Raw genomic sequence first — 240,401 nt, forward strand, 5'->3', positions numbered from 1 at the left:
ATTTTCACAGCCTGGTACCCTGTGAATTTCCGATTGGTCGGTACATACGTCAGCAAGAATCAATGGGACTTCATCGATTACGGTGCTCTGAGATGTGACGACATCCGCTACCCTAACGGCTCCATGAAGTTTGTGTTTGAGTGTCGCAGACCTATAATCGGCCAATACGTGACCATTAGAAACTTCGATACCACTGACCCGGTGTATAATTACGGAAAGTACTTCATTCTATCCATCAACGAAATTCGAATTATTGGAAAACGTAAGATTTATCTTTTTACATTCATATTGATAAGAAGTGTTCTTGTACATTTTACAAATATTTCGTATTTGATATATAAAGTTGAAAAAATAAGCACCTGTTTATACATATTAAAGCCATGAATACAGTAAACATAAGGTTAAACCACCGGTTTACTAACCTACAGTATACATGTGGATATATGTTCACTTGTATACTTATTTTTTACGTAATTAGATGGACCGTGCTAATATGAAGTTGTATTTGTAAACGTTTATCGAAACCGGTGTACATTGATTCAGTTCTTTCACAAGTAATATGATTTTCTTACTAGATGCTTTTCTGAAAAGGAATATTTTCCTTGTAGATATTCCGTGCGGAAAACGTTTCGGAATGATGTCAGGTGATATATTTGACTACCAATTAGAGGTTTCCTCGAAAACGTCACTCAACACCCACGTAAATGACGGTCGAGTTGGACATCTAGGGAAAGGATGGTGTCCCCACACATCAGACATGGATCCCTGGTTCATGGTATGTATTACGGTTTAATTATTAACTTAGGTAAACGTTATTGTTGACTTAGTAAATAACTGAATTTGAAGCTAGCATAGTATTTTAAGTAATACGGTAAGGGTAATGGGATACTAACGTAATGATATTTATAATCTATATGAATATATTACCAAATGTAAGAAATGATATATTATTATCATAAAATTTATAAAAGTATACGATACTAGTATTCAGATAGATTTGATTTCTTCTTTAGCAGGTGGAAATAGTTTACATTTTCAGGTAGACTTGATTTGTTTACGTTAACAGGTAGACTTGATGCATTTACTGTAACAGGTAGACTTAATCTATGAAATGTTACAGGTAGGCTTTATTTGTCTACGTTAACAGGTAGACTTGATTTGTTTACTTTGACAGGTAGACTTGATCGTACCGACGATCGTACAAGGAATCCTGGTCCAGGGTTGGGACGACGGGGCCACACGAGTCCTGGTCAGCGAGTTTATTCTAGTATACGGCATCAGTCGACAGAACATGTCTATATACCAGGACCCTCCCAATGTTGTCAAGGTAAGGCATGTTTTAATGTACTGATTGATATTTCCATTGAAACGTTCTCAATAATTATCGTAAAGGTCAGAATGCTTTCAAAACTTTCAAAATATGCATGCATTTACAATTGTAATTCATGATATAAGAAAATATCTAAGTTTGAAATTTTTGTCATTGATATTATGTTAGAAATATATAAATGTATTTTTCATCTTTTACTATGTACTTCAGAAAGAGTCTGCCATGTTATTGACTAAACTGTTCTTTATTCATTGTGTTGTTTGCGAGCTTATTAAACGTTTTCATATCGTTTAAAGATGCGCTTGATAAGGTTGCCATTGATATTGTTTTCGTTGTGCATTTATTGATTAAAGACAAAACCTATTTATTGATATGTTGCTTTAACCGATAACACGTGTTTTTCATTATTAACGTGCATTTTTATTGGATATGAAAATATACTGCATTATGTAATATATAAAAATGTCTTTTATTGTATTATTAAGTAAAAGTTTTTTATTTGAAATTAATTGAACACATTTCCGGCAGGTTTTCAGAACATTGGAATATCTTAAAAGCACTGCAATTCAACGATTTATACTGAAAGATGATATTCTGGCTCGTTTTCTGAAGATAAAACCTACAAAAAGGGAATGGAATCATGCATGTCTTAAACTAGAGTTCATTGGCTGTCCGAAACGAAGTAAGCAGGGAGGAACCTCCAAAGTCTTTCGATGATTTTTATTAATCTATTCATTTTGAAGAAGCTACATACAAAGTATATTTAACAATTAAAAATAACGATGTTTAGCATATATCCGTCACTTAAGAGAAGAGTAAATTGTCTATCTTTTTTTTTATCAATTTGTTTAGATGTTTTCCCCTTCGATTCGACTTCAGAGACTTTTATACGTTGCCTCCGTGGAACATTCTTTCCTCTTTATTGATTTCGGTTTAAAATCACTTCGGTTGAATCTGTTTGCTTAGAATAAACACTTTTAAAATGACCACTTCGGGGAAAACTGTTTTCTTAAAATGACCACTTCGGGGGAAACTATTGACTTAAAAAGATCACTTTTAAAATGACCACTTCGGGGAACTATTTCTTAATGGAAAATGGTTATTTAAGCTGACACTTCAAAGAAACTGTTTACTTAAAATGACCACTTTTATAATGACCACTTTAGGGAAACTATTTAATGAAAATGATCACTTTGGGGGGTGGGGGACTATCGTTTTGTTACTTGTACAATTGTAATGAAGAGGTGACAGGTAGAAATGTTCCCCTCCTGTGAGATGCAGTTTGGATTTTTACTGTATATTTGGGAGAAATTGTTTTAAATTGACATTTATTTGTGTATAGCATGACTGTGTTATTTCAGCGACTGTCAATTCCAATATCACACAATTTATCATGAATTATCTATGTATACTATATTACCTAAGATAAAAAAAAAACTGTTCCTTTACGTTCCATTGCTTACATACAAAATTATATGATTGCTTTTTCGTTAAATCATTCGCATTCAAAACAATGTTTTTCATTTGAAGTAACCAGAGATATCCGATGTCGTTCTGGGAGTCTGGACTATGGTTTCGAGGAACAACAATATCATTCCTGGTGGCTGGATCAAACAGGGAGACTAGACAAGGTCTTTTTCAGAAATGTCACAGCGGAACAATGTAGACAGCTCGCGAAGGAAGGCGAGTACATCAGCTACAGCTCTACCCGTCAGGGCACTGCGCGTCAGGAGTGTATCATCCACGAAGGCCATCGCTACGAGACAGAATGGGCCGGAGCATGGCTCACTAATATGGTTGGTTTTTACTTTGCGGGACAGCGATTGTGTATTGAAGGTAAGTCATAGTATATCTTTTTATACAGATCTTAATGTTTGAAATGTAACTTCGAGGTTCGACAGCGTTTTAAAAGATTGAAGGAAATGAACTTCAACGTTTCTTTAGAAATCGATAACCAACTAGTGAAAGGTGTTTTACTCTATCGTTACTTTTGTGTTCTGTATCTATGAAGTTAAAGTATTTCATTTGTAAATGGATTAATTAAGTCATATCAATGTTATGAATTGTGTTGAAATTACGCAGAATGTTTTTATGGAACGGTTGTGAATGTTTTCATGTTGTCTGTTATTTGCCCAGGAATAAGGGGTTTAATCCTGCACATTTTGCAACATCACTGCTGTTTCTTCTGTAAAGAATGGGGCGATTTCTTTGCTGGATGATTTGTTAACCCATGTCCCCCTCTGGTTGAATTCATGAATATATACGTGGGGTTGTTTTTGTTTGTTTTTTTTTTTTTAGTTTTTTTTGTTATTGTTTTTTTTTGGTTTTTTTTTGTATTTTTGTTTGTTTGGTTGTTTTTTGGGTTGTTTTTTTTTAACAAATATGCGTTTGTGTTCGCTGCAAGTTCTGTCATGTCATGGGTATAATGACCATATTTGGTCTTGTAAGACTTAATATGTGCATTTACTCTGCCATCTTCATAATTTTCATTCTACTTTTAATTACTTCTGTATTTCTTGTTCTATGTTCTTTTGTGTGCAAGTTTTCATGCATATTTTCAGAAATTGGTGAGATGCAAAGTTGCGGCGGTGATGTGTGGATTGACGGAAACAAAGAAGTTGTTATCCGTTCGCCATCATTTCCCTTTAGCTACGGCCAGGGTGTCACATGTGTATGGACGCTGAGAAGCCAGTCACACATCCACTTGGAAATTGTGGAAACTAACTTTGCTCCTCCTGTGATGTGGAATGAAGTCATTTTATCAGAGGTGAGATACTAATTATTGTGTAGTATCATGTCTTAACTAATTATTTGCAATGGAAAATTAACCTGTTCTTAACGTTGATTAACCGAGAAAAAATACTTCGATTTTTTCTTTAAAACTCAATTATTCTTAGATGTTCTTCACCCCAATCATAATTCGGGATTAGATTATTAATGTGGTCAATCATGTAGAGTAACTTTATTGTGCTCATTTTACTTAATAGTAGATTGATGTGTATTTTGAATACATTTATAGGATAACTTTGCCAGCGAAGATATTGTCGTCTGCGAAGATGAACTGATAGTTTCGGGAGACAACAGAGAAAACACCCAAAATAAGTTGACATACACAACTGCTGATGTTTTCAGGGGCACCATAGTTATAAGCTCGTCTAACAAGCTGGTTGTACAATTCAAGTCATGCTTTCTTTATACCAAAAATACCTTTCGCTTCTTCGAACTTCGAGCCAAGGATATAGGTATGTTCATAATAATAATATTTGTCACATATCATCGATAACAATTTGTGAAAGGTTTCATATAAACGACAGTGAGAATATAGAATACTGATAGACAAATTCTGTTTTATTGTCAATGACGTCAGCAAATTAGGCATGAACCTTTCCTAAGCTCAGACAACCCAGTGGGGTTAAAATGACTGCTTTGCTGGTGGCAGAGACACGGTGCTCAAAGCGAACATAGAAGATGATCAACACAGTGGTGTCTATTTTTTTTTTATTAAAGACATCAATTTAAGTTTTGTTAAAGGTATTTTGATTTTCTTTGACTTTTCACTTGTGTAAGAAATTCGGCGACGTTGCATATTGAAGGATGGTTCGTTTTGCTAGGGGAAAGAAGCAGTTTTAGAGCCACTTAATCAAGGATTTGTTATTATTTCCCGTTGAAAATGGGCCATCCAATTTTACACATTATATAACATGACAATTGATAAGATTGGTGTCAAACACAGGAAACGCATATCTTTTTAAGCATTCAGGTGATGTGGGGTAATGCTCATCAGTTTCAGTTTTGCGAACAAACCTCATCTATAATGAATAATCTCTTTTATTTTATATCTTAATTTCAGCGCATGGAGGCTGTGGAATGGAAACAGGATCTTGTTTTCAGACATGCACGGCCATGACAGGTTATATTGCCACAGAACGATATCCAGCTAGTATATTTCAAACAGAGGCGTGTACTTGGAAGATCGAAGGAACATTTGGGCAATATGTTAGCCTGGAAATTTTACAGCTAGACATTTCACTGAATGGATCATGCGCGGGGACCTTTGTATCTGTCTACGACGTATCGCTAAGTAATCAACTCTCATTGATGGCGTCAATGTGCAAGTACAACAGAACCTACAAAACTTTCACATCCGGCTGGCATAAAATGCAAGTAGAATTCCGCACGTTTGGAGGAAGCGGAAATGGCTTTCTTGGTTTCTATCGTCTGCTTGAATTTACACAAGAATCTTCTCCGGAAATCAGCAGTGATGGTAGGTATTTTCATAATTTAGATATATTTTGTTTATGCGTAAGTAAACAATGGTATAACTATTGTTGACACAGTACATTTCATAAGCCGTGAATATTCTCTCCTAATGTTCAAAAGAATAATCTAAATGTTATACTTCAAAAGGACGAACTGGCATTGGCAGATCAATAAAAACATCCCAAAGGTTGTGCAGAATAATTCGGTTAAATTGTGAATGACACTAAGGCGTGTTTTTGTTATATTTTATAGTGTAGTATAATCCGTGTTCCTTGAGATGTGTTAACAGTTAAACCGTTTCTTCCATCGGCTTGTAAAATTGATGAAGTATCACAAAAAAATAATGTATGATTTTAGTTCATCTGGTTGTTTTAGTTTAGCGTCAATATATGTATTGCTCCACTAGTTTAACATAGACTTATGCTTCATTTCAGCTTGTGTATCTATGAAATCTTGCCAATTGAATTTCATTTCAAAGGTTGCCCAGATTCCGGCTGGCAGAAGTTCCAAGACAGCTGTTACAGATTTGAGAGGGGAACGAACAATGACACTGATGTTGTCACTACATGGCTAGATGCCCGTAAACGATGTCACCAGTACCCTGATGGCCATTTAGTGAGCATCAACAGTAAGGACGAGATGGCTTTCCTTCACTTCATGATGACCAAAGTGTGGACAGGGTCTTCGACAAGTGATGTATATATCGGCAAGTTTTTTTGTTTTTTGTTTTGCTTTGTTTTATTTTACAATTCGAATATTGTGTTCCATAGGTCATTAGGTTGTATAACTTGTTACTTTTGTTCTCTTTATTTCCTTTGTCAATAGAAACGTAGCATGGTTATACCTTCCTCTACAAGAACGGTAAGCAGTAAATCGTACGGCATGCCTTGCTTATAGGTTTATATGACGACATGTTTTTTCATCTTTACAGTAAATGTCTGATATATACAATACAATTACAGTACGAGAAAGAAACAGACTTTTAAAAACGTTTCTTTCTCTTGCTTAAAGTAGTTGTAGTATATGCTGTTCTCTTCGTAATTCGCTAGTTTTATATTCATAACTAGGTCTCCACAAAGTCGTCAGTGACGGCAGTGTCAAGGCATATGTTTGGGACGACGGGAGACCACTTACTTATACAGCGTGGTGAGTCAAATATATACATTGTTAGCCCCCAGTGCAAAACTACTAACATGCAGCTTTTGGTAACTCTCTCAATAACTAGACACTTCAGTAGCAAAACCTGTAGCTTAGCGTATGCATTATTATGTATCATCGTCCCATAGTTGCAGATTGACGGCGCTTAAGTCAAACATTTCCTATGACAACTACTAACGTCATAAGGTGGTAAAACATTTTCTGACATTGAACCGCTAATGATCACCATGGTCACTAACGTCAAGCGCCGACGCCTTGACCTCATGACATATCATGTTGACCAATGACTATACTGATCACAAGTCAGTTGATCATAGCAGAGTATAGGTAGATCAATCTGTCAACTTTGTTATAGCTCCAAGCATAAACAAAATTATATTCAAATCTTATAATTTAATCTACTGTGCAAATCCATTTGCAAATCTTCTTTAATTTATGGCCTTTTTCTCTCATACATCATTACGCCGCTGTATCCGCCAATCAAAAGCGACGTTACGAACGGCGTCATTTTTTATGTCATGGGGTTCACATTTAAAGCCAATAAAAGTACTAGTTACAAGCAAGATTAAATCATTTATGATTATTTTAATTCTGTTTAGATATATGTAAAAAGGGTATCTATAGTGACTGATTTTCATAAGTATATTTATTATTAGATGTTTGTCATTCCTTCTATTTATTTTTAGAAATTCATTTTCGCGTTTGAGAACTATGCCTACTTTTGCACAGGTACAAGGGTGAGAGGTCTCAGCCAGACGGCCTGATAGGGGAACAGTGTACAGCTATACGTCTATACAGCATACACACCATAGACAACTGGCATGACATCGCATGTGCTTATGACCAAATCTACAACTTCATTTGTGAGACGAACATGGCTGTCAATATTTCAGAAACTTTTCGTAATTCATCACATCATTCAAACGGTATGTCAACCTGTTGTAAGCTTTGGAGATTCAGTAACGTCAGCTTCATTGCACTGACTTGTATTTATATATACTGTTATTTTATTTAACGATCGAGTTCCATGTTCGATATAATATACCTGATATAACACATCAATTATGGATTCAATTAATGTATCCTCTTCTGGAGAATCACTGATTACTGATAACAATGCAACGTGATCATGTTTTGACAAAACACAATAGGAAAATTCGAATCTTGTATAGTTATATTCCCATTTTTCAAAACATAAATAGTGAAGAAATACTGTTCAGATTATTAAACCAATTTATTTTTAGCAGAACTGAGTTGCATATTGTGAACCCTTACAGTTTGTCTATGTAGAACAGATACAGAATATTATTGTGATAATTATAGAGAGTATGGCAAACTCCTCCCGAATGCAACCCGAGAGATTGGCAATCACCCATGAACAAAGTGAGACACTGTTTGTGTGTAGGAATGGGGAACTGATCGCGAAGGCCTATTTTTGTGACAAACGACAGGACTGCACGGACAACAGTGATGAAGACGCCGATTGTGGTGAATAAACTAGTTATTTACTTATCTAAATAACAAATTCTAGACATAAATCATTTGATTCAAGTAGTTGACAGCTGTCAGATGTTCTACCTATGGTCGATGACGGTACTTATTGGGGAGACTGGGGTTAGCTGTCACCTTAAGCCTATTTTCAAAACTGGAACTAGATAGCGTATTGTGTGTGATTTAATACTGCCTTTGTTTCTATGGATTTTTCAGCTTAGAAAAAAAATCTCGTGATGTTTTACTTATCCCACTCTCAGTTATATATCCCTGTTATATTACTGATTATAGGCCTACATAAACATAATGCATTTATTAGCCATGAATTGTTAAGACAAGCAAATATAAGCATTGTGTCAATGCAATAAGATATTATTATGTAATTTAAGCATGCGTACCAAATATAATCACAGTAATAATACAGTATCGGCTTGTCTATCCGTACCAGCTATAAACACAGTAATAATACAGTATCTGTATGTCTGTCTGTACCAGCTTTAATCACAGTAATAATAAAGTATATGTATGTCTGTCCGTACCAGCTATAATCACAGTAATAATACAGTATATGTATGTCTGTCCGTACTAGCTATAATCACAGTAATAATAAAGTAAATGTATGTCTGTACGTACCAGCTATAAACACAGTAATAATACAGTGTATGTCTATCCGTACTAGCTATAATCACAGTAATAATAAAGTATCTGTATGTCTGTCCGTACCAGCTATAAACACTGTAATAATACAGTATATGTATGTCTGCCCGTACCAGCTATAATCACAGTAATAATACATTATATGTATGTCTGTCCGTACCAGCTATAATCACAGTAATAATAAAGTATCTGTATGTCTGTCTGTACTAGCTATAATCACAGTAATAATAAAGTATCGGTCTGTCTGTCCGTATTAGCTATATTCACAGTAGTAATTATACATGCATGTCTGTCCGTACTAGCTATAATCACAGTAATAATACAGTATCGGTCTGTCTGTCCGTATTAGCTATAATCACAGTAGTAATACAGTATATGTATGTTTGTCCGTACTAGCTATAAACACAGTAATAATACAGTATCTGTATGTCTGTCCCTCAGATTACTGTTCATCCTCACAGTTTCGGTGTCACGACGGCATCACTTGTATATCACTAGACCGCTACTGCGACTTCAGAAAGGACTGTCCGGATAATTCAGACGAGGCACATTGTGGTATGTAAAATTAATTAATTTAAAAACCAATCTCATTTGACAACAGAACATTATCTAGGGAGCGTTCAATGCTGTTCTATACCAATAATGCAGGTAAGCGCATCGCGAATTGAATTAAAAACATTCAACAATGAAAATGAAATATATACACATGAACATATAAAATGTGTTGGAAAGAATTGTAAATTGTAATAATACTTTTTATCAAAGCAATACGTTAAATGTATCCGGAAGCGTATGCATGAATAGTCACAGTTGTTTCAGTGCCACCGGGGTTGCACAGGTCAACCTTCAAATCTTGAATTCCTAAGTTGACCAGTGATTTCGATATGGATGACAGTACAACAAAAGCTATCATATATGTGCCTTAAGACCTGGTCAGCCGATGGTTACCAAAAATCCACTCGTCAGCCTGGAGTTTGTGTATTTAGATTTCGAAGTTATCCAGTTTTATAAAGTTACAATGTGGGTCGCTATATTACAGTACGTCTCGAGTGTTCAGACCAACAGATGACGTGTAGAAACCAGCAGTGTATTGATACGGACTTCCGCTGTGACATGAAGATTGATTGTATAGATGGATCTGACGAGGAAAATTGTAGTATGTTAACCTCATTAACATCAAAATAATAAACGATCATAAGTAACATATTTGAATAAGAGTTGATATCAATTTCCACTGATCAATGTATTAAATTGAGTTTTCCTTTCCTATATTTACAGATAAATAATGCCATACAAAATATAGTGTTATAAGATAATGCATGTGAAAATATTGCTGTGTATTTTGAAATTTAAATTTACTTAATCCATTAGATTTATTACATTTATGTACTGAGTCCAAAGTATCTGGTGATAGATATAGGGATTTCATTACAGATGAATGTGGAGAAAAGCACTTCCAGTGTTACGACCAATCATGTATGAGGAGGAGTAGAGTCTGTGACGGCAAAATCGACTGTGGGGGATTATTTCACGAAGACGAGAACCAGGCTTGTGAGCAGAATACCCAACGATCTTGTGCAGAATGGTGGTATCTTGGAATGCGAGAAGATGGGGAATACCTCACAAACATGGGCACTGACCGTAAGGCCTGAATCTGATTATCCCGTGAAGATATCAGTTTTTCATAATTCAACTGCTGTAATTTAGAGAGTCATGAAACGGTATATTACGTAAATTAAATGTTTTTACTAATATAGGGTTATTTCATTTCAACAAATTTTATTTCTCAAAGAAAATAATTCTGAAAGAAAAAGGATTGAACAACAGGCATAGCCTATGTAAGTTCTCTCCATTTAGTAACAATGAGTATATACAAGTTAACATCATTCATATAATACATAATATAGTGAGATATCAGTTTAGTAGGGACAACTCTGAGTCGAGTATAATTAGTCGATTTTATTTAATGTATTTCATCCAGTTTATTTTTAGAAAATTTTAAAATCCTGTAACCAAAACAGGATTCCCTCCGCCTATGGGATACCGACCAGTAAAGTCCATTACAGCTAGGTAGCTGCTGGTCATCCACCCATAAGCTTTGGGGACCAGTCATGGATACAACATTCTGAGTTTTAATTTGATAATGACAGTTAAGAAAGGCAAAATTAGTTAGATAATATATTTAGTGGATTCCGTAAGGTTGCATAGTTGGAGAGTGATTACTTGAATTTGATAGAAGTATGATTGAGAAATGATTATAAGAAAAATAATTAATACAGGGCACGACTATGAGCAATAGAAATATGTAAGCAGTAAATATGCAAACAATTTTAATCCACTAATTAATAAGGTTGTCTATACTAAAGGATTAAATGTTATACCTTGTAACAAGTCTTTATGTTCCAGATGCATTTCCTGTTTCCTGCAAATTCCTCAAAAAGAATGGAAAAGACATGGTCCAAACAATCATCCACCACACCTACGAGGACCCAATCACAGTAACACAGGGGAAGACCCTCAATCAACATATTACATACACCTTACCCAAGTTTATGATTGAGAAAATCAAGGACGAAAACGTTTGTTATCAGACTATCAGCATGAAGTGTCACTTTACTATACTCCAGAGTACTTCCTGGCAAGGCGGATTCACAAATGAAACTAAACTGTTTTCGTTAAAGACAACCGACGACACATGTTCCTGTCCCATGTTCTTCAACTGTGATACGAATCAAACAAGGTTTGTATCATCGTTACATAAAAAATAAAGAATATAGAAAAATATATCACATCTTCTTGTTTTTCATCCGCCATGTTATACTTAGGGTTACTACCTTAAGACCTTCCAGCCATCATGCCTGTGTTCAGGCAATAACGTAATTTGACTTATCGTTTTAACAGTAGTTTTATGTCAGAAAGTGTAGTCTGATAATTATCTGACTTTGCAATGGTTTAATAAAATTGTACAAATTTTGAATTTTCAATAAGGTGTAATTGCTCTACGACAGCCCATGACTGGTACACCGCCTCAACTACGGAGGTACGACAGGATTCCGGAATTATCCATGATGAGCGCTACCTTCCTGTGTTACAAATAACAGCTTCAGTACAGGCAGGTCAACAGCGCAACCTCGTTCTTCATGTCGGCCCGCTGATCTGTGAGAATGGTAAACTGACTTACTTTAAAAAAAAGAAAAGGGTAGCATATATAAACATCATTTCGTGCTATGGATATTTTTATTTCTGATTTTTTATTCACTTTTACTAATGCTCAAATGTAATTTGTTATCAGATAACGAAGTGCGGAGCGAGCGATACCTGTGTCGAAGTAAGATCTCCATCAATTACACGCACAAGTGTTTGAGAGATTACGACGAGTACGGAGAACTGAAAGGTTGCCAGGACCTCTCTCATCTGGACGATTGTGGTAATAATTCGTGCCATCAGAGACCTAGGAAAATCTCCTTTTTTGCAGCATGTATTTCGTCATTAGGTTTAGTATAGACTTTAAGTAACGTTTCTGTTGCTCAGATTTACTTTCATCCTTTCTTTTTTATATAATGCGTCCTTGATAACAGGTTGACCGAGATAAGAAATAAGAATATATTTTCCCGACAAAATCTGCCTTACAAAATAATACATAACGGTATTTTAAAGATTTGAAGATCATTTTGTGTAGACAGAATTGTCTTCTAGAGATTACTATCATCCAGAGATATACACGAGCTAAAGAGTCCGTCTATCCAGAAGGCTGTCATTTACCAGATACCTACTTTATAAGATAAACATATGTGTTACTATCAAGTAATTCATATAAAAAAGTATACTATCTAAAACACTTCAAGATAATAAATTATATTAAAATACATTCAATACGTCGTTTAAAATATCTTACACGATATATCTATTGTTGCTATAACAGAACATTTCGTCTGTCCATCTGACTACGTGAAATGTCCAGGACGCTACTGTATCCCAGCCCGACTGGTGTGTGACGGTACTGACCATTGCCCAAGCGGTCAAGACGAAAAACACTGTGGTAAGACAGCAAGATAAACTATTTTTATCTGAAAATTGTCAAACTTTGTCGCATCTGCTGATGATCGTGGAATAACAAATGGTTTCGACACTTAGATGAGATATTCCTGTTGCAAATTTCACAATCATTTTCATGAAATGCTTATTTTTCATGCCCGAAAGTACTACTGCCGTTGTGATGTAAAGGCCATTTTCAATTGTTAGATCAATAACATATTTTTTATTTGATTAAGTTACATTATATTTTTTCCAGACGATAGCTGCCCGGGATTGTACCGATGCCATGCCAGCAACATGTGTATTCCTGTCAGTTCCGTATGTGACGAATTGCAAGAATGTCCGAATGGGGACGACGAGGAACATTGCTACAGCCGATGCCCCGACGCGTGTTTGTGCATTGGCTTTACAGTGATGTGTCGAGGTGTTTCATCTATGAATGATACCATCGATCTCCAAGCAACAACCCGAAAGTTAATATTTATCCAGTCTGATTTTTCTACATTTATACCCGCATTTAACTTCGGTTTACTAGGAGAACTTAACCTATCAAATTCAGGGATCACTGAGCTGCGGTCTAGAAACTTTTTCCTTCTTAAAAATCTGTATAGTTTGGATCTTAGCTATAACGGCATCAGTCGAATAATTGCCTCCGCGTTCGAAGGTTTGAACAATCTGAGATTTTTAAATCTTGAGGGTAACGTACAACTCCGGTATGTGTATGAGGATTCATTCTCAGGTTTGCTGAAATTGCCGGAAGTTGTTATAGCACATACAAGTATAACGAGTCTACCAAAGGGAACATTCAAAGGATTGGATTCGATACAGAGTTTACGTGTAACAGACAATGGCCTAACTAAAGTAGAGGACGATGCATTCGCATCGTTGTCCTCTCTAGCTGTATTAGATATGAGAGGTAATGAGATAATAGAGTTTTCGGACGGTATATTCAGAGGACTGTCTAATTTAACCAAATTATACACAGACACGTATATGTTTTGTTGTCTCAAGCCCGAGAATGTCACAGACGCCAACTGTTTTCCTTATCAAGACGAATTTTCTTCGTGCGACGACTTGATGCGAGAAGACATGTTAAGAGCGTTCCTTTGGATAATAGGACTCTGTGCGTTTTTTGGGAACATTTGTGTGGTTATGTATAAATGTACAGCCGACAAACGCACCTTGAAGAAGGCACATGGTATCTTGATCATTAACCTTGGCATATCAGACTTTTGTATGGGTGTATATATGCTCATCATTGCATCTGCCGATTCTGCATTCAGAGGAAGATACGTATGGAATGACATCGCGTGGCGTTATGGTAACACTTGCAAGCTAGCAGGCGTCCTTGCGACAGTTTCAAGTGAGGCATCAGTTATTTTTCTGCTGCTTATAACCATCGATCGTTTTGTGACAATTAAATTTCCATTAGGCCAGGTACAATTCGGTCCAAGAAAAGCCAAATGTGCATGTGGCATTGTATGGCTCTCTGCGATGTCGGTTGCTATTTTACCTCTTATGGCCACTGGTTATTTCAAGGGAAGTTTCTATTCCCGGTCAGCAGTTTGTCTCGCTCTCCCACTGACACGTGACAGACCACCTGGTTGGGAATTCGGTACGATCCTTTTCATTTTTCTCAACTTCTTTGTGTTCGTTGGAATTGCTATAGGCCAGATCTTCATTTACAAAGAAATTTCCTCCGACGATAAAATGCTGAAATCGCAGCGCCATTTTCAAGACGCAGCGATTGCTCGAAGCTTATTTTTGGTGGTGTTTTCTGACTTTCTCTGTTGGTTCCCAGTGGGTGTTATGGGTAAGTATTGACAAATTTCTCACAGACAAATGTTTTTTTTTATTATACATATCATAGGTTTACTAAATCACAAATCATTTACAAAAACAATAATGCCAGATGATTCAGTCAATGGTAGCACCATTTAGCTGTTTTTGTGTACAGGTTAATCTTTGTATAAAAAACTCAAATCTGCTCGATAAATAACCACATAACCTTACTTCTTATTTGACTATAAACAAAGCAATGTGTTCTCTTTGATTAGGTCTTATGGCTCTGTCAGGTGAGATGATCCCTGCCTCAACATATGCCTGGACAGCTGTTTTTATCCTGCCAATCAACTCTGCTCTCAACCCGGTCATATACACGTTTACGGGCATACTAAAGAAAAAGGTACCCCATGTAAACGCTGCCATACCACAGTTCTTTGCCACGTATGCAGAGTTGTTAAAAAAGTCTAAAATCTCATCGTATATATTGCGTTCTCTAGATCATTGAAGAACAATTAATACGATAAAAATCGGTCTTGTTCGGACAAAATGCCTGCCTTTTATCTGCCTTTTTAAGGCCGAAACAGCTGTATAGCGCAGTCCTATATCTCTCATTCGGCATTAAATGTACCGGTTTCTAAATAAATATTAAAAACAGTTAATATTGGTATGTATACAGCAGATACATTATGTTAACAGGAAAATATACATGAAAAGAATTTAGATGTTTCATGCATTGCATTATACCCTGTAGAAATACCCAGGACTGAATTTTGGCCGAAGTTTGAAGAAATCTGCCTGTAAGTACCGGTTTTCTTGATCCGTAATCAATCTTCCTGCATGGAAAATACGATATTTTATCCATATTTAAAAAATATGTTATTTTCCAGCATTTACACACTAAAGTTTAAGAATATAAATACAATGATTGGAGAGCAATTTGACAGTTTATATTAATTCCTCTTCTCTGTTACAAGTCGTGGCAGTTCACATTGACATATTTACAACTTGGGGTGATACAATTTGTCCTAATGTTGTAATTCAGTATTTTCATCGCTTACCACAAGCTTTTACATGAATTACTGTCTTTTATTATTAATAGACGATGCCAATACATGGAAAGTCTGGACGGCACTTAGTCAAAACCAACTATTTATGCTTGGGAACCATCCTACTACTTACACGCCACTGGAGGAGGTGATGACGAGAGATGAGCCGAGGGTCCGGGCGATGTACAAGGTCGTCCTTGAACTGATGCGTGGCCTGACACTTCTACACGGCAATGATATGGTGAATGGACCGCTGACGGACGATACGATCTTCCTGACCGTACAAAATAAGGTACGCTATGGACAGATAAGTTTATACACAGCAAAAGTCTAAAATGTACTTAAATCCCTCGCTTTCGTAATATAGGCATGCGCAGATCATAATTATATGGTGCTTGCCTATGAAATAGTGCATGGTTGGAATTTAGAATCTATTCCGTCAGCACGAAAAGTAAAAAGTTAATGGATTGATAATGATGTTCAAGCATTAAATTATCTTTTTTATTAAAAGGTTAAGAAAACAACAAATACTGTAATTCTAACACAGAATTAATGAAACAAGTGTCAGTACCAACAAACATAGATTTACATACAGACCATTGAAAAAGACAAGTAGAAAAACAATACTTATGAAAATAAGCAAATTATTGGACGAAACAGCTGTATGGTGCAGTTCTTTATTCATGATAGGTCATACACTGTCTGTTACTATATCTGTATGTAAAAATACACTATCTAACCGTGTGTATTGTGTCATTCCTTACAGAAAGTCACGAGGGTCGTCATTCGCCTAGATCTAGCAGTCCAGGATACGGAGAAATCAGAAAACATTTGCGACGTGGGAAAACTCACTATCACATTACTACGATGGTATCAGAAACATATCCGTAAAACAAAGAAAAAATTGTCGAGACTTGGTGCACAATAAGATCAGATCAGTGTCAACGTATGTTCACTGTGCAATGTCAAAGTGGAAAAGACTGATCATATCGTTGTTCATAGTAGCATCCTTAAATACGACTTCGTGAGTGCGAAAATTTGGAAATGGAGATACAGATTGATTAAATAGGTAAAATGTTAAAGAATAATGACATCAAAACGAAACCGTAATTCAAGGTCAAAATCGACAAATACGAACAAAAATAAAGTAGATTTACATGGAGATTGTTGAAATGTTCCGGAAGGGCAAGCGTCTTCTGTATTTCTTCTTCATACTTCATGCTTGTCACCGAGCCCTTCTGTTAGACTTCGGGAGCCTTTCTGAGCAATTGGTAGGCAATTCCCGCCACACTCTCTCTAATAATTGGGAAACTGAAATCATCACATTATCATACGGCTTCGTTGTAAGTAAACGTCGATGTAAGCGGATGCTGTTAATGAGTTTGTAGTATCCTTGAACTCGGCCACTTAGTATATCGATAGATATAGTCACCAAAATTCTTTTTTAAAGGTGCGGACTTACCCGGTCCGTGTTTTCACAAGGTTTGATAAAGTAACAAACATTCTATTCGAACATTTGGAAGCATGTATAACAAGATATCAAATACGGTTTGTCTTTTTGTTCATTACGTAAATCATTTCACGAATCCAGGGAACTGCAGTGGGAGCAAGACGATTCGGACAGTTATACCACTCCGTAAGGTCAACGATGAATCCGACATCAGAGGAGACTAACGTCATGACGTGCGTGTAACATTAGTTGGTGAATTTGGTTTTTATCATTGATATATTCTTCAGCGAAAAATATATTTCTGACAGTATATTGTGCTTTATGGGCGGCCTCTGTAACTGTGTATCTTTGTAAGCAATGCCATATAAAAAAGAACTACCTAGGTAAGTTTCTATTATCTTATTTAACTGTATCTGATAACAAATATTTAATAATCAAACAATACATACATGTACATAATTCACATCACGCCTTGATATTCTGCTACATATTGTAGATCAAATGTATAGGTTGTTTTTTTGTTTTTTTGTTTTACTTCAGATCAAAATTACTATGACGATATCACTATAATCATTATTCGGCAATTTTTAAAGTAAGATTATCTGACATTTAGTTACAACAGTAAGACATACAAGGTACATTTGTTATATTTCATGTTTATTATCAGTCATCAAAATACGCTGTCTCGTTGTTACATGTTGTGAATTAAATATTGTATTTCAACAAATATCAGCGTTCATTTTCTTATATCACAATTATCATTTCAGTAGGCGTAAATCAGTTACTTTATAATAACAGATAATTCATTAGTCGACACGTTTATCCAAATTACCACCAAATTTAAAAACGCGTATTGTATGTGTGCATTTCATTACAAAACGACATTTTATCAAGAACATTGTGTACAATTAGTATTGCTTATCTTTTGATTCTATTTATCCATGAAATCAATACGAGACAGCAGAGTTCCAGGAAAACATATAAAGCGATTTGAAATCGCAGCCAAACAACCCAGTTTTAATATTTACAGTGCCTGTAATATTGACCTCTATCACATAACTGGCATGCTATTAAGTGAATACAATAGGTCATACGTACATTTATCTTTTGTGTAAAAAGAAATTTTGTGACGTCTTCCAATGATTAGGGAATAAGTCATACACATAAAGATTACCATCGGCTGTCTTACCGAAACACTTGTACCGAATGCCATACTTGGTCATTTTCAGTAGAAGTTACAATCCGTAAACTGACTTCCCCAAACACGTGGACTGAAGGTCATTCTTAGCAATCGTCACTAGAAATAATAATTACATTGGCTTTCCTCAATTCGTTAGCATGCAAAATTATTTTGACATATTCCGGTTCTTAGATCATCTCATTTATTTGAGGTTGTCTTAAAAAAATATATGTTATCGATGAACAGTAGGAGAAAGTGTGTATGTAATACCTACAACTCAGGAACGGAAAATGATTCCTACAACATTTAGAAAACTGGATATAGCGTTCAAATTTAGAAGATAGAACAAACCGCTTGTAACGGTACGGATTGGGAGTCAATGTAATCAAAATTAGACATGTAATTTCTGCTCCTCCACGATACTCTATGACTCATTGAATTGTATCGTAGAGGACGGACATTACACGTCTAATTTGAATTAGATTTGGAGTATGACTACATATTTGCCACCTTCGCTAGCCAAGTGATTTCAATGTGTTCAATACGAGTATTTTGGCTAGCAAAGTTGGCAAATATGTATTCGCACATATTTTTCAACAATGTCTTCAAAATATCTTCAAACTAACTTCCCAAAATACATGAACAGGATCAAAGGAACTTTAGTTTTGATTTCTTTAAACGTGTTTTTGACATTCAAAATGGCAATGAACATGATTTCTTCACATTAACATATATACATGAAGATATATAAAACAGCGAAATAAGGGCGGAAATGATAAAGAAAAAGTTCTTTATAAAGGGTTAATAATATGTCAAAAAACTATTTCTTGTTAAAATGCAGATTGAAAATATAACGAGCTAAAAATGCATACTGAAGAGTATAAGTTGCCAAAAATATGGTTTGTCATACATCAAAGTACCAAAACGAATATCAAATTATTATCTTCCAAAATTTACATTAACTAGTAAAAGTGACTGACAATGTAATAATTTCTAGTAATATACCACATACAGTCAATCACTAAGTCAATACAGTTCCGCCTTAAGAACATGAAGAATGGTGCATTTTATGTGAGAAATCCATTACAATATATAGAGGATATCTAACAGTGTCTTCAGTAATACCAAATATATTTCACTCGTGTGGCTAATATTTTGATATTTTTCACTAGTGCTGCAGCACGCGTGAAAAATATCAAAATATTAGCCACACGAGTGAAATATATTTGGTATTACTGAAGACACTGTTAGATATTCTGTTTATTACATTTTTTATCAACGAAAAACCTACCCCGTATGCTAACTAGGCCTTCAGCGATAATTTGTAAACAATAAAAAGTAGCCCCCCCCCCCGCCCCCCCCCCCCCCCCCCCCCCCCCTGTCCAGGTGCTGACATATATATCGGGCTTTCTGATTGGTCAATTATTTTGGTATTTTCTAATCATTAATTTGATTGGTCAAATCAGCAAAAGTGATATTTTTCACTAGTGAAAAATATCACTTTTATAGAATGAAGAATTTTTGATATTTCACTGGTAAAAATGTAATAAAGTCGAGTTATTGTTGATATATAATGTAATTCTAAAAAATAACCTCCAAATCAGATACAAAACAATTAAAATAACTTCAGTAGCATAGTAGTACAGTCAATTTATAACCCAGGCTACCAAAGTCTACCAAAACCAACCTGTACGAAAATTAAATCAAATGCCATATTTTCAAAAATAAAATATAATAAATATATATAATATTAATAATATATAATGTTACTTTTTCATATTCATCATTACACAAAAGGTATTTCTACCATAATAGGTGGGTGTTATTCAACTCCCAAGACATGAACTAATCATTACAACTGCTGAATATCATTCAGTTTATACCATACGGGGAATAAACTCTAAATGCGTTTTGATTGGTTGAAACGGTGACCTTAGACCGGGACTATTTTTTTAATCACCTGATTCAATGCAATTTGATTGGCTAACACTTGAATACCGCTTCACGATGTCTTGGAAATGATAACGCATACGTAGATCGCAGTTGATTTGTTATATCCTTGAAAATATATATAGATTTTTATCAATTTATTGCTTAAAAGAATAACCCTACTTATTGTTTTGTTATGATTTGCAATAAATTGTAATATTTTCATACATTTCCTGAGAGTGAACCAAGCACACACATTAGTTTCAGTTTGTCAGTTTTGCATATTAATTAGCGGCATTTCAAACTAGGTCACATCTTTACACCATACCTGACATTGGGAAAAGAACACACGTTTACACAAAACAGGTCACTTCATTCTCAGAATAGCTTTTCTATTGTGGTAGAAACAGGTCACACAAACTCGTAGTTGGTGTATATGGTATTTCTTTCACTCTCGTTAGCTATTTTTAAAAGTTACAAAAAACAATCGCTAAAGCACCTGTTTTTGTAACTTTTGAAAAATAACTAACTCTAGTGAAAGAAATACCATATACAACAACCACTTGTTGTGTAACCTCTATATATTACGCTTATAAACGTGATTTTCTCTCTTTCTGTTTTAATTTCCTAGGTCTAAAAGACCTTTTCCCAAAGGTCGATTTTGGTAGACTTTTTTCCTGTTATAATATAGAGCCCACCATTCCAAAAGCAAAGAAATAAGATACATTTTTGTATGTTACAATCATGTCCGGCTTTGGGCCATAATTTGAGAAAATTGACTGGACTATAGCATACTGTTTGAAGCCTCAAAGATTGTACCAAAACCTACATAAGATATTAAAAGGTAGGGAATGAATTTAAGGATGTTCAATCTAGCTTTAATTTTTGTAAAATCTTATTCTTAAAGAAGGAAAATTTTGTACTAAATATGAAAATACCACAATAATACATTTAAATTGACTAAGACATCCTTTGAGTCAAGTACAACCAGGTCTCGATATATATATATATATAGCAGAACGGTCACCAGCTGAGTAGGCATGGAACCGAGTCAATCAACGCCACACTTTATCAAATGGGAATTACACATTAAAATTCCAATGAGCTCAACCTGTAAAGCAAGTCTAGGAAACTATGAATGTTTATATCTGCATATGTTCTTTATGAAATCCGAAGACTACTTACTGGCCAACATCTTAGATTTCTAGGGGGGAGATTGGGTCAAATTCAGAGCCTCAGAAATATGGGAAAATATATATATATATCACCACCTGACAAACTAACATCTTAAAAGAGCATATTTCGAACTGCTCATTCTGATTCATAAACTAGATTTTCAGCAAAATTGTAAACCATGAAAAATTTACTAATAATTTATAGCTCAATTTATAGCTCAATTTAGGGACAAAGATGGTGGGATTTCCTTCCATGGTAGGAAGGGTTACCTTCTGAATATGACAACATGGAAGGGTGTATGAATCACCTTGTAGATGATACAGGCCAACTAGATTAGAAACTCGATAAAGAAGACAGGTTATGTTTTACCTTTGGTATTTGACCTAACAACTGAATCTCAAAACACTGAAAATGAAATAAATCAGCTTCAATTTGTGCTTAGCCACGTTTCAATTTTCATCAAACACGTACCTCAATATTAGCCTTGTGATTTGAAGAGAAAGGAACAAATCTAACAATTACTGATGAGCATTCCATTTTTTGTCATTCTATATACCAAGGGTGCAAAGAGGATTTAAATATAAAAAATCATTTTTAGAACAAAAAGTGAATTTTGGAAATGCATATATCATAATACAGGACGTTATCTTATGTTTGACTGTGTTCCATGCATCTCCACAAACCTTATTAGGTTAATTGGTATTTCAAATCGGTAAGGAATGTTAAACTTGTTGATGACATTAGCTGCCAAGCATTGGAGTTTAGTATGCTTGACTTCATGCAGAGTGACATAATTCTGTTTGGCAACGTAAAGCGGGGTCTCACCCGCTTTGTTGGTCATGTCCACGTGGGCACCGTGCTCTAGGAGTATGTTTAAAATGTCCTTTTCATGCATAACGCCACATTTCCCAATGGCCTTGATGTGACAGTACAATGGTGAGTTGTAGTCTGTATCTACAGCGTTGATCTGAGCTCCACATTCAAGCAGAGTCCTAACCAAAGCAGTATCGTCTCTAAATTCTTCTAATCCTTCGGAACTATACAATCTCTTTGATACGGATGTGTCTACAGCCATATGGAGTAAGGTTTGTCTCTGTTGACCACGTGGGTCAAATTTCATAATCCTTTTTAGTTCAAAAATGACGCTTTCAATGATGTAGTCTTCTGGTACAATGTGAATCAACAACGCTACACAATCCAATAGCAGCAGCAGTAACTGCTGATAGTTCCGTCTGTCATCTCGGAGAGCGGTTTTCTCTTTAAGCAATGGCGTAGCTTTGAACACATGCTCTACTAGCTTATGGAGGAAATTTGACATGTTGGTAAAGTGTTCAACCGTCTTTAAATCTCTCTCGTCCTTAAGGATCAGAGCTGTCAGATTTAGCACTTGGGAAATGGCTATAAGACAGTTGTCCAGTAAATACCATCCCTTGGTTATGTACCCATCGTAACAAGAGGAGATAATCTCCAATGCTTTCTGTAACCTTCTACACCCGCGGAGTTCCCAGCCATACTGGATAGCAGCAAGAAGTGAATCCTGGTTCAAGGGGCCAAGTATCCTTTGCTTTACTAAAGCTGCTTGCAGATACATGTTCGTTGACGTGATTTGAAGATTAGCCAATTCTTCCAAAGTTTCTGGTTCCTTTGCATTCTCGTACATATCCCTGCAGTCTGGTAATTGCTTGGGTATCCCATGGAGCTCTCTCATCTTTATGCCTTCAGTCCACGATTCTTGAGCATCATCAAATGCATGATAGTCAACAGCTTTGGCGCCTAATAGTTCTATAGCATTGATTTTGTCGCCAGTGGGAATAGGAAGATCATCATTCTTGATGAAAAAGTATGTAATGTCTGTCAGATTAAGAAGAGCAGCCAACAGCACAGATGATATCCCATCAATAGTTTTCAAATTCACATCTGCGCCATGCTGCAGCAAAACCTTTATTGTATCAAGCTTTTGGTAATTTACAGCATAATGTAATGCAGTTAATTCATCTCTACCACTTTCTTGTGCATTTACTTTTGCACCAGACTGGATAATGAATTCACAAAGTTCTTTGCATTCTATTGCATTCATTAAACACGTTGCACCATTTTTGTTTGGAATGTTGACATCAGCCCCATGTTCAACAAGATACTTGACCATATCCACATTATTACTGTAACAAGCTGCTCGTACCGCTGTCGACTTGGTATCTGAACATCCATGCACATTTGCTCCATTTTCAATCAGAGCTTTAGCTATATCTAACTGATTTGAAATTGCAGCACTCCATATTGGTGGCACAATATGTTCAGAATGTTCATCCTCCTCTACAATGTGTGTGCCAGTGGCTTCCAGGTCTGGCTTACAGTTTTCAAGAAGGTAACGAACAATGTCAAGTCTACCATGAAAACAAGCATGGAAGAGGGCAGTATTGTTCTTAACTTTTTCATTAACAATTATTTGCCTTTCTTCCAAAGTTTTGCCCCCTAACAGCTTTCTAAGATTCTTCAAGTCTCCTTTTTCAACAAGATTATGGACTTTGTACACAATTTTGTTATAGCTTTGCTCGGAGGCCATGGCAAGAGGAAATCTTGTGTATATTAGGAAAACAGCCGCATCTGAAACATATAAAAAATTAACACTTGACTTTATTCAATGTAATACAAAGATACATGTGACTAGTTTCTACGGGATACCAGTATTACTGCAAAGTTTTTCTAAGATTGTTCCCTAATAATTACCTTCCTTGAAATGGTACATATATAGACTATGTATTTTACTATAATATACGATGTATTAACCAAGAAATATATGCCACTACTGTGTTGTCTGTATTGTGAACTGGTAACCATTTCTTTCACTATTACACCTGATGAGCTTCATTATTAAGTACATCAGCTATTCAAGTGCAAAGTGAAGTGTGCAGGGTAGACAAGGCTGGTGAGATGGCACAGGATCGTACAATCATGTTTTGACTCCAAGGACATCTACAGTAAATTTGATGTGACTTGTATATAAACATGTACATATATTTACAAGGAATCAATGAATGATACTAATCGGGAGATTTATTCATTGTCCAAAGAGTGTTTTGTCATTTTCCGTTATGGTGGCATTGGCATCTGATTTTTTACTGAAAAATAATTACGAGCAAGAATTCCAAATAAAAGTGAGTGTGTAAAGTTTCAGTCTGAATGGTCCACTTGAAAATGAACTTGGGCATTACTATACAGAAATGTTGATCAGAACAGACAGAACCATCCTAAGGAAATCAAACCACCAAGTAGAAACATATTTTAAATCATAGCAACAGTGACCTTGACCTTTGACATCAAAAAGCAGTCTAAAGTAACAAAGTATATTGTATCAGTAGGGAAACACTGTGTGAAGTCTGAGTTAGAAACTTTAATTAATTTTCTATCTGGTAACAGTGCCCTTGACCAGTACCAGTGCCCTTGACCAGTTGACACAAAAGAAATCCAATGCCAGAATTCCAATGAGGAAGCAGTGTGTAAAGTTTGAGTGTGATTAGTCCACTTGAATGTAAGTGATGTTCAGAAACAAAATCACTTTTTATACTTTTAGTAGTAACGGTCACATTGTCCTTAGCCCGAGTTTCGTCCGGCCCTGACACCATGTCTGGTGTAGGGCCACAGCGCACTACTATATGAAAATGTGGAATTCTCCGACACCATTTTGTGTCGCTAAGATTTTGGTGCAAAAGCAATAAAATCGTGACACAACACCTACCTTATGTATATATGGATTAATGAGAAATCTTTTTACCCCAAAACACCCATTTAGTCCAATATCAGTGTTAAATTCCATACGTATAGACCCTCGCTTAACGCTTACAATTAGTATTCGGAAACATATTTGTCACATCCGGATTCCTTTCTCTGGTTAGGAAACGCTTAAAGTGTACCCGGAACGATTTGCTATGTTAAGCTTAAAAAATGTGATTTAGGATGAAACTAAAAATGCTGAAAGTCCGACTTTCATAGCGACTTTAGTTTTAGAGTAATTGCGATTTTTCTCGAAAACACACCTGAAGCCCAAAGCCGTTGACCTCGTTTCGGTGACCTCTGACCTGTGACGTCAGAGGTTTAACGGGATCAGAGCCGCCATATAGGAAATACACTTGTATATAGAAACAAACGTGAACACGTGCCTACAGTTAATGCGAATTAGACAACAATAATGAAAGTGCTGAATAAACTCTTTGAGTTATATTTGTGAATTAGTTAATAACAAGTGCTTCCGAAACCAGGGACATATAATTTTCTATTATAACGGGCCATATATAACATGTAGCATCTCACTAATTTTCTCTCATAACTAGCCACATACAACATGTAACATCTTACTAATTTTCTATTATAACGGGCCAAATACAGCGTGTATCATCTTACTTATTTTCTATTATAACAGGTCGTATATAACATGTAAAATTTGAATAATTTTCTATTTTAACGGGTCGTTGTAACATGTATGACATTTGAATAACGGGCCGTTTATAACGACTTACATCATATAGCCTTTTATTATGAGGACATGACCGGTTTGTTACATACCAATATTGATTTCGGTTATAACACTTCTAGTAATATAAGTTTAAAATGCAAGTCATACACGATGTGAAATAAATGCTGAAAATTTTGAATTTTTATTAGCCAAAACAGCAATGGATACGTTGCAAATACACTTGAAGAATTGTCCGAAATTGATAAAACTTGTCCATGAAAGATTAGTAACTCCCCCAGACAAGATTCATAGAGTAAATTTTCAACATCGTAGGTATATGCATGAGGCAACTTAGGTTAATTATTCTATAGACAAACCTTTGAGATACGAATTTTTTCGCTTGTAAGGAAAACGAAACTCACTGAATTCCAAAAATAATGTGTTTGATTTCAACAACTTGAAAATGTATTTCCTATAGTATAAACGCAATTCTTAATAAGATTCAAGCTCAATTTACGTACAACCTGTAAAAGCATATCTTCGGAACTTTTTTGAAGTGCATAGAAACCAAACGCGTGAACTCACAAGCAATTATCGGCGTGTGCCGATTAGAACACCAGAAATCACAGACACATGTGGTGCAGTGACAGGTGTGACGAGCTTGTGGACCGTAATTTCACACCTGGTAATTGTTTAGCGGTATACTAACCCACTCAAACTTGAGAATTCGTAATTCTCCGAACATGTTTATACATCTTTTAAAGTCCTGTTTTAAGTGAAGATATGACTTGCGACACACGAATGGAAAGTAAAACCACAAGGATCTCGATCACTTCACGATAACGAAACAATTACAAAAATAAATAAATAATAATAATAATAACAAAAAATAAATAAATAAAATTTGAAAAAATCATACACGAAAATCATTGCAAGTTTATAAGTTTTAGTATTAATTATGATTAGTCACGATGAACTAAATTGTATGTTTTTTATCATAAAAAAAAGGAGCTAAAATGATGGTTTTAATACCAGTACATAAAGTATCAATTATATTATAATTGTTGCGAATCACTTTATATAATTTCACTGACAACGATCGTATATAAATTAAATCTTTCTCAAGCATTTAATCGTCCGTAATCCCTGACACCATGACATGTAAAATAAGGGATAAAATCTGTATATGTAAAAGTTTGTTGTAGGCTTCAACACTGGTTTTTATTCGGAAGAGATTTAGTCTATTGTAGATCATGATGATTATAATATATTACTTTCTGAATTAAGTGTCCTTCATGTAACGCATAAATTTACTGTACGTGTGTATCGTCTTTTCTCACAAACCAGAGTATCCAGAACTGTTGTATTGTTGGTATGTTTATTTGAATATTAATTTGCGAATAAAATGGCACATTATTTTATTAAAAAATGTTGATGCCGTGTTTCCTTTCTTTAGTAATGAGTAAGAAATGGTAAACACATAACTATTAAATATACATTTATTGGTGATTGACCGATTATTACACCAGTCTGTGTTAACCAAGCGGTCATTTTCAGAGTCAATTTCACTATTTTTTTTTTTTTTTAAAGCTCAAACTTATATTGTTGGATTCCGACTTCTTGTCGGCAATATTCGCCAAAGTCATCAACCTCAAATCTTATGTCCAGATCGTATTCAGACATGTTTGTGTTGCTACTGTTGACACTGTCCTCTATGCTAATGGCCACACCATATCAGTTTAATCCGTTAAACCTGTGACGTCATAGACTGAAGAGTTCAAAATCAGCGTGACTGACCGATACACTGATTAGCAATCGACCGACAGGTACAAATCGCGTATTTCGATGTGCGATATCTCGGCACTCGGCCAACCGATTTTGATGCGGTTTGCGACATTCTTCTTTGGTGGTTACAAAGAATAACATATTTGAATATCGTTTTTCGTTCCGGGTACTATTTAAGGATCCTTAAAATACAAACAAGGGAGGTAATTCAACATTCGGAGAAATAATAACATACATATTTATGCCCAAAATGATATTTCAAATACTATTTGAACTATGATAGAAAATGATAGTGATATAAGACAAATATCAAGTAAGTTTGTCAGCATCACAAAACTAGCGGCACCACCTTTGATAAAAGTGATAAAAGAACTCCAATAAATTGGCCTACTGGTGGCATGAGTATATATAACGTTAACGTTACTGGACATTTCAAGTACGTTTCTAAACAGAAATTAATTGTGTTACGTCCTTGTCAGTCATCAAAATAATTTCAATAATATGATTAACATACTGCTATCACTTACTTGTAGATTATCATTTACGTATCTTTTCAGCAAATTGTTGTTAAGGCCTTGTCATTTCTATTTGATCCTTGACGAGCTAGCTGTACAGTCACCAATCGGAGAACCTCGGGCCTTTCCTGAGAGCTCGTAATAAAAAGAATATCCGAGGAGTTCCGATTGTTCAGTCACCTTCCAGACTTAAAGATGCATTGTCCTTCATAAACAAATCTTAAGAATCTCTTTTTAATGTTTGCAAAATGTTGTGTTTTTGCGATGGTTTACCGAAACCGTTATGGAGGATGCTCACATTTTGATAAAAACACGTAACTTCCAAATTACTAATGAAAGTTCACACAAGCTGTTTGAAATCCGATTTCCGGAATTTTTTTCAGAGTTTAATTTTACGTTATTCTCCTGCATTTCCGGTTGTCAGACAAACGTCAACAAGAAAAGAAAATCGCAAGTGGATTTGCATGTATTATATAATTCCATGTACGTATGTTATCAGTTGTTATAGGTAATTATATTTCATTGTAAATACAAAGTTTGTGTTCTTTTTGAGGATAAGTTTTCGATAAAATGTCTTGGAATTTCCAAAATGAGAATCCCCATCATGGTTCGCTCAGCCTCATGCTGGTCTGAATGACTGTTGATCATCAACATACGGTTACATTTATTTGACAGTTTGAACGAAACAAAATAAGGTTTTATTAATATCAGAAATGTTAGCTTACGCATACAAAACTATATTTGCCATCCTGAATGACCGTGTCATGTCGATTTGTATCCTATATAAGACTAGACATATCCATCTTTAAGACGTATTGCCAAGTGCAATGGCCGCACCATTAGGTGAAAACAGGTTATTCAGAAAACATGAATAGAAACATTTTCACACAAAAATAGTTATTCACTGACGTTAATAGAGGATAACAAAATGGGAAAATGTTGGCAAAGTGAAATGTGTCGTTTTCATTATACCCCTAGCCTTGTCCCATAATCTTGTCTGTTAATCTGTCTGTATATACTCTAGTCAAAATCACCAAAGTATGAAAAATATTGATTCTTAATTAAGATACGTTTTTCCGCCGCCAGTGACACCTTCTTATTGTTCATAATCTTTAACTTAAGATCCAACAAAAAGAACAATGTAAGGTATATAATTATGTCATTTTTAAGTTGTTGTGATTGTATATTTCTGAAGGTCTATAATATATGTTCTTTTCTGAGATTAGGTCTTGAAATGTTTACATTTATGTATGGGTATATTGGCCAAATCTAGTGACACTAATTGATAAACCACCCCTGCATCAATTAAGAGAGCTGATCAACTGTGAAAAAGTCATTTTGACAATCTGCCTTTATAGTAGACTAAAAACAAATTAAACGCATGGATAATAGTGAAAATGTCTCGTTATTTTCTTGTCCTTGTGCTTTTATCACATATATTTCCCGTTGCCTGATATGTTTTCTTTTGTTTTACATTTTGTAGAAATGTTGGCATAAAAATAAAATGATTAACTGATAAATTGCTTAATCTCTCTTCCCCTAATGTTACTTTTTATTTTAGATTTTAAAGGACAGCTAGTTAGCACACAGAGAATGTGACAGCAAGAAGAATGAATTGGGCTGTGTCTGCCTCTGGGTACTTGTACTTGATATCAAACAACATCAAACAGAGAACCAGAATAAAAACAGACCCATACTAGGTAAAGTTTCTCCTTTTAAATCTTGTTCTGTAAGTAGGATGGACTTCCACAAAGACTGACAAAAGGAATTAATTACCTTAACCGATACTCATGATTACAGGGACAAATTTGTCAAAACTCTCCAATGGCTCCTTCTGATTAAATAAAAGATGTAAGACCTAGAATTTACATGACCAGTGGCCATGATGAGGGTGTCATCAGCATTAATTTGTACTTTTTAATTTGCATTTACATTGGTCCAATTTAACTGAATCACACCGTAAACATCTCAACATATCTAAAATTTGCATAATGTATATATATCATCAAGATTTTATGGTCCAGGGATTCTGTTGGAAACTGCACTTTATAGTTTTTGCATCAGATCATTTTCTTTGGAAGTAAGTTCCATCTTTAGCTCACCTGCTCGAAGGCCAAGTGAGCTTATGCCATGGTGCATTGTCAGACAAGTGTCATTATTTTCCTGTAAACAACTCTTTCTCAATAATCTTAATCAAGAGGCTTATAAAGACCCTGATATTGGGCCTGTAGCATGCTAGGATAAAGGACTATCAAGATTAAAATGAATGGCCTTGACTTACAATCAAGGTAACCTGGTCCAATGTGTTGCTTTTTTTGTTTTTTGATTTTTTTTTATGAAGGCCTCATATTGAAATGAAGAGGCATTCAACTTAGTATCCACATACATACATTTGAAGTTGCATCCAAAGATGCTATAGGTCTATTGATTCTCTTGTTTATGATTGTGTTCTTTTTCCTTCTTTTCAGGACAGCATTGTTTGTGGTAACATTTACCCGATCAACATGTTGGATAGACAGATCTTTACAGATAGTCATGCCAAGTCCATCCTCACAACCATGAACAACCTTCGCAAGGTTAACAAGTTATGTGATGTCATACTGCGTGTGGAGGGTCGAGACTTTCCCGGACATCGCATTGTGTTGGCAGCATGTAGTGATTACTTCTGTGCTATGTTCACCAATGAGGTTAATTAATTTTATACTAGCATTATTCTGAACTTTTTTTATAAAACGTACGCTTCTGAATATTTCATAATCATGCTGAATATTGAAAGAGTCAGAATTAACCTTTGTATAGATGAAGAGATCTATTTGTCAAAACATTAGAAAGAAAGCTTAGTGACCCGAGTAATGGTCAGTGAATTAAAGCCAAGACTCATCTGTCTTATTCCATATCATATTTACGTTAACTTCTGACATGAATATGTTTTGTTGATTAATTCTAGCTCAAGGCATGAATGTATTGATGTCATGCACACATTTTGACAAGGAGTCTTAAACAACTATCTAAAAATCACATTTCACTTTTAAGCAATTTCAGTTCAATAACATGTACTTGGATTGATACCAGAGTCTCTAGATCTACAACTAGTGTACATGTATCCGATCAGTACTTTTTATAATTGTGTAGATGTCGGAGAAGGACAAACAGATCATTGAGTTGCATGAGATCTCCAGCAGTGTGATGGAAGTGTTGTTGGACTTTGTTTACACTGAGACAGTCAACGTGAGTGTTGAGAATGTCCAGGAACTACTGCCAGCTGCCTGTCTCCTACAACTTACAGGTATGATTCCTACGGTTTACAGGTATGTCACCTATAATTTACAGGTATGATTCCTACGGTTTACAGGTATGTCACCTATAACTTTAGGTATCATTCCTACGGTTTACAAGTATGTCACCTACAACTTACAGGTATGATTCCTATGGTTTACAAGTATGTCACCTACAACTTACAGGTATGTCACCTACAACTTACAGGTATGATTCCTACAACTTACAGGTATGTCACCTACAACTTACAGGTATGATTCCTACAACTTACAGGTATGATTCCTACGGTTTACAGGTATGTCACCTACAACTTACAGGTATGATTCCTACGGTTTACAAGTATGTCACCTACAACTTACAGGTATGATTCCTACAACTTACAGGTATGATTTCTACAACTTACAGGTATGTCACCTACAACTTACAGGTATGATTCCTACAGTTTACAGGTATGTCACCTACAACTTACTGGTATGATTCCTACGGTTTACAAGTATGTCACCTACAACTTACAGGTATGATTCCTACAACTTACAGGTATGATTCCTACAACTTACAGGTATGATTCCTACGGTTTACAAGTATGTCACCTACAACTTACAGGTATGATTCCTACGGTTTACAAGTATGTCACCTACAACTTACAGGTATGATTCCTACAACTTACAGGTATGATTCCTACAACTTACAGGTATGATTCCTACGGTTTACAAGTATGTCACCTACAACTTACAGGTATGATTCCTACAACTTACAGGTATGTCATCACCTACAACTTACAGGTATGATTTCTACAACTTACAGGTATGTCATCACCTACAACTTACAGGTATGATTCCTACAGTTTACAGGTATGTCACCTACAACTTACTGGTATGTCTCTTACAACTTACTGGTTCGTCTCCTGCAACCTACAGGTATGATAGAGAAATGTTGGGATCATATTTATCATGCTTGATATAACTGTACCTCTCATTTCAGTTGAAGTTTGTTATCAATCTCGGGGCAGTTCGTGATGAATCTTTCTAAGATTTCGTAGGTTTCCTTTGGTCCCTACTTGTGCATGCTAGATTTTGAGACTGGTTAAGAAAACAAACAATGCTCAAAATGCAGCTATCTTGGATTTTTAGGTCATCTGACCCGAAGGGTCAGGATGACCTATAGTCATCATGTTTCGTCCGTCGTCGTGCGCCGTCCGCCGTGCGCCGTGCGTAAACTTTTCACATTTCAAACTTCTTCTCAAGTTCCACCAGTGGGATTGAGCTGAAACTTGCCTGAAATGATGCTGGGATGGTCCCAACCAAGTGTTGTTATTTTTCGGGTCAGTCTGAAATCCAAGATGGCCGCCACAGCCGCCATTTTGAAAACACATTTGAAACTTCTTCTCAAGTTCCACCAGTGCTATTGAGCTGAAACTTGCCTGAAATGATCCTGAGATGATCCCGACCAAGTGTTGTTATTTTTCAGGTCGGTCAGATATTCAAGATGGCCGCCATGGCAACCATCTTGAAAAACACATTTTAAACTTCTTCTCCAGTTCCACTGGTGCCATTGAGTTGGAAATTGTTGAGGATGTTAAGGAGGGAGAGCCAACAAAGTGTTATTATTTTTCGGCTTCGTAAAAACTTTGACATGGCAGCCATGTCGGCCATTTTGTAACATGATTGCGCAATCACGGTTCTTCTGAACAACACCTATTTGAAACTTCTTCTCAAATTCCACCAGTGGGATTCAGTTCTTACTTACCAAAAATGATCCTGAGATGGTCCTGACCAAGTGTTGTTATTTTTCAGGTCAGTCAGAAATCCAAGATGGCCGCCATGGCAACCATCTTGAAAAACACATTTTAAACTTCTTCTCCAGTTCCACTGGTGCGATTGAGCTGGAAGTTGGTGAGGATGTTAAGGAGGGAGAGTCAACAAAGTGTTGTTATTTTTTGGCTTTGTAAAAACTTTGACATGGCAGCCACGTCGGCCATTTTGTAACATGATTGCGCAATCATGGTTCTTCTGAACTACACCTATTTGAAACTTCTTCTCAAATTCCGCTGATGGGATTCAGTTCTTACTTACCAAAAATGATCCTGAGATGGTCCTGACCAAGAGTTGCTATTTTTCAGGTCAGTCAGTAATCCAAGATGGCCGCCATGGCAACCATCTAGAAAAACACATTTTAAACTTTTTCTCCAGTTCCAATGGTGCAATTGAGCTGGAAACTGGTGAGGATGTTAAGGAAAGATAGTCACCAAAGTGTTGTTATTTTTTGGCTTTGTAAAAACTTTGACATGGCAGCCACGTCGGCCATTTTGTAACATGATTGCGCAATCATAGTTCTTCTGAACAACACCTATTTGAAACTTCTCAAATTCCGCCGATGGGATTCAGTTCTTACTTACCAAAAATGATCCTGAGATGGTCCTGACCACGTGTTGTTATTTTTCAGGTCAGTCAGTAATCCAAGATGGCCACCATGGCAACCATCTTGAAAAACACATTTTAATTTTTTTCTCCAGTTTCAATGGTGCAATTGAGCTGGAAATTGGTGAGGATGTTAAGGAAAGATAGTCAACAAAGTGTTGTTATTTTTCGGCATCGTTAAAACTTTGACATGGCAGCTAAGGTGGCCATTTTGTAACATGATTACGCAATCATGGTTTTCCTGAACTATTTGAAACTTCTTCTCAAATTCCACCAGGGAGATTCAGCTCTAACATACCAAAAATGATCTTTAGATGATCCTGGCCAAGTGTTGTTATTTATGGGTCAGTCAGAAATCCAAGATGGCCGCCATGGCAACCATCTTGAAAAACACATTTTTAACTTCTTCTCCAGTTCCACTGGTGCGATTGAGCTTGAAATTGGTGAGGATGTTAAGGAAGCAGAGCCAACAAAGTGTTGTTATTTTTTCGGCCTTGTAAAAACTTTGACATGGCAGCAGCAATGGCGGCCATTTTGTAACATGATTGCGCAATCATGGTTTTCCTGAACAACACCTATTTCAAACTTCTTCTCAAATTCCACCGGTGGGATTCAGCTCTAACTTACCAGAAATTATCCTTAGATGGTCCAGACCAAGTGTTGTTATTTATTGGGTCGGTCAGAAATCCATGATGGCCACCATGGCCAACAGTGCCACTATATACTTGCTACAGAGAATACATACTACAATAATATAAGGGTTTTAATTTAGAGTCAGATGACCGTTAAGGCCCCTGGGCCTCTTGTTACACTTGAAATTTGTTTTTGCTATTTTTCAGGAAGTTCTTCTAGGATCTTTCTTGAGACTTTATAAACATAAAGGTTCATCTTGTTACAAAATGATTGATATGAGATAAAAAGAAAAGAAAGAAAAAGTAGAGATAAGATCAGTCTTATATGGAGCCAATAAAAATCACTCAATGGTGGGCAACAGGATCCCTATGAGATCAGTTGTTTTAAGGGCACTGGAAATAATTGTTTTGAATTTCAAATTTTAAGACAAGGTCTCATGCCTATAGACAGTAAAAGAGAACTGCCCAGTGTTTTAATTTCTCTATTTGTTTACTATATTGTATGTAGGAGTAAAACAAGCATGCTGCTCGTTCCTTGAGAAACAACTGGACTGTACAAATTGTCTGGGAATCAAAGTATTTGCCGAACAACATTCCTGTGAGTTGTTGCTTGCTGCTGCTGAGTCTTTTGGTCTCAAACATTTTGAAGAGGTTCTCATGCAGGAGGAGTACAGAAACCTTCCTCTGGAACAAGTAAAATCGCTCATCAAGAGTGATGAGCTACAGGTGAGTTGTCCATTTGTATATCAAATGTGAGTTGCAAAAGTGGCAATAAAAATCTATAAACTGGTATTATGGATATTGTTTCTTGTCATTAAAATAACACTTGATGTTTTTTTTGTGATCTGTGATGATTTCATGCAATTGTTTTACATGTAAGAAAATCCAAAAAGGAATTTCCCCAAATATTTTGGTTCCCAAATCTGGTTTGAAATAATAAAAGTTATGGTTTCACCTGCAAATCTATGTTTTTTCTCTGGATATGTTTGTTATCCTCCAAATCAACATCACTTTTATCAATTAAATTCAAAATTGTTGTATGATTAATTTTTAAAAAATGAGTTAGCTCAGATCTTTTAACTTGAAAATTGGCATTATAATAAAGGTGAACTCTGAAGAGCCAGTGTTCAGTGCAGTAATGACGTGGGTAAAATATGACTCAGAGAAGCGTAAGGAGTATCTGGCCCAGCTGCTGCAGCATGTCAGATTGGCCATGTTGTCAGCAAGGTTTATCACTGATGTTGTAGACGATGAGGTAGGTATAATCATAGGATGTGTATTGATGCCTCAGTAAAATAACTTGTTAGAAATATATACTATTGTACCATGCAGAAACCTTTGTATTATTGTTAGAGGATGTAAATTCAAGTAGATAAATTTGATAAGGGGCCATAACTCCTCAGACCTGAGGACTATAGCCACATTTATATTGTATTGTTTTGTATTACCAGTGAATCTGAAGCAGATCACTTATCTTTCTGCATTACAAATTAGAAATTGTTTTAATTGATGATTTTATCATGGAATTTTGATGCTTAAAAAGCATACTGGGTATTGCTAATGCAATACATGTCCCCTACCAGCCCCCGCTTAAAATCGTAACAATGAATGTCTGTCTTTAATTTTTTTTAGTAAGATTTTTAAAAGGCCTACTGTTCAGTCATGAATTCGGTTTAATTTTTAAATTTTTTGTATGTAGCTTTTTAAAGCTTAATTTTCTGGTTAACGGTTATTTTCTTCTTTTTTTTTCATTGAATTTTTATCTGTACCATGATTATTTATTTGTCTTCTACCAGTAAAACCGAGGGGACCATAGAGTTCCTGTCCATCCGTCTTGTACATGTGTACATAACACCAAACTTTGTCAAGTTCAAGGTCAAGTTTTTTATCAGTTCTCTAGTGGCTTCATTCTTTGAGGAATTTTTATCAAACATCACAAAATGATAAAGGACCATATATTTTGGAAAAGTTTGAGTTTCAGGGTTTTTGGGTAAAATTCACTGTTCCTATTTTAAGAGGGGCTGGTAAGGGACATGTATTGCATTTGCAATACCTGGTATGCTTTTTTTAGCATCAAAACTACCGATATGGTCTGTTTGGATTTTCAATTTACAATGTAGCTAGTTAAACGTTCAGACAGGCAAATCACGTAACTGTGATGCTCATTTGCTCTGATAATGGGGCATGATAAAGTATAAAGTAAGGTATCATTTTCAGTTTCGAAGTTCAGAATTAATTCATTTACCTGTTACATGTATGTTACTAATTGTACGAAATATGGTCATTAAATACTTTCAGCCACTGATAAAACGATGTCATGAATGCAGAGATCTATTGGATGAGGCTAAGAAGTTTCACCTACGACCTGACCTACGGTCTACGATGGTTGGGCCAAGAATGAAATCAAGAATTGGTGTGTTATAAATCTATGTTAGCCAGAGAGTATTTCAATGTAGAAATTAGATTAAGTTAAACTAACTTAAAAGATGCTTGGATGAATGGCTTCTTGGTTTTTACAAATAAATGACCTTGACTTACTTCCAAGGTCACAGAAGTCAAATGTGCTAAAATCATCAAATTATTTTGTCATGTACTTGATGTAAACAAAAAGAAAGTGATTAAGCTTGAGTCCACATTGTTGGCCTAAATCAGCTTTCAACATCACATGAATCAAACTTGATGAAGAGACAGGTGTACCCTAGATTTAATTGTTACAGGAACTGATGACATTCTGGTGGTGATGGGAGGGTTCGGGTCTCATCAGAACATGGTGGAGGTGGTGGAACAATACGACCCAAAGTGTGGCGAGTGGAAACGCCTCCCGGTAAGTCACCTCCTAAATCATGGACATCGGTGTAAGTTGGTGAATATTTGGATAGTGTGAAATTGTATGCTACAAAAATGCAAAGCTCTAGATTTGACTGACTTATGGATACATGATCATGGACATACATGCATATTGTATAATTTGTATATTGTATAGTCATATATTGATAGAATTTTTTTTTAATGCATGATTATTGATATCACCTTCGTAAATAAGCTTTCAGAAAACTGTTGTTTTTTATCTCACCAGGAAATCATTGCTTTTCATGTGTCACCTTTTTGTAGAATCTGACGAAGAGACGGCGATATGTTGCTGCTGCTTCTTTAGCAGGGAAGGTGTATGTCATTGGCGGGTACGATGGACAGTCACGCCTCAACACTGTTGAATGTTTAGACATATCAGCAGATGACCCGGTTTGGCAGACTATTGCCCCCATGTCACATAGGAGGGGACTGGCAGGGGTTTGTGTATACAAAGGTAAGTGATATTATCAATATAATAATTATTTATATATAATATGTACAGGACAGGGGTGGGGGTTACGTCAGATGGTTAATTATAACCATTAAAACTTGTAAGTAGCACATCTGTCAATTAATTGATGTTTTCTGTCTTCAGCCAATAAATAAATGTCAATATATTACATGTGCTTTCCTTGTCTGGACAGTGTGACTGCTGAATTAAACACGGTGTTTTAAAACAACAGTGGTTTGTATACCTTTTTTTTGAATCCTGAAGACAACTCAGCAGTATTTCCTGAGATACAGGATATAAGTTGATTGTACATTCCAATTTTTGCATTCCTCATAACATTTTATATCAGATCCATGAATCTAATCCCAGTCCTCTTAGTTTAAGGCGAGTACGTTACCACTGGGACATCCAACCAAAGTTTGATGTGAGAGAATGCATAACACTTCAGTTTTGGATGGGCAAACCTTTTTGGTTTAAACCTAGAAAAAAATATTGGATTGGGTTTGAATTAAAACTAATATGTTTTGAACATTACAGGTGAGATCTATGTGTGTGGTGGTTTTGATGGGTTTACACGCCACACAAGTATGGAGTGTTACAACCCCCACACCAACCAGTGGCACATCCTGAGTGGCATGGCTGTCGGACGGGAGGGGGCAGGGCTGGTGGTGGCTGGCGACAAGATCTATGGTATTGGTGGTTATGACGGAGTTAATCTACTGGACTCAGCAGAGGTCTATGATCCTGTAAAGGAGGAATGGTCTAACATAGCACCGATGTCCACCAGGCGATCAGGTCAGTCACACCTCACTGAAATACTTCATAGAAATAGAAGTGTAACGTAATACTCTATATCACAAGACTTTTATTAGGTCATCTGAGACTAAGTCTGAAGTGACCTATTTTTTAATTGACTTTTTCCATTGCTGTGCATCGTGCACTGTGCACCCATTTCCCACTTAAAATTTTCTACTTTTTCTCAGAAACACCTGAACCAATTTCAATAAAACTTTTGAAAAAACTTTTCATGGCCAAAGGTCAACCAAAATTGTGAATTAAATGGTCCCAACCCCCAAGGGACTGATCAGAGGGCGGGGCCAAAATGGGTCAAATTGAGTGAAATTTCAAAAATCTTCTTCTCAAGACCCAAATAAGGTAAAATAAAAATACTCTTCATTGATGAAAGGGTCTTAAGGTGCTTTACCAAATGGTGAGTTTCATGACTCTGGGGTCTCACATTTGCCCCTTGGGAGGGGGTAAACTTTACTATAGTTTATATGTTAGGGGAAATTACATTATTGACTATCATTTGTTGAATTTCTTATTGAATTAATTTTAGATTGCTTTGCATTAGCAGGTTGGGATGACAGTTTGATGGTATGCACATATATGCCTGACTGACCCCCAGGGCCTATGGGTGGGGTCAAAAATTGTCAGATTGAGTGAAATACTTCAAAATATCTCTTCATTGATGAAAAATAAATAGAAGAAAACTAGATCACCTGATAGTTGACGAAACTGACCTTGTGTTGTGTTACAGGAGCAGGGGTAGCAGTGGTCAATGACCTTGTGTATGTATGTGGTGGATATGATGGCACTGACCACCTGGCCAGTGTAGAGAGCTACAACATACACACTGGCCAATGGACAGCAGTCACACACATGATCGTCCCCCGGTGTTATGTGGGGGCATGTGTACTAAGGGGGAAGTTATTTGTTGTAGCAGGGTAAGTGGATTTCTCACTGCTCCAGCTGTCTGATAAAAATTGTTAAAGAAATACCTCTCTGAATGAAGAAATAATAGGCATGTTTGATAGATTAGATATAAATGTGAAGATTTTTTAGGATATCTTTTAATTTTCTAATTGAAATATGTTTTAAACCTTTTTAAGATAAGCTTGTTTCTGTTATTTGTCAGCTATGACGGTAACACCCTGTTTCTGTTTTTTGTCAGCTATGACGGTAACACCTTGTTTCTGTTTTTTGTCAGCTATGACGGTAACACCTTGTTGAATACTGTAGAGAGTTACGACCCAACCACTGGTAAGTGGGAACTATTAGACAGTGCCATGAAGACTCAGAGATGTGATGCCGGTGTGACAGTGGCTCGTAAGTTATGACACAGGTTTCCTGGCGGGTCCACGGTGATGTTGGAACAGCTGTCTCGTCACTCGCTGGATATACACTTGCCAGTAGACACAAACCTCGACACACTCGGTGCCCTGTAGACATTGTACTCGCCTGTTAAACTTCTATACACTCAACTCCTGGTTATGTCAGTCTAATTGAATGTAAGATCCACAGTATCAACTTTAAGACTAAAAGTATGCTACAAAACCAGTCAAGTCAAGTCTACATTCCCGACTATTGGACTACATGTATATATATACAAAAGTCACTCACTCTTGTCAAGTCAGCAGAATGTGCCCAGTCTGCAGAATTGATTTATGGACTATGAACATGTATGCCACACAACCAGTTATGACAAATCCACATGACTATGATCCGCTGAATCAACTGATGTACCCTTTATACGAGTGTCCTAAGTGTGAGAATAAAACAATGAAGCAGTTACAAGTAATATTGATAGGTCCACAAGTATAGAATCTGTGGAATCAACAGATAGAGCATGAACTAGGGGTGTCCAAGGAAAGCTTGTTAAAACATTGGAGTGCAAATGTTTCATTAAATGGCTTCCTGTTATAGATAATATTGGTTTAAATGTTTGAAATGACTCCATGATCCTTATGTTTGGCAATTTGATGATTACTTACCTATAACGTCAATGTATCTATTTTAAATGTCAGTCTTGCCTTTGGATTAAAATGTTACAGTGTGCTGGAGTAAGTTAGTGAGATGTTTGCTAACTAATTTATAGGTACCTTGATGTATGGTGTGCTAATTTTCAATTACTGTATATATATATACATGTCATATGCATACAAGTTTAGATAAGCAATATATTTATGGGGCATTATACAAGTTTAGATAGGGAATATACTTTTGGACATACATACAAGTTTAGATAGGGGAATATACTTATAGGGTATACATACAAGTTTAGATAGGGAATATACTTATAGGGCATACATACAAGTTTAGATAGGGGATAATATACTCATAGGGCCTACATACAAGTTTAGATAGGGGAATATACTTATAGGGCCTACATACAAGTTTAGATAGGGAATATACTTATAGGGCCTACATACAAGTTTAGATAGGGAATATACTTATAGGGCCTACATACAAGTTTAGATAGGGAATATACTTATAGGGCCTACATACAAGTTTAGATAGGGAATAGGGCCTACATAGATATATATTATAGGGCCTACATACAAGTTTAGATAGGGGAATATACTTATAGGGTATACATACAAGTTTAGATAGGGAATATACTTATAGGGTATACATACAAGTTTAGATAGGGAATATACTTATAGGGCCTACATACAAGTTTAGATAGGGAATATACTTATAGGGCCTACATACAAGTTTAGATAGGGGAATATACTTATAGGGCCTACATATAAGTTTAGATAGGGAATATACTTATAGGGCCTACATACAAGTTTAGATAGGGAATATACTTATAGAGCATACATACAAGTTTAGAAATGGGATAATATACTTATAGTCTAAGAGCTTACATACAAGTTTAGAAAGGGGATAATATACTTATAGGGCCTACATACAAGTTTAGAAATGGGATAATATACTTATAGAGCATACATACAAGTTTAGACAGGGGATGTACTTACAGGATGGGGAGCTGAAATTTTCAGAATGGGGAGCTGACTAAATATATGTGGCTTTGTACATGAAGCCAATAATTTACACACCTAGGTGTTTATTGGATTACGGTATCTGGAATCTTTAATGTACGTACACACAACTACCTGTAATGATTAGGTGGTGTATTAGCTCATCATGATCAGTACACTTAATTTTGTTGTAAGGACTGTTGTATCGGTGATGATGTCTTTCCATATTTATTTGACATTAAGCTCATGCCTTGTAATAAGCCCGCCGAAATCAACAGAAGGTTAGTTAATGAATATACTAACAAATGTTTTTCCATTGTCTTGCAATAAGCCGGACCCTATCTGTGACATAGAGTTTATGTATTGGTCACCTGGAATCATCAAACAATTAAACACTTGTTAGATTGTACTTATTGTCAATATAAATGCAATCTGGGTGACGTAGGAATAAATTGGTTTTCGTTAAGGTGCTATGAATATTGATCTGTCACCAACATTAAATTTATATTAACAATCAGTATGATCCAACAAGTGTTTAATGGCGGTATTAATTTTACATTTACTTATAATAACATGTTTAACTCTTTTCTTCCTTAGTAAATACATGTTTTATTTTCACCCATTTCCCCGTACAAATGTTCATATGAAAGAATAACATCTTTAAATCAGCTTAATTTCTGTGATTGATTCACAAGCAATCTGACACATAGTGAGTACATAGCGCCAAAATGATGTCATCTCAATCAGAATCCTTGCTGTGTTTGATTCATCTGTAGTGTACTGCACAGCTTTTCTGTGGCGTTTATCGAAATGATCATGACATCACAATCATATAATGTGACCTAGACTTCATCTATGTGTGCTGAGCTGCAGCCCAGATTAACATTAGGGAAATGGGAAAAAGGTCATTATAGCGGGATTAAAATGGTTGTCGCCAGTGATAACCTTTATTATAACAGACTAATATGTCTTTTAACTTTTGAAGATACTTTGAATGGGTTTCTCATGTACAATGACCTACTTTTGTTTATTTTGTGACCAGTTTTATCATGGAACATTTCCATTTACTCTTTATAAACAATTCCAAAATAAGAATCATACCATGGGAACAAGCTACATGTATTACAGATGTTTTATATATCTTCATGTGTGTATAGGTATTGTAATTATGAAGTACATTGGTGTAAAGTTAAAACATATGTACATGTATATAAAGTTGTTATAACCTTTGATTTCAGAAGTACATTTGTGTAAAATTGATTTAGAACTTTTGATTGAAGTATATGTGTGTTGAATATTACATTTTGAAGCACATAATTGTGGGTATAGTAAATGTTATAGCTTTTGATTTGAAGTACATTTAGTCATAATTTTTTAAGTACATGTTCATAAAGTTTTAACTTTTGAAGTACATGTTTCAAAGTTTTGTTATTTATGTTATTTGATTCATGAACTATTATTAGAATGAAGGTTGTATGATTAACGTAAATCTCTGTTGTTAGGTGTATTTAGCTGTTCAAGCTAAGGCAGGCATCTTGGCTTGAATACATTATATCTAATAAAGCATTCTAGTGCTAAATATGGTTTCTAAATATTAAAGGGGTACACCCTAGTCAGACCTAAGATTCAACATTATTCGTTTTGGTCTTAAGAAAGCTATTCAGAGAACCATGGGGTCACATGAAGATGTTATATGTAAATTCTCTAAAAATTAGATATAGTAATCAATTGTTGTTTATTAATCAAAATACATTTTTGCAGTATTATGGCATTGTTGGTAATTTTTATTATTTGATATCATCATGTCAAACCTTATTTATTTGTTTCCTATTATAGGGTTTTGTTATGTTAGTAGACAAGTTGTTTGATAGGACATTAATAAGAAACTTAGTAGAGAAAAACCTGCTTAGAAACCACATGTAGTTAAAGACGACCTGTAGTTAGAGACCACCTGTAGTTAGAGACGACCTGTAGTTAGAGACCACCTGTAGGTAGAGACCACCTGTAGGTAGAGACCACCTGTAGTTAGAGACCACCTGTAGGTAGAGACCACCTGTAGTTAGAGACCACCTGTAGTTAGAGACCACCTGTAGGTAGAGACCACCTGTAGTTAGAGACGACCTGTAGTTAGAGACCACCTGTAGGTAGAGACGACCTGTAGTTAGAGACCACCTGTAGTTAGAGACGACCTGTAGGTAGAGACCACCTGTAGTTAGAGACGACCTGTAGTTAGAGACCACCTGTAGTTAGAGACCACCTGTAGGTAGAGGCCACCTGTATTTAAAGACCACATGTAGTTAGAGACGACCTGTAGGTAGAGACCACCTGTAGTTAGAGACCACCTGTAGTTAGAGACCACCTGTAGTTAGAGACCACCTGTAGTTAGAGACCACCTGTAGTTAGAGACCATCTGTAGTTAGAGGCTGAATCATATAACACCTACTGTATTTCTATTTTAATTTATTTTCGATTAAGATTTTTGTTGGTACATTAGATGTTCTATTAAAATATGTTATACTGCCACCTTGCAGAGTGAAATCTCATGTAATGTGAGAAATCGTGGATATGCGCATTTCAGCTGCATAGTCCAATAGCATGTTTTTGTGGCTGTTATGATTGAGTGTCATGTGTATGTACTGATGTTCAGCAATGTCGAGCGTTGTCAGCACCTGGATGGGTGACCATTCCATTATACCCTGGTGCATGTTACATTTGATGGCAGTGAACTGATCTGGTATCCTGTAGGGTGCCCTCATGGATAGCATGGAGAAGCACAATGTTCCTGAGGCTAATTAGTGACAAGGGGTCTAGTCATCAGGTGGCAGAGCTATAACAACAAGAGAGATAGTTGTGTGTGCTGAGGATGCCAGGTTGGACCCATAAGAGCTTCGAGACAAAGCTCATCGTCAAAGGGGTTAATGTGACAATTCATAGATGTGTGCATTTCAGCTGCATCGTCCAATAGCTAGCTTTTGTTGAGTGTACCGAACCGATGTTAAGTAATGTTGAGTGAGGTCAGCAGTTTGATGGGCGACCATTCCGCTGTATTCCCGGTGTACTTTACAGTAAAGTAGCTTACATTATACAGAGGGATATACATACATGTATTAGGGATTAGTTTTTAAAGCAGAAAAATGAACATTCGAGAGATGATAGCAATGAGCATGATACAAACTATCTCTGGTATTACTATGATATACTTTGTATATTTACTGGGACTATGATATACTTTGTATATTTACTGGGACTATGATATACTTTGTATATTTACTGGTACTATGATATACTTTGTATATTTACTGGGACTATGATATACTTTGTATATTTACTTGGACTATGATATACTTTGTATATTTACTGGGACTATGATATACTTTGTATATATATTTACTGGGACTATGATATACTTTGTATATTTACTGGGACTATGATATACTTTGTATATTTACTGGGACTATGATATACTTTGTATATTTACTGGGACTATGATATACTTTGTATATTTACTGGGACTATGATATACTTTGTATATTTACTGGGTACCTTTACTTCTAAGGAATTAATACGATAGACTTATCGGGTGCTATCTATAGGAAAACACATGAGGAAGTTCTACCATGTAAATATACGTTATAGTCTCAACAGCTAGATTAGGCTAATACATTGTATATATAGACATTTCATACCGCGTTATCAACACTGCCAGTTCATCTTCACTTTCTGTATGGAGTAGAAATGTCATTAAATTGTTGTTAGGATGTTATATTAACTCGTACTTTCTGAATTAATTATCTTCATTTTCTTTTATTTTATTTTGATATAGAACTAAGTGTTCATTTTATTTTAACATTCTTTTCAGTGAAATGTGACATTATATATATAGTGTGTAATGTATACTATACTTCCATTCACAGAAGATTGTTTTCCGGAGGTTATAGTAATATTTTCTTTGTACAGAAAGTAATTCTTATTCATAAATTTACCTAGTTTTGCTAACATGCTTTGTAGTACATGTATTCTGCAATATGCGAAAGCTCATTATAGGTTGAGTAAAATGTATTTTTCTAAAGATTAAAGATTGAAAACCTTGACTGGAGTGGCATCAATTCACTGGTACCAAGATCTGTTTGATGTGCTGCTACATAGATCTGCTCGATAAACTGTAAACATACATGTTGTATATTTTGGCGGTAATCTTTTTGCACTGAAAGCATAAAGCTAAATCATGACAGCTGCCAAAAGCTCTTTTTATAGTCCATTTCCATAATGTGCTAATAGCTCTTTTCATAGTCCATTTCTATAATGTGCTAATAGCTCTTTTTATAGTCCATTTCTATAATGTGCTAACAGCTTTTTCTATTATATTCCATTTCTATAATGTGCTAATAGCTCTTCTATATTCCATTTTTATAATGTGATTTTCATTCTTTCTATATTCCGTTTCTATAATATGTGATTATCATTCTTTCTATATTCCATTTCTATAATGTACTAATAGCTCTCTCTATATTCCGTTTCTATAAGAGAAATAATTTGGGCACACTAAATTAGGTGAGCAAGTGTTGGAATGTTAAGTCTTGGAGATCTAGTTCTGATACTAGCTGGTCCAGTTGTTTGTTCATATGGGTTTAACTTCTAGAGGCCGTGTTCTTGTATAAGTGAGGGTGTGAAAATAGTTGTTGAATTTCTTCATAAGAAACATACCGGCTATATAGATGCACAATGTAGACCTGTTTATCATAAGTTTCATGAAAATATTTATTTCATATCATGTTTTGTTGAATATTGAAATAGAACTTTAAATGATGTGTTGGTTGTATTGAAATGAATATACCTCTCGTATATCAGAAATGAGTCTCATGATATTTTGTCTGTTAAATGAATGTCTTTAAAAATTTAGCTAGTTAATCCAGTTTTCTCAGCTTTTACTTATTGTGATGATGTAATGGTTGCATGAATTATGTTGTTAAAAAGTGAACAAATAATTACCAGGGGTAGCATACAATGCCTGTGTATGTAAATTACACTAGAATCTGTACTGAAATGTTTTGTTTTTTTTCAAACTGAATGAGAATTACTTTGAAATGCAAAGTGTCAGCCTTGATAAACGGACTAGGTGCAGTACTAATTGACCATTAAGTAAATTGTCTTGCTAGGCTTTTTTCCCCAATTTTTATTGTGATTTGTGGACTCTTTTGTGCTTGTTCCCATTGTCTTTGAAGATAAACTTGTGAGTTTGCTTTGTGGAACATGTACAATTAAGATATAAAAACATGTATGTTTCAGATTGAGAAAAGTTAATTGTTAATTGTTTTTACTACTTTTAATATATGATTATGAAATATTATTCCTTTTAGGACTCTTGTTCATTTTCACATTTAAATCCACTCTGTATAGGGCAACAGTTTTGTAAATATGGTCCGATATTATATAATTAGCTGATCTCCTTTGTAGCTTTTAATTACCATGGTTTAAGTGAGCAGTGGTACATACAAAGTCTGTTATACATGTCAACAGCACTTTGACTATATGGTCGGCAAGACAAGTCGTGTCTTGGTGGTATAAACCAGTAACTATATTTGAAGCTATGAAAATTCCAATGGTGAAGCTATTGTGTAAGTAAATAATTGTTTATATATACATGTATTGTATATTCCATGTATCTGTTATAAAAATGATGATAAAAAGACAACTGCATTGATGATTAGAGGTTTGTGTTTCGTTGACATCAGCTGCGAGACCTAGGTTAGATGCAGATTATTTTACCATTTGTATGTATGTGGTTTAGAACTTGTTATATTGGTGTAATATCTGGCTGGCTGGTTCTCAAAAACCTTTCTTGAACTATCAATTCCATATACGATCAGATTAGAGCGCAAGCCATTTAGTAACCTCAGGTAAAGATCCGAAATGTGTAGTGTATATGCGCCCGTCAGTTTGTGTTTCTGTGAAACTGAGTACGAGCCAGTCTTTGCTGTCATGGTTTTGTCCTTTGGCAAGACTCTTTACTCAATTGCTGTGAATGGCATTCAATGGGCCTCCTGATTTTTTTCCGCGAGGTAGGTTCCAGCAACTACAAGGAGACCCGCCTCAAAATGGCCCTGGCTGTTCAAGGGGCGTGATTATAGACCTTTATGTTTTATCCCACTCTCCCTAAATGTTTTGAGAACAAAATATGTATCAATGGATTTACGATTCTGTCTAACAGTTTAAGTAAACTTCATCCAGCTATTTGATGAATGAAGACCCTGGGACACTGAATGACAACAGAAGGCATGGAACTATAAGTGTAATTTGTCTTTATTCCAGATAGGGTAACAAAACCATCACCACCACTTACAACTGAACATTCCATCAGTAATGACTAGCAAATCAGAAAGCCAGGGTACAAACAACAAAATATGACATAAGTACTTCACCCTGGATAATACGGCTAAACAGTCTGTTAATAAAACTTCAGATAATTACACAGTTTACAGTTTTCTTCTGGAAGTTTCTAACAAGGCTATGAATTAAATCTTTTCACAGAAATCAATTTTCTGCCAATGTTACTGATAGCTATTTTATGTGAATGGGTATCAGCCTTTTTTTTTTGACAAGAAAGGCAAAAACTGCCTTTTTGGAATATTTCTATATATGTCAATGGGTTTTAAATTGCAGTGCTGATGTTATTGTTAACTAATTTCTATGCATTCGATTTAGAAAATTAAATGTTGTTCTCTCTTCCAGAAGACTGCAAAATGTCTTGATATAAGGGAAGTTTAATTATTTGTCATTAACATGTATTTAGATTAAGAATGAATGAAAATTGATCTCTGTACCAGGGAGAAGACCTCTGGCCTCTACCAGGGAGATGACCTCTGGCCTCTATACCAGATTCTAAAGCACATGGTTTTCTTCGGTGTACATTTTATCATAGCAGCGATAACTATTGTCAAAAAATAGATAAAAATGTCTTATGAACTAAGTAGCCATGCTACCAGCATTCTACAAAACAGTGTTAGTAAAATCTACGCTCTGAAAAATGAAACCTTATAAAAACATGGATAGCTACTCGTTTTAAAGAATCATTTTTACCTGTTAATATTAGGTATTTCTTATAAGAAATTCCACCATGCAACACTCGCATCACATGTTTGTACCATAATAACAGTAACTTTGGATGTTTCTTGGATGATTAACCCAGGGGGAAAAAAATTTGATTATAAAAGAAATACATCAACATGTCAACAAAATTTATCCATAAAACCCGACTTTATACAAAATGTTCGATCATCAGAACACTTGATAAAACATACTTTATACAAACTGTGTGTAATGATCAGAACTCTTCATAGACGGAAAATAGCTTTGAACCACCAGGTATACATAATTACATACACCAGGTATACATAATTACATACACCAGGTATAAATAATTACATACACCAGGTATACATAATTACATACGCCAGGTATACATAATTACATACACCAGGTATACATAATTGCAACCATCACTGTTAACCACAATGTATACAATAACATATAAGTATAAATAAATGTACAAATTTGTTCACATTTGATTTTATTATGCACTTAACTTTTCAAGTGTAAAGGGTTATTCTTTTAATATATATTACATACAAATGTCAATGAATAAAATCTTTAGAGGCTTAAAATAAATATCACAATAGAATTGCAAGTATATACAAAGTGAATAACATTTTTGACAGTTAACATAATATAAACTATTAATAGCTCCAATAAGTAGACATCCAGTTTTAGGCAATCTGCTTTGGTGTTTATAAAAATTTAAAGTAAATTAATTTGCCTGATCACCTCTTTCCTTTTCCATCTACCGTATTTAATTTACAAATTGCACCCTAATCAGACAGAAGAAGTAAGTTTTTGAAGAAAAAAAGTTGATAAAAGATAATGTACAACCACTAGGCATTAATCCTGTCCTGTTCTTGTGGAGAGTTAGAAGATGAATGATTGATAAGGATATAACGTTAAGGAAAGTCTCGACAAGGTGAGGATGGACATGGGAATGTAAGTTACACTCAAGTCACGTCTAGTACTGCTATCGCCGATAAAGTAACCACAGCAACAAAAATTACTTAAAAAATATTATAACACATAATTCATCATGCTTCCTGAATTTTTCTATGAAATCACAACAATGATCAAAGGAACTATAATTCTGCTCCTAGAGCAGTGCGAGTACACTGTAACAGTATGGCACACGTTAAACTGGAATCCCATGGACTATAATTATAGCTCTATACAAAGATTGCATAGACAAGCTGGTCACAGTCTCATCAACCAAGATTTTACTAATTTACCTGGTAACTTTTTTATTTTTTTATTTTTCCTTTTTAAAATTTTGTTCTAGTCTTTTATTTCCATTCCACACATATTACTTTTAGTACATAGAAAGTTTTTCACTTCAATTTTAATACTTTTAATGCAATATATTGCTTAAAACCTGAATCAGTAACCTTTTTTGTTGATGAGAGTATTTTGTATTTGTATTGTTGGCCTATGTCTAACTATATGTCACAAACTGACTTCTATTTTGGTTTCCACTTTTCGGTAATATAATATAATCAAATCAGTTTTATTTTGTTTATAAATCAATGAAAACTATTGAAAAACTATGTAGGCTCAAAAAGTACTGCATTAAAACCATACATATACTGTTACTCAACACATTTTAATGAAATGTGAAAACATTTACGTTACCACCACCGTTGGCAGAATTCCAGATGAAAACAAAATTGCAGTAAATGTATGATGATTTTGAGATTTTATATTTTATTATATAAGTCTCTGCTGTAGAATTGTTGCAAGAAAATCTGCATGAACTCCATATATGATATTCAATTATTACATTATAAAGTTTAACAATACATGCATCCCGTACATGGCTATTTTTCTATTGCCAGAGACATGTATATATGATACTGATTACATGTTATCATTGTTATGTACTAAACAGTCTGGTAAAGCCTTGTAATATTTGTGCCAGAGACGAATGAAATATTATACACAATCATTAATACAGTAAAGCCTCATTAAAAATAAAACAAATAGGATAAAAAAAAACTGTAGAAAATCACAATGAACAATATTTTAGTTATTTGTATGAAATAAAAAAGGAAAAAAATATGTTCATGTTGTAGAAATGAGAAAAGGTCTACTTTCTCATAAATACACTTTATTTCCAATGTAACACTAAATCTATTAGAAGCATGAGAGTCTTACAGTCAAAAAGTCAAAAAGTGGCGATGATCAATGTTTTAAAGCTACCTTGACTTAAACAATTTTGATGTAAAAGAAAATAATGCACATAGATTTTTATTTATTTTTTTCTTCAGAAAATACAAAAATTTCAATTGTTTAAAAATAGTTACAAACTTTGCTTTGAAAGAATAGAAAAATAGGACTGAAAAAGTCATTCATTCTTAATGCTTCCGAATAGTTATAAGAAAAAAATTCTACCTATTGTAGACTACATGATTAATTAGTGTTTCAAGTAAAATTGAGATGCATTCAAAAAGTGTAGAAAAATTCAGTAAATTTTATCAAAGTGTGTCTGACTAGGAAATTAATGTAGAGAAATGAAATAGCACCAAAACCAAATGTAAAAGTCTATTGTTATATTAGTAGTGTCACTGTGTGTTAAACTTGTGGCTAAAAACTAAGCAATGAATGGAGAAGTCCAAACTCTAACATCACAGAGACTACATAATGATCAAGCATGTGTTTGCAAACATCATAATGAAGGCTGTCACAGCTGACATATTAGGGTATATGGGTAATTGGTCCTAGTAATATCGGGAGAAACAAGTACAGGTAAAATAATTCTGAGATGGAAGGGTCGCCCATCACCACTTAAAAGTAAAACTCCATCACAGTAACACCACTTCCCACCACTAACAAATCCCATTCTCCTCTGATGTATAAGAGTGATTTTAACACACATTCAGACAAAAAGAAAAAAAATCCACCAGCCCAATCATTTGAAAATATTAGATTATGATTGTAAGATATATGTATCCTGGATTAAGTTAAGGCCTTGTAAAACAAGAGGCCCATGGGCCTTAACGGTCACCTGAGATTTGAAATATTTCAGTTAATTTAATTGACCCCTTTTGGCCCCACCCATCAGCCCCTAGGGGTCAGTCAGGGCCAACATGTGCATGCCATCAAAATGTCATCCAATGCTGATAATGTTAACCAAGTTAGAATGAATTCCAATCAAAATCAAACAAATTATAGTCAAAAATGTGATTTCCCTATATAAACTATTATTAGTAAAGTTTACCCCCTCCCCAGGGGCAAACGTGAGACCCCTGGGTCATGAAATTCACAATTTTGGTAAAGCACCTTAAGATCCTCCCATCTATGAAGAGTGTTTGATTCCACCATATCTGAGAGTAGAGAAGAAGATTTTTGAAGTTTTAGTCAATTTGACCCATTTAAGCCCCGCCCCTCAGGCCTCTGGGGGGTGGGGACCATATAATTCACAATTTTGGTTGACCTTTAGCCATAGAAGCTTCCAGCCAAATTTCATTGAATTTGGTTTAGGGTTTTGGAGAAGAAGTCGAAAATGTGAATTGTTTACGGACGCACGACAACGGACAAAAGGGGATTAGAATAGGTCACTTGAGACTTTGTCTCAGGTGACCTAAAAACCTCATCTATATCTAGAAATGTCAATGTATGCTATTTCCCCTCCTGGTAATATAATCAGCCCACATCCTTACTCATACTGGACGAGAAGTATGTGCTCGACTTACTGATATACGCAAGATTTCAAATGGAGTTTTTAAGTGTGATCCAGCTATTAAGGTAAAACCATTTGAATACAATTTGTAACTTCAAAATTGTTTAAATTTTCTTACTAAACACCACAGACGAAAATGTGAATGTAACATACAATATCATACGATAAACAAAACTTTTCATTTTGATAATTTTAGCATAGAAATAAATGCATGATCATGAGTATCCTCCATAGTCTTAATTTGAATTATCAAATTTTTCAATAATTTGATAATATCATCATATCAATTTAGGAACTCTCATATAGACATAATTATTATCATCAATCGTAACTCACAGAGGAGTAGATATATAATCAGGCTTTGTAGCAACTCACAAAACAAGAGAACCATACAGCAAGATCAATGAATTCCCAACACATAAAATGTTTAATAAGGACACATACAGTTACTATATATACCGTTTACTCTGTATACAATTCCTCTATATCCTTTGGATAGTATATAAATATGGCTTTATATCATAATTTACAAATAACTAGAACCATAAAATAAAAATTGGCAACTTCATCATTTATAACAAAACACACTCCACTCATATGCATACATAAATATTTTCAATGATATATAACATTTCAAACTTAAAGCCTTGTGTCAATACAACTATTAAAAAAACACTGAAATAATATCTAATATTCTTTGTTTATAAAATATGTTTTAAACTAACAAATAAACACATAACAATCACTCACATCTTACTGTACAAATGTTAAAATTACAAAACTTACATGAAATATTGAAATACACAACTATAGCTGTAACAGTTCTAGAGACCTGCAGCTACAGTTAGTTACCTTCATCATTACAAAACTTTTCAACAATATATTTTTTGGGAGGTATGAATAATAAAAAATACATGCATACACAAATTTTTTTTTTTTGGTGTTTGCTTTCTTGTAGCGGTGAAGCTCCTGGAAGTAAAAAACAATAAAAAATAATACAACTTTGTATCATTCATGCATAATCCTAACATTACACAGTCATATACAATGTATAGAAACTGTCTTTGATTTTCTATCCTAGATATTGAACTCAACACAACACAGAGGAGGCCTCACTTGGTCACAAAAACTACATACTGTAACTGATTTTATCTCCCATAAATAATCTAGATAAAATGTTGCTGGACTAATACATTTATGTGTTTATGAATGTTAATGAAGGCTGGTATCACTGATTATCTAACAATGAATGTAAGAAGGAGCCATTTAGCAACTTGGACTTCATTTTATTTGAGAAAGTGTGATGTTCTTTTGGAATGAGGCATTGGGAGTCCATCAGAAAGTAAGACATCCTTATGACTTTAATCCCATACAACATCTTTGGCTTACAGGAACTTGTACGAGGTTCACTGGAATGATAGGTTTTACACTCACATCACAACAGAGTCTATCACACTAACACACACCTCACACAAACACATATTCCTTATAACTTGAGGTTTAAGTCTCTCCAAAACACACATACCACCATTGTACGAGTGGTAAATCTGGCACGAAAATGATTCCATCTACAAACCATAGTCTGATTGTATACTGTGTAAACGCTTATCACAGGTACACTGTTTCCTCTGGAGAAGAATCACCACCGTTGTTTCATCATGTTATCTCTGTGTTATGTAGAATCTAGACACAAGTCTAACACCTGTATAATTACATGATTTAAACACAAGTGTTGTTAAATATGTTCACATCTCGATGTACATTTCTTGGTCTGAATTCATGGACAGGAGATCACTACAGGAAGTAGCTAGGACGCCATTGTACAGAGTCCCTAAAGACACCTGTTACGCTCCGTTTCAGTCATCCTGAACGGCTAGGTATCCGCATAAATGTCTTTCGGAAATTATGTTTGGAGTCCTTGATTAAAATATTGGTTACACAAGCTTCTGTAAGCATTATCTGTCTGTCAGTAATAATGCTGACAAGAGTGATGCTATTGTTGCTATGACAATGACTGTAGTAGACACTGGGCGGGAGTAAGGCCCGCTACACTTGGATGTATCCTCCTATACAATAGAAAAAGTATGTCAAGATAAGGTAAAATACATTGTTAGAGATAGAGGATTCAGATGTGATATTAAGTCTTCTGACCAGTATCTTGACATACTCGTTTTTGAGTAATGGAACATTAAAAATACTGTTATACAGTTAAATCTTAAATAGTATGTATAAAGATAAACCTGAAATGTTATGTATACAGTTAAACCTGAAATATTATGTATACAGTTAAACCTGAAATATTATGTATACAGTTAAACCTGAAATATTATGTATACAGATAAACCTGAAATATTATGTATACAGATAAACCTGAAATATTATGTATACAGATAAACCTGAAATATTATGTATACAGATAAACTGTCTGAAATAAGACCTGCTCTTTGATGTTGGAAAAAGAGATCATACCATGGTTACAAACTAAACTAGAAACATAACTAACAATTAGCCTGAGGTAAAATGCTGGAGGAACATAGGATTATATATAATGTGGAATAAAAGAAACAGATCTGTTGGGTAACAAACCTTTTCATCATAGTCGTAACATTTCTCTGGGTTGTTCCTGTAACGAGGCGTCAGATTACAGTAGTCGGGACCATCATCTGAGTAAAAAATCAACAGGAAATGTATTAATTATAATTACCAGATTTATCCACAAAATAAACCCCTGCCTACTGCACCTTTCTTCAAAAGTATATACTAAATGTAGTTCACAAATAAACCCTCCCCAAACTTTAATACTAAAACCTTTACACAAAGGGAGAACTCACAGTACTACCCTTTTACCCTAGGGGAGGGGGCTTGTTTTAGGATAAATACTAACAGTACTAACCTTTTACACTAGGGGAGGGGGCTTGTTTTAGGATAAATACTAACAGTACTACCCTTTTACCCTAGGGGAGGGGGCTTATTTGAGGATAAATACTTTGTCTAACAGTTCCAAAATCTTCAATAAGAATCAGCAGTCTGGATATTTATGTAAGAGGAGTGGAAAAATGCACTGCCAGACTGGGGGTGGAACCCAGAACTTCCAAACACTAGCCGGATGCTCTACCAATTGTGCTACCTGGTCGCAGATGGTCGATGCGGTCCAGTTCTGCTACATTCTTCCCTCCCTTTTAAAGTCTTCGACCTGAAGACCTAACAACTCACAACTCAGGTTCGGGTAATCCCCTTGTCAAGTATTCGCTTCACTTGAAACAAGTTTTGGTCACAGGCACCAAATGTAAGAGGAGTCGAAAAATGCACGGCCAGACCAGGGTTCGAACCTGGGACCTCCGAACACAAGCCAGATGCTCTACCAACTGCGAGGTACCTGGTCACCTATGATTGACCTGGTCCAGTTCCGCAACATATGTAATATTTTATAATCAAGGTTTATCGTAAGTTTACACAAACAGTATACGTAACAATGAGTACAAGTGCCGTTGCAATGTTTCACGACAGACTGGTCTCTTTGTCAAGCTCTGACTGTGTGAGTTAAAATCATGATTACCTGTAGGTCTATGTGCTGAAATGGTACCTATATATTTCTTGAGAAACTGAGTGAGCTTAGTATAAACTAGAAAATGTCTATAAGACATAAATGCCCCCGCTGCCACTTGACATCCAGAAGTTTGGTGAGGATTGCAGTAGCAGCTCCTGAGATTAGCTAGTTACATTGCATGGGGGCAGGACAGGACGGGACAGGATGGACATTGGTAACAATATATGCCCCCCTCCCCCCATTTTTAATGTCAAGATTCCCAGCATCCCTAATTTCTAAAGTCACTGGACCATTAAATCTAGATGATATTCTGTAAATGAAGGGCTTGTAGAGATGTCCCAGTCACTGGACCATTAAATCTAGATGATATTCTGTAAATGAAGGGCTTGTAGAGATGTCCCAGTCACTGGACCATTAAATCTAGATGATATTCTGTAAATGAAGGGCTTGTAGAGATGTCCCAGTCACTGGACCATTAAATCTAGATGATATTCTGTACATGAAGGGCTTGTAGAGATGTCCCAGTCACTGGACCATTAAATCTAGATGATATTCTGTAAATGAAGGGCCATTAAATCTAGATGATATTCTGTAAATGAAGGGCCATTAAATCTAGATGATATTCTGTAAATGAAGGGCTTGCAGAGATGTCCCAGTCACTGGACCATTAAATCTAGATGATATTCTGTAAATGAAGGGCTTGTAGAGATGTCCCAGTCACTGGACCATTAAATCTAGATGATATTCTGTAAATGAAGGGCTTGTAGAGATGTCCCAGTCACTGGACCATTAAATCTAGATGATATTCTGTAAATGAAGGGCTTGTAGAGATGTCCCAGTCACTGGACCATTAAATCTAGATGATATTCTGTACATGAAGGGCTTGTTGAGATGTCCCCGTACCATTAAATCTAGATGATATTCTGTAAATGAAGGGCTTGTTGAGATGTCCCCGTACCATTAAATCTAGATGATATTCTGTAAATGAAGGGCTTGTTGAGATGTCCCCGTACCATTAAATCTAGATGATATTTTGTAAATGAAGGGCTTGTTGAGATGTCCCCGTAAGTGTAATCTGACTATATATGAAGTTTGGTTATACATATAGTTGGACTTTTTCATCAACATATCTAAACACAAAGCATTATAAAGAGGAACTTTGATGAAAACAAAGCTGTCACCTCCCGATAAGTAACTCTATAGTCTCACTTCCTGACTTTGTTGCAGGCAAACCAAAATATAGCAGATTTCAAGAAAAAGAATAGGAAAGACTCTTCTGATTGGTCAATATAAAAGTTATACTCTTCTGATTGGTCAATATAAAAATTATATCATCATTAGTGATGATGTAAACTGTGATGAACAGGGATGATCTACCTTTGTTATGACATGATTGATAATTTCTGATGTTTGATTGGTACAAAATGTGACAAAAGCTCAGAAAACATTTTTGGTAGGACTGGAATTCTCTGAACATGTGATAAAAATTTAGACAGATTATGGCTATACCTTTACGTGGCTCTTGTATGAGTTCCTCACTGGCAGCTGTAGACTCACAATCTGGACACTCAGGAGTGGCTACCAACAACAGAAGGTTGGTCTTCACAAAACGGACAGCATAGAAGTCCCTACAAAACACAATACACGATAACAATACCATACCTTATTCTGAAAACTGGTGACAAATTTCTTGTGCTTCATTAACCATGTTGACTTAAATTCAGTATCACTGCAGTATTTAAGGCATCATCGGCAAAATATTGAGGACCCATATAACACCTGATTTAAGAGTTATGTAGGCGGTTAACAAGGAACTAACTAGCCTACAGATCACTGACTATAGCCAGTGAGACGAAACCTAATGAGTTATATTGGTGGTAAAACCAGTAACTAACTAGCTTATCAAATGTTGTTTATGTATTACCAATGATGTCTTACATATCCTCATATTGTACATATATAATATACCCTGTCCATTATGACTCTGCCCATACCTTGTACAGTTCTTGTCACAGGGGTAAATTGTATCTTTGAAGGCACCTGTACCCAGTTTGTCGCTGAAATAGTACTGTGCCTGCTTCTTTATACAGTGGTCTGTTTCATCAGAGTTTGGCATCATGTCCTCTGGGACTTCTACATAGGCTGTTAAACAATAGTAAAGGTAAACCTTAATTAGCATATGTAATATCATAGGTAGACAATGTTCAAGGTAAGCAACAATACAGGTAAAGAACAGTACATGAAGATAATAGTAAATAGGCTGGTAAACAACGTACGTACAGGAAGACAATAGTAAATAGACTGGTAAACAACGTACGTACAGGAAGACAATAGTAAATAGGCTGTTTATACACAACACACCAAAACAGTATGAAAGTCAAAAATTTATTGAATGGAACCAAAAACTTGTTCAGGCTCATATTAAATATTATCTAAAGGTTTTGGCATTCTTAGGGGCTGCTCATTCTTACAACTAAATAACATCAACTAACAATATTACATAATAAATTTTTACTCGCTACTCAAAAGATACACCTAAACAATTAAGATACTAATTATACTATAGGGGCATGCAACCCCCAAGCTAGAGCGATCATAGCTTAGCTAGCTATGACTAATAGAGAGGAGAGAAACCTAGCTTGAGCGACCTCAAGCCACAGAGTAAGCAGTTGGTAGCTAAAAAGCAGGCAGTTCTGCTAAGACTGTTTCAGATGGGGCGACCCCCGAGCTTGGGCGATCCCAAGCATATCATCTACATAAGAAATAAATACACAAAATATGATATAATGAATTGGGGGCAAGAAATTCCCCGAATTTAAAAGTGCTAATATCACGGCGTGATAAATTCATTACTGTGAGTGATATCCTCTAACTATTCCTTACTAAGAAGAGCAGCCCAAAATAAAAATAAAAATGTGATAGCTTGCATTGTAACAAAATAAAGCTTATAATTAACCAACACAGATGTACAAAAAGGTGCTGCGAGCCGGCTGCCCCAACCTGAATCAGGGAGGTAGGTTTATCCAATGCTCAGACCAGCTTGCCAGGTGTTGTCTCACCATGAGGCCTTACTTACCCCTAAACAAATGAGCCCGAAACAAGTAAAAAAGACATGTAATAAATATAAATATTATAATTAAGTAAACACATATAATAAAAACAACATATACACATGAAAAGTACAGGCAATCAAAACAAAACAACAGTATATAAATATTAAAAGGTAATTATAATATAATATAAACAATTATACACAAACCACAGTAAAGAAAACTGCAAATTATCAAAGGTGGAGGTGGGGCGGATGGTGGATGATGAATAAAACACTGCTGCTACAAATAATCACGCTGCTTGAAAATGAATGCAGGTGGCGCTATCCCCTGACGTATTTCCATTGGTCAAGAACATCACGTGATCAAAGGCGCGAGGTTAGAAATAGATATTTACTAACATGAAGACTGTGACGGGGTTTTTAAATGTTGTGTACAAACAACTATTTAGTAAACAAAATATCATTTTATACACAACACACCAAAACAGTATGAAAGTCAAAAATTTATTGAATGGAACCAAAAACTTGTTCAGGCTCATATTAAATATTATCTAAAGGTTTTGGCATTCTTAGGGGCTGCTCATTCTTACAACTAAATAACATCAACTAACAATATTACATAATAAATTTTTACTCGCTACTCAAAAGATACACCTAAACAATTAAGATACTAATTATACTATAGGGGCATGCAACCCCCAAGCTAGAGCGATCATAGCTTAGCTAGCTATGACTAATAGAGAGGAGAGAAACCTAGCTTGAGCGACCTCAAGCCACAGAGTAAGCAGTTGGTAGCTAAAAAGCAGGCAGTTCTGCTAAGACTGTTTCAGATGGGGCGACCCCCGAGCTTGGGCGATCCCAAGCATATCATCTACATAAGAAATAAATACACAAAATATGATATAATGAATTGGGGGCAAGAAATTCCCCGAATTTAAAAGGCCAAATCGAAGAGGTTACAATAAAGTAACCGAATGAGAGCCCCCAAGAAAGAAATTATGTGCAAGAAGGATATGACAATGTAATATTTTTAAGAGTGTAGATAAAGTGAATCGATGATGAACTAGAAAATTATTGATTATAATCAGTACAACTAAGCACAAATTTGCCTATAGAAATTAATGCATCGTATTACATATATACACACATAATTATCATATGCTCTAAAATGAGACATTAAGAAGTTAAATGTGGTCAGTGGCACAGTAACTGGTATAAAGCTTGCAGATAAACCAAGTAATGACAAGAGTTCAAATGATTGAAAGGTTATATCACGTATGGAATAAAGCTGAAAAAGAGAGGAAAAACATACCTAATACTATAAAGTGAGATAGTATTTAAAGGAGCACTAGATTCTGCGTCTGTGAATGAGACAGATGCAAGAACTACATCCTTCTGATGGAGGTCTAATTAAGGAAACAGTGCCAATGATAAAGTGTTAAGGATGATAATTAGGTACTGGGAACGCACCCTGAAGATGTAAGAGGATAACAAGCTCCGTATGTCAACTATATCTACTAATAATAGACAAAGAAAGGGTTGCAGATGTCCTAGGAAAGTCAACAAACTGGTTGCCAAGACTAAGGAACTTACATACACAGAACAGGTAGTTATAATGAACCTGCCAACACTCAAACTGATTACAATGCATAAAAGGAGATACGATTAAAGTTATAAGTACTTAATGCAATAAGGATACTGAATGTAGTACAGGGCTTATACAGCTAACTTAAATAAACAAGATGTGAGTATTCCGAGAAACACCCAGAGAAGAGACTTGACTCTGTCGGACTCCAGAGAAGCAGCTTGACTCCAGGTATTTCACAGTGAAGAAAGAAACTGAGTACTCAAAACTAAAGAAGGGGCTTGACTCTACTGAACAGCAGAAATACAATAAGGATACTGAATGGTGTACAGGGCTTAAACAGCTAACTTAAATTAACAAGACTTGAGTATTTGGAGAAACACCCAGAGAAGAAACTTGGCTCTGATGAACTCCAGAGAAGCAACTTGACTCCAGGTATTTCACGGTGAAGAAAGAAAATGGAGTACTCGAAACTTATAGAAGGAGCTTGACTCTACTGAACCGCAGAGAAGCAACTTGACTCTAAAATGCCTGACTTAGAGAAGAAGCTTGACTCTACTTGACAGCAGAGAAGCAACTTGACTCTAAAATGCTTGACTTAGAGAAGAAGCTTGACTCTACTTGACAGCAGAGAAGCAACTTGACTCTAAAATGCCTGACTTAGAGAAGAAGCTTGACTCTACTTGACAGCAGAGAAGCAACTTGACTCTAAAATGCTTGACTTAGAGAAGAAGCTTGACTCTACTTGACAGCAGAGAAGCAACTTGACTCTAAAATGCCTGACTTAGAGAAGAAGCTTGACTCTACTTGACAGCAGAGAAGCAACTTGACTCTAAATCATTCATACTGAAAGGTCCTACTAGAGAAGAAGCTTGACCCTACTGAGCCATAGAGAAGCGACTTGACTCTAGTACCCCTGTAGTGACAAACTTGACTCCTATGTGCTACTGGGAATACCCTTGGCTCAGAGTCTCAGTGACTCGTGAGAAGAGACTTGACTCGCAGACACAGCTGAGAAGAGTTTTGACTCTGAGTGTGATTACTCATGAGAAGAGTTTTGACTCATGATTGGAGAAGCAAAGACCTGACTACGTAAGCTAACGAATCAAAACACAGCGAAGTAGTAGGTAGCTAGTGCGGGACACTCTTGACTAAGTGCTACTGAGAAGACTACATACTTTGAGTCGCAGTGACTCATGAGAAGAGACTTGACTCGCAGACACAGCTGAGAAAACCCTTGACTCTTGAGTTGTGATTACTCATGAGAAGAGTTTTGACTCATGATTGGAGAAGCGATGACATGACTGCATAAACTAACGAATCAAAACACAGCGAAGTAGTAGCTGGTGGCATGACAAACTTGACTCCTAAGTGCTACTGAGAAGACCCTTGGCTCTGAGTCTCAGTGACTCGTGAGAAGAGACTTGACTCGCAGACACAGCTGAGAAGAGTTTTGACTCTGAGTGTGATTACTCATGAGAAGAGTTTTGACTCATGATTGAAGAAGCAAGACCTGACTACGTAAGCTAACGAATCAAAACACAGCGAAGTAGTAGGTAGCTAGTGCGGGACACTCTTGACTAAGTGCTACTGAGAAGACTACATACTTTGAGTCGCAGTGACTCATGAGAAGAGACTTGACTCGCAGACACAGCTGAGAAAACCCTTGACTCTTGAGTTGTGATTACTCATGAGAAGAGTTTTGACTCATGATTGGAGAAGCGATGACATGACTGCATAAACTAACGAATCAAAACACAGCGAAGTAGTAGCTGGTGGCATGACAAACTTGACTCCTAAGTGCTACTGAGAAGACCCTTGGCTCTGAGTCTCAGTGACTCGTGAGAAGAAACTTGACTCGCAGACACAGCTGAGAAGACCCTTGACTTCGAGTTATGACAACTCAAGAGAAGAGTGACTTGATTGTGGTTGAAGACATGACCTGATTACCCACAAAATAAACAAATAAAACATGGCATAGGTTGGTGGCTATTGTAAGGAAAAACTTCACTTCTTATGGCTGCTGAGAAGATCCTAGACTTTAAGTTGTGATTACTCATGAGATGAGTGACTTGACTCGTAATAGAAGAGGCTTGATCTGACTGATAACTAATTAAACCTAGTACATGATAATAACAATCTAGTAACAGACTAAATAAAGTGAGGAAGAAACATCATCTCTATATATATCTATGACAAAGCTCTCCTTAACAGTTGCATAATATATTCCGCACAAGTATAAACAAGAATCTGTGACAAGTACAAGGAAAACAATAATGCTAGATACAGATAAAAGGTGTGACAGCTATGCCGTAAACCAATTATTTAGAAATATCTGTGACAAGTACATAGAAAACAGTAACGCTAGATACAGATAGAAGGTGTGAACGCGAAGATATAAATGTTTACTAGAGTAACAAGTATCGAGAATGCTCCTCTGATATCCACGCTGTAACCAAAGTCTGGTCAGGTACAACAAGTCAAAATAGACAGATTGATGAGTAATCTCACCGCTGAAAAGTCCAAGACAACTGAGTTGGAAGCATAGTAAGCTGATGCTACGATTTCCACTTTATCTGCATGTCGCTATCATCGGGAGATGGAAACGCATAATGTAGTTCGGTGAGTTTCCGAGTCGTCTGTATGTAGTTATCAAAGTTGTTCGTTGATTATCCGAGGAGTCTGCATGTCGTAATCGTCGGGAGATTGAAATTCCGACTAGTTAAGTTGTTCGGTTAGTTCCGAGTACACTGCATGTCGTAATATCGCGAGATGGAAATCTAGACTAATAATGTTGTACGTGTAGTTCCTTAATTATTTTTCCTTAAATCAGATAATTACCCCTACAAAATTAACCGTAAACGCCAAAGAAGACGATGCAATGCCCTACAGTGTTCGACAAGACATGGGCGCTGCCATCTTGAATCCCGCACGGAATCCTGGGATCGCGCACCAAGCTGCTGGTAGTGACGCGTTCCTGACCTGCTTGGCCGCCATGTTAGATGACCCGAGACGGTTTACAAACTGATGTCTTTCGATTTCCACTAGCACGAATAAGTCACACACAAAGTTAGATCCCGATAGCAAAGAAAACACATTGTGGTTGCATAAAGACTGTTAGGATCCAAATAGGAAATACACAGCTCGATGACGAATGACATTCGTCAATGTAAACTAAAGGAAATGTCCTCGACACACGTCGATAAAAATGTAAACAAACACAACACACGTGTAAATACCGTTATTGGTGTGTACTTCACTGTCGTAGGAGACGACAACTCCAGGCAAAACACTAGTAAGTTCAAAAGTCAATAGGAGTTGTTGCGACGAAAGTAAACAATAGGAGAAAATAATGATGAATAAAACACTGCTGCTACAAATAATCACGCTGCTTGAAAATGAATGCAGGTGGCGCTATCCCCTGACGTATTTCCATTGGTCAAGAACATCACGTGATCAAAGGCGCGAGGTTAGAAATAGATATTTACAAACATGAAGACTGTGACGGGGTTTTTAAATGTTGTGTACAAACAACTATTTAGTAAACAAAATATCATGTAAACAACGTACGTACAGGAAGACAATAGTAAATAGGCTGGTAAACAACGTACGTACAGGAAGACAATAGTAAATAGGCTGGTAAACAACGTACGTACAGGAAGACAATAGTAAATAGGCTGGTAAACAACGTACGTACAGGAAGACAATAGTAAATAGGCTGGTAAACAATGGTACAGGAAGATAATAGTAAATAGGCTGGTAAACAACGTACGTACGTACAGGAAGATAATAGTAAATAGGCTGGTAAACAACGTACGTACAGGAAGATAATAGTAAATAGGCTGGTAAACAACGTACGTACAGGAAAATAGTAAATAGGCTGGTAAACAATGGTACAGGAAGACAATAGTAAATAGGCTGGTAAACAATGTTCATACAGGAAGACAATAGTAAATAGACTGGTAAACAACGTTCATATAGGAAGACAATTATAGTAAATAGTATACGATGGTGAGTATGTTATAAAACAGTGCTTATAATACTGATTGGACGACAGAAGCCTGGAATATGTCCATTTATTCATCTTATCCTGTCACCACTGAAGTTCTCATTTTACGAATGTGACATAACAATGATTTGGTCTAAATATGTATGGCGGGTATTGTCATGACCTAGATTTGTATGGCGTGTGTCGTCATGACCTAGACTTGTATGGCTGGGGTTGTCGTGACCTAGATATGTATGGTTGGTGTCGTCATGACTTAGATTTGTATGATAAGTGTCATGTGACCTAGATTTGTTTGGCGGGTGTTGTCATAACCTACATTTGTACAGTGGGTGTTATGACCTACATATGTATGGTGGGTGTTGTCGTGACCTAGATTTGTATGGCGGGTGTCGTGATGACCTAGATTTGTATGGTGGGTGTCATTAATTGTGACCTAGATTTGTATGGTGGGTGTCATTGTGACCTAGATCTGTATGGTGGGTGTCTTCATGAACTTGATTTGTATGGTAAGTGTCATTGTGACCTAGATTTGTATGGCGGGTGTCGTGATGACCTAGATTTGTATGGTGGGTGTCATTAATTGTGACCTAGATTTGTATGGTGGGTGTCATTGTGACCTAGATCTGTATGGTGGGTGTCTTCATGAACTAGATTTGTATGGTAAGTGTCATTGTGACCTAGATTTGTTTGGTGGGTGTTGTCATAATTAACCTACATATGTATGGCGGTTGTTGCCACGACCTAGATATGTATGGTGGTGTTGTTGTGACCTAGATATATATGGTGGTGTTGTTGTGACCTACATTTGTATGGTGGGTGTCATCATGACCTAGATTTGTATGGTGGGTGTTGTCATGACTAAGATTTGTATGGTGGGTGTCATCATGACCTAGATTTGTATGGTGGGTGTTGTCATGACTAAGATTTGTATGGTGGGTGTCATCATGACCTAGATTTGTATGGTGGGTGTTGTCATGACCAAGATTTGTATGGTGGGTGTCATCATGACCTAGATTTGTATGGTGGGTGTTGTCATGACTAAGATTTGTATAGTTGGTGTCATCATGACCTAGATTTGTATGGAAGGTGTTGTCATGACTAAGATTTGTATAGTTGGTGTCATCATGAACTAGATTTTGTATGGTGGATGTTTTGTGACCTACATTTGTATGTGTGATGTCATCATGACCTAGATTTGTATGGTGGGTGTTGTCATGACTAAGATTTGTATAGTTGGTGTCATCATGACCTAGATTTGTATGGAAGGTGTTGTCATGACTAAGATTTGTATAGTTGGTGTCATCATGAACTAGATTTGTATGGTGGATGTTTTTGTGACCTACATTTGTATGGTTGATGTCATCATGACCTAGATTTGTATGGTGGGTGTTGTCATGACTAAGATTTGTATGGTGGGTGTCATCATGACCTACATTTGTATGGTGGTGTTGTTGTGACCTACATTTGTATGGTTGATGTCATCATGACCTAGATTTGTATGGTGGGTGTTGTCATGACTAGATTTGTATAGTGAGTGTCATCATGACCTAGATTTGTATGGTGGTGTTGTCATGACTAAGATTTGTATAGTGGGTGTCATCATGACCTAGGCCATGTTTCAAATTTTCCACACACCCTTAGCTCATTTCAATCTCAATTCCCAGTATACTGTTTGCACACTTGACTGGAAATAGCTTGTTAATTATTGACAATACCTATATCATTGTCCGAGATATCATCATCGTCCTTAATCATTGTGTGAAGTTGGATCACAATCCTTGATGTAATGAAGCCACTGGAGCAGTGACAAACTTTGGTGTTATGTACCTACATATGATGTATGTATGACAGATGGAGAGGAAACCTTTTGTACCCCTTGTTTCACTGCAAGGGGACTAATAAATTCGAGGAAAAATTCAGTACTATGTGAATAATGCTCTGAAATCATTCCCACCACAGTGATAGTTGAAGGTGAGTATAACACCTATGTCTACAATTACAAACAAACTTAGACTACCAGAACAACGACAAGGTCAGGATGGACAGTGAAAACATGATCTTACCTGCGTTTGTCTGTGGGGACAGCCAACTGTGGAGTTAATATAAAACAAAATGTTCAGGAAATATATAACATCAATACTATTATCTCGTAAAGTCGTATCATATACATAAAATTACTACTATTAACTCATATCACCTATCATAAAACATCAATACCATTACCTTGTATCACCTATTATATAACATCAATACCATTACCTTGTATCACCTATTATATATAACATCAATACTATTACCTTGTATCACCTATTATATAACATCAATACTATTACCTTGTATCACATATTATATATAACGTCAATACTATTACCTTGTATCACTTATTATATAACATCATAACTTGTATCACCTATTATATAACATCATAACTTGCATCACCTATTATATAACATCAATACTATTACCTTGTATAACCTATTATGTAACATCAATACTATTACCTTGTATCACCTATCATATAACATCAATACTATTACCTTGTATCACCTATTATATAACATCAATACTATTACTTTGTATCACCTATTATATAACATCAATACTATTACCTTGTATCACCTATTATATATAACATCAATACTATTACCTTGTATCACCTATTATATATAACATCAATACTCTTACCTTGTATCACAGGTATATAACATCAATACTATTACCTTGTATCACTTATTATATAACATCATAACTTGTATCACCTATTATATAACATCATAACTTGTATCACCTATCATATAACATCAATACTATTACCTTGTATCACCTATTATATAACATCAATACTATTACCTTGTATCACCTATTATATATAACATCAATACTATTACTTTGTATCACCTATTATATAACATCAATACTATTACCTTGTATCACCTATTATATATAACATCAATACTATTACCTTGTATCACCTATTATATATAACATCAATACTCTTACCTTGTATCACAGGTATATAACATCAATACCATTACCTTGTATCACAGGTATATAACATCAATACTATTATCTCGTAAAGTCGTATCATATACATAAAATTACTACTATTAACTCATATCACCTATTATATAACATCAATACTATTACCTTGTATCACCTATTATATAACATCAATACTATTACCTTGTATCACCTATTATATATAACATCAATACTATTACCTTGTATCACCTATTATATATAACATCAATACTATTACCTTGTATCACCTATTATATATAACATCAATACTATTACCTTGTATCACCTATTATATAACATCAATACTATTACCTTGTATCACCTATTATATATAACATCAATACTATTACCTTGTATCACCTATTATATAACATCAATACTATTACCTTGTATCACCTATTATATATAACATCAATACTATTACCTTGTATCACCTATTATATAACATCAATACTATTACCTTGTATCACCTATTATATATAACATCAATACTATTACCTTGTATCACCTATCATATAACATCAATACTATTACCTTGTATCACCTATTATATATAACATCAATACTATTACCTTGTATCACCTATTATATAACATCAATACTATTACCTTGTATCACCTATTATATATAACATCAATACTATTACCTTGTATCACCTATTATATAACATCAATACTATTACCTTGTATCACCTATTATATATAACATCAACACTATTACCTTGTATCACCTATTATATAACATCAATACTATTACCTTGTATCACCTATTATATAACGTCAATACTATTACCTTGTATCACCTATTATATATAACATCAATACTATTACCTTGTATCACCTATTATATATAACATCAATACTATTACCTTGTATCACCTATTATATAACATCAATACTATTACCTTGTATCACCTATTATATAACGTCAATACTATTACCTTGTATCACCTATTATATATAACATCAATACTATTACCTTGTATCACCTATTATATATAACATCAATACTATTACCTTGTATCACCTATTATATAACATCAATACTATTACCTTGTATCACCTATTATATATAACATCAATACTATTACCTTGTATCACATATTATATATAACATCAATACTATTACCTTGTATCACCTATTATATATAACATCAATACTATTACCTTGTATCACCTATTATATAACATCATAACTTGTATCACCTATTATATAACGTCAATACTATTACCTTGTATCACCTATTATATACCGTCAATACTATTACCTCATAATTACCTTTTATATAATATCTATACCATTTCCGCATAATCACCTATCATTTAGAAATAACATTGAATTAGTGACCAAAACTAACAAAGGATAAAAACAAGAGGCCCAGGGGCCTTAACGGTCATCTGACTCTAAATTAAAACCCTTATATTATTGTAGTATGCATTCTCTGTAGCAAGTATATAGTGGCACTGTTGGCCATGGTGGCCATCTTGGATATCTGACCGACCCAATCAATAATAACACTTGGTCTGGACCATCTAAGGATCATTTCTGGTAAGTTAGAGCTGAATCCCACCGGTGGAATTTGAGAAGAAGTTTGAAATAGGTGTTGTTCAGGAAAACCATGATTGCGCAATCATGTTACAAAATGGCCGCCATTGCTGCCATGCCAAAGTTTTTACAAGGCCGAAAAAATAGCAACACTTTGTTGGCACTCCTTCCTTAACATCCTCACCAATTTCAAGCTCAATGGCACCAGTGGAACTGGAGAAGAAGTTTAAAATGTGTTTTTTAAGATGGCGGATATGGCGGCCATCTTGCATTTCAGACCAATCTAAAAAATAACAACACTTAGTCGTGATCATCTCAGGAACATTTCAGGCAAGTTTCAGCCCAACAGCACTGGTGGAACTTGGGAAGAAGTTTAAAATGTGTTTTTCAAGATGGCGCCAATTGATGCATGTTACGTAAAATAACGTTTTTTTCTTTTTTTTTTAGTTGGTGTTAAATGTATTAATTTTAGTTGATGATTAAATCATTACCAATACTATAGCTGATCAGTCTGTTCTACTAACTCCACACTTACCTGAATAGATTGAAGTTAAATGTAGTCCTGGAAGAAAACAAAGAAAAAAACATAATCGTCTATGGTAAGAGTAAGAATCTGTTCTGATGTTTATAAATACACAAATTTAAGTTTTTTATTATTTATATTAACATTTTACCAAGACAAGCATTGCAGATTCTGAACAGATGACAAAAAATGATTAATTCTATTTCACAATTTAGCATTCAATGGCATATTAGTCATTGACACATTATGAAATGCAGTGAAAATTAACGTTGACCCTAATTTTGAGTATACACACCAAGTCCAGAAGGTGCTGAACCAGTTGACAGTCAGGAGGTCGAACAAAAGGTTGATGGACGGCTGGAATTAAACAATAAAATATTACAACTTCTTTAATTACAACCAAAAATGTCGCCAGGATGACTGACTAATATCTCCCACTCCCCAATCCACCCAAATTCCCACTCTGCCCTGATAGACACTTTATAATCAATACAAAAACAGGGAGGAAAAGCAGATGAAAACAGTTAGCAAAGTTGAACAAACTTCAGTGAGTCTGTGTCCTGAGTACATTTAAAGTTTCGAGAAGTTTGGATGAAAACTGTTGAAGAGTTATCAGGACAAGATCCAGTCCACACAAAGATAGGAAAAGGGGTGTACCTACCATTAAAACAAGTTGATCCCAAAACTAAGCAGATACACATAACCAATTCTCATCAACTCACTGTTCTATATAATATACACATGCCTAATTCTCATCAACCCACAATAATTTTCTATACAAGAGGCCCAGAAGGCCTGTATTGCTCACCTTTTTGGATTTGATCAAACGTCAAAATAATATTCATGTTCAATGTGTTAAGAGCTTTATTTGTTAATGTCGAACAATGCAATATATGAGTATGGGGTGGGGATCTCAACTGCTTCAAAAATTTAACCCATAAACGAAGCCCAAACTCCCTATGGGTGTGAAAAGACTCCAAGGATTGATTCTACAATATGATTTTGATTAAAGAAACTTGTCCCTTGGCGCTGGGGTGGAGAAAGATCCCTGGTTCTATTTTTACAACATGATTGTGCTTATCTCTTGATGCCCAACAATGCTATACTAAGTATAGGGTTATGGGGTGGGGATAAAAACAGTTTCAAAAATATAACCAAAAAACTTAAAGTCCCTAGGGGTGGGGAAGACCCAGGGCCCATTTTTACAATAGGGTTTGTTTATCTCTTGGTGCTCAGCAATGCTATACTAAGTATAGGGTTATGGGGTGGGGATAAAAACAGTTTCAAAAATATAACCAAACAAGAGGCCCAGGGGCCTTAACGGTAATCTGACTCTAAATTAAAGACCCTTATAATATTGTAGTATGCATTCTCTGCAGGTTTAGTGGCACTGTTGGCCATGGCGGCCATCTTGGATTTCTGACCGACTTGAAAAATAACAACACTTGGTCAGGACCATCCCAGGATCATTTCTGGTAAGTTAGAGCTGAATCCCACTGATGGAATTTGAGAAGAAGTTTGAAATACGTGTTGCTCAGAAGAACCATGTTTGCGCAATCATGTTACAAAATGGCTGCCGTGGCTGCAATGTCAAAGTTTTTACGAAGCCGAAAAATAACAACACTTTATTGGCTCTCCTTCCTTAACATCCTCACCAATTTCCAGCTCAATCGCACCAGTGGAACTGGAGAAGAAGTTTAAAATGTGTTTTTCAAGATGGTTGCCGTGGCGGCCATCTTGGATTTCTGACCGACTTGAAAAATAACAACACTTGGTCAGGACCATCCCAGGATCATTTCTGGTAAGTTAGAGCTGAATCCCACTGATGGAATTTGAGAAGAAGTTTGAAATAGGTGTTGTTCAGAAGAACCATGATTGCGCAATCATGTTACAAAATGGCTGCCGTGGCTGCAATGTCAAAGTTTTTACGAAGCCGAAAAATAACAACACTTTATTGGCTTTCCTTCCTTAACATCCTCACCAATTTCTAGCTTAATCGCACCAGTGGAACTGGAGAAGAAGTTTAAAATGTATTTTTCAAGATGGTTGCCATGGCGGCCATCTTGGATTTCTGACCGACCTGAAAAATAACAACACTTCCTCAGGACCATCCCAGGATCATTTCAGGCAAGTTTCAGCTCAATCTCACCAGTGGAACTTGAGAAGAAGTTTCAAATGTGTTTTCAAAATGGCGGCCATGGTGGCCATCTTGGATTTCAGACTGACCCGAAAAATAACAACACTTGGTCAGGACCATCCAAGCATCATTTCAGGCAAGTTTCAGCTCAATCCCACTGGTGGAACTTGAGAAGAAGTTTGAAATGTGAAAAGTTTACGCACGGCGCACGGCGCACGGCAGACGGCGCACGGCGGACGGCGCACGACGACGGACGAAACATGATGACTATAGGTCATCCTGACCCTTCGGGTCAGATGACCTAAAAACTTAAAGTCCCTAGGGGTGGGGAAGACCCAGGGCCCATTTTTACAATAGGGTTTGTTTATCTCTTGGTGCTCAGCAATGCTACATACAGTTATGGGGTGGGGATCTCAACTACTTCCAAAATATAACCAAAAAAAAAAACTAAGTCCCTAGGGGTGGGGAAAGACCCCATACAGGGCCTATTTTTACATCATGATTGTGTTTATTTCTTGATTCCAATAAATGCTATGTATGGCTATAGGGTGGGGATCTCAACAGTTGAAAAATACAAGTAGTAATTAAAAAGACCTACTTCTATATTCCCTATTAGGCTCTGTCCCTCCTATCCCAGGGGTTAGAGTCACCATTTATACAAAATCTTTTCCCCACCTCCCTAAAGATGTTTCTGACCATTCAGTACTCTAAGACAAGTGGTAATTTAAAGGACTTAGCCCCCTATTATCCCTATCGGACCCTGCCCCTCTCGCCCCAGTTAGGTCAGTGTAACCAATTATGCAAAATCTGTTCCCCTTCCTCCAAGGATGTTTTTGCCCAAATTTGGTTTGAATCCATTCAGCACTTTATGACAAGAAGCAATTTAGATGACTTACTTCTGTTTCCCTATTTGGCCTTGCCCGTCTGGCCCCAGTTGAGTCAGTATCACCATTTATGCCGAATCTGTTTTCCTTCTCCAAAGATATTTCTGACCAAATTTGGTTCAAATTCATTCAGTACTTTGTGACAAGTGCCGATTTACAGGACTTACTCACCCCTATTTCCCGTATTGGGCGCAACCCCTCTGGCCCTAGGGGTGTCAGAGTCACCAATTATGCAAAATCTGTTTCCCTTCCCCAAAGATATTTCTGACCAAATTTGGTTCAAATTCATTCAGTACTTTGTGACAAGTGCCGATTTACAGGACTTACTCACCCCTATTTCCCGTATTGGGCGCAACCCCTCTGGCCCTAGGGGTGTCAGAGTCACCAATTATGCAAAATCTGTTTCCCTTCCCCAAGGATGTTTCTGACCAAATTCGGTTAAAATCTATCAAGAACTTATGACTATAGTGATTAAAAAGACATGTTGACCGATGAACGGACGACAGACGCCCTTCAGGCCAGGTGAGCTAATAATATTATACACATAACTAAATCCATCAACTCACTGTAAGTACTGATACAATATTTTTTTAGTATAAACATTTTGTCCTACACTCACAATTCTAAATGACAAAGAAGCAGCACTGTTACTATCATCTTCACTCTTGGAACATGTTGCCTGGTAGTCGTACTGCTCTAGTCTGAAACACACAAATGTTACTCTAACCTTTATCTGCATCTACATATCTATAGTCAGTTAACCTATACCGAGGTCAAGAAACGTATCAATAATAAGCAATTTAGGAAAATCAATATCATTATCGGTACCTTATCATCAGTCCAGTCATTCAGGTAAATTAATATTAGTATAGGTACCTTATCATCAGTCCAGTCATTCAGGGAAATTAATATTATTATCAGTACCTTATCATCAGTCCAGTCCAGTTATTCAGGTAAATTAATATTATTATCGGTTCCTTATCATATCAGTCCAGTTATTCAGGTAAATTAATATTATAATCGGTACCTTATCATCAGTCCAGTCATTCAGGTAAATTAATATTATTATCGGTACCTTATCATCAGTCCAGTCCATTCACTAAGACAGGTAAATTAATATCATTATCTGTTACCTTATCATCAGTCCAGTCATTCAGGTAAATTAATATTATTATAGGTACCTTATCATATCAGTCCAGTCATTCAGGTAAATTAATATTATTATAGGTTACTTATCATCAGTCCAGTCATTCACTAAGACAGGTAAATTAATATCATTATCGGTTCCTTATCATCAGTCCAGTCATTCAGGTAAATTAATATTATTATAGGTTCCTTATCATCAGTCCAGTCCAGTCATTCAGGGAAATTAATATTATTATAGGTACCTTATCATATCAGTCCAGTCATTCAGGTAAATTAATATTATTATCGGTACCTTATCATCAGTCCAGTCCAGCCATTCAGGGAAATTAATATTATTATAGGTACCTTATCATCAGTCCAGTCATTCACTAAGACAGGTAAATTAATATCATTATCGGTACCTTATCATCAGTCCAGTCATTCAGGGAAATTAATATTATTATAGGTACCTTATCATCAGTCCAGTCATTCAGGGAAATTAATATTATTATAGGTACCTTATCATCAGTCCAGTCATTCAGGTAAATTAATATCATTATCTGTTCCTTATCATCAGTCCAGTAATTCAGGTAAATTAATATTATTATCGGTACCTTATCATCAGTCTGGTCCAGTCATTCAGGTAAATTAATAATATTATAGGTACCTTATCATCAGTCCAGTCCAGTCAATCAGGTAAATTAATATTATTATCGGTACCTTATCATCAGTCCAGTCATTCAGGGAAATTAATATTATTATAGGTTACTTATCACCAGTCCAGTCATTCAGGGAAATTAATATTATTATTTGTCATTTTAGATTTAAAGATAATTCTGAGATAGGACAATTAATGTAAAAATATATTTCTATGATTCTGAAGAAAATAGATGTCAAATCATGTTGTTAATATATATTTTTTGACAATTCAAAGATTAATTTTTCAATTTAGTTATCAAAGGTAAAATCCAATTTTGGAGAGAAAAAATTAAATTTGTAACTAAAACTCCTAAACTAACCTGACCTCTGATCAGATGTCTCATTATATAATTTGACCCCTGACCTGTAAGTGTAAATAACCTAAATGACATGTCTTCTATAAAGTATACTGACCTTTGGTATGTAGTGTTATATAAAGCACTCATCAGTCCAGCATCCACATGGCCGAAGAACCTACCAATCTGTAAATACAAGGCAAAACAGAACTAAATACAACGTAAAACTGAAGAATCTACCAATATGTAGAAACATGGAAAAAGTATAGGGACCTAGATTTGGATAGGACCACCCTGATCAACAGGGGACCCATTCAAAAAATCACTTTTTTATGACATGCAGTTAGGTCAATTTAGATTTTCCTTAATGAATTTCATTTGCACAAGGTTCACTTCCCTTCATCTGTCTATGCGAGCACAAAAACTGACAATCAATCCTACTTTGTTGGAATCTAACTATGTCATACAGTCATCACTATATGGTCAAAATGGCAAGGCTTCATCAATATGGCTGTAATATTGTCAATTTGTGTCATCAACCAATCAAATGAAGTTGTGTATTTGTAACCTTTACCAAACCAGACTCTACAGTAGTATAAAGTGGGTACATGTACATTTCAGATGTTTCTACATGGCTATTTTTACCAGGACAATTCCTCAGTTCACAGCTATGTCTCCATACATACAAACTAGTGTAGAGATCATACCTCTGTTAATTTATCTGCCTGATTTGTAGCAATAAGGAAAGCCCCGTCATCCAGGAGATAGCACAACATTTCAGCATCATCACCGCAGTTCAATGTTCCCGACTCTGTATATTTGTTGATAGTCTTCAGCATTGCCTCCATCAACGTGTCATGGGAGATGAAAACGCCAGCCACTGAAACAGCCAACAGACCACCTAATGTGAATAGCCAAGAATGGACAAATATTTTGGTTTCATGTTGGTCAAAGATCAAATTGTATATCACAGTGACATACTTTAGATATATGATACACAAGTAATCACCAATACCATAGTGTATGAAATGGAGCGCATACAATCTTAATCTTTGACATAGATAGGTCAAAGGTCAAATTTGGTTAAAAGTTAGTTACTTTTGGAACAGACATATCCCCTCACCTACATTCAATTTGTAGTTGATCCCATGTCTCAATTATAAAGTTCCACTGAAATGTGTTGTAAGTGATGGAGTACCGATAGGATAAAGTGTGGACAGATAAGTGGGCAGATGGACAGATGGACACAATGCAAAAATAAAACCAGTCCAGAAGGCCGACTAACTATAACATAGCCTGTAAAATAACCACCTGTCACAGGTATCGATCACCAGGTAAGGTATGATACACATATTATTGAACTTCATGGGTTGACAACTGCAGTAACTCTAGATGTATTCATTTATATGTTAACTTTACAGCAAATAATGGCAGTAAGATAAACCTATCAGAATCATTACCTGTGACTGGTGGCTACACCTATATCAGAATCATTACCTGTGACTGGTAGGTACACCTATATCAGAATCCTTACCTGTGACTGGTGGCTACATCTATATCAGAATCATTACCTGTGACTAGTAGGTACACCTATATCAGAATCATTACCTGTGACTGGTAGGTACACCTATATCAGAATCCTTACCTGTGACTGGTGGCTACACCTATATCAGAATCAATACCTGTGACTGGTGACTACACCTATATCAGAATCATTACCTGTGACTGGTGACTACACATCCCTCACCTACATTCAATTTGTAGTTGATCCCATGTCTCAATTATAAAGTTCCACTGAAATGTGTTGTAAGTGATGGAGTACTGATAGGATAAAGTGTGGACAGATAAGTGGGCAGATGGACAGAATGCAAAAATAAAACCAGTCCAGAAGGCCGACTAACTATAACATAGCCTGTAAAATAACCACCTGTCACAGGTATCGATCACCAGGTAAGGTATGATACACATATTATTGAACTTCATGGGTTGACTACTGCAGTAACTCTAGATGTATTCATTTATATGTTAACTTTACAGCAAATAATGGCAGTAAGATAAACCTATCAGAATCATTACCTGTGACTGGTGGCTACACCTATATCAGAATCATTACCTGTGACTGGTAGGTACACCTATATCAGAATCCTTACCTGTGACTGGTGGCTACACCTATATCAGAATCCTTACCTGTGACTGGTGGCTACACGTATATCAGAATCCTTACCTGTGACTGGTGGCTACACCTATATCAGAATCATTACCTGTGACAGGTAGACTACACCTATATCAGAATCATTACCTGTGACTGGTGGCTACAACTATATCAGAATCATTACCTGTGACTGGTAGGCTACACCTATATCAGAATCATTATCTGTGACTGGTAGGCTACACCTATATCAGAATCATTACCTGTGACTGTTGGCTACACCTATATCAGAATCCTTACCTGTGACTGGTGGCTACACCTATATCAGAATCCTTACCTGTGACTGGTGGCAACACCTATATCAGAATCCTTACCTGTGACTGGTGGCTACACCTATATCAGAATCCTTACCTGTGACTGGTGGCTACACCTATATCAGAATCCTTACCTGTGACTGGTGGCAACACCTATATCGGAATCCTTACCTGTGACTGGTGGCTACACCTATATCAGAATCATTACTTGTGACTGGTAGGTACACCTATATCAGAATCATTACCTGTGACTGGTGGCTACACCTATATCAGAATCATTACCTGTGACTGGTGGCTACACCTATATCAGAATCAATACCTGTGACTGGTGGCTACACCTACATCAGAATCATTACCTGTGACTGGTAGGTACACCTATATCAGAATCCTTACCTGTGACTGTTGGCTACACCTACGGTATATCAGAATCCTTACCTGTGACTGGTGGCTACATCTATATCAGAATCATTACCTGTGACTGGTGGCTACACCTATATCAGAATCATTACCTGTGACTGGTAGGTACACCTATATCAGAATCCTTACCTGTGACTGTTGGATACGTACCTGCTGGTTTATACATATCACCAGATATATCCATGGTGATGGACTTGGTAATTCGGATGTGGGGGACACTATCATTCACACTCCTCTTGTCTATCAAAAACAATAATTAAAAAAAGTTTTAAAATGAAATGAAATTGGTATTTAAAATTGAATGATATCTTAAATATTCTTGACCATGATAACTATATGTTGTATATGATATTCCTCAAATGATGAGCACATTCGGATGTTCTCAATGTAAACAAAAACTTTCAAGGCAAATGTTGTTGATGTCACCGCCATCTTCGCAGGAAAGGTAACAGCAAAGTCTTGATTTTATGATGCAAAGCAGAAGAAAAGAACCTAAATGAGTCGAATCTTCACTCTCTCCTGAATACTTACCTAGAGTGTAGTCAACACTAAACACAGGACTTTGACGTGTCAAGGGACCGTCTGTAGTAGATAGCCTTCCAGGTGTCACGGTCTTTCTCTAATAAACCAGCCTCACTGTCAACACAAACACACCAATTTAAAGGTGACAAACATGGCAATTGAAACCAGATTTTCTTTGCTTATTTACATTCAGAGTATTTTTGAAAAATAAAATGAATATACATTTATTTTAGGCAAACATAAGAACATAAGAAAACTTATTCCAAGAAATCATGCGTGAATTATTGCCCCAGTAGGCCTATGACGTCATTTGAGACCAAGCCATCATAGGACAGTGCAGTCAGCAAAAGTCCAAGTGCTATCATAATGTATTCAGCCCAAGCTTTGTAACAATATCCTAGAATTGTTGTTTAGTTTGAACATCCAGCATGTACATGTAACAAGCACATATAACCCAGAAAGTCAACCAAGGTCATTTACACAAAAATAGGAGAACATGTATCTGTATTCTTCTACATACTAATCACAGGTATACTTTATTAACATTAAACGCAGGTATCACTTTGAATCTAACAACTACAGCCCAATTATTATTATAAATTTGCTCCTAATGGTGAACCTGTTGTTTTAGCAGTTCTAGACAAATTGTGGCTCCCTTACCTTTTGGGAAAGACTGCAGTGATCCCGCTTGTGGTTCCCATGAAATGTGCTACCACTCTGTCAAATTACAGCAAGCGTCAACATGTAAGTGTTAGACACAGTATTGTAGAGAAATCAATATTTATATACAGATACATGTCATATTATAAATATTTGAACAGAAATCAACATTCTTCATACAAGTATAATAATCAAAATCATCAATATCCAGATATTTTCATCACAATTAACCTACATGTATAAACAGAAACGTTCAAATCAGAAGTGTAACAAAAATAATTCAGTGTACTTGTACATAAAATAATTATAATTATCAAATAATTATCAGAAAACAAAACAAAAATATATAGGTTTCCTTACTTAATCTACATGTACATGGACAATAATTAAATTAAGTCAATGGCTTAAATTAAAATTTTAACACTACTAGTATGTACAGAGAATGAATAAAGAAGAGAAACAATCTGTTAAGTACTGTATAAACATGCGTCCTATATCACCGTTGTATCACAATGCATTTACCATAAAGCTAACATTGTAACAGCCACTAGCTAGATCATATTAGTACAAAACTATAATCTCCCAAGCCGATAAGGAAATTCCTCACTTATGTAACATGCAATGTAATGAATTAATCCTTTATAAGAAAGAGAAAAGGATGTTAGAATAAAAAGACCCAAAAGGCCTTGTAGTCCAATGAGATCATTTAGCTTTGGAGGGTGGATATCAAAGAGATTAGAAGCAGGCATTATCGTTTACTGTAAAAATGCATGCACAGATATTCTACCAGTAACTTGAAAACACAATTTGTGTTAAGTACTGACCTAGTCATTCCTCATCTACATAGTAATCATACTACAGCATTAGTAACCAAGACGGCAGTAATATGTTACAACACCACCTCTGTATATAGGAATGTATACTGCACTCTGTAGAATTTAGGATACCTAGGTCATGGTTGAGATGTTGGCATTCAATATAAACAGTACTCCGTAGAATTTAGGATACCTAGGTCATGGTTGAGATATTGGCATTCAATATTAACAGTACTCAGCAGAATTTAGGATACCTAGGTCATGGTTGAGATGTTGGCATTCAATATAAACAGTACTCTGTAGAATTTAGGATACCTAGGTCATGGTTGAGATGTTGACATTCAATATAAACAGTACTCAGCAGAATTTAGGATACCTAGGTCATGGTTGAGATGTTGACGAGGTTATGATGATAAGTTCCCCTCAAAGTGTCTAGGGGATATTTTCTAGTAAAAAAATCAAGTACCAAGGACAGTTTACTCTGGGACAATTTTTTCTCACTGTAGAATTTCCTCTAAATGAAGACAGTGGTCTTCACATAAAATCCTACCAGTACTTGTACCCCTAAATATATATATATGAGATTGGGTCAGTAATGCTTTCTATAAACAGACAAGATCATTGTTGTACGATCGCGACAGAACAAAAATCTCCAATCTCCAGTCTCCCTGGGTGTGTAGTACACTTACATGTTAAAACGATACATTTAAATCACCATGCTCCACTACACAATCCAATTTGAGCCAGGATTTAGGGAGGTTTACGTTAATAGCGATGCTCTGCCAAGAATGGAGATTGGATTAAATATGACTTTGAGCAAGGAATACAGGTTGGTTTCAAAGCAACTTTGAGCAAGGAACACAGGTTGGGTAAAGCAACTTTGAGCCAGTAATACAGGTTGGATTATAAGTAACTTTGAGCAAGGAATACAGGTTGGTTTAAAAGCAACTTTGAGCAAGGATCATAGGTTGGATTAGAAGCATCTTTAAGTAAGGAACACAGGTTGGGTAAAGCAACTTTGAGCCAGTAAAACAGGTTGGATTTTAAGTAACTTTGAGCAAGGAATACAGGTTGGTTTAAAAGCAACTTTGAGCAAGGATCATAGGTTGGATTAGAAGCAACTTTGATTCAGGAACACAGATTGGATTTAGAGTTTTCCAAGGGGTTACGTGTATTTGGACTTAAAGCATTGCACAAAATAAGGATGTTGGATTACAACTGCCTTTCTTCAGCAGGAGCAAGGGTTTAGTTAAAAGCTGCATCAAACAAGCCACGGACATTGTATTAAACTAGCCACAGACATTGTATTAAGATAGCTGATTTGAGCCAGGAATATGCTGGATTAAGTTTGAACCAGAAATGGAGGTTACAGAAGCAGTTTGCACTCTTAAGAAATTTTAGTATAAGGTATATGGTTTCAATAATGGACATAACAGTTCTCCTTAATGGTTCTCTGGCTCATCAAGGTCTCTATCTTGTAGACATATTTATCTACTTGGCGTTCATACTGTTACAATATGACATCAATCATGCATGTTTTAGTACAAATATCCTGTTCTTGTAAAGATCTTAGTCTACATAAGCCTGGTGTCATTATAGAGTCTCTCCCATCGGACATGTCACCTTACAATATGTACCACGTATACACTACAGAAGGGCAGACAACATTCCTTGTAATTGGAGGGCATGCTGAGGTTAACGCCAAGTATTGAAATGTAAAAAATTAGTTAGTATATTTACTCGATACGTCTGCAAGCGTCCAGTAATATTTAGAAAACAAGGGTAAATCCATCACCATCACACTCACTTCACTACTAAAGGGTATATTGTTATACTAAACCTAAATACAAATTTTAACATATTGAACAGCCCAAAGATCTATTATTATCAAAAAGAGATTGAGAACTGCTTTTTAACCTACAAGAGTATTACATTTTGTACCACTGTTACAACAAACCTGAATCACAGCTATTTATCTGGATAGCCTTTTACCCAAAATAGATACATCCTATTAAGCCTTCTGGGTCTTCGTAAAACTTTTACATATTGATATATTTGACCTTGAAAGTCAAGGTTATCAAATTGAACAGACTTTATTGCCCTCCACCTCTGCATGCTACTAAAAGCCAAATATCTTTCATTTGACAGCTGATAGAAGTCAATGTAGCCAGACAGCATAATATAGAAATATGAGATCTTGCCTTGAATAAAACCACTTAAAAAAACATTCCCAAAAGAATTAAGAGTCAAAACACAATGCATTACATTTCCCAGTAGCATTACAGGAGGGTCCAAGGGACCAAAAATAGAATTATATTCATAGTAAATATAACAGAGTATGCAGTATCTGAGATACAATTAGTAACCATCTCCCAGTGTTAAGTCTTATTATGATGATATAAAATAACAAGAGGTCCATTTGGCATGTATCGCTCACTTTTTATTAAATATTGGTATAAAACACATCTCACATGAGACCTTTAAAGATCTAGGTCAAGGATTTTTTAAGTATGTTTAACCTTAGTGACCAGTCACTTACAAGAGTTTTTCTAGACCAGCAAGCATAATCTTAAGCTACAAGAATTTTGATAACTTTGAATTTGCAAGGTGAAGGTATCTTTTTTTCGAACAAACTGGAGTTTGCTTCAGTGAATAAACTAAAGAGAAAATGTCTTAAGTTGATGTCAAATATTTCTATTGGCAGACAAACTTTGTAGGGACTAATGGTCAAGTATCAACTGAAACCAATATTTATAATCATAGTTAATATCATTTAAGAATAAAAAGCAAATGAAAGCTGAAAACAGCTGATAGACAAAGGAAACTGCACCATAGATTCAGAGGTACATGACTATTAATTAGGTTAATCAAGCATAACTTCAAACCCAATATATATTCTATACTAACTGTACATGGGTAGCGTTTACTGAAGTGTCATTATTGCTTGTGCTGGAAATAAAACAAAACGGGACGTTCAAAGAAATGGTATCTAAGGAACACTCATCTCAAATTATAGATGTGTACTTAATGTTTCTAAACATGGGACTATTTCTCCTAAAAATCATGTGTATAAAACAAATTTACTTATTAATAATATCAATATCAACAACATGATTATTATCATCAACACAGAAATACTAAAAAAAACATCATGTGTACAAAAAATATACATAATATGAATATTAAGGCGAGATTGTCATCATATACAAGAATTCCACAGATTGTACACAAAGTAAAATACTCCACAAAAACTTGTATTTTTTGACCAAGAAATAATAATTGTTGGAATATTACATACCACTACTCAGGTGATACTGTTTACCATTTACTTACTGACTACATACCACCACTCAGGTGATACTGTTTATCATTTACTTACTGACTACATACCACCACTCAGGTAATACTGTTTACCATTTACTTACTGACTATACATACCACTACTCAGGTGATACTGTTTACCATTTACTTACTGACAACATACCACCACTTAGGTGATACTGTTTACCATTTACTTACTGACTACATACCACCACTCAGGTGATACTGTTTACCATTTACTTACTGACTACATACCACCACTCAGGTAATACTGTTTACCATTTACTTACTGATTACATACCACCACTCAGGTGATACTGTTTACCATTTACTTACTGACTACATACCACCACTCAGGTGATGCTGTTTACCATTTACTTACTGACTACATACCACCACTCAGGTGATGCTGTTTACCATTTACTTACTGACTACATACCACCACTCAGGTAATACTGTTTACCATTTACTTACTGACTACATACCACTACTCAGGTGATACTGTTTACCATTTACTTACTGATTACATACCACCACTCAGGTGATACTGTTTACCATTTACTTACTGACTACATACCACCACTCAGGTAATACTGTTTACCATTTACTTACTGATTACATACCACCACTCAGGTGATACTGTTTACCATTTACTTACTGACTACATACCACCACTCAGGTAATACTGTTTACCATTTACTTACTGACTACATACCACAACTCAGGTGATACTGTTTACCAGTTACTTACTGACTACGTACATACCACTCAGGTGATACTGTTTACCATTTACTTACTGACTACATACCACAACTCAGGTAATACTGTTTACCATTTACTTACTGACTACATACCACCACTCAGGTAATACTGTTTACCATTTACTTACTGACTACATACCACAACTCAGGTGATACTGTTTACCAGTTACTTACTGACTACGTACATACCACTCAGGTGATACTGTTTACCATTTACTTACTGACTACATACCACAACTCAGGTAATACTGTTTACCATTTACTTACTGACTACATACCACCACTCAGGTGATACTGTTTATCTGCTTCCCAGCCATATGATAAACAAGAGGCCCAATGGGCCTGTATCGCTCACCTGGCTCTACAGCAACTTTGAAGTTGATTGAGGTCATTTCTACAGATACTATGCTGATACTTCTTTATTCAAATATCATAGTAAGCTAAGTTTATTCATATTAATAAATTTTCTAGTCCTTCATTCCAGCATTTTATTGGCCTAATATCAGGTCTCGACCTTGGCTATCGCAAAATTATTGTTTACAGATTTAAGTGGATTTCACCCCTGTGACTTTTAGTGAAGGTCAAGGTCATTCATTTGAACAAACTTTGTAGCCCTTCACTCCAGCATGCTACAGGCCCAATATCAAGTCCCTGGGCCTCTTGGTTATTGAGAAGAAGTTGTTTGAAGATTATAGCCTATTTGACCCATGTGACCTTGAATGAAGGTCAAGGTCATTTATTTGAACAAACTTTGTAGCCCTTCACCCCAGCATGCTACAGGCCCAATATCAAGTCCCTGGGCCTCTTGGTTATTGAGAAGAAGTCGTTTGAAGATTATAACCTATTTGACCCATGTGACCTTGAATGAAGGTCAAGGTCATTTATTTGAACAAACTTTGTAGCCCTTCATGCCAGCATGCTACAGGCCCAATATCAAGTCCCTGGGCCTCTTGGTTATTGAGAAGAAGTCGTTTGAAGATTATAGCCTATTTGACCCATGTGACCTTGAATGAAGGTCAAGGTCATTTATTTGAACAAACTTTGTAGCCCTTCACCCCAGCATGCTACAGGCCCAATATCAAGTCCCTGGGCCTCTTGGTTAGCGAGAAGAAGTCGTTTGAAGATTATAGCCTATTTGACCCATGTGACCTTGAATGAAGGTCAAGGTCATTTATTTGAACAAACTTTGTAGCCCTTCACCCCAGCATGCTACAGGCCCAATATCAAGTCCCTGGGCCTCTTGGTTATTGAGAAGAAGTCGTTTGAAGATTATAGCCTATTTGACCCATGTGACCTTGAATGAAGGTCAAGGTCATTTATTTGAACAAACTTTGTAGCCCTTCACCCCAGCATGCTACAGGCCAAATATCAAGTTCTTGGGCCTCTTGGCTAGTGAGAAGAAGTCGTTTGAAGATTATAGCTTATTTGACCCATGTGACCTTGAATGAAGGTCAAGGTCATTTATTTGAACAAAATTGGTAGCCCTTCACCCCAGCATGCTACAGGCCCAATATCAAGTCCCTGGGCCTCTTGGTTATTGAGAAGAAGTTGTTTGAATGAAAAAGTTGACGCCGGACGGCCGGACGGACGACGGACGCCGCACCACGGCATAAGCTCACTTGCCCTTCGGGCAGGTGAGCTAATAAAGTGACTGTGATAAATTCATTGTAAGCTTTACTTTAAAAGTAACACATCAATCTTTCCGTGAGGAATTTACAGTATAAAGTACTGTAGTCAAATCAGCTAGGCTTTGTTTAATACTTGGTCATAGATGTGTGAGGGTCTGTGGCCCCCCTCATCCCTGTTTAGTACTGGGCCACTGCGGCTTATCCAGATGGCCTCCCAGACCGGCTGCCTGGACAGGTTGTGTCAATAGGATCGTTACAGAGACAAAACATCCTAAACACAGCTGTCAATTACATAAAATGCCATCTCTGACACTATACATGTCAGTGCAAGTACACTTCACATTGGTCATTAGTCCGGGTGAAGGTGACAGTGTACATAGTCATTGAAACGTCACACTCTTAAATACCATATATAATTAATAACTTCTAAGTTATTTACATTAACAACATGAAGAAAATGTTCCAGAATAGCAGGTCTGTGTTGTATTTATGACCACTATAACAGTAATCTACAGATCTGTGTTGTATTTATGACCACTATAACAATAATCTACAGATCTGTGTTGTATTTATGACCACTATAACAGTAATCTACAGATCTGTGTTGTATTTATGACCACTATAACAGTAATCTACAGATCTGTGTTGTATTTATGACCACTATAACAGTAATCTACAGATCTGTGGAATTTATGACCACTATAACAGTAATCTACAGATCTGTGGTATTTATGACCACTATAACAGTAATCTACAGATCTGTGTTGTATTTATGACCACTATAACAGTAATCTACAGATCTGTGTTGTATTTATGACCACTATAACAGTAATCTACAGGTCTGTGTTGTATTTATGACCACTATAACAGTAATCTACAGATCTGTGTTGTATTTATGACCACTATAACAGTAATCTACAGATCTGTGTTGTATTTATGACCACTATAACAGTAATCTACAGATTGTGTTGTATTTATGACCACTATAACAGTAATCTACAGATCTGTGTTGTATTTATGACCACTATAACAGTTATCTACAGATTGTGTTGTATTTATGACCACTATAACAGTAATGTACAGATCTGTGTTGTATTTATGACCACTATAACAATAATCTACAGATCTGTGGTATTTATGACCACTATAACAGTAATCTACAGATCTGTGTTGTATTTATGATCACTATAACAGTAATCTACAGATCTGTGTTGTATTTATGACCACTATAACAGTAATCTACAGATCTGTGTTGTATTTATGACCACTATAACAGTGATCTACAGATCTGTGGTGTATTTATGACCACTACAACAATAATCTACAGGTCTGTGTTGTATTTATGACCACTATAACAGTAATCTACAGATCTGTGTTGTATTTATGACCACTACAACAATAATCTACAGATCTGTGTTGTATTTATGACCACTATAACAGTAATCTACAGATCTGTGTTGTATTTATGACCACTATAACAGTAATCTACAGATCTGTGTTGTATTTATGACCACTATAACAGTAATCTACATATCTGTGTTGTATTTATGACCACTATAACAGTAATCTACAGATCTGTGTTGTATTTATGACCACTATAACAGTAATCTACAGATCTGTGTTGTATTTATGACCACTATAACAGTAATCTACATATCTGTGTTGTATTTATGACCACTATAACAGTAATCTACAGATCTGTGTTGTATTTATGACCACTATAACAGTAATCTACAGATCTGTGTTGTATTTATGACCACTATAACAGTAATCTACAGATCTGTGTTGTATTTATGACCACTATAACAGTAATCTACATATCTGTGTTGTATTTATGACCACTATAACAATAATCTACAGGTCTGTGTTGTATTTATGACCACTATAACAGTAATCTACAGATCTGTGTTGTATTTATGACCACTACAACAATAATCTACAGATCTGTGTTGTATTTATGACCACTATAACAGTAATCTACAGATCTGTGTTGTATTTATGACCACTATAACAGTAATCTACAGATCTGTGTTGTATTTATGACCACTATAACAGTTATCTACAGATTGTGTTGTATTTATGACCACTATAACAGTAATGTACAGATCTGTGTTGTATTTATGACCACTATAACAATAATCTACAGATCTGTGGTATTTATGACCACTATAACAGTTATCAACAGGTCTGTGTTGTATTTATGACCACTATAACAGTGATCTACAGATCTGTGGTGTATTTATGACCACTACAACAATAATCTACAGGTCTGTGTTGTATTTATGACCACTATAACAGTAATCTACAGATCTGTGTTGTATTTATGACCACTACAACAATAATCTACAGATCTGTGTTGTATTTATGACCACTATAACAGTAATCTACAGATCTGTGTTGTATTTATGACCACTATAACAGTAATCTACATATCTGTGTTGTATTTATGACCACTATAACAGTAATCTACAGATCTGTGTTGTATTTATGACCACTATAACAGTAATCTACAGATCTGTGGTATTTATGACCACTATAACAGTAATCTACAGATCTGTGTTGTATTTATGACCACTATAACAGTAATCTACAGATCTGTGTTGTATTTATGATCACTATAACAATAATCTACATATCTGTGTTGTATTTATGACCACTATAACAGTTATCAACAGGTCTGTGTTGTATTTATGACCACTATAACAGTAATCTACAGATCTGTGTTGTATTTATGACCACTATAACAGTAATCTACAGATCTATGTTGTATTTATGACCACTATAACAATAATCTACAGATCTGTGTTGTATTTATGACCACTATAACAGTAATCAACAGGTCTGTGTTGTATTTATGACCACTATAACAGTTATCTACAGATCTGTGTTGTATTTATGACCACTATAACAGTAATCTACAGATCTGTGGTATTTATGACCACTATAACAGTAATCTACAGATCTGTGTTGTATTTATGACCACTACAACAATAATCTACAGATCTGTGTTGTATTTATGACCACTATAACAGTAATCAACAGGTCTGTGTTGTATTTATGACCACTATAACAGTAATCTACAGATCTGTGTTGTATTTATGACCACTATAACAGTAATCTACAGATCTGTGTTGTATTTATGACCACTATAACAGTAATCTACAGATCTGTGTTGTATTTATGACCACTATAACAGTAATCTACAGATCTGTGTTGTATTTATGACCACTATAACAGTAATCTACAGATCTGTGGTATTTATGACCACTATAACAGTAATCTACAGATCTGTGTTGTATTTATGACCACTATAACAGTAATCTACAGATCTGTGTTGTATTTATGACCACTATAACAGTAATCTACAGATCTGTGGTATTTATGACCACTATAACAGTAATCTACAGATCTGTGTTGTATTTATGACCACTATAACAGTAATCTACAGATCTGTGTTGTATTTATGACCACTATAACAGTAATCTACAGGTCTGTGGTATTTATGACCACTATAACAGTAATATACAGATCAGTGGTATTTATGACCACTATAACAGTAATCTACAAATCTGTGTTGTATTTATGACCACTATAACAGTAATCTACAGATCTGTGGTATTTATGACCACTATAACAGTAATCTACAGATCTGTGTTGTATTTATGACCACTATAACAGTAATCTACAGGTCTGTGTTGTATTTATGATCACTATAACAGTAATCTACAGATCTGTGTTGTATTTATGATCACTATAACAGTAATCTACAGATCTGTGTTGTATTTATGACCACTATAACAGTAATCTACAGATCTGTGTTGTATTTATGACCACTATAACAGTAATCTACAGATCTGTGTTGTATTTATGACCACTATAACAGTAATCTACAGATCTGTGTTGTATTTATGACCACTATAACAGTAATCTACAGATCTGTGTTGTATTTATGACCACTATAACAGTAATCTACAGGTCCGTGTTGTATTTATGACCACTATAACAATAATCTACAGGTCTGTGTTATGTCTGTCCTCTTGTGAGATTGCTTTATCCCATCCCTAGCAGCAATGTGATGTATGTGAGAAATTAATAGTTTGTGTCATTCATTTCTCCTGTATCTGCCTCCGTGTATGAAAAATAGTCTGGGCATTTTTTTTTTTTTTAATTTCATTTTTTTTTTTTTTTTGTCTTTTTTCATGACAAATACTTATACATACCTTTCGTTTCTTTGGTGGGGAAAGGCTGCCATATCTGTCCAGTAGTTATCAAACAGTTTGACCATCTGCATGTCCCAGTGCAAGTGTTTCACCTTATCCATATCAACGTTCAAGCCAGGAGCAACTGTAGGTTAAAACATCACATGGCATAATTAGTTTTCTGGACCAATAGTTTATAGACTGATCATCAGCTTTCCTGCTTCAAACTTCTATTGTCATCATAGGGATTGTACTTACAGTTGAGGTTCTCACACCTCTGTTTGAGTTGGAGGACTTTGTGGAGGTCAGCTAGCAATCCTGTCATATTTCCATCGCTCTGTCCTTCATAGTAATCCCTGGCAGTACATAAACACACAGTTAACACAACTCCCTGACAGGACACACACAATTTTCGAGCCAAAAAGGCTAAAAAAAACCTCCCAGTTTATACTGAAAGATAGAATGAAATAAGCATACTGGGTATTGCTAAAGGCCCTACCAGCCCCTGATAAAATATTAACAGTGAAACAAGCATACTGGGTATTGCTAAAGCCCCTACCAGCCCCTGCTAAAATATTAACAGTGAAACAAGCATACTGGGTATTGCTAAAGCCCCTACCAGCCCCTGCTAAAATATTAACAGTGAAACAAGCATACTGGGTATTGCTAAAGCCCCTACCAGCCCCTGCTAAAATATTAACAGTGACCCTGACTTTGACCCCAAAACCATGAAACTCAAACTGAATCTGTAGCTAGCTATTGATACTAAAGTTACATACCAACTTTCACCAAATTACTTTGAAGTATGGCTGAGAAAAGTATGTAAAACTGAGTGGACAGACTGACTGACAGACAGACAGACAGACAGACAAACAGATGGACAGACAGACAGATGGGGGGAAACCTATAGTCCCCCAGTTTCACTGGTAGGGGGCTAATAAAACAATGTGTGTTGAAAAAATGAAAGATTGTGAACATTACAGCATTATAAATACCATAATCTTGTCATCAACAGTGAACCTGATCAAAACGATATTTTTTTTCTTGAAATTGGGAGTCAGTAGAGGGCTCCTTCCTTGGAAATTAAAACATATGGAGTGACATGATAACATCTTCCAAACTGAAGCTAGAATTACACATTGTCACAGAACCACAAATGTGAACAATCTACTTACCACGGAGCAACCAGGACTTCTGACTGTGTAAGGTTGATATCAGCTACAACGAGAAAAGTGCAGGGATGTGAAACGAGAATTCATTTCAACAGTTACAAACAGCGGTCAAAGTCCTGTACTAGTCAGTACTGAATATGTATAGATATCTTTGTGTTTTAATAACTGAATGACTTAGCCTTTTCTACCTCTTTTCTGTACTTGACAGTATTTATATATATATATTTTCGTGTTTTTACAACCAAGTGTATCCTGTATTTGTGAGTATGCATCTTTTGTCCACAGTTGCAGAACAGTAAAATACACGTAATTAACTTGAGTATACTTCTCAAATGGGGAAGGATGGCAAGTATGTAGTTAGAGTGACAGAAATGAGAGTTATCTCCCCATCTCTATGTATGATGCCTCACATTACCTTCCGTAAAAGAGCCGAGTACTCACTTATATAACAGGCTTTTCCCTCTATCTGAGGAAATCTCTTCTGGTAGAGTGGCAGGCTAATTCCCAAACTGTAAAATGATGAATACATACTAGTAACATTTTGTAGAGAGGGTGTTAATTACACAAATGTAGCATTTCTCTAATGAGTGTAGAAATTCTTTACACATTATTATTGTCTACTAAGAGTATCTAAATCTTCTATGATCACGATTGTTGTAGATCATTTGACTTCTTGGGCCCTTACTACTACCTGTTTCTGTAGCATATAATAAGGTAATTTCTACAACAATACCCCGTGTTATTCAACTCCCAGACCATCAGTTAATCATTACAGCTGTGGATTAACAATCTGTTTATACCACACGTGGTATAAACTCTGTACGCATTTTGATTGGCTAACACGGTGAACTTTGACTCAAGCTGCAATTGTTATTGACGTCATCAATAATCTAATGACGTCACATCACCGGGTCCCGGACGTCATCGGTACACTTTATTTGCATACGCAAAATTATACTTGGCCACGTTTCCCTTTGATTCAAGCGGATATTATTGTGGTAGAAACAGGTCACACGACTCGTGATTGTTGAATATGGAATTTATTTCACACGAGTAAGTTATTTTTTAAAAGTTGCAAAAAACACTCGCTAAAGCTCGTGTCTTTTGTAACTTTTAAAAAATAACTTACTCGTGTGAAATAAATTCCATATCCAACAACCACTCGTTGTGTAACCTCTATATATGTTCTCTACAAACAGGTGATTTACTATAGCCAGCTCTAAAGTATACCAATACACAAGTGTCTCTATATGTGTGATGTATAGACAAATAATTCACCATAGCCAGCTCCCAAGTATCTTATATTCACCATAGCCAGCTCCCAAGTATCTTATATTCACCATAGCCAGCTCCCAAGTATCTTATATTCACCATAGCCAGCTCCCAAGTATCGTATATTCAAATTCTCCCTGTTATCATGTGTCAATAGGTGCCTGATTTTATATGTAGTCTTCCACAGGTGTGCACCCTGTATTATCAGTTCTTCTTCCAGCAAGGTAACCCCTATGAACAGATCTTCCCTCTAGACAGATGTCCCTTATAAACAGATCTTCCCTCCAGACAAGTGGCCCCTATAAACAAGTGGTCCATACAGACAGGTGCCCCCTTTTAACAGATCTTCCCTCCAGACAAGTGGCCCCTATAAAAAATTATACTATATATAACTATATATACGGCCAGGTGCCCTCTATATGAAGGTCACCATTACACCAAGAAACCCCTAAACTCAGGTCTTCCCTAGTCAGGTAGCCCCTATAAACAGGTCGTCCCTATAAACAGGTCGTCCCTATAAACAGGCCACCCCTACAGACAGGTATCCAATACATAGACATTTGTTTATCTCATCAGGACAAACCTGAAGTTGGTTCCATTGATTACAGTGTAGGAATAGTTTCTCTTCTCCACATCTACATGTCTCTGTAAAATACAAGAAAAGATATTGAATGCAGTGGAATTACAAAATTCTATACATCAACTAGTTCATGATTAGAACAATTGAATTTTTATAACAGGTGTAATGGTTCTCTACTTTAAAAAAAAAAAGATTTTAAATTCACTTAATTTCTATGTATATCAAAAAGAGCTATATATAAGGTTACATGAGATATACCAATGAATATAAAGGGTCAGGTGGAAATGATTTGTAAGAAATATTACCTCGTCTGGTGATTTTACGTAAGTCTCGATTGTCATGGAATCAATTTTGTGATCAATCATATCCTTGCGCAGCTAAAAATAGAAATCAAGACTTGAGTATTACAGTAATGAAACATCCACATGTTACCTTCCTCTGGGTTTCATTTACAATCAGTGATAATTTCCATAACATTAAAAGAGACATCCCCCCCCCCCCCCCCCCCCCCCCCCCACCCCCCCAAAAAATCTTCCTGCATTTCTATGATTTAACAAAATAAAAAATAAAAATTTGCATTTTAAATTGCATATAATTATCTATAAAATCACAATGACAATTAATGTTTCTTTCGTAATTAAAGACCTTGCAGTCACTACACAATGACTGTAGTGCTCTACTACAGAGATATATGTCTAATTACTGGATACATTAGTATATACCTACCATGACTGTAGTACTCTACTACAGAGATATATGTCTAATTACTGGATACATTAGTATACCTACCAGGACTGTAGTACTCTACTACAGAGATATATGTCTAATTACTGGATACATTAGTATACCTACCATGACTGTAGTGTTCTACTACAGAGATATATATGTCTAATTACTGGATACATTAGTATACCTACCAGGACTGTAGTGCTCTACTACAGAGATATATGTCTAATTACTGGATACATTAGTACACCTACCATGACTGTAGTACTCTACTACAGAGATATATGTCTAATTACTGGATACATTAGTATACCTACCGTGACTGTAGTGTTCTACTACAGAGATATATGTCTAATTACTGGATACATTAGTATACCTACCGTGACTGTAGTGTTCTACTACAGAGATATATGTCTAATTACTGGATACATTAGTATACCTACCATGACTGTAGTACTCCACTACAGAGATATATGTCTAATTACTGGATACATTAGTATACCTACCAGGACTGTAGTACTCTACTACAGAGATATATATGTCTAATTACTGGATACATTAGTATACCTACCATGACTGTAGTGCTCTACTACAGAGATATATGTCTAATTACTGGATACATTAGTATACCTACCAGGACTGTAGTACTCTACTACAGAGATATATGTCTAATTACTGGATACATTAGTATACCTACCATGACTGTAGTGCCCTACTACAGAGATATATGTCTAATTACTGGATACATTAGTATACCTACCATGACTGTAGTGCTCTACTACAGAGATATATGTCTAATTACTGGATACATTAGTATACCTACCATGACTGTAGTGTTCTACTAAAGAGATATATGTCTAATTACTGGATACATTAGTATACCTACCAGGACTGTAGTACTCTACTACAGAGATATATGTCTAATTACTGGATACATTAGTATACCTACCAGGACTGTAGTACTCTACTACAGAGATATATGTCTAATTACTGGATACATTAGTATACCTACCATGACTGTAGTGCTCTACTACAGAGATATATGTCTAATTACTGGATACATTAGTATACCTACCAGGACTGTAGTGTTCTACTACAGAGATATATGTCTAATTACTGGATACATTAGTATACCTACCAGGACTGTAGTACTCTACTACAGAGATATATGTCTAATTACTGGATACATTAGTATACCTACCATGACTGTAGTACACTACTACAGATATATATGTCTAATTACTGGATACATTAGTATACCTACCATGACTGTAGTGCTCTACTACAGAGATATATGTCTAATTACTGGATACATTAGTATACCTACCAGGACTGTAGTACTCTACTACAGAGATATATGTCTAATTACTGGATACATTAGTATACCTACCAGGACTGTAGTGTTCTACTACAGAGATATATATGTCTAATTACTGGATACATTAGTATACCTACCATGACTGTAGTACTCTACTACAGAGATATATGTCTAATTACTGGATACATTAGTATACCTACCAGGACTGTAGTGTTCTACTACAGAGATATATATGTCTAATTACTGGATACATTAGTATACCTACCATGACTGTAGTACTCTACTACAGAGATATATGTCTAATTACTGGATACATTAGTATACCTACCAGTACTGTCATGTCATTCTCCACCTCTAAGTCCAGGAAATCCATATTGGGAGGATCCTTTAGATAATGCTACAAAATAGGACAAACAACAAATGATAAATAATGATTTACCATCTTTACCAGTGAAATAACGAAAATTATTCATTCTAGAGTGATATTTTTTACCAAATATTTAACAGTATCTTCTTGTGAGGCTTATATTTTGATATTTTTTCACTCATGTTGCACACTCATGAAAAATATCAAAATATAATCCACACTCGTGAAATATATTTGGTATTACTGAAGACACTGTTAGATATCCTCTATATATCAATTATACATAACGTAATGATTAATAGCTGGAGTATCCAATAATTGGTAACCACTAACACACTGATGTGACAGTACTCAGCAGGTGCCAGACTAGTAACAAAATTACATTTGTGTTATAGATAAACAAGTCGGATACCTAGTAATTTTACAATGTCGGTCCTGAGGAAATATTCACGCAATGTTTGTTATCTCTTTACAGCCCAGCAACACATGGTGAAACAGCATCAAACAACCTACATCAGCTCAAACTACATCCTAACTTTTGTCTTTTCCCTCATCTAACAGTAACAGTTTATCATTAAACTCATTAATAAAAATTCAATTCAAGAAGTTTACACAGAGAACATTAAAACAACTGCTAGAGAAATACTAATAAGTTGGCCGACTTACGTTGATCTTGAGGAGGGGGTGAAATATCACATAACCATTGGTGTTAATGGCAAAGGTGTAGCCATTTGGACCGAGCTAAAACACAAAAACTTTATCATACAAAATCAGATTATACAATTAAAAACAGTTCATTTTTTTTAGAAACATTATTTCCCAAATAAGTAAACAATTAAGAAACATTATTCCCAAAATATTTAAACAATTACAAAATACAATTTTTCTATATAAGATAGGGGGAGATCATTTATTTCTAGACCGAGTTAATGTTTTCCAGCAAAGGAAAATGTTTGAATTAAATGCTAGCTTTGTTTCTGCATCAAAGCTGTTGTCCAAGGAGTTCAAATTGGACTTGCCAGAATAAGGGTAAACACTATCTAGAATAGTGACTGCCAGATAATGGGAGATAACTACCATCAAGACTGGGAAGTGTTTGATAAGGGGAGATAACTCCCATCAAGACTGGGAAGTATTAGATAAGGGGATATAACTACCATCCAGACTGGGGAGTATTACATAAGGTGAAATAACTACCACCCAGACTGGGGAGTATTACATAAGGTGAAATAACTACCATCAAGACTGGGAAGTATTTGATAAGGGGAGAGAACTACCATCAAGACTGGGAAGTATTAGATAAGGGGAGATAACTTCCATCCAGACAGGGGAATATTAGATAAGGGGAGGTAACTACCATAGCGACTGGGGAGTATTAGATAAGGGGCGATAACTACCATCAGGACTGGGGAGTATTAGATAAGGGGGAGATAACTTCCATCAAGACTGGGAAGTATTAGATAAGGGGAGATAAATACCACCCAGACTGGGGAGTATTAGATAAGGGGAGATAACTACCTTCCAGGCTAGGGAGTATTAGGTAAGAGGAGATAGCTTCCATCCAGACTGGGGAATATTAGATAAGGGGAGATAACTACCATCCAGACTGGGGAGTATTAGATAAGGGGAGATAACTACCATCGAGACTGGGGAGTATAAGATAAGGGGAGATAACTACCATCCATACGGCAGAGTTTTAGATAAGGGGAGATAACTTCCATCCAGAATGGGGAGTATTAGATAAGGGGAGATAACTACCATCTAGACTGGGGAGTATTAGCTAAGAGATAACTACCATTCAGACTGGGGAGTATTATATTAGGGGAGATTACTACCAACCAGACTGGGGAGTATTAGATAAGGGGAGATAACTACCATCAGGACTGGGGAGTATTAGATAAGAAATAACTACCATCTAGACTGCAGAGTTTTAGATAAGGGGATATAACCTCCATCCAGACTGGGGAGTATTAGTTAAGGGGAGATAACTACCATCAAGACTGGGGAGTATAATATAAGGGGAGATAACTACCATCAAGACTGGGGAGTATTAGATAAGGGGAGATAACTACCATCAAGACTGGGGAGTATTAGATAAGGGGAGATAACTACCATCAAGACTGGGGAGTATTAGATAAGGGGAGATAACTACTATTTAGACTACAGAGTTTTAGATAAGAGGAGATAACTTCCATCCAGACTGTGGAGTATTAGATAAGGGGATATAACTAACATCTAGACTGGGGAGTATTAGATAAGGGGAGATAACTACCATCCAGACTAGGGAGTATTAGATAAGGGGAGGTAACTAACATCTAGACTTTTGATTATTTAATAAGAGGAGATATAAACTAATATTCAGACTGGGGAGTATTAGATAAGAGGAGATAACTACCTTCCAGGCTGGGGAGAATTGCTCCATTTGCGCTGTAGTTACATCTATTCCCATAACTCCAAGGATTGTCTGGTTAGACTGAAAAATAAATCAAACAAGTCTTTCTAAAGATTTTATATATCATTTCCTTGATCATTTTAATGTTTTCATTGCTTGTTATTTATTCCAAATTTTAAGGGTATTCAATTCTGAATTTACTATACCTCGACTGATGATAATGCTCAATTATACTTTAAAATGAAAATATTTTATTATTCAAATATGAAACTTTACATCTTTTACCTTTGATTTATAAAGTTTACATAAGGTAAAGAATATGACTGCTTCCATCATAGGTCTTTAAATGGGCCATTGGGCCCACCTGCAAGTGATCAAACTCCTTTTCACAGTCTAAACCACATGTACATACTCCAGCTTATGGAACCAATTTTGGTGATCATAGACTACCTCCAACTTACCGCTCCAACAGTACGATTATATACAGGCAGTGTGACAGTGGTCATCATCCCCAGTCCCTACAACGTCATATACACAGGATTAGTCTAACTTCATCACAAACAGGGGGCACAATATTACCAGATACTGGCAGTTAGGTTATACTCTTTCTGCTTTAGTCAATTAAGATTTATCAAGAAGTTATTGATATTTTGATGTACATATGTATTCTATGAGTTAATTTTTATTCAAGAACCAAAAAAATAAAACACACAGTATTTCCAATATAATGAAATTATACTAAACATCAATTAACACATCTTAAGCAAGGGAAGTGCTCAATTATAATGTATTATTAATCATAGAACATTATCAAACTAATTCTTAATTCAATCACAAATTATCTTTTACAATGTAGAGATGGTGAGTTAATTCTTGTAAATCTGCAGGATGTGGATATGATTTGTCGACATCCTTTGAATCAATATCAATCATTATCATTATTCATTAAAATCTTGGTATCATCACCATATATTTGTTAGATTAATGGAAAGATACAAGATAATACTTCATTCAAAAGAAAATTAGCTCACCCTCTATTATATATAATAATTTCATTATTTAACATCAATTTATATTGGCTCTCTTTGAAATAAATTTATATACAAAATTCCAAAAGATCTTTCATGCAAAAACATAAAAACACAACATTAATGATAAATGCATGCAAAGTGAAAGTTGTAAATATTTTGTTAAGTCAACTGCAGCTATTTAAAATATTAGTTGAATATATCAGCTTTAGTTATGTATACTACGGGTAATTTTATAATACTCTGTTTATTACTCAAAAATATATATTTTATCACAAAAACTAGGCAATATATATATATATAATAACGAGGGAAAATAACCTGTGATTATATGGCCCTTTGGATAAATCAATTTTCAAAAATAGGAGGTTACAAATTACCATATTGTCCTTCATTCTGAAATTTCAGAGTTATATGATTATATTAAGTATAAAGTAGTCCTTTTTAAAGAAATTGGGGAGAATTGAGAGACTGGAAAGAAAAAGAAATCAACCAAGGATATAAGAAAGAACAATTATCAAACTATCCCACGTACTGGGGTGAAAATAAAATGGAAAACACTCTTTCTATGGATCAGGAGATTAATTCTGCTTCAAACATAAATTTAAAGTCAAATCTGGAATATACATGGAGTTTTTACATCAATATGACATGAAATGATGACACAACCAAATGACAGACTGTAACTGAAGACAACAGGAAACAATTTGAGCACTACTAGTTCAACTAAGGTGACACACCTTACAGACAACAAGTTATATAGACACTTATACTCAGTGTTTTCTGCAGTTTTTCTCTAACAAAATAATCTGGAGGTTGGATAGGGATATCTAATGTAACAAGGCCAGGTTTTATATCACCTAAGTTTATATATACATTGTTATTATTATCTACAATAACTAAAGACAAGAAACTTGATTTTTATTTGAATCTAATATATATTGATTCAACATTGGTCTATATACCATACTGAGATATAAGTTCTGAGTGACCATCTATTTGAAAATAGAAGACATTGCAAGCTGCAAGTAATTGTCTGTAATTAATTTAGTCACCATGACAACTGACTCATCATGTATTATCATAATCAATTTGATGTTTGTTCTATATCGTAATACCAAATTACATTTACCTATCAGTTAACAAAGGCATGATGATCAGCATCAATTGGAAGTTTGTATGTTCTATGATATAGCCTAACATAATCATATCATTACCATCTATGTTCTATGATACAGCCTAACATAACATATCATTACCATCTATCTGATAGTTAATCAAGACCATAGGATCATGTGTGTCATTTTGACCCTTTGTGTTACCAACCCTATATACCATCATAAAAATCTATCTGTACGTTAATTAAGGGCACATGGCTATCTTAAATAGGGAAATGAGTTGCCTAATACATCTCTCTGGAGAAAACACTGACTGCTGAAGCAGGGACATCTCTGGGACTGTAAATAAGCCTCTTACATCCCTCATGTCCCCCTGAAGAAAACACTGTATACAGATGGTACGCTCACTCGACTATATTAACTATACCAGTCTGTCTTGATAGATATTTCCAAATTTGAAGAGTTTTTTGTTCTGCAAAGCTTGCGGGCGACTCAGAACCGGCACATACTCCTTTAAACAAAGTTAGTAACGAAAAAATGAAATAAAAATGTAAGTAATAATATATACTTTTACAAGGTAAAAACTAGGAGTTGTCATATCATTATGGTCCAGTGACATGCTGTGAAGAAAATAAACAAAAACATTCTAAAAAAATAGGCACTCCATATGTTATTAAGAAATGAAAATGAAAGTAGAGATTGTACTGAAGCACAGGAACAAAAGTCTACAGTTAACTCAAAGCAAGACAGAGGATCCTCCAACATCAAACAACAATTAGCAGGGACCTCCAGTAGTAAACAACAACAACACGGACCTCCACTAGTAAACAACACAGACCTCCACTAGTAAACAACAACAACACAGACCTCCACTAGTAAACAACAACACAGACCTCTACTAGTAAACAACACAGGCCTCCACTAGTAAACAACAACACAGGCCTCCACTAGTAAACAACAACACAGACCTCCATTAGTAAACAACAGGGACCTCCACTAGTAAACAACAACACAGGCCTCCACTAGTAAACAACAACAAGACATCCACTAGTAAACAACAACACAAACCTCCACTAGTAAACAACAACGACAACACAGACCTCCACTCAGGTAAACAAATACAAAAACAACATGGACCTCCACTTGTAAACAACAACACAGACCTCCACTAGTAAACAGAAACAACACGGACTTCCACAAGTAAACAACAACAACACAGACCTCCACTAGTAAACAACAACTACAACACGAACCTCCACTAGTAAACAACAACACAGACCTCTACTAGTAAATAAATACAACACAGGCTTCCACTAGTGAACAACAACAACAACACATACCTCCACTGGTAAACAAATACAACAGGGACCTCCACTTGTAAACAACAACAACACAGACCTCCACTTGTAAACAAATACAATACAGACTTCCACTTGTAAACAAATACAACACGGACCTCCACTTGTAAACAACAACAACACAGACCTCCACTGGTAAACAAATACAACACAGACCTCCACTGGTAAACAAATACAACACAGACCTCCACTTGTAAACAGAAACAACTGGGTAAATCAACCTCATTGATATATAATATCAACAGACTGGGATATATTTCTTCAGTCTTTTGAGAAGTCATAATATATCCTTTTGTTGTAAAAGCATCAAAAAATCAATTTCAATTCATTTCAATTATCTGGTTTATTGTTGTCATCAATAGCATTATTCCATCAACACAGCCAACCAAATCTGGAGGAAATCAATCAAAAACAGTCAAGGAGTTAAGCACAAATTCAGTGTGGGACATGGACAGTGTGCATTCAAAACTCATCCATGTTAACCAACCAGTGGAAAACTTCAAAAACAGAGATAATCAAAAGCATTCACTGCAAGATGAGTTCTTTCAATAAGTAAAGAAAATGCAGAATATACACTATCACTGATTCTTTATCAGTATATTACAGGAAAATTAAGATATAAAAGGAATTAAGATAAAATGTCAATTTCTTTTAAAATAAGTTAAAAAATATCATAAAATATTTCAATAAGGTTACATAGATTATATATACACCAAAGACATATATATTATATTATTGATTTGAGTGATTTCAGGGAAATTAATTTTAAGAAATTTAAATATATTTCAATCTGTAAGAAAAGCCAATAAAAAAATTTAATTTGTTTCTATGGTGCTGGAAAAATGAAAACTACGAGTCTTTCAGTTGCTCCTCGCACACAGCATTTATACCATCTACACTATTCTAAAGTTAGGTATTTGAGTCATTAGTGTTAATCGTTAATGGGCACTCGAGCTGGGTCATTCCATGGACAAGAGGGGATTTCCCATCACTACAAACACACAGGGGCCAGTTACCCTCGGATCACTGTTTAAACGCCACTGTGTGTCCGAAATATTATGATGTCCTTTTGTCTCCACAAGTAGTGGCATATGATCCTGTCAAAATAGCCACATTTATCTTAAAATCACTCTGAGAATAAAAACAATCTTTTAACAGCACTGCAGAAGAAATAGAAACAAAATATTATGGAAAATTAGAAACAGTGACAGTACAGATAATCAAACAAAACAAAAGATGAAACAAAACAAAATGAAGAATGATCATGGTAGTTCCACATTCCATGGTGATGTTCAAAGCCAGTGTACAATCACATTCAAATTAGTGAGATGATAACATCTGGATTCTACTGTGGCCACCTGTAATGAAGATGGAGTGAAAACATTTCTCTCTACATACAAATTACCCAGCACCTCATTCAGACTACATTCTCTCTAGGACAAAAATGTAAACTAAAAATTCTTTGTTATCAAAGCCACAAACCTACTATCAACAGAAACAATTCAAAATCACAATCCTAATCAAGTCACCAGACAACTCACTAATGGTCAGTATACAAAATACTTATTCAAGTAGGACACAAGGGTTCCATTGTATACAGGAGTACAGGATCAATAGAATCTATCTCCACTGTATACAGGAGTACAGGATCAATAGAATCTATCTCCACTGTATACAGGAGTACAGAATCAATAGAATCTATCTCCACTGTATACAGGAGTACAGGATAAATAGAATCTATCTCCACTTTATACAGGAGTACAGGATAAATAGAATCTATCTCCACTGTATACAGGAGTACAGGATAAATAGAATCTATCTCCACTGTATACAGGAGTACAGGATCAATAGAATCTATCTCCACTGTATACAGGAGCACAGGATGAATAGAATCTATCTCCACTGTATACAGGAGTACAGGATAAATAGAATCTATCTCTACTGTATACAGGAGTACAGGATAAATAGAATCTATCTCCACTGTATACAGGAGTACAGGATAAATAGAATCTATCTCCACTGTATACAGGAGTACAGGATAAATAGAATCTATCTCCACTGTATACAGGAGTACAGGGTAAATAGAATATATCTCCACTGTATACAGGAGTACGGGATAAATAGAATCTATCTCCACCATATACAGGAGCACGGGATAAATAGAATATATCTCACTGTATACAGGAGTACAGGATCAATAGAATCTATCTCCACTGTATACAGGAGTACAGGATAAATAGAATCTATCTCCACTGTATACAGGAGTACAGGATAAATAGAATCTATCTCCACTGTATACAGGAGTACAGGATCAATAGAATCTATCTCCACTGTATACAGGAGTACAGGATCAATAGAATCTATCTCCACTGTATACAGGAGTACAGGATAAATAGAATCTATCTCCACTGTATACAGGAGTACAGGATAAATAGAATCTATGTCCACTGTATACAGGAGTACAGGATCAATAGAATCTATCTCCACTGTATACAGGAGTACAGGATAAATAGAATCTATCTCCACTGTATACAGGAGTACAGGATCAATAGAATCTATCTCCACTGTATACAGGAGTACAGGATAAATAGAATCTATCTCCACTGTATACAGGAGTACAGGATAAATAGAATCTATCTCCACTGTATACAGGAGTACAGGATAAATAGAATCTATCTCCACTGTATACAGGAGTACAGGATGAATAGAATCTATCTCCACTGTATACAGGAGATAGAATCTATCTCCACTGTATACAGGAGTACAGGATAAATAGAATATCCACTGTATACAGGAGTTCAGGATAAATAGAATCTATCTCCACTGTATACAGGAGTACAGGATCAATAGAATCTATCTCCACTGTATACAGGAGTACAGGATCAATAGAATCTATCTCCACTGTATACAGGAGTACAGGATCAATAGAATCTATCTCCACTGTATACAGGAGCACAGGATAAATAGAATCTATCTCCACTGTATACAGGAGTACAGAATAAATAGAATCTATCTCCACTGTATACAGGAGTACAGGATAAATAGAATCTATCTCCACTGTATACAGGAGTACAGGATCAATAGAATCTATCTCCACTGTATACAGGAGTACAGGATAAATAGAATCTATCTCCACTGTATACAGGAGTACAGGATAAATAGAATCTATCTCCACTGTATACAGGAGTACAGGATAAATAGAATCTATCTCCACTGTATACAGGAGTACAGGATCAATAGAATCTATCTCCACTGTATACAGGAGCACAGGATAAATAGAATCTATCTCCACTGTATACAGGAGTACAGGATAAATAGAATCTATCTCCACTGTATACAGGAGTACAGGATAAATAGAATCTATCTCCACTGTATACAGGAGCACAGGATAAATAGAATCTATCTCCACTGTATACAGGAGCACAGGATAAATAGAATCTATCTCCACTGTATACAGGAGCACAGGATAAATAGAATCTATCTCCACTGTATACAGGAGTACAGGATAAATAGAATCTATCTCCACTGTATACAGGAGTACAGGATCAATAGAATCTATCTCCACTGTATACAGGGGTACAGGATCAATAGAATCTATCTCCACTGTATACAGGAGTACAGGATAAATAGAATCTATCTCCACTGTATACAGGAGTACGGGATGAATAGAATCTATCTCCACTGTATACAGGAGTACAGGATAAATAGAATCTATCTCCACTGTATACAGGAGTACAGGATAAATAGAATCTATCTCCACTGTATACAGGAGCACGGGATAAATAGAATCTATCTCCACTATATACAGGAGCACGGGATAAATAGAATCTATCTCCATCACCCTAGCTATGAGATGTTAAACCGAAAAGTAAGATCTGAAACAAGGTAGCCTTTTATTTAGAAAGTGGTTGAGTGTAACCTTTGACCTCTGGTATTAACCAATGACCACCAAAATTTAATGTGATTTAATCTCATGTAGAATTTGGGGGTGTAATGTTGTGGACCTCAATGACCTAAATCTGTCCCGAGACTCGGGAGATATATCTTGTACACCATGTCAAGCTGTTTATTTTGAAAGTGGTCAAGTGACCATTAACCTTGACTATAATGATCACCAAAATGTAATGAAGTAAACCTGTCCGAGGGGTCATGAGGAACACAAGTTTTGACAACCCCCCAACTCCCTTTCAACAAATATGCAGACTGTAGAAAACCCGTACCATAACAGCAATGATTCTCCTATAGTACAGAAGAGTATAGAGTGCTGTGTAACATACCTACACCCTGCTGGATAGGAAAGAAAATCAATCTGACAAGACCACAGCGGTCACTCTACAGTTCTACTCCGTCACCATTACCACATTTAATACCATGTAGTCTGTGTAGGTACTCATCCACTTGCCCGTCGTGGAATTGTAGGTCCCTGCGAGTACGCTTGTGTAAACCTAAATTTTAGAAAGTCCACTGACAACTATTAACAATGAATCATTCTGACCGAATCACTGACATCACTTCTTCTATAGTGACAGATTGTCCCTGTACCAGGGGATGCTTTATCATTAAAACCAGAGCTAAACTGAGTACAATTAACTTAATTCACACATCATAGTTACATCACCAGGACACTATAGCCATCTCACCTGCACATCACAACACCCCACCCTAACCCCTCCTCTCTCTAACCCCTCCTCTCTCTAACCCCTCCCTAACCCCTCCCCTAACCCCCCTCTCTAACCCCTCCTCTCTCTAACCCCTCCCCTAACCCCTCCTCTCTCTACCCCCTCCTCTAACGCCTCCTCTCTCTAACCCCTCCCCTAACCCCTCCTCTCTCTAACCCCTCCTCTCTCTAACCCCTAATCTCTCTAACCCCTCCCTAACCCCTCCTCTCTAACCCCCTCTCTCTAACCCCTCCCCTAACCCCCCTCCCTAACCCTCCGCTCTCTAACCCCCCCCTAACCCCCCTCTCCTAACCCCCTCCTCTCCGCCCCCCCTCCCCTAACCCCTTCTCTCTCTAACCCCTCCCCTAACCCCTCCTCTCTCTAACGCCTCCCCTAACCCCTCCTCTCTCTAACCCCTCCCCTAACCCCTCCTCTCTCTAACCCCTCCCCTAACCCCTCCTCTCTCTTACCCCTCCCCTATCCACTCCTCTCTCTAACCCCTCCTCTCTCTAACCCCTCCCCTAACCCCTCCTCCCCCCTCCCCTAACAACCCCCCCCCCCCCCCCCCCCTCCCCCTCTCCTCTCTCTCTCCTTCCCTCTCACCACACACAAAACAGCACTTTACATAGTCCTGAAAATTAAAAAAAAAAAAAAAAGTGTGATTAGTTATAAATGAAGTGGGATGTGATGGTTTTTCCTGGCATGAACACAGCTGGGTGATGACTGAAAAGGAAATATACAACCTCATAGAATAATCGTAACAAGTGGATGCAAGAGTTGAGAGGTAAGAGAGGACTGTGGGGAGGAAGAAAACCAAACCATGCAAAGCTAAAGAAATGACGCAAATAAAATAATCACATCATTATTTCCAATCACCTTACCCCTACTCCAAAGTTTAACACATTAATTTATAGTATTAATGACTGATATAAATACTACTAAGCAGAGATTCAGTAGTCAGTTTATAGATCTGACAGTGTGTAGATTTTCTGTATCATATACCCTTCCATTAAGTCCAGTATATACACCTAACATATCTCAATGTACTGAATTTAACATTCCAATTTTTACTGTCTTCATAGTTTTTGTTGAAATAGCACAACATTTGTATAACAATCACCATTTAGAGTCATAAAAAGGTTCAATTCTAATATTTATGAAAAACTGATGTTGTATCCTGATTGCATAAATACACATAGGATTATGATTATAATTTGGAACAGGGTTTTTCCATCATCAACACACATCTGCTCACCTGAATGAAGTGTCTAGCAGAGGAACCCTAGGGGTCCCAACGTTGGGGGTCTCGATAATACATTAGCAACGGCTCACACTTCTAATGAAGACAACTGTAAGGACAGGAATCATGCCACAACAGAGTCACACAAATAGAAACAAAAAAAATCAACTTAAAATACAGAAAACAGTAACAAAAGGCAAAACTAGGTGATAAACAGACATGATTATTGGGTAAAAGGACAGCATGCTAAATATATAAAACACTAGGAAGGGGAGGGGTTTAATGGTAACTATTGCCATCTATCTCTTAACTGTTTCAGTGCTATAGGTTAACTGTGTTACTACCCATTACACTACGATATTAATTGACATTAATGTATAGCCTTTTGTTATGGTCAATATCAAGTTTTACTAAGTAAACCTAAAGAGAAAATAGTAACAGAGTATAATAATATATAATTTTATAAAATAATCATCATGGTTTCAAATTACTTTTGATATTTCTGCCTTAATACCTACCTGCTTGTACGTATATATATACTGAATTCAAGGTGCTTGATTGGTATAATGTCATGCATAATATGGTAAAAACGATAGTGACAAATTTCTATATTTCAAAGTTCTGTGATAAGTAAACAATATCTGGTGAAGTTTATTTACAATAAATTAAGCAAAACAAACTGTATTAATAGTGAAATCTACAAAAACATCATGTGGTTTTACAAAAGGGAAAACAAAATTGAATTGTAGTGTTTTCATGTTTTGCGGTGTATAGTTAGTGTGTTAGATACAGTATATATCACAACTGCTATCATGGTACGTAGTATCCAACAATCTGATAATAGCCCCAACACCAGAGGAAAATCATATTTCATTGATTAGTTTTAACCAATAGCCCCTCATAAGTATGCTCCATATAATAATTTGATCAGATTAATATCGGAGATTGTCTCTCAGTTTTAATGGCTTTATCACAAAAGTCCATCACAAAAATATGAGTTCAGAGTATACCATATATTTATTTGATATATAGAAAATATTAATATAAACAAAATTAAGTTTAATGAAATTGATTTTTCTAAAATTGTTCATGTTCATTTTTTTTTTAATTCGCTGATACAAAAATTACAAAATTAATTTGACTATGAATTAAAGTTCTCTTTAAACTAGAAGTCACTACTATACAATTATAACAGAAGATGCCTTGTACTATTTATGAAAAAAGATATTGAGCTGTCAAGTGTAAATGTGCCCGAATACAAACTTTAACACAGATGATGAATATACCTGATGCATGAACACAACTAGATGCAATTTGCAGCGCAAACATTTTGAAATAAAAATCAATCATAAAAATCATTATAAAGAAGCTAAAAAATTATGTGAAAATCATAGAATATGATACCCTGATATAGATCTGACCAAAAAAAAATGAAAAATAGAACAGCTTTGCTGGCGAATGACCTTCTCATTTAATGATATTTACTTGTCATTAGCTAGCATAGCTGTTATAAAGATAGTGAGTAGGTTGTGCTTGGCTAGATAGCAGAATGTGTCACCATTGATCTATACATCCCCAAGTAACTACTCGTCCATTTTTCCAGTTCTATATGTTTGAGAGCAAGAGGGCGGGCAATCACATCCACATATTCCTGTAAGGTTGTATACAAGCACAAATCTTTACACACTGTTACTACATCAATGGTAAGGGGGAGATAAGTACCATACAATTCTACAGTACAATACCTGTAGACTGATTCAAATTTTATTATTCTATAATAATCAGGATAGTAGTTTTGATCCTAATTTCACTTTCCAAGCTTCCAGCATCCTTGCTGCCTTCCAATATAATTGGTTACTGTATAGTTGTTAAATTTCGCGGGGCTAACACTCCACTGATGTCCCAGTTTGACTTAGATCTCGGGTATTAACTTTTGAACAAACACATCTTGTCAACATTCAGCAGAAAATGCTTTTATATATTTGTTTATATAAATATTTGCTTGGTATTAAATGATGGTGAATATAGTAAAATATAGTAAAATCAAATTGCCCACAAACATTACCAGCTATACAGTACCATTTCATTTAGATTTGCTGAAAAGTTCATATTATATTCACCATAATTTTCTTCTTTTTTTTCTTTTTTTCATTTTTGATAATAAACTAATTTGGAATCTGTTTGCTTGAAAATCTGAACTCACCCTTATCAAATTTAAACATAAAAAATTTAGTTAGCTTTAAATAAATCTTGATAGTTTCATTCTAAAATCAACAGGAACACTGCAAGCCGATGCGAACACTGCATATACATGTATATATGAACACAAACAAACAAGCAGATGGGACCTTTCACAGGGGCAGGAGAGCACATGGTAAGGGGAGGTAAGTAAGGAGATTATACACACTGCTGGCATTGTTTGATACGTACATCAGTCATTATTGATGTTAATTTTTCCACACAAGGTTTAGATATTGTCCACACTAATCACTATGCAGGTAAGGTATTATATCATACATACAGACATGTTAAACCCAATCAAATAATTACTGTTTCTCATCAATTATTCTTAATGAATATTGAGAACATATTTAGTAAAGTTTACATCACAAGTATTTCTATGCTGGTAGGGGGCATTGGGATCACTACAGTCATAATCAATACTCTGTTTCCTTATCGATTCCTATCACACAAGTATAGTAAATGTAGTGTGTAATGACAAGAGGCCCAATGGGCCAGTATCACTCACCTGTTCTACTGCTTATTAAGGGTTTGTTGGAAGACTTAATACATGTGACCTTTAAACTTGAAATGACTGTATCTTGTCTTTCCAGAGTTTCTTAGACCTTTATCTAAGCATGTTTTGTTACTATGAAATCATTTTTATAAATTTTAATACATTTGACCCCTTGACCGTGAAAGCCAATGTCATCCATATGAAAAATAATTCTAGCCGTGAAAGCCAATGTCATCCATATGAAAAATAATTCTAGCCTATCATCTCAGCACAAAACTGGCCAAATATCATGACCCTAGGCCTCTGTGTTATTAAGTTGTTGAAAGGAAAAAGTTGATACCAGACAGACGACGGATACGTGACCTCAGCATAAGCTGATGTATTGTGATACTGTATATAGGGGTATATATCATAGTACTCATAAAGTGTACTGTTCTCAACTAGTATATAGGAGTATATGGTATATCAATTGTACCATTCACAACTGGCTTTACATATACAACATACAGGGATAACAAAATGACTGCCCCAAATATCCAATATACATTTTTCTACCATCTGTAAATTGGACAGTAACAATGATCAAAATTTCAATACATTGGTATATAAAATAAATTGAATATTGATTATCTTATTAAACATAGGTTTGTACATACAATAGATTACCTAATTAACAATAATCACAATTATACCACACTTCCCCTAGGTATTAATTACAATTATACCACACTTCCCCTAGGTATTAATTATACTTATTTTCAAAGCAGAAGAGACTAGAAATCATCAGTTCATTCTTAAGTTTTAAATTACATCAGGTGATGATGAAATTTGTTGATATAACAGTTGTGTAACAATTAAAAGTACCAGACAAATCCTCATTAACATTGTCTCAGACAAGACCCCCTAACCATAGTAATCGTGTGTCTATCACATCTCTCATCCTCGACAACTTACCTGTACTTTAGCTCTAATGGCCCCCATAGCTGGGATTTCTGAGAAACGACCTGTAATTACAATCAGTGATGAATGATCAGGCCAAGGTGTATCAGTAAGTTAAGGTATACTGCTACATTAGCTAATTATTAAGTAAAACTTTCTTAGGAATTCCCTGTATGGAGTTACCTCCCTTATCATTTTCCAACATCACACTGTTTTACAGTGAACCTCTTGTTAAAATCATTTCTGTCCATATTCATAAAAGTGGAAATATCATCAAGTGTTTGATGTATAGATAATCTTGTATTTCTATCACAAAATCAAAGAACTTTTAATTTTTAGTAAGCCCCTTATTTCCCACCTGAAAGGTTAACGGACCAGATTCTGAGGTTTGACTGTACAATACATTCTACAATTGCTAACACATACCTCTGTTAGCACATGACATCCACTTAATGTCTTTTACAGAGTTGGCAGTTTGTCCAACAGCATAAGTGAAAACTCGGATCTAAAAGAAAATGTTACATTCAATATATATAGCTCATACTTTATAGTACCAGGAACCGAATCAAGTTGGAAAATTTTTAAATAAAGGACTACATTGTACCAGGAATACATACTGTTTTTATTCTATTTGTTTATTAAACGATAGAGATAACATGGACAATGTGGACACCTGAAGAATAAAGTCTGATATAATGTAACAATGGTAGATACTTGTTTTTGTGAACATAAATATTTTTGCACTCAATTGGCCTTTAACCTGAGCGTCAAGATACAAGGTAGCAATAATCCCATCACAGAGCACTGCACCTCACCAGTAGGTCATAAAGGTTTACTGCAACTTCCATAAGATATCTTTAACAGTTTAGAAGTTATTGCCCCAGACAAGAAATTTGCAAAAACAGGATGGTAAACAATGTGATAAAGAATAACAACCAGATAAAGACTATCTTCATCGAATAATTCAGCAAACAGGAAAAGAAAACTTCAAGATTCTTTTTCATAACCAGATAAAGACTATCTTCATCGAATAATTCAGCAAACAGGAAAAGAAAACTTCAAGATTCATTTTCAACTTCAAACCTGATCACAAAGATTACAGTCCATTCGATGGGACGACACATTCCCTATTTATTGTCCTTTTCCAATGTTGATCATCCAATCATACTGAACCACACAATTCAGCAATGTAATTGCACAAATCACACCTTTATGTGGTGAGAACATTTTTGGGGGTGTTATAAGATTCCATAACTGTATGCAAATTGTGAAGCATTCCATATCTATAACTATATATATATATATATATACAGTACGTGTATATGTTTACACATATCAAAATTGGAATGACACAGGAGATTTGCAAGTTTAAGTTCACCATCAGTCATGGGATGTTTATGTAAAATGTTATATTTACCGGGGTAATTAGTAATTTTGAGAATATATTTATGAAGCTCTATTCTGTACATTCTACCAGTGCTTAGAGAATGGACACAATTTTATGTTCTCCAATGTCAAAATTAATCATATGTAAAATATTAGGGGCTTACGCATGTGGGTTAATGTTGCGTCCCGTTTTGTTGCTCATTAGTGTATTCATGTAAAAAATACATTGTTGTACATTGTTGCAACTTGTACATTCCAATGACGTCACATTGTTTACAGATCCCGCGTTGTGTCTGCACTGCCTGACACGAAGGCTTCATTCTGTGTTTTTTAGTGTTTTTGTTAGTTTTCTTACAATTCAATTGATCAGGTATGATTAAACAACCCCAATCAATATGAGGTGTGAATGTAATTTTAAGTTTAAACGGCATGTTGCGAAAAATACTTCAACTTTCACTTTGACAGTGCATTCGTGATCGGAGCTTCGATCGGCTGTCATGGCAACGACGAGGACGGTGGTTTTATCACAGTGTCGAATTTACAAACTTGCATGTACAGCCGAAAACGTCTACCTATACCTTATGTCTTTGGAAATCATCTGTAAATAATTATTTGAATTAATTACGATCCATTGCATTCGTTTATTAACGTTGGTTCTTTTCTATATGCCGATTTCGATACTTAAAACACTGAAGAGTTCCAATATTGGAGAATGAACATTAACACTTGCTCTATAAATCGTTCTAGAGCACCCGACTACCCTAAATCAATAATTGTGAAACAGGTAAGAGCGTGAAGGTAATTGTATGGGAACAACGAAAAGTGCTGTACATTCTTACGAAAATGACAAACATCGTCAAAATTACTTAAAAAGTAGTCAATTAATCGGCACTTCGTCAATTAAGACCAGTTTATAACGCCGTTATGTAACCATACTTGAATAATTAGAAGAATGTACAGCACTTTTTCTCGGTTTCTTAGCACGATGAAGAAGTGCATCATATTTGTTTGTACGACAAAATACGTTGGTCGGGTGCTCTGGCCATAGTTACCGACCAAGTGTTAATGTAGTCCTTCGTGCCGGTCACGTGACCACGCGAGAACAGGAGGACCGACGAAAACATCGCGATAAAGACGTTGGACACCTAACATTAAAATCCGATCAAGAAAACAAACAGAACTTACCGGGAAATCATTAAATATTGAATTTATATAGAAACATGACGATTTTTGTTCTTTTTAATTATAAATGCAACATTAACCCACATGCGTATTCGCCATTCTAGGCCTGATTGCCGTCATAGTAAAATTACCAAAATGGACTTGAAATCAATATTTTTAAGAGAATGATCTATGACTTGAATATTTCATAAAAAATAATGTAATACATCGTTTATTCACTTCATTCAGATCTTCAGACACCACATAATTTGTGAAGTCATATATAGAAATATATGAACCATTTTGTTATTGATTTATTCACACAAGTAAGCACTAGATGTAAGCAGTAAGTATATGTACCGCTATCTACTGGCATGACTTTGAGTACAGTAAACTACACTCGCTTTGTGGATATTGACAGGTTAACATATATTTACATACTAATTCAATTTTAGAATTGTAACTGAAATCTTGTAACAGCATGGCACAAATAGTCATCTGAACATGTGTTGTATATTGAAAAATTATTTAAGGTAAATTTTCAGTTTATCAATTCATTGATTACTCCGTGTTTGAAGTATGGTGTAGTGAGAATTTCAAGTCCTGATCATGACTTGATGAAAATTTTAAATTAACAAATTATTAAAATGAATTTGTTTGAAAAATAACACAAGTTCCACAGCAATATTATATAGAGAATCAATCACAATATATCAAAAGTTATAAAACTACAAATAATAATTAACGGCTGAATATCAAATTAAGTGAATATCACAAGTCTTTTTGCATTTGTTTTTAGATAATCCGGATTTCCGTTTTCCAGCTTTAACAAAAAAACGAGAAGTATTTTAATTGCCGTTATAGTTGAATTACCAAAATGGACCTGAAATCAGTACTTTAAAAAAAAGAATGATCTATGACTTGAATATTTCATAAAAATAATTTAATACATCGTTTATTCACTTCATTCAGATCTTCAGACACCACATAATTTGTGAAGTCATATATAGAAATATATGAACCATTTTTGTTATTGATTTATAGTTCACAAAAGTAAGCACGAGATGTAAGCAGTACGTATATGTACCGCTATCTACGGCATGACCGAGTACAGTAGACTACACTCGCTTTGTGGATATTGACAGTATAACATATATTTACATACTAATTCAATTTTAGAATTATAACTGAAATCTTGTAACAGCATGGCACAAATAGTCATCTGAACATGTGTTGTATATTGAAAAATTATTTAGGTAAATATTAACTCATTTGCTTGACTTCAATTTTCAATTGATCAATTCATTGATTACTGTGTTTGAAGTATGGTGTAGCGAGAATTTCAAGTCTTGAACATGACTTGATGAACGTTCTAAATTAAAAAATTATCAAAATGAATTTGTTTGAAAAATAACACAAGTTCCACAGCAATATTATACAGAGAATCGATCACACTATTTCAGAAGTTATAAAACTACAAATAACAATTAATGGCTGAATGTTAAATTAAGTGAATATCACAAGTCTTTTTGCATTTGTTTTTAGATAATCCGGATTTCCGTTTTCCGTCTTTGAAAAAAAAATACGTAGGCGTATTGCATAGTAAACGTAGCCATGTGTACATATGTAACAGCTGATTTCAATCAGATTGACTTAACATGAACTTAACACCGTCTCAGTAGTTCGTCACAATCGAAAATTTGATCGTGAATTCGGTATTTTGCAAATTCTTTCAAAATACTTCCAGGTAAAGGAAAAAATGCATATGGTCTCTATACACACACCAAAGATTAATAGATCCTATATTGGGTCCATTCTCTCGTAAAAATATCGATTTGGGTCCACTATCGGCCATTTCGCTGTAATTCAACCCTAACGACAATCGGGCCGCGATTCGCAAATGAAAAATTAATTTAAAATTCGTAAACCACTAATATTTTACATATGATACAATTAGGCATTGAAAAACATATATGTGGGTCAATTCTCTGAAAATAATGCCAATTTATATTATAATTGAGCCCCATTTTTCTTTGTTTCGGTATTTCCAAGTCTGCTTCACCTGTGGTCCGTTTCAGTAAATATTCTCGACTTTGCCGAAATAAAAACAAGCTATATAATTGTTCATTTTAAACATGACAACTGCCGACCACACGTATCTAAAAGTGTTATTGTTGATATCATCTGAATATATTGCCGTAGTTATCTGTCACTTCGATTGTAAACCCCCTGCCAAAGTCATGGAAGAATCGACCAATCAAATTGGTTTAACGTTTGATTTCCGTAATCTTGCAGTTACCTCCCTTACAACAGTAAATACGTTCCAAGTATCGCCTACAACAACCAATCCCGTGCACATGGCAAACAAGATATTATCATTTGCATTTGATTTATTGGTCGTTTTCGTCAAAGGAAAATGGAATATGGAAATCGATGACAATGTTAACGCTATGACCAGTCACCCTGACCACAAATGCCACCTAGTATCTACCTTTCTCGCAAACATGTACTGTACGCAGTACAGTAACCTATAGTATGATACAATGTATCGTCTCGTATGCCGTTATTGATATATTTCTTTCTCTAAATTATAGAAATATTCATCTAGTTGATAATGATGTAACATTCTAGAATATATATAATACACATTTAAGTAAATCGCGGACATATTTGCAGACCGATGCTATAATGTCAGCCGTTTTGGAATGAACACGGAAGAGCAAAACTTTCTAAACATCCGGAGACGAATGCGCCTGCGCAATATTTGTTTACATAAATATATTGACCTGGAGTTATTCGTAAAGTTCAGGTTCATTTAGTCTTCACATTTCGCTAGCGTTATGCATTTCTCAAATCGTATGCATCTTGAAAACATCTACTGAATACATTTCAACATTTTCGGTAAAACTACTACATAAAACGAAGGTGTTTTTGTAAGTAAATTATTTGAAGCGTAAGGCAATGGGGGCAGCCATATTTCATTGAAACAGACAGTAGATGGCGTATTGGTGAATGTGGCTACCAAATATGGTCATATTTCTCAGTCCAGTTCTTGATGGCAATAACCGAACATTAATGTTCGTTTAAAAATTGTACTATTTGACCTTGAGGTCAAGGTTACAATGAACAGCAGTACATTAAACATCAGCTTCAGGTGATGAAAATATAATGCAGGTTTGTCAAGATATCTACAATGGTTTAGAATGGTTTATGGCCTGGAAAAGAAAATGTTAGGGCCAGAACAAGAACATGTGCTAATTCAATGTCTGCCTTCATTCCAAGGGGAGACATCATAATCCTGTTTGAACATTTTGAGAGAAAATATCAAAATAAACGTAATAGTCTTTATTGTCATGATCCTAAGTGAAGAGCTATTGTTTTCGTGGCAGATTAAAAGCCCACAGAGAAACCCATTATGTCACCACAGGGATAACTACTACCTCTATTAGACATCTATTTGTCATCACTATTAGGAGTTAAACCAATTTTCTTGCCACAAATGCCTTACCTAGGTCGGTCCATTCTCCACATACAGTAAAACTCGGATAAGTCGAAGTCGACGGGACCAAGCAAAATATTCAACTTATCTGATGGTTCGACTTATCCGTGTCTGTTTGTATACGGAGACAAAATACCTGACTATCATCGGTTGCATGTAGAACAAGTGCTTGATAACATAGTCGAAAATAAGCAATAAATAATAACAAAAAAATTGAATAATTGTACATGATAATACTTATTCCTTTATCTAATAAACAATATTGTGCACGGTTACAGATCAAAACAAAGTTCATGCGTAAAATCATCTTTGACATAGACACGCGATTTACACATGGGAGTCTTACAATGCCAGCATAATATTTTACGAAAACGATACATACATTATAAGAATATAAATGTATATGCACGTATTGCACTCATATTATTTATCTTAAAATCCGTTTATATTGTTCTACAATTTAACAATATAAAACAATAAACAGTTCAGGAAAATTTGATCGACAGTACGCGTGCTGATTTTGTATCAAAGGTGAAGGCCGCGGTCAGTGTTTATCGGCTGCATGATCATGCATTGCTTCGATCTTTTGAACAGAGTAAAAACATCCCGCATATCATTGTTACTATTGCATCGTCGTATTCAGAATTTAGGCATATATAAATAAATCAATGACAGACAAGTATTTTTTCTGTGCATTTTTCGATGGAAGATATGTAATTTATCGTTCACTTTTTCCTTATTTTTTTCGGTGGCCATGTGTATCAAAACAGTAAACAGAACACATAGGTCTATTGGTTTGTAGACTAAAACGCGCACATTTTATTCTTAGTTATAATTATGTATATCTGAACTAAACAATGGGATGATGTGCGCCCGACAGCCGGAACCTAACAATAGGCTCTGGTAACACCGTTACGGGTGATTGGTCACACTCGGTCAATCAGGCGAGGTCAGCAAATTTTACCTGAGACAGCATGATGCCATGATGTTCGACACAAAAACGGAAATTTTTGTATAGTTACGAAGGGAGGGACCACAAAATATATTCGACACAACCGCAGTATTCGATTCAACAGTGTTCGAATCATCCGTGCTTAATTTACTAAGATAAAGAAGGGAAAAAATCGGGACCGAACGAAATGTTCGACTCATCCGATGTATTCGATTCAACCGTGTTCGACACAAGTGAGTTTTACTGTATTAAGTTCCAATGACCAGTGGTGAAAAAAATAGAGCCCAGACAAAACTTTAAACTTGGCTTTAGGTCAAAGGTCAAAATGCAGGTCAGAGTGACCAAAGTGAGCCCAGACAATAAAATTCGGAAGTGCAGATGGAAGAAAGGACTGAAGGACAGACACTGTGCAAACCTACAGTCCTCATAACTCCTAGTGGGGACTAGGAACCTCTAGTTATGTCTATTCAGTAACCAGGTAAATACTGACCATACGATCGCGGTCCCAGTTTCGTTCCTTGAACACCTCCTCTGCCATGTCAGTGCCTCCATCAGTCAGGAGCATGATCATCTTGTTACAGTCTGCACCCTCACCAGCTGTGGTTCTGTTTCTGTCTTGAAACTTGGCCTCAAACTGTCAAATGATTAAAGTTAGCTACAGACAACAAATAAAATGAAAAAAGTCCACAATCATAACACATTGTCTAGTCATGATACAGTACATGTCCCCTACCACAACACATTAGTCATGATACAGTACATGTCCCCTACCACAATACACTGTCTAGTCATGATACCGTACATGTCCCCTACCACAACACATTGTCTAGTCACGATACCGTACATGTCCCCTACCACAACACATATTGTCTAGTCATGATACAATACATGTCCCCTACCACAACACACTGTCTAGTCATGCTACAGTACATGTCCCCTACCACAATACACTGTCTAGTCATGCTACAGTACATGTCCCCTACCACAACACATTGTCTAGTTATGATACAATACATGTCCCCTACCACAACACATTGTCTAGTCATGATACCGTACATGTCCCCTACCACAACACATTGTCTAGTCATGATACCGTACATGTCCCCTACCACAACACATTGTCTAGTCATGATACAGTACATGTCCCCTACCACAACACATTGTCTAGTCATGATACCGTACATGTCCCCTACCACAACACATTGTCTAGTCACGATACCGTACATGTCCCCTACCACAACACATTGTCTAGTCATGATACAGTACATGTCCCCTACCACAACACATTGTCTAGTCATGATACAGTACATGTCCCCTACCACAACACATTGTCTAGTCATGATACAGTACATGTCCCCTACCACAACACATTGTCTAGTCATGATACAGTACATGTCCCCTACCACAACACATTGTCTAGTCATGATACAGTACATGTCCCCTACCACAACACATTGTCTAGTCACGATACCGTACATGTCCCCTACCCACAACACATTGTCTAGTCATGCTACAAGTACATGTCCCCTACCAAACACATTGTCTAGTCATGATACAAGTACATGTCCCCTACCACAACACATTGTCTAGTCATGATACCGTACATGTCCCCTACCACAACACATTGTCTAGTCATGATACAGTACATGTCCCCTACCACAACACATTGTCTAGTTATGATACAATACATGTCCCCTACCACAACACATTGTCTAGTTATGATACTGTACATGTCCCCTACCACAACACATTGTCTAGTTATGATACAATACATGTCCCCTACCACAACACATTGTCTAGTCATGATACCGTACATGTCCCCTACCACAACACATTGTGTAGTCATGATACCGTACATGTCCCCTACCACAACACATTGTCTAGTCATGATACCGTACATGTCCCCTACCACAACACATTGTGTAGTCATGATACAGTACATGTCCCCTACCACAACACATTGTCTAGTTATGATACCGTACATGTCCCCTACCACAACACACCGCCTAGTCATGATACAGTACATGTCCCCTAACACAACACATTGTTTAGTCATGATACAGTACATGTCCCCTACCACAACACACCGCCTAGTCATGATACAGTACATGTCCCCTAACACAACACATTGTTTAGTCATGATACAGTACATGTCCCCTACCACAACACATTGTCTAGTCACGATAACGTACATGTCCCCTACCACAACATATTGTCTAGTCACGATAACGTACATGTCCCCTACCACAACATATTGTCTAGTCATGATACCGTACATGTCCCCTACCACAACACATTGTCTAGTCACGATACAGTACATGTCCCCTACCACAACACACCGCCTAGTCATGATACAGTACATGTCCCCTAACACAACACATTGTTTAGTCATGATACAGTACATGTCCCCTACCACAACACATTGTCTAGTCACGATAACGTACATGTCCCCTACCACAACATATTGTCTAGTCATGATACTGTACATGTCCCCTACCATAACACATTGTGTAGTCATGATACCGTACATGTCCCCTACCACAACACATTGTCTAGTCACGATACCGTACATGTCCCCTACCACAACACATTGTCTAGTCATGATACAATACATGTCCCCTACCACAACACATTGTCTAGTTATGATACCGTACATGTCCCCTACCACAACACATTGTCTAGTCACGATACCGTACATGTCCCCTACCACAACATATTGTCTAGTCATGCTACAGTACATGTCCCCTACCACAACACATTGTCTAGTCATAATTATGCTCTCTATCTCTGTATCTGTACAATATGCCTCCATCCACAACATTGTTACAATATAATTCATTCAGTATACAGATAATTTAAATTGAAAACTAACACAGATCACAATATCATGAGTAATGGCCAGGTTACTAGGAATGCCATCATGTACAAACTATACGAGAGACCCCAGGGTCATGAAATTCACAAGTTTGGTAAAGCACCTTAAGACCCTTCCTTCAAATAGGCATATCTGATTCTACCACATCTGGATCTAGAGAAAAAGATTTTAGCAATTCCAGCCAAATTGACCCTTTTTGTTCTACCCTCCAGGCCCCTGGTGGGTGGAATAATATAATTCACAATTTCCACTGACATTTGGCCATGGAAGGTTTCAACAGAATTTCATTGAAATTGACTCTCTGGTTTCTAAGAAGAAGACAAAAATTATTCACAGACTCACAACAATGGACAAAATGCAATTGCAATAAGTCACTTGTAGAGATATGTATAATTTTACTTAAATAATTTAACTTCAAAAAATTCATTCATAAAATATTCCCTCTCACTTGAAAAGTAGCTAGGTCACTCTGAAACTGTATCCCCTGAGTTTACACACAGAATGACGAAGCTGGTTATCGCCTAAATCTCAATCACAGGCCAACTGATCCCTATACAAACTGCTTCCTGTATTGGATGTGTGAAATCTTTAAAGTTAACACGTGAACTTTGTCCTCTTAAACCCTGATTTTCCCTGCTTCGTCAGAATGAATCTTAATTAAGGGGTGTTAATTATAGATTAAGGCTGGTAAACTGACATCATTTTATTATACAAGCAGCAGGGCGATAATGTGCTAATCGTTCTCTATAGTTAATTACAGTATCCATTACCACCACACCAACGACACACTCCCGCTCTGCCGTCAGTTGTTGGCACGATTCCAGCACCAATTCATTGCTGCTTTTTCTGTCATTTTTTACTGTAATTTGGACTTAAAACAAGTTGCAGTTGACTTTTTTTCAGCCATCCTCTTGCATAATATGGAGGTCTTTTCCCTATGGGTTTACACAGGAGTCGGTAACAGAGTTGTTAAAATGTATTTGTTGGTTAATAGGTGTATCAAGGTCTCAGAAATATCCCTATTCCAAGTCGTGTACAATAAATTAAACAAATTCTAATGAAAAAAAATAGTTGTCAGGAATGCTGTATGGACAGAATGTTGCCTATAAATCTTCCAACATAAATTAAGCCTAATTTTAGCGGAAATGAAGTGTATTTAACCTATAAACTTCCAACATAAATTAAGCCTAATTTTAGCGGAAATGAAGTGTATTTAACCTATAAAACTTCCAACATAAATTAAGCCTAATTTTAGCGGAAATGAAGTGTATTTAACCTATAAATCTTCCAACATAAATTAAGCCTAATTTTAGCGGAAATGAAGTGTATTTAACCTATAAAACTTCCAACATAAATTAAGCCTAATTTTAGCGGAAATGAAGTGTATTTAACCTATAAAACTTCCAACATAAATTAAGCCTAATTTTAGCGGAAATGAAGTGTAATTTAACCTATCTTTAGTAACAATGATGAAAATTCTTGTTTACATAAACAGATTTTTGAAGCAATAAAATGATTTTCAGAGAAAATGAATAAACAAAAAGAACAGTATCATAAATATCATCAAAGACTAATTTAAACATCAAGCAGATTACCTTTTCAAACTGTTCAAATGCAAAGTTAAGTCCAACTTTAAAATTGGCCATGCCTTTAGCTGTAAGATCATCAACTGCTTTTCCAAGGAGCTGGTAATGAGAAACAAAGTAGAGAGTTAACATCCTTGGACATGTCAAACACTCCTTCAACCCAAATTATACCAAATCTGTCCGACTCAACCATGGCGAGTTACCTTCCTACCCCCACTACAGTATAACTGGCCAGCTTCACCCTGGTCCAGATAAATACCCTTCCTATCCCATAACTACAGTATAACCTGGCTAACTTCACCCTGGTCCAGATAAATACCCTTCTTACCCCATAACTACAGTATAACCTGGCTAACTCTACCCTGGTCCAGATAAATACCCTTCCTACCCCCACTGTACAGTATAACCTGGCTAACTCTACCCTGGTCCAGATAAATATCCTTCCTACCCCCACTGTACAGTATAACCTGGCTAACTCTACCCTGGTCCAGATAAATACCCTTCCTACCCCCACTGTACAGTATAACCTGGCTAACTCTACCCTGGTCCAGATAAATACCCTTCCTACCCCCACTGTACAGTATAACCTGGCTAACTCTACCCTGGTCCAGATAAATACCCTTCCTACCCCCACTGTACAGTATAACCTGTCTAACTCTACCCTGGTCCAGATAAATACCCTTCCTACCCCCACTGTACAGTATAACCTGGCTAACTCTACCCTGGTCCAGATAAATACCCTTCCTACCCCCACTGTACAGTATAACTGGCGAGCTTCACCCTGGTCCAGATAAATACCCTTCCTATCCCATAACTACAGTATAACCCGGCTAACTCAACCCTGGTCCAGATAAATACCCTTCCTACCCCCACTGTACAGTATAACCTAGCTAACTCTACCCTGGTCCAGATAAATACCCTTCCTACCTCCACTGTACAGTATAACCTGTCTAACTTAACCTTGGTCGAGATAAATACCCTTCCTACCCCCACTACAGTATAACTGGCCAGCTTCACCCTGGTCCAGATAAATACCCTTCCTATTCCATAACTACAGTATAACCTGGCTAACTCAACCCTGGTCCAGATAAATACCCTTCCTACCCCCACTACAGTATAACTGGCAAGCTTCACCCTGGTCCAGATAAATACCCTTCCTATCCCATAACTACAGTATAACCTGGCTAACTCAACCCTGGTCCAGATAAATACCCTTCCTACCCCCACTGTACAGTATAACCTAGCTAACTCTACCCTGGTCCAGATAAATACCCTTCCTTCCCCCACTGTACAGTATAATCTAGCGAATTCTACCTTGGTCACAATAACCCCCACTTTACAGTATAATCTATTGAATTCTACCGTGGTCACAATAACCCCCACTTTACAGTATAATCTATTGAATTCTACCTTGGTCACAATAACCCCCACTTTACAGTATAATCTAGCGAACACTACCTTGGTCACGATAACCCCCACTTTACAGTATAATCTAGTGAACTCTACCTTGGTCACGATAACCCCTACTTTACAGTATAATCTAGCGAACTCTACCTTGGTCACGATGAATACCCACAGTAACCCCTAGCTAATCTAACCTTGTAAAATTTAAATACTCATCCTAGCACCAAAATCATGCTATAGAACTAGATCAACAACCTCATTTAGTAAGATAGCAAACCTTCTAACCACCCTTATGTAGTAGATCCCATCCAAATTTTATCTTTAAAAGGTGAAATACTCCTCCTACAACCTGTATGCAGTAGAATAATCCTAATTGCTTTCAAACTTTGTCCTCCGATTGATTAATTTTATAGATTCAACAAGTTGGAGACAAGTTTTACTGAATTTGACTTCCTCATACCCGTATTCCCTTATAATCAACAGTAAACCCCTATCATTAAATTAATGGGGATGAATTAATTCTTAAAGACACACCTTCTTGTTCCTATAATTGGCCTGTACAAATGTTTTAAAACAGCTCACATAGTCAGCTTCAGTGGAGAACTGCAAAAATAAACAGTATACTTCATAACATGATGTTATTTCACCTATAGCTAGCTTATTCTGTAATTCTTACTTTATCATCACAAACATTATCTATATACAATAAACTTTGTTATATTAGTAGGCTATTGAACAGCGTTTTGTAATAAACATTTTGTGATGAACATTTCCTAAAAATCTTGTTTTTGAAAAAAAGAATGCAGATCTGTTAGCAATCAATTCTTAACCTGATATCTACATTTTCACTGGCCAATTTCGGCTTATGATTCCATGAATAATGCGTGTTTACATTATGACTGATAAAGCTAACCAGACTTGTACACAACAGACAAACCTTACAGATAATTAGTATGCCATTGTCTAATAACAGCTGATCACAGCTAATTAAGTTAATTGATGGATCCTCACTATGCTCTCGAAACTCCAAACAAGTACAAGACTTGTGTATTTACACTAATGTACAAAACCATTGATTTAAACATTTAACCATTAGTATACACACATTGACTGTAAAGTGTCCGTAATACAGGATGTTATAATTATACTGGATCTCAACAATGATATAGAATGACCAACCATAATGATCTGTACAAAGTCGTTCTCTCCGAGCGTGTCCAAAATGGATTTGACCGCAACCTTACCAGCTGTAGTGTTTTACCGTGAACACTTCCACTCCTGAAACATACATACATAAAAGATTAGCACCGAGCTCTCTGTCTCAGACATTCAAACTAATTCATCCACAGGGACTTTACATATATTTGTCTTTGAACAAAATCCTTTCTTACATATGTACCTACAATAATATAATACTTTCTTTGGCATGCTCAAATTGAAGTGCTTTCAAAATTTAAACAGACAAGCACACTAATGAATAAGCAAGCCAAAAATATTTATTATCATTATCTATAGAAACAGTATATAGAAAGTGCAAACAGCGCATTCATAATTTAGCGTAATGCTTCTCGGCCTAAAATAAGATTACTGCTATGATATGTTAAGATGAATTTTTACAAGGAACCAGGAGAACCATCTATAATTCAAACCTAGAGGCCCAGGAAAATTTAGTTATAAATAGTAACATGTATAAAAAATCTTGGGGAGAAATCAGTTATAATGACTCAAGGGGGCATGGGAAATGAGTTATATAATGACTCAAGGGGGCATGGGAAATGAGTTATATAATGACTCAAGGGGGCATGGGAAATGAGTTATATAATGACTTAAGGGGGCCTTGGAAATGAGTTATATAATGACTCAAGGAGGCCTTGGAAATGAGTTATATAATGACTCAAGGGGGCCTTGGAAATGAGTTATATAATGACTCAAGGAGGCCTTGGAAATGAGTTACATAATGACTCAAGGAGGCCTTGGAAATGAGTTATATAATGACTCAAGGGGGCATGGGAAATGAGTTATATAATGACTCAAGGAGGCCATGGAAATGAGTTACATAATGACTCAAGGAGGCCTTGGAAATGAGTTACATAATGACTCAAGGGGGCCTTGGAAATGAGTTATATAATGACTCAAGGTGGCATGGGAAATGAGTTATATAATGACTCAAGGAGGCCTTGGAAATGAGTTACATAATGACTTAAGGGAGAAAAGGGCAATTAATTAGATAATGACTCAATAGACCTGAGGAACAAGTTATAAGATAATGACTTAAGGGGGTATGGGGAACAAAATATATAATGAGTCAAGGGGCCTGGGGAACAAGTTATATGATGAGTCAAGGGCCTTGGAAATGAGTTATATAATGACTTAAGGGGGCATGCATTGGAAATGAGTTATTTTGGACTTAAGGGGGCATGATAAATGACTTAGATTATGACTCAAGGAGGCCTGGGGAAAAAGTTATATCATGACTCAAGAGAGTGTAGGAATCAGATAACAGATTATATTACTCCAGGATGTACCCCAGGAGACAAGTTCAGTACAACCAAACATACAAACTTTACATGAGTTATCAATAACATTGTAATATTTGTTTCTGCATAAAAGATGTATCATTAATGAGTACAAACCTATCAATTAAGATGAGCATGTCCTTCGGAGAACTGGAGCCCTGGGTATACCTGCAGAAAAAAAAGATGGATCACACACAAAAAAAAAATCATTTTCCTAGCCATATCACTCATAAATTGAATGACATAACTGATGTAAGTTGGGAGACAATGTATTAAACCATGTACGGATATGTATTTTAATTATATGAAGGTTTTAAACTATTCAATGCCACTAATTATGTTTTTAGATTTTGTCAATGAATAAAACTATGAAAACTATGAATTTCATGTAAAATTCTGTCAGCGATTTTTTTTCCCTGAACTTTTTAATTTCCTAAATAGGACTGTTTTAAAGCTAATGATGGAAATGTTCACATTGGGATAATATTAAACATGAGCTGGAGATATACACACCACGGTCTACGTCGGACATCGTACAAGTCTACCTCATCGTCAGGTGTAGTCCACAAACTCCCTGGAAACATAAACAGTGTAAATGAGAACACTTCATTCCAACCTCTTATCATATACTCAATATAAAATCATTGAAACTCTTAACAAAACCTCTTCTTCCCTTGAGTCCAACACAAACAAGAAATGGTTGAAAAACTACTTGATACATCACATTTTATCGTGACACTACTAGGGACCAATGTCCAAGGGTAACTGTTGTATCCTACAAGATACACCAACTCTTTACCATGACACCACTAGGGAGCAATGTCCATGGGTAATTGTTGTATCCTACTACATACACCAACTCTTTACCATGACACCACTAGGGAGCAATGTCCAAGGGTAATTTTTGTATCCTACAAGATACACCAACTCTTTACCATGACACCACTAGGGAGCAATGTCCATGGGTAATTGTTGTATCCTACTAGATACACCAACTCTTTACCATGACACCACTAGGGAGTAATGTCCAAGGGTAATTTTTGTATCCTACTAGATACACCAACTCTTTACCATGACACCACTAGGGAGTAATGTCCAAGGGTAATTATTGTATCCTACTAGATACACCAACTCTTTACCATGATACTACTAGGGATCAATGTCCAAGGGTAACAGTTGTATCCTACTAGATTCACCAATTCTTAACATGACACCACTAGCTCCAATGTCCATGCATGGGTAATTGTTGTATCCTACTAGATACACCAACTCTTTCCGATGACACCACTAGGAGCAATATCCAAGGGTAATTGTTGTATCCTACTAGATACACCAACTCTTTCCGATGACACCACTAGGAGCAATATCCAAGGGTAATTGTTATATCCTACTAGATACACCAACTCTTTTCGATGACACCACTAGGAGCAATGTCCAGGGTAATTGTTGTATCCTACTAGGTACACCAACTCTATAGACTATTCCATGATACCACTTTATTTAGCTAGGGATCAATGTCCAAGGGTAACTGTTGTATTCTCTGTCATTCCCAATACATAAATCGGTTGAGGAGTTTATGACACCTCTTGCAAACAAACTTCCCTGTAAATTTGTGTGATCATTCATACACAATACCCTGTAAATTTGTGTGATCATTCATACACAATACCCTGTATATTTGTGTGATCATTCGTACACAATACCCTGTAAATTTGTGTGATCATTCGTACACAATACCCTGTAAATTTGTGTGATCATTCATACACAATACCCTGTAAATTTGTGTGATCATTCATACACAATACCCTGTAAATTTGTGTGATCATTCATACACAATACCCTGTAAATTTGTGTGCTCATTCTTACACAATACCCTGTAAATTTGTGTGATCATTCTTATACAATGCCCTGTGAAATTGTGTGAAGTACATAAAAACAACCAAAAGTTCATCTATTCATTTAAGCCAAGCCTAACATTGATCTAGTATTAAGGAGCCATTAAAAAGTCTAAATCATGGATCTGTTATATGTTTGAAGCACTCAGACAAGATTTTGTATCTATATATATAAAGGGTACACTGGCCACAGCCATTGTAAACTCATCCATCGTACAGCAGGTTAATTATTCAGTACCCTTTTATCACTAAGACCTGCCAGTAACAGCAGCGCTGGCAATGACTACATTCCTTGTAACTAGTAACTGTACATATTGAGAGATATTCAGTTAATACAGTATCAAGTCAGATCCACAGCTAAGTATAGGACACTTATTAGGTTAATTCAGTTTGAACAGGTGAAAAGTGTGTCAGTATTCCCAGAGAATCACATACTATTAGTGAACTTTACCTGGAAATGTTCTCATGAAACCAGTTTGACTGCCAAAGTACTGCCACAAGATGTCATCGTCACGTTGGTAGTTTCTCCTCAAATACAGTGTCTAGTTGATCCGACCACATCAATCCATTGAGGATGTGAATATCTGACAAAAAGATGGGTCACCCAATCAAAATACTGATCATCTAATATTTCTTGTTTGATGAAATACATTAATTTGTAATATAATCAACAAGCATAAAGAGGATTGCTAAAGCAATCCATGTCCCCTACTGACCCTCGTTAAAGTAACAGTGACCTTGACCAAAAATACCTGAAACTTAATTTTTTGTCCGAGATAATATGGTCCTTAATCAATGTGTGAAGTTTGAACTCAATCCCTCATGGAATGAAGCTACTAGAGCGCTGACAAAGGATTTTCAAAAAATAGTAACAGTGACCTTGACCTTAATGACAAGACAATTCGGAATCTCAAACTCAAAAGTTCATATAAAGACACATATATATATGTAAATTACAGTAAGAAAAAAGTCTGTATCCATGTGGATCGGGTAAATATAAAAAAATTCAGTTTGAAGACCAAATTTCATCGATATATATAAATCTATCAATCTCAATTTAAAACATAATATGAAATTATTTTTACCACACAGAAAAAATGATTGAAAAGTACATTTGATGTAGCATATTGTGAAGAATTAATGTTCAACTGATATGCCTTTAATGTGTTTAAACAGTATCTTATTCAATTTTTTTTTTCACTTTGGATTGAAAAACAAGCTTAGTGTATGTATTATCATACTCTCCAAATTAAAGTAACCATATTTGTATTTCTACAGATTCACACATATTACCAAGTTAATTAATTTCTATAATCCATTTCCTTTCCTTTAATTAATTATCTCTTCAATAACAAGACAAAATCAAAATTTAAAACTATAGCACTTATGTTCCAACGGTGATAGCACACTGACCTCCCTCATAGATCTCCACAGGGATGTGGACACTGGAGCGAGTGGCGTTGATCTTCTGTTTGAAGCGGTCACTGTACTCCAGGTGGTCCAGCAGCTGGCCAGGTTCCTTGGAGTTCCAGTAGTCCACATTACCAAGCTACAGAAGTAAAAGTCATTTCCATAACTACAATACTAACCGCTGGTTGTCAAGCTTTAGTTGGCAGCTATAACCATATACCTGTCATTGTACTAGCTGTGATGAAGGACATTATAATGGGGAGAAACTGGACAGATTTTAGGAGAAAATCTTATTTTTTTTATGGTTATCATTATTTGTGTCAAGTAGCTTGTTATACCATTTTTTCTTCTTTTATTTTTTGAAAATGATACAGATGTGCATTTTTAAAAAAAAATCTGGTGATGCACTAATTAAAATATATGAGTTCATGCTCAATTAGTACTTTTGCAGTAGCTGACACTAGCTGAAACACAGAAAATGGTCAATGTGTAGATGTAAACAGACAGTTCAGTCTTCTTCACTAATTTTGATTGCTTCTGTGTTATTTTATTAGCAACTTGTCTGTGTTAAAAGGAATAAATTTTAGCTTCAGTTTTACATTGGTTATCAAGCCTTAATTTTTTTGTTTTGATTCTTTTTCTTCATTACAAATTGATCTGCACATATTGAATCTAGATTTAGATTTTACAATGAATTATAGCATTTCTATCTGAAATTAATTTCTGAGACTTTAGGTCTTCTATAATACATTTAGCCTAATGCCTCGGATGCTGTTTGGCTTCAAATTTAATTAATTCCTTCATTGTTTTCAGGAAATAACCCTTTATTTCAGCCATTAATAAATATGACTTGTGTACTTCATGAGGGTTTGGAGGTATTGATTTTTTTTATTTTTTTTTGGAGGGGGGGGGATCAACTTTTAAATCTAAAATCAAATCCGTACAAGATAAAACACTTTAGGAGCATGGCTACATTATTGGTCTGACTACACTTCAGGACAAACCTTTAGACTGGAATCCCATGTATGGTTAGCCGCAGCTTTCTCTGCCAGCACTACCGATCTCTGAAAAATAATAAGTTCAATTATTTAACCAGAAATTGCAAGTAAGAAATCATTCAACATGACAAAAGCTCCACACAAATTCAGATTTCCTATTCCAGGTCTAACACCCACAAAGCTGGTTGCCTGACTTGACCTGACCTGACCTGACCTGACCGACCTGACCTGACTGAAAAGCTGATTTTCTGGACCTGGAAATTGGATGAAGACAACAAAATACAGTGGGAATAGTCAATAGCATGTATTGAAGACAGATTTTCTGAACTGTGATGACATTTCTATATAAAAAGATATCATAACTTTATCATTTCAGGGCTTTTTCTCACTGGTTTGGGAAGGGGCTTTTTGTCTCATTTTGGGAAGAAAATTGGTGAATAGGGAAAGATTTTTTCATGAGTAAACTGCAAATTTTGGGAATTTGACTTTAAAATAAAATGATTCCAATTGGGATTGGGGCCCATTAACGGCCCCAAAAAGCCCTCAGAAAAAGCCCTGTATTTTAAACATTAGAACAACATCAACCACCAAAACGATATTGGAAACTGACAATGCTTCACAGAAATAATCATTCAAACTTGTGCTAAAGCTTAAATTTCTATACTACTATACATTATATATATATAGCTTCTATATCTGTTCTTTCCACACATATGAATGGTGTTGGTTAATTTGTAGGTTATCTAGAAAATCTACAACATTTTATTGTTGTGTTCACAATATCAGTATTGATTTGGGCCGAAATCCCAGAAAGGATGTTGAAGATAATGATGCTGGTACAGAGAACGTCTGGTGTAGATGGGTTTCTCTCCACTACTGTAAATTGGAATGTTTGGTATAAGATTTTTTTTTTTTTTTTTATCTGTAAATTTGAAAAACATATTGTGTTTCTATTTGTTTTATATATCGAAGATCTTACACTCGTGGTTATGTAAGATGGAATTTATTAAATTATTTAACGAGTTTTACAAATTCCATGTTAGTCATAGCCAGTACAAGTGTAGATTCTTTTGATCACATTACTTTTATTTGTGAAAATAATTGTAAAATAATTTTGAGTTGATTTCTATAAAAAGCAGGCAAATTTTGACTCAGACCTTAGGTGACAATCTTGCAATGTCATTGTGACATTATTAAGTATTTTTGACATCAGAATTATGTTACATTTACACATGTGACTGACAATATTTATGAAGTGCTTATGAAATGTCTCATGTTACAGTACTGTAGATATTGGCTATTAGATATGACAAGCAGTATACTTACAATAACCATTAACACATGTGTATACACTTGTGAGCGAGTCACAAAGGCATAACATATATTTGCACAACAATGACAAGTCTAAGTTAAATTTTGAATAAAATTGATATTACATCTTATAAATATCAGCAAAATCAAGTGGCCTTTCCAAACACTGTTGAGGATTGTGAAACTATTATTGCAGACTAAATCAGGGAGAGCAATAATTGGCATCTACAAATCAGATTGACACTGAATAAATAGTCTGCTCTCTCAGATTCCCCTGTGCATTCTAAAGGCTGAGCTTGCAGAAGTCATGTTTAATGCCTGTAATATGATTTGCTGGTTGTCTAGAGAATCACACAGACAAAATATGATATTGGTCAAAATGACGAACGAGGAAATGGAACATGATAATGTTACTTATTTCCTGCCCTGAACTGTTACAACTTGTAATCTGTCTCTGATGTCTGACGACGTGGATGGTCATTATAAATTATAAATCCTAATAGATGGAGAATCTCTTGGTTGGACTTTATGATCATCTTTAAAGATAAATAATATCTCGGTGTCTAGAACACATTAGTTTGGATTACAAACAATATCATTTCAGAAGTACAAACAGTAGGACATACTTGCTGACATTTAGAAATTTCAAAATGGCATGGAATTTTTCAATGAAACCTGAAACCTTAGAAAAAAAAAGGTCTATATACATTATTTTGGCAAACTTTAAACACAGGTATCTTACAACTACATAATTTAAAACTGCATTTTGTACTACATTGATTGGAATTTCGAAATGATATACGGTATATACATTTTCATGAGTTTAACTGAAAATTTCTATCAAAAAGTAGACTCAGAAGTGTCCCTCGGATCAAGGCTCGAAAAGTTTACATTAACAAGTCAATTTCAGTCACCCACCTGATGTGAAATGTTATTCCTACTATGTATAGATACAAATGATGTATTCATGTAGAAACTAATTTCAGAAACTAAATGATTGAAAGATCTACAGAATACAAAAACTCAATAAATGCATTTGGTGGTATAATTATGTAATATCACAAATATATCACAATTAGTAGGCGATATCACAAGTTCAATGCAAGTGAACCCATGCATGCCCCTAGTAAGGTAAATCAACGCCCCAAGTAAGAAGTTTCAGTGAAAAGGATAGAAATTTGAGCTCTGGCAAACTGTTTCTTCAAATTTGATGTAGGTCAAAGATCAAAATGTAGATAATTGACCTACTTAATAGGTAAGAGTAGAGTAACACACCGCCCATGGAGAATCCATGACCCAAGTATAGAATACATTCCAGTGACAAGTAGTGTATGAGATAGATATGATATAACTATATAGGTCAAAGGTCAAAATGTAGGACAGAGTGACCTATTTTGGTACATGCCACCTCTCCTAGGTGAACCCATGCTCCAAGACAAGATGAAGAGTGAAAGGTTAGATGGACAGACAGAAGGACAGATAGACACAATGCAAAAACTATACCTACCCCCCCCCCCCCCCCCCCCAACACGTAGTACAAACTGTGAACATGGTTAGCAGCTTAAATCTTACTCATAAAGGAACCATGAGATAGCCCACCTGATTTACATTGATTGTTAATGAGGGCCTTGCCCATAAATAGAACATACTTTACCATGATAACTGACATTTCATAGCAAATATATTTATATATTTAATGTTTAAACAAGTCTGAAATTTATTTTTGGAGCAAGATATCACCAATTTATATGAGCCCCTATATATATGTATACTTATGTGCCAAGGATACTTCCATCCCTTCAACCAATTAAGTTGAAACTACTCCAGAATTTAAGGAGAAAATCATGTATTTACAACCTATTTTATGTCCATGGAATTTTTTGTTTGCTACGGAACCTCAAAAATAAATAAGACCAATTCAGCTGAAATACTAATTAGTTTGTGTTCATTTATGTTTGTGTTACAAATGAAATCATAATTACTTAAGCTTAAAACCATGAAAAGAAGTACCCACAAGTACACTCCATCTGTTATACCTGATAAGCTCTGACCCCTGTATTTATAAATATATATACAAATCACTTTGTTTTGGGTCAGACGCATCATGATCACTCCTCTGGGAGAGGGGTGTAAATAGGCTCGATTATACTGTTATATCTGATGTGAAGAATGGCTGTGCAATATGTTTACTTAATAGTATATTTACATAAAAAATTACCAATGAGCCAAAGAGTACAGTACTAGTGGGACAAACAAGAATGTCTAGATTCTATCCGGCCAAACAGTACAGTACTAGTGGGACAAACAAGAGTGTCTAGATGGTATCCGGCCAAACAGTACAGTACTAGTGGGACAAACAAGAGTGTCTAGATGGTATCCAGCCAAAGAGTACAGTACTAGTGGGACAAACAAGAGTGTCTAGATGGTATCCAGCCAAACAGTAAAGTACTAGTGGGACAAACAAGAGTGTCTAGATGGTATCCGGCCAAAGAGTACAGTACTAGTGGGACAAACAAGAGTGTCTAGATGGTATCCGGCCAAACAGTAAAGTACTAGTGGGACAAACAAGAGTGTCTAGATGGTATCCGGCCAAACAGTAAAGTACTAGTGGGACAAACAAGAGTGTCTAGATGGTATCCGGCCAAACAGTAAAGTACTAGTGGGACAAACAAGAATGTCTAGATGGTATCCGGCCAAAGAGTACAGTACTAGTGGGACAAACAAGAGTGTCTAGATGGTATCCAGCCAAAGAGTACAGTACTAGTGGGACAAACAAGAGTGTCTAGATGGTATCCGGCCAAAGAGTACAGTACTAGTGGGACAAACAAGAGTGTCTAGATGGTATCCAGCCAAACAGTAAAGTACTAGTGGGACAAACAAGAGTGTCTAGATGGTATCCAGCCAAAGAGTACAGTACTAGTGGGACAAACAAGAGTGTCTAGATGGTATCCGGCCAAACAGTAAAGTACTAGTGGGACAAACAAGAGTGTCTAGATGGTATCCGGCCAAACAGTAAAGTACTAGTGGGACAAACAAGAGTGTCTAGATGGTATCCAGCCAAAGAGTACAGTACTAGTGGGACAAACAAGAGTGTCTAGATGGTATCCGGCCAAACAGTAAAGTACTAGTGGGACAAACAAGAATGTCTAGATGGTATCCGGCCAAAGAGTACAGTACTAGTGGGACAAACAAGAGTGTTTAGATGGTATCCAGCCAAACAGTAAAGTACTAGTGGGACAAACAAGAGTGTCTAGATGGTATCCAGCCAAAGAGTACAGTACTAGTGGGACAAACAAGAGTGTCTAGATGGTATCCGGCCAAACAGTAAAGTACTAGTGGGACAAACAAGAATGTCTAGATGGTATCCGGCCAAAGAGTACAGTACTAGTGGGACAAACAAGAGTGTTTAGATGGTATCCAGCCAAACAGTAAAGTACTAGTGGGACAAACAAGAGTGTTTAGATGGTATCCGGCCAAACAGTAAAGTACTAGTGGGACAAACAAGAGTGTCTAGATGGTATCCAGCCAAAGAGTACAGTACTAGTGGGACAAACAAGAGTGTCTAGATGGTATCCGGCCAAACAGTAAAGTACTAGTGGGACAAACAAGAATGTCTAGATGGTATCCGGCCAAAGAGTACAGTACTAGTGGGACAAACAAGAGTGTCTAGATGGTATCCGGCCAAACAGTAAAGTACTAGTGGGACAAACAAGAGTGTCTAGATGGTATCCGGCCAAAGAGTACAGTACTAGTGGGACAAACAAGAGTGTCTAGATGGTATCCAGCCAAACAGTAAAGTACTAGTGGGACAAACAAGAGTGTCTAGATGGTATCCGGCCAAACAGTAAAGTACTAGTGGGACAAACAAGAGTGTCTAGATGGTATCCGGCCAAACAGTAAAGTACTAGTGGGACAAACAAGAGTGTTTAGATGGTATCCAGCCAAACAGTAAAGTACTAGTGGGACAAACAAGAGTGTCTAGATGGTATCCGGCCAAAGAGTACAGTACTAGTGGGACAAACAAGAGTGTCTAGATGGTATCCAGCCAAACAGTACAGTACTAGTGGGACAAACAAGAGTGTCTAGATGGTATCCAGCCAAAGAGTACAGTACTAGTGGGACAAACAAGAATGTCTAGATGGTATCCGGCCAAAGAGTAAAGTACTAGTGGGACAAACAAGAGTGTCTAGATGGTATCCGGCCAAAGAGTACAGACTACTAGTGGGACAAACAAGAGTGTCTAGATGGTATCCGGCCAAAGAGTACAGTACTAGTGGGACAAACAAGAGTGTCTAGATGGTATCCAGCCAAACAGTACAGTACTAGTGGGACAAACAAGAGTGTCTAGATGGTATCCGGCCAAAGAGTACAGACTACTAGTGGGACAAACAAGAGTGTCTAGATGGTATCCGGCCAAAGAGTACAGTACTAGTGGGACAAACAAGAGTGTCTAGATGGTATCCGGCCAAACAGTACACTACTAGTGGGACAAACAAGAGTGTCTAGATGGTATCCGGCCAAACAGTACAGTACTAGTGGGACAAACAAGAGTGTCTAGATGGTATATGTAGTGATTCGGGAAGACATCTCACTGACTTACTCTAAAACAAATTTTTTACATCATGAACAAAGAGTCAAGTTAAATTTCCGAAAAATACCTCAGTCCAAGTGTGAATTTTGATATATGGAATACCAAGTATACTACTGTTGACTATCCATCTCAATGTATGTGTGATGTCTCAAACCAATGTTAACTTTTTGTACTATTATTACATCTCAAAAAAAATTTGCATGTCCGACAGCTTTTCCACAGACCATGATTTGAAAAGTAAATGAATATGTAGACTTATGGATGAATATAAGAAGAGCATTAACTAGCTAACAACTTTTTACTGATCAGATGAGTGGAGAAATATTTCTCCATCATGATGCACTTGTGTGAAATTGGACTGTCGTGATAATACCCCATTGTAAAGAGTGATGTGCATGCAGGGCTATTCGATTCTACTCCCAACATGATCTCTGGCATACCAACTGATCCTATAGTAGACAGCCGGCGCTACCAAAACACCACCTCGTATGGCTATGCCTTTTGTTCTAGTGTGAAAATGTTGAAACATATCATTTACAGAAATGCTTTTCTGAAATGTCTCAAATCAATAGTAATAGTAGTTGCCAATATTAACTCTTTGAAAAATGATAACAGACTTTTAAATCTCCTCACACAGTAATGATGAAAAAAGATAGCTGGCACATGATACTTTAATAGAAAGCTGACTGAGCGAAGTAGATTTTTCCCTGACAAGTTCTCTTACTTTTATTTTTGATACCCCATGCTTGTTGAAGATCATTTTAAGAATGACATTATCATTATCAACCTGAAGAGTTTCTAAGATAGCCCCAGGATTTGCCTTTAGCATGACCCAAATTGGTTTTCGTAGATTCATATTCATCTTTTCGGCTGAACAATGTACAGCAATCATGAGCCAAAAGCCCGTCAGGGCCCACGGGAATTGGTAACGACAAAAACTGGCTATGATTGGTTCACGGCAGGGTGTAAGTGGACAGGGAGCGCCCTGAAGACTAGAGAGTTCGTGACCATACAAACTGACTCAGGACACCAATTTCCTATAATAATTTGTCGGTGCCATTTTTAGGAGGAAATTAAAGTCTCCTTCCCTACCTATATCACCTCATACCAATCAGCTACTTAGTGTGAACAGGTCTGCACATATACCTGTTTTATTCATTCATTAATTCAACCTTCCCAGATTGCAAGCCTGATTTCATGTGGATTAGTAACTTTTTTTCTTAGTTTTATCGAAAGCCTTGTTATTTAGTGTGAGGGAATCTTACGATTGCAATTTCAAGAATTTATAGAGTTTATACAGTGTGAGAGAGCCTCCCCATACGTACAGGCACAACATGTCCATAACAATTTTTCCTAGAAATCCTGGATATTTTTACTAATATGACCTCTCCAGTAACTTTCCCGTTCTGGCCTAATATGACCTCTCTAGTATTTTTCCATTCTGGCCCAAGTTTTGTAAGCTAACCAGATCTGCATGCATGTATTGATGCAAAAAACGACCTTAAAACGACCTTATGTGATGAAGTCCCGACAGCAAGGCATGGTCATTTTGCACAGAAAATGGACAGTTGATGTATCTTTGTGTTAATAACGGAAACCAATTCTGTGCCTAAATTGGATAAATATTTTTTTAAATCACATGGATTTACATGTTACACCTTATATGTCAATCCTTTTCTATGTATATAGTTGGAGTGTTAGTTTCTTCCCTTATCTACTGTAAATTGGAATATTTTGGCTATGGTTGTATTTTGGTTTATTTGGCACCAGGCATTTAAGTACCAACATTAACACCAAATTATAATGTAGGTATTCAAATAATGAATATTCTGAATGCACTGTTTTCTAGCTCAGAAATTATGTAATGTGGCTTTTAATTTCTGTGAAAGCAACAGAGGATTCTTATTGGAGTGTCTTCATAAAATATGTTATTTTTTTATTCTTCAATAAAGGTATGCATCAACAGATTCCTAAAATTTGTGTTAATAATATTTGTATTTGTAAGGGGTTGGGTGGTGGAATCACGACGTCCCAGAAGGTAGAGAATTGTAGCAATCCAGACAAATCTGCTGTGGGTATAGGTGTGTACACACAGCCTCACCGAAAACCCAGGTAATATGTGCGTAAAAATGGTGAACCCAACACAGAGATTCATTCAATGGTCCGATTTTATTGGAGAGCGTTGTTTAAATGTTTCAGCTATAGGGTAGCCGTCACCAGAACCCATTACATATATACAAAGAGGATGGTCAATTGTACAGGCCACAGTAGATCTTGATGTCTGTGAATAGCCATGATTTCAAATACAATCACCACATCATGATGATAAAACTTTAACAGTGCCCAGGGGAAAGTACATTTTATCTCTGGCTCAGATGGTAGGTATTGGTATTTATAATATGAACGTCTGAATACAGCAAAATTTGACATAGGGTTCATGGAAATGCCAAATTTACACAAACCAAAATATAACCACCCTTTTGACAAAAATATCCCAATTTACAATACTGGGTAGCTGTCTAAGGAAAATCCATCTAAAGCTGTTGATTTATACTACTAGTAACGGCCAGCTTAGATATTATATATAAATATATCCCCCGTTTGTCTGTATACACCCATGATACAGGTCACTGCTTTATAGTGTACCTATACCCTAAACTTTGTACTTCCTGATGGTTTTCTGTTGTTTCTAATACCACTTACAGAGAGTATTTTGTACTTCCTGATGGTTTTCTGTTGTTTCTAATACCACTTACAGAGAGTATTTTGTACTTCCTGATGGTTTTCTGTTGTTTCTAATACCACTTACAGAGAACATTTTGTACTTCCTGATGGTTTTCTGTTGTTTCTAATACCACTTACCGAGAGTATTTTGTACTGCCTGATGGTTTTCTGTTGTTTCTAATACCACTTACAGAGAGTATTTTGTACTTCCTGATGGTTTTCTGTTGTTTCTAATACCACTTACAGAGAACATTTTGTACTTCCTGATGGTTTTCTGTTGTTTCTAATACCACTTACAGAGAGTATTTTGTACTTCCTGATGGTTTTCTGTTGTTTCTAATACCACTTACAGAGAACATTTTGTTCTTCCTGATGGTTTTCTGTTGTTTCTAATACCACTTACCGAGAGTATTTTGTACTTCCTGATGGTTTTCTGTTGTTTCTAATACCACTTACAGAGAGTATTTTGTACTTCCTGATGGTTTTCTGTTGTTTCTAATACCACTTACAGAGAGTATTTTGTACTTCCTGATGGTTTTCTGTTGTTTCTAATACCACTTACAGAGAGTATTTTGTACTGCCTGATGGTTTTCTGTTGTTTCTAATACCACTTACCGAGAGTATTTTGTACTTCCTGATGGTTTTCTGTTGTTTCTAATACCACTTACAGAGAGTATTTTGTACTTCCTGATGGTTTTCTGTTGTTTCTAATACCACTTACCGAGAGTATTTTGCATTAAAAGATTTATAATGTAAGGAAACAAAATCTTGTCATGAATGTCTATTGATCATGCACATCTTTGAGTTGCGGTTGGATCTTATTTGGACAGAATCTGCTGATGACTCACCATTTTGGTATATACAAAGTGCATTGTCATCTTCAACTTACATTTCATATTTTACTCACATTTGCCAAATGTTTCACAGTTTACAAATAAAATAAAAAATATTTTACATTTCTAATGTTGGCAACTTAAGTAACACAAGGCATCACTGCTACTCCACCAAATGCCATTGTCTATTCACTGATCATGATTGGCATCATTAAAATGGTAGCTACCCTTAACTTTCCCATGTACTGGTAAGATGGCTGTTCCATTTATTAAGCTATCCAACTGTCCTATGTACCGGTAAGATGGCTGTTCCATTTATTTAGCTACTCTTAAAACAGTCATATGTACTGGTTAGATGGCTGTTCCATTTATTTAGCTCTACCCTTATAACTGTCCTATGTACCAGTAAGATGGCTGTTCCATTCATTTAGCTACCCTTATAACTGTCATATGTACCAGTAAGATGGCTGTTCCATTTATTTAGCTATCCTTATAACAGTCATATGTACTGGTTAGATGGCTGTTCCATTTATTTAGCTACCCTTATAACTGTCCTATGTACCGGTTAGATGGCTGTTCCATTTATTTAGCTACCCTTATAACAGTCATATGTACTGGTTAGATGGCTGTTCCATTTATTTAGCTACCCTTAACTGTCGTATGTACTGGTTACTACAGGTTAGATGCTTCAGCTAAAATTCATAGCCAATATAAATGCCAACTAGAAAAAGACAAAATCATCATGAAGAGTTAAATGTACTTTTTTTCAGGATTTTGTAGATGTATATTGTCGGTAACATCAAACACTAATCCTATAAACTGATCAGACAGCGAGCTATATCTCCATCAGATTTGTTCATACTGAGTTGATGAAATCTTCATGAATTCTGAGCTCCTGAGACGATGAGCCGGGTCTATACATCATCAAGTACAGCACGGCCCAATTCAATCAAGCTTGATTTGAAATTTAATATTTCAGAAGTTTAATAATTCAAGGACTTATGATTAGGGGAAGGTTTTACTGCATGGTGACTATAAATCCAACTAGTATAATACAATCACATCCGCAGTGTAGAAATCCATAAAGTTCCCGGAGCTACCAAATCCACCTATCACCCGCATTCCTGTCATTAATTATTGACAAAACCATGTACCGTTTTCCACCTTTCTGTAAGATAATACCACTAACATGGTGATGAGAGGAGTATCCATGGAAATATGAAGTGAACTATCAGTAATATGTTACATGTACTGTTCTCCGATCAATCTACATGCCTGACTGGTCCGTCTAACCGCTGATCAAATCGTATTACCCGACTGGTTCGTTTAACCGCTGATCAAATCGTATTACCCGACTGGTCCGTTTAACCGCTGATCAAACCGTATTACCCGACTGGTCCGTTTAACCGCTGATCAAATCGTATTACCTTTCTGTGATACAGCTATTCTGACAAAATAATATAGTCTACAAATGTCGTTGAAATACTCATCATATTATCATATTTTCACATCATCATTTAAATTTACTGTTCAAATTGTATCACCGATCTGAGATGTAGCTAGAATGCTGACAAAATATCATAGCCTAAAAATGTCATTGATAAAACTCATCAAATCATTTCTATTTTAACATCATCTAAATCATTTTTAGATTACAAGAATTCCAAATTATCAAATATGAATCTGAAAAGTAATTTTCATAAAATACAAATTGTTTTTATTCATGATGCAATATTTTTAGGATCAATTTTAAGAAGCTGAATATGCATGGAAGCTAAAGAATCATGCGGGTAGTTATGAATTTTTGCTTTTTTAAAGGCATGAGTTCTAATTGAACAGAGGACATTTATAAATGCCAGCAGGAAGCCTGAGGGCCTACAACAGATGCCAATCTATTTTGAGGGACCTTGACAGATTTTAAACACAATATCACAATTATAATTTTAAATCCCTACTAATGATCCAGGAACAAAACTATGCATATTGAAATATGGCACAACTAAAACAATATTGCTTCCTTTATCAGTGTTAAACAAAATTAAACCATTAATTTCAAAACAAAATTAAACAAGTAAATTTGTGTTGAAATTTTACTGAATTTAAAATTAAATTGAAATATGACCCCAGCTATTACAATCGAAGGCATTGATGCAAAGCTGGAAATATTGTAACAATTTATTAAAGTAAATGTTTCTTTTTTTTATTTAATTTTTTATTCTTTAATATTTCAAGGAAAGTCTAACTACATTATAGATCTATGGCTCAATCAATTTTCAAAATAATGAAAATGATGATTTTCCAATTATTTCTATTTAATGGTAGATAGGTTTTACGAGACAAAAGATACAGACAGATTTGCTATTTCATTTAACAAACAAGCGAAGAATATGTTTTAAGGTTTTTATACAAGCTCTGTTAAATAAGCAGTTGGAAAATGTTAAATCTGGAGTCCTTTTTGACCCAGACAGATTGCTGGAATATATATAGGTTTGACCCCCCATGTCCAGCCCTGTCACTTAAGGGCCTGAAAAATTTAAACTGGCACAGCCAGGAGCCATGTCCATTTTTCAAAGTAAAGTTAGTGAAGGAGTCGAGATCACTAAATCCATACCTCAAGGTTAACACCCAATGACAGAGTGTGCCCGTCACAAAAATCCCATTAAGGACTCCCCAGATACAAATAATCAATGGCATCAGTGGACATGGTTTAACAAATATTTCACTACTGATAACACTAAATAAATGTTTTTATTTGTGACAAAATTCTTTAGCACCATTACTGCATAGAATGTTCTGCAGATGTGTAATAATACATGTATGATCAGAACAAGCCATACCATTAATGCCTTGGCTGACTTTACTAAAGGAATCAGAACAAGCCATACCATTTATACCTGACTTACTCAGTGTCGGATAACCTTCAATGATTTTGATATTTTGATTGGATGACCGACCTTAATTACTTTCAATGAAATTGTTTTAAAAAAAACAAGATTATATTGTGTCAAGTTTGGAAAATGCTTTAGTATTCAATTTTGTTACATATCACCAAGCTTGAAATACTGAGCACAGAATATTCAGGTAGATCGCTTTTCAGTGAATAATAAAGGAACAGAGTCACAAGGACAGGAAACTAAGAAAGGTTATTACATCGTAAGGACAGGAGACTAAGAAAGGTTATTACATCGTAAGGACAGGAGACCAAGAAAGGTTATTACATCGTAAGGACAGGAGACTAAGAAAGGTTATTACATCGTAAGGACAGGAGACTAAGAAAGGTTATTACATCGTAAGGACAGGAGACTAAGAAAGGTTATTACATCGTAAGGACAGGAGACTAAGAAAGGTTATTACATCGTAAGGACAGGAGACTAAGAAAGGTTATTACATCGTAAGGACAGGAGACTAAGAAAGGTTATTACATCGTAAGGACAGGAGACTAAGAAAGGTTATTACATCGTAAGGACAGATGACTAAGAAACGTTATTACATCGTAAGTAAAAAGGAGTCAGATGTATTAAAACATATATTAAAAATGGCAAATTAAATCTAACTTAAATGACAGTAAAATGATCATGAAATACTGAATAAACAGAGAGATAGCTGGAATGTCATGACAACAATACACCCATTAATCAAGACTGCGCTACAAACATCTCAAAATTTACTCATTTCTTGAATCAAACAGAATAAGTCTGTTTTACAATATTCTTTCAAGCAAATGTAAGGGTACGTGATCTTTTATCTTCATAAAATCCAATGATTTATTCAATCTTTTACGTATATAAATTGGCCATTAAACATCCTCTTGTCATAAAAAATCTGACATTTCAGCAAAGTTTAGAATCACACATACATTCATGTATATATATATAAGTTCTGTTTGCCTGTGCTAAAAGTGCAGGACCATTAATATAGTCTTCAAGCCAGCATCCATACAATAGAATAGTTGTAGCTGATAAAATGAAATCTAAACTCAATACAATGCAAAAATAAATTTAAACTCTATTTGAGGGAAAATCAAAGGAAACTCCAAAATATAATGTTTAACTATAACTGAAATAAAAAATTTAACAGTACTATATATATATATACAGTAATACAATATTTAAAAGTACTATAACTGTAATACAATGTTAAACTATAACTGTAATACAATGTTTAACAATAACTGTAATACAATGTTAAACAATAACTGTAATACAATGTTTAACAGTAACTGTATGTTGTAAGAATTCATCATCAATATGAGAAGGTGACAGGGTATCGAGGTCAGGCTAACAGTTAAGACAGTTTCCTGTTAACCTGGCCAGGGTGTCTCTATATTTACAGGTGACAGGGTATCGAGGTCAGGCTAACAGTTAAGACAGTTTCCTGTTAACCTGGCCAGGGTGTCTCTATATTTACAGGTGACAGGGTATCCAGGTCAGGCTAACAGTTAAGACAGCTTCCTGTTAACCTGGCCAGGGTGTCTCTATATTTACAGGTGACAGGGTATCCAGGTCAGGCTAACAGTTAAGACAGTTTCCTGTTAACCTGGCCAGGGTGTCTCTATATTTACAGGTGTTAGGGTATCCAGGTCAGGCTAACAGTTAAGACAGCTTTCTGTTTACCTGGCCAGGGTGTCTCTATATTTACAGGTGACAGGGTATCCAGGTCAGGCTAACAGTAGTCAGCTTCCTGTTATCCTAGCCAGGATGTCTCCATTAAACACTTGTCCACGGGACAATCCTTTAGGGAAGAGTAATCAAGTTAATTGGCAGCAACCGTTCGTCTGTAGGCTCCAGGAGAATCGGAGCAATTGGCCAATACAATTACCCACTGAATCAAAACAACACTGATTTAACTGGAGGTTGTAGATCAATATAGCTTAGAATTGGACCAGAAATAAGATAAAACTTTTGTAAATACACAAACATTTACATGTATATCAGTGAGCTTAATATCACTACAGTACAGATATGCCTAAAATTATATTACAAAAGATCTATATGTCAGATGATATGATTTAGATTCAAATCATGAATATTTCATTTCTACGTAGTTTAAAGGATAATCAACTCTAAGAAATAAAGCTCAGGAATACAATTTAATTAAATATTGATTTATACAGCAGAGATAAAAACTGTACCAAACTCATTGTCATTTATCTTCTTTTTGTGAGCATGATCAAACTTTAAATTGAGATTGCATTTTCCTTTAGTTAAAAAATATGACAATTGTTTCCAACTGACAATGTGATATCTTCTTATTCTTTGAACTGGAACATTTATTCCATTCCTGCATTAGATGTCTGTTGGGAATGTACATGCTTCATTAGGGCACTGGCTGTTTTCTAACCAACCTTTCCAGTTTGTGTTACAAATGCTCAATTGGGGAAAAATCTGGACTGTTTGTTAATTAAAGCCAATCAACGACAGTTAGCCTGGCATTGTCCTGCTGGAATGATAAATTTCCTCAGACAAGGGAAAAGATGTGGGACAGAAGGACCGTGTATCCTGATGACAATTTTGTGGTTTTTAGCAAATACTAGAAATGGCTCCACAAACTGGAACAGGTCCTCCTCTATGTATTTGCACATCCCTCAGCACAACATCGGTAGACAAGTTGGCAGCCATATTAGAGACAATTGAAAAAAGAGACTCAACAGTAAACAGTCTTAAATCACAACATTTGTACAGTGGTCCTTAAAATGTATTGACACTACATATATAACAGTAAGATGAAATTGGGTAAGTTCTGGCTGTTCTGATGAGTACACACTCAATGTCTATGATTACCAATGATATTGTTTGTTTATCATTGTACCATATCTGTATTCAGACGTTATACCCATGGACATCCACCTTAGGGGTATAGTCTGTTCAACTCAACCGATAATGTGTATCAGCCCATCAACTAAATTGACAATAACTGATATATGAACGATTGCTGGTCTTCACAATGCTGTGATTGACCTTGCAAAATTGGTGTAATAGCCGTTTTTATTTTCACCATCTGGGAAATTGTTTTCACTTTGACACTATATATGTATATCTGATTATGGCCCAGATGTTTGAATATTACAATTTTGTTAAAAATTGGATGAGAACAGTTGTGTAATTGATATCTGACACATGTACAATATGAGCCAGCACCCCTATGACTGTACAGGAGCATTACTATTAAATGTATTTGTACACCACAACATCAGTAGACAAGGTGGCAGCCATATTAGAGACAATAAGAGACACAGTAAACAGTCTAATCACCACATTAGTACAATGTGTGATATATGAACAATTACTAAATCACCGATTTTGGTCTTTAAAATGTATTGACACTTAAGATATAATTGTATGTTGAAATTGGGCAAGTTTTTAGAATTATTCAGCACAATCCATGTCTATCATTACCAATGATATTGTTTGTTATTTGAAAACAGTTCCAGAGTTTATGGCCCAATATATAACTGTACCTAACTCTATTCAGACATTATACTTATAGACATCCACCTCAGGGATAGTCTGTTACTCAACCGATAATCGGCCAGTGTGTATCAGACCATTAACTTATTATATAATATTGACAATAACTGATGTATGAATGATTGCTGGTCTACACAATGCTGTGACTGACCTTACAAAATTGGTGCAATAGCCGTTCTTATTTTCACCACCTGGGAAATTGTTTTCACATTTAACACTATATATACATATTCGATTAGGGCCCAGATGCTTGAATTTTAACAATTTTGTCAAAAAGTGCATGAGAACGGTTCTGTAATTGATGTCCGACACAAATATGAGCCAGCACCCCTATGGGAGCACAAAGAGCATTACTACCAAATGTAACTGAACTTGGTCAATAAATATTTAGTGAAGTCCTTTATAGGACAAAACTTGTCTTGCTATATTTTCATTAGTATGTAAGTAATACAGAAACAGAAAAAATACAGACAAGCTAAACCATGCCATCATTTAGTCAGTTTAACAACATGTCATTTGTCTCGGATCGGTTGATTATTGTGAACAACACTTATGTCCTTTAGTCATGGTACAGTTGTGCTCAGCCAGAAGTTATACTACAGCATAGATCATGTATATATATAATGCAGCAAGAACAAAAATTATGGTATTGACATTTAGCTTGCATGAATAAATTATTAATTGTTGAAATTTTCGAACCTGCCATTGGTTCTGAATGGGTGTACACATTATTTTTTTCCTTTTCCATTGTTATATTGAAACATCAAAAGGAACAATCAACTACAACATGTACAGCTACAGATTATATATAGTCAATTCTTTCTTTACAGATGCAAATATTTACAATTTGCTTCCAAAACAGTATAATTATTTTTTTGGGTAGACAAATTGTTTTTCATGGCATGTATTACAAACTGAAAATTTGGCTCCTTTCTGAGAGCTGGATAAGATATTGTGTGCTGTTGAGAAATAATACTGATGACATTTATTGCATTAAGAGAGTAATTTTCCTTTAAAAAAAAAATATGGCTGGCACAAAACAACAAAAGCCGTTGATATAGTGGAGAGAGAGGTGACTGGGAACTATATACTTATGATTACAGGACAGAAACAAGGAAGACAGATCCGGTGGTCAAATCCTCTTTTATTAATAGTGCAGAAAGGTGATCACAAACAATTTACCATCATATAAACTTGTTATCGCGAATTGTCAACAACATCATATCTCAAGCATCTACTTAATCCCATCATGAACACAACAATATTCAGATCACATCCGGTAAATCTTGTTAGACAAAATCGATGAAATCTTGTCACTGCCAATTTCCCCCTCAAATGTCATTATTACCACACATTCTCTCCAGAAAAAATGGCTGAAACCCCATCTGATGACTACATCATAAGCTTAGACAAAATAGTTGATATCTTATTGGTAACAAAATAATGTATACCTGTTAAGATAAGTCTGTAGCATATAGTTATAGACAAACATGAAAATTTCATTTCTGACAATTCTTTTTTTTAAACATTGTCACTTCTCAACATGTATAGCTGCTCTTCAGAAGAAATTATGGCTGAGATTTCTTCATCACCACATATATCCATCTTCTCAGTAGACGATATGGCTAAATATTCGTCAACAAATTTTTGCCTAATACATTTCCGAATTAGCAAAATGAATATCAGATCTACAGCCTATTACAACACATTTGAAAGTTGTGTTAATTTCATTTGTGTAGAATGTAATGGCTTCAGTGATCCTAGTACATGGTAACAGTCATAAATAAGGGATAGACTTCCATTCCTACGACAGCTATAACCCACAGTAACAGCAGTTCGTAAAAGGTTCCAGATGGATTTATAGTCTATTAGCACTGGTGACAAGTTTGAGTTCCTTGCATAGATACACTGATTAGATTCCATAAAACTATCTTGAACACTACAGATAAAATTAAAAAAAAAAAAAATATCTTTAAGAGAATACTGAAGAAGAAAAAAGAGTAATTTGTTTGATACTTGATATTAAGATTGAAATGTTATGATAACTTCAGATGTACACATAGCTGCAAAGAAGTAAATACAAGTTAAAAGCAAGAAAAATCAACCATTTCATCAGTAACAATTGGTGCCATTTAATACAGAAAGAGATTGGATTATTTTTATTTCTTTATTTCAATATGAGTAACTGTAGGCCAAGTTTATTCATTTCGAAAAACTACAGGATAATCTTGGCCCATATCGTAATTAAACCTATGGCCAGCTCTCTTGCTTATTTCAATAAAAACATATCAAACATATTTGACATCTGTGACCTAGAAAGTTAATCAAGGTTGTTCATTTGAATAAACTTTGTACCCCTTCATCCTAGCATTCTACTGGCCCAATATCAAGTCTATAGGCTTCTTGGTTTTGAAGTAGTAGTCATTTTAACATCTTATAGAAATTTGAACCATTGTCAAGGTCATTCATTTGAACAAACTTGTTAGCTGTTCATCCCAGCATGCTTCAGGCCCAATATCAGGTCTCATGGTCCCTTGATTATTGAGAAGAAGTAGTTTAAAGGGATAAGTTGAAGATAGATGACGCACCATGACATCCATGTAATTAAAAGAAGACAATTTTTTATTTGTGCTCTGTGCCTTTCATGTATTCAAAAATTATCTATCATTGCATATTATTTATTTTATCTTATATCTTTCTCTTTAAATTTTAAAAACACACTACATATAAAACATTATGGCTATGTCATATGAAAAGCTTGTGGCAAATCAAATTATTGAAGTCGTTTGATAGATTCCATTGGACATAGCCACTCATGTTAGATCCTCTATATCTTGGACTGAAAACACAGAAATGCTACCTTACTAATGGATGGTTTATTTACGACTCCAATATTTGAACAAGGTGTATATTGTTTCATCAAATGATAAAAACAGATTTAAAGATGATTTGAGCATGTGGATCCATCATTGTGGTCGTAATGCAGAGGATCGCATTACAGCATAGATTCTTACACTTGCAGCTCTGATGGTCGATGCCTTAATCAGAGAAACAGTTTGATGTGTCTCAATACACCCCAGCAGCTTCTCTTCACCTCAACTCCATCATTAACATGATATAATCCTGGCAATATCTCCAAGACAGTCATAAACTATCACCAGTGCCCATCAGACAATGACACTTTAATGTAGCTCTAATTGTCGACTTTGTAACAAACAGAGAAGAGAAATCCATCAGCAACGTCAGTGAGAATCATCCTTCAACAATCCTAGGTTGTTAAATGAAGCAGAATTGTAAGATTCACTTGTCTACCTGTCGTTAGACATCTCCATGGTCCATCCATGAAATCATGTAAATCTCCACAAGAGATGAATCATTCCTTAATCAAACGTAAATTAGCACCTACATCAACCCACTGGTCCCAGAGAAGATTGCATGACCTTACAGTAAACTAACAAGCATATTGACTTCATACATAAACTAGCCACAAGCAGGACTCTGGTGAATTACTGGTAGCTCAGCATATAGTATTCTATCTTTTAACTTGACCTATGTTTAACTTGAGCTAAAGCTAAACATTCTTTAAATGCAAACCATAACCTACCAAGTCTGACTTTGATCTAAAGTATCTTAAGCTAGGTGACTTAGCACCTACAAACTTTGATCTATAGTATCTTAAGCTAGGTGACTTAGCACCTACAAACTTTGATCTAAGGTATCTAAAGCTTGTGACTTAGCACCTACAAACTTTGATCTAAGGTATCTAAAGCTTGTGACTTAGCACCTACAAACTTTGATCTAAGGTATCTAAAGCTTGTGACTTAGCACCTACAAACTTTGATCTATAGTATCTTAAGCTAGGTGACTTAGCACCTACAAACTTTGATCTAAGGTATCTAAAGCTTGTGACTTAGCACCTACAAACTTTGATCTAAGGTATCTAAAGCTAGGTGACTTAGCACCTACAAACTTTGATCTAAGGTATCTAAAGCTAGGTGACTTAGCACCTACAAACTTAGATCTAAGGTATCTTAAGCTAGGTGACTTAGCACCTACAAACTTTGATCTAAGGTATCTAAAGCTTGTGACTTAGCACCTACAAACTTTGATCTAAGGTATCTAAAGCTAGGTGACTTAGCACCTACAAACTTTGATCTAAGGTATCTAAAGCTATGTGATTTAGCACCTACAAACTTTGATCTAAGGTATCTAAAGCTATGTGACATAGCACCTACAAACTTTGATCTAAGGTATCTAAAGCTAGGTGACTTAGCACCTACAAACTTTGATCTAAGGTGACCTTTTAAGGATGATCTAGGCAGCATCTCCACTCAACTGTAGTTGTACAAGCTTGAATTTGCTGAAATGGCATCGCAGAGTGATGAATGCACATGCAGTCAGGTGATAGATTGTTAGTTTCACAGATCATCTTTGTAACTCAGAATCTTACAGATTCAATGAAGAACTTTATGGCACACGAGCTGACAGTGAAAGTCAACAGATCTTAAACATAAAAAATTCTTCTCGTCTAAATCTGTATCCAATATCAGTTATATGTATATAACAAGCAGACTGTATCATGAGACATCCTCAGGATTGTAACTTGTCACATCAAATTCAGAATTACAGCAGAATTATACACCATTTATTTCATGCAGTGTGAATAACCTTCATCAGTAAGGGAAGCAAATTGTACAAAAACAAATGTTAGAATTGTTGGGAACAATATATGGTAGCTTGGTTGATATTATAGATATTTTAAACATAAAAATATTACAAGTGATGTTGTCATGTTAAGGTGTAAAATATCAATATGTAAAATAATTAAATGTATTGTGTATAAATTAATCTTCTGATGAATCATAACACCATGCAATTACAAAAGCTGGTTATGAATACCTATTTATCACCTAACAGACCACTTATCACCTTTTTCCATTTTCTTCTTTTTTATATCATAACTTCAACATATCATGTATGCATCCAGATACATTATAAAAAGAGACTTGGAGTGAAAATATTGTCATTATATATTTTATTTCAAGTCAGTCAGATAATAGCTGTTTTCATGAACGTCGCAAAAAGTGATCCACCTAACATGAGGCTCAATTCACATCAGATTAATATAAAACTTGTCCCAGACTTTCCATTCCACCTCTTTAGATGAAGGCCAGATATATTCAGAATGTTTTATAAATCTTGTATGACAGTCACATGGAAACTCATGTAAGATCTTTTTTAATTGGAGTTCTTTGATTGACAAACATGATTCATCAATCCACCATTAATACATAGTGGATCGGTAATCAATTTACCATGATTAGAAAATAATATTTCTTTTGACATTTTTGTTTCCACTTCAGAATGCAGTGTAACGAATTATGACTGACTCTAGGGGGTAAGCATTATACAGGTATTAGCTGTATAAAAACACCATTACCACTACGGATAGTTATCCTGTGATCTACAGACAGTATGGCCTGTTTCAGTGTGGATATTCCGTGACAGGACAATCAAGTGGTTGTCCTCTAATTTGGCTAAGAGACTGATCAATGTAACAGTAATTATAGTCACACCCTGGGCCATTATACTGGTTACAGATTACCCAGGTATAGACAATGTAACAGTAATTATAGTCACACCCTGGGTCATTATACTGGTTACAGATTACCCAGGTATAGACACTGTAACAGTAATTATAGTCACACCCTGGGCCATTATACTGGTTACAGATTACCCACAGACAATGTAACAGTAATTATAGTCACACCCTGGGCCATTATACTGGTTACAGATTACCCACAGACAATGTAACAGTACTTATAGTCACACCCTGGGCCATTATACTGGTTACAGATTACCCACAGACAATGTAACAGTAATTATAGTCACACCCTGGGCCATTATACTGGTTACAGATTACCCACAGACAATGTAACAGTAATTATAGTCACACCCTGGGCCATTATACTGGTTACAGATAACCCAGGTATAGACAATGTAACAGTAATTATAGTCACACCCTGGGCCATTATACTGGTTACAGATTACCTAGGTATAGACAATGTAACAGTAATTATAGTCACACCCTGGGCCATTATACTGGTTACAGATTACCCAGGTATAGACACTCTGACAGTAATTATAGTCACACCCTGGGCCATTATACTGGTTACAGATTACCCAGGTATAGACACTGTAACAGTAATTATAGTCACACCCTGGGCCATTATACTGGTTACAGATTATCCACAGACAATGTAACAGTAATTATAGTCACACCCTGGGCCATTATACTGGTTACAGATTACCTAGGTATAGACAATGTAACAGTTAAATTATAGTCACACCCTGGGCCATTATACTGGTTACAGATTACCCATAGACAATGTAACAGTAATTATAGTCACACCCTGGGCCATTATACTGGTTACAGATTACCTAGGTATAGACAATGTAACAGTAATTATAGACACACCCTGGGCCATTATACTGGTTACAGATTACCCAGGTATAGACAATGTAACAGTAATTATAGTCACACCCTGGGCCATTATACTGGTTACAGATTACCCAGGTATAGACAATGTAACAGTAATTATAGTCACACCCTGGGCCATTATACTGGTTACAGATTACCCAGGTATAGACAATGTAACAGTAATTATAGTCACACCCTGGGCCATTATACTGGTTACAGATTACCCAGGTATAGACACTGTAACAGTAATTATAGTCACACCCTGGGCCATTATACTGGTTACAGATTACCCAGGTATAGACAATGTAACAGTAATTATAGTCACACCCTGGGCCATTATACTGGTTACAGATTACCCAGGTATAGACACTGTAACAGTAATTATAGTCACACCCTGGGCCATTATACTGGGTTACAGATTACCCAGGTATAGACACTGTAACAGTAATTATAGTCACACCCTGGCGGCATTATACTGGTTACGATTACCCAGGTATAGACAATGTAACAGTAATTATAGTCACACCCTGGGCCATTATACTGGTTACAGATTACCCAGGTATAGACAATGTAACAGTAATTATAGTCACACCCTGGGCCATTATACCGGTTACAGATTACCCAGGTATAGACAATGTAACAGTAATTATAGTCACACCAGAAATTTAGCTGTACAAGTTGTGTATATAATGTCTCAACAACACACGAGCCTTAAGATAAGGCAAAAAGTCTCAGAGCACACCAATGGCAATAAATTCATATTCTAAAATCAAATCAGGCAAATATGTCACCCAATATATTCAAGTTCACCATGGCCAATGGATAGATTTTATATATCGGCAATGCCTGGTAAATAAAATTATCACCAGTAAATTCATATTTTGAAATTAAAATTGGGCAATCAAATCAGGAAAAAGATTTAGATTTGTACACCATGTAACATTCTGAAACTGGTGATTTTTTTGATTTTATTTCGTAATATCCAGACAAAAACAGCTGCCCCATATCACTGATAGCAGTACACAGATGATCGTAACAATGTAATGGTCGTATGTAGATCAATGGCAGACATCATCAGCTCCAGTAGACCTGCTAATCACTTCCCAATGTTAGGCCACAACAAACAGTACACATGTGGTCCTCATGTACTTCATCACCATAAGTCCCTGCTTAGCCAGTCCTATCATTACCCTTACTATAAAACAGGCCCCATCACATAGGTCCTTCGATCTGGCCGATCTGGCCGTTCCTCTGATACAGTAAAATCAACAACAACATCACATAGGTCCTTCGATCTGGCCGATCTGGCCGTTCCTCTGATACAGTAAAATCAACAACAACATAATTTATAATCTGAATTCATGAAACAATTTTCAATTTCGGTCAAATGATCGTAAGAGGTAAAACCTGGAATTGAACTTAACATCGCCAAGGGATGTCCCTTTAAGGAGGTTTTTAAAATAATGGGATCTTCAAATTCCTTTCTGCTATAGAAAAGATCACATATTTTGAACACATTTCAACCCTTTGCCAGAGGATACGCCTTTGCCAAATATTATTTAAATCACTTCAATTTACTTGTAATTAAGAAGTTAGATTAACCCTATTACAATGAAAAACCATTTTTGATCCGACCAACTATATCTCTTAGAGGCTGCCCCCTTTATTATATCACTTTAAATCCCCTTGACCCTGGGCTTCCTCTTTAATCTCTTAAACTAAACAGATAGATGAACTGGTCATTTCTCAAAAGTACCTTAATTACAGTGTATCCACATTAGACAAGCAACACTGTCTGTTCCACATCTCTCTTTACAACATTGATCATCATCCTGTATAGTAGATCTGTGACTTAGTAAGATTTAAATCCTATCACCAAACTATCTCCAACTCATTTCAAATTCTGGACCCAATGCTTGACATTTCATGCACTTTATCATCAGAAATACTCATTATACAACAGGGAGCCTCATCATGTGTTTATAAGACAATGAATTCCATTGACCAAGACACAGATTCTTCATACTGTAATTCTGTTATAACAGCATGTCAGATAGAACAGCTTACATACCAGGAATGTACCTCCCAATGATTTGAACCTGGAATCGGACAGTTGTTAGATTTTACTGGGTTCGAGTTTCCATGTCAACTTCGTTATTTCAACAGACATAAATTTATCAAGTCTTTCATCACTGCAGGCAAAAGATCTTGTTTTTCTCTTCGTTTTAAGATATAAGTGAACCTATATAAGCTTGTTTTACTGTAATCCTGTGACAGTGGGTAAATCACAGATCTAAGCCATAAATATTCATCTGTGTTATTTCTGTAACCAAAAGAGAATTTTCAGGTTTCTGGATAGAATAATTATGGTTTTCTAATAGCCATCAAGGCCCACATGTTCCATAATCAGAGAAATCTCCAAGTGCTTCCTTTTAGTCCAGGAAGTGTCTTCATGATCATGGCATAGTTAGTTCTGCTAGAGTTAGAACAAAAGAGTGTATTAGTCTGACATGAAATGGTAGTCCTTTATCACCTTTTGATAGCCATTGCTTGAAAGTATAAAAACGGTACACATCCCATAGGATATAGGAAATTTAAGAATCTCTCAAAGAAATTCCTCAAGGTTATTTCCAATATACCCCATATGTACACTACAATAATTCATGCCAATTTTATTTTGAAGGTTGCTATCAATTTGAAAAAGACAAAAGCAGTCTTCAAAAAATTGTCATAGCTGTGCAGACAAATAGATACGTAATTCATCAAATCATTAATACATAGCAGATATAAACATGGATATATTCTAGGCTTGTGTGTATAATGGTATAAACTAGCTACTAAATATCAAACTAATATACATACGAATAAATTAAGGCAATGTTAACATTTAAACACAGAAATACTCAGTGGTTATATGTAACCTTAAAACTGTGCAATCACTAGATAACTATCTAATTAACAGTAAAAATCATGGAAAATTTCATGTTCATGACTTGGATCTTTATATGTAGTGCACCTAAAGACAGACCAGTGTCCATGATTAGTGTGTTTATATAAATAACATTGACCTGTCCATAACTAGTGTGGTTAAACATTATGAACTGTCCATGACTAGTAGTTAGGTTAAACAATGATCACTCCATGACTTACCATGGTTAAACAGTGACTTATCCATGACTAATGTGGTTAAACACTGACCTGTCCATGACTTATGTGGTTAAACATCAACCTGACCATGACCAGGGTGATGAAACACTGACTTGTTCATGACCAATGTGGTTGAGTACTGACCTGTCCATGACTAATGTGGTTTAACAGTGACCTGTACATGACTTGTGTGGTTTAACAGTGACTTGTCCATGACCAGTGTGGTTGAACATTAACCTGTCATAACTAGTGCAGTTAAACATTGACCTGTCCATGACTATAACACTGCATGACCTGTCCGTGTTTATAAACTCCAGAACATGGCCATTTATAATCTGTATAATTGATGCTGATCAGAAAATGCAAATGACATTTTCCTGTCCAAGTTCAAATAAACCATTATTGTAAGAAATACAAAAGTTGATCTAAAAGAGGACTTCTTATAATTTCTACTGATATAGAAATTATATAAACCCATTATTAAGTATAAATGTTACCTTAGAAATACAGACTTCCATAAACTGGATATTTCAGTAAAGGCTACACGTACAGCTTCTAAACTATGCTGTCTATTGAATTTTAAACAGTGTATACATTCTAGACAACTTACTGCATCTAATGGTATGAATATTATATTCTTCATTAAGATAGTTATCAAGTTATTTATTGTTTTAATATAAAACAAACACAACCTCTTAAACTAGCTTTAGCTCAGAAAGTCTTCCTTACCATATGGTCACCATGGGGACAGACCCTTCCCTTACACATTCCTAAATAACTAAAGATGAAAAATTTCACAAAATATAAAACAAATGCAATTAGTTTTCAATTGAATTGTATATCACTGGGGCTGACTTGAGTTTAGAAGTGTAAAAACACGTAAAATAGTGTATACTGGGAAGGGAGATGTATAACATAGTACATTGTTAGAGTTTGATATTCGTGGAGGTAACACTGTGTGTTATGATTCTACTTTAGTGATATTTGGCTGAGAAAAACATTCCCCAATGGTCGGGTATGTGAACATACAAGCCCTTGTACATTTACAGGGATGTAGTGACATGCATTTGAAATAGCCTAAATCTCCTCTTTGCAATTTCATTCTTAAAAGAAAAAAAGACAATACCAGCTCAAATCTGAGAATAATTGAAGCTTAAATTTGACAACGTGATTACCACATCATCAGTTCTGGATTGAAATTATTGGCGTAGAAAGATTTTATGGCATTTCCAATGATTGGTTTTTATCTCCTGATGCTACATCAAAGACCAGCAATCTTGTTAGTGTCTTTGTTCAGTAAAACAAACTTAAGGTAGAGGTCATTTTGAGGACCTGGCTTCTGTTTGATTTATAGTATGTAAGTTAATACACAAACCTGTACTGCATGTGCTTATTCTTTCTGATCAGGAACATAAAACAGACTGTTTGTGTACAGTTAACTGTCTGGAGAAGCTTTAATTATCCTCACACAAGTTGTTTATGCATTTCTTCTCTCAGATCAATAATTCACAAGAATGTAGCACCTTGCTTTAACAATACAAGCACATTTTAATCTGGTATGCTTAAATTCTGAATAACATTCACTGACATATACAAACAGCCTCTGCATCTACTGCATGTCAAGTCCTAAAAATCTTCAGACTATCTCCTGCAGCTGTGTGTAAAGAAATGCATGTCCTATATAATGCAATGATTGTGTTTGTGCTTGGCTGCTGATGAATTACAACCTGTACAGGTAGCTTAACGAGTGTGAATTACACTGATCAATCAATCCGAGGTACATAAAGTACACATAGTTCTAGCTCTAAATTATACAATACCTTTCATCAAGTTTTCTTTTTTTTTCTTAATAAATCCATGAAATGTTTTTGTGTCTGATATTGGAGGATAATCATTTTGAACACCAGGACATGTATTCTTATTTTCAGCTGTAATAACTAGACTACATCACTAATCAATATAGTTTTATCTAAATGCACCATTATCAAGAAGAAATTTAATGTTCAACCAGAAAAAAATATATACATTAATTCTCCAAGAGTAAGGCTTAAAAGCAATGGTGACAGTTATGACTTCATATGTTTCCTGCTACATCTTTCCAAGACTATTAGACGAAGTTCAGGAGGCATTTTGAAAGCTAACTTTACTGCTTCATGAAGGTCAACAAAATGGATTTATGAGAGCAATCAGGACACAAGAAGCTATACATCCTTACTGAAGAGTACCACACTGTGGTTATGTTTCTATAGATAGTCTGTCCTTTCAACAACATTTGAAAAATGCTGACCTTCAGGCTTGATCTTATATATACGATAGATGCTTGAAGTTTCCAGTCAAACCTTATGTCTGGGCAGAGAGCTCTGCTGATGTTAAAAAGACCATAAGCCATTGATTTGAAAGATGGGCTTTTCACATGAGCTGAGATTTGATGGTGGTTGATGGCTTTACAATGACCTTTGATAAAATGCGACCTTGGAATCTCCCCTGCATGTCAGTCATGCATCTTCTTCACCCTTTACCATGACCTGCCATGATGGACTGGTGTTGCCTGGCTACAGAAGATGAGGGCTTCATGTCCCAGAGGACTTCATATTGAAGTCAGCTCTGTCTACTGAGCAATAAAACATAGTAGTAGAATATGCTGTAGTTGAAATCTACAGTTCCCTCAACAAGGTCATCAGAAGAAATGTGGAGTCAGTAGCAGTTGAATCCATTTACAAGGCCGTTAAAATTACATTGGAGCATTTGGAATCTATATAGCTTCACAGTTCAAAGGGGATGCCTACATTTAGGAGCAGTGTAAATGAACAACTATTAGTTTATGTAAAAGTTAGAATCCACAGCTCACTCAGTGGCAATGAAGTTCTATAGTTCAAAGAGGATACATATAATTAGGAGCAATCGGAATGAAGATATACATGAAAAAGTTTACACAGAAGTTAGAATCTATTAAGATTCTCTACAGGGGAATGAATTTGGAATTTTGTCTAAAGGATGATGAGTTAGAATTCCTTCTAAAGGGCATTAATAAAGTTTGAATTCCCTCTTAACCCTGGCACTGAAGTTGGAATCCCCTCTAAACGTAAATAGCAATGAAGTTGGAATTCCCTCTAAAGTGAAATAAAGTTGGAATTTCCTTTAAAGGTCAATGGAGTTGGAATTCACTCTAAAGGGCAATGAAGTAGGAATTCCCTCTAAAGCGAAACAAAGTTAGAATTCCCTCTCAAGTGAAATAAAGTTGGAATTCCCTCTAAAGTGAAATAAAGTTGGAATTTCCTTTAAAGGTCAATGGAGTTGGAATTCACTCTAAAGGGCAATGAAGTAGGAATTCCCTCTAAAGAAAAAAATAAAGTTGGAATTCCTTCTAAAGTGAAATAAAATTGGAATTCCCTCTATAGGTCAATGAAGTTGGAATTTCCACTAAAGCGAAATAAAGTTGGAATTCCCTCTAAAGCGAAACAAAGTTAGAATTCCCTCTCAAGTGAAATAAAGTTGGAATTCCCTCTAAAGGTCAATGAAGTTGGAATTTCCACTAAAGGGCATTGAAGTTGGAATTCTCTTTAAAGGTCAATGAAGTTGAAATTCCCTTGAAAGGTCAATGAAGTTTGAATTCCCTCTACAGGGCATTGAATTTGGAATTCCCTCTAAAGGACAATGAAGTTGAAATTCCCTTTAAAGGGCACTGAAGGTGGGAATTCCCTCTCAAGGGCAACAAAGTCGGAATTCACACTAAAGGGCAATGTAGTTGGAATCCCTTTCTCAAGGACAAGGCAGTTGGAATTCCCAATAAACGACAATGAACTTGCAATCACCCATAAAGGTCAATGAAGTTGTAATTCTCTCTAAAGGGCAATGAAGTTGGAACTACCTCTAAAGGGCAATGAAGTTGGAAATTCCTCTTAAGAAAAATAGAATTGGGAATTCCCTCTAAAGGGCATTGTAGTTGAAATTCCCTTTGTCCCAGTCCTTCAACCCTTTGCCGCACTCCTTCACCCCTTTGCCCAACTCCTTCACCCCTTTGCCCCACTCCTTCACCCCTTTGCCCAACTCCTTCACCCCTTTGCCCCACTCCTTCACCCCTTTGCCCCACTCCTTCACCCCTTTGCCCCACTCCTTCACCCCTTTGCCCAACTCCTTCACCCCTTTGCCCCACTCCTTCACCCCTTCACTCACTCCTTCACCCCTTTGCCCCACTCCTTAACCCCTTCACTCACTCCTTCACCCCTTTACCCCACTCCTTCACCCATTTGCCCACTCCTTCACCCCTTTACCCCACTCCTTCACCCCTTTGCCCCACTCCTTCACCCCTTCACTCACTCCTTCATCCCTTTGTCCCACTCCTTCACCACTTTGCCCCACTCCTTCACCACTTTGCCCAACTCCTTCACCCATTCACTCACTCCTTCATTCCTTTGCCCACTCCTTCACCCCTTTACCCCACTCCTTCATCCCTTTGCCCAACTCCTTCACCCCTTTACCCCACTCCTTCCTCCCTTTGCCCCACTCCTTCACCACTTTGCCCCACTCCTTCACCACTTTGCCCAACTCCTTCACCCCTTCACTCACTCCTTCATTCCTTTGCCCACTCCTTCACCCCTTTACCCCACTCCTTCACCCCTTTTACCCCACTCCTTCACCCTTTGCCCCCACTCCTTCCTCCCTTTGCCCAACTCCTTCACCCCTTTACCCCACTCCTTCCTCCCTTTACCCACTCCTTCCTCCCTTTGCCCCACTCCTTCACCCCTTTACCCCACTCCTTCACCCCTTTGCCCAACTCCTTCACCCCTTTACCCCACTCCTTCACCCCTTTACCCCACTCCTTCACCCCTTTGCCCAACTCCTTCACCCCTTCACTCACTCCTTCATTCCTTTGCCCCACTCCTTCACCCCTTTGCCCCACTCCTTCCTCCCTTTGCCCCACTCCTTCACCCTTTACCCCACTCCTTCATCCCTTTGCCCCACTCCTTCACCCCTTTGCCCCACTCCTTCACCCCTTTGTCCCACTCCTTCACCCCTTCACTCAGTTCTTCACCTTTCAAGTATTTACCTTGAGTTCCTTATATTCATCTCCACTTTGCCACAGTACTTCACATTTTAAATGTATATAATGAGTTTAATATTACCATCTCTTAATTGGTTCCATTCTTCAGCCATTAGTATGCCTCAACTTAACAAATGATGTCTCTAAACCCCCTGTACTTTTATTGGTACATATACCATTGTATAACCACTCACCACAAGGATTCTGATAAAATCCCCCTATTGAGTATTGATTATGTCATCATTCTTTTCTAGCCATTCCTTTATTTTACATGTACATACAGAGTACAAAAAAAAAGGTATTGAAAATTTCACTCTGACTGGGAGGTTTACAGACAAATGGTTTTAGAATCAGGAACAGAACAGCATTCTGCCATTTCTGAATGACATCACTTCCATAGCTAGGTGTCAAACGCAACATTTTACTAACGTACAGTTACTCAGGATAATTCGCTGGTGCAAAATTACAGTTGTCACTATATTGTGTTCTAAATTAATTATACAATATATGTGCATATAAAGTGCACCACACATTCCATTTAGATAAGAACATAATTGATCAGTTTTATGCCATCAGCACTCAAAGTTATGAGGCCAAAACTAAAACTCATATTTCAGGTTTCACTACCACGCAGAGTTGTGACAGCTAATGTAAAAACCAACAGCTATGTACTGTTAGTTATTGTGTACAATTCTGAATAGAATTTCAAACAAATCAAATAATATGCAAAACGGAATGTAGTTGATTACTTACATTTTGTCTATATATTTCTAATCAAATTGATATTCAATCGATGTTAAAATTTAGTTTTTGTTTTTCCAATAGACAGATATATGTGTATAAGAGACAATAACAAACTCCTGTTATCAGGGTGTCCCTCCAACATCTGACATCCTTTGTTTAATGTCCTTCACTAATTCACTGGCTCAAGTTGATGAAATTGGGTTTGCTAAATTATGAAGAAAGCTTAATTTCTACCATTTCTAGTTGCCAAATGACATGGTATATATATATATATACTAAAGGTATTATATATATAGCAGTCATTGATTCCAAAACCAAAATATGAAATTAAGTTCATGCAAAGTCAACATGATCCAAATGAAAATTAGATCAAACATCCTATTTGCCATCTTCGGACACAGTTATAAAAATCTGAAAATTGAGCAAATGGATAATGAATGGACATGCATCAAGGAACAGTGCATTAAAAGCATAAATATTCAATTTCTATCATAAATTTATAACAACTACTCATAATTACAAAGTAGCGCTAATGATTTTAATCAAATTTTGAATTTCTGAACATTGATTTTGTGTTGAATTCCTTGAAAAGTGATGAAAACAATCCTCCCATCCTCAGATAAGATCCAGAAGGATAATTATAAGGATGAAAGAAATGATGATACAAATGTGTCCTTGTATGCCAGACTCTGAAATTGGTGTTACAACCTATTCATCGTGAAGATTTTATCAGTAAAATATCAGGTTTTACAGTAAAAATTAAATTGATATTTTTCCTATCATGACAAATATTCTTTCACATTAAACCATCAAACACTGAGAGCCAAAAAAGTGAGAAAAATACCAACTAACCCACAGTCCTGACGCTCACCAACTAACCCACGGTCCCGACGCTCACCAACTAACCCATGGTCCTGACGCTCACCAACTAACCTATGGTCCTGACGCGCACCAACTAACCTACAGTCCTGACGCTCAACAACTAACCCACGGTCCTGACGCTCACCAACTAACCCACGGTCCTGACGCTCACCAACTAACCCACGGTCCCGTCGCTCACCAACTAACCCATGGTCCCGTCGCTCACCAACTAACCCACGGTCCTGACGCTCACCAACTAACCCATGGTCCTGACGCTCACCAACTAACCCACGGTCCGGACGCTCACCAACTTACCCATGGTCCTGACGCTCACCAACTAACCCATGGTCCTGACGCTCACCAACTAACCGATGGTCCTGACACTCACCAACTAACCCATGGTCCTGACGCTCACCAACTAACCCACAGTCCTGATGCTCACCAACTAACCCACGGCCCTGACACTCACCAACTAACCCATGGTCCTGACACTCACCAACTAACCCATGGTCCTGACGCTCACCAACTAACCCACGGTCCCGTCGCTCACCAACTAACCCACGATCCTGACGCTCACCAACTAACCCATGGTCCTGACGCTCACCAACTAACCCACGGTCCGGACGCTCACCAACTTACCCATGGTCCTGACGCTCACCAACTAACCCATGGTCCTGACGCTCACCAACTAACCGATGGTCCTGACACTCACCAACTAACCCATGGTCCTGACGCTCACCAACTAACCCACAGTCCTGATGCTCACCAACTAACCCACGGCCCTGACACTCACCAACTAACCCATGGTCCTGACACTCACCAACTAACCCATGGTCCTGACGCTCACCAACTAACCCACAGTCCTGATGCTCACCAACTAACCCACAGTCCTGACGCTCACCAACTAACGGCTCTGAAAATAGCTAATAAACAAATACCACAAAATGATACTTTTGAAATATTTTGCTTGAAACATATTTTGGGGATCCGCATCAAGGGGGCTGCCACCTGAACATACAATATATGTGCTACTAATGGTCAAGGAATTTATCGGACAAAAACACAACTTGTCTTTTCATAATAGCATCAATGATTTTTGAAAGACTTTAAAATTATGTATTTGAAACAGCTCTTTCACTATTGAAAGGTACTGCGTTGAGACTGCAGTTACTGTATAAAGATGAACCGAAACCCCTAAAAAACGGTCTTCTGATTGGTCTAAATTCCTGAAGAAATATTTTCGGGAAACAAAGTGTACCAATCGTCCCATTGTCTCTATCCGTGAGCATCAGGAACATGGGTTACTGACAATGGATTCTGACAAAAATTACAGAATCTGATATATTTCCTAAGGAATTAACAAATCTCATATCTTTACCGAATCCTAGAAACATTATTATGCCAGGACAAAAAAAAAGACATTTTTTTAGTATTTTTATGAAACCACAATGGATAGGGCTTGTACTATGTGAACACTTATTGCCATATGAATAATGAACACACAATAATCTTTGGGCTTTTTAATGTGGGATACAATTTTTTTTCAATTTTTCATTCATGCCCATTATTCATGCATTTGTCAAAATATTTTGCATTACTTCAATAATTGTGAAATGTGTAAGTGTTATTCTTCAAGAAAGACACAAAGCATACCTGCAATATTTAAAGCGGTATTTGAATTTCCATCCTTTTTATAGCTGGCCAACATGACCCGCATGGAATTGTTGAATTACCTAGAATTTTTCATTACAAATACACCATTTCCCCAGGGAAGTACAAGCATTTTTCAAGACTCTGTAGTCACAAAGACAGTTGCACAAGCATGTACATTCTTGCTAAACAGTATTGACAGGTTAAAATTTCATTGTGTTCGGGTATACTATTATTAGGGCTCAGAGAGAAGTCACAAGTAGGTTTATTGTTTAAAACCATAGTGAAAGGCTTTAAAATTCCATGAGGTAGTAATATAAAAGTAATTGCAAGTTACTGGCTTGATGTTACAACAACTGAGCCCCAGATGCTTCGATAGCACACCTTGTCATTGTAAAATATATAGTACATGACAAGAGCAACATCCTCCAGCTACACAATATAATTGGGGCCCATATAGCCTGAAGATGATCCAAACCAATTAGTGTTAAAATCTATAAAGGGATAATGAGGGAGTCACAAACTCCACTTACACAATGTTCAACTCCATCCATGCATGCTCTAGAACAAAGGTATAATCTTTCAACTACGCGGTAGGATTTTAAGGATTTACAAGGTACTCTTTGCAGTTGATCTGGTTTCATTTACAGTTTAACTTCCCAAAACAGCTCACCTCTTGATACTGAACTAGTAACAAGAGGCCCAGGGGCCTTAACGGTCATCTGACTCTAAATTAAAACCCTTATATTATTGTAGTATGCATTCTCTGTACCAAGTATATAGTGGCACTGTTGGCCATGGTGGCCATCTTGGATTTCTGACCGACCCGATAAATAATAACACTTGGTCTGGACCATTTAAAATGTGTTTTTTAAGATGGCGGATATGGCGGCCATCTTGGATTTCAGACCAATCTAAAAGATAACAACACTTGGTCGGGATCATCTCAGGAACATTTCAGGCAAGTTTCAGCCCAACAGCACTGGTGGAACTTGAGAAGAAGTTTAAAATGTGTTTTTCAAGATGGCGGCTATGGCGGCCATCTTGGATTTCGGACCGACCCGAAAAATAACAACACTTGGTCGGGATCATATCAGAATCATTACAGGCAAGTTTCAGCTAAATAGCATTGGTGGAACTGGAGAAGAAGTCTAAAATGTGTTTTTCAAGATGGCGGCTAGGGCGGCCATCTTGGATTTCGGACCGACCCAAAAAATAACAACACTTGGTCGGGATCATCTCAGGAACATTTCAGGCAAGTTTCAGCCCAACAGCACTGGTGGAACTTGAGAAGAAGCTTAAAATGTGTTTTTCAAGATGGCGGCTATGGCGGCCATCTTGGATTTCGGACCGACCCGAAAAATAACAACACTTGGTCGGGATCATATCAGAATCATTACAGGCAAGTTTCAGCTCAATAGCATTGGTGGAACTGGAGAAGAAGTTTAAAATGTGTTTTTCAAGATGGCGGCTATGGCGGCCATCTTGGATTTCGGGCCGACCCGAAAAATAACAACACTTGGTCGGGATCATCTCAGGATCATTTCAGGCATGTTTCAGCTCAATAGCACTGGTGGAACTTGAGAAGAAGTTTAAAATGTGTTTTTCAAGATGGCGGCTATGGCGGCCATCTTGGATTTCGGACCGACCCGAAAAATAACAACACTTAGTCGGGATCATCTCAGGATCATTTCTGGCAAGTTTCAGCCCAACAGCTCTGGTGGAACTTGAGAAGAAGTTTAAAATGTGTTTTCAAAATGGCGGCTATGGCGGCCATCTTGGATTTCGGACTGACCCGAAAAATAACAACACTTGGTCAGGACCATCTCAGGATCATTTCAGGCAAGTTTCAGCTTAATCCCACTGGTGGAACTTAAGAAGAGGATTGAAATGTGAAAAGTTTACGCACGGCGGACGGCGGACGGCGCACGACGACGGACGAAGCATGATGACTATAGGTCATCCTGACCCTTTGGGTCAGATGACCTAATAAAAGGCTTCCCAATACAGATTCCTCTGAGTTTCCAGTACAGAACCAATATTTTGTCAAGAATGATTTTCATATATATATATATATATATATACCCAAAATGACTTCTGTAAACCAGCCTTACTTGAGCTAACATCACTGATGTCCGTCTAACCAAATGTGAAATCAACAGGTGAGGCAACTGTAAGCTTAGTCTTTGGATATACGTCTGTATCATGTAAACTGGTTCCTACGTAACACCTATAACTAAAGGAGCTTCATGATTTAATTGTGTTTGTATAGGCCTATAATCAACACGTTTAAGATGCATCCATGGCAAATGAACATGCATCATCGAAGTGGTATGGTATGTTTACCATAAGAAAACAAGTAGAGCTAGAAAACTGGAGTTTCGCATTTGCATGACGCCCTAAACAGGTTATTTTTGCAGTGATACAATATAGAAGCTATCAGTAGATCAGGTTATATTTTGAATACAATGTTGATGTCTTAAATAAGTCTGGTATCAATTGGTTAATTTTAAAACATTTGTTCCTATCTTGTTTGTCAAACAATTCTATTTCACAATGGAATACATATCCCCATAGCGTGCCCCATCAGCCCAGATCAGAGGTGTAGTGATCATGACAGGCAGATGCTGTGAAAGCTATATAATGTATGGCATACGTTCACAATCAGTATTAGAACTACTTTAGTTACTTTAGTTCTGAAAGATTCTTCATTATATGATTTTGTTAACTTCTGTAACATTAAAACTGATTCATATACAAAACATCATCCAATAAACAATATCCGCAGATCCTGTCAAAATGGACCAATTCTCCAAACCATGGATGAATCCTCTAGATCTGTCAAAATAAGTTCATCCATGCAAAAGAAAAAGCAGCTTATTAAAATATATAGTTTAGTTTCCCATAACAGGTCACATTTTATTTATTCTGGGTTTTCAAGACCATATGTTATCAAAATCTTTTTCCTCTGTACATGGAGGGATGAAGATCTACCTTAATTTAGCCAAAATGTACCCTTAAAAGATCGACAACCTCTGTTTTTATGACAGATATCATCTATAAGAATTTCCCAAAGCAAATATGGTCAAAATTCATTCAGTCATTCTGGACAGCAAGCATTTTAAAGGAAATGCTAACACCAGTCTGACAGACAAATAATGACAGATGTACCACACTATGCTATCAACATGTAATGATGAATACAAGTTTTTGTTATATATTACCTTCGTGTGATTGGTTTATTGAATACAGTGGATCCCACTTATTATGATGTCGGATATCATAATATCCCACTTATTACAATATGGGATATTGTAATATCATGCTTATCATAACATTTTTTCCACATCCAGAATTTTTCTCTAGAAAATCTAGAAAATTGACAGGCTTTTCACCTCCTTCTTACAAAAGACTTATAGGCATAATATTTCCAAATATGGCATTCACCCAAGTTCTACTTTTATTTCAAGTATTACGTGTCAAAAAAACAGACGAAAGAGGGGAGATAACTTGTAAATTTCGCATAACCAATCTTGTGATATCAGTTACTAAATAGCTGCTATGGCTACCATGCTGAAGTTTGTACGAGTTTGTAAAATAACACTTTGTCAGCTATCATTCCTTAACATCCCTACCAATTTTCAGTTCAATGGCACCGATGGAAATGGAGCAGAAGTTCAAAATGTGTTTTTCAAGATGGTGGCCATATTGGATTTTGGACCGACCTGTGAATACCAACACTTGATTAGTACTATCTCAGGATCATTTCAGGCAAATCTTAGCTGAATCTCACAGGTGAAATTTTGAGAAGGAGTTTAAAATGCAAATGGTCTGCATAACAGCAAATGTTACCGAAAAACTAAAGACATCAGCTGAAAGAATTTTTCAAAAAAAATCAAAACTGAATAAAATTTGGTGACCTTGGAACCCACAGCGAACTTTTTGTTCGACCTCTGACCTTAAGACCTGTAAATAGAAAAAGTTAGTGCCAGGCAGCATTATCTACCAATAATATAAATATATGACCTCTGTATTATGAATACTTTTTAAGTTATTTTCATCTTAAACTTTTAAAATATGACATCATGGCAGTCTTATTATACTTCGGACGGACCCAACAAGACTTGTTCAGGACCATCTCCAAGTCACTTCGTTTAAGTTTTTGCCCAATCCCACTGATGGATTTTGAGAAGAAGTTTAAAATGTGAATAGTCAGCATACCAAGAAGATCAAAGGAAATATTCAAACGGGCATACCATATGACGTCATGTTGGCCATATTGGATTTTGACCGACTTGAAAATGAAAATTAATCATCTTCGTACCTTTTCCAAAAACTTATTTGAAAGGCTTTTAGAATATTCTTTTTTGAGCGATCAAAAGATAGAAACACTACAAAAAACCTAAGAATAATAATAAGAAAAAGAAACAACAAAAAAACAAAAGGTCTTTTCACCAAAGGTAAAAAAACAACTAATTAATTAAGTAATTTCCCGTTTATTATGATATGGTCTAACATGAATCCATAGGTGTCAATCACTCAATCTGGATTACGCGGGGTAGCCACAGAAAAGCCTTAAAATTTCCCCTAAATCCTGATTAGGTACATCTCCTGGAATCCGAGTTAAACTTATCCTGGATTTGAGCAGTCATCGATTAAATAAACTAGGAAAACTCAGACACTTCGATCTTGGCATGATTATGTAAACGAAAGACACGCACCACCTTTCATAATTACAGTGCCTGCCCTGGCCTGGGGCTTGGTGGGAGATCACAGTCGGTCAACATGTGTGGTGCCTATATTGGTGTAATATGTATTACATCACAACTGTGGTGTCTTCATTTGACAAAGTCAGTAAATTTTGTGATTACAACTAGGGTACATCATTTCGAGAACAAACACTGGTCATATCTGTCAACAAGATTTACTCACATGAAAGCCAATAATGCTTTTCTTAATTTGGACATCAGACCTAGTGTTGCAAGAGAAATCCTTCTGATTTCAACCAAATACTCTCCGTTTAGAGAAATATTTGTTTTTTAATCAATAAAATTAAAAGTTTCCTGTGGGAATCAATTTGGACAGCATGGCACTGGAAATGATTCCTATTTGAACGTGATTGTAGTAAATATGGTGTCAAGCAGATTTATTTGGAATAAACACTACTGAAATAAGATTCATATATATATCAAACCATTTTATTTTATTTGCCGACATCTAAATAGGCCGATATTCACTAAAATGTGAGTTTTTGTTTGGACTAAAAAAGCTGACTTTGCATGACTGCAGGTTAAGTGACTGTCGCATGATGAGCATCTCAAACCAAAATGTTCCTGACATTTATGAGAATTCGAAGGTAATAAAATCAATGTTCTCATCAGAAAATCGATGAATCATGATCAATGGTGTATTATTTGAATTTAATTTTGATCAGTACAACTTAATGTTACATTACAATAGTTCTCTGATTCCAGTGTAACGTAATTTCTGACAGAGATTGAAAGTGTAAGTAGAAATAAGCTGCGATATCATCATGTGATCTTGATGACAGTGTTTCGACATCTTACCATTTGATAATCAATAAATTTTAATTTTACATTAGTTGTTACATATCTATTGTACAATGTTATTTCTGTGTTTTTCACCTTTTTCTACACTTAGTCATACAGCTCCCAATTGTAATGACCCTAACTTCTGGTTCAAGGAAAATATTATAAGATCCCGGTTATTACAATACAGTCGAATATGTAAGCGACCACTCAAGGGAAGTTGAAAAACGGTCTCTTAATGGAGAGTGGTCTCAATTACATAATAATGTAATAGAGATGGTATCTTAAATTCAATAATTGTTCATAAGCTTTTTATTCACTTTATAAACTGGCAATAATGATTTATAATATATATGAAACATGAACCACCACTTTGAATAAAAAAAAGAAAATCTTTTTTTTTATAATCATTACTGTGCTAATTTTTCATCATTATTTGTATTTTTTTTTAATTCTTTCAGCATAGCAAAATACATCGATTTAACATGAGAATTATATTTTTCTTTGGTTAATTAGATTACTTTCAAATTATTTATATATATTTTTTTAATTCTTGAAATCTTGGTCCGGATATCCGCCCCGCTTATTATTTACGTTCCTGCATTTCCTACTTTAAAAACGGTGACTTTTTCACTGGCAAATATCTGTTTTAATGTCTCAAAAAAGATAACAAATCAGGATTTAACAGCAAGTTAACTGTTTATGCATTCCTTTATTGTTATATTTCGCATGCAAATTGATATAATCATATATAAAACGTCAGAAAATCGTCAGAATTCTAGACCGTCTCTTCGCCTCCTCTCCCCTCATTTTGCATGAAAAGTAAAACTACTTGGGTGTTATAAAGGTCGCTTAATAGAGTTGAAATATATAGCGTAAACGTTCTGGAGGAATTGAAATGGTCGCTTAGAACAGAGGGTCGCTAAATAGAGATGTTCATTTGGACAGATTTGACTGTATTTTACTCTGGAAAGTAGAATATTAAAATAAGTGGGATCCACTAGTACTCTATAACAGAATAAAATCACACTTTATATAGCATTTTGATACTGCTGTGGGACGCATTTTCAAAAATGTCTAGGTATGAAGAAAATTTCTCTTCCATAGATGCCATCTTTCAGGTCTCTGCATGAAAAAATGGAACCATATAATTCATATTTCTAATTTGTGTTTGGCCATGTGGATGTTCCCTTCAAAATTCCATCATATATTGATGCATGAAAATTTAAGAATGGATGTTTAAAGGTAATATGGCAGTCACTTAGGATCAGGCCAGGAAAAGATAGTAAATTTGATTAGTCTGTCAATACTTAAGAATGAGCTTGCTTGGAGCTCAGTAAGTTATAGGCAGGAAAATTGAATTACAAGTCATGATTATGGAAGTTATTTGGATAAATGGGCCCGTTGTTTTGACATCCATTTGGACCTGTACTTCAGGCTGATAATTAATGCCACTCGTATGTACCCTACCGAGATTAATAACACTTGTTAAAGAAAGCTGACTTTAAAAAACAACACATGATTGGTGGAAGTGTGAAATTTTTTTCCAAAATTCAAGTTCATCAATTTTGACTGAAAAACAAAAGAAAGAACAAAACAAAAACAAAAAAACCACACACACACAAAATGATGTAATTCCTGTAGAGATACTTACTCGGAGGGATTCCATTTTTCCACCCAACATTGTTGTCAACTTCTCAGCCATTTCATTCACCAATGTCATACTGTTCACGTGGCCAAACTTGACAATCCTGACATCGTAGAAGCTTTGATAGTTCTGTATAATTTGATAGAACATTAGAATTAGTTAAATAAATCAATATCAACAGCTGATGTAACAAAGGTATGCAATTTATACATATATGAACGCGTTGTTGTTTCTCCAACGATAAAATACTTTAAAATCAACCTTGATAACCACTGGAAGGACCTTGAACTAAAATACAACCCTTTGGCAGGTTATAACACTATATCCATAAGAGACACTAACATTTTAATCCAATAATTGAGATATGGATCTAGAGGCATATTGCCTACATCAATTAATAATCATATCATATCATATATACATCAGGATATCATACACTGATTTAACAGTCAGTAGACATCGGGATATCATATACTGATTTAACAGTCAATATATAGACATCGGGATATCATATACTGATTTAACAGTCAATAGACATCAGGATATCATATACTGATTTAACAGTTAGTAGACATCAGGATATCATACACTGATTTAACAGTCAATAGACATCAGGATATCATATACTGATTTAACAGTCAGTAGACATCAGGATATCATACACTGATTTAACAGTCAGTAGACATCAGGATATCATATACTGATTTAACAGTCGGTAGACATCAGGATATCATATACTGATTTAACAGTCGGTAGACATCAGGATATCATATACTGATTTAACAGTCGGTAGACATCAGGATATCATATACTGATTTAACAGTCGGTAGACATCAGGATATCACATACTGATTTAACAGTCAATAGACATCAGGATATCATATACTGATTTAACTGTCAGTAGACATCAGGATCTCATATACTGATTTAACAGTCAGTAGACATCAGGATATCATATACTGATTTAACAGTCAATTGACATCAGGATATCACATACTGATTTAACAGTCAGTAGACATCAGGATATCACATACTGATTTAACAGTCAGTAGACATCAGGATATCATATACTGATTTAACAGTCAATAGACATCAGGATATTATATACTGATTTAACAGTCAGTAGACATCAGGATATCATACACTGATTTAACAGTCAATAGACATCAGGATATCATATACTGATTTAACAGTCAATTGACATCAGGATATCATACACTGGTTTAGTCAAAAGACATCAGGATGTAAAATATTGATTTAACAGTCAATAGAATTTCGGATTTATCATCAGAACTTAGATACCTGTACAGATTTTACAGTGTACATCCTGTAATACCACTATATATATAACATGTGTACCAGATCTGATAGTCATGTCAGAATATACAGCAAAACTGCATCAGAGTAACACTCCGTTCATCAGTACAACACAATCTATGGTAATGATATCAATGCAAATCAAAGAAAACCAAAGTAAAATTCAATTAGGTTCCCACCAAAAATCAATACACCATTACGATCGGAAAACCTTTATGTTGAACAGGAAGACAATAAGAGGCCAGCAGCCTTTCCTTCTACTGGTCATGTTGGTATACATACAGAGTCATCAATATCACTGAGACAGTATTGTTAAGTTATTATAGGCCGAGAACTTTAATGCTCAAGTACATTTATGTGTAGTAATGTATCCTACTGTCTATAACAAAGTCTTTTTAATCATGCATCCCACTGTCCATAATATAGCCTTTTTAATCAATCTCATGTTAGGAAATTCTTCATAAAGTTTCCATTACATCAAAACAGAGAATCTACTTCAACTAATTATAGAACCTACTAGGCCTACTTAATTACCCTCTGATCTGATCCGTAAGTTATTTGTCAACATGTATCAATATATATAACTGGTCATTTATATAGTAATAAGGACAGTACAGACAAGTAAATTGTTGAACATTGGAGGCAATCTTGCCCCTTTACCAAGACACAATTCAATACATGGTATATGACAGCTGGCTTACTTAATTAATCCCCCCCCCCCCCCCCCCCCACCCCTCAAGCTCCCAATCCATGGTATGTACAGTCAGTGAAACCTGCCTTAGTGACCGATCATTTCCAGTGACTTCATGTCATGTCATGTCATATTCGGAGTTTCGGTGATTTTCATGACCTTTTGTAACTGTATTCTCAGACTCCCTGCACTGTATAATGCGACTATAATGACCTTAATTTTACATGCCTATTGATTTTTAAACCTTTATTAAACAACTTTTATGGCTATTTTTTTTTTCATTTTACCCATGGACTTTCATTAAGATTGACTCAATAGAGTGAAGAATCACTTGTTATGTCAGTACTAAGTCCTTTCGATGCAAACATCTACACGATGAGGAAACTACTTCACAAACGTTACTAAGAGAACAACAAGATGGCGGATTCATCTCTTGCTTCTTGATAAGTCTGTCTTGCTTTTTATTCTTATCCGTCGACTTCCCATTTCAGCCACATATACGTACATGTTCTGTGAGTAATCCGTTATGAGTTGAAGAATCTTGGATGTACTTTCGATCACATCAATAAATGGGATGTCGCTGGATAAGAGTAAACAGTAAGATGGACATACCGAGAAGCGAGAGATGCATTCGCCATCTCTTAGTAATGTTTGTGACGCAGTTTCCCAACCGTGATCTAGGTGATCGAGACTTCCCAAAAAAAAGGAATTTCACTTGACTACTTGCTTACAACTGACATCCCTTTAACAACTCCCAGAAGGCATATACCTTACATAATCGCACATATCACATGTACACAGCATTTATCCAATTGATTTAACTTCCATATCTCTTGAAAGATTCAGAGAAAAGTTAAATACTTTTTGATGTGATATTGTATCTCTGGCAAGGTTATATGCGCTATTTATAGATTTATCATCACTGCTGGTGAAGTCACTTTTAACTCAAAACGACAAGATTATAATCACACTGACAGCCTATATCAAGTTAAGAAACATTAACAGAATGATGAATTGATTTAATTATAAAATAACAAATCAGTTATAAAAATCAATAACTTGATTTACCCTCAGACACAAGTCTGAAAATGCTGCTTTTCAAAAAAAAAATTGATATACAATGTACTGGTATTTGAATTTTTTTTTTGTTAAATGTTCCTGGGTTTACACAATTTCATTGGAAAATTAAGATATCTTACCTTGCTTTTTGGAGCCTTGCATTAAATTAAATTTTTGACAAAACATATCAACAAAAATCTTAGTTTGAGTTGAAATTACAATAAAATATTTATTTTTAATAAATAAACTTTTTGAAAATTAATTAAATCTTGGACAGACTGCTTGAAAAATTTATTCTAACATTTCTCGATGGTGTCACTGTCTGATGTGACTTTTTTTAACTGTTCCCTTGGAAAGTCACATTAGACATGTTTGACTGTATATGTATATGTTATTAAGAAATGGCAACGTATGCTTGATGATATAATTGATATATTGATGTAATAACACTAGCAGGTTTGACTGAATGACAACTTAAGAAGAACAAGTTGATGGAACAAAATTGTTATATTTTAACAGTCAGGGTCATTTAAGGATGTGTCAGGTTTTAGAGGTGAAGGAAAGCCCGAGTACCTGGAGAAAACCATCGGTCTACAGTCAGTACCAGGCAACTGCCACACGTTACTAGTTTCGAACTCGTAACCCAGAGGTGGAGGGCTAGTGATAAAGTGTCAGGACACCTTAACCACTGAGCCACCGCAGCCCCTACAGTTGTATGTTATACTCCTAGTTGAATAAAAGATATTACATCGTCAAAAATTATAGTGATGTCATGTGTCATTGTTCACAACTATCCAACATATGGACTGAAGAGTCATAAACAGGTCTTACACATCACTTCTGGTCAGAAGTGTAGCTGATACACACTTTTAATGTTTCTTTAAGGCCTTCTACCGCGCTAATTGTTCTTCACTAGTTTTTGCTTTAAAGCATAATTTCTACATATTTCAAATTTCATCATAATAAATTGATCAATTGGTTTAATATCCACTAGAGATTTTCAAATTAATCCATTCTGCTGATATCATATATAATATGTTCGTGAATAGTTTAATTAATTATACATAATGGAACAATTAATTCTGCAACTGAATTATCTCTTACTAACATGTTTTCAGTATTTGAAGTTTTGTTTCAGTTACATGATCCAATTTACTGTTTGGAACAGAGATTTCCACATAATGGCAAATAACAAATCTGACAGTCAATCTTTTTTTTTATCAAAAATCTATTGGTTTCACCTGTATGAACAAAACCGAATTGTTCATTTTTCAGGTGAAGAACAGAAGGGAAGACAGAGATAGTACAAAGACTTATTTCTACATCAGTTCTGATCAGTAATGTATAACAAAGACTTATTTCTACATCAGTTCTGATCAGTAATGTATAACAAAGACTTATTTCTACATCAGTTCTGATCAGTAATGTATAACAAAGACTTATTTCTACATCAGTTCTGATCAGTAATGTATAACAAAGACTTATTGTATAACAATGACTTATTTCTACATCAGAACTGATCAGTAATGTATAACAAAGACTTATTTCTACATCAGAACTGATCAGTAATTTATAACAAAACTTATTTCTACATCAGAACTGATCAGTAATGTATAACAAAGACTTATTTCTACATCAGTTCTGATCAGTAATGTATAACAAAGACTTATTGTATAACAAAGACTTATTGTATAACAAAGACTTATTTCTACATCAGAACTGATCAGTAATTTATAACAAAACTTATTTCTACATCAGAACTGATCAGTAATGTATAACAAAACTTATTTCTACATCAGTTCTGATCAGTAATTCATAACAAAACTTATTTCTACATCAGAACTGATCAGTAATTTATAACAAAACTTATTTCTACATCAGAACTGATCAGTAATGTATAACAAAGACTTATTTCTACATCAGAACTGATCAGTAATGTATAACAAAACTTATTTCTACATCAGAACTGATCAGTAATGTATAACAAAGACTTATTTCTACATCAGAACTGATCAGTAATGTATAACAAAGACTTATTTCTACATCAGAACTGATCAGTAATGTATAACAAAACTTATTTCTACATCAGAACTGATCAGTAATTTATAACAAAGACTTATTTCTACATCAGTTCTGATCAGTAATTCATAAAAAAACTTATTTCTACATCAGAACTGATCAGTAATTCATAAAAAAAACTTATTTCTACATCAGAACTGATCAGTAATGTATAACAAAGACTTATTTCTACATCAGAACTGATCAGTAATGTATAACAAAACTTATTTCTACATCAGAACTGATCAGTAATGTATAACAAAACTTATTTCTACATCAGAACTGATCAGTAATTTATAACAAAGACTTATTTCTACATCAGAACTGATCAGTAATTTATAACAAAGACTTATTTCTACATCAGAACTGATCAGTAATTTATAACAAAACTTATTTCTACATCAGAACTGATCAGTAATGTATAACAAAACTTATTTCTACATCAGAACTGATCAGTAATTTATAACAAAACTTATTTCTACATCAGAACTGATCAGTAATGTATAACAAAGACTTATTTCTACATCAGAACTGATCAGTAATGTATAACAAAACTTATTTCTACATCAGAACTGATCAGTAATTCATAACAAAACTTATTTCTACATCAGAACTGATCAGTAATGTATAACAAAACTTATTTCTACATCAGAACTGATCAGTAATTTATAACAAAACTTATTTCTACATCAGAACTGATCAGTAATTTATAACAAAACTTATTTCTACATCAGAACTGATCAGTAATGTATAACGAAGACTTATTTCTACATCAGAACTGATCAGTAATGTATAACAAAGACTTATTTCTACATCAGAACTGATCAGTAATTCATAACAAAACTTATTTCTACATCAGAACTGATCAGTAATTTATAATCAAAGTGTCGAGGCCACTCATAGGTGCTGTGCATGAGGGATTGAAATACAGGAGAAAAGCAAATATTATATAAATATAAAATGCCACATTATAAGAAGACATTTTTATTGTTTTTTAAGAGCATTCCTGAATATTTTACTGATGCTTATCTTATGTCATTTTAAGGAATTTTATTTATTTAAAAAAGGCTGTGGTTGCTTTAAAGTTGTGATGAATGGTGAAGAATGATACTTTTAAACCTCACTTGAATTGGCATACATAAGTTTAATTCTTAGATCAATTAATCTGTTATGTCCGTCATGTTTCTTGATAAACCACATCACGATTGCCTATACATGTATAAGATTCTTGTGAATTACTCTCCCAGTTTATTTTGGTTCCTAAGTTTTTAAATTGTACTCAATGTACTTCTTTTCTTTCTCTCTGTGTAATAACTGTTCTGTATCCTGATTAGAGATCTGACAACTTTCGTTAGAAGAAACTCTTCTCGGAAATTAATTTGTTCCCGATGAATTGACCTACCTTATCTGTTCCTGTGACTTGTTGAATCGCACGTTCATGTTATATACTTTGTGCAAGCATTTCACTATCGACTGATTTAAAACATCCAACCTCTTTATTGCTATAGGAATCTCTGTTGTGGACACAAGCTAACGTTAGGTTTCGCCTCATAATCACTTCAACCAACTCAACCAGCACGGCCATTTTTGTGTACCCTATTTCTTGGAAATGATGAACCAATCAGAAGTATATATTCAACTTTCATTTTAAGTATCAAATGTAAAACAATCAGAGGTTTCACTTATTGATAATCTGAGACTAAAAACAGTAATCGACGGCCGAGGGCCATTTTTATCAATCCAAGATCTAGAGCTCAAGCTTAAGGTGACTTTCCAATATCGCATTAACTGGAGTGTATATGAGTTACCTCCCCTCGCACAAACCAGGAAGCAAGCGTAATAATTTGCACCGAAAATAGTTTGGAATACTCCGGCATAAAACAGGTCATTATTTATGATTTATGCTGTTTTTCTATAATTTATTTTAATTCAACAAATGTCTTCAAGCATATAAAAGCGTGAATCATATTACTTAATCACAAACAAATACTTCGTGGAAGGAGACAAGATTGTCTAGTGTGTTGTTAGCGGTTTTTGGGAAGAATTATTTCTGGTCCCATCCTGAACTCATCAGGATTTATCATTTAAGTAAGTAACATTTTGACTCCCACAAGAGTTCCGAATAAATTTGTTATAGTGAAATTATTACAAAGACTTATTTCTACACAAGTTCTGATCAGTATAACAAAGACTTATTTCTACATGAATTCTGATCAGTATAACAAAGACTTATTCCTACATGAATTCTGATCAGTATAACAAAGACTTATTCCTACATGAATTCTGATCAGTATAAAAAAGACTTATTTCTACATGAATTCTGATCAGTATAACAAAGACTTATTCCTACATGAATTCTGATCAGTATAACAAAGACTTATTCCTACATGAATTCTGATCAGTATAACAAAGACTTATTTCTACATGAATTCTGATCAGTATAACAAAGACTTATTTCTACACAAGTTCTGATCAGTATATATATAACAAAGACTTATTCCTACATGAATTCTGATCAGTATAACAAAGACTTATTTCTACATGAATTCTGATCAGTATAACAAAGACTTATTTCTACACAAGTTCTGATCAGTATATATATAACAAAGACTTATTCCTACATGAATTCTGATCAGTATAACAAAGACTTATTTCTACACAAGTTCTGATCAGTATAACAAAGACTTATTTCTACACAAGTTCTGATCAGTATAAAAAAGACTTATTTCTACATGAATTCTGATCAGTATAAAAAAGACTTATTCCTATATATATGAATTCTGATCAGTATAACAAAGACTTATTTCTACACAAGTTCTGATCAGTAATGTATTTCTCCCCTGTAAACATTATTTATTTTACAACAATTGCTTGGAGGGATGCAACACCAAAGCCGATAGGATAGTGTGTTTCCGTGTGAAAGCACCACACGACGAGAACAAGCCTTGGTCTGATGACATATACACAGCTGTGGGAGAAAAGCCACTAAATGCTAATCTTGCAATCAGGAATAACGAAATCTGGATATCGGGAATAACGAAATCTGGATATCGGGAATAACGAAATATGGATATCGGAAATAACAAAATCTGGATATCGGGAATAACGAAATCTGGATATCGGGAATAACGAAATCTGGATATCTGGAGTAACAAAATCTGGATATCAGGAATAACAAAATCTGGATATCTGGAGTAACAAAATCTGGATATCTGGAGTAACAAAATCTGGATATCTGGAGTAACAAAATCTGGATATCAGGAATAAAGAAATCTGGATATCTGGAGTAACAAAATCTGGATATCGGGAATAACGAAATCTGGATATCGGGAATAAAGAAATCTGAATATCAAGAAGAACGAAATCTGGATATAGGGAATAAAGAAATATGGATATCGGAAATAACAAAATCTGGATATCAGGAATAAGGAAATCTGGATATCGGGAATAACAAAATCTGGATATCAGGAATAACAAAATCTGGATATCAGGAATAACGAAATTTGGATATCGGGAATAACAAAATCTGGATATAATTAATTGTTTTACATAGTTTACAGAAATTTGTTTACAAATGAAGTCAACTGTATGTGCATGAGAGATCTAGACTAGGAAATAAAATTTGTGATCAATTTCCATTTGTGATTTTACTTTTTCCAGTGTTAATCCAATAGCTTGTATGAATATTTTTTGTTTAAAGTGTCAATATCTCGTTTTAATTTGCTTAATACTAATTATCTCATGTGTTAAGAGTTAAGATTTTTCCTACTGCTATGTCAGGGACACCATCAGATTACTAAATGTGGAAACATTAATTAAAGAACACAGCAGAAAGCTGTTACAAACCGTTATTTTCATTTGTAGTTTGCTGGTCCCATGACAGTTTCAATTTAAACATTCACTTGTAATTGAATACGGTATCATTTAATTTACCTCCAAGTGCTTTGTATCCCAAACAAATGACTGCAATCTACCGAGACCATGAGACAGAACAATATATGACCATAGAATGCCACATAGTGTTTACACTATCTTATACTGAAAAAGATTTGCATCACTTTATGAGCAGATAATTAGGTGTCATGCTTTACTCCTCACTATTCATTTCCAAGTCAATGTTTAATTTTCTTACAATTTGAGGAATACAAGTAATCAGGAGTTAGTCTCCAACTCATTAAACACAACTTTCAGTATTTTTTGTTCAAATTGTCTACCAAGTTTCAAAGAAATCTGTAGCAACTGTAGAAGATCTCCTGACAAGATTCAGGAACTAGAAATAAACAAAGGGCCATAACTTTTGCAAAAATTGTCCAATCAAAATACCTTTCAGGAAAACACAACATTATAGCATGATTATCTTACTACATCTGGTCAAAAAAATAGATCTTTGAATTAAAATATATTACTGAAATAAACAAAGAGCAATAATATTAATAACAAATATGGTTGAATCAAAATGTAATTCACAATCTAAGCCAAACTATATACACCTTCATTGTATCAGGATCATAAAGTCTACCATGTTTCATATATCTATAAATTGGTTGAAAAATGTAAATCTCCGGCTAAAATTCAAATACTGAAATAAACCAAAGGAAAATAAACTTTGGAAAAAACATAAAATCCAAATTTCTTTCCAGGAAAAAACAACTACATATATATCATGACTATAATGTATACCATATTTTAAAAAGATTGTTTAAGAAATGTAGGAGGAGATCTGTATGTACGTTTGTATAGATTTCCTCAATTTTTTATTAATTACTACATTGAAATTACATATATTGTTAATTTTCAATTTCAAAACTCAAAATTCTCTGAGTACTTTCAGTAAATATTGAACAGTAATACATAAATATTCCATATACCTTCCATTTCTGAGACAAAAAGTTTGGAACACCTCACAAAATTTATCTATTTCTGCACGTGTAAGACAGATATAAAGATGTCAGTGATGTCGACTTCCTCAGATTAATAGGCAAGAAAATGTTAATGCTCATCAGGTATTGTGTCAAGCCTGTATGTCTGTTTCTAACTGACAAATGACAATTTGTAACAAACTATATAACTACATCGCTATAGAGGACTGGGTGTTGACCTCTAACAGACAAACGACAATTTGTAACAAACTACATCGCTATAGAGGACTGTTTGTTGATCTCTAACAGACAAACGACAATTTGTAACAAATTACATCTCTATAGAGGACTGTGTGTTGACCTCTAACAGACAAACGACAATTTGTAACAAACTACATCTCTATAGAGGACGGTGTGTTGACCTCTAACAGACAAACGACAATTTGTAACAAATTACATCTCTATAAAGGACTATGTGTTGTTGACCTCTAACAGACACACAACAATTTGTAACAAACTACATCTCTATAGAAGACTGGGTGTTGTTGACCTCTAACAGACAAACGACAATTTGTAACAAACTACATCTCAATAGAGGACTGTGTGTTGACCTCTAACAGACAAACGACAATTTGTAACAAACTACATCTCTATAGAGGACTGTGTGTTGTTGACCTCTAACAGACAAACGACAATTTGTAACAAACTACATCTCTATAGAGGACTGGGTGTTGACCTCTAACAGACAAACGACAATTTGTAACAAACTACATCTCTATAGAGGACTGTGTGTTGACCTCTAACAGACAAACGACAATTTGTAACAAACTACATCTCTATAAAGGACTATGTGTTGACCTCTAACAGACAAACGACAATTTGTAACAAACTACATCTCTATAGAGGACTGTGTGTTGACCTCTAACAGACAAACGACAATTTGTAACAAACTTCATCACCATAGAGGACTGTGAAGTAAATCTGGTTTTCTAGGATAGTGATTTATTGTAAGACATGTATTATGTTTAGCCTCTGTCAGACTGTATGTAAGGTATACCTAAATGTAGCCATGACTGATTACGCATCAATTCTCAACATAAACACCAAGTTTCCAAAGCCACATCAGGATACAGACAAGGCTGGCAATTAGACACATATCACAAGTGTATGTTGACATGCAACTCTTTTCCACCTCACTGTCATTTCTTTGGTAAGATTCCCAAAACCCACCCAACCTCTTATTGTCATTTCTTTGGTTAGATTCCCAACCCCCACCAAACCCCTCACTGTCATCTCTTTGGTTAGATTCCCTACCCCCACCAACCCCCTCCCTGTCATTTCTTTGGTTAGATTCCCTACCCCCACCAACCCCCTCACTGTCATTTCTTTGGTTAGATTCCCAACTCCCACCCAACCCCTCACTGTCATTTCTTTGGTTAGATTCCCTACCCCCACCAAACCCCTCACTGTCATTTCTTTGGTTAGATTCCCAACTCCCACCCAACCCCTCACTGTCATTTCTTCGGTTAGATTCCCAACTCCCACCCAACCCCTCACTGTCATTCCTTTGGTTAGATTCCCTACCCCCACCAAACCCCTCACTGTCATTTCTTTGGTTAGATTCCCTACCCCCACCAAACCCCTCATAGTCATTTCTTAAGGTTAGATTCCCTACCCCCACAAAACCCCTCATAGTCATTTCTTTGGTTAGATTCCCTACCCCCACCAAACCCCTCACTGTCATTTCTTTGGTTAGATTCCCTACCCCCACCAAACCCCTCACTGTCATTTCTTTGGTTAGATTCCCTACCCCCACCAAACCCCTCACTGTCATTTCTTTGGTTAGATTCCCTACCCCCACCAAACCCCTCATAGTCATTTCTTTGGTTAGATTCCCTACCCCCACCAACCCCCTCACTGTCATTTCTTTGGTTAGATTCCCAACTCCCACCCAACCCCTCACTGTCATTTCTTTGGTTAGATTCCCTACCCCCACCAAACCCCTCACTGTCATTTCTTTGGTTAGATTCCCAACTCCCACCCAACCCCTCACTGTCATTTCTTCGGTTAGATTCCCAACTCCCACCCAACCCCTCACTGTCATTCCTTTGGTTAGATTCCCTACCCCCACCAAACCCCTCACTGTCATTTCTTTGGTTAGATTCCCTACCCCCACCAAACCCCTCATAGTCATTTCTTTGGTTAGATTCCCTACCCCCACAAAACCCCTCATAGTCATTTCTTTGGTTAGATTCCCTACCCCCACCAAACCCCTCACTGTCATTTCTTTGGTTAGATTCCCTACCCCCACCAAACCCCTCACTGTCATTTCTTTGGTTAGATTCCCTACCCCCACCAAACCCCTCACTGTCATTTATTTGGTTAGATTCCCTACCCCCACCAAACCCCTCATAGTCATTTCTTTGGTTAGATTCCCTACCCCCACCAAACCCCTCACTGTCATTTCTTTGGTTAGATTCCCTACTCCCACCCAACCCCTCACTGTCATTTCTTTGGTTAGATTCCCTACCCCCACCAAACCCCTCACTGTCATTTCTTTGGTTAGATTCCCAACTCCCACCCAACCCCTCACTGTCATTTCTTTGGTTAGATTCCCTACCCCCACCAAACCCCTCACTGTCATTTCTTTGGTTAGATTCCCTACTCCCACCCAACCCCTCACTGTCATTTCTTTGGTTAGGTTCCCTACCCCCACCAAACCCCTCACTGTCATTTCTTTGGTTAGATTCCCAACTCCCACCAAACCCCCTCACTGTCATTTCTTTGGTTAGATTCTCTACCCCCACCAAACCCCTCATAGTCATTTCTTTGGTTAGATTCCCTACCCCCACCAAACCCCTCACTGTCATTTCTTTGGTTAGATTCCCTACTCCCACCCAACCCCTCACTGTCATTTCTTTGGTTAGATTCCCTACCCCCACCAAACCCCTCACTGTCATTTCTTTGGTTAGATTCCCAACTCCCACCCAACCCCTCACTGTCATTTCTTTGGTTAGATTCCCTACCCCCACCAAACCCCTCACTGTCATTTCTTTGGTTAGATTCCCAACTCCCACCAAACCCCTCACTGTCATTTCTTTGGTTAGATTCCCAACTCCCACCCAACCCCTCACTGTCATTTCTTTGGTTAGATTCCCTACCCCCACCAAACCCCTCACTGTCATTTCTTTGGTTAGATTCCCAACTCCCACCAAACCCCTCACTGTCCCTCCCCTCAGACTTTATGTTGGTTGCTCCTTTATCTTTGTCAGACTTTATGTCGGTTGTCCCTTTATTTTTGTCAGATGACATGTTGATTGTCCCTTTATCTTTGTCAGACTGTATGTCGGTTGTCCCTTTATCTTTGTCAGACTGTATGTTGGTTGTCCCTTTATCTTTGTCAGACTGTATGTTGGTTGTCCCTTTATCTTTGTCAGACTGTATGTTGGTTGTCCCTTTATCTTTGTCAGACTGTATGTTGGTTGTTCTTTTATCTATGTCAGACTATATGTCGGTTGTCCCTTTATCTATGTCAGACTATATGTCGGTTGTTCTTTTATCTTTGACAGACTGTATGTTGGTTGTCCCTTTATTTTTGTCAGATGACATGTTGGTTGTCCCTTTATCTGTGCCTGACAACATGTTGATCGTCTCTTTTTCTTTGTCAGACTGTATGTCGGTTGTTCTTTTATCTATGTCAGACTTTATGTTGGTTGTCCCTTTATCTTTGTCAGACGACATGTTGGTTGTCCCTTTATTTTTGTCAGACTGTTTGATGATTGTCCCTTTATCTTTATCAGACTGTATGTTGGTTGTCCCTTTATCTTTGTCAGACTGTATGTCGGTTGTTCTTTTATCTATGTCAGACTTTATGTTGGTTGTCCCTTCATCTGTGTCAGACGACATGTTAGTTGTCCCTTTATCTTTGTCAGACGACATGTTAGTTGTCCCTTTAGCTTGGTCAGACGACATGTTAGTTGTCCCTTTAGCTTGGTCAGACGACATGCTAGTTGTCCCTTTACCTTTGTCAGACGACATGTTGGTTGTCCCTTTAGCTTGGTCAGACGACATGTTAGTTGTCCCTTTAGCTTGGTCAGACGACATGTTAGTTGTCCCTTTAGCTTGGTCAGACGACATGTTAGTTGTCCCTTTAGCTTGGTCAGACGACATGTTGGTTGTCCCTTTAGCTTGGTCAGACGACATGTTAGTTGTCCCTTTAGCTTGGTCAGACGACATGTTAGTTGTCCCTTTAGCTTGGTCAGACGACATGTTGGTTGTCCCTTTAGCTTGGTCAGACGACATGTTAGTTGTCCCTTTAGCTTGGTCAGACGACATGTTGGTTGTCCCTTTAGCTTGGTCAGACGACATGTTAGTTGTCCCTTTAGCTTGGTCAGACGACATGTTGGTTGTCTCTTTAGCTTGGTCAGACGACATGTTGGTTGTCCCTTTAGCTTGGTCAGACGACATGTTAGTTGTCCCTTTAGCTTGGTCAGACGACATGTTGGTTGTCCCTTTAGCTTGGTCAGACGACATGTTGGTTGTCCCTTTAGCTTGGTCAGACGACATGTTGGTTGTCCCTTTAGCTTGGTCAGACGACATGTTAGTTGTCCCTTTAGCTTGGTCAGACGACATGTTAGTTGTCCCTTTAGCTTGGTCAGACGACATGTTGGTTGTCCCTTTAGCTTGGTCAGACGACATGTTGGTTGTCCCTTTAGCTTGGTCAGACGACATGTTAGTTGTCCCTTTAGCTTGGTCAGACGACATGTTGGTTGTCCCTTTAGCTTGGTCAGACGACATGTTGGTTGTCCCTTTAGCTTGGTCAGACGACATGTTAGTTGTCCCTTTAGCTTGGTCAGACGACATGTTGGTTGTCCCTTTAGCTTGGTCAGACGACATGTTAGTTGTCCCTTTAGCTTGGTCAGACGACATGTTGGTTGTCCCTTTAGCTTGGTCAGACGACATGTTAGTTGTCCCTTTAGCTTGGTCAGACGACATGTTGGTTGTCCCCTTAGGTTACTCTATCATTACCTGACTGTCTACCAGTAGTCAGCCATACCCTCTCTCCATGTGGGGGTAGTGGACTGTCTCTTGCAGTGTTCTCCCTTTGTTAAACTGTCTTTAACATATTGACCCCTATCAAATATGGTGCTTATTCAATGTTCTAAATTAGGGTTAAAACTGTTCTGCTTCATTGTGTTAAGGAAACTTGAGGCTACAATAGAATTGTTTAATTGTATCCATTATCAGAGGAGAATCACTATGGGATGCTGTAGCCCTAAGGTACAGCATGTGTCTGTCATACTACCCAGATATCCTTACCTTTGTCAGCACTGTACTGCCGGTGTCATCCACAGCAATTTTTTCAAATTCATTATCCAACTTCTCAGCCCATCTTTGCACACTGAAATGCAATAAAAGTATTATGGAATACACAGTCTTGATTCAATTGTAAGACCAATATAGATTCACATACGGAAATGTCCAGTGCCTATAGCTTTATTCACAGAGTATATTTCTAAATATTCAATCAATTCAATTCTACACTGTGCTTACATAATCTGAAAATGAGAATATCGCACGCAAACAAGCATATGAATACATATCATTACGTAGCCTATATAACTTCTGTAAATTTTTAACCCTGTAATTGATATGGAGAACTAGGCTGATAAGTATATATTAACTTAGTTTTTGAGAATTAAGAATCCCTGAATCTGGTGCTGCTGTTAAATGGAAACTCCATTCATTGTCCTGGTGCTCTCTTTAATCCTCTATTCTGTTTATTACACTATAATTATATATAGGTCCCATGTCTTTGTCTATCAAAATGAAACACATCAAACTAATACTCTCTCTGCTAGAGATTGTAAACATTCTGTTATTGATATTTTAATGAGATAACCCTAATCAACAGTTTCCAAAAACCGCTAGATTATAAGGGTATTTCATGTTCAAAACCATTTTATTTATTTATTATAATTATATAAGCACCTCCAATCTGGAGCCAGAACAATGACTAGGGATGGAACTATGATATGATTGGTCAGCTCTGCCCTTTCTGGAACCAATTAGATCACAGATTACATAACATGAAATTATTTGAAAGATGATGATCAAATTGACCCAGATATTTATCAGTGAGGAACACATACCAGAGGAGCACTAGTGTGAGGTTGATAGCGATGCATTAACAAGTAAATAAGGTAGTTTTCACCTAATGTTTGACTATATATACACACCATAGTTTAGGAATGTAGAACATCTGATTTTCTGCATACCAAATAGTCATTTTTGCTTGTTGAAATGTTTCTCGATTGTGTCCGACTAAAGAAAATTTGTCAACTTTTGAAGTCACGCGACTGCTTGTTAAATAACTAGACTATTTTGATGTGATATCTTGTGACATTTTAAAGTTTGAGGTCTCTACTCTTGATCAAAACTGCCACAGATGAAAAATCTTGTCTGATGAAATGTTGGCAACACTTTAAATGAAATTACCCAGTTCTGCACACCGACTTGGTTCCTTACCATTCTCTATATATCATTGTCATAATCAGTCTTTGAGCAATGGGCATGCTAAACACCAATGGGTGGACACTCTATAACCACTTGAGCTACCTGCCCAGCGTCATTTAGCCAAGTTTATTTCAAGGGTATTTTGTTTGTACACCAAAATGTAACAGGTGAGGGGAAAATGTAACAGGTGAGGGGAAAATGTAACAGGTGAGGGGGAAATGTAACAGGTGAGGGGGAAATGTAACAGGTGAGGGGGAAATGTAACAGGTGAGGGGGAAATGTAACAGGTGAGGGGAAAATGTAACAGGTGAGGGGAAAAAAATTTTAACAGGTGAGGGAAAATGTAACAGGTGAGGGGGAAATGTAACAGGTGAGGGGAAAATGTAACAGGTGAGGGGAAAATGTAACAGGTGAGGGGGAAATGTAACAGGTGAGGGGGAAAATGTAACAGGTGAGGGGAAAATGTAACAGGTAAGGGAAAATGTAACAGGTAAGGGGAAAATGTAACAGGTGAAGGGAAAATGTAACAGGTGAGGGGGAAATGTAACAGGTGAGGGGGAAATGTAACAGGTGAGAGGAAAATGTAACAGGTGAGGGGAAAATGTAACAGGTGAGGGGGAAATGTAACAGGTAAGGGGAAAATGTAACAGGTGAAGGGAAAATGTGACAGGTGAGGGGGAAATGTAACAGGTGAGGGGGAAATGTAACAGATGAGGGGAAAATGTAACAGGTGAGGGGGAAATGTAACAGGTGAGGGGAAAATGTAACAGGTGAGGGGAAAATGTAACAGGTGAGGGGAAAATGTAACAGGTGAGGGGAAAATGTAACAGGTGAGGGGAAAATGTAACAGGTGAGGGGGAAACGTAACAGGTGAGGGGGAAATGTAACAGGTGAGGGAAAAATGTAACAGGTGAGGGAAAATGTAACAGGTGAGGGAAAATGTAACAGGTGAGGGGGAAATGAACGGAGGGGAAATGTAACAGGTGAGGGAAAATGTAACAGGTGAGGGAAAATGTAACAGGTGAGGGGAAATGTAACAGGTGAGGGAAAATGTAACAGGTGAGGGGAAAATGTAACAGGTGAGGGGAAATGTAACAGGTGAGGGGAAAATGTAACAGGTGAGGGGAAAATGTAACAGGTGAGGGGGAAAATGTAACAGGTGAGGGAAATGTAACAGGTGAGGGGAGACATGTGAGGAAAGACAGGTGAGGGGACAAGTACACTAGGACCTGTAACAAATGGTGAGGGGGAAATGAACATGTGTCGGAAATAGTAACCAGGTGAGTGAAATTAATCATTGAGGGGAATTAACAGTAGGGAAATGTACAGTGAGGAAATTTAACATCAGGGAGTGGTGTAATGTCCAGTTAGGTAAATGTACATGAGGGAAATTAACAGTAGGAAAATGTAACAGTTGAGGGAAATGTAACAGTAGGGAAAATGTACAGTGGGAAAGTAACAGATGAGGGAAAATGTAACAGGGAAATGTACAGTAGGGGAAAGAACAGTTAAAATGATAAACAGTAGGAAAGTAACAGTGTGAAAGTAACAGGTTGGGAATTCAGGTGAGGAAATTTAACCCGGTGAGGGTAAAATGATACAGTGAGGGAAACTTACAGGTGAAGGAAAATGTTACGGTGAGGAAAGTAACAGTGAGGGGAAAATTATACAGTGAGAGGAAATGTAACAGGTAGGAAAATTTAACATGAGAGGAAAATGTAACAGTGTGGGGAAAAGTAACTGGGAAATTCACGTTGAGTGGAAAATCTAAACAGGTGCATGGGAAAATGTAACAGGTTGAGGAGATTAACAGGTAGGGAAAATTCTCGTAGGGAGTAAAATGACCAGGACTCTAAGTCTCTAACCTCCAAAATCTAGACTGACACTCTAACCTCCAGTTTCCCTGCATTTTAATACACCCTAATGTTAATTTGATCAATTACTAATTATTATCATATGACAATGTCCATACATTTTAACCATCACAAGTTGTCTGTAGATTCCATCTAGCTGTATATAGGCTGTCTATGAGTACAACTTAAAAACTTAGTAATAATTGCAGGTACATATTGTAATATGTCTGTTCTCAGTGTAAATAATCTATATACTATAACAGGTGTTACCTGTACATAGATATTAGAGACACAGTTAAAATATTGATTAATTCACAAGTTACGCAGAGAAGTAAAACCTGTCATGAAGCAATTTTCAATTCATATGGTAAAATTTACCATCCTAATTGTACACATATGTATGGAGATATAGATATGGACCTTCATCAAATTTTTTTCTGGTCCAAAAATCCATGTCGGGTGAAATTTTCTATGTGAAAATGAAAAAAAAATCTTATGAAACAGAATGAGAAAAAAGAAATGCTGTCTCCAAAAGAGCAAACTCCACAGTTCACAGCTGCTCCTAAAAACAAGAGGCCCATGGGCCTTAACAGTCATCTGACTCTAAATTAAAGACCTTTATACTATTGTAGTATACATTCTCTGTAGTGAGTAAAGTGGCACTGTTGGCCATGGTGGCCATCTTGGAATTTGGATCAACCCTAAAAATAACAACACTTGATCATGACTATCTCAGGATCATTTCTGGTAAGTAAGAGCTGAATCCCACTGGTGGAATTTGAGAAGAAGTTTGAAATAGGTGTTGTTCAGGAAAACCATGATTGCACAAAAATGTTACAAAATGGCTGCCGTAGCTGCCATGTCAAAGTTTTTACGAGGCCGAAAAATAACAACCCTTTGTTGGTTCTCATTTCTTAACATACTTACCAATTTCTAGCTCAATGGCGACAGTAGTGAAACTGGAAAAGAAGTTTCAAATGTGTTTTTCAAGATGGCTGCCATGGTGGCCATCTTGGATTTCTGACCGACCCAATAAATAACAACACTTGGTCAGAGCCATCTCAGGATCATTTCTGGTAAGCTATAGCTGAATCCCACAGGTGGAATTTGAAAACAAGTTTGAAATAGGTGTTGTTCAGGAAAACCATGATTGCGCAATCATGTTACAAAATGGCATCCGTGGCTGCCATGTCAAAGTTTTTACGAGGCAGAAAAATAACAACCCTTTGTTGGCTCCCCTCCCTAAACATCCTCACTAATTTCCAGCTCAATGGCACCAGTGGAACTTGAGAAGAAGTTTAAAAAAATAATTTCAAGATGGCGGCTATGGCAGCCATCTTGGATTTCGGATTGCCCCAAAAAAATAACAACACTTGGTCGGGATCATCTCAGGATCATTTCAGGCAAGTTTCAGCTCAATAGCACTGGTGGAACTTGAGAAGAAGTTTAAAATGTGTTTTCAAGATGGCGACTGTGGTGGCCATCTTGGATTTCTGATGGACCCGAAAAATAACAATACTTGGTCAGGACCGTCTCAGGATCATTTCTGGCAAGTTTCAGCTCAATCCCACTATTGGAACTTGAGAAGAAGTTTAAAATGTGAAAAGTTTACGGACGGCGGATGGCGGACGACGACGGACTAAGCACGATGGCTATAGGTCATCCTGACCATTCAGGTCAGATGACCTAAAAACCATAATCTTATTCTTTACAATGCAAAAAGTAGAGTTTATAAGTATGTTGTATTGTGGAGTTACAGCTACACATTTAGAGAGTGTTTATGTCATATGATGATCCTGGGTGGTGGGTCACTTGGAGGGAGGTAAGTTCACCATTTCTTTATAAGTATACATGTACTGATAGTACTTGTTCTCTTCAGATCAGCTTGCTTGGGGAGTATATATAGACTCGGCTACATAGTGTCAATGCAATTTTATGTTTTGGAGCTTTTTTTTTAATTGTTTTCTTTCCTATTTTTTGTCCATTTTTGGTCAATATACATTCGGTATGATTTCTTTATTACCATTATATATAGTACATGTACCATATAAATCATTAATATTGTAATACATATATCCTATATGATATCATATCTAAACATATCCCTCAGGAATATAAAATTGAATAATAACGTTTTATATAAATGTATGAATGTCGCTGATCATCCTGTATGATTTACTCAATGTTTGTATTGATCCCTTCCACATCAGTTTTTCAATAAAAGGCATCCATTCTAAGTCTGCTATGTCATAAATAGCATCATTTTCTGATTCAAAGCGACATAGCTGGTTTATAAACATATAAACATTGTACAGAATTTTTTTTAATGATTGCAACTGCACATGTAAACTAAAATGTTACAAAAACAGAAATAAAGTGCTTTTATCAAACTTTTACAGCCTCCTATATAGATGTATGCCTGAATACAATAAAAAATATCCCAATAACCTGCTTACTTATATATAGTAAACAGTAAAGCCCACTGTCAACCAATGATCAAGTTTTCCTGCAGCAGCCTGCATATGTAATCTAATGAGAATTAGGAAGATCTTGTTTTCTTCATTTTAAAAAACAACAAACTAACAACACACAATTTCACCCCAGAAAACATTCTGTTTTGGCTGAATATATAGCAAAGAGTAATCATTATTATGATACAAATTGTTTATGTTACTGATATGTTAACAGAACACACAAGGTGGAGTGATATGGTCACTTCTGTTAGGGACATGATGATCTGACTCAGAAATCACGAAGATAATTTGGGTTCAAACTGAAACTATAGAGAGCAGTTGGTTTTTATAGTCTGTAGGATGTTACTAGTGGTATGTATGAATTAGTAAATGAATCCAATCATAATCTGGTGTTGATTTAGACAATATAAACATGATACTTATAGAGGTAAGTTTGGGGCGATCATGAGATGTGAATAATTAAATTATCCTGGCCTCAGAATGCCTCGTACAAGATTATATCTACATAACACTTGTAACAGTAGAAGAGAAAATGTAGCAGCCAGACAGAGGTTCGAACCCGGGACCTCCGGACACTAGCCGGATGCCCTTCCAATCTAGCTCTACCTGGTCACCAATGATTGACCAAGTCCAGTCCCCCTAAACCTTGTACATGTTCACCAGCAGGGCTAATTCTCCTCAAACTTATTGTGATATTTTCTTTTGTACATGTATTCTTAAAAAGCAAGACTATACACACTGGATATATATCGAATATGATGAATATCTTATCAGTTGGCCACTTTGTTATAAATATCTAAAATATATGGAAGTTTACAATCTCGGGCCATGTTTAAACAGGTTAGCTTCATTTTTGTGTGTATATACCTGAAGGATCCCAGATATCAAACTAGATAATCTTATGCTTCTTATTTTGTCTGATGTATTATATATATATATCACACCTCCTGAAAGCCTTCATTTCTTAATTCTAACAAGTAAACTGATGATATTGTCAAAATTCAAAAAATAAGACTTAATATGACATAAATATATATATACTGGTATAACCATCATTTGTTTTCAAATTAGTCATAACTAGTGCCTGTTATTAGTCTGCAATCTTGTGGGAATTATAGGACCATAACTTTCCAAAGAGGGAAGTTTAATGCTTTAATACTATATATAGAGAATACATAGTCAGATTCTTAAAATATAAGCTGTATTTTGGCGAGACTACAGAAAGACAAAAGAAGCAAGCCTTGGCGAGCCACTTTTGTCTTTCTGTCCCGAGCCATAAATACTAGAGCTTATATTTTAAGACACTGACCATGTATTTTATTTATCATGCAACAGTCATCAAAAATCAACATTTTTAAGTGAAACAGTATCAACAATATCCCAAATATATTCGCCTTTTAAATGTTGTTTCACTTGGAAGTAGGTCAGTCGATTTGATGCACGTGCTAAGATTCTAAAATAGCTGTATATAGCAAAAATATATATGGTGGGTGTATTCCAACAATGCGGTGCCAGTTGTAGGATAAAAATACATTTATATGTAGGGTTAGAGTTATTATCCTTCCAAAGGGACTGCAATTTCCCACTTTTTTACTCTGACATTCTAATTAATACTCTGCAAGGAAAACAATATATTATTTGCCCCTTATTAAATGGCATCACAATTAACAGTAATAAATACTCTTTAAGGCTTACATTTGTTGATAACCCTGTACACTATTTTGACTTGTCTACATGATTATCATTATTTACAGTGACAGATCCAGATCCCATCTATTATTTTAAACACTAGAACCGTATGCATGTATATAATATTTACACCGGTAGCTCATGTAGGTATATAGTGTGAAGGCAAATTTGCTCCTTCCCTTTATGGCTCTACTATAACTAACACCCCCACCCCCGCTCTACTATAACACACCCACCCTACCCTCTCCCCCCCCCCCCCCCCCCCCCCCCCCCCAGCAAACATTCTGGTCCACCTTGGATTTATACAGACAAATAGTTATATGCCTACTTCTGTGTTGTTATATAATAATATAGTGTATTAGATATACAGAAATATCCATTGGCCCATCAAAACCATCGCATGTATGAAGACTTTCCAACACCCCTACGACCTAATTAACCTGCCAAATGTTGCTGACATTGGATGTACACTCGCGGGACAACTCATAAGTGACAAGACCGAATATAACTATCATAAGCCCCATTCGTCTGATGTTGACGTTTCGAGGAATGTCATGTAAGTTTTTTTCATAAGCTAGGACACTGTATTAAAACCATACCATCTTCTACGTTACACAAACTATTGTGACCGTTGTTTACAGTGAGAATCGAACGAAGGATCATGTATCGAAGCGAGCTCCAGAGGCTGACCAAGCGATGTTATGACGAAAACCAGGAAAATATGACATGCATAGAATAAGTTTTAAACTCTACTTACACACTTAACTCTGGAAGAGTCTCAAAATATCCAGGTTGTAGTATACAGGCGGCGAAAACAAGCAAAAATAGCTCCAAGCACGGTTGTCTGTATGACATGGTCGCCATGTTGAATACCTACAGCCTCGTTTTCACTCTTATTTCCCCTTTCGGCAATAATCACTCCAGTGAAAGTGATGTGAGTGTTCAGCGCGTGTATCACGGTGTCTGATAGCCGCGGAATATGATCTTACGAAATATACCCAAGTGTACCATATTATTGACAGAATCCTCTCACGATCTCCACATCGCTAGCTGTCAATAGCTGCTCACTGATTTAGCCCCATGTTTTATAATATATCTGTCCAATACCCATATACACCCTATTAGTCTAGCCCGCCCATTCAAAAATACAATAAGTCACGTCTTTTGTCTGAATTTTACAGTAGCAAAGGAAAGAAACCCGACAATATTTATCACTGCAGTTCAGTACATGGATCGAAGAAAAGAGACGTGCAGTCTGATTTCAACCTGGGTCTTTTTATAAATGTTTGACAGCATATATTATATAGTCTATGTACATGTATGTAGACCTAGTCTGGTAGATTTCTTAAGCGCGATTTTTTTACTTCTCCCTTCATTTTTTCTTAAAGGACCGTATTGGAAGTAAGCCACTATGGTAATACACTGGAAAGAATAGGGATGTAGAACTATACCTTGAGACAATTAGACTACCGGTATTTTAGCACATGACGGTAAATAAACTACCATTGCTATAATGTCTAAAAAGATTGTAACAAATATTCTCATACTCAGTCGTACTACAAAATATGTTATTATTTATTGATACGAGCTGCATTGTGATCTATATGTTATGTTTTGTTGTCAAAAATGATAACATGTTTTATGTCTGAATACATATCATTATTATAACTTAGTATTTGTTTGTACAGGATGATAATGGACATTCATCATAGTAAATCCATGATTATATATACATACAATAATCACAATAAGATAAAATATATCATCAGTTACACAAGACTATCAAATATACTCATCATATCATTCTAATATGATCTTGGAATATTTTGACATTTAATAGAGTTTACAACATATTCAATAATTTCAATGTCCCTTTCTATTACTATACTAACCAGTAAAGGAGAACAGTATAGTAACTAATTCCTTTCTATTACTATACTAACCAGTAAAGGAGAACAGTATAGTAACTAAAACATTCCTTTCTATTACTATACTAACCAGTAAAGGAGAACAGTATAGTAACTAAAACATTCCTTTCTATTACTATACTAACCAGTAAAGGAGAACAGTATAGTAACTAAAACATTCCTTTCTATTACTATACTAACCAGTAAAGGAGAACAGTATAAGTAACTAAAACATTCCTTTCTATTACTACACTAACCAGTAAAGGAGAACAGTATAACTATACTAACCAGTAAAGGAGAACAGTATAGTAACTAAAACATTCCTTTCTATTACTATACTAACCAGTAAAGGAGAACAGTATAGTAACTAAAACATTCCTTTCTATAACTATACTAACCAGTAAAGGAGAACAGTATAACTATACTAACCAGTAAAGGAGAACAGTATAGTAACTAAAACATTCCTTTCTATTACTACACTAACCAGTAAAGGAGAACAGTATAGTAACTAAAACATTCCTTTCTATTACTATACTAACCAGTAAAGGAGAACAGTATAGTAACTAAAACATTCCTTTCTATAACTATACTAACCAGTAAAGGAGAACAGTATAGTAACTAAAACATTCCTTTCTATTACTATACTAACCAGTAAAGGAGAACAGTATAGTAACTAAAACATTCCTTTCTATAACTATACTAACCAGTAAAGGAGAACAGTATAAGTAACTAAAACATTCCTTTCTATTACTATACTAACCAGTAAAGGAGAACAGTATAAGTAACTAAAACATTCCTTTCTATAACTATACTAACCAGTAAAGGAGAACAGTATAGTAACTAAAACATTCCTTTCTATTACTATACTAACCAGTAAAGCAGAACAGTATAGTAACTAAAACATTCCTTTCTATTACTATACTAACCAGTAAAGGAGAACAGTATAAGTAACTAAAACATTCCTTTCTATAACTATACTAACCAGTAAAGGAGAACAGTATAGTAACTAAAACATTCCTTTCTATTACTATACTAACCAGTAAAGGAGAACAGTATAGTAACTAAAACATTCCTTTCTATTACTATACTAACCATTAAAGCAGAACAGTATAGTAACTAAAACATTCCTTTCTATTACTATACTAACCAGTAAAGGAGAACAGTATAAGTAACTAAAACATTCCTTTCTATAACTATACTAACCAGTAAAGGAGAACAGTATAGTAACTAAAACATTCCTTTCTATTACTATACTAACCAGTAAAGGAGAACAGTATAGTAACTAAAACATTCCTTTCTATTACTATACTAACCAGTAAAGGAGAACAGTATAAGTAACTAAAACATTCCTTTCTATTACTATACTAACCAGTAAAGGAGAACAGTATAAGTAACTAAAACATTCCTTTCTATATCTATACTAACCAGTAAAGGAGAACAGTATAGTAACTAAAACATTCCTTTCTATTATTATACTAACCAGTAAAGGAGAACAGTATAAGTAACTAAAACATTCCTTTCTATTACTATACTAACCAGTAAAGGAGAACAGTATAAGTACAAATGTAACTAAAACATTCCTTTCTATAACTAGAGTGTATACTAACCAGTAAAGGAGAACAGTATAGTAACTAAAACATTCCTTTCTATTACTATACTAACCAGTAAAGGAGAACAGTATAAGTAACTAAAACATTCCTTTCTATAACTATACTAACCAGTAAAGGAAAACAGTATAGTAACTAAAACATTCCTTTCTATTACTATACTAACCAGTAAAGGAGAACAGTATAGTAACTAAAACATTCCTTTCTATAACTATACTAACCAGTAAAGGAGAACAGTATAGTAACTAAAACATTCCTTTCTATTACTATACTAACCATTAAAGCAGAACAGTATAGTAACTAAAACATTCCTTTCTATTACTATACTAACCAGTAAAGGAGAACAGTATAAGTAACTAAAACATTCCTTTCTATAACTATACTAACCAGTAAAGGAGAACAGTATAGTAACTAAAACATTCCTTTCTATTACTATACTAACCAGTAAAGGAGAACAGTATAACTATACTAACCAGTAAAGGAGAACAGTATAGTAACTAAAACATCCCTTTCTATTACTATACTAACCAGCAAAGGAGAACAGTATAAGTAACTAAAACATTCCTTTCTATTACTATACTAACAAGTAAAGGAGAACAGTATAGTAACTAAAACATTCCTTTCTATAACTATACTAACCAGTAAAGGAGAACAGTATAACTATACTAACCAGTAAAGGAGAACAGTATAGTAACTAAAACATTCCTTTCTATTACTATACTAACCAGTAAAGGAGAACAGTATAGTAACTAAAACATTCCTTTCTATAACTATACTAACCAGTAAAGGAGAACAGTATAGTAACTAAAACATTCCTTTCTATTACTATACTAACCAGTAAAGGAGAACAGTATAGTAACTAAAACATTATACTAACCAGTAAAGGAGAACAGTATAGTAACTAAAACATTATACTAACCAGTAAAGGAGAACAGTATAGTAACTAAAACATTCCTTTCTATTACTATACTAACCAGTAAAGGAGAACAGTATAGTAACTAAAACATTCCTTTCTATTACTACACTAACCAGTAAAGGAGAACAGTATAACTATACTAACCAGTAAAGGAGAACAGTATAGTAACTAATTCCTTTCTATAACTATACTAACCAGTAAAGGAGAACAGTATAGTAACTAAAACATTATACTAACCAGTAAAGGAGAACAGTATAGTAACTAAAACATTCCTTTCTATTACTATACTAACCAGTAAAGGAGAACAGTATAGTAACTAAAACATTCCTTTCTATTACTATACTAACCAGTAAAGGAGAACAGTATAGTAACTAAAACATTCCTTTCTATTACTATACTAACCAGTAAAGGAGAACAGTATAAGTAACTAAAACATTCCTTTCTATAATTATACTAACCAGTAAAGGAGAACAGTATAGTAACTAAAACATTCCTTTCTATAACTATACTAACCAGTAAAGGAGAACAGTATAGCAACTAAAACATTCCTTTCTATTACTACACTAACCAGTAAAGGAAAACAGTATAGTAACTAAAACATTATACTAACCAGTAAAGGAGAACAGTATAAGTAACTAAAACATTCCTTTCTATTACTATACTAACCGGTAAAGGAGAACAGTATAGTAACTAAAACATTCCTTTCTATTACTATACTAACCAGTAAAGGAGAACAGTATAGTAACTAAAACATTCCTTTCTATAACTATACTAACCAGTAAAGGAGAACAGTATAACTATACTAACCAGTAAAGGAGAATAGTATAGTAACTAAAACATTCCTTTCTATTACTACACTAACCAGTAAAGGAGAACAGTATAGTAACTAAAACATTCCTTTCTATTACTATACTAACCAGTAAAGGAGAACAGTATAGTAACTAAAACATTCCTTTCTATAACTATACTAACCAGTAAAGGAGAACAGTATAGTAACTAAAACATTCCTTTCTATTACTATACTAACCAGTAAAGGAGAACAGTATAGTAACTAAAACATTCCTTTCTATAACTATACTAACCAGTAAAGGAGAACAGTATAAGTAACTAAAACATTCCTTTCTATAACTATACTAACAAGTAAAGGAGAACAGTATAAGTAACTAAAACATTCCTTTCTATAACTATACTAACCAGTAAAGGAGAACAGTATAGTAACTAAAACATTCCTTTCTATTACTATACTAACCATTAAAGCAGAACAGTATAGTAACTAAAACATTCCTTTCTATTACTATACTAACCAGTAAAGGAGAACAGTATAAGTAACTAAAACATTCCTTTCTATAACTATACTAACCAGTAAAGGAGAACAGTATAGTAACTAAAACATTCCTTTCTATTACTATACTAACCAGTAAAGGAGAACAGTATAGTAACTAAAACATTCCTTTCTATTACTATACTAACCAGTAAAGGAGAACAGTATAAGTAACTAAAACATTCCTTTCTATTACTATACTAACCAGTAAAGGAGAACAGTATAAGTAACTAAAACATTCCTTTCTATATCTATACTAACCAGTAAAGGAGAACAGTATAGTAACTAAAACATTCCTTTCTATTACTATACTAACCAGTAAAGGAGAACAGTATAAGTAACTAAAACATTCCTTTCTATTACTATACTAACCAGTAAAGGAGAACAGTATAAGTACAGTCAAACTTCGATGTTTCGAAGTTCAAGGGACTAACAGAAAAACTTCGAAACAGCGGGACTTCGAATTATTCATGGTTGACAATAGATCGATGTTTTCTTGATAATGACCATATATGTTAACGTTACATGTCCTCGGTGTCTTCGTTATGATCGTCGCCTGCCAGGCTCAAAAGTTAATTTATACCTCAAACACAACAAAATAAAAATACTTTTCATTAATTATACCTAAGCATTTTATTAATTAAACAAACTATGTATCGGTTACAAAACACTTATATCGCGTTTAACAGATAAAGCAAATCGTTAGGCTTTTCTGTTAAAGACACGTGCGGTTACGTTATGTGCATATAAAATACGGAATGCCGATCGGTCGGAGAATGCATGATTGAATGACAAATAATCGATTTACTTGGATATTTATGTATAAGTTTGCAATGTGACACTTATGAGTGAAGACATCGCTAATTGTTTGTGTTTAAAATTGGTCCGTTTGTTTTATAGTTCCGTAAAATTTACTCACCGACCGCTGATTTCAATGGCGGCGAAGATTATCAGAGACGACTACCGAAATGTTTTACCGGAGTGATTAAATGTCATGGCTTCTAAATACACCTTTTATCTATCAATTTGGTCTGATTATTAATTAACCCCATGATCGGGAGTGACAACACACGTTATCGTTATCCCTATTGTCAGTCAGGGCATCTAGGGGAGAAGTGTGAAATCTTGCCGCGGGGGTCACGACCAACACCTGTCCAGTGGTCAGTACAGGTAAACTTCGAATCATGAGATGTCAATTACCTATGACATCATAGCTAACGGGCCATGAAAAAAGTTCGATACATCGAAAACTTCGATTTATAAAAATTCGAATCATGCATAGGTTCGTTAGTAGCGTTATATAGTGAGGAAATTCGGGACCAAGCAAAAAGTTCGATACAGCGAGAAATTCGAATCAACGAAGTACGAATCATCGAGGTTTGACTGTAACTAAAACATTCCTTTCTATAACTAGAGTGTATACTAACCAGTAAAGGAGAACAGTATAGTAACTAAAACATTCCTTTCTATTACTATACTAACCAGTAAAGGAGAACAGTATAAGTAACTAAAACATTCCTTTCTATAACTATACTAACCAGTAAAGGAAAACAGTATAGTAACTAAAACATTCCTTTCTATTACTATACTAACCAGTAAAGGAGAACAGTATAGTAACTAAAACATTCCTTTCTATAACTATACTAACCAGTAAAGGAGAACAGTATAGTAACTAAAACATTCCTTTCTATTACTATACTAACCAGTAAAGGAGAACAGTATAAGTAACTAAAACATTCCTTTCTATTACTATACTAACCAGTAAAGGAGAACAGTATAAGTAACTAAAACATTCCTTTCTATAACTATACTAACCAGTAAAGGAGAACAGTATAGTAACTAAAACATTCCTTTCTATTACTATACTAACCAGTAAAGGAGAACAGTATAACTATACTAACCAGTAAAGGAGAACAGTATAGTAACTAAAACATCCCTTTCTATTACTATACTAACCAGTAAAGGAGAACAGTATAGTAACTAAAACATTCCTTTCTATAACTATACTAACCAGTAAAGGAGAACAGTATAGTAACTAAAACATTCCTTTCTATTACTATACTAACCAGTAAAGGAGAACAGTATAAGTAACTAAAACATTCCTTTCTATTACTATACTAACCAGTAAAGGAGAACAGTATAAGTAACTAAAACATTCCTTTCTATAACTATACTAACCAGTAAAGGAGAATAGTATAGTAACTAAAACATTCCTTTCTATTACTACACTAACCAGTAAAGGAGAACAGTATAGTAACTAAAACATTCCTTTCTATTACTATACTAACCAGTAAAGGAGAACAGTATAGTAACTAAAACATTCCTTTCTATAACTATACTAACCAGTAAAGGAGAACAGTATAGTAACTAAAACATTCCTTTCTATTACTATACTAACCAGTAAAGGAGAACAGTATAGTAACTAAAACATTCCTTTCTATAACTATACTAACCAGTAAAGGAGAACAGTATAAGTAACTAAAACATTCCTTTCTATAACTATACTAACAAGTAAAGGAGAACAGTATAAGTAACTAAAACATTCCTTTCTATAACTATACTAACCAGTAAAGGAGAACAGTATAGTAACTAAAACATTCCTTTCTATTACTATACTAACCATTAAAGGAGAACAGTATAGTAACTAAAACATTCCTTTCTATTACTATACTAACCAGTAAAGGAGAACAGTATAAGTAACTAAAACATTCCTTTCTATAACTATACTAACCAGTAAAGGAGAACAGTATAGTAACTAAAACATTCCTTTCTATTACTATACTAACCAGTAAAGGAGAACAGTATAGTAACTAAAACATTCCTTTCTATTACTATACTAACCAGTAAAGGAGAACAGTATAAGTAACTAAACATATTCCTTTCTATTACTATACTAACCAGTAAAGGAGAACAGTATAAGTAACTAAAACATTCCTTTCTATTACTATACTAACCAGTAAAGGAGAACAGTATAGTAACTAAAACATTCCTTTCTATTACTATACTAACCAGTAAAGGAGAACAGTATAAGTAACTAAAACATTCCTTTCTATTACTATACTAACCAGTAAAGGAGAACAGTATAAGTACAGTCAAACTTCGATGTTTCGAAGTTCAAGGGACTAACAGAAAAACTTCGAAACAGCGGGACTTCGAATTATCATGGTTGACAATAGATCGATGTTTTCTTGATAATGACCATATATGTTAACGTTACATGTCCTCGGTGTCTTCGTTATGATCGTCGCCTGCCAGGCTCAAAGTTAATTTATACCTCAAACACAACAAAATAAAAATACTTTTCATTAATTATACCTAAGCCTTTTATTAATTAACAAACTATGTATCGGTTACAAATACACTTATATGCGTTTTAACAGATAAGCAAATCGTTAGGCTTTTCTGTTAAAGACACGTGCGGTTACGTTATGTGCATATAAATACGGAATGCCGATCGGTTCGGAGGAATGCATGGATTGAATGACAAATAATCGATTTACTTGGATATTTATGTATAAGTTTGCCAATGTGACACTTATGAGTGAAGACATCGCTAATTGTTTGTGTTTAAAATTGGTCCGTTTGTTTTATAGTTCCGTAAAATTTACTCACCGACCGCTGATTTCAATGGCGGCGAAGATTATCAGAGACGACTACCGAAATGTTTTACCGGAGTGATTAAATGTCATGGCTTCTAAATACACCTTTTATCTATCAATTTGGTCTGATTATTAATTAACCCCATGATCGAGGAGTGACAACACACGTTATCGTTATCCCTATTGTCAGTCAGGGCATCTAGGGGAGAAGTGTGAAATCTTGCCGCGGGGGTCACGACCAACACCTGTCCAGTGGTCAGTACACAGTACAGGTAAACTTCGAATCATGAGATGTCCAATTACTATGACATCATAGCTAACGGGCCATGAAAAAAGTTCGATACATCGAAAACTTCGATTTATAAAATTCGAATCATGCATAGGTTCGTTAGTAGCGTTATATAGTGAGGAAATCGGGACCAAGCCAAAAAGTTCGATACAGCGAGAATTCGAATCAACGAAGTACGAATCATCGAGGTTTGACTGTAACTAAAACATTCCTTCTATAACTAGAGTGTATACTAACCAGTAAAGGAGAACAGTATCGTAACTAAAACATTCCCTTTCTATTACTATACTAACCAGAAAGGAGAACAGTATAAGTACACTAAAACATTCCTTTCTATAACTATACTAACCAGTAAAGGAAAACAGTATAGTAACTAAACATTCCTTTTCTATTACTATACTAACCAGTAAAGGAGAAACAGTATAGTAACTAAACATTCCTTCTATAACTATACTAACCAGTAAAGGAGAACAGTATAGTAACTAAACATTCCTTTCTATTACTATACTAACCAGTAAAGGAGAACAGTATAAGTAACTAAAACATTCCTTTCTATTAACTATACTAACCAGTAAAGGAGAACAGTATAAGTAACTAAAACCATTCCTTTCTATAACTATACTAACCAGTAAAGGAGAACAGTATAGTAACTAAACATTCCTTTCTATTACTATACTAACCAGTAAAGGAGAACGTATAGTACTAACTATACTAACCAGTAAAGGAGAACAGTATAGTAACTAAAACATCCTTTCTATTACTATACTAACCAGTAAAGGAGAACAGTATAGTAACTAAAACATTCCTTTCTATTACTATACTAACCAGTAAAGGAGAACAGTATAGTAACTAAAACATTCCTTTCTATAACTATACTAACCAGTAAAGGAGAACAGTATAGTAACTAAAACATTCCTTTCTATTACTATACTAACCAGTAAAGGAAAACAGTATAGTAACTAAAACATTATACTAACCAGTAAAGGAGAACAGTATAAGTAACTAAAACATTCCTTTCTATCACTATACTAACCAGTAAAGGAAAACAGTATAGTAACTAAAACATTATACTAACCAGTAAAGGAGAACAGTATAAGTAGCTAAAACATTCCTTTCTATCACTATACTAACCAGTAAAGGAAAACAGTATAGTAACTAAAACATTATACTAACCAGTAAAGGAGAACAGTATAGTAACTAAAACATTCCTTTCTATAACTATACTAACCAGTAAAGGATAACAGTATAGTAACTAAAACATTCCTTTCTATAACTATACTAACCAGTAAAGGAGAACAGTATAAGTAACTAAAACATTCCTTTCTATAACTATACTAACCAGTAAAGGAGAACAGTATAGTAACTAAAACATTCCTTTCTATAACTATACTAACCAGTAAAGGAGAACAGTATAGTAACTAAAACATTATACTAACCAGTAAAGGAGAACAGTATAAGTAACTAAAACATTCCTTTCTATTACTGTATTAACCAGTAAAGGAGAACAGTATAACTATACTAACCAGTAAAGGAGAACAGTATAGTAACTAAAACATTCCTTTCTATAACTATACTAACCAGTAAAGGAGAACAGTATAGTAACTAAAACATTCCTTTCTATTACTATACTAACCAGTAAAGGAGAACAGTATAAGTAACTAAAACATTTCTTTCTATTACTATACTAACAAGTAAAGGAGAACAGTATAAGTAACTAAAACATTCCTTTCTATCACTATACTAACCAGTAAAGGAAAACAGTATAGTAACTAATTCCTTTCTATTACTATACTAACCAGTAAAGGAGAACAGTATAGTAACTAAAACATCCTTTCTATTACTATACTAACCAGTAAAGGAGAACAGTATAGTAACTAAAACATTCCTTTCTATTACTATACTAACCAGTAAAGGAGAACAGTATAGTAACTAAAACATTCCTTTCTATAACTATACTAACCAGTAAAGGAGAACAGTATAGTAACTAAAACATTCCTTTCTATTACTATACTAACCAGTAAAGGAGAACAGTATAGTAACTAAAACATTTCTTTCTATTACTATACTAACAAGTAAAGGAGAACAGTATAAGTAACTAAAACATTCCTTTCTATCACTATACTAACCAGTAAAGGAAAACAGTATAGTAACTAATTCCTTTCTATTACTATACTAACCAGTAAAGGAGAACAGTATAGTAACTAAAACATTCCTTTCTATTACTATACTAACCAGTAAAGGAGAACAGTATAGCAACTAAAACATTCCTTTCTATTACTATACTAACCAGTAAAGGAGAACAGTATAGTAACTAAAACATTCCTTTCTATTACTATACTAACCAGTAAAGGAGAACAGTATAAGTAACTAAAACATTCCTTTCTATTACTATACTAACCAGTAAAGGAGAACAGTATAGTAACTAATTCCTTTCTATTACTATACTAACCAGTAAAGGAGAACAGTATAGTAACTAAAACATTCCTTTCTATTACTATACTAACCAGTAAAGGAGAACAGTATAGCAACTAAAACATTCCTTTCTATTACTATACTAACCAGTAAAGGAGAACAGTATAGTAACTAAAACATTCCTTTCTATTACTATACTAACCAGTAAAGGAGAACAGTATAAGTAACTAAAACATTCCTTTCTATTACTATACTAACCAGTAAAGGAGAACAGTATAGTAACTAAAACATTTCTATCTATTACTATACTAACAAGTAAAGAAGAACAGTATAATAACTAAAACATTATACTAACCAGTAAAGGAGAACAGTATAACTATACTAACCAGTAAAGGAGAACAGTATAGTAACTAAAACATTCCTTTCTATAACTATACTAACCAGTAAAGGAGAACAGTATAGTAACTAAAAAAATTCCCTGGGCTATAAACTTAAAAAACTAACCCGTAAAAGAGAAAGTATAGTAACTAAAACATTCCTTTCTTACTATACAACCCGTAAAAGGGGAACAGTTTTAGAACTAAAAAAATTTTTTTTAATTACTATACTAACCCGGGAAAAGGGAAAAAGTATAGAAAAAACATTTTTTGACTTAAAACCCGTTTAAAAGGGGAACAGTTTTAAATAACTAAAACCTTTTTTAAAAATTTAAAAACCCGTAAAGGAAAAAAAACAATAACTATACTAACCAGTAAAGGAGAACAGTATAGAAAATAAAAAAATTATACTAACAGTAAAGGAGAACAGTATTAGTACACTAAAAACATTATACTAACCAGTAAAGGAGAACAGTATAACTATACTAACCAGTAAAGGAGAACAGTATAGTAACTAAAACATTCCTTTCTATTACTATACTAACCAGTAAAGGAGAACAGTATAGTAACTAAAACATTCCTTTCTATAACTATACTAACCAGTAAAGGAGAACAGTATAGTAACTAAAACATTCCTTTCTATAACTATACTAACCAGTAAAGGAGAACAGTATAAGTAACTAAAACATTCCTTTCTATAACTATACTAACCAGTAAAGGAGAACAGTATAGTAACTAAAACATTCCTTTCTATAACTATACTAACCAGTAAAGGAGAACAGTATAGTAACTAAAACATTATACTAACCAGTAAAGGAGAACAGTATAAGTAAATAAAACATTCCTTTCTATTACTATATTAACCAGTAAAGGAGAACAGTATAACTATACTAACCAGTAAAGGAGAACAGTATAGTAACTAAAACATTCCTTTCTATAACTATACTAACCAGTAAAGGAGAACAGTATAGTAACTAAAACATTCCTTTCTATTACTATACTAACAAGTAAAGGAAAACAGTATAGTAACTAAAACATTCCTTTCTTTACAAGGTCGTGGGATGATTATAGTTATATTAAGTTTGTATTTTATTTCCTCAATGTCGTAATCTGACTTTTATTACAAATGAATGAATAGATAATGTCACCAGCATTGATGTCATCATAGGGCACTTTCTGCTGTCCATGTCCACCATCTGGTTTCAATATTCAGCTTCAAATCTGAGGTTCTTATATCTTATATCAGAGACATGTATATCTATATATATGTCTCTGCGTTATAGTACTTATCTATCCTTTCTTACCAATCCGTTTCAAATATTTTTCCTGGCCAAAATTATTCTTGAAAATAAAATAGTTGGTGACTCTAGGTTATGTTTTGATGTCACAATTCCTTTTATGGACAAGTTAATCGTGTAACGTTGATTTAAGTGCATTTTTGGGTAATTATTACACAAAATTTATAATGTCAGAAAAAATGAAACAAAGATTGATTACCGTTATCAGCGTTTTTCACTGCAATACCTCTAGGCTTGACCACAGACTTTGTTAGATTGTATGTCTATACGTGCCGAATATTTCTGTCTATTGGCTATACTTAGGACTATGCTACTTCAGTCTGATTTAACTAACTTACTGTACCTTTACGTAACTTACTGATGTCGCTTTCGCGTAGTTTAACTTCCAAATAACGTGAACACACTGGGAGAGTTGTGAATGGCGATTTATCTTTGAATATGACTTTCGGACACATAAAAAAGATAGGTCATGAATACAATTTTGAACTTCCTAGAATCTACTTCTCTATGTGTTATTGGCGTAGTTTTACAAAAACAAACTGATATCATCGACTGATTATCATTAGATATTTGCTTAGTTTTGCATATGTATACTTGTATAATAGAGAGGACTTTGATAAGTTGCGATAACTTACGTCCGATCATTTTGTGTAATACAATTCAATAAAATTTATTTAAATTCAACCCCTCAAGCTGTGGTATATTTACTTTTACGTACTTCAACGGGCTTTGACATATTACATATGCTCATCATTGGCCAAAGTTTAACCTTCTTTAACCTTTTTGAATATAGTTTTAAATATGAAGTTTTAACTCGTAAAATGCTAACGCATTATACCATCGTGCAAAATGACATCATGTTAAACTTGATCAGATCTCATTTTTGACATGAACGAACTATCATAGACCAAAGATTTCAGACTTAATTTCGGTCGGAAAATTTAAGACCAAAATCTCCTTCACATAGTCATCGTCCTTCGTCCGGGATGTCCTCTCTACATTCACTCATCGTCCTACACCCCGGCATGTCCTCTCTACACTCACTCATCGTCCTACACCCCGGGATGTCCTCTCTACACTCACTCATCGTCCTACACCCCGGGATGTCCTCTCTTCATCGTCCTACACCCCGGGGTGTCCTCTCTACACTCACTCATCGTCCTACACCCCGGGGTGTCCTCTCTACACTCACTCATCGTCCTACACCCCGGGATGTCCTCTTTACACTCACTCATCGTCCTACACCCCGGCATGTCCTCTCTACACTCACTCATCGTCCTACACCCCGGCATGTCCTCTCTACACTCACTCATCGTCCTACACCCCGGTATGTCCTCTCTACACTCACTCATCGTCCTACACCCCGGGATGTCCTCTCTACACTCACTCATCGTCCTACACCCGTGATGTCCTCTCTATACTCACTCATCGTCCTACACCCCGGCATGTCCTCTCTACACTCACTCATCGTCCTACACCCGAGATGTCCTCTCTACACTCACTCATCGTCCTACACCCGTGATGTCCTCTCTACACTCGCTCATCGTCCTACACCCCGGGGTGTCCTCTCTACACTCACTCATCGTCCTACACCCCGGGATGTCCTCTCTACACTCACTCATCGTCCTACACCCCGGCATGTCCTCTCTACACTCACTCATCGTCCTACATCCCGGCATGTCCTCTCTACACTCACTCATCGTCCTACACCCCGGGGTGTCCTCTCTACACTCACTCATCGTCCTACACCCCGGGATGTCCTCTCTACACTCACTCATCGTCCTACACCCCGGGATGTCCTGTCTACACTCATCGTCCTACACCCCGGGATGTCCTCTCTACACTCACTCATCGTCCGTCCTTCACCCCGGCATGTCCTCTCTACACTCATCGTCCTACACTCCGGGATAACCTCTCTACACTCACTCATCGTCTTTCACCCCGGTATGTCCTCTCTACACTCACTCATCGTCCTACACCCCGGGATGTCCTCTCTACACTCACTCATCGTCCTACACCTCGGGATGTCCTCTCTATACTCACTCATCGTCCTACACCCCGGGGTGTCCTCTCTATACTCACTCATCGTCCTTCACCGCGGCATGTCCTCTCTACACTCACTCATCGTCCTACACCCCGGGGTGTCCTCTCTATACTCACTCATCGTCCTACACCCCGGGATGTCCTCTTTACACTCACTCATCGTCCTACACCCCGGGGTGTCCTCTCTACACTCATCGTCCTACACCCGGGATGTCCTCTCTACACTCACTCATCGTCCTACACCCCGGGATGTCCTCTCTACACTCACTCATCGTCCTACACCCCGGGATGTCCTCTCTACACTCATCGTCCTACATCCCGGGATGTCCTCTCTACACTCACTCATCGTCCGTCCTTCACCCCGGCATGTCCTCTCTACACTCATCGTCCTACACTCCGGGATAACCTCTCTACACTCACTCATCGTCTTACACCCCGGTATGTCCTCTCTACACTCACTCATCGTCCTACACCCCGGCATGTCCTCTCTATACTCACTCATCGTCCTACACCCCGGGGTGTCCTCTCTATACTCACTCATCGTCCTTCACCCCGGCATGTCCTCTCTACACTCACTCATCGTCCTACACCCCGGGGTGTCCTCTCTATACTCACTCATCGTCCTACACCCCGGGATGTCCTCTCTACACTCATCGTCCTACACCCCGGGATGTCCTCTCTACACTCACTCATCGTCCTACACCCCGGGGTGTCCTCTCTACACTCATCGTCCTACACCCCGGGGTGTCCTCTCTATACTCACTCATCGTCCTTCACCCCGGCATGTCCTCTCTACACTCACTCATCGTCCTACACCCCGGGGTGTCCTCTCTATACTCACTCATCGTCCTACACCCCGGGGTGTCCTATCTATACTCACTCATCGTCCTTCACCCCGGGGTGTCCTCTCTACACTCACTCATCGTCCTACACCCCGGGATGTCCTCTCTACACTCACTCATCGTTCTACACCCCGGGATGTCCTCTCTATACTCACTCATCGTCCTACACCCCGGGATGTCCTCTTTACACTCACTCATCGTCCTACACCCCAGGATGTCCTCTCTACACTCACTCATCGTCCTTCACCCCGGCATGTCCTCTCTACACTCACTCATCGTCCTACACCCCGGGATGTCCTCTCTACACACACTCATCGTCCTTCATCCCGGCATGTCCTCTCTACACTCATCGTCCTACACCCCGGCATGTCCTCTCTACTTGCATCGTCCTACACCCCGGGATGTCCTCTCTACACTCATCGTCCTACACCCCGGGATGTCCTCTCTACTTTCATCGTCCTTCATCCCGTATGTTGTCTTCATCACTCATCGACCTATTCCTCGGGCTAGCCGTTAATAATCAATTTATTGATATAATTATCCATTTGTTCATAACAATGAATATACTTATCAATGTTAATGAGTGTGGACCTTGCCTTATTAAGGTCTACTGGACGGAAATGCCCCTTGGCCAGTATACTACAGTAAACTAACCTGTATGACACTTCACCTGTAATACACGGTTATAATCGGTGTGACTGACAGATGGACCTTACCTGTATGACCACACATGACTGACACACAGGTAGATCCAGCGCGACTGACAGACTGACTCTTCTATATCTACAGCCAGTCGCAGGTCGATACAATACAATCTGACAGCTACCTTTTACCTTCAGTAATCACAGACGTGGCCGCAACAGGGACATCAAGCATCCGAACCAATCGATTTGGGCATCTTACCAATGGCTTGGGACATTCTTCAGAACATTTCCAAATATATAACATATATATTAACTTTGGTAGCGGTTTTTTTTTTTTTTTTTTTTGTTAAATTTTGCTGTTGTCGGGAGACAATGAATCTTTATGAAGGCTGGGAAGGTGGGAGGTTGAATCCCATGACGGCTGGGAAGGTGGGATGTGGAGTCCCACATGTCAGGTTGGGTTGGGGGTTATACCAGTATACCCACACCCACGACATATATGTAACAACACACAATGTACGAGGATTTACAATTTTATTGTACACTTGTGTACATTGTATTAGGGACGTAAACATTTCTGAAAAGAACATTTAGTCTTTAACAAAACATAGTGGGCGCCGTTGCATTTCAACATATATGAGCCGATACGTATGCATTATCAAGCCATGAATGCCATCTGTTTGATATAACCCATTTCACGATTCATTATCTATCGCTACATTTGTATTTCAAATGAACATAGTGGGGGCCTAATTAATGAACGGTGTTCTGAAAAAACTGAAGTATTCTAAAGTGTTTTGTACCAATTTCTTTTGCAGAAAAAGTACAATTAAGTCGTACACGAACGAGATAAATAGTCGTACGAACAGGATAAATAGCCGTACGAACAAGATAAATAGTCGTAAGAACGAGATAAATAGTCGTACGAACAAGATAAATAGTCGTACGAACGAGATAAATAGTCGTACGAACGAGATAAATAGTCGTACGAACGAGATAAATAGTCGTACGGAGAAGATAAATAGTCGTACGAACGAGATAAATAGTCGTACGAACAAGATAAATAGTCGTAAGAACGAGATAAATAGTCGTACGAACAAGATAAATAGTCGTACGAACAAGATAAATAGTCGTACGAACGAGATAAATAGTCGTACGAACAAGATAAATAGTCGTAAGAACGAGATAAATAGTCGTACGAACGAGATAAATAGTCGTACGAACAAGATAAATAGTCGTAAGAACGAGATAAATAGTCGTACGAACAAGATAAATAGTCGTACGAACGAGATAAATAGTCGTACGAACGAGATAAATAGTCGTACGAACGAGATAAATAGTCGTACGGAGAAGATAAATAGTCGTACGGAGAAGAAAAATAGTCGTACGAACGAGATAAATAGTCGTACGAACGAGATAAATAGTCGTACGGAGAAGATAAATAGTCGTACGAACGAGATAAATAGTCGTACGAACGAGATAAATAGTCGTACGAACAAGATAAATAGTCGTACGAACGAGATAAATAGTCGTACGAACGAGATAAATAGTCGTACGAACAAGATAAATAGTCGTAAGAACGAGATAAATAGTCGTACGAACAAGATAAATAGTCGTACGAACGAGATAAATAGTCGTACGAACGAGATAAATAGTCGTACGAACGAGATAAATAGTCGTACGGAGAAGATAAATAGTCGTACGGAGAAGAAAAATAGTCGTACGAACGAGATAAATAGTCGTACGGAGAAGATAAATAGTCGTACGGAGAAGAAAAATAGTCGTACGAACGAGATAAATAGTCGTACGAACGAGATAAATAGTCGTACGGAGAAGATAAATAGTCGTACGAACAAGATAAATAGTCGTACGAACGAGATAAATAGTCGTACGGAGAAGATAAATAGTCGTACGGAGAAGAAAAATAGTCGTACGAACAAGATTAAAAGTCGTACGAACGAGATAAACAGTCGTACGAACAAGATAAAAAGTCGTACGATCGAGATAGATAGTCGTACGAACAAGATAAATAGCCGTACGAACAAGATAAATAGCCGTACGAACAGGATAAATAGCCGTGCGAGCCGTTGTCTCCTATAACACATTTTTTTTACAATAGTTTGTGTGTAGTTATTATCCGTACTTTATATCGAGGTACGGACAAAAGCCCCCCCCCCCCCCCCCCCGGACATTAGCCCCTAGGACAAAAGCCCCCCCCCCCCCCCCCCCCCCGGACATTAGCCCCTTCACACTAATCAAAAAGTGGACAAAAGCCCCTTCATAAAAAAAATTATATTTTTATTTTTTTATTTTTTATGTTTTTATTTATTCATTTTTTTTTTTAAATTACAATATATGTTTTAGCAGTGGTTATATTAAGTGCTACATATATATGTAAGTGACTTCAGTCAGCAGTGGCTTCTGCAATGTAAACAACTACTTGGACTGTTACATAAACAATAAGCTGTTACACAGGTGTTTGGTAGGTTTTTCATTGATTTTACTGTTACATAAACAATAAGCTGTTACACAGGTGTTTGGTAGGTTTTTCATTGATGTTGTATTCTCCTCGAAGGAAATATATCATTAATGGCTTCATGTGTATCAACAGTGAAATTTCTATGTTTGCACAAGTATAAATTGTTTTTATATTGTTTCTTTGATTTTAATCATTCCTAAAATTAAAATTACAACACAGAGCAACATGTTTGGTTAGGTACTTATTATGTTATAATTTGAGACACTGCAAATAGGGATCAAATGTTTATTGCTTTTGTAGGCATTTCGTCGATTATCAATATTTGCGGTATATTAGGAGGTCAGAAATTATGTGTAATCAGTAACAATTTGTTCAGCATGGAGATCATACGTAATGCCAAAGGTGGAGTGAAACTATGTGTAGATGGTTATATGTTTACGAAGAAAGGTACATTTCCTGAAATGTTCAGCTTACTTAATAATATAAAGTTTGAACAAATAAATTATGATGTTTAACCACAGACATATAATGCAGCTCTGACATTGAACCAAGGACCTTCATTTTCCACACAATTATTCTCCAAATTTCAGAGATAAAAACAGCAGTATATATACAGTTTTTGTTTTTCAAAAGTACAGATTTATATAAAGTATACCAGCTAAATTTATAATGAAGGGGCTTTTGTCCGGGGGGGGGGGCTTTCGTCCGGAGGGGCTTTTGTCCTAGGGGCTAATGTCCGGGGGAGCTAATGTCCGGGGGGGCTTTTGTCCTACACTCCTTTATATCTATTGTCAATCAACAAATTAACAAAGGATTGGGCACAAATTGTTACAACTTATCTATACTTTCTCTCAATACCATGGCAACCGGCATAATGTGTCACGAAAACATGCCTATTTCTACAATGACTTTAAGAGATCAAAATCTGAAGCTGGATTTGACGTTTGGTTTGTTTGGTTTATTTTATTTAACAGACAAGTCTCTGATTTAACGTCCTATTAACAGCCAGGGTCATTTAAGGACGTGCCAGGTTTTGGAGGTGGAGGAAAGCCGGAGTACCCGGAGAAAAACCACCGGCCTATGGTCAGTACCTGGCAACTACCCCACGTTGGTATCGAACTCTCAACCCAGAGGTGGAGGGCTAGTGACAAAGTTTCGGGACACCTTAACTACTCGGCCACCGCGGCCCCCTTGGATTTGATGAAAATTGCACATAACTTAATATATCCGAGTTAAAGTCCTTGTTAAGATGGGGTTTTCTAAACAAAATGGTTTCTAAGGCGAAGTTAACATCTAAAGAGTAAAACATTTTGGATAAGAGTATTTCTACATGTCTCCCAATCATAAAAAGGCGACATTCTAAAAAGTAGTGAAAGACATTCTAACACAGATTACCGTAATGACATGATGCATTGTTCACAAGATTTGCCTTAAAGAGATAATAATTAAGGAAAGTACAACGGTGTCTAAGCCTAGCATGCAAAATATTCAACTTACGATCACCGACCCCGAAATAGTGTTATGTGACTTTAGAGATGATATGAAACAATTGATGATAGTAAACGTACTGTATCATTCCAACTCAGAGGAGTAGAGGGTATAGACGATGAATTGGTAAGAGTAAGTCTAAATTAAGAAATTCTAGAGCCTTTTCTCACAATGTATAACGGTTATTGTCACCAATAACTTGTGCAGTAGAAAGTTATAGAAATGTTATACATCTTACAGAACTGTTGGAGTTGTCTCCCTTCCCTTGGTTTGGAAGAGTTCCGAGGATTGTTTCGTGATATAAGTAAACAATACGGAACTTGTGATGGAAGAACTGGTATAACACGAACAGCTTCTCTTTTCAACTTCTCTAACTTTTCAGAATCAAATCTAGCACATCCCATAATTCACAAGCATATTTCAGATCTGGTAAAATGAATGTTTAATATATTCTCAGAAGAGCATCGTGATAAACACATATTTTAAAGTTTCCGTTAAACATAATTTTTTCATATAACAGAAGCATAAATTGCCTTGATATGATCCCCATTTTGCGTTTTAATTAAAAGCTATAACAAAATGTTTAAGATAATCAGTAAAGACTTTTCCAAATTCAAATGTTAAATCTTCAGAAATGTTTACAGAAATGGTGATAGATAGCACATCTATCTTATGAGGATTAAAAGGAACCTACCAGGTTTTAGCCTATAATTTTAACCTATCTAAGTCACTATTCAAAGTTGGTGAATTTCAAGGCAAGCCAGTGATGATTTTAACTATAAGATATCGTCTGCAAAAGACAAGAGGCCAGTTGAGTTTTCTGCCATGTCGTTGATATAAATAAAAAAAAATAAAGGGCCAGGAATTGAGCCTTGAGGAACGCCAGCTTCATTTTGAATTTCAATGATAGATAATTTTCTAGCCAAGAATTCAACCGCAATACTGGTTTTAATTTGATCGACAAGCCTTTATACCAAACCCTATCAAACGATTGGAAAGATCGCAAACAGGAAATATCTTTAAACAAGAAAAATCTTTTAAAAAAAGATAAACGGCATAGTCTTTATGCTGGTGGTTTTAATGAAAACTGCTGGTGAAATAAATTAACGAACTAATCAATGAATGCGTTTCAGCACTGATAACAAAATTATATCAGTTTGAATCATTTTTGGTGATAACAAGACTGCATTTGAATCAGGAATATAATTGTATTAATGTGTCATTTGAATAGATACATCCACTTATTCAGCTTGCATTCAATCTTAATTTTTGTTTCGTCTTTAACTGCATATTTGCATTTTGCATTGACCGCTACATTGACCAATCACATACTTCATCTTGACTAGTAACGCCACCTGTCGCGTCATATCCGGAGCCAAAAGAAAATTATACCGCTATGCCGAAAAAGATAAACGGCATAGTTTTAATGCTGGTGGTTATAATGTAAAATTGATGGTGAAATAAATTAACGAACTAAAGCGTTTTAGCACGAATAACAAAATTATATCAGTTTAAATCATTTTTTGTAATAATACGACTGTATTGGAATCAGGAATATGATTTTGGACAATCAGTACGCTCGGGGCAGGAGTGAAATATATGTTATATTAAACGGGAAGCCATTCAATTTTCTTTTTATTGCATCTTATATACTTAAAAACAAAATCAAAACCATCGAAAAATTAATAGTCAAAAAGTGTGGGAATCGGTAACATAATTCATGACGTCATCCCTTTGTCAACGTCAACTTTTCTAATAGATCTGTGTATATGGTAGTTATACTCATACCTCTAATAGATCTGTGTATATGGTAGTTATACTTCTAATATATCTGTGTATATGGTAGTTATACTTCTAATAGATCTGTGTATATGGTAGTTATACTCACTTTACTTCTGATAGATCTGTGTATATGGTAGTTATACTTCTGATAGATCTGTGTATATGGTAGTTATACTTCTGATAGATCTGTGTATATGGTAGTTATACTCATATCTCTAATAGATCTGTGTATATGGTAGTTATGCTTCTGATATATCTGTGTATATGGTAGTTATACTTCTAATAGATCTGTGTATATGGTAGTTATACTTCTGATAGATCTGTGTATATGGTAGTTATACTTCTAATAGATCTGTGTATATGGTAGTTATACTTCTAATAGATCTGTGTATATGGTAGTTATACTCATATCTCTAATAGATCTGTGTATATGGTAGTTATACTTCTGATAGATCTGTGTATATGGTAGTTATACTTCTGATAGATCTGTGTATATAGTTATACTTCTAATAGATCTGTGTATATGGTAGTTATACTCATATCTCTAATAGATCTGTGTATATGGTAGTTATACTTCTAATAGATCTGTGTATATGGTAGTTATACTTCTAATAGATCTGTGTATATGGTAGTTATACTTCTAATAGATCTGTGTATATGGTAGTTATACTTCTGATAGATCTGTATATATGGTAGTTATACATCTAATAGATCTGTGTATATGGTAGTTATACTTCTAATAGATCTGTGTATATGGTAGTTATACTTCTAATAGATCTGTATATATGGTAGTTATACTTCTGATAGATCTGTGTATATGGTAGTTATACTTCTAATAGATCTGTTTATATGGTAGTTATACTCATATCTCTAATAGATCTGTGTATATGGTAGTTATACTCACTATACTTCTGATAGATCTGTGTATATGGTAGTTATACTTCTGATAGATCTGTGTATATGGTAGTTATACTTCTAATAGATCTGTGTATATGGTAGTTATACCTCTAATAGATCTGTGTATATGGTAGTTATACTTCTAATAGATCTGTGTATATGGTAGTTATACTTCTGATAGATCTGTGTATATGGTAGTTATACTTCTAATAGATCTGTATATATGGTAGTTATACTTCTGATAGATCTGTGTATATGGTAGTTATACTTCTAATAGATCTGTGTATATGGTAGTTATACTCATACCTCTAATAGATCTGTGTATATGGTAGTTATACTTCTGATAGATCTGTGTATATGGTAGTTATACTCATATCTCTAATATATCTGTGTATATGGTAGTTATACTCATACCTCTAATAGATCTGTGTATATGGTAGTTATACTTCTAATAGATCTGTGTATATGGTAGTTATACTTCTGATAGATCTGTGTATATGGTAGTTATACTTCTAATAGATCTGTATATATGGTAGTTATACTTCTGATAGATCTGTGTATATGGTAGTTATACTCACTATACTTCTAATAGATCTGTGTATATGGTAGTTATACTTCTGATAGATCTGTGTATATGGTAGTTATACTACTGATAGATCTGTGTATATGGTAGTTATACTCATATCTCTAATAGATCTGTGTATATGGTAGTTATACTTCTGATAGATCTGTGTATATGGTAGTTATACTTCTGATAGATCTGTGTATATGGTAGTTATACTTCTAATAGATCTGTGTATTTGGTAGTTATACTTCTGATATATCTGTGTATATGGTAGTTATACTCACTATACTTCTAATATATCTGTGTATATGGTAGTTATACTTCTAATAGATCTGTGTATATGGTAGTTATACTTCTAATATATCTGTGTATATGGTAGTTATACTTCTAATATATCTGTGTATATGGTAGTTATACTTCTAATAGATCTGTGTATATGGTAGTTATACTCACTATACTTCTAATAGATCTGTGTATATGGTAGTTATACTTCTAATAGATCTGTGTATATGGTAGTTACACTTCTAATAGATCTATGTATATGGTAGTTATACTTCTAATAGATCTGTGTATATGGTAGTTATACTTCTGATAGATCTGTGTATATGGTAGTTATACTTCTAATAGATCTGTGTATATGGTAGTTATACTCACTATACCTCTAACAGATCTGTGTATATGGTAGTTTTACTTCTGATAGATCTGTGTATATGGTAGTTATACTTCTAATAGATCTGTGTATATGGTAGTTATACTTCTAATAGATCTGTGTATATGGTAGTTACACTTCTAATAGATCTGTGTATATGGTAGTTATACTTCTGATAGATCTGTATATATGGTAGTTATACTTCTGATAGATCTGTGTATATGGTAGTTATACTTCTGATAGATCTGTGTATATGGTAGTTATACTCATATCTCTAATAGATCTGTGTATATGGTAGTTATACTTCTGATAGATCTGTGTATATGGTAGTTATACTTCTAATAGATCTGTGTATATGGTAGTTATACTTCTAATAGATCTGTGTATATGGTAGTTACACTTCTAATAGATCTGTGTATATGGTAGTTATACTTCTAATAGATCTGTGTATATGGTAGTTATACTCACTATACTTCTAATAGATCTGTGTATATGGTAGTTATACTTCTGATATATCTGTATATATGGTAGTTATACTTCTAATAGATCTGTGTATATGGTAGTTATACTTCTAATAGATCTGTGTATATGGTAGTTATACTTCTAATAGATCTGTGTATATGGTAGTTATACTTCTGATAGATCTGTATATATGGTAGTTATACTTCTGATAGATCTGTGTATATGGTAGTTATACTTCTGATAGATCTGTGTATATGGTAGTTATACTTCTAATAGATCTGTGTATATGGTAGTTATACTTCTGATAGATCTGTGTATATGGTAGTTATACTTCTAATATATCTGTGTATATGGTAGTTATACTCACTATACTTCTAATAGATCTGTGTATATGGTAGTTATACTTCTAATAGATCTGTGTATATGGTAGTTATACCTCTAATAGATCTGTGTATATGGTAGTTATACTTCTGATAGATCTGTGTATATGGTAGTTATACTCACTATACTTCTGATAGATCTGTATATATGGTAGTTATACTTCTAATAGATCTGTGTATATGGTAGTTATACTCACTATACTTCTGATAGATCTGTATATATGGTAGTTATACTTCTAATAGATCTGTGTATATGGTAGTTATACTCACTATACTTCTGATAGATCTGTGTATATGGTAGTTATATTCACTATACTTCTGATATATCTGTGTATGTGGTAGTTACACTTCTAATAGATCTGTGTATATGGTAGTTATACTCACTATACTTCTGATAGATCTGTATATATGGTAGTTATACTTCTAATAGATCTGTGTATATGGTAGTTATACTTCTAATATATCTGTGTATATGGTAGTTATACTCATATCTCTAATAGATCTGTGTATATGGTAGTTATACTTCTGATAGATCTATGTATATGGTAGTTATACTCACTATACTTCTGATAGATCTGTGTATATGGTAGTTATACTTCTAATAGATCTGTGTATATGGTAGTTATACTTCTAATAGATCTGTGTATATGGTAGTTATACTCACTATACTTCTGATAGATCTGTGTATATGGTAGTTATACTCACTATACTTCTGATAGATCTGTGTATATAGTTATACTTCTAATAGATCTGTGTATATGGTAGTTATACTTCTAATAGATCTGTGTATATGGTAGTTATACTTCTAATAGATCTGTGTATATGGTAGTTATACTCATATCTCTAATAGATCTGTGTATATGGTAGTTATACTTCTGATAGATCTGTATATATGGTAGTTATACTTCTAATAGATCTGTGTATATGGTAGTTATACTTCTAATAGATCTGTGTATATGGTAGTTATACTTCTAATAGATCTGTGTATATGGTAGTTATACTTCTAATAGATCTGTGTATATGGTAGTTATACTCATATCTCTAATAGATCTGTGTATATGGTAGTTATACTTCTGATAGATCTGTGTATATGGTAGTTATACTTCTAATAGATCTGTGTATATGGTAGTTATACTCATATCTCTAATAGATCTGTGTATATGGTAGTTATACTTCTGATAGATCTGTGTATATGGTAGTTATACTTCTGATAGATCTGTGTATATGGTAGTTATACTTCTAATAGATCTGTGTATATGGTAGTTATACTCATATCTCTAATAGATATGTGTATATGGTAGTTATACTTCTGATAGATCTGTATATATGGTAGTTATACTTCTAATAGATCTGTGTATATGGTAGTTATACTTCTAATAGATCTGTGTATATGGTAGTTATACTCATATCTCTAATAGATCTGTGTATATGGTAGTTATACTTCTGATAGATCTGTGTATATGGTAGTTATACTTCTAATAGATCTGTGTATATGGTAGTTATACTTCTAATAGATCTGTGTATATGGTAGTTATACTTCTGATAGATCTGTGTGTATGGTAGTTATACTTCTAATAGATCTGTGTATATGGTAGTTATACTTCTGATAGATCTGTGTATATGGTAGTTATACTTCTAATAGATCTGTATATATGGTAGTTATACTCATATCTCTAATAGATCTGTGTATATGGTAGTTATACTCATATCTCTAATAGATCTGTGTATATGGTAGTTATACTCACTATACCTCTAATAGATCTGTGTAGATGGTAGTTATACTCACTATACCTCTAATAGATCTGTGTATATGGTAGTTATACTTCTAATAGATCTGTGTATATGGTAGTTATACTTCTAATAGATCTGTGTATATGGTAGTTATACTTCTGATAGATCTGTGTATATGGTAGTTATACTTCTAATAGATCTGTGTATGTGGTAGTTATACTTCTGATAGATCTGTGTATATGGTAGTTATACCAAATTCCTTATGGTCTTTAACACTGAAGTTTCCAAATAGAACATAGAAACCTTTTGAGTTAATCAAACTGTCCTGCGGGACTGAATTTAAAGAGGTAATGTGTAAATTATGCAAAAACATTTTGAATAATGACGATAGACACTTTCTCATACAATGACCTGCATTATCTAAAAGAAGAGACATCTTGCTGGAACAAACTGTAAATTTCATTAGCGCTGAAAAATATGTACAACACGGCAAACTAGGACTATTGGTAAGTGACAAACTTGCTGGGATGTTCACAGGAATTTGTAGAATTTGTAGTATATGTAAATTGTTGAACTTTAAAACGACAAGACCATGTAATCTCTAATAAGAGGAAATAAAGAATGCCCGCCCGCCTTATCATTTACAATCTACACTCATGCTTCTTTCATGTATCGTCTCATTGTTCCAATTTCAGTTTGTTTTATTTTCTTTAACCATTTTCGGACTTCGAAGGTGATGTATTATGATTTCGAGAGAGATCCACCAGAAGAGATTGCCATATAGAAACCTTAAGAACTGTAGGATTATATATGATAGTCACACTAGTCAGTTTTATATGAATTTACAACTTTATAAACCTTCGTCATACAGAAAATGTTATTATCCCAAAATGAACCGCAAGTTTTGCGCGATATGGATCTCTTCATTAAAATACTTAGGACTGAGGAAGGTCGTTTGTAACGTGTTGAAGTACGTTAAATATCATATACATGTATATAATACATGATTGTTCAAATATTTTGTTTTCTAGTAATTTGGTTGTAAAATATAATTAAGTTGTTTTGAATTATATATCGACCTCTCCATTCCATGTCACATAAACAGTTTTCAGATACATGTATCTGGCATGCTATCGCATTCTCTGTTGTAAACTATAAAGAACATACCCATCCGTAGCTGGTAGTATCTTACAGCGAGGAAGGAAATACAACTCTTGACGTGAATTTTCAGTGGTTGTTGATGTGAGCTGGAGTTGTATCCCTTGACCTGCAAAAACTCGACATTTTTTCTAGTCCAAAATTCTTATGCGTTTTTTTGTTTTTTGTTGTTTTTTTTTTTTTTTTTTTTGCGAGATTCTTAGGAAATTTCTAAAGATGTCCTATTAATAATTATAATCAGTTTTTCACATCTAATGATTCAATATTCATTTTTTTTTTAAATTCTACAACACGTAAAACAACGTACAAAAGATAAATACATATAATTAATTGTTAAAATTTAATGGGGTGTCACACATTGAAGAAGTGTTTTTCACATTTCTTGTTCCGGAGTCGGTTCCCTCGATGTGTTAGATTAGTTTGGTTTGGTTTATTTTGTTAACGTCCTATCAACATCTAAGGTCATTTAAGGACGGCCTCCCGTGCGTGCGACATGCATGCGTGTGGTGAATGCGTATGTGTGTTGTGGGAGGCTGTGTTAGATTAGACAGGTTTCATCATATGTTTTAAACTTTGACTATTGAATGGTTGAAATTTGCATTCATTACAGTTACATAAAATTTTACGAAATAAAGAGTTCATTTTATTTTCTGATAAATGTTTACCAGCATTTGACGGGTATTAATCAATTTAGTCAGAGACCTATATACTAATATATATATATGTTTGTTAGGATCCAGTACCTATATTGGTTTATACCGTCGTTATTACTTACTAGACCCTATATATATATATTAGTATATAGGTCTCTGATTTAGTTTTATTCGCTGTAATATGTGTATATATATTTGGCAGATCCATTTATCTAAAGTTGGTATGAATTAAATAACGGCGTCAAATTAATATATATATGTACTTATGTTTTATGTAATAGGTGTGTTATTATGAAACATGGATGTATACTAATTTCTTGAAAGTCTCGCAAATAAAAGATATATTACCAAAACAGTTTATACAAATAACAAACGTGCCGAGACCTGCTATTACTACTACACAGAAGGCGGTCAGCCCTGGGTAATCACTTTAATCTGCTTTCGTTACTAAAATACAGGTATAGCTGTTGTTACGGGCGACTGTAGTGTGTACTGACCAGAACTGGTCAATTGTCGTTCACTCCGAAACGGTCACTCGAACGACACACACGACACTCACAGCCATGTCTGACGATCAGGTTGATTTAGTTGCCAGGGATCCCAATGGACTTAACGGCCATTTGGGGGTAAGTTTTTCAATTATTTTCTCTGTTTTTCCTAACTTAATATCACACATAAATTTGTTTTATATATCAATTTATTTTCATTGATAATTTCTGTAACACAATCATAAATACTAGACTATAAGGGCTCAGAGTCGTTGATATTCTCAGGATATAGTCAATATGTATTTTCATTTTTCTGTATTACTTTAAATATTTTGGACTGAATCGTTCAAAGATACGTTTAAGTTCCCCACAACGTTTTTTTTTCGAAGCTAGGGACATTTCTGTTATAATTTGGTATCTAGAACCTCAAAGAAAGTCAATTGATTGACACAAATAAAAATGTACTAAACTTTCCAAAATTAGAGGACTTGTTCTGTCGAAGCTAAAGGTTTCTAAAACATCGTTACAAACCATTGCCAGTAACTGCGTAAAACTCTAAACACGAGACAATTCTTTCACTGTTTTGATAGTGGCAAATTTAATTAGTGGGGTATGTGAGGATCGGGGTATGTGATGTCAAACTCGAACTTTTAAATTGTGTAACAAGCTGGTCGTGCCGTTATTTTTTTTTTTTTAATATTTATTTATTTATATTGGGGTTTGTATTAGGAAGAATTGGTGTTTATAAATGTCTGGGCCACCTCTCTCATTCCCCTTCCTTTTATTCACAAGACACCCGCAGAACGTGAATAGATTAGATTATTTGTATTTATAGTAATAGAGAAATACATGTTAAAATCATATTTTCATGTATCCCGATAATTACTTTAACCATTAACATCGCCATAACAAAAGACAAAGAACAAAGATAAAAACAGAAACAATCAACAAAACGTTGGTTCCTTAGATACGAAATGCTTTCTCTAAGACTAGACATGCCCCTGTGTCCTGACACATGTCCTACTACAGACATGGTGTCAGGGCCAGAGGAAGCTCAGGCTATATTTAATGTAACTGATTAAATATGTCACTTCTTGATACGTGTATGTGATATCACTAAATGTTGAAAAAATAATGTTATCACTTATATTTGAAATAGTCTTCACGTTTCTCTAAAAAAGATACTCTTTTGTACACGTAGTAATGTATATAGTTAAATTGAATGTGATCCGGCAATTTATTTATTGATTTATATGTCAGTGCTATTCCTGACTTAGATAATTACGATGATATTAATACTTATACCTGTTTGTTTTATTTTTTCCAGACTCTTCTGTTCAACGATGTCCTTGGTGAGCCCGATGGTACCCACAGTATCGACTGCGTCTGGAAGCTGTCCTACACATGTTTCGAGTGCTGGAAGGGACTTTGCTACAAGCTCCTAACTCTCTTCTGTGGAATCTGTATTGCGGCGGAATGGGGCTGTGAGTTCGCCTACATTGCTTTCTACCACATCTGGTTCATCACACCATGCATGAAGGTCTGCGAGATCAACTGTGGACTCTGCCAGAAGCTCTACACTCTCGTTATAAACTGCTGCATACAACCATGTACGGAGGCGTGTGGTGGAATCTTCGTCCATTTCAAGAAATGATCCGTCTGAGGAAACAATTGGAGGCGATGGACACTTTAATTACGAACTATAAGTTCATATTGGCATAACAACAGCACATGGACCTTTATGGATTATTTATGACTGATGTAAAAACAAATTGTGCACGCATGCACAGTTCTCATGACGTCATAAGATATAAAGCCAATATGAAGCGTCTCCCGATACCAAACCAATGTGCCAAACACATAGTATTTGTACAAAAAGACATGTCAGAGGAATATGTGTAAATAAATAATTTAAAATAGTTACAGAATTTAGTACGTTCTTTTTTCCCCAATTACAGACAAAAGTTAAACAAAAACCAAACATCCGAGGTCAAACATCGGCTCCATTGGCACAAGCAAGAAATCCTTTACTTTTACTTTAAACATATCTTATTGCCAAAATTAATTTCAACAAGGGACAGAAATGCTTAGAGGCCAAGAGTATTTTCAAGAGAAGACAATTATTACAACAACAAAAGAACACCACATCGTGCACATTGTAAATTCCCACCAAGGACTCAAACTTAATAAACATAATAACCACAGTAATACACAAAATAATCATATCCACACACACAGGTATACATCACACGAAGATTGACATACACTGTACTAGCTTAACAACTACTAAATCGTGTATATGAGTACTATGGTTGTAATGCACAAATGAATTCCAGATTGCATATATATCCAATGAACAAGGGAATATGCTTATAAAATACAAATGTATATAGTTTATCATATATATATATGTAAATTTGATCGATTACAATAGCAAAAATCATAGTCTTCTATATAAGTATTAAAATAAAGATAAGTACTACCACATGAGTAGGTAAGGTTGGAAATAAATAAAGTTTTTCATTCATTTTTCGATACAGTGACGTTGCTTAAATTATGTAATAGTGGATGGTAATTAAAATTCCACCCAGTTATCCATTTGTGTAATATAACAGGAAAAAAAAGAAGAAAAAAATCTCTTTCCATTCAAAATATCCATATTTAGAAACCACTCTAAATTAACTGATGCACAATTCGGCCTCTAAAAGAACATGTCAACGGTTGACGCAATATTTGCGTTACATGTGTTGGTAAGAAGATCATTGAGAAACAAGAAACGTCTTTATTGTTGCTTCATTGACTACAAAAAAGCGTTTGATTTTGTAAATATACAGCATTTGTGGCATAAACTTATAAGGGAAGGGGTCGATGGTAAATTGCTTGCTATTATTAGATCATTATACCAAAAAGTGAAGCGTTGTGTTAAATACAACAAAAAACTATCTAACTTCTTCGAGTGTAAAATGGATTGTTTCAAGGAGAGGTATTGTCACCAATTTTGTTCTCGTTTTATGTAAACGACTGCGAAATGCATTTCTTAACTGATAACTGTGTATCTGTGGAGGTACAAATGTTTAATATTTTCTTACTAATGTACGCGGATAACATGGTGATCATAGCGGGACGCCCGATGGTTTACAAAGTATGCTTGATTCTTTATTTAAAAACACCACTAAATTGGATCTAACAATCAATATGGATAAAACTAAAATAGTATTTTTTCGTAACGGTGGTATAATTAGGGACAATGAATCTTATATATAATGGTCGTAAATTAGAAATTGTAGATCAATTCAGCTATCTAAGTGTCCTCTTGTACTACAATGGAAAGTTCAGAAAACCCCAGCAAAATGTAGCTGAACAAGGCCGAAAAGCACTATTTGCAATAAAAAAGATATGCCGGAAACTATCAGTATTTGATGCATACGTATTTTGAATTATGGTTGTGAAGTTTGGGGTCAGCATAAGGCTCCAGAGGTTGAGAAAATACAGCTGACTTTCCTTAAACAACTACTAGGCCTACGGGAAAATACCATCAACGATATGGTTTATTATGAATTAGGCATATTCCCTTTGATGATCGGACGAAAGATTAAAACACTTAAATATTGGATTAAATTGAAGAATACAGATAATTATATATTGCAAACATGTTGTAATGAAATGGAAACTAAGGAAGATAGTAGGATGATTGGCATAAAACAAGCTCTGAATAGAATAGGACTTGGATATGTATGGAACCTCCATGAGGTAAACAAAGATATTATACCGATATTTAAGGAAAGATAAGTAGATATTTTCAAACAGTATTGCAAAGCAAAATTCAACAACTGCAGTAAAGCTCGGCTTTATAGATACGTTGGAACTGAATTATGTTTACAAAGCTATCTAAAGAAAGCCGTTGATAATCAGTATATGATAGAGATCGCCAAAATTAGACTGTCATCTCATAAACTTAATGTAGAAACTGGTAGATGTCAAAATATCGATCGCAGAAATAGATAATGCACCTTGTGTGACCTGGAAGGTATGGAAGATACATTCCATTTTATTCTTAAATGCTCACGTTTCGACTCATTGCGCACATCTCTTATAAAACCATATCATAACAGGAATGCGAGTGTATTTAAGTTAGTTCAACTACTGACAACGGGCAATAAAAAAGAAATAGCAAACCTAGGGAAATATATATTTCTAGTGATGAAGAAAAGAGAAATTACTTTAGATAATATGTAGATGTGTTGTAAAGATAAAGGTAATAAAGAACTTAACATTTCAAGTCTTTCAATATATATATGTTTCTTTGGACAACATTTTTTTCGATATCTTGTTTGAATGCCAAAAACTCATTAAAAGACTCAGGCTTTGTTTTTTCCTTGACACAGAATATATAAAATTTCACATATAATACAAGGACATTTAAAGGTAAAGAAAAACAGCTGGTATCTCCAAAAAGTACTGTTTCCAAACCAAAATCAGTTACTTTACTAGTTTTATCAAATATTCCAGTTTTTGAATTTTGCCAAAGTTGAAAGGACTGTGGACATTCCCATAAAGATGATTTAAATTTCTGTATACAGATAAAACAGATATTATTGTCCGTGACATTATTTAGAGGGAGAATGCGGTGTTGTATATTTTGATAGTCGGTATTAAAACCATTGTTGTATGTTTGGTAGTTTGATAGGGGATATTGTATATTGTTTTATATTGACGTTTTTGATTTGATTCCCCGATTGATGTGTTTTTTATCCTTAAGTGAGAGAAGATAGATAGATTGAAAGTGAATTGAAGTAAAATATTGCTCAAAATATCTGAATTATAAGAAATGATTAGGAAAGCTGAGACAACCGTAAATATTTACTAAAATTTTATGTCAATCGAAGTTAAACCTTCCTTTGAGTCCCTGCATATTCACAATGAAAAGTAAGAATCGCTATTCGAGTGGTTTTTGGAAAGCAGGGCTCCATAATCAAGGTCACAGTCAAAGTTCAAGATGCTTAGTGTCTATAAACTGGTTTTTTTTTCAGAATGAAACAGGGATAGATATGAAAAAAGGGAACGGGGATGAAGCGACGTATATTATTAGCTGCTGGAAAAGATGCCGACATCGTAGCATTTTGAAATCTATCAATCAACCCTAAAACAGATGATGCACAACCCCGGAATCAGGAGTAACTGTGGGTATGGAATTTGAGAAAACCCATACATTTCTGTTTGAAATAAATTATTGAGAACAGAAATATATCTATCGAACTATAACATGACAACCACTGTGTGTATTATGACTCTTGTTCGGATCTCAATTTAGAATGATTTATGTCCACATGTATACACTTCATTAGTAAATAGTGTTTCGAAACCATCCCCCGTAAGGGAACGAAGGTCGTCTGGTTCCGAGGTTTATCAACCAAACAAATATGACAGATGTTTTGCTCGGCAATGAAGACACTCTCTTTACATCCTCATCCACTGGGTACAAGATCGTTGTATAGTATTTGATAATTGATCAAGGTAACATTACATTATGTGGAAACGAAGTATCGAAAACCATGCTGAGATAATTTCCTGTGATCAAACATGCTGACGTTAACATCCTGTGATTAAACATGCTGACGTCAACATCCTGTGATCAAACATGCTGACGTCAACATCCTGTGATCAAACATGCTGACATCAACATCCTGTGATTTAACATGCTGACGTAAGCATCCTGTGATTAAACATGCTGACGTCAACATCCTGTGATCAAACATGCTGACGTTAACATCCTGTGATCAAACATGCTGACGTTAACATCCTGTTATCAAACATGCTGACGTTAGCATCCTGTGATTAAACATGCTGACGTTAGCATCCTGTGATTAAACAAACTGACGTCAACATCCTGTGATCAAACATGCTGACGTCAGCATCCTGTGATCAAACATGCTGACATCAGCATCCTGTGATTAAACATGCTGACGTTAGCATCCTGTGATCAAACATACTGACGTTAGCATTCTGTGATCAAACATGCTGACGTTAACATCCTGTGATCAAACATGCTGACGTTAGCATCCTGTGATTAAACATGCTGACGTCAACATCCTGTGATCAAACATACTGACGTTAGCATTCTGTGATCAAACATGCTGACGTTAGTCTACCGTGATAAAACATGCTGACGTTAACATCCTGTGATAAAACATGCTGACGTCAACATCCTGTGATCAAACATGCTGACGTCAATATCCTGTGATCAAACATGCTGACGTTAGCATCCTGTGATTAAAAATGCTGACGTCAACATCCTGTGATCAAACATGCTGACGTTAGTCTACCGTGATCAAACATGCTGACGTTAGTCTACCGTGATCAAACATATTGATATCAATCTCATGTGGAATAGTCATTCTAACGGTGAAGAGTCGCGGTGATCAATGTCATACCGTCCTATAATTGGTCACGTGGTCACTATTGTAAGTAGGTCATTGCGACATCGTATAGGGTTACTTTGATGTCCCAAGAACTTTCCAGACTGGCGTTAGAAGTGCAGTAACAAAGAATAAGTACACTATTCAACGTTCAGCGACGGATGCCGTAGTCGACAGTGTCATGGTCTGTTTTAGAGCATTTTTTTTTCAAAATCGTGTCGTGTTTTTTTAACTCCTACTCATTTGAACTCGATGAAATAAATCAATACTGGTCTTTGGATTTGTCCACTATTTTTTAAGATTAGAATTAGGTTGATATGTGAGTAATGATTCTTGTTATGTCGATTTTATGAGATGGTGGATTACTTAACAGGAATTTGTCCAGAATACCACAATGGATCATATCACGAAATCAGTAAAACACCTGATGTAATATTGAATGTGGTACAAAAACTGTAGCGATAAATCTGTGTAGAGGAAGCAACACAGAGACGTTTATAAATAAAATATTATTTTAATGATAATAATGATTTGTATGTGATATATATATATACAAATATATTATGATCGTACAGTGCCATATACAATGTTATTGGTTTGTGAAATAGTTAATCACAAATCGGAAAGTTGTGTTTGGTCTGTGCCGATCATCTTTTGAAATTGATGAAACAACCACCTAGTGCCTCGAAACAAGGCAACATACAACAGTTAACGATACTGGCGAAGATTTTCTGACAGAGGCCACAGTTGAGTTCAAAGATCTTCATGCATGGGGTGATGAACCAGATGTGGTAGAAAGCAATGTAGGCGAACTCACAGCCCCATTCCGCCGCAATACAGATTCCACAGAAGAGAGTTAGGAGCTTGTAGCAAAGTCCCTTCCAGCACTCGAAACATGTGTAGGACAGCTTCCAGACGCAGTCGATACTGTGGGTACCATCGGGCTCACCAAGGACATCGTTGAACAGAAGAGTCTAGAAAATCAAAAGAAATATTTATCACTATTATCATTAGCTAATAATGTAGTAAAAAAACCATCTATACATTACCTAATATGTACACACTATTTATATGTTAATATTCGTGCTGATGACCCCCTTGGTATTTGAGTAACAGCCCGAGTTTAACAGCAGATGTTTTTTCATGCTTTATATATCTACTGTCGATTATCTTGGTATTGGACATGACATGGGTTTAAATGCCAGTATTGAAAATATCATGAATTAATCCAATGTCATTTAATGTATTACTGAAACCCACTTAGATCACCATGTTTCCTTGGCTGAATTAACTATACCAGATTTTATGACACTTACGAAAGACAGAAATTTCAGATGGCGGAATATTTGTTTTCTTGATTGTGATTTCTTGAAAAAGGATCTTGAATTTATGGATGCAGAATTTATTTGGATAGAAGTTGAAATATCACATGAAGTTTAATTATTATGTTAATAACAATGACATAATAAACTATTTTATTTGAGTGTCATACATCATTTGGCATAAAATGCATACATGTATATGCAACATATGCCCATCCATATTTGACTTATTATTATCATTATTATTATTGCCTTTATTTTCTCCAAAATGAAGAACACGACATAACAACAATATTAAAAACACATATTTGTTAAAGAAAATGCATGGCAATATGATAAGGATCAATGTACATAGAATATATATGTATATCTATATACTTGGTAAACATAAATGGTATGATTATTAGTTTTAGTTTGAAAATGAGCAAAATTATAGATTATTTGAAGAAATTAGTTTTGAATATCATCTTACAGGTCAAGCATACACTTTATATGATATATTGTATCCAGCCTGAACCGTTCTAGTATATATGTTTCCAATGGATAGGCCATAGGCCCTCCCAGTGAAATGTGAATTAATATATATTCTGACAAAGAATGTAAATATGAAATAAATTCAATAACTGAAATAGATACGATTGTACACCACAATTTGTCACGAATAGATTGTGTTAGTGAACATTTTAAAATTATACATGGTTCACAATATCAGTATAAAAATATCCACAATAATGACATAAGGATTTTTAATTTGCGTTTCTAATGGAGACGATAATTTTGATAATATAACTTTTATTGTCGAGACAGTTTGGGTAATACAGTGCTTCTTTCCATAGATAGTGTGGATTTAATGAGTAGTGCAGTAATGAAAATCTTGAAAAATTATCCTCAGACGTTATATTAGGTCAAGCCACTGTTTCATAATTAGTAACAGATTTATAAACAATTTTCTTCCAATATACTTTGTTAGGAAATGAACCATCATCTAATAACAGTTTTAAAAATTCAGATAATTGATAATTTTTAAGTGTTCTAACCATATCTGGTTCATTTGTTCATTCATTTGTTTCACACAAAAAAAACCCATCTTAAAATAAAAAAATACTGGTTAAATTACTTCTTTTCATTCTGCACAACCTACCTAGAAACAAACGGGTTTTTTTTTTTTTTTTTTTTCTATCTATGTATGCTTTAATAGATGTCCACCCAAGTAAGGAGGTACAAATATCTGTTCTGGTTCTTTTATCAAGACATTGGATTGACTTTACAATACAACGTTGGTCACTTTCTAACATCAATATCTCAGTATTTGAAAGTATCCAGATTTCGCATCCGTATAGTACACAAGGGTATACTTTGATTTTTATAATCTTAGCAACAGTTAATGGGTTAAGAGCACAGTGATGGGCACCAGACCGTAACGGGGCCATAGTACCTCTTTTTGATTTATTACAAGTCTGTTTTATCATTTCAATGGAATTATGTCTAGAATTCAACTATAAAAGTCCCACTTTTAACTATAGACGCCATTATTAACTAAAGATGTCCCATTTTTAACCATAGACGTCCCACTTTTAACTATAGATTCCATTATTAACTATTGATGTCCCAATTTATACCTAAAGAACTTATTCTTACTTTAATTGTTGTTGTCAGATTTAGTAAAGTTTTGTGATATCTTGAAAAAAAAAATTAAATGAGTTAAAGCATATGATCACGATTCAATTATGTAATATCATACCTCGTTTTAGTTGAAATATGTGAAAAATGTGTTTGAGAAATGTAGCTTATTAGATATAATAACAGTCCAGAGTTTCCAAGTATTAATTGGCTGAAGAGTACAATATCTTACAAACTAAAGTATTTTTTTTAGCAAACTGAAAACGATAGAATTACAGAATCTACAAGACTAAACATTGTTTAGAGAAGTATTTACTGGAACTCGAAAGTGGAAGATGGTCTAATATACCACGTGAAAACAGACCAATTTCATTATTTATTTAACAACCTGTACTCAATAGCAGACGAACATATATGTCTAGATATCATTATGAAAGACCAAATAATTTAAATTCCATTCATTATTCAATTAAGTGACTCAAAATGAACTTTTTCATTGGCTGTATTTATTAAAGCACTACGGGGCGGATTCTTACAAAAGTTTACAAAATTTGTTGTTGAGGGGAATGTAATATGTACAATGTTAAAAATAATAATGAAAACTATACTGCTCTTTTTTTCTGAAATTTTGTCCAATTATGGAATTAACATTTCAGTAAGATTATGAAATAATTTTCCAATCAAGACTTGTATACAAAATTCAACGCAAGCTTGCTTAATTACATGTTAATTATTATGTGGGAAATAGAAAGGTGAATGTTTTACAAGTTTTTGACATACTTGTAGCCTAAAAATGAATTGTTTCGTGTTGATGTGGTAATCAAAGTGAAAATGTTGATTGTATATTGTATGGCATAAATTTAACAGGGAAGTAAAAGTTGAGAACACGTACCCCCAAATGAGCGTTTACTCCATTAGGGTCCCGACACACTAAATCCAGCTGGTCGTCAGCCATATTCACAGAGAGTCCTCCTTGGTGACGTTTCCTATCTATAACACCGTCCGCTATAATGGCGCTTCCTCTCACGGATACGGGTAGATATTCAATATACGTAATGTATATATCTACAAAGACGACACAAGAGACATTTACATCGGTGTTAAGTACCATTGTGTATGGACATTTGTCAGACAATCTGGGCCATTGTATACCCAAGGGTCTGGTAGATACGACTCACGCCAAAAGCTTCTTAAGTGCTTATCATATTTCCAATTGTTGAAATTATTTACTATTTCAGTGGTACTGTGATATTGCTATGAATCTCGACATAATGTTACGGCTTTGACCTCAAACCAAATGCATTCATTGATGGGTTATGGGTATTGATGTGATTCGGGTTATCATGGCTGATTAAGTTCTACCTTTTCACGTTTTCACAACGGCACTTGAGTGAACAGTGCCATTATACTGCATAAAAGTAAAACGATAAACTGCATATGCAGTCAAACTTCGTTGAATTGAACTCTGATAACTCGAAGACCCCGTTTAACTCAACTCGAAGACCCCGTTTAACTCGAAGTATTACTCCGTTCCCGGCCAAAATCCTTCTTTTTCTTAGTAATAAAAACTCGGATAATTCGAAAAAAAACTCTGTTATCCCGAAGTAAAATGTTGGTCCCGATATTATAAAACCTATGTAAAATGTACCGGTTATCCCGAAGTTGAAAACATTATTTTCATTTTTAAACAAAATGTGTCAACAAAATACTCATCGTACGTCTCGGTAAATTGTTTACAATTTCGGGCACGGGGAATACCCCGTTTTTGTTAAACTACATGTAAATCTTTCTAAAAGTGAAAAAGGAAAAAATAAAGAAAAGAAAAAAGTAATAAAAAAAAAGAAAATACATGAATAAAAAGCAAAACTTAAGTTCCATTTTCGTCATTTTCATATCAGTACGGCCAATGTTAAGTATATAAGGTACCTATAATGCTCCCCTTTGCTGAGTTGCCACCGTCATCCGCCTTGTTCTACCCCTCTATGACACAAATTCAAATTCAAATTCAAATTCTTTATTGTATTTAGCTTTACAGCTCATTTGCATTGTACAGATGTACAAATTATTTGCGTGGTACACAAATTTACTTAAAAGATTTAGCTCTTTTACATTTGTTGTGCTTAACAGTTGGACAAGCTTAAATACACATGGCTTTTTCCAATAATATTTTTTTATAAATTTCTGCCTTAGATATTGATAAACTGGACATACAAGGAAAAAATGGAATTCATCCTCAAGATCACGATCACAAAATTTACAGATACGTTCACTTCTAACTATATTAGAATAACGCCCTGACTCAATACACAAGTTATGTGCTGATAACCTCATTTTTGTCAATACAATACGATTTTTCTTTGGTATATATTTAGTCAAATAACTTTGTAATACAACATCACTTACCAAGTGTCGATATAAATGGCACTTAGGCGAGTTTTCTAAAATAACAGATAATTCTTGACGTGCTATGTCATTAATCCTTTGCTTGATCAAAGGTAAGATATTTGAATTTATTGAATGTTGGTTTAACCAAACTTCACCATAACCAAGACTGAACAACATATCTTTGACACATTCAACCCAGTTAAATACAGTATTTGATTTTGGTAAATTCAATAAAACATCATATGCGGTTTTCAAAATACAGTTATTATAATTTATAATTTTGAACCAGTATTTTACTCAAAAATACAGTTGAGAATACACCATCTTTACTTACTTGGGCCTTGATACAGATTGTACAAATTGTTAATAATTCGAAAACATTGGCATCGATGTTATTGATATTATTGATCAAAGATTTATTCCAAAAAGACCAATTCGCCTACACTATCAACGCCTTCAAAATCTATAAAGGCGCAAAACATAATTCTTCGAAACCCTTCCTGAGTTTCGAGAATGAGTCAATTTAATTAGCATATTCATTTAAAACGGGGATCGAACAAAACTACCATTATTTTTAAAACAGGAAGTAATAGATAAAAATAATTTAAGTAATGGGTATGACCTTGAATATTAAGTAATTGTCACATCAGAGAAGATTACTGAGGCTGACATCAATTCTGTGAAAGGAACAGAGCTCATCGAGAGCGAAGATGACGATGGATGATGGAACTGACCCGAAGTTTCCAGGCGTCACAGATCGCGCGAGGCCCTCGAATGCCTTGAAACAATCATGAAAACGTGTGCACAATGTGCCTGTGGCGTGCATACATGGGTGTGCACATTGGAAAATAACGACCCCACATAATACGAAACCCGTTATAGTACGAAAACATTTGAGGGGTCCCCTGAAATTCGTCATAGCCGGGTTGGACTGTATACATAATCAAACGTTTTTGAAAATGTAGGAATTAAACAAGTAGGAAAACAATCTTCTATTATATTTATTTTCAAAATTCGTCAAAGAAACTGTTAATGTTATTATATCTAAATGGAGGTCATTTGAAAATTCGTACGCTTTGCAATAAGCATCTAGTATTTGTAAACTACAAGACAAAAACACATTACGTTATAAAAAAGATGGCAAATATAGAATGATAATATTAGCTATTTAAAAGTGATTTCTCCTAAGCCTTAGCATGAATCAATATCTTCCAAATTCCGGTTACTTTGTAAAAACCGATGGTCGGTAATAAAAGTATGAGTAGATATATTGTAACTCTTGATTCCTGAATAAATTGACAAAACAATATAAGATGATTTCATCTACATCTTAATAACTTTCAAACTTCACAGTGGCCGTATCTACCAGTATTAAAATTCAACGATGTGCCACTCAACTTATATGATACAGAAGTGTATAATTATATGTTATATTGCTGTTTGGATATACTTTTCTATATAAAGCTGTTATATATTTCACTATTTCATTTATCATCATTAAACAATTTTTTGGGGAAAAGAAACAGTTATAATTAAAGACTTTAATTTTAAGACTGTGATAAATTCAAATAATAATTTTGACATAAAAATCATATTCAGAAATATAATATTGTATTGCATTTTGTTTTAGAATGAATATATTAAAATTTAGAAAAAAATACACATATAAGTATATGATGTTTAATTTAAAATCCTTCAATTTACCTACAAGTGAGTATCAACAGTAAACATTTACAGGTAAATTTACCTGTTGGCATTGAGACTCCTTTTTGGAAAAAGACTATAATCACTATCAAAACAAACTGCCCTACAGGTGAATTCAAAATGTTGGCGTTCAGAGATACACCCAATGGCACTTAGGCGAGTTTTCTAAAATAACAGATAATTCTTGACGTGCTATGTCATTAATCCTTTGCTTGATCAAAGGTAAGATATTTGAATTTATTGAATGTTGGTTTAACCAAACTTCACCATAACCAAGACTGAACAACATATCTTTGACACATTCAACCCAGTTAAATACAGTATTTGATTTTGGTAAATTCAATAAAACATCATATGCGGTTTTCAAAATACAGTTATTATAATTTATAATTTTGAACCAGTATTTTATCATACGATATTTTCTGGTATATACATGTGGAAAACGACCCAATTCAAAATAAATCATAACATTGCATGTAGATTTTTTAACATATAATATCCTTTTACAAAATTCTATGTGTATCTTTTCAATATCTGGTGCTTTACAGCCACCCCAGACTTCAGATGCATAACTTAATACACTGTTCACATATGTATCAAATAACTTCAAAAGTGTAACATAATTCAATTGCATAGATTTAGATTTTGAAAAAAGGGCAAATACCGCCTTTCGCCCTTGTTCAGACAACTTTTTTTGTAATGTATTAAATTTATTATTAAATCTAAAAACAACTCCCAAATATGTAAATTGGTCTACAACTTCCAACTGTTTACCATCGTAAAACCAACAATCATCTTTATGTAATTTGCCACTTTTTCTAAATATAATTATTTTAGTTTTTTCCACATTTACAGTTAGACTCCATGTCTGAGAGTAGTTATATAGGTTATCTAACATATTTTGCAAATCACTCGCAGACTCAGCAAAAAGGACCAAGTCATCCGCATACATCATGAGAAAGAGGCTTAACTCTCATTATAGGCCTTCGTTACCGTGTCTTGTTGGTCCTGGGCCTACTTTATGTAATAAAACATAAATAATCTGATAATGTCTTAACTTTTAAAGGTGACAAACATAAAAACATGAAACCAGATTCACTTTGTCTATTTACATTCACATAGTCGAAAAATGAAATAACTATCCCCGATATCTTTTACAACATTGAGACCTATACACTAGCTGACATTGATAACTACAGAGTAGTACCACCAAGATCAAAACAGCTATATATATATACATGTATAATGCCACTGAGATTGATAAACATTCCAATATCGCTGGTTTCGATAAAAACTAAAAGTACGATCAATAACGATGCTTTACTGTTGACTATATCCATACAACTACAAATACTGACTGTGATTGATAATGCTGACGACGTCGGCAGATGTTGAAAAAGCGGCAAGCATCGGCTAAGTTAATATCGAAGTATACTGCTGACGTTTGTTTTTGTTTAACGTCCTATTAACAGCCAGGGTCATTTAAGGACGTGTCAGGTTTTGGAGGTGGAGGAAAGCCGGAGTACCCGGAGAAAAACCACCGGCCTACGGTCAGTACCTCGCAACTGCCCCGCGTAGGTTTCGAACTCGCAGCCCAGAGGTGGAAGGCTAGTGACGTATGAGATGTTGATGATAATGTCAATATTTATTCGATACAGGTACTGATATCGATTATCTATAGACTGATGTTTAACGGATTCTTTTAAACCAGAAAGACTATTATAATGTCCAAAGCTGTCATTTTTCGGCAGAGTCGTCTAGGATCATTTCCCAGGCCCTAAGCCAGACTGTTCTGAACGAAAGATGAAGTGTGATAACGGAATTGGTTGAATGCAGTGATTTTTACGATCGGTCAGAGCATGTCTTTTCCATTTATGTGACCATACCAGTTCATTTAGGAATGTAATTGTTCTTTATGCTTTAAAAATACAAACGGGTCAAGTATGGTCGCATAATTTCAAAAAAATCCTGTCAAACTCTACTAGTTAATTTCAACTCTACTTTCGTTCATAACAATGTCTCAGTAAGCTATTCAAGTTTATCAAAAACCTATCATCATCATACACTACGTTATGATTATTTTATCAGATTGTAAGGTATTTGAGTTCTATTTGTATAGAGGATCTGCTCTTCTGAGGTTTCAGTCACGTTGAAGTCTCGTTTCGATCTTGCATAAAAGGTTTTTGTAATGTATAACAAAAAATGACAATTTTATAGCAAGATTGTATCTGAAAAAATATGTCAAATATCAGACTCCTTATGTAAGTGCATTTGTTTTTAGAAGAATTTCAAAAAATGATCCATTTGGCGGTCATTTTGAGAATGGCTGTTTCTTGCATTTTGTGCAATTCTCTTTCACATTTTTACACTTAACCGTTTTCACTCAAACCATCATTGCGATGTCAATTTTGAATGTTTCTTAAACTTTTTTTGTTTGTTGTATTACTTTGCCACGTTCAATTGTCATGTTCAATAAAATAAAAACAGTAATCAACAACGTGGGAAATTACACAGGTTTTGCATTTTATTTTCACGTTTTAGTGTAACTGCAGCACTTAAAATATGAAAAATAACAAATATTAGTTAAGGACAAAAAAGTAAGCACACTGACCTCACATTTTTGTATGAGTTTTAGAAAGAAAAACCTTTTCCCATTTGATCTTCAAAATACATGTATCTTTAAAAGTTTGTCACAGGGCTTGTTATATTAAGGTTAAATCTAGCAAAAATGGTGAAAACTTGGGTATATTTTACTTCAAAATTTAGGGGTAGGGGTTACATAAATTGCTATTCTGATTTAAAATAATTGGCTAGATCAATTTAACTACTAAATTTAAAAGAATATGCTAGTTTTGTCAATTCCAAGAGCATTCATACATATCTGATAATTCACTTTAAGGATATTACTTTGATTTGTTGTGTGTATTGTCAAAACAGCAGAATTCAAGTAAATCACATATTACATTGTATGTCAAATTCTAATCTTTGATCAACAATTGCTGAAAAAAACAAGTATCTCGGTATTCTTCCCTTTAAAACGAGGTATAACATTTAATAAGTTAGTTATCAGAAAATTTTGACTTTTCACTAGAGCAGATTCTTAATAGCGAACCTTACGTAATATTAATTCAAAATAGATGAAGAAAGGACAAAATAGGAAGAATATCTGCCTATTGAACGGCACCACAAGGGTC

General features: G+C 35.5%; 5 protein-coding genes across 6 annotated transcripts; 3 read left to right on the plus strand and 2 right to left on the minus strand.

The window, feature by feature from the left end:
- The first annotated feature begins 10,336 nt into the window (after positions 1–10,336).
- LOC117331739 (G-protein coupled receptor GRL101-like) lies at positions 10,337–18,618 on the plus strand. The gene is made up of 9 exons (XM_033890605.1): positions 10,337–11,636; positions 11,885–12,063; positions 12,189–12,323; positions 12,819–12,935; positions 13,188–14,744; positions 14,989–15,116; positions 15,468–15,513; positions 15,816–16,054; positions 16,529–18,618. Exons 1-9 carry the CDS (start codon positions 11,269–11,271, stop codon positions 16,688–16,690), a joined length of 2,931 nt encoding a protein of 976 aa, XP_033746496.1. The 5' UTR covers positions 10,337–11,268; the 3' UTR covers positions 16,691–18,618.
- A 1,295-nt stretch (positions 18,619–19,913) lies between these two features.
- LOC117331740 (protein fem-1 homolog CG6966-like) lies at positions 19,914–28,360 on the minus strand. The gene is made up of 2 exons (XM_033890606.1): positions 28,260–28,360; positions 19,914–24,101 (listed from the first exon to the last, which is right to left on the minus strand). Exon 2 carries the CDS (start codon positions 24,058–24,060, stop codon positions 22,141–22,143), a length of 1,920 nt encoding a protein of 639 aa, XP_033746497.1. The 5' UTR covers positions 24,061–24,101; positions 28,260–28,360; the 3' UTR covers positions 19,914–22,140.
- A 298-nt stretch (positions 28,361–28,658) lies between these two features.
- On the plus strand, positions 28,659–41,172 carry LOC117331741 (kelch-like protein 12). Of its 2 annotated transcripts, none has more exons than XM_033890609.1 (12): positions 28,659–28,755; positions 29,809–29,947; positions 30,716–30,934; positions 31,380–31,533; positions 35,081–35,298; positions 35,678–35,827; positions 36,871–36,985; positions 37,290–37,396; positions 37,684–37,876; positions 38,411–38,668; positions 39,414–39,600; positions 39,864–41,172. In XM_033890609.1, the coding sequence occupies exons 3-12, from the start codon at positions 30,752–30,754 to the stop codon at positions 39,991–39,993; spliced, it is 1,695 nt and encodes a 564-aa protein (XP_033746500.1). In that variant the 5' UTR covers positions 28,659–28,755; positions 29,809–29,947; positions 30,716–30,751; the 3' UTR covers positions 39,994–41,172. The 2 variants fall into 2 exon arrangements, with proteins under 2 accessions (XP_033746500.1, XP_033746499.1); XM_033890608.1 differs by having other exon boundaries at positions 28,661–28,730.
- An 11,646-nt stretch (positions 41,173–52,818) lies between these two features.
- On the minus strand, positions 52,819–194,645 carry LOC117331742 (voltage-dependent calcium channel subunit alpha-2/delta-1-like). Its single transcript, XM_033890610.1, is given in 42 exon segments — positions 52,819–54,480; positions 55,001–55,077; positions 57,471–57,589; positions 57,956–58,103; positions 66,671–66,696; positions 69,709–69,735; positions 69,992–70,053; positions 73,337–73,418; positions 74,956–75,023; positions 75,545–75,717; positions 77,868–77,957; positions 78,249–78,271; positions 78,273–78,353; positions 78,900–78,956; positions 82,622–82,663; positions 89,645–89,768; positions 89,882–89,979; positions 90,799–90,841; positions 91,237–91,304; positions 92,651–92,712; positions 92,953–93,024; positions 95,020–95,088; positions 95,725–95,799; positions 97,454–97,531; positions 97,912–97,968; positions 108,411–108,503; positions 110,544–110,593; positions 110,955–111,033; positions 118,017–118,160; positions 121,997–122,086; positions 123,926–123,994; positions 124,571–124,635; positions 124,638–124,669; positions 126,025–126,075; positions 126,421–126,481; positions 128,254–128,332; positions 128,334–128,386; positions 129,216–129,351; positions 130,217–130,276; positions 171,264–171,386; positions 186,561–186,642; positions 194,531–194,645. Coding segments are annotated over 42 exon segments (3,306 nt in total). The 5' UTR covers positions 194,638–194,645; the 3' UTR covers positions 52,819–54,369.
- A 29,101-nt stretch (positions 194,646–223,746) lies between these two features.
- On the plus strand, positions 223,747–225,680 carry LOC117331744 (caveolin-1-like). Its single transcript, XM_033890612.1, has 2 exons — positions 223,747–223,898; positions 225,088–225,680. Exons 1-2 carry the CDS (start codon positions 223,836–223,838, stop codon positions 225,412–225,414), a joined length of 390 nt encoding a protein of 129 aa, XP_033746503.1. The 5' UTR covers positions 223,747–223,835; the 3' UTR covers positions 225,415–225,680.
- The last annotated feature ends 14,721 nt before the right edge of the window (positions 225,681–240,401 follow it).

Source organism: Pecten maximus, chromosome 7, assembly GCF_902652985.1.
Source record: "Pecten maximus chromosome 7, xPecMax1.1, whole genome shotgun sequence".
NCBI classification, from domain to species: Eukaryota; Metazoa; Mollusca; class Bivalvia; order Pectinida; family Pectinidae; genus Pecten; species Pecten maximus.

Coding starts and splice junctions, on each gene's coding strand:
- LOC117331739 (XM_033890605.1), top strand. CDS start 11,269: ATGTTATACCTTGTAACAAGTCTTTATGTTCCAGATGCATTTCCTGTT. Junction 11,637..11,884: donor TGTGATACGAATCAAACAAG/GTTTGTATCATC, acceptor ATTTTCAATAAG/GTGTAATTGCTCTACGACAG. Junction 12,936..13,187: donor TCAAGACGAAAAACACTGTG/GTAAGACAGCAA, acceptor TATTTTTTCCAG/ACGATAGCTGCCCGGGATTG.
- LOC117331740 (XM_033890606.1), bottom strand. CDS start 24,060: ATGGCCTCCGAGCAAAGCTATAACAAAATTGTGTACAAAGTCCATAAT.
- LOC117331741 (XM_033890609.1), top strand. CDS start 30,752: ATGTTGGATAGACAGATCTTTACAGATAGTCATGCCAAGTCCATCCTC. Junction 35,828..36,870: donor CTGATGTTGTAGACGATGAG/GTAGGTATAATC, acceptor AAATACTTTCAG/CCACTGATAAAACGATGTCA. Junction 36,986..37,289: donor AAGAATGAAATCAAGAATTG/GTGTGTTATAAA, acceptor TAATTGTTACAG/GAACTGATGACATTCTGGTG.
- LOC117331744 (XM_033890612.1), top strand. CDS start 223,836: ATGTCTGACGATCAGGTTGATTTAGTTGCCAGGGATCCCAATGGACTT. Junction 223,899..225,087: donor GACTTAACGGCCATTTGGGG/GTAAGTTTTTCA, acceptor TATTTTTTCCAG/ACTCTTCTGTTCAACGATGT.